The sequence below is a fragment of the Sorex fumeus genome, unplaced genomic scaffold (genome assembly GCF_029834395.1).
Source record: "Sorex fumeus unplaced genomic scaffold, SorFum_2.1 ptg000087l, whole genome shotgun sequence".
Classification (NCBI taxonomy): domain Eukaryota; kingdom Metazoa; phylum Chordata; class Mammalia; order Eulipotyphla; family Soricidae; genus Sorex; species Sorex fumeus.
In genome coordinates, this window is record NW_026606144.1 from 4106118 (window position 1) to 4394475 (window position 288358).

Here is a 288358-nt window from a genome sequence, read left to right on the forward strand (position 1 = left end):
AGGACTTGGAGAGTGACAGTGATCCACACTGCTGAGTAGTGTATTCATCTCAATATCCAATGTATTAGGCCTGCGTTTTTTCTTGTTCTCCACAAAATCGAGTCGAATTCGAAATCTTCCAATTGAGCATTTGCTTTGAACTCTCCACAGGCCTACTGTTCAGCTCCCTATACAGTCGAATATATTATTCTGTTCATTTACCCTGCCATACTACTGAGCAATCTGAGTTCATATAAATATGAACACCTACATGTCTGGTTTTCATCTGCCTGTGCACTCAATCAAGCCAAAGTTTTCATCATCCCGTCAACTCTAAGCAGGCCTGGTGTGCATCGACTTCTGAATCAATCGAAACCATATGGTACTCTCCTGGTCAAAACCAACCAGTGGTGGTGATGATCGTATGTCTCTAAAATTCGTCAGAGTTGGGATCCTTCTGCATGTCCCAGTAACACAATGCTAGTGGTCAGCGGCCTCCTCACATTAGCAGGCGTGCTGTTCAACTGGCAAAACACTCAACCCTCGTCAGCTCTTCATTTTCTTGTCCACACGAAGTACACTTCAGAAATCATTGGAATCTCTACTACAGAATGTTCCATTCATTCACTGTCAATCTGGAGATCATCGAGTCTCCAGTACAGGCAGGCTTTGGTTAAACCACTGATGAATGTCCAAGTAACCCAATGCTGGTTTTCAGAGGCCTGTTCACACTCGAAGGTGTGGTGTTCAACTGACTATCCACTCAGCCCTGGTCAGCACTTCATTATCCTCTCCATAAAACCCAGACTTCCAAAATGATTGGAATCTCCACTACAGAATGTTCCAATCATTCACTGCAAATCAGGAATTCATCGAATCTCCACTCAAGGCAGGATTTCGTTACACCACTGCTGAATATCCAAGTAAACTAATGCGGTTTTCAGCGTCCTGTTCACACTCGCTGACTTGCTGTTCAACTGGCTATCCACTCCACAGTGGTCAGCCCTTTCTTTTCCTATCCACACAAACCAGACTTCAGGAATCATTGGAGTCTCCACTACAGAATGTTCCATTCATTGACTGCCAATCTGGAATTCATCGAATCTCCACTACAGCCAGGTTTTCGTTACACCACTGTTGAATATCTAAGGAACCCAATGCTGGTTATCAGCAGCCTTTTCAAACTCACAGGCCTGCTGTTGAACTGGATTTCCAATCTAATCTGGTCAGCTCTTCATTTTCCTGTCCACACAAACCAGACTTCAGAAAACATTGGGATCTCCACTACAAAATGTTCCATTCATTCACTGCTAATCCGGAATTCTTCTGAATCTCCACTCCAGGCAGGCTTTCGCTACACCACTGGTGAATGTCCAAATAACCTAAAGCTGGTATTCAGCGTTCTGCTCACACTCACAGGCGTGCTTTTCAACTGCCTATCCACTCCACCCTGTTCAGCTCTTCATTTTCCTCTCGACACAACCCAGACCTCAGACTTCATTGGAATCTCCACGACTGAATATTCTATACATTCACTGTCAATCTGGAATTCATCGCATAACCACTTCAGGCTGGATTTGTTACACCACTGGTGAATATACAAATAACCCAATGCTGGGTTTCAGCAGCCAGTTCAAACGCGCAGGACTGCTGTTCAGCTGACTAACCACGTTAACCTGGTCTGCTCTTCATTTCCCTGTCGACAATACCTTAGACTTAAGAAATCATTGGAATCTCCACTACAGAATGTTCCATTCATTCACTGTTAATCTGGAGATCACAGAGTCTCCACTCCAAGCAGGCTTTCATTACACCACTGGTGAAAGTCCAAGTAACCCAATGCTGGTTTTCATTGGCCTGTTCACACTTGCAGCTGTGCTGTTCAGCTGGCTGTCCACTCAACGTTGTCCAGCCCTTCATTTTCCTGTCCACACAACCCAGATTTCAGAAATCTTTGGAATCTCCACTATAGAATGTTCCATTCATTTACTGCCATTCTGGAATTCATTGAATTGGCAGGATTTCCATACAACAATGGTGAATATCCAATTACCCCAATGCTGGTTTTCTGTGGCCTGTTCACACTCGCAGTAGTGCTGCTTAACTGGCTATCCACTCCACAGTAGTTAGCTCTTTCTTTTTCTGTCCACACATCCCAGAATTCAGAAAACATTGGAATCTCCAGTACAGAATGTTCCATTCATTCACTGTGAATCTGGAATTCATCTGATTCTTGAATCCAAGCAGGCGTTCATTAAACCACTGGTGAATGTCCAAGTAACAAAATGCAGGTTTTTAGCGTACTGTTCAGACTCGCAGGCCTGCTGCTCAACTGACTCTCTACTTCATATTGGTCAGCTCTTTCCTTTCCTGTCAACAAAACCCAGACTTCAGAAATCATTGGAATCTCCACTGGAGAATATTCCGTTCATTCACTGCCGAACTGGAGATCATCGAATCTCCACTCCAGGCACGGTTTCAATACACAATTCTAAATGTTCATGTAACCCAATGCTGGTTTTCAGAGGCCTGCTCACACTCGCAGGCGTGCTGTTCTACTGCTTATCACTCCACCCTGGTCAGCTCTTCAGTTTTCTTTCTAAACAACGTTGACTTCAGAAACCAATGGAATCTCCATTACAGAATGTTCCATTCATTGACTGCCAATCTGGAATTCATGGAATCTCCACTCCAGGCAGGATTTCGTTACAACACTGGTGAATATCCAAGAACCCCAATGCTGGTTTTCAGTGGCCTGTTCCCACTCACAGGTGTGCTGTTCAACTGGCTATCCACTCCACCCTGTTCAGCTCTTCATTTTCCTCTTGACACAACCCAGACCTCAGACAACATTGGAATCTCCACGACTGAATATTCTATACATTCACTGTCAATCTGGAATTCATCGCATCACCACTTCAGGCAGGATTTCGTTACACCACTGGTGAATATACAAATAAACCAATGCTCGGTTTCAGCAGCCAGTTCAAATGCGCAGGACTGCTGTTCAGCTGACTATCCACGTTAACCTGGTCTGCTCTTCATTTTCCGGTCGACACTACCTTAGACTTAAGAAATCATGGGAATCTCCACTACAGAAAGTTCCATTCATTCACTGTCAATCTGGAGTCATCGAGTCTCCAGTACAGGCAGGCTTTCGTTAAACCACTGATGAATGTCCAGGTAACCCAATGCTGGTTTTCAGAGGCCTGTTCACACTCGAAGGTGTGGTGTTCAACTGACTATACACACAGCCCTGGTCAGCACTTCATTATCCTCTCCATAAAACCCAGACTTCCGAAATGATTGGAATCTCCACTACAGAATGTTCCATTCATTCACTGCAAATCTGGAATTCATCGAATCTCCACTCCAGGCAGGATTTCGTTACACCACTGCTGAATGTCCAAGTAAACTAATGCGGTTTTCAGCGTCCTGTTCAGACTCGCAGACTAGCTGTTCAACGGGCTATCCACTCCACAGTGGTCAGCCCTTTCTTTTCCTATCCACACAAACCAGACTTCAGAAATCATTGGAGTCTCCACTACAGAATGTTCCATTCATTGACTGCCAATCTGGAATTCATCGAATCTCCACTACAGCCAGGTTTTCGTTACACCACTGATGAATATCTAACGAACCCAATGCTGGTTATCAGCAGCCTTTTCAAACTCACAGGCCTGCTGTTGAACTGGAATTCCAATCTAATCTGGTCAGCTCTTCATTTTCCTGTCCACACAACCCAGACTTCAGAAAACATTGGGATCTCCACTGCAAAATGTTCCATTTATTCACTGCTAATCCGGAATTCTTCTGAATCTCCACTCCAGGCAGGCTTTCGCTACACCACTGATGAATGTCCAAATAACATAAAGCTGGTATTCAGCGTTCTGCTCACACTCACAGGCGTGCTTTTCAACTGGCTATTCACTGCACCGTGTTCAGCTCTTCAATTTCCTCTTGACACAACCTAGACCTCAGACTTCATTGGAATCTCCACGACTGAATATTCTATACATTCACTGTCAATCTGGAATTCATCGCATCACCACTTCAGGCTGTATTTTGTTACACCACTGGTAAATATACAAATAACCCAATGCTGGGTTTCAGCAGCCAGTTCAAACGCGCAGGACTGCTGTTCAGCTGAATATCCACGTTAACCTGGTCTGCTGTTCATTTCCCTGTCGACGATACCTTAGACTTAAGAAATCATTGGAATCTCCACTACAGAATGTTCCATTCATTCACTGTTAATCTGGAGATCACAGAGTCTCCACTCCAGGCAGGCTTTCATTACACCACTGGTGAAAGTCCAAGTAACCCAATGCTGGTTTTCATTGGCTTCTTCACACTTGCAGCTGTGCTGTTCAGCTGGCTGTCCACTCAACGTTGTCCAGCCCTTCATTTTCCTGTCCACACAACACAGATTTCAGATATCTTTGGAATCTCCACTACAGTATGTTCCATTCGTTTACTGCCAATCTGGAATTGATCGAATTGGCAGGATTTCCATACAACAATGGTGAATATCCAATTACCCCAATGCTGGTTTTCTGTGGCCTGTTCACACTCGCAGTCGTGCTGCTTAACTGGCTATCCACTCCACAGTAGTTAGCTCTTTCTTTTTCGGTCCACACATCCCAGAATTCAGAAATCATTGGAAACTCCACTACAGAATGTTCCATAAATTCACTGTTAACCTGGAATTCATCTGATTCCTGAATCCAAGCAGGCATTCATTAAACCACTGGTGAATGTCCAAGTAACCAAATGCAGGTTTTTAGCATACTGTTCACACTCGCAGGCCTGCTGCTCAACTGGCTATATACGTCACAGTGGTCAGCTGTTTCATTTCCTGTCAACACAACCCAGACTTCAGAAATCATTGGAATCTCCACTTGAGAATATTCCGTTCATTCACTGTCAACCTGGAGATCATTGAATCTCCACACCAGGCACGCTTTCATTACACAATTCTGAATGTCCAAGTACCCCAATGCTGGTGTTCAGTGGCCTGTTCACACTCGCAGGTGTGCTGTTCTACTGGCTATACACTCCTCCCTGGTCAGCTCTTCATTTTCCTCTCGACACAACCCAGACCTCAGAAATCATTGGAATCTCCACGACAGAATATTCCAGACATTCACTGCCAATCTGTAATTCATGGAATCACCACTCCAGGCAGGATTTCATTACACCACTGGTGAATATACAAGTAACCCAATGCTGGGTTTCAGCAGCCAGTTCAAACGCGCAGGACTGCTATTGCACTGACTATCCACACTAACCTGGACTGCTCTTCATTTTCCTGTCCACACAAGGCAGACTTCAGAAATCATTGGAGTCTCCACTACAGAATGTTCCATTCATTCACTGTCAATCTGGAGATCATCGAGTCTCCACTCCAGGCAGGCTTTCGTTAAACACTGTTGAATGTCCATGTAACCCAATGCTGGTTTTCAGAGGCCTGGTCACACTCAGAGCGGTGCTGCTCAGCTGGGTCTCCACTCTACACTGCCCAGCCCTTCATTTTCCTGTCCACACAACCCAGAGTTCACAAATCATTGGAATCTCCACTACAGAATGTTCTCTTCATTTACTGCCAATCTGGAATTCATAGAATTGGCAGGATTTCGTTACAACAATGGTGAATATCCAAGTACCCAAATGCTGGTTTCTGCGGCCCGTTCAGACTCGCAGGTGTGCTCCTCAACTGGCTATCTTATCGACAGAGTTCAGCTCTTTCTTTTCGTGTTCACACAACCCAGACATAAGAAATCTTTGGAATCTCCATGACAGAATGTTTCATTCATTCACTGCCAATCTGGAGATCATCGAATCTCCACGTCAGGCAGTCTTTCCTTACACCATTGCTGAATCCCCAAGATACAAAATGCCGGTTTGCAGAGGGCTGTTCACACTCGCAGGCCTACTGTTCCACTGGCTATCCAATCCACCCTGGTCAGCTCTTAATTTTCGTCTCCACACAACCCAGACCTCAGAAATCATTGGAATCTCCACGACAGAATATTCCAGACATTCACTGCCAATGTGTAATTCATCGAATCACCACTCCAGGCAGGATTTCGTTACACCACTGATGAATATACAAGAAACACAATGCTGGTTTTCAGCAGCCTATTCAAACGGGCAGGATTGCTGTTCAACTGGCTATCCACGCTAACCTGGTCTGCTCTTCATTTTCCTGTCAACAGAAGCCAGACTTCAGAAATCATTGGAGTCTCCACTACAGAATGTTCCATTTATTCACTGTCAATCTGGATATCATCGAGCCTCCAGTACAGGCAGGCTTTGGTTACACCACTGGTGAATGACCAAGTAACCCAATGCTGGTTTTCAGAGGCCTGTTCACACTCGAAGGTGTGGTGTTCAACTGACTATCCACTCAGCCCTGGTCAGCACTTCATTATCCTCTCCATAAAACGCAGACTTCCGAAATGATTGGAATCTCCACTACAGAATGTTCCATTCATTCACTGCAAAACTGGAATTCATCAAATCTCCACTCCAGGCAGGATTTCGTTACACCACTGCCGAATGTCCAAGTAGACTAATGCGGTTTTCAGCGTCCTGTTCAAACTCGCTGACTTGCTGTTCAACTGGCTATCCACTCCACAGTGGTCAGCCCTTTCTTTTCCTATCCACACAAACCAGACTTCAGGAATCATTGGAGTCTCCAATACAGAATGTTCCATTCATTGACTGCCAATCTGGAATTCATCGAATCTCCACTACAGACAGGTTTTCGTTACACCACTGTTGAATATCTAAGGAACCCAATACTGGTTATCAGCAGCCTTTTCAAACTCACAGGGCTGCTGTTCAACTGGATTTCCTATCTAACCTGGTCAGCTCTTCGTTTTCCTGTCCACACAACCCAGACTTCAGAAAACATTGGGATCTCCACTACAAAATGTTCCATTCATTCACTGCTAATCCGGAATTCTTATCAATCTCCACTCCAGGCAGGCTTTTGGTACACCACTGGTGAATGTCCAAGTAACCTAAAGCTGGTTTTCAGCGTTCTGCTTACAATCGCAGGCGTGCTTTTCAACTGTCTTTCCACTCCACAGTAGTTAGCTCTTCCTATTCCTGTCCCTATGTTCCAGAATTAAAAATCATTGGAATCTCCACTACAGAATGTTCCATTCATTCACTGTGAATCTGGAATTCATCTGAATCTCAAATCCACGCAGGCGTTCGTTACACCTCTGGTGAATGTCCAAGTAACCTAAAGCTGGTTCTCAGTGTGCTGCTCACACTCGCAGGCCTGCTGTTCAACTGGCTATCCACTCCATAGTAGTTAGCTCTTCCTTTTTCTGTCCACACATCCCAGAATTCAGAAATCATTGGAATCTCCACTACAGAATGTTCCATTCATTTACTGTGAATCTGGAATTCATCTGAATCTCGAATCCAACGGGCGTTCATTAAACCACTGGTGAATATCCAAGTGACCAAATGCTGGTTTTTAGCGTACTGTTCACACTCGCAGGCCTCCTGCTCAACTGACTCTCTACTTCATAGTGGTCAGCTCTTTCCTTTCCTGTCAACAAAACCCAGACTTCAGAAATCATTGGAATCTCCACTTGAGAATATTCCGTTCATTCACTGCCAACCTGGAGATCATCGAATCTCCACTCCAGGCACGATTTCGTTACACCACTGGTGAATGTCCATGTAACCCAATGCTGGTTTTCAGAGGCCTGTTGACATTCGCAGGCATGCTGTTCTACTGGCTATCACTCCACCCTGGTCAGCTCTTCAGTTTTCTTTCTAAACAACGTTGCCTTCAGAAAACAATGGAATCTCCATTACAGAATGTTCCATTCATTGACTGCCAATCTGGAATTCATGGAATCTCCACTCCAGGCAGGATTTCGTTACAACACTGGAGAATATCCAAGTAGCCCATTGCTGGTTTTCAGTGGCCTGTTCACACTCACAGGTGTGCTGTTCAACTGGCTATCCACTCCACCCTGATCAGCTCATCATTTTCCTCTCGACACAACCCAGACCGCAGACTTCATTGGGATCTCCACGAGTGAATATTCAATACATTCACTGCCAATCTGGAATTCATTGCATCACCAATTCAGGTAGGATTTCGTTACACCACTGGTGAATATACAAGAAACACAATGCTGGTTTCAGGAGCCTATTCAAACGGGCAGGATTGCTGTTCAACTGGCTATCCACGCTAACCTGGTCTGCACTTCATTTTCCTGTCCACTCAAGCCAGACTTCAGAAATCATTGGAGTCTCCACTACAGAATGTTCCATTCATTCACTGTCAATCAGGAGATCATCGAGTCTCCAGTACAGGAAGGCTTTCGTTACACCACTGGTGAATGTCCAAGTAAACCAATGCTGGTTTTCAGAGGCCTGTTCAAACTCGAAGGTATGGTGTTCAACTGACTATCCACTCAGCCCTGGTCAGCACTTCATTATCCACTTCATAAAACCCAGACTTCCGAAATGATTGGAATCTCCACAACAGAATGTTCCATTCATTCACTGCAAATCTGGAATTCATCGAATCTCCACTCCAGGCAGGATTTCGTTACACCTCTGCTGAATGTCCAAGTAAACTAATGCGGTTTTCAGCGTCCTGTTCACACTCGCAGACTTGCTGTTCAACTGGCTATCCACTCCACAGTGGTCAGCCCTTTCTTTTCCTATCCACACAAACCAGACATCAGAAATCATTGGAGTCTCCACTACAGAATGTTCCATTCATTGACTGCCAATTTGGAATTCATCGAATCTCCACTACAGCCAGGTTTTCGTTACAACACTGGTGAATATCCAAGTACCCTAATGCTGGTTTTCAGTGGCCTGTTCACACTCACAGGTGTGCTGTTCAACTGGCTATCCACTCCACCCTGTTCAGCTCTTCAATTTCCTCTCGGCGCAACCCAGACCTCAGACATCATTGGAATCTCCACGACTGAATATTCTATACATTCACTGCCAATCTGGAATTCATCACATCACCACTTCAGGCAGGATTTCGTTACACCACTGGTGAATATACAAATAACACAATGCTGGGTTTCAGCAGCCTGTTCAAACGCGCAGGACTGCTGTTCAGCTGAAAAACCACGTTAACCTGGTCTGCTCTTCATTTCCCTGTCGACAATACCTTACACTTAAGAAATCATTGGAATCTCCACTGGTTTTTATTGGCCTGTTCACACTTGCAGCTGTGCTGTTCAGCTGGCTGTCCACTCAACGTTGTCCAGCCCTTCATTTTCCTGTCCACACAACCCAGATTTCAGATATCTTTGGAATCTCCACTACAGTATGTTCCATTCATTTACTGCCAATCTGGAATTGATCGAATTGGCAGGATTTCTATACAACTAAGGTGAATATCCAATTACCCCAATGCTGGTTTTCTGTGGCCTGTTCACACTCGCAGTCGTGCTGCTTAACTGGCTATCCACTCCACAGTAGTTAGGTCTTGCTTTTTCTGTCCACACATCCCAGAATTCAAAAAACATTGGAATCTCCACTACAGAATGTTCCATTCATTCACTGTTAACCTGGAATTCATCTGAATCCTGAATCCAAGCAGGCGTTCATTAAAACACTGGTGAATGTCCAAGTAACCAAATGCAGGTTTTTAGCGTACTGTTCACACTCGAAGGCCTGCTGCTCAACTGGCTATATACGTGACAGTGGTCAGCTCTTTCATTTCCTGTCAACACAACCCAGACTTCAGAAATCACTGGAATCTCCACTTGAGAATATTCCGTTCATTCACTGTCAACCTGGAAATCATCGAATCTCCACTCCAGGCACACATTCATTACACAATTCTGAATGTCCAAGTAACCCAATGCTGGTTTTCAGAGGCCTGTTCACACTCACAGGCGTGCTGTTCTACTGGCTATCCATTCCACCCTTGTCAGCTCTTCATTTTTCTTTATAAATAACGTTGATTTCAGAAACCAAGGGAATCTCCACTACGGAATGTTCCATTCATTGACTGCCAATGAATTCATGGAATCTCCACTCCAGCCAGGATTTCGTTACAACACTGGTGAATATCCAAGTACCCCATTGCTGGTGTTCCGTGGCCTGTTCACACTCGCAGGTGTGCTGTTCCACTGGCTATACACTCCTCCCTGGTCAGCTCTTCATTTTCCTCTCGACCCAACCCAGACCTTAGAAATCATTGGAATCTCCACGACAGAATATTCCAGACATTCACTGCCAATCTGTAATTCATGGAATCACCACTCCAGGCAGGATTTCGTTACACCACTGGTGAATATACAAGTAACCCAATGCTGGGTTTCAGCAGCCAGTTCAAACGTGCAGGACTACTGTTCCACTGACTATCCACGCTAACCTGGTCTGCTCTTCATTTTCCTGTCCACACAAGGCAGACTTCAGAAATCATAGGAGTCTCCACTACAGAATGTTCCATTTATTCACTGTCAATCTGGAGATCATCGAGTCTCCACTCCAGGCAGGCTTTCGTTAAACACTGGTGAATGTCCAAGTAACCCAATGCTGGTTTTCAGAGGCCTGGTCACACTCACAGGAGTGCTGCTCAACTGGCTGTCCACTCTACACTGCCCAGCCCTTCATTTTCCTGTCCACACAAACCAGAGTTCACAAATCATTGGAATCTCCACTACAGAATGTTCTATTCATTTACTGCCAATCTGGAATTCATAGAATTGGCAGGATTTCGTTACAACAATGGTGAATATCCAAGTACCCAAATACTGGTTTCTGCGGCCTGTTCAGACTCGCAGGTGTGCTCTTCAAGTGGCTATCTTCTCCAGAGTGGTCAGCTCTTTCTTTTCGTGTTCACACAACCCAGACATAAGAAATCTTTGGAATCTCCATGACAGAATGTTTCATTCATTCACTGCCAATCTGGAGATCATCGAATCTCCACTTCAGGCAGGCTTTCCTTACACCACTGCTGAATACCCAAGATACAAAATGCAGGTTTGCAGAGGGCTGTTCACACTCGCAGGCCTGCTGTTCAACTGGCTATCCAATCCACCCTGGTCAGCTCTTGATTTTTGTCTCCACACAACCCAGACCTCAGAAATCATTGGAATCTCCACGACAGAATATTCCAGACATTCACTGCCAATGTGTAATTCATGGAATCACCACTCCAGGCAGGATATCGTTACACCACTGATGAATATAAAAGAAACACAATGCTGGTTTTCAGCAGCCTTTTCAAACGGGCAGGATTGCTGTTCAACTGGCTATCCACGCTAACATGGTCTGCTCTTCATTTTCCTGTCCACACAAGCCAGACTTCAGAAATCATTGCAGTCTCCACTACAGAATGTTCCATTCATTCCCTGTCAATCTGGAGATCATCGAGTCTCCAGTACAGGCAGGATTTGGTTACACCACTGGTGAATGTCCAAGTAACCCAACGCTGGTTTTCAGAGGCCTGTTCACACTCGAAGGTGTGGTGTTCAACTGACTATCCACACAGCCCTGGTCAGCACTTCATTATCCTCTCCATAAAACCCAGACTTCCGAAATGATTGGAATCTCCACTACAGAATGTTCCATTCATTCACTGCAAAACTGGAATTCATCAAATATCCACTCCAGGCAGGATTTCGTTACACCACTGCTGAAAGTCCAAGTAAACTAATGCGGTTTTCAGCGTCCTGTTCACACTCGCTGACTTGCTGTTCAACTGGCTATCCACTCCACAGTGGTCAGCCCTTTCTTTTCCTATCCACACAAACCAGACTTCAGAAATCATTGGAGTCTTCACTCCAGAATGTTCCATTCATTGACTGCCAATCTGGAATTCATCGAATCTCCACTACAGCCAGGTTTTCGTTACACCACTGTTGAATATCTAAGGAACCCAATGCTGGTTATCAGCAACCTTTTCAAACTCACAGGGCTGCTGTTCAACTGGATTTCCTATCTAACCTGGTCAGCTCTTCGTTTTCCTGTCCACACAACCCAGACTTCAGAAAACATTGGGATCTCCACTACAAAATGTTCCATTCATTCACTGCTAATCCGGAATTCTTCTGAATCTCCACTCCAGGCAGGCTTTCGATACACCACTGGTGAATGTCCAAGTAACCTAAAGCTGGTTTTCAGCGTTCTGCCCACATTGGCAGGCGTGCTTTTCAACTGGCTATCCACTCCACAGAAGTTTGCTCTTCCTATTCCTGTCCATATATCACAGAATTCAAAATCATTGGAATTTCCACTACAGAATGTTCCATTCATTCACTGAGAATCTGGAATTCATCTGAATCTCGAATCCACGCAGGCGTCACACGTTACACCACTGGTGAATGTCCAAGTAACCTAAAGCTGGTTCTCAGTGTGCAGCTCACACTCGCAGGCCTGCTGTTCAACTGGCTATCCACTCCATAGTAGTTAGCTCTTCCTTTTTCTATCCACACATCCCAGAATTCAGAAATCATTGGAATCTCCACTACAGAATGTTCCATTCATTTACTGTGAATCTGGAATTCATCTGAATCTCGAATCCAACGGGCGTTCATTAAACCACTGGTGAATGTCCAAGTAACCAAATGCTGGTTTTTAGCGTACTGTGCACACTCGCAGGCCTGCTGCTCAACTGACTCTCTACTTCATAGTGGTCAGCTCTTTCCTTTCCTGTCAACAAAACCCAGACTTCAGAAATCATTGGAATCTCCACTTGAGAATATTCCATTCATTCACTGCCAACCTGGATATCATCGAATCTCCAACCAGGCACGCTTTCGTTACACCACTGGTGAATGTCCATGTAACCCAATGCTGGTTTTCAGAGTCCTGTTCACACTCACAGGTGTGCTGTTCTACTGGTTATCACTCCACCCTGGTCAGCTCTTCAGTTTTCTTTCTGAACAACATTGACGTCAGAAACCAATGAAATCTCCATTATAGAATGTTACATTCATTGACTGCCAATCTGGAATTCATGGAATCTCCACTCCAGGCAGGATTTCGTTACAACACTGGTGAATATCCAAGTACCCAATGCTGGTTTTCAGTGGCCTGTTCACACTCACAGGTGTGCTGTTCAACTGGCTATCCACTCCACCCTGTTCAGCTCTTCATTTTCCTCTCAACACAACCCAGACCCCAGACTTCATTGGAATCTCCACCACTGAATATTCTATACATTCACTGTCAATCTGGAATTCATCGCATCACCACTTCAGGCAGGATTTCGTTACACCACTGGTGAATATACAAATAACCCAATGCTGGGTTTCAGCAGCCAGTTCAAACGCGCAGGGCTGCTTTCAGCTGACTATCCACGTTAACCTGGTCTGCTCTTCATTTCCATGTTGACGCTACCTTAGACTTAAGAAATCATTGGACTATCCACTACAGAATGTTCCATTCATTCACTGTTAATCTGGAGATCACAGAGTCTCCACTTCAGGCAGGCTTTCATTACACCACTGGTGATAGTCCAAGTAATCCAATGCTGGTTTTCATTGGCCTGTTCACAGTTGCAGCTGTGCTGTTCAGCTGGCTGTCCACTCAACGTTGTCCAGCCCTACATTTTCCTGTCCACACAAACGAGATTTCAAAAATCTTTGGAATCTCCACTAAAGTATTTTCCATTCATTTACTGCCAATCTATTCATCGAATTGGCAGGATTTCGATACAACAATGGTGAATATCCAATTACCCCAATGCTGGTTTTCTGTGGCCTGTTCACACTCGCAGTCGTGCTGCTTAACTGTCTATCCACTCCACAGTAGTTAGCTCTTTCTTCTTCGGTCCACACATCCCAGAATTCAGAAAACATTGGAATCTCCACTACAGAATGTTCTATTCATTCACTGTGAATCTGGAATTCATCTGAATCTCGAATCCAACGGGCATTCATTAAACCACTGGTGAATGTCCAAGTAACCAAATGCTGGTTTTAGCGTACTGTTCACACTCGCAGGCCTGCTGCTCAACTGACTCTCTACTTCATAGTGTTCAGCTCTTTCCTTTCCTGTCAACAAAACCCAGACTTCAGAAATCATTGGAATCTCCACTTGAGAATGTTCCGTTCATTCACTGCCAACCTGGAGATCATCGAATCTCCACTCCAGGCACGCTTTCGTTACACCACTGGTGAAAGTCCATGTAACCCAATGTTGGTTTTCAGAGGCCTGTTCACACTCGCAGGCGTGTTGTTCTACAGGTTATCACTCCACCCTGGTCAGCTCTTCAGTTTACTTTCTAAACAACGTTGACTTCAGAAACCAATGGAATCTCCACTACGGAATGTTCCATTCATTGACTGCCAATCTGGAATTCATGGAATATCCACTCCAGGGAGGATTTCGTTACAACACTGGTGAATATCCAAGTACCCAATGTTGGTTTTCAGTGGCCTGTTCACACTCACAGGTGTACTGTTCAACTGGCTATCCACTCCACCCTGTTCAGCTCTTCAATTTCCTCTCGACACCACCCAGACCTCAGACATCGTTGGAATCTCCACGACTGAATATTCTATACATTCACTGCAAATCTGGAATTCATCGCATCACCACTTCAGGCAGGATTTCGTTACACCACTGGTGAATACACAAATAACCCAATGCTGGGTTTTAGCAGCCAGTTCAAACGCGCAGGACTGCTGTTCAGCTGACTATCCACGTTAACCTGGTCTGCTCTGCGTTTCCCTGTCGACACTACCTTAGACTTAAGAAATCATTGGAATATCCACTACAGAATGTTCCATTCATTCACTGTTAATCTGGCGATCACAGAGTCTCCACTCCAGGCAGGCTTTCATTACAACACTGGTGAAAGTCCACGTAACCCAATGCTGGTTTTCATTGGCCTGTTCGCACTTGCAGCTGTGCTGTTCAGCTGGCTGTCCACTCAATGTTCTCCAGCCCTTCATTTTCCTGTCCACACAACCCAGATTTCAGAAATCTTTGGAATCTCCACTACAGTATGTTCCATTCATTTACTGCCAATCTGGAATTCATCGAATTGGCAGGATTTCGATACAACAATGGTGAATATCCAATTACACCAATGCTGGTTTTCTGTGGCCTGTTCACACTCGCAGTCAGTCGTGCTGCTTAACTGTCTATCCACTCCACAGTAGTTAGCTCTTTCTCTTTCTGTCCACACATCCCAGAATGCAAAAAACATTGGAATCTCCACTACAGAATGTTCCATTCATTCACTGTGAATCTGGAATTCATCTGATTCCTGAATCCAAGCGGGCGTTCATTGAACCACTGGTGAATGTCCAAGTAACCAAATGCAGGTTTTTAGCGTACTGTTCACACTCGCAGGCCTACTGCTCAACTGGCTATATACGACACAGTGGTCAGCTCTTTCATTTCTGTCAACACAACCCAGACTTCAGAAATCACTGGAATCTCCACTTGAGAATATTCCGTTCATTCACTGTCAACCTGGAGATCATCGAATCTCCACTCCAGGCACGCTTTCATTACACAATTCTGAATGTCCAAGTAACCCAATGCTGGTTTTCAGAGGCCTGTTCACACTCACAGGCGTGCTGTTCTACTGGCTATCCACTCCACCCTGGTCAGCTCTTCATTTTTCTTTATAAATAACGTTGATTTCAGAAACCAAGGGAATCTCCACTACGGAATGTTCCATTCATTGACTGCCAATGAATTCATGGAATCTCCACTCCAGCCAGGATTTCGTTACAACATTGGTGAATATCCAAGTACCCCAATGCTGGTGTTCAGTGGCCTGTTCACACTCGCAGGTGTGCTGTTCAACTGGCTATCCACTCCTCCCTGGTCAGCTCTTCATTTTCCTCTCGACACAACCCAGACCTCAGAAATCATTGGAATCTCCACGACAGAATATTCCAGACATTCACTGCCAATCTGGAATTCATGGAATCACAACTCCAGGCAGGATTTCGTTACACCACTGGTGAATATACAAGTAACCCAATGCTGGGTTTCAGCAGCCAGTTCAAACGCGCAGGACTGCTGTTCAGCTGACTATCCACGTTAACCTGGTCTGCTCTGCGTTTCCCTGTCGACACTATCTTAGACTTAAGAAATCATTGGAATATCCACTAGAGAATGTTCCATTCATTCACTGTTAATCTGGCGATCACAGAGTCTCCACTCCAGGCAGGCTTTAATTACACCACTGGTGAAAGTCCAAGTAACCCAATGCTGGTTTTCAGAGGCCTGATCACACTCACAGTGGTGCTGCTCAGCTGGCTCTCCACTCTACCATGCCCAGCCCTTCATTTTCCTGTCCACACAACCCAGAGTTAACAAATCATTGGAATCTCCACTACAGAATGTTCTATTCATTTACTGCCAATCTGGAATTCATAGAATTGGCAGGATTTCGTTACAACAATGGTGAATATCCAAGTACCCAAATGCTGGTTTTCTGCGGCCTGTTCAGACTCGCAGGTGTACTATTCAACTGGCTATCGACTCCACAGTGGTCAGCTCTTTCTTTTCGTGTTCACACAACCCAGACATAAGAAATCTTTGGAATCTCCATGACAGAATGTTTCATTATTTCACTGCCAATCTGGAGATCATCGAATCTCCACTTCAGGCATGCTTTCCTTACACCATTGCTGAATCCCCAAGATACAAAATGCCGGTTTGCAGAGGGCTGTTCTCACTCGCAGGCCTGCTGTTCAACTGGCTATCCAATCCACCCTGGTCAGCTCTTGATTTTTGTCTCCACACAACCCAGACCTCAGAAATCATTGGAATCTCCACGACAGAATATTCCAGACATTCACTGCCAATGTGTAATTCATCGAATCACCACTCCAGGCAGGATTTCGTTACACCACTGATGAATATAAAAGAAACACAATGCTGGTTTTCAGCAGCCTATTCAAACGGGCAGGATTGCTGTTCAACTGGCTATCCACGCTAACATGGTCTGCTCTTCATTTTCCTGTCCACACAAGCCAGACTTCAGAAATCATTGGAGTCTCCACTACAGAATGTTCCATTCATTCACTGTCAATCTGGAGATCATCAAGTCTCCAGTACAGGCAGGCTTTCGTTACACCACTGGTGAATGTCCAAGTAACCCAATGCTGGGTTTCAGAGGCCTGTTCACACTCGAAGGTGTGGTGTTGAACTGACTATCCACTCAGTCCTGGTCAGCACTTCTTTATCCTTTCCATTAAACCCAGACTTCAGAAATGAATGGAATCTCAACTACAGAAAGTTGCATTCATTTACTGAAAATCTGGAATTCATCGAATTTCCACACCAGGCAATATTTCGTTACACCACTGCTGAATGTCCAAGGAAACTAAAGCAGTTTTCAGCGTCCTGTTCACACTCGCAGACTTGCTGTTCAACTGGCTATCCACTCCACAGTGGTGAGCCCTTTCTTTTCCTATCCACACAAACCAGACTTCAGAAATCATTGGAGTCTCCACTACAGAATGTTCCATTCATTCACTGTCAATCTGGAGATCATCGAGTCTCCAATCCAGGCAGGCTTTCGTTAAGCACTAGTGAATGTCCACGTAACCCAATGCTGGTTTTCAGAGGCCTGATCACACTCACAGTGGTGCTTCTCAGCTGGCTCTCCACTCTACCATGCCCAGCCCTTCATTTTCCTGTCCACACAACCCAGAGTTCACAAATCATTGGAATCTCCACTACAGAATGTTCTATTCATTTACTGCCAATCTGGAATTCATAGAATTGGCAGGATTTCGTTACAACAATGGTGAATATCCAAGTACCCAAATTCTGGTTTTCTGCGGCCTGTTCAGACTCGCAGGTGTACTTTTCAACTGGCTATCGACTCCACTGTGGTCAGCTCTTTCTTTTCGTGTTCACACAACCCAGACATAAGAAATCTTTGGAATCTCCATGACAGAATGTTTCATTATTTCACTACCAATCTGGAGATCATCGAATCTCCACTTCAGGCAGGCTTTCCTTACACCACTGCTCAATACCCAAGATACAAAATGCCGGTTTGCAGAGGGCTGTTCCCACTCGCAGGCCTGCTGTTCAACTGGCTATCCAATCCACCCTGGTAAGCTCTTAATTTTTGTCTCCACACAACCCAGACCTCAGAAATCATTGGAATCTCCACGACAGAATATTCCATACATTCACTGCCAATGTGTAATTCATCGAATCACCACTCCAGGCAGGATTTCGTTACACCACTGATGAATATACAAAAAACACAATGCTGGTTTTCAGCAGCCTATTCAAACGGGCAGGATTGCTGTTCAACTAGCTATCCACGATAACCTGGTCTGCTCTTCATTTTCCTGTCCACACAAGCCAGACTTCAGAAATCATTGGAGTCTCCACTACAGAATGCTCCATACATTCACTGTCAATCTGGATATCATCGAGCCTCCAGTACAGGCAGGCTTTCGTTACATCACTGGTGAATATCTAAGTAATCCAGTGCTGGTTTTCAGAGGCCTGTTCACACTCGCAGGCGTGCTGTTCTACTGGCGATCACTCCACCCTGGTCAGCTCTTCAGTTTTCTTTCTGAACAACGTTGACGTCAGAAACCAATGGAATCTCCATTACAGAATGTTCCATTCATTGACTGCCAATCTGGAGTTCATGGAATCTCCACTCCAGGCAGGATTTCGTTACAACACTGGTGAAGATCCAAGTACCCAATGCTGGTTTTCAGTGGCCTGTTCATACTCACAGGTGTGCTGTTCAACTGGCTATCCACTCCACCCTGTTCAGCTCTTCAATTTCCTCTCGACACCATCCAGACCTCAGATATCATTGGAATCTCCAGGACTGAATATTCTATACATTCACTGCCAATCTGGAATTCATCGCATCACCACTTCAGGCAGGATTTCGTTACACCACTGGTGAATATACAAATAACCCAATGCTGGGTTTCAGCAGCCAGTTCAAACGTGCAGGACTGCTGTTCAGCTGACTATCCACGTTAACCTGGTCTGCTCTTCATTTCCCTGTCGACACTACCTTAGACTTAAGAAATCATTGGAATATCCACTACAGAATGTTCCATTCATTCACTGTTAATCTGGAGATCACAGAGTCTCCACTCCAGGCAGGCTTTCATTACACCACTGGTGATAGTCCAAGTAATCCAATGCTGGTTTTCATTGGCCTGTTCACACTTGCAGCTATGCTGCTCAGCTGGCTGTCCACTCAACGTTGTCCAGCCCTTCATTTTCCTGTCCACACAACCCAGATTTCAAAAATCTTTGGAATCTCCACTAAAGTATTTTCCATTCATTTACTGCACAGCGGGTAGGGCGTTCGCCTTACACGTGGCCAACATGGCCGACCCGAGTTCGATTCCTCCGCCCCTCTCGGAGAGCCCGGCAAGCTACCGAGAGTATTCGATATGCCAGACACAGTAACAACAAAGTCTCCAATGGAGACGTTACTGGGCCCGCTCGAGCAAATCGACGATCAATGGGAGGGCCTTTACCTTTACCTTTACTGCCAATCTATTCATCGAATTGGCAGGATTTCGATACAACAATTGTGAATATCCAATTACCCCAATGCTGGTTTTCTGTGGCCTGTTCACACTAGCAGTAGTGCTGCTTAACTGGCTATCCACTGCACAGTAGTTAGCTCTTTCTTTTTCGGTCCACACATCCCAGAATTCAGAAAACATTGGAATCTCCACTACAGAATGTTCCATTCATTCACTGTGAGTCTGGAATTCATCTGAATCTCGAATCCAACGGGCGTTCATTAAACCACTGGTGAATGTCCAAGTAACCAAATGCTGGTTTTTAGACTACTGTTCACACTCGCAGGCCTGCTGCTCAACTGACTCTCTACTTCATAGTGGTCAGCTCTTTCCTTTCCTGTCAACAAAACCCAGACTTCAGAAATCATTGAAATCTCCACTTGAGAATATTCCGTTCATTCACTGCCAACCTGGAGATCATCGAATCTCCACTCCAGGCACGCTTTCGTTACACCACTAGTGAAAGTCCAAGTAACCCAATGCTGGTTTTCAGAGCCCTGTTCACACTCGCAGGCGTGCTGTTCTACTGGCTATCACTCCACCCTGGTCAGCTCTTCAGTTTTCTTTCTAAAAAACGTTGACTTCAGAAACCAATGAAATCTACACTACGGAATGTTCCATTCATTGACTGCCAATCTGGAATTCATGGAATATCCACGCCAGGGAGGATTTCGTTACAACACTGGTGAATATCCAAGTACCCAATGCTGGTTTTCAGTGGCCTGTTCACACTCACAGGTGTGCTGTTCAACTGGCTATCCACTCCACCCTGTTCAGCTCTTCAATTTCCTCTCGACACCACCCAGACCTCAGACATCATTGGAATCTCCACGACAGAATATTCCAGACATTCACTGCCAATCTGGAATTCATCGCATCACCACTTCAGGCAGGATTTCGTTACACCACTGGTGAATATACAAATAACCCAATGCTGGGTTTCAGCAGCCAGTTCAAACGCGCAGGGCTGCTGTTCAGCTGACTATCCACGTTAACCTGGTCTGCTCTTCATTTCCCTGTCGACACTACCTTAGACTTAAGAAATCATTGGAATCTCCACTACAGAATGTTCCATTCATTCACTGTTAATCTGGAGATCACAGAGTCTCCACTCCAGGCAGGCTTTCATTACACCACTGGTGATAGTCCAAGTAATCCAATGCTGGTTTTCATTGGCCTGTTCACACTTGCAGCTATGCTATTCAGCTGGCTGTCCACTCAACGTTGTCCAGCCCTTCATTTTCCTGTCCACACAACCCAGATTTCAGAAATCTTTGGAATCTCCACTAAAGTATTTTCCATTCATTTACTGCCAATCTATTCATCGAATTGGCAGGATTTCGATACAACAATGGTGAATATCCAATTACCCCAATGCTGGTTTTCTGTGGCCTGTTGACACTCGCAGTCGTGCTGCTTAACTGACTGTCCACTGCAGAGTAGTTAGCTCTTTCTTTTTCGGTCCACACATCCCAGAATTCAGAAAACATTGGAATCTCCACTACAGAATGTTCCATTCATTCACTGTGAATCTGGAATTGATCTGAATCTCGAATCCAACGGGCGTTCATTAAACCACTGGTGAATGTCCAAGTAACCAAATGCTGGTTTTTAGCGTACTGTTCACACTCGCAGGCCTGCTGCTCAACTGACTCTCTACTTCATAGTGGTCAGCTCTTTCCTTTCCTGTCAACCAAACCCAGACTTCAGAAATCATTGGAATCTCCACTTGAGAATATTCCGTTCATTCACTGCCAACCTGGAGATCATCGAATCTCCACTCCAGGCACGCTTTCGTTACACCACTGGTGAAAGTCCAAGTAACCCAATGCTGGTTTTCAGAGGCCTGTTCACACTCGCAGGCGTGCTGTTCTAATGGCTATCACTCCACCCTGGTCAGCTCTTCAGTTTTCTTTCTAAACAAAGTTGACTTCAGAAACCAATGAAATCTCCACTACGGAATGTTCCATTCATTGACTGCCAATCTGGAATTCATGGAATCTCCACTCCAGGCAGGATTTCTTTACAATACTGGTGAATATCCAAGTACCCAATGCTTGTTTTCAGTGGCCTGTTCCCACTCACAGGTGTGCTGTTCAACTGGCTATCCACTCCACCCTGTTCAGCTCTTCAATTTCCTCTCGACACCACCCAGACCTCAGACATCATTGGAATCTCCACGACAGAATATTCCAGACATTCACTGCCAATCTGGAATTCATCGCATCACCACTTCAGGCAGGATTTCGTTACACCACTGGTGAATATACAAGTAACCCAATGCTGGGTTTCAGCAGCCAGTTCAAACGCGCAGGACTGCTGTTCAGCTGACTATCCACGTTAACCTGGTCTGCTCTGCGTTTCCCTGTCGACACTACCTTAGACTTAAGAAATCATTGGAATATCCACTAGAGAATGTTCCATTCATTCACTGTTAATCTGGCGATCACAGAGTCTCCAATCCAGGCAGGCTTTCATTACACCACTGGTGAAAGTCCAAGTAACCCAATGCTGGTTTTCAGAGGCCTGATCACACTCACAGTGGTGCTGCTCAGCTGGCTCTCCACTCTACCCTGCCCAGCCCTTCATTTTCCTGTCCACACAACCCAGAGTTCACAAATCATTGGAATCTCCACTACAGAATGTTCTATTCATTTACTGCCAATCTGGAATTCATAGAATTGGCAGGATTTCGTTACAACAATGGTGAATATCCAAGTACCCAAATTCTGGTTTTCTGCGGCCTGTTCAGACTCGCAGGTGTACTATTCAACTGCCTATCGACTCCACAGTGGTCAGCTCTTTCTTTTCGTGTTCACACAACCCAGACATAAGAAATCTTTGGAATCTCCATGACAGAATGTTTCATTATTTCACTGCCAATCTGGAGATCATCGAATCTCCACTTCAGGCAGGCTTTCCTTACACCAATGCTGAATCCCCAAGATACAAAATGCCGGTTTGCAGAGGGCTGTTCTCACTCGCAGGCCTGCTGTTCAACTGGCTATCCAATCCTCCCTGGTCAGCTCTTAATTTTTGTCTCCACACAACCCAGACCTCAGAAATCATTGGAATCTCCACGACAGAATATTCCAGACATTCACTGCCAATGTGTAATTCATCGAATCACAACTCCAGGCAGGATTTTGTTACACCACTGATGAATATAAAAGAAACACAATGCTGGTTTTCAGCAGCCTATTCAAACGGGCAGGATTGCTGTTCAACTGGCTATCCACGCTAACCTGGTCTGCTCTTCATTTTCCTGTCCACACAAGCCAGACTTCAGAAATCATTGGAGTCTCCACTACAGAATGTTCCATTCATTCACTGTCAATCTGGAGATCATCAAGTCTCCAGTACAGGCAGGCTTTCGTTACACCACTGGTGAATGTCCAAGTAACCCAATGCTGGTTTTCAGAGGCCTGTTCACACTCGAAGGTGTGGTGTTGAACTGACTACCCACTCAGTCCTGGTCAGCACTTCATTATCCTTTCCATTAAACCCAGACTTCAGAAATGAATGGAATCTCAACTACAGAAAGTTCCATTCATTTACTGCAAATATGGAATTCATCGAATCTCCACTCCAGGCAGGATTTCGTTACACCACTGCTGAATGTCCAAGTAAACTAAAGCGGTTTTCAGCGTCCTGTTCACACTCGCAGACTTAGTGTTCAACTGGCTATCCACTCCACAGTGGTCAGCCCTTTCTTTTCCTATCCACACAAACCAGACTACAGAAATCATTGGAATCTCCACTCCAGAATGTTCCATTCATTGACTGCCAATCTGGAATTCATCGAATCTCCACTACAGCCAGGTTTTCGTTACACCACTGTTGAATATCTAAGGAACCCAATGCTGGTTTTCAGGAGCCTTTTCAAACTCACAGGCCTGCTGTTCAACTGGATTTCCAATCTAACCTGGTCAGCTCTTCATTTTCCTGTCCACAAAACCCAGACTTCAGAAAACATTGGGATCTCCACTACAAAATGTTCCACTCCTTCACTGCTAATCCGGAATTCTTCTGAATCTCCACTCCAGGCAGGCTTTCGGTACAACACTGGTGAATGTCCAAGTAACCTAAAGCTGGTTTTCAGCATTCTCCTCACACTCGCAGGCGTGCTTTTCAACCGGCTATCCACTCCACAGTAGTTAGCTCTTCCTATTCCTGTCCATATATCCCAGAATTCAAAATCATTGGAATCTCCACTATAGCATGTTCCATTCATTCACTGCGAATCTGGAATTCATCTGAATCTCGAATCCACGCAGGCGTTCTTTACACCTCTGGTAAATGTCCAAGTAACCGAAAGCTGGTTCTCAGTGTGCTGCTCACACTCGCAGGCCTGCTGTTCAACTGCCTATCCACTCCATAGTAGTCAGTTCTTCCTTTTTCTGTCCACATCCCAGAATTCAGAAATAATTGGAATCTCCACTACAGAATGTTCCATTCATTTACTGTGAATCGGAATTCATTTGAATCTCGAATCCAACGGGCGTTCATTAAACCACTGGTGAAAGTCCAAGTAACCAAATGCTGGTTTTTAGCGTACTGTTCACACTCGCAGGCCTGCTGCTCAACTGACTCTCTACTTCATAGTGGTCAGCTCTTTCCTTTCCTGTCAACAAAACCCAGACTTCAGAAATCATTGGAATCTCCACTTGAGAATATTCCGTTCATTCACTGCCAACCTGGATATCATCGAATCTCCACTCCCGGCACGCTTTCGTTACACCACTGGTGAATGTCCATGTAACCCAATGCTGGTTTTCAGAGGCCTGTTCACACTCGCAGGCTTGCTGTTCTACTGGCTATCACTCCACCCTGGTCAGCTCTTCAGATTTCTTTCTAAACAACGTTGACGTCAGAAACCAATAGAATCTCCATTACAGAATGTTCCATTCATTGACTGCCAATCTGGAATTCATGGAATCTCCACTCCAGGCAGGATTTCGTTACAACACTGGTGAAGATCCAAGTACCCAATGCTGGTTTTCAGTGGCCTGTGCACACTCACAGGTGTGCTGTTCAACTGGCTATCCACTCCACCCTGTTCAGCTCTTCATTTTCCTCTCGACACAACCCAGAACTCAGACATCATTGGAATCTCCACGACTGAATATTCTATACATTCACTGCCAATCTGGAATTCATCACATCACCACTTCAGGCAGGATTTCGTTACACCACTGGTGAATATACAAATAACCCAATGCTGGGTTTCAGCAGCCAGTTCAAACGCGCAGGACTGCTGTTCAGCTGACTATCCATGTTAACCTGTTCTGCTCTAAATTTCCCTGTCGACACTACCTTAGACTTAAGAAATCATTGGAATATCCACTACAGAATGTTCCATTCATTCACTGTTAATCTGGAGATCACAGAGTCTCCACTCCAGGCAGGCTTTCATTAAACCACTGGTGAAAGTCCAAGTAACCCAATGCTGGTTTTCAGAGGCCTGTTCACACTTGCAGCTGTGCTGTTCAGCTGGCTGTCCACTCAACGTTGTCCAGCCCTTCAATTTCCTGTCCACACACCCCAGATTTCAGAAATCTTTGGAATCTCCACTACAGTATGTTCCATTCATTTACTGCCAATCTGGAATTCATCGAGTTGGCAGTGTTTCGATACAACAATGGTGAATATCCAATTACCCCAATGCTGGTTTCCTGTGGCCTGTTCATACTCACAGTCGTGCTGCTTAACTGGCTATCCACTCCACAGTAGTTAGGTCTTGCTTTTTCTGTCCCCACATCCCAGAATTCAAAAAACATTGGAATCTCCACTACAGAATGTTCCATTCATTCACTGTGAATCTGGAATTCATCTGATTCCTGAATCCAAGCAGGCGTTCATTAAACCACTGCTGAATGTCCAAGTAACCAAATGCAGGTTTTTAGCGTACTGTTCTCACTCGCAGGCGTGCTGCTCAACTGGCTATATACGTTGCAGTGGTCAGCTCTTTCATTTCCTGTCAACACAACCCAGACTCAGAAATCATTGGAATCTCCACTTGAGAATATTCCGTTCATTCACTGTCAACCTGGAGATCATCGAATCTCCACTCCAGGCACGCGTTAATTACACAATTCTGAATGTCCAAGTAACCCAATGCTGGGTTTCAGAGGCCGTCTCACACTCACAGGCGTGCTGTTCTACTGGCTATCCACTCCACCCTGGTCAGCTCTTCTTTTTTCTTTATAAATAACGTTGATTTCAGAAACCAAGGGAATCTCCACTACGGAATGTTCCATTCATTGACTGCCAATGAATTCATGGAATCTCCACTCCAGCCAGGATTTCGTTACAACATTGGTGAATATCCAAGTACCCCAATGCTGGTGTTCAGTGGCCTGTTCACACTCGCACGTGTGCTGTTCAACTGGCTATCCACTCCTCCCTGGTCAGCTCTTCATTTTCCTCTCGACACAACCCAGACCTCAGAAATCATTGAAATCTCCACGACAGAATATTCCAGACATTCACTGCCAATCTGGAATTCATGGAATCACCACTCCAGGCAGGTTTTCGTTATACCACTGGTGAATATACAAGTAACCCAATGCTGGGTTTCAGCAGCCTATTCAAACGGGCAGGATTGCTGTTCAACTGGCTATCCACGCTAACCTGGTCTGCTCTTCATTTTCCTGTCCACACAAGCCAGACTTCAGAAATCATTGGAGTCTCCACTACAGAATGTTCCATTCATTCACTGTCAATCTGGAGATCATCGAGTCTCCACTACAGGCAGTCTTTCGTTACACCACTGGTGAATGTCCAAGTAATCCAATGCTGGTTTTCAGAGGCCTGTTAACACTCGCAGCCGTGCTGTTCAGCTGGCTGTCCACTCAAACCTGGCCAGCCCTTCATTTTCCTCTCCACAGAACCCAGATATCAGAAATCATTGGAATCTCCAGTACAGAATGTTCCATTCATTCACTGCCCATCTGGAATTCATCGAATCTCAACTCCAGTCAGGTTTTCGTGACACCACTGGTGAATGTCCAAGTAATCCAATGCTGGTTTTCAGAGGCCTGTTAACACTCGCAGCCGTGCTGTTCAGCTGGCTGTCCACTCAAACCTGGCCAGCCCTTCATTTTCCTCTCCACAGAACCCAGATATCAGAAATCATTGGAATCTCCAGTACAGAATGTTCCATTCATTCACTGCCCATCTGGAATTCATCGAATCTCAACTCCAGTCAGGTTTTCGTGACACCACTGGTGATTATCCAAGTAACCCAATGCTAGTTATCAGCAGCCTGTTCAAACACGCAGGCCTGTTGTTCAACTGGCTTTCCCCTCTAACCTGGTCTGCTCTTCATTATCCTGTCCACACAACCCAGAATTCAGAAATTATTCGGATTTCTACTACAGAATGTTCCATTCATTCACTGAGAATCTGGAATTCTTCTGATTCTGCCCACCATGCAGGCTTTCTTTACACCACTGGTGAATGTCCAAGTAACGCAACACTGATTTTCAACGTCCTGTTCACACTCGCAGGCATGTGTTCAACTGGCTATGCACTCCAGAGTCGTCAGCTCTTTCATTTCCCTTGCAAACATCCCAGAATTCACAATTCATTGGATTCTCCACTACAGAATGTTCCATTCATTCACTACGAATCTAGAATTCATCTGAATCTCCACTCGAGGCAGGCTTTCGTTAAACCACTAGTGAATGTTCAAGTAACCCAATACTGGTTTTCAGCATCCTGTTCACACTCGCAGGCATGCTGTTCAACTGGCTATCCACTTCATACTGGTCAGCTCTTTCTTTTTCTGTCCACACAACCCAGACTTCAGAAATAATTGGAATCTCCACTAGAGAATATTCTGCTCATTCATTGCCAACCTGGAGAACATCGAATCTCCCTTCAGGAAGGCTTTCTTTACACCACTGCTGAATGACCAAGTAACCCAATGGTGGTTTTCCTAGGCCTCTTCACACTCGCAGGCGAGCTGTTCTACTGGCTATCCACTCCACACTGGTCAGCTCTTCATTTTTCATTCTACACAGCGTTGACTTCAGTAACCATTAGAATCTCCAATACAGAATTTCCATTCATTTACTCCCAATCTGGAATTTATCGTATTGGCAGGATTTCGTTACAACACCTGTGAATATCCAAGCACCCCAATGCTGGTTTTCAACGTCCTGTTCACACTTGCAAGTGTGTTGTTTTACTGGCTATCGACTCCACAGTGGTCAAGAAATGCTCTTTCTTTTCGTGTTCACACAACCCACAGTTAAGAAATCATTGGAATCTCCATAACAGTATGTTCCATTCATTCACTGCCAATCTGGAGATCATCGAATCTCCACTCCAGGCTGACTTTTTTTACACCACTGCTGAATATCCAAGAAACCCAATGCTGGTTTTCAGAGGCCTGTTCACACTCGCAGGCCTGCTGTTCAACTGGGTATCCACTCCACCCTGGTCAGCTCTTAATTTTCCTCTCCACACAACACAGACCTCAGAAATCATTGGAATCTCCACTACAGGATAATCTATTCATTCACTGCCAATCTGGAATTCATCGAATCACCACTCCAGGCAGGATTTCGTTACACCACTGGTGAATATACTAGTAAACCAATGCTGGTTTTCAGCAGCCTGTTCAAACGCGCAGGAGTGCTGTTCATCTGGCTATCCACGATAACCTCATCTGCTCTTCATTTCTCTGTCCACACAACCCAGACGTCAAAAATCATTGGAATATCCACTACAGAATGTTCCATTCATTCACTGAAAATCTGGAGATCATCGAATCTCCACCCCAGGCAGGCTTTCGTTACACCACAGGTGGATGTCCAAGTAACCCAATGCTGGTTTTCAGAGGCCTGTTCACACTCACAGGCGTGCTGTTCAACTGGCTTTCCCATCAACCCAGGTCTTTCGTTACACCACGGGTGAATTTCCAAGTAACCAAATGCTGGTTTTTAGCGCCCTGTTCACACTGGCAGGCGTGCTGCTCAACTGGCTATCCACTTAATAGTGGTCAGCTCTTTCTTTTCCTGTCCACAGAACCTAGACTTCAGAAAACATTGGAATCTCCACTAGAGAATATTCCGTTCATTCAATGCCAACCTGGAGTTCCTCGAATCTCCACTACAGGCAGACTTTCGTTATACAGTGCTGAATGTCCAAGTAACCCAATGGTGGTTTTCAAAGGCCTGTTCACATTCACAGGCGTGCTGTTTAACTGGCTGTCCACTCAAACCTGACCAACCCTTCATTTTGCTATCTACTTAACCCAGACTTCAGAAATCATTGGAATCTCCAGTACATAATGTTCCAGTCATTCACTGTGAATGTGGAATTCATCTGAATCTCCACTCGATGCAGGCTTTCGTTAAACCCCTGGTGAATCTTCAAGTAACCCAATACTGGTTTTCAGCGTCCTGATCACACTTGCAGGCATGCTGTTCAACTGGCTATCCACTTCATACTGGTCTGCTCTTTCTTTTCCAGTCCACACAACCCAGTCTTCAGAAATAATTGCAATCTCCACTAGAGAATATTCTGTTCATTCACTGCCTACCTGGAGATCATCGAATCTCTACTCCAAGCAGGCTTTCTTTACACCACTGCTGAATATCCATGAAATCCAATGCTGGTTTGCAGATGCCTGTTCACACTCGCAGGCCTGCTGTTCAACTGGCTATCCACTCCACAATGTTCAGCTATTAGTTTTCCTCTCCACAATACCCAGACCTCAGAAATGATTAGAATCTCCACTACAGGATATTCTATTCATTTACTGCCTATCTGGAATTCATCGAATCACCACTCCAGGCAGGATTTCGTTACAGCACTGGTGAATATACTAGTAAACCAATGCTGGTTTTCAGCAGCCTGTTCAAACTGTCAGGACTGCTGTTCAACTGGCTATCCACTCTAACCTGCTCTGCTCTTCATTTTCCTATCCACATAACCCAGACGTCAGAAATCATTGGAATATCCACTACAGAAAGTTCCATTCATCCACTGCCAATCTGGATATCATCGAATCTCCTTCTCAGGCAGGCTTTCTTTACACCACAGGTGAATGTCCAAGCAACCCAATGCTGTTTTTCAGAGGCCTGTTCACACTCCCTAGAATGCTGTTCAACGGGCTACCCACTCCACAGTCGTTAGATCTTTCTTTTCCTCTCCACACATCCCAGAATTCAGAAATCATTGGAATCTCCACTACAGAATGTTCCATTCATTCAATGCCAATTGAAATTCATCGAGTCTCTGCTCCAGTCCGGCTTTCGTTACACCACTGGTGAATATCTAAGTAATCAAGCGCTGGCTTTCGTGTCCTGCTCACACTCGCAGCCGTGTTGTTCAACTGGCTATCCAACCAACCCTGGTTAGCTCTTCATTTTTCCTTTCTTCACAACCCAGACTTCAGAAATCATTGAATGTCCACTTCAAAATGTTCCATACATTCACTGCCAATCTGGATTTCATCGAATCTCCACTCCAGGCAGGATTTCATTACACCACTTGTGAACATCCAAGTAACACACTGCTGGTTTTCAGCAAACTGTTCAAACTTGCAAACCTGCTGTTCAACTGCTATCTATGCTAACCTGGTCTGCTCTTCATTTTACTGCCCAGAAAACCCAGACTTCAGAAATAATTGAAATCTCCAGTACAGAATGTTCCATTCATTCACTGCGAATCTGGAATTCATCTGAATCTCCACTCTTGGCAGGCTTTTGTTACGCCAGTGCTGAATGTCCAAGAGACACAATGCTGGTTTTGAGCGTCCTGTTCACAATTGCAGGTGATCTGTTCAACTGGCTATCCACTCCACAATGGTCAGCTCTTTCCTTTCCTGTGCACACAATCCAGATATCAGAAATCATTAGAATTTTCAATACAGAATTTTACATTCATTCACTGCCAATGTGGAGATCATCGAATCTCCACTCCATTTAGGCTTTCGTTACACACTGCTGAATGTCCAAGTAACTCAATTCTGGTTTTCAGAGGCTGTTCACACTCGCAGGCATGCTGTTCGACTGGATATCCACTCAACCCTGCTCAGCTCTTCATTTTCTTTTCCACACAGCCAGACTTCATAAATCATTGGAATCTCTACTACAGAAAGTTCCATTCATTCACTGCCAATCTGGAATTCAACGAATCTCCACTCCAGGAAGAATTTCGTTACACCACTGGTGAATATCCAAGTAACCCAATGCTGGTTTTCAGCAGCCTGTTAATACTCGCAAGAGTATTTCTGTCTTCATATTTCTGTCCACATAACCTAGATTTCAGAAAACATTAGAATCTCCACTACAGAATGTTACATTCATTCACTGCCTATATGCAATTCATCGAATTGCGACTCCAGGCAGGCTTTCGTTACATCACTGGTGAATATCCAATTAACCCAATTCTGGTTTTCAGCGGCCTGTTCACACTCGCATGTGTGTTGTTAAACTGGCTATCCACTCCAACCTGGTGAGCAATTCATTTTCCTGTCCACACATTACAGACTTCAGATATCATTGTAATCTCCACTACAGAATGTTCCATTCATTCACAGCGAATCTGGAATTCATCTGAATGTCCACTCCATGCAGGCTTTCGTTACACCACTGGTGAATGTCTAAGTAACCAGTAATGGTTTTCAGGGCCTGTCCTGTTCACTGGCTATGCACTCCAGCCTGTTCAGCTCTTCATTTTCCTGTCCACAGAACCCAGACATAAGAAATTATTGGAATCTCCACTACAGAATGTTCCGATCATTCACTGTGAATGTGGACTAAATCTGAATCTTCACTCTAGGCAGGCATTCCTTAAAGAACTGGTGAGTCTACCCAGAAACTTGAAATCTTCTGAAATGCACTCTAAAATCATCCATGGGCTGCTTTTCATCTTCCTATCCACACTGCCACTCTGGAGCAAAAGCACAGCAGTAGGATGTGTGCGTCACGCAGCCCGCCTGGCCGAGCCGGATTCAGTTCCTCACCCTCTCAGAGAGCCCAGGATTCTACCGAGAGTATCTGCCCCTCATGGCAAAGCCTGGAAAGACAATGGTGAAATATTCAATATGCCAAAATTACAGTCACCAAAAGTCTCCAAATGAAGACACTACGCAAACGCGCCACCAAATCAAGGAAGTCCAGGAGTACTGGGAGAGTGAAAGCGATCCACACTGCTGAGTAGTGAATTCATCTCAATATCCAATGTATTAGGCCTGAGTTTTTTCTCGTTCTCCACGAATTCGAGTGAAATCGACATCTGCCAATTGAGAATTTGCTGTCAACTCTCCCCAGGCCTACTGTTCAGCTCCCTATCCAGTCGAATATAGTGTTCTTTTCATTAACCCTGCCACACAACCGAGGGACCTGAGTTCCTCTAAATATCAACACCTACATACCTGGTTTTTATCTGCCGGTGCACTCAATCAAGTCGAAGTTTTCATCATCCCGTCCACTCTAACCAGGTCTGGTGTGCATTGACTTCTGAATCAATCAAAACCATATGGTATTCTCCCGGTGAACGCCACCCAGTGGTGGTGATGATCGTATGCCTCTAAAACTCATCAGAGTTGAAATTATTCTGCATGTCCTGTAACCCAATGCCAGCGGTCAGCGGCCTGTTCACGTACCGCTGGCATGGTGGTCAGTGCCTATCCAATCCACCCTGGTCAGTTCTTCATTTCCTGGTACCAATAACCCAGAGTCCTGAAATAATTGGTATTTCCACTACAGAATGTTCCATTTATTCACTGCCAATCTGTTATTCATCGAATCTCCACTCCAGGCAGGCTTTCGTTACACCACTGGGGAATGTCCAAGTAACCCAATGCTGGTTTTCATCACTTGTTCACACTCGCAGGCGTGCAGTTCAACTGGCTAACCACTCATCCCTGGTCAGTTCTACATTTTCTTGACAACACAATGTAGACTTCAGAAACCATTGGAATCTCCAATACAGAATGTTCCATTCATTCACTGCCAATCTGGAATTCATCGAATCTCCACTCCAGGCAGGCTTTCGTTACACCACTGGTGAATGTCCAAGTAAACCAATGCTGCTTTTCAGCGGCCTGTTCACAGTTGCAGGCGTGCTGTTCAACTAGCTAACTACTCAAACCTGGTCAGCTCTTCATTTGCCTGTCCACACAACCCAGACATCAGATATCATTGGAATTTCCACTATAAAATGTTCCATACATTCACTGCCAATCTGGAATTCATCGAATCTCCACTCCAGGCAGGCTTTCGTTACACCACTGCTGAATGTCCAAGTAAACCAATGCTGGTTTTCAGCGGCCTGTTCATACTCGCAGGCGTGCTGTTCAACTGGATATACAAGCCAACCTAGCCTGCTTTCCATCTTCCTTTCCACACAACCCAGACTTCAGAAATCATTTGAATCTCCACTACAGAATGTTCCATTTATTCACTGCCAATCTGGAGATCCTCGAATCTCCACTCCAGGCAGGATTTCTTTACAACACTGGTGTATATCCAAGCAGCCCAACGCTTGTATTCAGCAGCCTGTTCACTCTCGCTGACCTGCTGTTCAACTGTCTATCCACTCCAACCTGGTCATCTCTTCATTTTTCTGTACACACAAACCAGACTTCAGAAATCATTGGAATCTCCACTACAGAATGTTCCTCTCATTCACTGCAAATATGGATTTCATCTGAATCTCCACTCCAAGCAGGCTTTCGTTACACCACTGGTGAATGTCCAAGTAACCGAATGCTGGTTTTCAGTATCCTGTTCACACTCGCAGAAGTGCTGTTCAACTGGGTATCCACTCAACAGTGGTCAGCTCTTTCTTTTCCTCTCCACAGAACCCAGACTTCAGAAATCATTGGAAACTCCACTACAGAATGTTCCAATCATTCACTGCCAATCTGGAGTTCATAGAATCTCCACTCCAGACAGGCTTTCGTTACACCACTGGTGAATGTCCAAGTAACCCAATGACAGTTATCAGCGGCCTGTTCTTTTCACTAGCTATCCACTCCGCCCTGGTCACCTATGCATTTTCCTGTCCACAGATTTCAGACAACAGAAATCATTGGATTCTCCACTACAGAATGTTCCGATCATTCTCTGCGAGTCTGGAATACATCTGTATCTTCACTCTACGCAGGCATTCTTTGCAGCATTGGTATGTCTACCCAGAAACTTGAAATCATCTGCATCTGCACTCTAAATTCATCCATGGGCTGCTTTTCATCTTCCTATCCACGCTGCAATTCTGGCGCGAAAGCACAGCAGTAGGACGTGTGCTTCACGAAGCCAGCCTGGCCGAGCTGGGTACAATTCCTCGCCCTATCAGAGAGCCCCGGAAGCTACCGAGAGTATCTGGCTCTCGTGGGAAAGCCTGGCAAGACACCCGTGAAATATTCCATATGCCAAAATTACAGTCACCGCAAGTCCCAAAAGAAGACGCTATTCAACCGTGCCAGCAAATCAATGAAGTCTGGGAGGACTGGGTGAGTCACAGCGATCCACACTGCTGAGTAGTGAATTCATCTCAATATCCAATGTATTAGCCCTGTGTTTCTTCACGTTCTCCATGGAATCGAGTTGAATTCGAATTCTGCCAATTGAGCATTTGCTGCCAACTGTCCCCAGGCCTGCTGTTCAGCTACCTATCCAGTCGAATATAGTATTCTGATCATTAACCATGCCACACTAACGAGCGACCTGAGTTCATCTAAATATCAACAGCTAAATATCTGGTTTTCATCTGCCTGTGCACTCAATCAAGCCGAAGTTTCCATCATCCCATCCACTCTAACCAGGCCTGGTGTGCAGCGACTTCTGAATCAATCGAAACCATATGGTACTCTCCCGGTCAATGCCAACCAGTGGAGGTGATGAACACGCCCGTAAAACACGTCAGGGTTGGGATTCTTCTGCATGTCCTAGTAACCCAATGTTAGAAGTCAGTGGCATGTTCACATACCGCAGGTGTGATGTTCACTGGCTATCCACACCACCCTGGTCAGATCTTCATTTCCTGGTGCCAATAAAACAGAGTTCTGAAATCATTGGAATATCCACTACAAAATGTTCCATTCATTCACTGCCATTTTGGAGATCATCGAATCTCCATTCCACTCAGGCTTTCTATACACCACTGGTGAATGTCCAAGAAACCCAATGATGATTTTCAGCGTCCTGTTCACAGTCGCAGGAGTTCTGTTCAACTGGCGATCCATCCACAGAGGTCAGCTCATTCTTTTCCTGCCCACAGAATACAGACTTCAGAAATCATTGGAATCTCCACTACAGAATGTTCCAATCATTCAAAGCCAATCTGGAATTCATCGAATCACCACTCAAGGAAGGATTTTGTTACACCACTGGTGAATATCCAAGAAACCCAATGCTGGTTTTCGCAGCCTTTTCAAAGTCGCAAGCCTGCTGTTCAACTGCCTATCCACTCCAACCTGGTCAGCTCTTCATTTTCTAGTCAACACAACGTAGACTTCAGAAAACATTAGAATCTCCACTGCAGAATGTTCCATTCATTCAATACCCATCTGGAGTTCTTCTAATCTCCACTCCAGGCAGGCTTTCATTACACCACTGTTGAATGTCAAAGTAACACAATGCTGGTGTTCAGCGTCCTGTTCAGACCCGCTGACATGCTGTTCAACTGGCTATCCACTCAACCCTGGTCAGTACTTAATTTTCCTATCCAAATAACCTAGACATCAGAAAGCATTAGAATCTTCACGACAGAATGCTGCATTCATTCACTGGCAATCTGGAATTCATCGAATCTCCACTCCAGGCTGGTTTGCTTTACACCACTGTTGAATGTCCAAGTAACCCAATGCTGGTTTTCAGCGGCCTGTTCACACTCGCAGGCATGCTTTTCAACTGGGTATCCACTCCAAACTAGTAGGCTGTTCATATTCCTGTCCACATAACCTAGACTTCAGAAACCGTTAGAATCTCCACTACAGAATGTTCCATTCATTCACTTCCAATGTGGAATTCATCGAATCTCCACTCAAGGCAGACTTTAATTACACCACTGATGAATATCCAAGTAACCCAATGCTGGTTTTTAGTGGCCTGCTCACACTTGTAGGCTTTATGTTCAACTGAATACCCACGACAACCTGGTCAGCTATTCATTTATCTGTCCACACAACCCAAACTTCAAATCATTGGAATCTCCACTACAAAATGTTCCATTCATTCACTCCCAATCTGGAATTCAACGAATCTCCACTCCAGGCTGGCTTTAGTTACAGCAATGGTGAATGTCCAAGTAAAAAAATGCCGGTTTTCAACAGCATGTTAACACTCGTAGGCATGCTGTTCAACTGGTAATCCACTCCAACCTGGTCAGCTCTTCAATTTCCTGTCCACACAACCCAGACTTCAGAAATCACTTGGAATCTCCACTACAGAATGTTCCGTTCATTCACTGCCAATCTGTAGTTCTTCAAATCTCCACTCCAGGCAGGCTTTTGTTACAACCCTAGTGAGTTTCCAAGTAACACAATTCTGGTGTTCAGCTTCTTGTTCACACCCACATGAGTGCTTTTAAACTGGCTATCAACTCAACCCTGGTCAGCACTTCATTCTCCTGTCCACATAACCTACAATTCAGAAACCATTAAAATCTCCAGTACAGAATGTTCCATTCAATCACTGCAATCTGGAATACTTCAAATCTCCACTCCAGGCAGGCTTTCGTTACACCACTGGTGAATATCCAAGTAACACAATGCTGGATTTCAGCAGCCTGCTCACACTCACAGGCGTGCTGTTCAACTGGCTATCCAGTTCAACCTAGACAGCTCTTCATTTTCCTGTACACACAACATAGAATCCATAGAATCCAGAAATCATTGTATTCTCCACTACAGAATGTTCCAATCATTCACTGCGAATCTGGAATTCATCTGAATCTCCACTCCATGTAGGCTTTCGTTACACCACTGATGAATATCCAAGTAACCCAATGCAGGTTTTCAGCGGCCTTTTCACACTCGCAAAAATTCTGTTCAACTGGCAATCCACCCCACAGTGGTCAGATCTTTCTTTTCCTGTCCACACAAACCAGACTTCAGAACTAATTGAAATCTCCACTACAGAATGTTCGATTCTTTCACTGCCAATCTGGAGATAACAGAATCTCCACTTCAGGCAGGCTTTCGTTACACACTGCTGAATGTCCAAATAACACAAAGCTGGTTTTCAGCGGCCTGTTCACACTGGCAGGCGTTCTCTTCAACGGGCTATCCACTCAACCCTGGTCAGCACTTCATTTTCCTGTCCACACAATCCAGACTTCAGAAATCATTGGAATCTCCACTACAGAATGTTCTATTCATTCACTGTCAATCAGGAATTCATCGAATCTCCACTCCAGGCAGGATTTCGTTACATAACTAGTGAATACCCAAGTACCCCAATGCTGGTTTTCGGTGGCCTGTTCATACTCTCAGGTGTGCTGTTCACCTGGCTAACCACTCCAACCTAGTCAGCTCTTGGTATTCCTCTAAATAACCTAGACTTCACAAACCATTATAAACTCCACTACTGAATGTTCCATTCCTTCACTGCCAATCCGGAATTCATCATATCTCCAATCAAGGCAGGCTTTCGTTACACCTGTGGTGAATATCCAAGTAACCAAGTGCTGGTCTTCAGCGGCCTCTTCACACTCGCAAGGGTGCTGTTCAACTGGTTACCCACTCCAAACTCTTCAGCACTTAATTTTCCTGTTAACGCAACCCAGACTTCAGAAATCATTGGAAGCTCCACTGAAGAATGTTCCATTCCTTCACTGCCAATCTGGAATTCATCGAATCTACACTCCAGGCAGGCATTCGTTACATCATTGGTGAATATCCAAGTAGCCCAGTACTGGTTTTCAGCGGCCTGTTCACACTCGCAGGCTTGCTGTTCATCTGGCTATCCACTCAACAGTGGTCAGCTATTATTTTCCTGTCCACACAACCAGACTTCAGAAATCATTGGAATCTCCACTGCTGAATGTTCAATTCATTCACTGTCAATCTTTAGATCATCGAATCTCCACTCCAGGCAGGCTTTCGTTACACCACTGGTGAATATCCCAGTAACCCAATGCTGGTTTGCAGCAGCTTCTTCAAAGTCGCAGGCCTGCTATTCAACAGGCTATCCACTCCAACCTTGTCAGTTCTTCATTTTCTTGTCCACACAACGTATTCTTCAGAAACCATTGGAAACTCCACTACAGAATGTTCCATTCATTCACTGCCAATCTGGAATTCATCGAATCTCCACTAAAGGCAGGCTTTTATTACACCACTGGTGAATATCCAAATAGCCCAATGCTGGTTTTCAGCGGCTTGTTCACACTAGCAGGTGTGCTGTTCAGCTGGCTTTCCACTCAAACCTGATCAGCTCTGCATTTTCCTTTCCACACATTCCAGACTTCAGAAATCATTGGAATCTCCACTAAAAAATGTTCCATTAATTCACTCCCAATCTGGATTTCATCCAATCTGAACTCCAGGCAGGATATGTTTACACCACTGGTGAATATCCAAGTAACCAAATGTTGCTTTTCAGCAGCCTGTTCAAACTAGCAGTCCTGCTGTTCAACTGGCTAACCACTCTAACCTGGTCTGCTCTTCATTTTCCTCTCCACATAACTCAGACTTCAAAAATTATTGGAATCTCCACTACAGAATGTTCCAGTTCATTCACTGCAAATATGGAATTCATCTGAATCTCCACTCCATGCAGGCATTCGTTACACCGTGCTGAATGACCAAGTAACCCAATGCTGGTTTTCAGAGGCCTGTTCACACTCACATGCGTTCTGTTCAACTGGCTACCCACTCAACCTTGGTCAGCTCTTCATTTTCCTGTCCACATAACCTAGATTTTCTAGATTTTCCAGTCGTTCACTGCCAGTCTGGATTTCATCGAATCTCGACTCCAGTCAGGCTTTCATTACACTACTGTTGAATGTGCAAGTAACCCAATACTGGTTTTCAGCGTCCTTTTCACACTCACAGGCGTGCTGTTCAACTGGCTATACACTCCACAGTGGTCAGCTCTTATTTTTCCTGTCCACACAACCCAGATTTCAGAAAACATTGCTATCTTAACTACAGAATGTTCCAGTAATTCACTGCCAATCTGGAGATCATCGAATCTACACTCCAGGCAGGCTTGCGTTACACTACTGGTGAATGTCCACGTAGCCCAATGCTGGTTATCAGAGGCCTGTTCATAGTCGCAGGCGTGCTGTTCATGTGGCTATCCAATTAACCCTGCTCAGCACTTCCTTTTTGTGTCCACACAAACCAGACTTCAGAAAAAAAAATAAATAAATAAACATCATGTGAATATAGTAAGTACCCGTCATAAGTGACAGTGTGACTCCCTACTTACAAGAGTACAGTATCAGTGCTCAGCTAGTCTGGCCTATTGGTCCATCTCTGTACCAAAAATAGCCTGAAATAATTATTACAGATTTATATTAAACCATTTTCATTGTTGTAATTATCCTCACCTTTTAAAAAAATTCTTCTGTCCTCTACTCATTTGTGCTAATTTTCTAGTATTTAACTATATATATTTAACTAGTTTGCTAAAGAGTCCTTTTGGTATTTTTCTTCTTTTTAAATTTAGATACCATGATTACAAAGTTATTCATAGTTGTATTGCAGACATATCATGTTCCAACACCACTCCCATCACCAGTATTCCCTCCACCAGTGTCCCGAGTTTCCTTTCTATCCCTCAACCTGCCTCCTTGACAGCAAAATTGTTAGGTTTGGTTGTTGTAGTTTGGGTCTCATGCTTTCAGTGTGACTTGTTTTATGGTGAAAATACACGCACACACACACACACACACACGTTTTTGCCTCTTTCCTCTACTGCTTCTACCTGTGTCTTATTATTTCCCCCCACCCAGTAATTTCTTTCCTCCCTATTATTCTCTGTTCTATAATCTAAGGATCAGGGTAATATAATCATCCCTGATTTTGATACTATTTGATAAAGCAAGGTTTTGTTTTGTTGTAAGTGAAGATTCACATCATAGTACATTTTTAAAATGGCAAATTTAAAACAATAAACTTTTCCATCCATAAAAAAAAAGAAAAAGAAATCGTGGAATCTCCACTACAAAATGTTCCATTCATTTAATGCCAATCTGGAATTCATTGAATCTGAGGTCCAGGCAGGATTTTGTTACACCACTGGTGAATATTCAAGTAACCCAATGCTGGTTTTCAGCCTCCTGTTCAGACTCACAGGCGTGCCGCCATTCAAATGACTACCCACTCCACAGTGGTCAGCTCTTTCTTTTCCTGGCCACACAACCCAGACTGTAGAAATCATTGAAATATCCACTACAGAATGTTCCATTCATTCACTGCGAATCTGGAATTCATCTGAATCTTTACTCCAGGCAGTCTTTTGTTATACCACTGGTAAATGACCACGTAACCCAATGCTGATTTTCAGCAGCCTTTTCACCCTCGCAGGCCTGCTGTTCAACTGGCTATTCATTCTAACCTGATCTGCTCTTCATTTTCCTGTATTCACACCCCAGACTTCAGAAATCAATGGAATCTCCACTACAGAATGTTCTATTCACTCACGGACAATATGGAGAACATTGTATCTCCACTCCAGGCAGGCTTTCGTTACACCACTGCTGAATGTTCAAGTAATCCAATGCTGGATTTCACACACCTGTACTCACTCGCAGGCGTGCTATTCAACTGGCTATACACTCAACCCTGCTGTGCTCTTCATTTTTCAGGCCACACAACCAGACTTCAGAAATCATTGGAATCTCCACTACAGAACGTACCAATCATTCACTGCCAATATGGAGATCATCGAATCTCCACTCCAGGCAGGCTTTCGTTACACCACTGCTGAATGTCCAAGTAACCCAATGCTGGTTGTCAGAGTCCTATTCACACTCGCATGCGTGCTGTTCAACTGGATACCCGCTCAACCCTGGTCAGATCTTCATTATCCTGTCCAAATAACCTAGACTTTCTAGATGTTCCATTCATTCACTGCGAATCTGGAATTCATCTGAATATCCACTCGAGGCAGGCTTTCGTTACACCACTAGAGAATGTCCAAGTAACACAGTGCTGGCTTTCAGCGTCCTGTTTACACTCGCAGGTGTGCTGTTCAACTAGCTATCTACTCCAAAGTGGTCAGCTCTTTCTTTTCCTGTCCACAAAAACCAGAAATCAGAAATCATTGGAATCTCCAGTACAGAATGTACCATTCATTCAATGACAATCTGGAATTCATCGAATCTCCACTCCAGGCAGGATTTCCTTACACCACTGGTGAATATCCAAGTAAACCAATGATGGTTTTCAGCAGCCTGCTAACACTCACAGGCCTGCTGTTAACTGGCTCTTCATTCTAACCTGATCAGCTCTTCATTTTCCTGTATTCACACACCAGACTTCAGAAATCAATGGAATCTCCACTACAGAATGTTCTATTTATTCACTGACAATATGGAGAACATCGAATCTCCACTCCAGGCAGGCTTTCTTTACACTACTGCTGAATGTCCAAGTAATCCAATGCTGGGTTTCACATGCCTGTACTCACTCGCAGGCGTGCTCTTCAAGTGGCTATCCACTCAACCATGCTGTGCTCTTCATTTTTCAGGCCACACAACAAGACTTCAAAAATCATTGGAATCTCCACTACAGAACGTTCCAATCATTCACTGCCAATCTGGAGATTATCGAATCACCACTCGAGGCAGGGTCTCGTTACACCACTGCTGAATGTCCAAGCAACCCAATGCTGGTTTTCAGAGGACTGTTCACACTCGCAGGCGTGCTGTTCAACTGGATATCCAATCAACCGTGCTCAGCTTTTCATGTTCCTGTCCACCCAAACAGACTTCAGAAATCATTGGAATCTCCACTAAAGAATGATCCATTCATTCACTGCCAATCAGGAGATCATCGAATCTCCACTATAGGCAGGCTTTCGTTACACCACTGCTGAATATACAAGTAACCCAATGCTGGTTTTCAGAGTCCTGTTCACACTCTCAGGTGTCCTGTTCAACGGGATATCCACTGAAACCTGGTTAGCTCTTCATTTTCCTGTCCACAAAAACCAGTCTTCAGAAATCATTGGAATCCCCACTACAGAATATTCCATTAATTCACTGCCAATCTGGAGATCATTGAATCTCCACTCCAGGCAGGAGTTCATTACAATACAGCAGAATGTCCAAGTAACCCGATGCTGATTTTCAGAGGCCTGTTCACAATCGCAGGCTTGCTGTTGAACTGGCTATCCACTCTAACCTCGTTAGCTCTTCCTTTTCTTGTCCACACAACGTAAACTTCAGAAATTATTGGAATATTCACTACAGAATGTTACATTCATTCACTGCAAATCTGGAATTCATCTGAATCTCTACTCCAGGCAGGCTTTTGTTACACCACTAGTGAATGTCCAAGTTTCACAATGCTGATTTTCAGTGTCTTGTTGACAGTCACAGGCGTGCTGTTCAACTGGCTATGAACTCCACAGTTGTCAACTCTTTCTTTACTGTCCACACAACCCAGATTTCAGAGATCATTGGAATCTCCACTACAGAATGTTCCATTCATTCACTGCCAATCTGGAGATCATCGAATCTCCACTCGAGGCAGTCATTCGTAACACCCCTGCTGAATGTCCAAGTAAACCATTGCTGCTTTTCAGAGGCCTGATGAAACTTGCAGTCCCGCTGTTCAACTGGTTATCTACACTATCCTGATCTGCTCTTCATTTTCCTGTCCACACTGCCCATATTACAGATATCATTGGAATCTGCACTATAGAATGTTCCAATTATTCAGTGCAAATCAGAAATACATCTGAATCTCCACTCCAGCCAGGCTTTCGTTACACCACTGTTGAATGTCCAAGTAACACAATGCTGGTTTTCAGCATCCTGTTCACACTCCAAGGCGTGCTGCTCAACTGGCTATCCATTGAACCCTGGTAAGCTCTTCATTTTCCTGTCCACACAACTCAGATTTCAGAAATCATTGGAATCTCCACTACACAACGTTCCATTCATTCACTGCCAATATTGAATTCATCGAATCTCCACTCCAGGCAGGCTTTCGTAACACCACTGGTGCGTATCCTAGTAAACAAATGATGGTTTTCAGTGGCCTGTTCAAACTCTCAGGTGTGCTGTTCAACTGGCTATCCACTCCAACTAGTCAGCACTTCATTTTCCTATACACACAATCCAAACTTCAGGAATCAATGGAATCTCCACTACAGAATGTTCCATTCATTCACTCTCAATCTGGAATACATCTGAATCTCCACTCCAGGTAGGAATTCGTTACAACACTGTTGAATATCCAAGTAACACAATGCTGACAATCAGCCGCCTCTTCGAAGTCGCAGGCGTGCTGTTCAACTGGCTATCTGCTCCAGAGTTGTCAGATCTTTCTTTTCCTGTCCACACAACCCAGACTTCAGATGTCCTTGGAATCTCCACGACAGAAGGTTCCATTCATTCACTGCCAATCTGAAATTCATTGAATCTCCCCTCCAGGCAGGCTGTCTATAAACCACTGCTGAATGCAGGTCACCCAATGCTGGTTTTCAGAGGTCTATTCACACTGTCAGGCATGCTGTTCAACTGGATATCCAATCAACCATGCTCAGCTCTTCATTTTCCTATCCACCCAAGCAGACTTCAGAAATTATTGGAATCTCCACTAAAGAATGTTCCATTCATTCACTGCCAATCTGGAGATCATCGAATCTCCACTACAGGCAGGCTTTCGTTACACCACTACTGAATATCCAAGTAACCCAATGCTGGTTTTGAGAGTCCTGTTCAAACTCTCAGGTGTGCTGTTCAACGGGATATCCACTGAAACCTGGTTAGCTCTTAAGTTTCCTGTCCACACAAACAAGTCTTCAGAAATCATTGGAATCCCCACTACAGAATGTTCCATTCATTCACTGCCAATCTGGAATTCATCGAATCTCCGCTCCAGGCAGGATATCGTTACACCACTGGTGAATATACAAGTAACCCAATACTGGTTTTCAGAGGCCTGTTCAAACTCGCAGGCCTGCTGTTCAACTGGCTATCCACTCTAACCTGGTCTGCTCTTCATTTTCCTGTCCACACAACCCAGACATCAGAATTCATTCGAATCTCCACTACAGAAGTTACCATATTTTCACTGCCAATCTGGAATTCATCGAATCTCCTCTCCAGGCAGAATATCATTACAACACTGGTGAATATCCAAGTAACCCAATGCTGGTATTCAGTAGCCTGATCAAAGTCGCAGGCTTGCTCTTCAACTGGCTATCCAGTCTGACATGGTCAGCTCTTCATTTTCTTGTCCACACAACGTAAACTTCAGAAATCATTAGAATCTCCACTACAGAATATTACATTCATTCACTGTGAATCTGGAATACATCTGAATCTACACTCCAGGCAGGTTTACGTTACACCACTGGTGAATGTCCAAGTATCACAATGCTGGGTTTCAGCGTCCTGTTCACACTCTCAGGCGTGTTTCTCAACTGGCTATCCATTGAACCCTGGTCAGCTCTTCATTTTCCTGTCCACACAACCCAGATTTCAGAAATCATTTCAATCTCCACTACAGAACTTTCCATTCATTCACAGCCAATCTGGAATTCATCGAATCTCCACTCCAGGCAGGCTTTCGTTACACCACTGCTGAATATCCAAGTAACCCAATGATGCTTTTCAGCGGCCTGTTCACAGTCGCAGGAGTAATTTTCAACTGACTATCCACTCCAACCTGGTCAGCTCTTCATTTTCTTATACACACAAACCATACTTCTGAAACCATTGGAATCTCCACTAAAGAATGTTCCATTCATTCACTGCCAGTCTGGAATGCATCTGAATCTCCACTCCAGGCAGGATTTCGTTACACCACTTTGAATGTCCAAGTAACACAATGCTGATAATCAGCTGCATGTTCACACTCGCAGGCGTTCTGTTTAACTGGCTATCCATTTTACCCTGGTCAGCTCTTCCTTTTACTGTCCACATAATCCAGACTTCAGAAATCATTGGAATCTCTACTACAGAATATTCCATTGATTCACTGTCAATCTGTAGTTCTTCGTATCTCCACTCCAGGCACTGCTGAATATCCAAGTAACCCAATACTAATTTTCACCATCCTGATAACAGTCGCAGGCGTGCTGTTCAATTGGCTATCCACTCCACAGATGTCAGCTCATTCTTTTCCTGTCCACAAAACCCAAACTTCAGATATCTTTGGAATCTCCATTACATAATGTTCAATTCATTCACTACAAATCTGGATATATCGAATCTCTATTCTAGACAGGCATACGTTACACCAATGCTGAATGTCCATGTAACACAATGCTGCTTATCAGAGGCCTGTTCAAACTCGCAGGCCTGCTGTTCAACTGGCTATACTCTCTAACCTGTTCTGCTCTTCATTTTCCTGCCCACACCCCCCAGACTTCAGAAATCATTGGAATCTCCACTACAGAATATTCCATTGATTCACTGCAAATCTGGAATTCATCTGAATCTCCACTCCAGAAAAGCACTTGTTATACCACAGTTGAGTGTCTAAGTAACCCAATACTGGTTTTAAGCGTCCTGTTGATATTTGCAGGCGTGCTGTTCAACTGGCTATCCACTCCAGAGTTGTCAGCTCTTCTTTTACTGTACACACAACCCAGACTTCAGATATCTTTGGAATCTCCACTACAGAATATTCCATTAATTCATTTCCAGTCTGTAGATAATCAAATCTCCACTCCAAGCAGACATTGTTTACACCACTGCTGAATGTCCATGTAACCCAATGCTTTTTTCAGAGCCCTATTCAGACTCGCAGGCCTGCTGTTCAATTGGCTATCCACTCTAACATGGTCTGCTCTTCACTTTCCTGTCCACACACCCCAGACTTCAGAAAACATTGGAATCTCCAGTACAGAATGTTCCATTCATTAACTGCCAATCTGGAATTCATTGAATCTGCACTCCAGGCAGGCTGTCTTTACACCACTGCTGAATGTCCTGGAAAGGCAATGCTGGTTTTCAGAGGACTGTTCACACTCGCAGGCGTGCTGTTCAACTGGATATCCAATCAACCGTGCTCAGCTCTTCATTTTCCTGTTTACCCAACCAGACTTTAGAAATCATTGGAATCTCCACGAAAGAATGTTCCATTCATTCACTGCCAATCTGGAGATCATCGAATCTTCACTCCAGGTAGGAGTTCATTACACCACTGCATAATGTCCAAGTAACCCGATGCTTGTTTTCAGAGGCCTGTTCACACTCGCAGGCGGGCTGTTCAACTGGCTATCAAATGAACACTGGTCAGCTCTTCATTTTCCTGTGCACACAACCCAGACTTCAGAAATCATTGGAATCCCCGCTACAGAATGTTCCATTCATTCACTGCCAATCCGGAATTCATCAAATCTCCTCTCCAGCCAGGATATCGTTACACCACTGGTGAATATACGAGTAACCCAATGCTGGATTTCAGGAGTCTGTTCAAATTCCTAGGCTTGCTGTTCAACTGGCTATCCACTCTAACCTGGCCATCTCTTCACATTCTTGTCCACACAACATAGACTTCAGAAATCATTGGAAACTCCACTGTAGAATGTTACATAAATTCACTGCGAATCTCGAATTCACCTGATTCTCCACTCCAGGCAGTCTTTCATTACAACACTGGTGAATGTCTAAGTAACCCAATACTGATTTTCAGCGTCCTTTTCACAGTGGCAGGCGTGGTGTTCAATAGGTTATCCACTCCACAGTTGTCAGTTCTTTCTTTTCCTGTCCACACAACCCAGACTTCAGAAATCTTTGTAATCGCCAGTACAGAATATTCCATTCATTCACTGCCAATCTGGAATTAATCGAATATCCACTCCAGGCAGGCTGTCTATAAACCACTGCTGAATGTTCAGGTAACCCAATGCTGGTTTTCAGAGGCCCCTTCACACTGGCAGGCGTGCTGTTCAACTGGACATCCAATCAACCATGCTCAGATCATCATTTTCCTGTCCACCCAACCCGACTTCAGAAACCATTGGAATCTCCGCTAAAGAATATTTCATTAATTCACTGCCAATCTGGAGATTGTACAATCTGGAATTCATCGAACTCCACTCCAGGCAGGTTTTTGTTACAGAACTGGTGAATTTCCAACTAACCCAATGCTGGTTTCCAGCGGCCTGTACAAACTAGCAGGCCTGCTGTTCAACTGGCTATCCACTCCAAACTTTTCAGCTCTACATGTTCCTGTCCTCAAAACCCGGACATCAGAAATCATTGGAATCTCCACTACAGCATGTTCCATTCATTCACTACAAATTTGGAATTAATCTGACTCTCCACTCAATGCAGGCTTTCGTTACACCACTGCTGAATATCCAAGTAAACCAATGTTGGATTTCAGCGTCCAGTTCACACTCGCATTCGTGCTCTTCAACTGGCTGGATTTCAGCGTCCTGTTCACAGTCTCAGGCATGCTGTTTAACTGGCTATCCACTCCACAGTTGTCAGCTCTTTCTTTTCCTGTTCACACAACCCAGACTTCAGATATCATTGGAATCTCCAATACAGAATGTTGCAATCATTCACTGCCAATCTGGAGATCATCGAATCTTCACTCCAGGCAGGCATTTGTTAGACCACTGCTGAATGTCCATGTAACCCAATGCTGTACTTCAGAGGCCTGTTCAAGCTCGCAGGCCTGCTGTTCTACTGGCTATACACTCTGACATTTTCTGCTCTTCATTTTCCTGTCCACACACACCAGACTTCAGAAATCATTGGAATCTCCACTACGAAATGTTCCATTCATTCACTGCCAATCTGGAATTAATCGAATCTCTTCTCAAGACAGGCTGTCTATAAAACACTGCTAAATATCCAGGTAACACAATGCTGATTTTCAGAGGCCTATTCACACACGCAGGCGTGCTGTTCAACTTGATATCCAATCAACTTTGCTCAGCTCTTCATTTTCCTGTCCACCCAACCAGACTTCAGAAATCATTGGAATCTCTACTCAAGAATGTTCCATTTTTTCTCTGCCAATCTGGAGATCATCGCATCTCCAATACACGCTGGCTTTCATTACACCACTGCTGAATGTCCAAGTAACCAGATGCTGGTTTTCAGAGGCCTGTTCACAACTGCAGGCGTGCTGTTCAACTGGCTATCCACTGAACCCTGGTCAGCTCTTCATTTTCCTGCGCACACAACCCAGACTTCAGAAATCATTGGAATCCCCACTACAGAATGTCCCATTCATTCACTGCCAAACTGGAATTCATCGAATCTCCTCTCCAGGAATGGTACCATTACACCACTGGTGAATATCCAAGTAACCCAATGCTTGTTTTCAGGAGCCTGTTCAAATTCACAGGCTTGCTGTTCAAATGGCTATCCACTCTAACTGGTCATCTCTTCATTTTCTTGTCCACACAACGTAGACTTCAGAAATCATTGGAATCTCCAAAAGGGAATGCTACATTCATTCATTGCGAATCTGAAATTCACCTGAATCTCCACTCCAGGCAGGTTTTCGTTACACCACTGGTGAATGTATAAGTAACACAATACTGATTTCCAGCGTCCTTTTCACAGTCGCATGAGTGGTGTGCCACTGGCTATCCACTACAGAGTTGCCAGCTCTTTTTTTTCCTGTCCACAGAACCCAGACTTCAGATATCATTGGAATCTCCACTACAGATTGTTCCATTCATTCACTGCCAATCTGGAGATCATCGAATCTCCACTCCAGGCAGGTATTCGTAACACCACTGCTGAATGTCCAAGTAACACAATGCTGCTTTTAAGGGGATTGTTCAAATTCGCATTCCTGCTGTTCAACTGGCTCTCCACTGTATCCTGCTCTACTCTTCATTTTCCTGTCCACACTACCCAGATTTCAGATATCATTGAAATCTCCACTACAGAATGTTCCATTCATTCACTGCCAATCTGGAATTCATCGAATCTCCTCTCCAGGGAGGATATCGTTACACCACTAGTGAATATCCAAGAAATCCAATGCTGGATTTCAGTAGCCTGTTCAAATTCCTAAGCTTGCTGTTCAACAGGCTATCCACTCTAACAGGTTCGGATCTTCATTTTCTTGTCCACACAACGTAGACTACAGAAATCATTGGAATATCCACTAGAGAATGTTCCAATCATTCAGTGCAAATCTGGAATTCATCTGAATCTCCACTCCAGGCACACTTTTGTTACACCACTGTTGAATATCCAAGGAACACAATGCTGGATTTCAGCGTCCTGTACACACTCGTAGGCGTGCTGTTCAACTGGCTATCCACTGAACCCTGGTCAGCTCTTCATTTTCCTGTCCACACCACCCAGACTTCAGAAATCATTGGAATCTCCACTACAGAAGGTTCCGTTCATTCATTGCAAATCTGGAATTCATCTGAATCTGCACTCAACGCAGGATTTCGTTACACCACTGCTGAAGTGCAAGTAACCCAATGCTGGTGTCAGCGTCCTGGTCACACTCGCATTGGTGTTGTTCAACTGACTATGCACTCCACAGTGGTCAGCTCTTCATTTTCCTGTCCACATAACCCAGACTTTCTAAACCATTAGAATCTCTACTACAGAATGTTCCATTCATTCACTGGCAATCTGGAGATCATCGAATCTCCAAGCCAGGCAGGCTTTCCTTACACCACTGGTGAATATCCAAGTACCCCGATGCTGAATTTCAGCGGCCTGTTCAAACTCACAGGTCTGCTGTTCAACTGGCTATCCACTCAACCATGGTAAGCTCTACATTTTCCTGTCCACACAACCCAGATTTCAGAAATCATTGGAATCTTCACTAAATAATGTTCAATTCATTCTCTCCCAATCTAGAATTCATTGAATCTCTATCCAGGCAAGCTTTCGTTCCACCACTGCTGAATGTCCATGTAACCCAATGCTAGTTTGAGAGGCCTGTTCACACTCGCATTGGTGCTGTTCAACTGGCTATGCATTCAACCCTGGTCTACTCTTCCTTTTCGTGTCCACACAAGTCAGACTTCAGAAATTATTGGAATCTCCACTACAGAATATTCCATTCATTCACTGCCAATCTGGAGTTCTTCGAATATCCACTCCAAGCAGGCTTTTGTTACACCACTGGTGAATATTCAAGTAACCCAATGCTGGTTTTCATCGTCCTGTTCACACTCGGAGGTGTGCTGTTCAACTGGCTATCCACTCAACCCTGGTCAGCTCTTCACTTTCCTGTCCACATATATCAGACTTCAGAAAACATTAGAATCTCCACTACAGAATTTTCCATTCATTCACTCCGAATCTGGAGTTCAACTGAAGCTCCATTCTAGGCAGGCATTCCTTACAAAACTGCTGAATGTCCAAGTAACCCAATGCTGGATTTCAGCGTCCTATTCACACTCACATTCGTGCTCTTCAACTGCCTATCCACTCCACATTGGTCAGCTCTTCTTTTTCCTGTCCATATAACCCAGTCTTCAGAAACCATTAGAATCTCCACTACAGTATGTTCCATTCATTCACTTACAATCTGGAATTCATCGAATATCCACTCCAGGCAGGCTTTTGTTACACCACTGGTGAATGTCCAAATAACCCAATGCAGGTTTTCAACGTCCTGTTCTCACACGAAGGTGTTCTATTCAACTGACTATACATTCAACTCTGGTCAGCTCTTCCTTTTCCTGTCCACACAACCCAGACTTCAGAAATAATTGGAATCTCCACTAAAGAATGTTCCACTCATTCACTGTCAATCTGGAGTTCTTCGAATATCCACTCCAAGTAGGCTTTAGTTACAACACTGGTGAATGTCCAAGTAACCCAATGCTGGTTTTCATATTCCTGTTCACATTCGGAGGCGTGCTCTTCAACTGGCTATCCACTCAACCCTGGTCAGTTCTTCATTTTCCTGTCCACATAACGCAGACTTCAGAAAACATTAGAATCTCCACTACAGAATGTTCCATTCATTCACTGACAATCTGGAATTCATCGAGTCTCCAATACAGTCAGGATTTCGTTACACCACTGTTAAATATCCAAGTAACTCAATTCTGGTTTTCAGTCGCCTGTTTACACATGCAGGCGTGCTGTTCAACTGGGTAACCACTCAACCCTTGTCAGGTTTTCATTTTCCTGTCCAAAAAAGGCAAATTTCAGAAATCATTGTAATCTCCACTACGGAATTGTCCACTCATTCACTCCGAATCTGGAATTCATCTGAATATCCACTCAAGGCAGGATTTCGTTTCACCATTGGTGAATGTCCAGGTAACCCACTGCTGGTTTTCATTGTTCTGTTCACAGTCGCAGGCGTGCTGTTCAACTGGCTATCAACTCCACAGTGGTCAGCCCTTTCATTTCCTGTCCACACAACGCAGACATTAGAAATCCACTTCAGAATGTTTCATTCATTCACTGTCAATCTGGAGATCACCAAATCTCCACTCCAGCAGACTTTCGTTACACCACTGCTGAAAGCCCAAGTAACCCAATGCTGGTTACAGGGGCCTATTCAAACTCGCAGGCCTGCTGTTCAACTGGCTATCCACTCTAGCATGGTGTGCACCTCATTTTCCTGTCCACACAACCTAGATTTCAGAAATCATTGGAATCTCCACTACAGACTGTTCCATTCATTTACTGCAAATCTGTCACATTAGACAGGCAATCGTTACACTCCTGTTGTATGTGCAAGTAACACAATGCTGTTTTTCAGCATCCTGTTCACACTCACAGGCGTGCTGTTCAAATGGCTATCCACTGAACCCTGGTCAGCTCTTCATTTTCTGGTCCACAAACCCAGACTTCAAAAATCATTGGAATTTCCACTACAGAATATTCCAATCATTCACTGCCAACTGGAATTCATCGAATCTCCACTCAAGGCAGGATTTTGTTACACTACTGGTGAATATTCAAGTAACCTAATGCTGGTTTTCAGCAGTCTGTTCAAAGTCGCAGGCCTACTGTTCAGCTAGCTATCCACTCCAACCTGGCCAGCTCTTCATTTTCTTGTCCACAATCCGTAGGCTTCAGAAACTATTGGAATCTCCACTACAGAATGTTCCATTCATTCACTGCCAAACTGGAATTCATCGAATATTCACTCCAGGCAGGCTTTCGTTACACCACTGTTGAAAGTCCAAGTAACCCAATGCTGGTTTTCAGCGTCCTATTCACACTCGCAGGCATGCTGTTCAACTGGATATCCAGTACACTCTGGTCAGCTCTTCCTTTTCCTCTCCACACAACCCAGACTTCAGAAATGAATGGAATATCCACTACAGAATGTTCCATTCATTCGCTGCCAATCTTGAGTTCCTCGAATCTACACTGCAGGCAGGCTTTTGTTACTGCACTGCTGGATGTCCAAGTGACCCAATGCTCTCTTACAGAGGCCTGTTCACACTCGCAGGCCTGCTGTTCTACTGGCTATCCACTCAACCCTGGTCAGCTCTTCATTTTCCTGTCCACACAAACGAGAGTTCGGAAATCATTGGAATCTCCACTAAAGCATGTTCCATTCATTCACTGCAAATCTGGAATTCATCGAATCTCACTCTAGACAGGTTTTCGTTACATCACTGGTGAATACCGTAGTACCCCGATGATGGATTTCAGCAGCCTGTTCAATCTTGCAGACCTGCTCTTCAACTGGCTATCCACTCCAACATTGTCAGCTCTTCATATTCCTGTCCATATAACCTAGACTTAAGAAACCATTATAATCTCCACTGCAGAAGGTTCCATTCATTCACTGCCAATCTGGAGTTCTTCGAATCTCCACTCAGGCAGGATTTCTTTACACACTGCTTAAAGTAAAAGTAACCCAATGCTGGTTTTTAGAGGCCTGTTCACATTCACAGGCATTCTGTTCAACTGGATATCCACTCCAACCTGGTCAGTTCTTCCTTTTCCTGTCCACACAACCCAGACTTCAGAAATCATTGGAATCTCCACTACTGAATGTTCCATTCATTCACTGCCAATCTGGAGTTCTACGAATCTCCACTCCAGGCAGCTTTCGTTACACCACTGCTGAAGTTCCAAGTCTACCCAGAAACTTCAAAACATCAGAATCTTCACTCTATAACCATCCCTGGGCTGCTTTTCCTCTGCCTATCCACACTGCCATTCTGGAGCAAAAGCACAGCAGTAGGACGTGCGCGTCACGCAGACAGCCTGGCCGAGCCGGGTTCAATTCCTCGCCCACTCAGAGAGCCCGGGAAGCTACCGAGTGAATCAGGCCCTCGTGACAAAGCCTGGCAAGACATCCGCGAAATATTCCATATGCCAAAATTACAGTCACCAAAAGTATCCATATGAAGACGCTACTGAACCGCGCCAGCAAATCAAGGGAGTCCTGGAGGACTGGAAGTGTGACAGAGATCCACACTGCTGAGTAGTGAATTCATCTCGATATTCAATGTATTAGACCTGCGTTGCTTCTCGTTCTCCACGAAATCGAATCTAATTAGAAATCTTCCAAGTAAGCCTTTGCTGTCAACTCTCACAAGGCCTGCTTTTCAGCTCCCTATCCAGTCTAATATAGTATTCTGTTCATTAACCCTGCCACACTACCGACTGAACTGAGTTCATCTAAATATCAACACCTTCATATATGGTTTTCATCTGCCTGTGCACTCAATCAAGCCGAAGTTTTCGTCATCCCCTCCACTCTAACCAAGTCTGGTATGCATCGACTTCTGAGTCAATCGAAACCATATGATACTCACGCGGTCAATGCCACCCAGTCCTGGTGATGGTTGCACGACTCTAAAACTCGTCAGGTTTGAGATTCTTCTGTATGTCCCAGTAACCCAATGCTAGTGGTCGGCGGCCTGTTCACATACTGCAGGTGTGGTGTTCACTGGCTATCCAATGCACCCTGGTCAGCTGTTCATTTTCTTTTTTTTTTATTAGTGAAGCATCATGAGGTACAGTTGTAGATTTACAAATCTTTGTGCTTGGGTTTCGGTCATACAATGATCAAATACCCATCCCTCCACCAGTGCCCAATTCCCCCCACATCCCCTCCCACCCTGCCTCTGTAGCAGGGCATTCCCCTTTGTTCTCTCTCTCCTATTGGGTGTTGTGTTCATTTTCCTCGTCAAAAAACGCAGAGTCCAGAAACCATTGTAATCTCCACTAAAGAATGTCCCATTCATTCTCTGCCAGTCTGGAATTCATCGAATCTCCACGCAAGGCAGGTTTTTGCTACACAACTGGTGAATAGCCAAAGAACCCAATGCTGGTTTTTAGCGTCATGTGCACAATCGCAGGGGTGCTGTTCAACTGTCCACACAATCCACCCTGGTCAATTCTTCATATTCCTGTCCACACAACCCAGACTTCAGAAATCATAGGAATCTCGACTACAGAATGTTCCATTCATTCACTGCCAATCTGTAGTTCATCGAATCTCCACTCCAGGCAGGCTTTCATTACACCACTGGTGAATGTCCAAGTAACACAATTCTGGTTTTCACCAGCCTGTTCTCACTCACAGACGTGCTGATCAACTGGCTCTCTACTCCAACCTGGTCAGCTCTTCATTTTTCTGTCCACACAACCCAGACTTCAGCAATCATTGGAATCTCCACTTCAGAATGTTCCATTCATTTACTGCCAATCTGGAGTTCTTCGAATCTCCACTCCAGGCAGGCTTTCATTACACCACTGGTGAATGTCCAAGTAACACAATTCTGGTTTTCACCGGCCTGTTCTCACTCACAGACGTGCTGATCAACTGGCTCTCTACTCCAACCTGGTCAGCTCTTCATTTTTCTGTCCACACAACCCAGACTTCAGCAATCATTGGAATCTCCACTTCAAAATGTTCCATTCATTCACTGCCAATCTGGAGTTCTTCGAATCTCCACTCCATGCAGGCTTTCGTTACACCACTTGTGAATGTGTAAGTAAACCAATGATGGTTTTCAGCGGCCTGTGCTGATCACTGGCTATCCACTCCACCCTGTTGAGCTCTTCATTTTGCTGTCCATGTAACCCAGACATCAGAAATCATTGGAATCTCCACTACAGAATGTTCCAGTCATTCACTGTGAGTCTGGAATACATCTGAATCTGCACTCTACGCAGGCATTCGTTACAGCACTGGTATGTCTACCCAGAAACTTGAAATCATCTGAATCTGCTGGCAAGACACCCGTGAAATATTCCATATGCCAAAATTACAGTCACCACAAATCTCCAAACGAAGACGCTACTGAACCGGGCCAGCAAATCAATGAAGGCTGGGAGTACTGAGAGAGTGACAGCGATCCACACTGCTGAGTAGTGATTTCATCTCAATATCCAATGTATTAGGCCTGCGTTTCTTCACGTACTCCACGAAATCGAGTCTAATTCGAAATCTACCAATTGAGCATTTGCTGTCAACTCTCCCCAGGCCTGCTCTTCAGCTCGCTATTCAGTCGAATATAGTAGTCTGTTCATTGACCCTTCCACACAAATGAGAGACCTGAGTTCATCTAAATATCAACACCTACATATCAGGTTTTCATCTGCCTGTGCACTGAATCAAGCCGAAGTTTTCATCATCCCGTCCACTCTAACCAGTCAGGCTGTGCATCCACTTCTGAATCAATCGAAACCATATGTTACTGTCCCGGTCAACACCACCCAGGGGTGGTGATGATCTTATGCCTCTAAAACTCGTCCAGGTTGAGATTCTTCTGCATGTCTCAGTAACCCAATGTAGTGATCAGCGGACTGTTCACATACCGCAGGAATGGTGTTAACTGGCTTTCCACTCTAACCTGGTCAGCTCTTCACTTCCTGGTGCCCATACCCTGATTTCTAAAGTGATTGGTATCTCCACTAGGGAATGTTCCATTCATTCACTGCGAATCTGGAATTCATCTGAAACTCCACTCCAGGCAGGCTTTCGTTATACCACTGGTGAATGCCCTTGTAACCCAATGATGATTTTCAGCTGCCCGTTCACACTCGCAGGCGTGTTGTTCAACTGGCTATCCACTCCACACTGGTTATCTCTTCATTTTCCTGTCCACAGAACCCAGACTTCAGAAATCATTGGAATCTCCACTACAGAATGTTCCATTCATTCACTGCCAATCTGGAGTTCATCAAATCTCCACTCCAGACAGGCTTTCGTTACAACACTGTTGAATGTCCAAGTAAAAGAATGATGGTTTTCAGCGTACTGTGCTGTTCAATGGTTATCCACTCCACCCTGGTCAGCTCTTCATTTTCCTGTCCACACAACACAGACATCAGAAATCATTGGAATCCCCACTACAGAATGTTCCGGTCTTTCACTGTGAGTCTGGAACACATATGAATCTTCACTCTACACAGGCATATGTTACAGCACTGGTGAGTCACCCAGAAACTTTAGATCATCTGAATCTGTACTCTAAAATCATATATGGGTTGCTTATCTTCTTCCTAACCACACTGCCCTTCTGGCGCGAAAGCACAGCAGTAGGACGTGTGCATCACGCAGACAGGCTGGCCGACCCGGGTTCAATTACTTGCCCTCTCAGAGAGCTCGGGAAGCTATCGAGACTATCTGGCCCTCTAAGCAAAGCCTGACAAGACACCCGTGAAATATTCCATATGACGAAATTACAGTCACCACAAGTCTCTAAAGGAAGTCGTTACTAAACCGTGCCAGAAAATGAATGTGGTCCGGGAGGACTGGGAGAGTGACAGCGATCCACACTGCTGAGTAGTGAATTCCTCTCAATATCCAATGTATTAGGCCTGGGTTTCTTCTCGTTCTCCACGAAATCGAGTCGAATTAGGAATCTGCTAAGTGAGCATTTCTGTCAACTCTCCCCAATCATCCTGTTCAGCTCCCTATCCAGTCAAATATCGTATACTGTTCATTAACCCTTCCACACTAGCGGGCGACATGAGTTCATCAAAATATCAACACCTACATATCTGGTATTCATCTGCCTGTGCACTCAAGAAAGCCGAAGTTTTCATCATCCTGTCCACTCTACCCAGGCCTGGTGTGCATCGACATCTAAATCAATCGAAACAATATGGACTCTCCCGGTCAACGCCACCAGTGGTGGTGATGATCTATGCCTCTAAAGCTCGTCAGGGTTGGGATTACTCTGCATGTCCCAGTAACACAATGCTGGTGGTCCGCGGCCTGTTCACAAAACGTAGGCGTTGTGTTCACTGGCAATCCACTCCACCTTCCTCAGGTCTTCATTTCCTGGTGTTCATAACCCAGAGTTCTGAAAACATTGGTATCTCCACTACAGAATGTTCCATTCATTCATTGTGAATCTGGTATTCATCTGAATCTCCACTCCAGGCAGGCTTTCGTTTTACCACTGGTGAATGTCCGAGTAACCCAATGCTGGATTTCCATGGCCTTTTCACACTAGCAGGCGTGCTGTTCAATTGACTATTCACTCCACACTGCTCACCTCTTTATTTTCCTATCCACACAACCCAGACTTCAGAAATCATTGGAATCTCCACTAAAGAATGTTCCATCATTCACTGCCAATCTTGAGTTTATCGAATCTCCATTCCAGGCAGTCTTTCATTACACCACTCGTGAATGTCCAAGTAACCCAATGCTGGTTTTGAGCGGTCTGTACACACTCGCAGGCATGCTGTTCAACTGGCTATCCACTCAAACCTCTTCAGCTCTTCATTTTCCTGTCCACACAACCCAGACTTCAGAAATCATGGTAATCTCCACTAAAGAATGTTCCATTCATTCACTGTCAATCTGGAATTCATCTAAATCTCCACTCCAGGCAGAATTTCGTTACACCACTGGTGAAGACCCAAGTAACCCAATGCTGATTTCAGCAGCCTGTTCAAACTCGCAGTCCTGCTGTTCAACTGGCTATCCAGTCTAACTTGATCAGGTCTTCGTTTTCGTGTCGATACAACCCAGACTTCAGAAATCATTGGAATCTCCCCTACAGAATGTTCCATTTATTCTCTGTGAACCCGGCATTCATCTGAATCTCTACTCCAGGCAGGCTTTTGTTACACCACTGGTGAATATACAAGTAACCCAATGTTGGTTTTCAGCGTCTTGTTCACACTCAGGGGCGTGCTGTTCAAGTAGCTATCCACTCAATTCCATTCATTCATTGCGAATCTGGAATTCATCTAAAACTCCACTCCAGGCAGGCTTTCGTTACATCACTGGTGTATGTCCAAGTAACCCAATGCTGGTTTTCAGTGGCCTGTGCTTTTGACTGGCTCTACACTCCACCCTGGTCAGCTCTTCATTTTCCTGTCCACAGAATCAGACATCAGAAATCATTGGAATCTCCACTACAGAATGTTCCGGTCATTCACTGCGAGACTGGAATACATCTAAATCTCCACTCTGTGCAACCATTCGTTACAGCACTGGTATGTCTACCCAGATACTTGAAATCATCCGAATCTGTACTTTAAAATCTTCCATGGGCTGCTTTTCATCATTCTATCCACACTGCTATTCTGGCGCGAAAGCACAGCAGTAGGACCTGTGCCTCACGCAGCCATCCTGGCCGAGCCGGTTTCAATTCCTAGCCCTCTCAGAGAGCCCCAGATGCTACCGAGAGTATCTGGCCTTCGCGGCAAAGCCTGGCAATCCACCCGTGAAATATTCCTTATGCCAAAATTACAGTTACCACCAGTCTCCAAACAAAGACGTTACTGAACCGCGCCAGCAAATCAATGAAATCCGGGAAGACTGGGAGAGTGACAGTGATCCACACTGCTGAGTAGTGAATTCATCTCAATATCCAATGTATTAGGGCGGCGTTTCTTCTCATTCTCCACGAAATCTAGTCGAATTAAAAATCTGCCAAGTGAGCATTTGCTGTCAACTCTCCCCAGGCTTGCTGCTCTGCTCCCAATCCAGCCAAATGTAGTATTCTGTTATTTAACCATGCCACACTACCGAGCGACCTGAGTTCATCTAAATATCAACACGTACATATCTGGTTTTCATCTGCCTGTACACTCAATCAAGCTAAAGTTTTCAACATCCCGTCCTCTCTAACCTGTCAGGCTCTGCATCCATTTCTGAATCAATCGAAACCACAGAGTAGTCTCCCGGTCAATGCCACTCAGTGGGGGTGATGATCGTATGCCTCTAAAACTCGTCAGGGTTGGGATTCTTCTGCATGTCCCAGTAACCAAATGCTAGTAGTCAGCGGTCTGTTAACAAACCGCAGGCGTGGTTTTCACTGGCTATTCACTCCATCCTGGTCAGCTCTTCATTTCCTGGTGCTATTAACCCAGAGTTCTGAAATCATTGGTATCTCCACTCCAGAATGTTCCATTTATTCACTGCGAATCTGGAATTCATCTGAATCTTCTCTCCGATATAGCACAGTGGGTAGTGCGTTCGCCTTACAAGCGGCCAAAATGGCCGACCCGAGTTCGATTCCTCCGCCCCTGTCGGAGAGCCCGGCAAGCTACCGAGAGTATTGGATATGCCAGACACAGTAACAACAAAGTCTCCAATGGAGACGTTACTGGGCCCGCTCTAGCAAATCGACGATCAACGGGAGGGCCTTTACCTTTACCTTTACCTTCTCTCCAGCAAGGCATTCATTACACCACTGGTGAATGTCAAAGTAACACTATCTTGTTTTTCAGCGGTCAGTTCACACTCGCAGGGGTGATGTTCAACTGACTATCCATTCAACCCTGGTCAGCTATTCATTTTTCTGTCCACACAACCCAGACTTCAGAAATCATTGGAATCTCCACTACAGAATGTTCCATTCATTCACTGCCAATCTGGAGTTCTTCGAATATCCACTCCAGGCAGGCTTTCGTTACACCACTGGTGAATATCCAAGTAACACAATTATGCTTTTCACCTGCCTGTGCTGTTCACTGGCTATCCACTTCACCCTGCTCATTTATTCATTTTCCTGCCCACGCAACCCAGATATCAGAAATTATTGGTATCTCCACTAAGAATGTTCCATTTATTCACTGCCAATTTGGAGTTCATCGAATCTCCACTATAGGCAGGCTTATGCTACACCACTGGTGAATAACCTAGTAACCCATGCTGGTTTTCAGCGTCCTGTTCACATTCGCAGGAGTGCTGTTCAATTGGCTACACACTCCACCCAGGTCAGCTCTTCATTTTCCTGTCCGCACAACCCAGGCTTCAGAAATCATTGGAATCTCCACTACAGAATGTTCCATTCATTCACTGCCAGTCTGAACTTCATCGAATCTCCACTCCAGGCAGGCTTTCTGTTGGAGTACAAGGAGCTTAGGTCTATCAGGTTGCACCCATCACAGTGCTCCTGAGTCATTCCTATTACTTTGTTTGTCTGTAAACACTTCTATGCTCTCTTCCACAACCAATTTGTAAGGTCTCTTCTTAGACACTAAAGCTGTACTATAAGTTTATATTGCCTTTCTCCTCTCCTGATATCTTTTGAGCAGTTTATTTTAATGCAATGACCTTTTGTATAGATACAGGAAGACAATTAATTAATATGCTTTGTAACTTAGGAATTGATTGGCTTAGAATATTATTCTCTCCTGGGAATCTGCCTTCTCAACTTAAGCCTCAGTTGCCCTCACTTCCTAGCACCACAAGGGCAGGATCCCGACGTGGGACTGGATGGAACCAGGGCAAGCCGGTAAGTTATGTGCTACCCTGGAATCACGATGGGCCTGGCCAAGGTGCCACGATTTTTGTCTATAAGTTAAGAGTTTGATCATAGGCAAATGCTGTCATGATCCAAAAGTAACAATGAGACTTGGACTCTGCTGCTAGGAATAGGAAAGCTACCTGGCCTGAGCACTGGAGTCTGAGATTGAGATGGCCCTGGGAGAGCAATTCTATAAGCTCAAGGTATTTCTTACTGTGTCCATCCGAAATGATTAATATTATGTATGCTTACATTTTGGTTGGACAAGGAGAGGTGAAACACTTCCTAGATGCAGTTTTCCTGTGTGTCCTGACTAGCTTGGATGAGACTAAACTTTCTCCCCTTCAAACTGCCCTCAGGAAATGAATTCAGTATATTGAGGCAGTTTCTCTTATCTCCCAGGAACCTAGCTGGCCTTAGGTATGCAGATCCCAGGTGCTAAGCCAGGCCTGATCTTTGGGATGTAGATGCCTGGCTCCAAGCTGGTTAATTTTGTAGATGTAGATTCCAAGCTCTACCAGACTTGTCTTTGTTGTGCTAATCCAAGTGCTTGTAGTTTGTAAAAGAATTACTGGTCTGCAGATGTAAAGAAACAATGTATGTTGTGCCTCAATGCTCTTTCTGTAACTCCTTTTGATGACATCACTATATTGCGCCCTTTAGAGGTACTATGATCTATATAAGGGAGATTTTAGGGCTCTCTAGGGGACACGTGAATCAGAGAACCTGGGAAGATGGGACTGAGCACAGAAGCTGAGAGAACAAAGGTGCACGTGCTTGAGAGATCCTGGGGCCTTCATGACATACATCTCTTCCGTGTAATAAACTGCTGCTAAGACAAACCAGCTTGGCCCCCGTTTCCTTTCTTGACCTGACAATCACCATCGACCTCCCTGGAGTGGGGAAACGGCCTGAACGCCGGCCTTTTAAATTTTTTGTGTATTTACAAACTTTCATTCAAACACTGGTAAATGTCCAAGTAACCCAATGCTGGATTTCAGAGGCCTGTTCACACTCGCAAGCGTGCTGTTCAACTGGCTATCCGTACCAACCTGGTCAGCTCTTCCTTTTCCTGTCCACACAACCAAGACTTCAGAAATTATTGGAATCTCCACTACAGAATGTTCCATTCATTCACTGCCAATCTGGAGTTCTTCGAATCTCCAGTGCAGGCAAGCTTTCGTTACAACACTGGTGAATGTCCAAGTCACCCAATGATGATTTTCAGTCCTCTGTGCTGTTCACTGGCTATGCACTCCACCCACGTCAGTTCTTCATTTTCCTGTCCAAACAACCCAAGCATGAAAAATCATTAGAATCACCACTACAGAATGCTCCGTTCATTCACTGCGAGTCTAGAATACATCTGAATCTCCGGTTATTCACTGAGAGTCGGGAATACACCTGAATCTCCACTCTACGCAGGCATTCGTTACAGCACTGGTGAGTCTACCCAGATACTTGAAGTCATCTGAATCTGCACTCTAAAAGCGTCCAGGAGTTCCTATTCATCTGCCTATCCACACTGCCATTCTGGAGCAAAAGCACAACAGTAGTACCTGTGCATCACGCAGCAGACTGGCAGAGCTGTGTTCTATACCTCGCCCTCTCAGAGAGCCCGGGAAATTACCGAGAGTATCAGGTCCTCCTGGCAAAGCATGGCAAGCACCCGTGAAATACTCCATATGCCAAAATTACAGTCACCACAAGTCTCCAAATGAAGACGCTACTGAACCGCACCAGCAAATCAATGAAGTCCAGGAGGACTGGGAGAATGACAGCGATTTACACTGCTGAGAAGTGAATTCATCTCAATATCCAATGTATTAGGCCTGCATTTCTTCTTGTTCTCCACGAAATCGAGTAGAATTAGAAATCTGCCAAGTAAGCATTTGCTGTCAACTCTCACCAGGCTTGCTTTTCAGCTCCCTATCCAATCAAATATAGTATTCTGTTCATTAATCCTGCAACACTACCGAGCTAACTGAGTTCATCTGAATGTCAACACCTACATATCTGGTTTTCATCTGCCTGTGCACTCAATCAAGCCAAAGTTTTCATCATCCCGTCCACTCTAACGAAGCCTGGTGTGCATCGACTTCTGAATCAATTGAAACCATATGCTACTCTCCCTGTCAACGCCACCCAGTGGTGTTGATGATCGTATGCCTCTAAAACTCATCAGCGTTGGGATTCTTCTTCATGTCCCAGAAACCAAATGCTAGTGGTCAGCGGCCTGTTGACATACTGCAGACGTGGTGTTCACTCCACCCTGGTCAGCTCTTCATGTCCTGGTGCCCATAACCAGAGTTCTGAACTCATTGGTATCTCCACTACAGAATGTTCCATTCATTCACTGCGAATCTGAAATTCACCCGAGTCTCGACTCCAGGCAGGCTTTCTTTACTTCACTGGTGAATATCCAATTACCCAATGCTGTTTTCAGTGGCCGGTTCACACTCCCAGATGTGCTGTTCAACTGGCTATCCACTCAACCTGGTCAGCTCTTCATTTTCCTGTCCACACAACCTAGACTTCAGAAACCATTAGAAACTCCACTACAGAATGTTCCATTCATTCACTGCCAATCTGGAACTCATCGAATCTCCACTCCAGGCAGGCTTTTGTTACACCACCGGTGAATATCCAAGTAAGCCAATGCTGGTTTTTAACGGCCTGTTCACACTCGCAGGCGTGATCTTCAGTGGCTATCAAGTCCACCCTGGTCAGCTCTTCATTTCCTGGTGCCAATAACCCAGAGTTCTGAAATAATTGGTATCTCCAATACAGAATGTTCCACTCATTCACTGTCAATCTGGAATTCCTCGAATCTCCCCTCCAGGCAGGATTTCTTTACACCACTGGAGGATATAAAAGTAACCCAATGATGGTTTTCAGCGGCCTTTTCACACTCACAGGTGTGATGTTCCACTGGCATTCCACTCCAACCAGGTCAGCTCTCCATTTTCCTTTCCACACAACCCAAAAGTAGGAAACCATTGGAATCTCCACTACAGAATGTTGCATTCATTCACTGCCAATCTGGAGTTCTTCGAATCTCCACTTCAGGCAGGCTGTCGTTACACCACTGGTGAATATCCAAGTCACCCAATGATGGTTTTCAGCGGCATGTTCTTATCACTGGCTATCCACTTCACCCTGGTGAGCTCTTCATTTTCCTGTCCACAGAACCGAGACATCAGAAATCATTGGAATTCCCACTTCAGTATGTTCCGGTTATTCACTGAGAGTCAGGAATACACCTGAATCTCCACTCTACTCAGGCATTCGTTACAGCCCTGGTATGTCTACCCAGAAACTTGAAATCATCTGAATCTGCACTCTAAAATCCTCCATAGACTGCTTTTCATCTTCCTATCCACACTGCCTTTCTGGCGCGAAAGCACAGCAGTAGGACATGTGCGTCACACAGCCAGGCTGGCCGAGCCACGTTCAATTCCTCGCCCACTCAGAGAGCCCGGGGAGGCTAACGAGCGTATCTGGCCCTCGCGGCAAAGCCTGGAAATCCACCCGTGAAATATTCCATATGGCAAAATTACAGTCAACACAAAACTCCAAGAGAAGACGCTACTGAACCGCGCCAGCGAATCAATGATGTCCGGGAGGACTGGGAGAGTGAAAGCGATCCACACTGCTGAGTAGTGAATTCATCTCAATATACAATGTATTAGACCTGCGTTTCTTCTCGTTCTCCATGAAACCGAGTCGAATTAGAAATCTGGCAATTGAGCATTTGCTTTCAACTCTCCCCAGGCCAGCTCTTCAGCTCCCTATCCAGTCGAATATAGTAATCTGTTCTTGAACCCTGCCACATTACCAAGCGACCTGAGTTCAACTAAATATCAACACTTACATATCTGGTTTTCATCTCCCTGTGCACTCAATCAAGCCGAAGTTTTAAGCATCCTGTCAACTTTACCCAGGCCTATTGTGCATCGACTTCTGAATCATTCGAAAACATATGGTACTCTCCCGGTGAACGCCACCCAGTGGTGGTGATGATCATGTGCCTCTAAAACTCCTCAGGGTTGGAATTCTTCTGCATGTCCCAGTAACCGAAGGCTAGTGGTCAGCGGCCTGTTCACATACTGCAGGCATGTTGTTCACTGGCTATCCACTCCACAGTGGTCAGCTCTTTCATTTGCTGTTCACACAACCTAGAGTACAGAAATAATTGGAATCTCCACCTAATAATGTACCATTCATTCACTGGAATCTGGAGATTATTGAATTTCCACTCAAGTCAGGCTTTGGTTACACCACTGGTGAATGTCCAAGTAACCCAATGCTGGTTTTCAGCCTCCTGTTCACACTCGCAGACGTGTTGCTCAACTGGCTATTCACTGAACCCTGGTCAGATTTTCATTTTCCTGTCCACAGAATCAAGATTTCAGAAATCATTGGAATCTCCATTACTGAATGTTCCATTCATTCACTGCCAATCTGGAGATCATCGAATCTCCACTACAGGCAGGCTTTCGTTACACCACTGCTGAATGTCCAAGTAACCCAACGTTGGTTTTGAGTATCCTGTCACAGTTGCAGGCATGCTGTTCAACTGGTTATCAGCTCCACAGTGGTCAGCTCTTTCATTTCCTGTCCACACAACCCAGACTACAGAAATCATTGGAATCTCCACTAGAGAATGTACCATTCGTTCATTGGAATCTGGAGATTATCGAATCTCCAATCAAGTCAGGCTTTCGTTACACCACTGCTGAATGTCCAAGTAACCCAATGCTGCTTTTCAGAGGCCTGTTCAAACTCCCAGGACGGCTGTTCAACTGTCTATCCACTCTAAACTGGTCTGGACTTCATTTTCCATTCCACACAACCCAGATTTCAGAAATTATTGGAATCTCCACTACAGAATTTTCCATTCATTCACTGTCATTCTGGAATTCAGCGAATCTCCACTCCAGGCAGGCTTTGGTTACACCACTAGTGAATATCCAAGTAAACCAATGCTGGTGTTCAGGGTCATGTTCAAACTCCTAGAAGTGCTGTTCAACTGGCTATCCATTCCACCGTGGTCAGCTCTTTCTTTTCTTGTCCACACAACCCAGACTTCAGAAATCTTTGAAATCTCCACTAGAGAATGTTCCATTCATTCACTGCCTATCTGGAGTTGATCGATACTCCACTCCAGGCAGGATTTCGTTACAACACTGGTGAATATCTAAGTAACTCAATGTTGGTTTTCATCGTCCTGTTCACATTCAGAGGCATGCTTTTCAACTGGCTATCCACTCAACTCTGGTCAGCTCTTCATTTTACTGTCCACATAACCCAGACTTCAGAAACCATTAGAATCTCCACTACAGAATGCTCCATTCATTCACTTCCAATCTGGAATTCATCGAATCTCAACTCCAGTCAGGCTTTTGTTACACCACTGGTGAATATCCAATTAACCCAATGCTGGTTTTCAGCAGCCTGTTCATAGTCGCTGGCATGCTGTTCAAATGGCTATGCACTGAACCCTGGTCAGCTATTCATTTTCATGTCCACACAACCCAGACTACAGAAATCATTGGAATTTTCACTACAGAAGGTTCCTTTCGTTCTCTGCCAATCTGGAATTCATCGAATATCTACTCCAGGCAGGATTTCTTTACACCACTGGTGAATATCCAAGTAACCCAATGCTGGTTTTCAGCAGCCTGTTCGTAGTCGCAGGCGTGCTGTTCAACTAGCTCTCCATTCCAACCGGCTCAGCTCTTCATTTTCCTGTCCACACAACGTAGAATTCAGAAACCTTTGGAATCTCCACTAAAGAATGTTCCATTCAGTTACTGCCAATCTAGAATTCATGGAATCTTCACTCGCGGCTCGCTTTCGTTACACCATTGGTGAATGTCCAAGTAAACCAATGCTGGTTTTCAGCGTCCTGTGCACACTCGCAGGCGTGCTGTTCAACTGGCTATCCACTCCACCCTGGTCAGCTCTTCCTTTAACTGTACACACAACCCAGACTTCAGAAATCTTTGGACTCTCCACTACAGAACGTTCAATTTATTCACTACCTATCTGGAGTTCTTTGAATTTCCACTCCAGGCAGGCTTTCGCTACACCACTGGTCTATATCCAAGTCACCCAATGCTGACTTTCAGTGTCCTGTTACAGTCGCAGGCGTGCTGTTCAACTGGCTATCCATTCCAAAGTGGTCAACTCTTTCATTTCTCTCCACACAACCCGGACTTCAGAAATCATTGGAATCTCCACAACAAAATGTACCGTTAATTCACCGGAATCTGGAGATCATCGAATCTCCACTCAAGGCAGGCTATCGTTACACCACTACTGAATATCCAAGTAACCCAATGCTGCTATTCAGAACACTGTTGAAACTCGCATGTCTGCTGTTCAACTGTCGATCCACTCTAAACTGGTGTGCACTTCATTTTCCTGTCCACACAACCCAGATTTCAGAAGCAATTGGAATCTCCACTACAGAATTTTCCATTCATACACTGCCAATCTGGAATTCATCGAATCTCCACTCCAGGCAGGTTTTCGTTACGCCACTAGTGAATATCCAAGTAACCCAAAGCTAGTTTTGAGCGTCCTGTCACAGTCGTAGGCGTGCTGTTCAACTGGCTATCCAGTCCACAGTGGTTAGCTCTTTCATTTGCTGTTCACGCAACCCAGAGTACAGAAATAATTGGAATCTCCACTACTGAATGTACCATTCATTTAATGGAATCAGGAGATTATCAAATTTCCACTCAAGGCAGGCTTTCGTTACGCCACTGTTGAATGTCCAAGTAACCCAATGCTGGTTTTCAGCGTCCTGTTCACATTCGCAGGCGTGCTGTTCAAGTGGCTAACCACTGAATCCTGGTCAGCTTTTCATTTTCCTGTCCACAGAACCAAGATTTCAGAAATCATTGGAATCTCCACTACTGAATGTTCCATTCAGTCACTGCCAATCTGGAGATCATCCAATCCCCACTACAGGCAGGCTTTCGTTACACCACTGCTGAATGTCCAAGTAACCCAAGGTTGGTTTTGAGCATCCTGTCACAGTCGCAGGTATGCTGTTCAACTGGATATCTGTTCCACAGTGGTCAGCTCTTTCATTTCCTGTCCACAAAACCCAGACTACAGAAATCATTGGAATCTCCACTAGAGAATGTACATTCATTCACTGGAATCTGGAGATTATCGAATGTCCAGTCAAGGGAGGGTTTCGTTACACCACTGCTGAATGTCCAAGTAACCCAATGCTGGTATTCAGAGGCCTGTTTAAACTCGCAGGACTGCTGTTCAACTGTCTATCCACTCTCAACTGGTCTGGACCTCATTTTCCTTTCCACACAACCCAGATTTCAGAAATTATTGGAATTTCCACTTAGAATGTTCCATTGATTCTCTGCCATTCTGAAATTCTTCGAATCTCCACTCCAGGCAGGCTTTGGTTTACACCACTAGTGAATATCCAAGTAAACCAATGCTGGTGTTCAGCGTCATGTTCACTCTCCTAGAAGTGCTGTTCAACTGGCTATCCATTCCACCGTGGTCAGCTCTTTCTTTTCCTGTCCACACAACCCAGACTTCAGAAATCTTTGGACTCTCCACTACAGAATATTCCATTCATTCACTGCCATTCTGTAGTTCATCGATTCTCCACTCCACGCAGGATTTCGTTACAACACTGGTTTATGTCCAAGTAACTCAATGTTGGTTTTCATCGTCCTGTTCACATTCAGAGGCGTGCTTTTCAACTGGCTATCCACTCAACTCTGGTCAGCTCTTCATTTTACTGTCCACATAACCCAGACTTCAGAAACCATTAGAATCTCCACTACAGAATGTTCCATTCATTCACTTCCAATCTGGAATTCATCGAATCTCCACTCCAGTCAGGCTTTTGTTACACCGCTGGTGAATATCCATTTAACCCAATGCTGGTTTTCAGCAGCCTGTTCATAGTCGCAGGCGTGCTGTTCAACTAGCTCTCCATTCCAACCGGCTCAGCTCTTCATTTTCCTGTCCACACAACGTAGAATTCAGAAACCTTTGGAATCTCCAGTACAGAATGTTCCATTCAGTAACTGCCAATCTGGAATTCATGGAATCTCCACTCGAGGCTGGCTTTCGTTCCACCATTGGTGAATGTCCAAGTAACCCAAAGCTGGTTTTCAGTGTCCTGTTCATAGTCGCAGGCGTGCTGTTCAACTGGCTATCCTCTCCACCCTGGTCAGCTCTTCCTTTACCTGTACACACAACCCAAACATCAGAAATTATTGGTATCTCCACTACAGAATGTTCAATTCATTCATTGCCAAACTGGAATTCTTTGAATCTCCACTCCACGCAGGCTTTCGTTACACCACTGGTCAATGTCCAAGTCACCCAATGCTGATTTTCAGCGTCCTGTTACAGTCGCAGGCGTGTTGTTCAACTGGCTCTCTACTCCAAAGTGGTCACCTCTTTTATTTCCTCTCCATACAACCCGGACTTCAGAAATCGTTGGAATCTCCACAACAGAACATACCATTAACTCACCAGAATCTGGAGATCATCGAATCTCCACTCCAGGCAGTCTTTTGTTACACCATTTCTGAATGTCCAAGTAACCCAATGCTAGTTTTCAGAGGTCTGTTCAAACTTGCAAGCCTGCTGTTCAAAAGTCTATCCACTCTAAACTGGTACGCACTTCATTTTTTCTATCCACACAACCCATATTTCAGAAATTATTGGAATCTCCACTACAGAATGTTCCATTCATTCACTGACAATCTGGAATTCATCGAATCTCCACTCCAGGCAGGCTTTCGTTACACCACTAGTGAATATCCAAGTAACCCAATGCTGGTGTTCATAGTCTTGTTCACACTCAGAGGTGTGCTTTTCAACTGGCTTTCCACTCAACCCTGGTCTGTTCTTCATTTTCCTGTCCACACAACCCAGACTACAGAAATCATTGGAATTTCCACTATAGAAGTTTCATTTCATTCTCTGTCAATCTGGAATTCTTCGAATATCCATTCTAGGTAGGATTTCTTTGCACCACTGGTGAATATCCAAGTAACCAAATGCTGGTTTTCAGCAGCCTGTTCATAGTCGCAGGCGTGCTGTTCAACGTGCTATCCATTCCACTCTGGTCAGCTCTTCATTTTCCAGTCCACACAACGTAGAATTCAGAAACCGTTGGAATCTCCACTACAGAATGTTCCATTCAGTAACTGCCAATCTGGAATTCATGGAAACTCCACTCCCTGCTGGCTTTTGTTACACCATTTGTGAATGTCCAAGTAACCCAATGATGGTTTTCAGCGTGCTGTTCACACTCGCAGGCGTGCTGTTCAACTGGCTATCCTCTCCAACCTGGTCAGCTCTTCTTTTTCCTGTACACACAACCAAGACTTCAGAAATTATTGGTATCTCCACTACAGAATGTTCAATTTATTCACTGCCTATCTGGAGTTCTTTGAATCTCCACTCCAGGCAGGCTTTCGCTACACCACTGGTCAGTATCCAAGTCACCCAATGCTGATTTTCAGCGTCCTGTTACAGTCGCAGACGTGTTGTTCAACTAGCTATCTACTCCAAAGTGGTCACCTCTTTCATTTCCTCTCCATACATCCCGGACTTCAGAAATCATTGGAATCTCCACAACAGAATGTACCATTAATTCACCGGAATCTGGAGATCATCGAATCTCCACTTAAAGCAGGCTTTCGTTATACCACTGCTGAATATACATTGGAATATCCACTTTAAAATATTCCAATCATTGGCTTCGAATCTGGAATCCATCTGAATCTCCACTCCAGGCAGGCTTTCATTACAATACTGCTAAATGTCCAAGTAACCCAACGCTGGTTTTCAGAGGCCTTTTCACACTCACAGGCGTGCTCTTCAACTGGCTATCCACTGAACCCTGCTCAGCTCTTCATTTTCCTTTCCACACAACCCAGATTTCAGAAATCATTGGAATCTCTATTACAGCCTGTTTCATTCATTCACTGAAATCTGGAGATCATCGAATCTCCACTCCAGGCAGGCTTTAGTCACATCACTGCTGAATGTCGAAGCAATACAATGGTGGTTTTCAAAGTCCTGTTCACACTCACAGGTGTGCTGTTCAACGACTATCCACTGAACCCTGGTCAGCTCTTCATTTTCCTGCCCACACAAACCAGATTTCAGAAATAATTGGAATCTCCACTACAGAAATCATTGTAATCTCCATTATATTGACTGCGAATCTGGAATTCATCTCAATCTCCACTCCTGGCAGGCTTTCCTTACATTACTGTTGAATGTACCGGTAACACAATGCTGGTTTTCAGCGTCCTGTTCACATTCGCAGGCGTACTGTTCAACTGGCTCTCCACTGATCCCTGGTCTGCTCTTCCTTTTCCTGTTCACAAAACCTAGACTTCAGAAATAATTGGAATCTACAGTACAGAATGTTCAATCTGTCACTGCCAATCTGGAGTTCCCTGAAACTCCACTCCAGGCAGGCTATTGTTACACCACTGGTGAATGTCCAAGTAACCCAATGCTGGTTTTCAGCGTGCTGTTCACATTCGCAGGCGTGCTGCTCAACGGCCTATCCACTCCATATTGGTCAGTTCTTTTGTTTCCTGTCCACACAAACCAGACTACAGAAATCATTGTAATCTCCATTACAGAATGTTCCATTCATTCACTGCCAATCTGGAGATCATCGAATCCCCACTCCAGGCAGGCTTTCATTACACCACTGCTGAATGTCCACATAACCCAGTGCTGGTTTTCAACGTCCTGTTCGTACTCGCAGGCGTGCTGATCAACTGGCTTTCCACTCAAACCTGGTCAGCTCTACCTTTTCCTGTCCACACAATCCAGACTTCAGAAAAAATTGTAATCTCCACTACAGAATGTTCCATACATTCACGGCCAGTCTGGAGATCATCGAATCTCCACTCCAGGCAGCCTTTCGTTACACCACTGCTGAATGTCCAGGTAACCCAGTGCTGGTTTTCAGAGGACTTGTCACACTCGCAGACGTGCTGTTCAACTGGCTATCCACTCCATCCTGGTAAGCTCTTCATTTTCCTGTTCACACATCCCAGACTTCAGAAATCATTGGAATCCCCACTACAGAATGTTCCATTCATTCACTTCGAAATTGTAATTCTTCTGAATCTCCACTCCAGGCAGACTTTCGCTACACCACTGGTGAATGTCCAAGTAACCCATTGCTGGTTTTCAGCGTCCTGTTCACAGTCGCAGACGTGCTGTTCAACTGGCTATCCACTCCACAGTGTTCATGTCTTTATTTTGCTACCCACACAAACTGGACTTCAGAAATCATTGGAATCTGCACTACAGAATGTTTCATTCATTCAATGCCAATCTGGAGATCATCAAATCTCCACTCCAGGCAGGCATTTGTTACCCCACTAATGAATGTCCAAGTAACCCTATGCTGGTTTTCAGAGCCTGTTCAAACTCGCAGGCCTGCTCTTCAACTAGCTATCCACTCAACCCTGGTCAGCCCTTCATTTTCCTATACACGTAACCTAGACTTCAGAATCCAGTAAAATCTTCACTACAAAATGTTTCATTCATTCACCGACAATCTAGAATTCATCGAATCTCCACTCCAGGCAGGGTTTCGTTACATCATTGGTGAATATCCAAATAACACAATGCTGGTTTTCAGCGGACTGTGCACACTCGTAGGCATGCTGTTCAACTGGCTATCCACTCAAACCTGGTCAGCTCTTCCTTTTCCTGTCCACACAACCCAGAATTCTGAAATCATTGGAATCTCCACTACAGAATGTACCATTCATTCACTGCGAATCTGGAATTAACTGAAACTCAACTCCATGTAGACTTTGTTACACCACTGGTGAATGTCCAAGTCACCCAGTGCAGGTTTTCAAAGTCCTATTCACATTCGCAGGAGTGCTGTTCAACTGGCTGTCCAGTGCCCAGTGGTCAGGTATTTATTTTTCTATCGACACAACACAGAATTCAAAAATCATTGGAATCTCCACTACAGAATGTTCCATTCATTCACTGCGAATCTGGAATTTATCTGAATCTCCACTACAGTTAGGCTTTCATTACACTTCTTGTGAATGTCTAAGTAACCCAATGCTGGTTTTCAGCGTCTTATTCACACTCGAAGGTGTGCTGTTCAATGGACTATCCATTCCACAGTGGTCCGCTCATTTATTTCCTGTCCGCAAAACGTAGAATTCAGAAATCGTTGGAATCTCCACTAGAGAATGTTCCATTAAGTAACTGCCAAACTGGATTTCATGGAATCTCCACACCGGACTGGTTTTCATTACACCACTGGTGAATAACCAAGTCACACAATGATGATTTTCAAGTGTGCCATTAACGCTCACAGGCGTGCTGTTCAACTGGCTATCCACTCCACCCTGGTCAGGTCTTCTTTTCCTGTCCAGACAACCCAGACTTCAGAAACCATTGGATTCTCCACTACAGAATGTTCCATTCATTCACTACAAATCTGGAATTCATCGAATCTCCACTCCAGGCAGGCTGTCATTACACCACTGGTGAATGTCCAAGTAACCCAATGCTGGTTTACAGAGGACTGTTCGCACTCGCAGTCATGCTGTTCTTCTGGATGTCCTCTCAACCATGGTCAGCTCTTCATTTTCCTGTCCACACAACCCAGTCTTCTGAAATCATTGGAATCTCCAGTACAGAATGTTCCATAAATTCACTGCCAATCTGGAGATCATTGAATTTCCACTCCAGGTAAGCATTCATTAAACCACTGCTGAATGTCAAAGTAACCCAATGCTGGTTTTCAGAGGCCTGTAAAACTCGCAGTCCTGCTGTTCAAATGGCTATCCACTCTAACCTTGGTGAGCTGTTCATTTTCCTGTCCAAACATCCCAGAGTTCACAAATCACTGGAATCTCCACTGTAGGACGTTCCATTAATTCACTGCCAATCTGGAATTCATCAAATCTTTACTCCAGGCAGGCTTTAGTTACACCACTGGTGAATATCCAAGTAGCCCAATGCTGGTTTTCAGCGCCCTGCTCACACTCACAAGAGTGCTGTTTTACTGGCTATCCACTCCAACCTGGTCAGCTCTTAATTTTCCTATCCACACAACCCAGACTTCAGAAATCATTGGAATCTCCACTAAAGAATGTTCCATTCTTTCTCTCTAATCTGGAAATCATCTGAATATCCACTCCAGGCAGGCTTTCGTTACACCACTGTTGAATGTGCAAGTAACACAATGCTGGTTATCAGTGGCCTGTTCACACTTGCATGCGTGCTGTTCAACTGGCTATCCAAAACTACCTGGTCAGCTGTTAATTTTCCTTTCCTCACATCCCAGACTTCAGAAATCATTGGAATCTCCACTAAAGAATGTTCCAATCATTCACTACCACTCTGGAGTTCATCGAATTTCACTCCAGGCAGATTTTCTCTTGGAGTACACGGAGCTTAGGTCTATCAGGTTGCACCCATCACAGTGCTCCCAAGTCATTCCTATTACTTTGTTTGTCTGTAAACACTGCTATGCTGTGTTCCCCAACCAATTTGTAAGGTCTCATCCTTCTTAGACACTGAAGCTTTACTTTAAGTTAATATTGCCTTTCTCCTCTCCTGATGTCTTTTGAGCAGTTTACTTTAATGCAATGTCCTTTTCTATAGATACAGGAAGACAATTAATTAATATGCTTCGTAACTTAGGAATTGATTGGCTTAGACTATTATTCACTCCTGGGCATCTGCCTTCTAAACTTAAGCCTCATTTGACCCCCTTCCTAGCACCCAAGGGCAGGGTCCCGGCGTGGGACTGGATGGAACCAGGGCAAGCCGGTAAGTTATGTGCTACCCTGGCATCGCTATGGGCCTGGCCAAGGTGCCACGATACTTAACTATCAGTTAAGAGTTTGATCATAGTCAAATGCTGTCATGATCCAAAATTAACGATGAGACAAGGACACTGCTGCTAGGAATTGGAAAGCTACCTGGCCTGAGCACTGGAGTCTGAGATTGAGATGGCCCTGGGAGAGCAATTTTATAAGCTCAAGATATTTCTTACTGTGTCCATACAAAATGTATGCTTATATGTTGGTTTGACAAGGAGAGGTGAAACAACTCCTAGAAGAAGTTTTCCTTTGTGTCCTGACTAGCTTGGATGAGACTGAACTTTTTCCCCTTCAAACTGCCTTCAGTAAATGATTTCAGTATATTGAGGCAGTTTCTCTTATCACATAGGAAACTAGCTGGCCTTAGGTATGGAGGTCCCAGGTGCTAAGCCAGGCCCGATCTTTGGGATGTAGATTCCTGGCTCCAAGCTGGTTGATTTTGGAGATGTAGATTCCAAGCTCTACCAGACTTGTCTTTGTTGTGCTAATCCAAGTGCTTGTATTTTGTAAAAGGATTACTGGCCTGCGGATGTAAAGAAACAATATATGTTGTGCCTCAATGTTCTTTCTGTAACTCCTTTTGATGACATCACTATATTGCTCCCTTTAGAGGTACTATGTTCTATATAAGGGAGATTTCAGGGCTCAGAGAACCTGGGAAGATAGGACTGAGGACAGAAACTGAGAGAACAAAGGTTCACGTGCTTGAGAGATCCTGGGGACTTCATGACATATATCTCTTCCACATAATAAACTGCTGCTAAGACCAACCAGCTTGGCCCCTGTTTCCTTCCTTGACCTGACAATCACCATCGACCTCCCTGGACTGGGGAAACGGCCAGAACGACGGCCATTTTTTTACACACAAAACCACTGGCAAATGTTAAACCAATGGTAAATGTCCAAGTAACCCAATGCTGGTTTTCAGCAGCCTGGTCACACTCGAAGGCTTGTTGTTAAACTGGCTATCCACACCAACATGGTCAGCTCTTTCTTTTCCTGTCCACAAAACCCAGACTTCAGAAATTATTGGAATCTCCACTACAAAATGGTCCATTCATTCACTGCCAATCTGGATTTCTTCGAATATCCACTCCAGGAAGGCTTTTGGTACAACACTGGTGAACAACCAAGTCACCCAATGATGGTTTTCAACTGCCTGTGCTGTTCACTGGCTATCCACTCCACCCTGGTCAGTACTTCATTTTCCTGTCTACACAACCCTGACATCAAAAATCATTAGAATATCCACTACAGAATGTTTCGGTCATTCACTGCGAGTCTGGAATACATCTGAATCTCCACTCTATGCAGGCAGTCGTACAGCACTGGTGAGTCTATTCAGAAACATGAAATCATCTGAATCTGCACACTATAACCATCCATAAGCTGCTTTTCATCTGCATATCCACACTGCCATTCTGAAGCGAAAGCACAGCAGTAGGACGTGTGTGTCCCGCAGCCAGACTGGCCGAGCCGGGTTCAATTTCTCGCCCTCTCAGCGTGCCCGGGAAGATACCGAGAGTATCTGGCCCTCGTGGCAAAGCCTGGCAACACACCCGTGAAATATTTCACATGCCAAAATTACAGTCACCACAAGTCTCCTAACGAAAACGCTACTGAACCAGGCCAGCAAATCAATGGAGTCCAGGAGGACTGGGAGAGTGACAGTGATCCACACTGCTGAGTAGTGAATTCATCTCAATATCCAATGTATTAGGCCTGCGTTTTTTCTCGTTCTCCACAAAATCGAGTCGAATTAGAAATCTGCCAAGTAAGCATTTGCTGTCAACTCTCACCAGGCCTGCTTTTCAGCTCCCTATCCAATCAAATATAGTATTCTGTTCATTAACCCTGCCACACTACTGAGCAAACTGAGTTCATCTAAATATCAACACCTACATACCTGGTTTTCATCTGCCTATGCTCTCAATCAAGCCGAAGTTTTCATCATCCCGTCCACTCTAACCAGGCCTGGTGTGCATCGACTACTGAATCAATCGAAACCATATGGTATTCTCCCGGTCAACGGCACTCAGTTGTAGTGATGATCGTATGCCTCTAAAACTCGACAGAGTTGTGATTCTTCTGCATGTCCCAGTAACACAATGCTAGTGGTCAGCGGCCTGTTCACATATTGCAGTCGTGGTGTTCACTAGCTATCCACTCCACCCTGGTCAGCTCTTCATGTCCTGGTGCCCATAACCCGGAGTTCTGAACTCATTGGTATCTCCAGTACAGAATGTTCCATTCATTCACTGCAAATCTGAAAATCATCAGAGTCTCCAATCCAGGCAGACTTTCGTTACACCACTGTTGAATGTCCAAGTAACTGCATGCTAGATTGAGCAGCCGGTTCACACTCACAGGCGTGCTTTTCAACTCACAATCCACTCGACCATGGTTAGCTATTCATTTTCCTGTCCACACAACCTACACTTCAGAAACCATTAGAATCTCCACTACAGAATGTTCCACTCATTCACTGCCAATCTGGAATTCATCGAATCACGACTTTAGGCAGGCTTTTGTTACATCAATGGTGAATATTAAAGTAACCGGATATGGTTTTCAGTGTCCTGTTCACACTCGCAGGCATGCTCTTCACTGACTATTCAGTCGACCCTGGTCAGCTATTCATTTTCATGTCCACAAAACCTAGACTTCAGAAACCATTGGAATCTCCACTACAGGATGTTCCATTCATTCACTGATAGTATGGAATTTATCAAATCTCCCCACCAGGTAGGCTTTCGTTACGCCACTGGTGAATATGAAAGTAACCCAATGCTGGTTTTCAGTGGCCTGTTCACACTGGCAGGCGTGCTGTTTAACTGGCAATCCACTCCAACCTGGTCAGCTCTCCATTTTCCTGTCCACACAATGCAAACTTCAGAAACCAATGTAATCTCCACTACAGAATGTTCCATTCATTCACTTCCAATCTGGAATTCATCGAATCTCCACTCCAGGCAAGCTTTTGCTACACCACTGGTGATGTCCAAAGAACACAATGCTGGTTCACATTCGCAGGCGTCCTGTTCAACTGGTGACAAAATCCACCCTGGACAGCTCTTCATTTTCCTGTCCACATAACCCAGACTTCAGAAATCAGAGGAATCTCCACTACAGAATGATCCATTAACTGACTGCCAATTTGGAGTTCATCGAATCTCCACTCCAGGCAGGCTTTCGTTACGGCACTGGTGAATGTCCAAGTAACACAATGCTGATTTTCAGCGGCCTGTTCACACTCGCAGGCATGCTGTTCAACTGGTTATCCACTCCACTCTGGTCAGAACTTCCTTTTCCGGTCCACAAAACCCAGACTTCAGCAATCATTGGAATCTCCATTGCAGAATATTCCATTCATTCACTGCCAATCTGGAGTTCATCGAATCTCCAAACAAGGCAGGCTTTCGCAACACCACTATTGAATGTCCAAGTAACACAATGCTGGTTTTGAACGGTCTTGTTCACACTCCAAGGCTTGTTGTTCAACTGGCTATCCATTCAAATCGGGTCAGCATTTCATATTCCTGTCCACACAACCCAGAATTAAGAAATCATTGGAATCTCCACTGTAGAATGTTCCATTCATTCAGTGCTAATCTGCATCATCTGAATCTCCACTTTAGGCAGGCTTTGGTAATACCACTGGTGAATATCCAAGTAACAAAATGCTGATTTTCAGCGTGCTGTTCACATTTGCACGCGTGCTGTTTAACTTGCTGTCCACTTCACCGTCGTCATCTCTTCATTTTCCTGTCCACACAACCCAGACTTCAGAAATCATTGGAATCTCCACGAAAGAATGTTCCATTCATTCACTGCGAATCTGGAATTCATCTGAATCTCCACTCCAGGCAGGCATTCGTTACACCGCTGGTGAATGTCCAAGTAACACAATGCTGGTTTTCAGCGTCCTCTTCACACTTTCAGGCGTGCTGTACATCTGGCTATCCACGCAAGCGTGTTAAGCACATTATTTTCCTGTCCACACAACGTAGACTTCCGAAAACATTGGAATCTCCACTACATAATGTTCCATATATTCCATTTATGGAATATATATATGTTCCATATATTCACGTCCAATTTCATCGAATCTCCACTCCAGGCAGGTTTTCATTAGACCACTGGTGAATGTCCAAGGAACACAATGCTGGTTTTCAGCGTCCTGTTAACACTCACTGTCGTGCTGTTCAACTTGCGATCCACTCCACCCTGGTCAGATATTCATTTTTCTGTCCACACAACGTAGATTTCAGAAACCATTGGAATCTCCACTACAGAATGTTCCATTCATTAATTTCCAATCTGGAATTCATCGAATCTCCACTCCAGGCAGGCTGATATTACAACACTAGTGAATGTACAAGTAACCCAATGCTGGTGTTCAGCTTCCTGTTCACACTCGCAGGCGTGCTATTCAACTGGCTATCACTCCAGAGGGGTCAGCACATTCTTTTCCTGTCCACACAACCCAGACTTCAAAAATCACTGGAATCTCCACTACAGAATTTTCCATTCATTCACTGCTGGAGTTCATCGAATCTCCACTCCAGGCTGGCTTTCATTACACCACTCGTGAATGTCCAAGTAACCCAATGATGGATTCAGCAGTCTGTGCTGATGACTGGCTATCCACTCCCCCCTGTTCAGCTCTTCATTTTCCATACCACAGATCCCAGACTCCAGGAATCATTGCAATCTCCACTAGAGAATGTTATGGCCAAACTACCGAGCCACCCCAGTTCATCTAAATATCACCACCTACATATCTGGTTTTCATCTGCCTGTGTACTCAATCAAGCCTAAGTTTTCATCATCCCGTCCACTCTAACCAGGCCTGGTGTGCATCGATTTCTGATTCAATCGAAACCATATGGTATTCTCCGGTCAATGCCACGCAGTGGTGGTGATGATTATGCCTCTAAAACACGTCAGGGCTGGGAGTCTTCTTCATGTCCCAGTAATGCAATGCTAGTGATCAGCGGCCTGTTCACATACCGCAGGTGTGGTGTTCACTGGCTATCCACTCCACCCTGGTCAGCTCTTCAATAACCCAGAGTTCTGAAATCATTGGAATCTCTACTACAGAATGTTCCATTCATTCACTTCGAATCTGGAATTCATCTGAATCTCCACTCCAGGCATGCTTTCGTTACACCACTGGTGAATATCCAAGTAACCAAGTGCTGGTTTTGAGCATCCTTTTCACACTCGCAGGCGTGATTTTCAAATGGCTATCCATTCCAAACTGGTCAGCTCTTCATTTTCCTGTCCACACATACTTGACTTCAGCAGCCATTGGAATCTCCACTACAGAATGTTCCATCATTCACTGCCAATCTGGAATTCATCGAATCTCCATTTTAGGCAGGCTTTTGTTTCACCACTGGTGAATATTCAATTAACCGTATGCTGGTTTTGATTGTCCTGCTCACACTGGCAGTCCTGTTGTTCAACTGGTATCCACTCCAACCTTGTCAGTTCTTCATTTTCCTGTCCTCACAACCCAGACTTCAGAAATCATTGGAATTTCCACTACAGAATGTTCCATTCATTCACTACCATTCTGGATTTTATCTAAATCTACACTCCAGGCAGGCTTTCGTTACACCACTGGTGAATGTCCAAGTAACTCAATGATTGTTTTCAGCGGCCTGTGCTGATCACTGGCCGTCCACTTCACCCGGTGCAGCCCTTCATTTTCCTGTCCACAGAATCCAGACATCAGAAATCATTGGAATCTCCACTACAGTTTGTTCCGGTCATTCACTGCGAGTCTGGAATACATCTGAATCTACACTCTACGCAGGCATTCGTTACACATCTGGAGAGTCTACCCAGAAACTGGAAATGATCTGAATCTGCATTCTAAAATCATCCATGGGCTGCTTTTCAGCTTCCTATCTACACTGCCTTTCTGTCGCGAAAGCACAGCAGTTTGACGAGTGTGTCACTCGGCCAGCCTGGCCGAGCCGGGTTCAATTCTTCACCTGCTCAGAAAGTCAGGAAGCTACCGAGAGTTTCTGGCCCTCCTGGAAAAGCCTGGCAAGACACCCGGGAAATATTCCATATGCCAAAAGTACAGTCACCACAAGTCTCCAAACGAATACGCTACTGAACCGTGCAAGCAAATCAATGAAGTCCAGGAGGACTGGGAGAGTGACAGTGATCAACTCTGCTGAATTTATCTCAATATCCAACGTCTTAGGCCTGTGTTTCTTCTCATTCTCAATGAAATCTAGTCGAATTAGAAATCTGCCACCTGAGCATTTGCTGTGAACTCTCACCAGGCCTGTTTTCAGCTCCCTATCCAATCAAATATAGTATTCTGTTCATTAACCCTGCCACACTACCGAGCGACCTAAGTTCATCTAAATATCAACATGACATATCTGGTTTTCACCTGCCTGTGCACTCAATCAAGCCGAAGTTTTCATCATCCCGTCCACTCTAACCAGGTCTGGTGTGCATCGACTTCTGAATCAATTTGAAACCATATGGTACTCTCCCGGTCAACGCCACCGTGTGGTGGTGATGATTATATGACTCTAAATCTCGTCAAGGTTGGGATTCTTCTGCATGTCACAGTAACCCAATGCTAGTGGTCAGCGGCCTGTTCACATACCGCAGGCGTGGTGCACACTGGCTATTCACTCCACACTGGTCAGCTCTTCATTTCATGGTGCCCATAACCCAGAATTCTGAAATCATTTGTATCTCTACTACAGAACGTTCTATTAATTCCCTGCGATTCTGGAATTCATCTGAATCTCCACTCTAGGCAGGCTTTCATTACACCACTGGTAAATGTCCAAGTAACCCAATGATAGTTTTCAGCGGCCTATTCACACTTGCAGGCGTGCAGTTCATTTGGCTATCCACACAACCCTAGTCAGCTCTTCATTTTCCTGTTCACACAACCCAGACTTCAGAAACCATTGGTGTCTCCACTACAAAATGTTCCATTCATTCACTGCCAATCTGGAATTCATAGAATTTCCACTCCAGGCAGGATTTCGTTACACCACTGGTGAATGTCCAAGTAACCCAATGCTTGTTTTCAGCTAGTCTCTTCAAACTCGCAGGCATGCTGTTCAACGGCTATCCTCTAAACCCTGGTCAGCTCTTCATTTTCCAGTCCGCACAACTCAGACTTCAGAAAATATTGGAATCTCCACTACAGAATGTTCCATTCATTGACTGGGAATCTGGAATTCATCTGAATCTCTACTCCAGGCAGGATTTCGTTACAACACTGGTGAATATCCAGGTAACCCAATGCTAATGGTCAGTGGCCTGATCACATACCGCAGGCGTGGTGTTCACTGGCTATCCATTCGATCCTGGTCAGCTCTTCATTTCCTGGTGCCCATAACCAAGAGCTCTGAAATCATTGTTATATTCACTATAAAATGATACATTCATTTAGGTCGAATCTGGAATTCATATGAATCTCCACTCCAGGCAGGCTTTGGTTACACCACTGGTATATATACAAGTAACCCAATGCTGGTTTTCAGCGGCCTGTTCACACTCGCAGGAGTGCTGTTCAACTGACTATCCACTCCACCCTGGTCACCTCTTCACTCTCCTTTCCACAATACCCTCACTTCAGAAATCATTGGAATCTCCACTACAGAATGTTCCATTCATTCACTGCGAATCTGGATCATCTGAATCTCCACTCCAGGCAGGCTTTCGTTATACCACTGGTGAATGTCAAAGTAACCCAATGCTGGTTTTCATCGTCCTTTTCATACTCGCAGGCGTGCTGTTCAATTGGCTATACACTCCACACTGGTCAGCCCTTTCTTTTCCTCTCCACACATACCAGGCTTCAGAAACCATTGGAATCTCCACGACAGAATGTTCCATTCATTCAATGCCAATCTGGAGTTCATCGAATCTCCTCTCCAGGCAGGCTTTCATTACACCACTGGTGAATGTTCAAGGAACCCAATGCTGGTTTTCAGCCTCCTGTTCACACTCGCAGTCGTGCTGTTCAACTGGCTATCCACTCCCCCCTACTCAGCTTTTCATTTTTCTGTCCAAACAACGTAGACTTCAGAAGCCATTGGTATCTGCACTACAGAATGTTCCATTTATTCACTGCCAATCTGGAATTCATCGAATCTCCACTCAAGGCAGGCTTACATTACACCACTGTTGAATGTACAAGTAACCCAATGCTGGTGTTCAGCGTCCTGTTCACAATCACGGGTGCTGTTTTACTGGCTATCCACTCGACCCAGGTCAGCTCTTCATGTTCCTGTTCACACACCGCAGACTTCAGAAATCTTTGGAATCTCCGCTACAGAATGTTCCATTCATGTACTGCCAATATGGAATTCATTGAATCTCCACGCCAGGCAGGATTTCTTTACCCCACTGGTGAATATCCAAGTAACAGAATGCTGGTTTTCAGCGTCCTGTTCACACTCGCAGGCCTGCTGTTCAACTGGCTATTGAATCTAGAAGTGGTCAGCACTTTCTTTTCCTTTCCACACAACCCAGACTTCAGAAATCATTGGAACCTCCACTACTGAATGTTCCATTTATTCACTTCAAAACTTGAGATCATCGAATCTCCACTCCAGGCATGCTTTCATTGCATCACAGCTGAATGTCCACGTAACCCAATGCTGGTATTCAGAGGCCTCTGCACACTCGCAGGCGTTCGGTTCAACTGGCTGTCCACTTAACCTGGTCAGATCTTAATTTTCCAGTCCACACAACCCAGACTTCAGAAATCATAGGCTTCTGCACTTCAGCATGTTCCATTCATTCACTGCCAATCTGGAATTCATCGAATCTCCCCTCCAGGCAGGCTATGGCTACACCAGTGGTGAATATCCAAGTAACCCAATGCTGGTTTTCAGCAGACTGTTCAAACTCGCAGGCCTGTGGTGCAACTCGCTGTCCACTCTAATCTGGACTGCTCTTCATTTTCCTGTCCACTCAAACCAGACTTCAGAAATCATTGGAATCTCCACTTCTGAATGTTCCACTCTTTCACTGCTAATCTGGAATTCATCTGAATCACCACTCCAGGCAAGCTTTCGTTACACCACTAGTGAATATCTATGTATCCCAATGCTGGTTTTTAGCGTCCTGTTCACACTCGCAGGTATGGTATTCAACTGGCTCTTCACTCCACAGTGGTCAGATCTTTCATTTCCTATCCACACAACCCAGACTTCAGAAATCACTGGAATCTCCAATACAGAATGATTCATTCATTCACTGCAAATCTGGAGATCATCGAATCTTCAATCCAGGCAGGCTTTCGTTACACCACTATTGCATGTCCAAGTAACCCAGTGCTGGTTTTCAGAGGCCTGTTCACACTCGCAGGCGTGGTGTTCAACTGGCTATCCACTCAAACCTGGTCACCTCTTCATTTTCCTGTCAACAAAACCTAGACTTCAGAAATCATTGGAATCTTCACTACAGAATGTTGACTTCATTCACTGCCAATCTGTAATTCATCGAATCTCCAATTCAGCCAGGATTTCATTACACCACTGGTGAATATCCAAGTAACACAATGCTGGTTTTCAGCAGACTTTTCACACTCGCAGGCGTGCTGTTCAACTGGCTAACCACTCCACCCTTATCAGCTCTTCATTTTCCTGTCCACACAAACCAGACTTCAGAAATCATTGGAATCTCCACTACAGAATGTTCCATTCATTCACTGCCAATATGGAGTTCTTCAAATCTCCACTCCTGGCAGGCTTTACACTACTGGTGAATACCCATGTAAGCCAATGATGGTTTTCAGCCACTTTTGCTGTTTACTGGCTATCCACTCCACCCTGGTTCATTCTTCATTTTCCTCTCCACACAACCTAGACATCAGAAATCATTGGAATCTCCACTACAAAATGTTCCGGGCATTCGCTCTGAGTCTGGAATACATCTGAATCTCCCCTCTACACATGCATTCGTTATAGCACTGGTGAGGCTACCCAGAAACATGAAATCATCTAAATCTGCACTCTAAACGTATCCCTGGGCTGATTTTCATCTGCTATCCACACTGCCATTTTGGGCGATAGCACAGCAGTAGGACGTGTGCTTCACGCAGCCAGCCTGGCCGAGTCGGGTTTAATTCTTCGCCTCTCAGAAAGCCCATGAAGCTACCGAGAGTTTCTGGCCCTCGTATCAAAGCCTGGCAAGACACCCGTGAAATAGTTCATATGCAAAAATTACAGTCACCACTAGTCTCCAAATGAAGATGCTACTAAACCGTGCCAGCAAATCAATAGTGTCCGGGAGGACTGGGAGAGTGACAGCGATCCACACTGCAGAGTAGTGAATTCATCTCAATATTCATTGTATTATGCCAGCGTTTCTTCTCATTCTCCACAAAATCGATTCGAATTAGAAATCTGCCAATTAAGCATTTGCTGTCAACTCTCACCAGGCCTGCTTTTCATCTCCCTATCCAGTCAAATATAGTATTCTGTTCATTAACCCTGCCAGAATACCGAGCAAACTGAGTTCATCTAAATGCGAACATTTTCATATATCGTTTTCATCTACCTGTGCACTCAATCAAGCAGAAGTTTTCATCATCGTCCACTCTAACCAGGCCTGGTTTGCATGGACATCTGAATGAATCGAAACCATATGGTTCTTTCCCGGTCAACGCCGCCCAGTTGTGGTGATGGTCGTATGCCTCTAAAAGTCGTCAGGGTTGGGATTCTTCTGCATATCCCAGTAACCTGATGCGAGTGGTCAGCGTCCTGTTCACATACTGCAGGTGTGGTGTTCACTGGCTATCCACTCCACCCTGGTCTGCACTTCGTTTCCTGGTGCCCATAATCCAGAGTTCTGAAATCATTGGTATCTCCGCTACAGAATGTTCCATTCATTCAGTGCGATTCTGAAATTCATCGGAATCTCCACTCCAGGCAAGCTTTCTTTACGCCACTGGTGAATGTCCAAATTACCCAATGCTGGTTTCCAGGGCTGGTTCACACTCGCAGGCGTGCTGCTGAACTGGCTATCCACTCATCCCTGGTCAGCTCTTCATTTTCCTGTCCACACCATCTGGACTTCAGAGACCATTAGAATCTCCACTACAAAATGTTCCATTCATTCACTGCCAATCTGAAATTCATCGAATCTCCACTCCAGGCAGGTTCTCGTTACAGCACTAGTGAATAACCTTGTAAACCAATGCTGGATTTTAGCGGCCTTTTCACACTCACAGGCGTGCTCTTCAACTGGCGACACAATCCAACCTGGAAAGATCTTAATTATCCTGTCCACACAACCCAGACTTCAGAAATATTAGGAATCTCCGCTACAGAATTTTCCATTCATTTATTGCCAATCTGGAGTTCATCGAATGTCCACTCCAAGAAGGCTTTCGTTACACCACTGGTGAATGTATAAGTAACATAAATCTAGTTTTCAGAAGCCTGTTCACACTCACAGGCATGCTGTTAAACTGGCTATCCACTCTGCACTGGTCAGCTCTTCCCTTTCCTGTGCACACAACCCAGTCTTCAGCAATCATTGGAATCTTCACTAAAGAATGTTCCATTCATTCACTGCCAATCTGGAGTTCTTCGAATCTCCAATACAGGCAGGCTTCCGTTACACCACTGGTGAATATCCAAGTAACCTAATGATGGTTTACAGCGGCCTGTACTGATCACTGGCTATCCACTCCGCCTTGGTCTCCTCTTCATTTTCCTGTCCACAGAACTCACACATCAGAAATCATTGGAATATCCACTAGAGAATGTTCCGGTCATTCACTGGGTGTCTGGAATACATCTGAATCTCCACTCCAGGCAGGCTTTCGCAAACCACTGGTGAATTTCCATGTAACCCAATGCTGGTTTTGAGCGTGCTGTTCACACTCGCAGACGTGCTGTTCAAATGGCTAACCACTCAACTCTAGTCAACACTTTATTTTCCTGTCCACAAAACCCAGACTTGAGAAATCATTGGAATCTCCACTACAGAATTTTCCATTCATTCACTGCGAATCTGGATCATCTGAATCTCCACTCCAGGCAGGCTTTCGTTACACCACTGGTGAATGTCCTAGTAACCCAATGCTGGACTTCAGCGTACTGTTCACACTCGCAGGCGTGTTGTATTCATCATCCCGTCCACTCAAACCAGGCCTGGTGTGCATCGACTTCTGAATCAATTGAAACCATAGGGTATTCTCCTGGTCAATGCCACCCAGTGGTGGTGATGATCATATGGTCTAAAACTGGTCAGGGTTGGGTTTCTTCTGCATGTCCCAGAAACCCAATGCTAGTGGTCAGCGCCCTGTTCCATGCCGCAGGCGTGGTGCACACTTGCTCTCTGCTCCACCCTGGTCAGCTCTTCATTTCCTGGTGCTCATAACCCAGAGTACTGAAGTCATTGAAATCTCCACTACAGAATGTTCCATTCGTTCAGTCCGAATCTGGAATTCATCTGAATATCCACTCCAGGCAGTCTTTTGTTACAGCAATGGTGAATATCCAAGTAACCCAATGCTGGTTTTCAGCGTCCTGTTCACACTCACAGATGTGCTGTTTAACTGGCTATCCACTACAACCTGCTCAGCTCTTCATTTTCCTGTCCACACAACCTTGACTTCAGAAACCATTGGAATCTCCACTACAGAATGTTCCATTCATTCACCCCGAATCTGGAATTCATCTGAATATCCACTCCAGGCAGGCTTTCGTTTCACCAATGGTGATTATTCAAGTAACCCTATGCTGGTTTTCAGCATCCTGTTCACACTCACACGCGTGCTGTTCAACTGCCTATCCACTCCAACCTGCTCAGCTCTTCATTTTCCTATCCACACAACCTTGACTTCAGAAAGCATTGGAATCTCCACTTCAGAATGTTCCATTCATTCACTGCCAATCTGGAAATCATCGAATCTCCCTTCCAGGCAGGCTTTGATTACACAATTGGTGAATATCCAAGTAACCCAATGCTCGTTTTCAGCAGCCTGTTCAAACTCACTTGCCTGCTGTTAAACTTGCTATCCACTCTAATCTGGTGTGCTCTTCATTTTCCAGTCCACACAAACCAGACTTCAGAAATCATTGGAATCTCCACTTCTGAAGGTTCCATTCATGCACTGCGAATCTGTAATTCATCTGAATCTCCACTACAGGCAGGCTTTCGTTACACCACTACTGCATGTCCAAGTAACCCAATGCTGGTTTTCTGTGGCCTGTACTGATCACTGGCTATCCACTCCGCCCTGGTCACCTCTTCATGTTCCTGTACACAGAACTCAGACATCAGAAATCACTGGAATCTCCACTACAGAATGCTCCGGTCATTCACTGCGAGTCTGGAATACATCTGAATCTCCACTCCAGGCAGGCTTTCGCATCACCACTGGTGAATTTTCAAGTAACCCAATGCTGGTTTTGAGCATGCTGTTGAGACTCGCAGATGTGCTGTTCAACTAGCTAACCACTCAACTCTAGTCACCACTTCATTTTCCTTTCCACAAAACCCAGGCTTCAGAAATCATTGTTATCTCCGCTAGAGAATGTTCCATTCATTCACTGCGAAACTGGATCATCTGAATCTCCACTCCAGGCAGGCTTTCGTTACACCACTGTTGAATGTCCAAGTAACCCAATGCTGGATTTCAGTGTCCCGTTCACACTCGCAGGCATGTTGTTTTCATCATCCCGTCCACTCAAACCAGGCCTGGTGTGCATCGACTTCTGAATCAATTGAAACCATATGGTATTCTCCCAGTCAATGCCACCCAGTGGTGGTGATGATCGTATGGTCTAAAACTCGTCAGGATTTGGATTGTTCTGCACATCCCAGAAACCCAATGCTAGTGGTCAGCGCCCTGTTCCATGCCGCATGTGTGGTGTTCACTTGCTCTCCGCTCCACCCTGGTCAGCTTTTCATTTCCTGGTAATCATAACCCAGAGTACTGAAGTCATTGGAATCTCCACTACAGAATGTTCCATTCATTCACTCCGAATCTGGTATTCATCTGAATATCCACTCCAGGCAGGCTTTCGTTACAGCAATGGTGAATATGCAAGTAATCCAATGCTTGTTTTCAGCGTCCTGTTCACACTCACAGGGGCGCTGTCTAACTGTCTATCCACTCCAACCTTCTCAGCTCTTCATTTTACTGTCTAGACAACCTTGACTTCAGAAACCATTGGAATCTCCACTACAGAATGTTCCATTCATTAACTCTGAATCTGGAATTCATCTGAATATTCACTCCAGACAGACTTTCATTACACCAATGGTGAATATCCAAGTAACCCAATGCTGGTTTTCAGCGTCCTGTGCACACTCACACGCGTGCTGTTCAACTGGCTATCCACTCCAACCTACTCAGCTCTTCATTTTCCTGTTTACACAACCTTCACTTCAGAAATCATTGGAATCTCAACTACAGAATGTTCCACTCTTTCACTGCCAATCTGGAGTTCTTCGAATCTCCACTATAGGCAGACTTCCGTTACACCACTGGTGAATATCCAAGTAACCTAATGATGGTTTACAGCGGCCTGTACTGATCACTGGCTATCCACTCCGCCTTGGTCTCTTCTTCATTTTCCTGTCCACAGAACTCACACATCAGAAATCACTGGAATATCTACTAGAGAATGTACTGGTCATTCACTGTGAGTCTGGAATACATCTGAATCTCCACTCAAGGCAGGCTTTCGCAACACCACTGGTGAATTTCCATGAAACCCAATGCTGGTTTTGAGCGTGCTGTTCACACTCGCAGACGTGCTGTTCAAATGGCTAACCACTCACCTCTGGTCACCACTTTATTTTCCGGTCCACAAAACCCAGACTTGAGAAATCATTGGAAACTCCACTACAGAATGTTCCATTCATTCACTGCAAATCTGGATCATCTGAATCTCCACTCCAGTCAGGCTTTCGTTACACTACTGTTGAATGTCCAAGTAACCCAATGCTGGATTTCAGCGTCCCGTTCACACTCGCAGGTGTAGTGTTTTCATCATCCCGTCCGCTCAAACCAGGGCTGGTGTGCATCGACTTCTGAATCAATTGAAACCATATGGTATTCTCCCAGTCAATGCCACCCAGTGGTGGTGATGATCGTATGGTCTAAAACTCGTCAGGGTTGGGATTGTTCTGCACATCCCAGAAACCCAATGCTAGTGGTCAGCGCCCTGTTCCATGCCGTACGCGTGGTGTTCACTTGCTCTCCGCTCCACCCTGGTCAGCTCTTCATTTCCTGGTGCTCATAACCCAGAGTACTGAAATCATTGAAATCTCCACTACAGAATGTTCCATTCATTCACTCCGAATCTGGTATTCATCTGAATATCCACTCCAGGCAGGCTTTTGTTACAGCATTGGTGAATATGCAAGTAACCCAATGCTTGTTTTCAGCATCCTGTTCACACTCACAGGGGTGCTGTCTAACTGGCTATCCACTCCAACCTGCTCAGCTCTTCATTTTACTGTCTAGACAACCTTGACTTCAGAAACCATTGGAATCTCCACTACAGAATGTTCCATTCATTTACTCTGAATCTGGAATTCATCTGATTATTCACTCCAGACAGACTTTCATTACACCAATGGTGAATATCCAAGTAACCCAATGCTGGTTTTCAGCGTTCTGTTCACACTCACACGCGTGCTGTTCAACTGGCTATCCACTCCAACCTGCTCAGCTCTTCATTTTCCTGTTCACACAACCTTCACTTCAGAAATCATTGGAATCTCCACTACAGAATGTTCCATTCCAAGGAACACAATGCTGTTTTTCAGCGTCCTGATCCCACGTGCAGCCATGCTGTTCAACTGGCTATACACTCAACCGTGGTCAACTCTTCAGTTTCCTGTCCATAGAACCCAGACATCACAAACCTTTGGAATCTCCACCAAAGAATGTTCCGACCATTCACTGCGAGTCTGGAATACATCAGAATCTCCACTGTACGCAGGCATTCGTTACATCACTGGTGAGTCTACCCAGATACTTGAAATCATCTGAATCTGCACTTTAAAATCATCCATGAGCTGCTTTTCATCATCCTATCCACACTGCCATTCTGGCGTGAAAGCACACAAGTAGGCCGTGTGTGTCACCCAACCAGACTGGCCTATCCAGGTTCAATTCCTCGCCATCTCAGAGAGCCCGTGAATCTACCGAGAGTATCTGGCCCTCGTGGCAAAGCCTGGAAAGACACCCGTGAAATATTCCATATGCCAAAATTACAGTCACCACAAGTCTCCAAAAGAAGACACTACTGAACCGTGCCAGCATATCAATGATGTCCTGGAGGACTGGGAGAGTGAAACCGATCCACACTGCTGAGTAGTGAATTCATCTCAATATCCAATGTATTAGGCCTGCGTTTCTTCTCGTTCTCCACGAAATCGAGTCGAATTCGAAATCTACCAATTGAGCATTTGCTGTCAACTCTCCCCAGGCCTGCTGTTCAGCTCCCTATCCAGTCGAATATAGAATTCTATTCATTAACCCTGCCACACAACTGAGAGACCTGAGTTCATCTAAATATCAGCACCTATATATCTGGTTTTCATCTGCCTGTGCACTTAATCAAGCAAAGTTTTCATCTTCCCGTTCACTCTAACCAGGCCTGGTGTGCATCGACTACTGAATCAATCGAAAGCATATGGAACTCTCCTGGTCAACCGTATGGTACTCTCCCGGTTCTCACCACCCAGTGGTGAGAATGATCGTATGCCTCTAAACCTCGTCAGTGTTGTGATTCTTCTGCATGTCTCAGTAACCCAATTCTAGTGGTCAGTGGCCTGTTCACATACCGCAGGCATGGTGTTCACTGGCCATCCAGTCCACCCTGGTCAGCTCTTCATTTTCCTGTCCATACAACTTAGACTTCAGAAATCATTGGTATCGCCACTAAAGAATGTTCAATTCATTTACTGCGATTCTGGAATTCTTCTGAATCACCACTCCAGGCACGATTTCATTACACCACTGCTGAATTTCCAAGTAACAAAATGCTGGTTTTCAGCGTTCTGTTTACACTCGCAAGCGTGCTATTAAACGGGCTTTCCACTCCAGAGTGAGCAGCTCTTTCTTTTCCTGTCCACACAACCCAGATTTCAAAAATCATTGGAATCTCCACTTCAGAATGTTCCATTCATTCACTGCCAATCTGGAATTCATCGAATCTCCACTCCAGGCAGTATTTCTTTACACCACTGGTGAATATCCAGTAACACAGTGCTAGTTTTCAGCTGCCTGTTCACACTCACAGGCGTGCTGATCAACTGGCTATCCACTCCAACCTGGTCAGATATTCATTTTCCTGTCCACACAAACCAGACTTCAGAAATCATTGAAATCTACACTATAAAATCTTCCATTCCTTCACTGCCAATCTGGAATTCATCTGAATATCCATTTCAGGCAGGCTTTCGTTACACCACTGCTGAATATCCAAGTAACCCAATGCTGATGTTCAGCGTCCTGTTCAATCTCACAGGCGTGCTGTTCAACTGGCTATCCACTCAACCCTTGTAAGCTATTCATTTTCCTGTCCACACAACCCAGACTTCAGAAGTCATTGTTATCTCCACTACAGAATGTTCCATTCATTCACCGCATATCTGGAAATCAACTGAATCTCCACTCCAGGCAGGCATTCATTACACCAGTGCTGAATGTCCAAGTAACCCATAGTTCGTTTTCAGAGGCCTATGCACACTCGAAGGCATGCTGTTCTACTTGCTAAACACTCAACCCTGTTTAGCTCCATATTATCTGTTCCACACAAAGTAGACTTCAGAAATCATTGGTATCTCCATGACAGAATGTTCCATTCATTCACTGCTAATCTGGAATTCATCGAATCTCCACTCTAGGCAGGCTTTCGTTACACCACTGTCGAATGTCCAAGTAACCCAATGATGGTATTCAGCAGCCAGTTCACAGTCGCAGGCGTGCTGTTCAACGGGCTATCCACTCAATACTGGTAAGCTATTCATTTTCCTGTCCACACAACCCAGACTGCAGAAATCATTGAAATCTCCACTACAGAATATTCCATTCATTCACTGCCAATATGGATTTCATCGAATCACCACTCCAGGTAGGATTTCGTTACACCACTGTTGAATATCCAAGTAACCCAATTCTGGTTGTCAGCGGCATGTTCACATACCACAGGCGTGGTGTTCACTGACTCTCGACACCACCCTGGTCAGATCTTCGTTTGCTGGTGCCAATAACCCACAGTTCTGAAATCATTGGTATCTCCACTACAGAATGTTCCATTCATTCACTGCCAATCTGGAATTCATCGAATCTCCTCTCCAGGCAGGCTTTCATTACACCACTGTCGAATGTCCAAGTAACCCAATGATGGTATTCAGCGGCCAGTTCACAGTCGCATGCGTGATGTTCAACTGGCTATCCACTCAATACTGGTAAGCTATTCATTTTCCTGTCCACACAAACCAGACTGCAGAAATCATTGGAATCTCCAATACAGAATGTTCCATTCATTCACTGTCAATATGGATTTCATCGAATCACCACTCCAGTTAGGATTTCGTTTCACCACTGCTGAATGTCCAAATACCCCAATGTTGGTTTTCAGAGGCCTGTTCACACTCGCAGGCCTGCTGTTCAACTGGCTATCCACTCAACCCCTGTCAGCTCTTTTCTTGTCCACACAAACCAGACTTCAAGATATCATTGGAATCTCCACTATAGAATGTTCCTTTCATTCACTGCCAATCTGGAATTCATCAACCCTCCACTCCAGGCAGGATATCGTTACACCACTGGTGATTATACAAGTAACCCTATCCTGGGTTTTAGCAGCCGTTTCAAACTCGAAGACATGCTGTTCAACTGGCTATCCACGCCAACCTCGTTTGCTCTTCATTTTCCTGTCCATAAAACCCAGAATTCAGAAATTATTGGAATCTCCACTACAGAAAGTCCCATTAATTCACGGCCAATCTGGAATTCTTCGAATCTCCACGCCAGGCAGGGTTTCGTTACACAACTGGTGAATATCCAAGTAACCCAATGCTGGTTATCAGCAGCCTGCTCAAACTCACAGTCCTGCTCTTCAACTGGCTATCATGACAAACTGGTCTGCTCTTCATTTTCCTGTCCACAGAAGCCATATTTCAGAAATCACTGGAATTTCCACTACAGAATGTTCCATTCATTCACTGAGAATCTTGAATTCATCTGAATCTCCACTCCAGGCAGACTTTCGTTACAGTACTGGTGAATGTCCAAGTAACCTCATGCTGGTTTTCAACGTCCTGTACACACTAGCAGGAGTTCTGTTCAACTCTCTGTCCACCCACAGTGGTCAGCTCTTTCTTTTCCTGTCCACAAAACCCAGACTTCAGAAATCATTGGAATTTCAACTACAGAATGTTCCACTCATTCACTGCGAATCTGGAATTTAACTGAAACTCCACTCCATGCAGGCTTTCGTTACACAACTGGTGAATGTCCAAGAAACCCAATGTGGTTTTCAGCGTACTGGTCACACGCGCAGGCGTGCTGTTCAACTGGCTTTCCACTCAACCCTGGTCAGCTTTTCGTTTTCCTGTTCACACAACCCAGACTTTAGAAATCATTGGAATCTCCACTAAAGAATTTTCATTCATTCACTGCCAATCTGAAATTCATCGAATCTCCACTCCAGGAAGGATTTCCTTACACCACTGTTGAATATCCAAGTAACCCAATGCTAGAGGACAGCGGCCTGTTCACATACCGTAGGTGTGGTGTTCACTGGCTATACACTCCACCCTTGTCTTCTCTTCATTTCCTGGTGCCAGTAACTCAGATTTCTGAAATCATTGCTATCTGCACTACAGAATATTCCATTCATTCACTGCAAATCTGTAAATCAACTGAATCTCCACTCCAGGCAGGCTTTGGTTATAACCACTGGTTAATGTCCAAGTAACCCAATGCTGGTTTTAAGAGGCCTGTTCACACTTGCAGGAGTGCTGTTGAACTAGCTCTTGAATCAACCCTGGTCAACTCTTCATTATTCAGTCCACACAACCCAGACTTCAGAAATCACTGGAATCCCCAGAAAAGAATGGTCCATTCATTCACTGCCAATCTGGAATTCATCGAATCTCCACTCCGGGCAGGATTTCGAAATACCACTAGTGAATATCCAAGTAACCCAATGCTGGTTATCAACAGCCTGCTCAAACTCGCAGGACTGCTGTTCAACTGGCTATCCACGACTACCTGGTCTGCTCTTCATTTTCCTGTCCACAGAACCCAGGTTTCAGAAATCTTTGGAATCTCCACTAAATAATGTTCCATTCATTCACTACGAATCTGTAATTCATCTGAATATCCACTCCAGGCAGGTTTTCGTTACACCACTGCTGAATGTCCAAGTAACCGAATGCTAGTTTTCAGCAATCTCTTCACACTGCGGGCATGCTCTTCAATTGGCTCTCCACTCCAACCTAGTCAGCTCTTCATTTTCCTGTCCACACAACCCAGATTTCAAAAATCATTGCAATCTGCAATACAGAATATTCTATTCATTCACTGCCAATCTGGAGATCATCGAATCTCCACTCCAGGCAGGCATTCTTTACACCACTCCTGAATGTCCATGTAACACAATGCTGGTTTTAAGCGTCCTGTTCACATTCCCAGGCGTGCTGTTAAACTGGCTATCCACTCAACCCTGTTCAGCTCTACATTTTCTTGTCCAGAGAACCCAGACATCACAAAGCTTTGGAATCTCCACTACAGAATATTCCGATCATTCACTGTGGGTCTGGAATACATCTGAATCTCCACTCTGCGCAGGTATTCGTTACAGCACTGTTTAGTCTAACCAGAAACTTGGAAACATCTGATTTTGCACTCTAAAATCATCCATGGGCTGCTTTTTATCTTCCTAACAACAGAGCCAATCTGGCGCGAAAGCACAGCAGTAGAACGAGTATGTCACACAGCCAGTCTGGCCGAGCCGGGTTCAATTCCTCGCCCTCTCAGAGAGCCCGGGAAGCTACTGAGAGTATGTGGCCCTCGTGACAAAGCCTGGCAAGACACCGTGAAATATTCCATATGCCAAAATTACATTCACCACAAGTATCCAAATGAAGACGCTACTGAACCGTGCCAGAAAATCATTGAATACGGGAAGGACTGGGATAGTGACAGCGATCGACACTGCTGAGTAGTGAATTCATCTCAATATAAATGTATTATACCTGCGTTTCTTCTCGTCCTCCACGAAATCGAGTCTAATTCGAAATCTACCAATTGAGCATTTGCTGTCAACTCTCCCCACGCCTGCTATTCAGCTCCCTATCCAGTCGAATATAGAATTCTATTCATTAACCCTGTCGCTCTACAGAGCCACCTGAGTTCATCTAAATATCAACACCTATATATCTGGATTTCATCTGCCTGTGCACTTAATCAAGCGAAGTTTTCATCATCCCGTTCACTCTAACCAGGCCTGGTGTGCATGGACTACTGAATCAATCGAAACCATGTTGTACTCTCCCGTTCAACGCCACCCAGTGGTGGTGATGATCATATGCCTCTAAAACTCGTCAGGGTTTGGAATCTTCTGCATGTCCCAGTAACCAAATTCTAGTGGTCAGCGGCCTGTTCACATACCGCAGGCATGGTGTTCACTGGCTCTCCAATCCACCCTGGTCAGCTCTTCATTTTCATGTCCATACAACCCAGACTTCAGATATCATTGGTATGTCCACTACAGAATGTTCCATTCATTCACTGTGATTCTGGAATTCTTCTGAATCACCACTCCAGGCACGATTTCGTTACACCCTGCTGAATGTCCAAGTAACACGATGCTGTTTTTCAGTGTCCTGTTCACACACGCAAGCGAGCTAATAAACTGGCTATCCACTCAAGAGTGGTCAGCTCTTTTTTTTCCTGTCCATACAACCCAGATTTGAAAAATCATTGGAATCTCCACTTCAGAATGTTACATTCATTCACAGCCAATCTAGAGATCATCGAATCTTCATTCCAAACTAACTTTCTTTACAGCACTGTTGAATGTCCAAGTAACCAAATTCTGGTTTTCAGCGTCCTGTTCACACTGGCAGGCGGGCTATTCAACTGGCTTTCCGCTCAACACTGGTATGCGCTTCATTTTCGTGTCCACACAACCCACACTTCAGAAATCATTGGAATCTCCACTACAGAATGTTCCATTCATTCACTGCGAATCTGGAATTAACCTGAAACTCCACTCAATGCAGGCTTTCGTTACACCACTGGTGAATGTCCAAGTAACCTAATTGTGGTTTTCAGCGTACTGTTCAAACTCGCAGGAGTGCTGTTCAACTGAGTACCCACTCAACCCCGGTCAGCTCTTAATTTTCTTGTCCACACAACGCATACGTCAAAAATCATTGGAATCTCCAGTACAGAATGTTCCACTCATTCATTGCGAATCACGAATTCATAGAATCTCCACTCCAGGCAGGCTTTTGTTACATCACTGGTGAATATCCATGTAACCCAATGTTTATTTTCAGCAGCCAGTTCACACTCGCTGGAATGCTGTTCAACTGGCTCTCCACTCCAACCTGGTCAACTCTTCATTTTCATTTCCACATAACCCAGAATCAGAAATCATTGGAATCTCCACTACATAATGTTCCATTCTTTCACTGTTAATCTGGAAATCATCTAAATCTCCACTCCATGCAGGCTTTCGTTGGGTAACTGCTGAATATGCAAGTAACACAATGATGGATTTCAGCGTCCTGTTCACACTCGCAGGCCTGCTGTTCAACTGGCTATCCACTCCACAGTGGTCCTCTCTTTCTTTTCCTGTACAAACAACCCAACTTCAGAAATCATTGGAATCTGCACTACAGAATGTTCCATTCATTCACTGCCAATCTGGAAATCATCGAATCTCCAGTACAGGTAGGCTTTCGTTACACGACTTCTGAATGTCCAAGTAACAGATTGCTAATTTTCACACCACTGGTGAATATACAAGTAACCCTATCCTGGTATTTAGCAGCCGTTTCAAACTCGCAGGCCTGATGTTCAACTGGCTATCCACGCCAACCTCATTTGCTCTTCATTTTCCTGTCCATAAAACCCAGAATTCAGAAATTATTGGAATTTCCACTACAGAAAGTTCATTCATTCACTGCCAATCTGGAATTCTTCGAATCTCCACTCCAGGCAGGGTTTCGTTACACAACTGGTGAATATCCAAGTAACCCAATGCTGGTTATCAGCAGCATGCTCAAACTCGCAGTCCTGCTGTTCAACTGGCTATCATGATAACCTGGTCTGCTCTTCATTTTCCTTTCAAAAGAAGCCAGACTTCAGAAGTCATTGGAATTTCCATTACAGAATGTTCCATTCATTCACTGCGAATCTTGAATTCAACTGTATCTCCACTCCAGGCAGGTTTTCGTTACATAACTGCTGAATGTGCAGGTAACAGAATGATGGATTTCAGCGTCCTGGTAACACTTGCAGGCGTGCTGTTCAACTGACTTTCCACTCAACCCTGGTCAGCTCATTTTCCTGTCCACACGACCCAGACATTAGAAATCATTGGTATCTCCACTAAAGAATTTTCGTTCATTCACTGCCAATCTGGAATTCATCGAATCTCCACTCCAGGAAGGATTTCGTCACATCAATGTTGAATATCCAAGTAACCTAATGCTACTGGTCAGCGACCTGTTCACATACCGCAGGTGTGGAGTTCACTGGCTATACACACCACCCTTGTCATTTCCTGGTGCCAGTAACCCAGATTTCTGAAATCATTGCTATCTCCACTACAGAATGATCCATTCATTCACTGCAAATCTGGAAATTATCTGAATCTCCACTCCAGGTAGGCTTTCGTTACACCACTGGTGAATGTCCAAGTAACACATTGCTGGTTTTAAGAGGCCTGGTCACACTCGCAGGCGTGCTGTTGAACTGGCTCTTCACTCAATCCTGGTCAGCTCTTCATTATCCTGTCCACACAACCCAGACTTCAGAAATCACTGGAATCCCCAGAAGAGAATGGTCCATTCATTCACTGCCAATCTGGAATATATCGAATCTCCTACTCCAGGCAGAGTTTCAATACACCACTGGTGAATATACAAGTAACCCAATGCAGGTTATCAGCAGCCTGCTCAAACTCGGAGGCCTGCTGTTCAACTGGCTATCCACGATAACCTGGTCTGCTCTTCATTTTCCTGTCCACAGAAACCAGGCTTCAGAAATCTTTGGAATCTCCACTACAGAATGTTCCATACATTCACTGCGAATCTGTAATTCATCTGAATATCCACTCCAGGCAGGCTTTCATTACACCACTGTTGAATGTTCAAGTAACCCAAAGCTGGATTTAAGCGTCCTAGTCACACTCGCAGGCTTGCTGTTCAACTGGCTTTTCACTCATCCCTGGACAGCTTTTCATATTCCTGTCCACACAACGAAGACTTTAGAAATCATTCGAATCTCCGCTACAGAATTTCTATTCATTCACTGCCAATCTGGAACTCATCGAATCTCCAATCAAGGGAGGATTTCCTTACAGCACTGCTGATTGTCCAAGTAAAAAAAAGCTGGTGTTCAGAGGCCTCTTCACACTCGCAGGCATTTGGTTCAACTGACTATTCACTCAAGCCTGGTCAGCTGTTCATTTTCCTGTCCACACAACCCAGTCGTCAGAATTCATTGGAATCTCCACTACAGAATTTCCATTCACTCTCTGTCAATCTGGAATTCATCGAATCTCACTCAAGGCAGGATTTCGTTAAACCACTTGTGAATATATAAGTAACCGAATGCTAGTGGTCAGCAGCCTGTTCAAATACCGCGGGCGTGGTGTTCACTGGCTATCCACTCCACCCTGGTCAGCTCTTCATTTCCTGGTGCCAATTACCCAGATTTCTGAAATAATTGTTATCTCCAGTACAGAATGTTCCATTCATTCACAGCAAATCTGGAAATCATCTGAATCTCCACTCCAGGCAGGCTTTCGTTACACCACTGTTGAGTGTCCAAGTAGCAATGTTGGTTTTCAGAGGCCTGTGCACACTTGAAGGCATGCTGTTCAACTCTCTAAACACTCAAACCTGGTCAGCTCTTTATTATCTGTTCCACACAACGCAGACTTCAGAAATCATTCGAATCTCCACTACAGAATGTTCAATTCATTCACTGCGAATCTGGAATTCATCGAATCTCCACTCCAGGCAGAATTTCTTTACACCACCGGCGAATGTCCAAGTAATCCAATGATGGTTTTCAGCGGCCATTTCACACTCGCAGGCGTGCTGTTCAACTGGCTATCCACACAACACTGTTAAGCTATTCATTTTCCTGTCCACACAATCCAGACTACAGAAATCATTGGAATCTCCACTACAGAATGTTACAATCATTCACTGCCAATATGGAATTCATCGAATCTCCACTCCAGGCACGGTTTTGTTACACCACTGCTGAATGTCCAAGTAACCAAATGCTGGGTTTCAGCGTACTGTTCACACTCGCAGGCTTGCTGTTCAACTGGCATTCACTCCACATTGGTCAACCCTTTCTTTTCCTAATCACACAAGCCAGACTTCAGAAATCATTGGAATATCAATTCATTCAGTGCCAATCTAGAGATCATCGAATCTCCACTCCAGGCAGGATTTTTTACACCACTGCTGAACGTCCAAGTAACTCAATGCTGGTGTGCAGAGGCCTCTTCACACTCGCAGGTGTTCTGTTCAACTGGCTATTCACTGAACCCTGGTCAGCTCTTTATTTTCCCGTCCACACTACCCCAACATCGTAAATCATTGGAATCTCCACTACAGAATGTTCCATTCATTCACTGCCAATCTGGAATTCATGGAATCTCCACTCCAGGCAGGATATGGTTACAACATTCTTGAATATCCAAGTAACCCAACGCTGGTTATCAGCAGCCTGTTCAATGTCGCAGGACTGCTGTTCAACTGGCTATCCACTCTAACATGCTCTGCTCTTCATTTTCGTCTCCACACAAACCAGAGTTCAGAAATCATTGGAATCTCCACTACAGAATGTTCTAATCATTCACTGCGAATCTGGAATTCATCTGAATATCCACTCCAGACAGTCTTTCGTTAGGCCACTAGTGAATATCCAAGTAACCGAAAGCTAGTTTTCATCATCCTGTTCATACTCGCAGGCATGCTATTCAACTGGATTTCCACTCAACCCTGGTCAGCTCTTCATTTTCCTGTCCACACAACCCAGCCTTCAGTATTCATTGGAATCCCCACTACTGAATTTCCATTCATGCACTGCGAATTTGGAATTCATAGAATCTCCACTCCAGGTAGGATTTCGTTACATCACTGGTGAATATCCAAGTAACCTAATTCTGGTTGTCAGCGGCCTCTTCACATACCGCAGGCGTGGTGTTCATGGGCTATCGACTCCACCCTGGTCAGCTCTTCATTTCCTGGTGCCAATTACCCAGAGTTCTGAAATCATTGTTATCGACACTACAGAATGTTCCACTCATTCCCTGAAAATCTGGAAATCATCTGAATCTACACTCTAGGCAGCCTTTCGTTACACCACTTCTGAATTTCCAAGTAACCCAATGCTGGTTTTCAAAGGCCTATTCACACTCTCCAGTCTGCTGTTCATCTGGCTATCCAATCCACCGTGGTCAGCTCTTCATTTTCCTGTCCTCACAAACCAGACTTGGGAAATCATTGTAATTTCCACTAAAGAAATTTCCATTCATTCACTGCTAACTTGGAATTCATCGAATCTCCACTCCAGGAAGGATTTCATTACACCACAAGTGAATATCGAAGTACCACAAAGCTGGTTTTCATAGTCCTCTTCAAACTCGCAGGCGTGCTGTTAAACTGGCTATCAACTCAAGCCTGGTCAGCTCTTCATTTTCCTGTCCACATTGCCCAGTCTTCAAAAACCATTAGAATCTCCACTACAGAATGTTCCATTCATTCACTGCCAATCAGGAATTCTTTGAATCTCCACTCCAGGCAGGCTTTTGTTACAAAACTGGTGAATGTCCAAGTAACCCACTACTGTTTTTCCGCATCCTGTTTGCACTCGCAGGCGTGCTGTTCAACTGGATATCTACTCCACAGTAGTGTGTTCTTTCTTTTCCTTTCCACACAACCCAGACTTCAGAAATCATTGAAATCTCCACTACAGAATGTTCCATTCATTAATTGCGAATCAGGAATTCATCTGGATCTCCACTCCATGCAGGCTTTCGTTACACCACTGGTGAATATCCAAGTAACCCAATGCCAAGTATCAGCAGCCTGTTCATATACCGCAGGCGTGGTTTTCACTGGCTATACACTCCACCTGGTCCTCTCTTCATTTACTGGTGCTAATAACCCAGAGTTCTGAAATCATTGGTATCTCCACTACAGAATGTTCCATTCATTCACTCCCTATCTGGAGTCCATCGAATTTCCACTCCAGGCAGGCTTTCGTTACAGCACTTGTGAATGTCCAGGTAACCCAATGCTGGTTCTCAGCGTTATTTTCACACTCGCAGGCGTGCTGTTCAACTGGTTTCTACTCAAACCTGGTCAGCTCTTCATTTTCCTGTTCACACAACCTAGAATTCAGAAATCATTGTAATCTCCACTACAGCATGTTCCATTCATTCACTGCCAATCTGGAATTCATCTAATGTCCACTCCAGGCAGGCTATCTTTACACCACTGGTGAATGTCCAAATAACCCAATACTGGTTTGCATCATCCTGTTCACACTCGCAGGCGTGCTGTTAAACTGGCTCATACTGAAACCTGGTCATTTTCCGGGCAACACAACCCTAACTTCAGAAATCATTGGAATATCCACTACAGAATTTCCATTCATTCACTGCCAATCTGGAATTCATCGAATCTCCACTCAAGGCAGGATTTCGTTACACCACTGGTGAATATCCAAGTAACCCAATGTGGCCTGTTCACATACCGCAGTCATGGTGTTCACGGCTATGCACACCACCCTGGTCAGCTTTTCATTTCCTGGTGCCAATAATCCAGAGTTCTGAAATCATTTGTGTCTCCACTTCTAAATGTTCCATTCAATCACTGCCATTCTGGAATTCATAGAATCTCCACTCCAGGCAGGATTTCGTTACACCACTACTGAATATCACAGTAACCCAATGCTGGTTTTCAGCAGCCTTGTCAAACTCGCAGGCCTGCTGTTCAACTGGCTATCCACGCTAACCTTGTCTGCTCTTCATTTTCCTGTCCACACAATCCAGCATTCAGAAATCATTGGAATCTCAATAATAGAATGTTCCTTTCATTCACTGTGAATCTGGAATTCATCTGAATCCCCACTCCAGGCAGGCTTTCTTTACACAACTGGTGAATGTCCAAGTAACACAGTGCTGGTTTTCAGCAGTCTATTCACACTCGAAACCCTACTTTTCACTGGCTATCCTATCAATACTGGTCAGCTTTTTATATTCCTGTCCATACAACCCAGCCTTCAGAAATTATTGTTATTCTCCATTACAGAATGTTCCATTTATTCACTGCGAATTTGGAATTCTTCTGAATCTGCACTGCAGGCAGTCTTTCGTTACACCACTGGTGAATGTCCAAGGAACCCAATGCTGGTTTTCAGCGGAATGTACACACTCGCATACGTGCTGTTCAATTGGTTATCCACTCAATGCTGGTCAGCTCTTCTTTTTCCAGTCCACTTAACTCAGCCCTCAGAAATCATTGGAATCTCTAATACAGAATGTTCCATTCTTTCACTACGAATCTGGAATACATCTGACTCTACCCTCCAGGCAGGTTTTCGTTAGACCACTGCTGAATGACCAAGTAACCCAATGCTGGTTTTCAGCGCCCTATTCACTGTCACACCGTTCTGTTCAATTGGTTAAACACTCAACATTGGACAGTTCTTCATTTTACTGCTCACACAACCCAAATTTCAGAAAACACTGGAACATCCACTACAGAATGTTCCATACATTCACTGCGAATCTGGAATTCATCTGACTCTCCCCTCCAGGCAGGCTTTCTTTACACCGTGGTGAATGTCAAAGTAACATAATGCGGTTTTTCAGCGGCATGTTCACACTCGCAGAGGTGCAGTTCAGTTGGCTATCCTCTCAACCCTGGTCAGCTCTTCATTTTCCTGTCCACACAACCCAGACTTCAGAAATCATTGGAACCTCCACTACAGAATGTTCCATTCATTCACTCACAATCTGGAGTCCATCGAATCTCCACTCCAGGCAGGCTTTCGTTACAGCACTTGTGAATGTCCAGGTAACCCAATGCTGGTTCTCAGCGTTATTTTCACACTCGCAGGCGTGCTGTTCAACTGGCTTTCCACTCAAACCTGGTCAGCTCTTCATTTTCCTGTTCACACAACCTAGAATTCAGAAATCATTGTAATCTCCACTACAGCATGTTCCATTCATTCACTGCCAATCTGGAATTCATCTAATGTCCACTCCAGGCAGGCTATCGTTACACCACTGGTGAACGTCCAAGTAACCCAATGCTGGTTTTCAGCGCCCTATTCACTGTCACACCGTTCTGTTCAATTGGTTAAACACTCAACATTGCACAGTTCTTCATTTTACTGATCACACAACCCAAATTTCAGAAAACACTGGAACATCCACTACAGAATGTTTCATACATTCACTGCGAATCTGGAATTCATCTGAATCTCCCCTCCAGGCAGGCTTTCTTTACACCCTGGTGAATGTCAAAGTAACGTAATGCGGTTTTTCAGTGGGATGTTCACACTCGCAGAGGTGCAGTTCAGTTGGCAATCCACTCAATGCAGTTCAGCTCTTCATTTTCCTGTCCACACAAACCAGCCATCAGAAATCATTGGAATCTCCACTACAGAATGTTCCATTCATTCACTGCGAATCTGGAATTCATACGACTCTCCACTCCAGGAAGGATTTCGTTACACCACTGCTGAATGACCAAGTAATCCAATGCTTGTTTTCAGCGACCTGTTCACAGCCGCAGCCTTGCTGTTCAATTGGCTATCCACTCAACCCTGGTTAGCACTTCATTTTCCTGTCCACACAACCCAAGCTTCAGAAATCATTGGAACTTTCTCTACAGAATGTTCCTTTATTCACTGCGAAGCTGGAATTCAACTGAATCTCCACTCTAGGCAGGTTTTCGTTAAAACACTGGTGAATGTCCAAGTAACGCAATGCTGATTTTCAGCGGTCTGTTCACAATCGCAGCCGTGCTGTTTAATTGGCTATGCTCTCAACCCTGGTCAGCTCTTCATTTTCCTGTCCACACAACCCAGTCTTCAGAAATCATTGGAACCTCCACTAAAGAATGTTCCATATATTCAGTGCGACTCTGGAATTCATCTGAATCTCCACTCCAGTCAACTTTCCGTTACACCACTGGTGAATGTCCATGTAACCCAAAGCTGGTTTTCAGTGACCTTTTCATACTCGCAGCCATGCTGTTCTATTGCCTATCTATTCCACCCTGGTAGGCTCTTCATTTTACTGTCCACAAAACCCAGCCTTCAGAAATAATTTAAATCTCCACTACAGAATGATCCTTTCATTCACTACGAATCTGGAATTCATCCGAATCTCCACTCCAGGCATTTTTTTGTTACACCACTGGTGTATATCCAAGTAATCAAAACCTAGTTTTCAGCAAGCAGTTCACACTTGCAGCCCTACTGTTCACTGGCTATCCGCTAAACCCTGGTCAGCTCTTCATTTTGCTGTGCAAACAACGCAGACTTAAGAAATATTTGGACACTCCACTAGAGAATGTACCATTCATTCACTGTGATTCTGGAATTAGTCTGATTCTGCTCCCCTGGCAGTCTTTCTTTACACCACTGGTGAATATCCAAGTAATGCAATGCTGGTTTTCAGAGGCCTGTTCACAATCGCAGCCGTGCTGTTCAACTGGCTCTCCACTTAACCCTGGTCTGCACTGCATTTTCCTGTCCAAACATCCCAACCTTCAGAAATCGTTGTTATCTCCACTATATTATGTTCCATTTATTTACTGGGATTTTGAAATTCCTCTGAATCTCCACTCCGGGCAGGTTTTCATTACTCCAGTGCTGAATGACCAAGTAACCAAATGCTGATTTTGAGCTGCCTGTTCACTGTGGCAGCCATGCTGTTAAATTGGCTATGCACTCAACCCTGGTCAGCTCTTCATTATCCTGTCCACACAATGCAAACATCTGAAATCATTGGAAGCTCTACTACAGAATGTTCCATACACTCACTGCAAATCTGGAATTCATATGAATCTCCACTTCAGGCAGTTTTTCCTTACACCACTGGTGCATGTCCGAGTAACCCAATGGTGGTATTCAGCGGCCTTTTCTTACTCGAAGTCGTGCTGTTTTATTGGCTATTGTTTAAAATCTGGTCAACTCTACTTTTTCCTTTCCACAAAACCAACCCTTCAGAAATCATTGGAATGTCCACTACGGAACGTCCCATTTATTCACTGCGAATCTGGAATTCATCTGACTCTCCACTCCAGGCAGGTTTTCACTACACCACTGCTGAATGACCAAAGTAACCCAATGCTGGTTTTCAGCGGCCTGTGCATTGTCGCAAAAGTGCTGTTCAATTGGCTATCCACTCACCCCTCGTCAGCTCTTCATTTTTTTGTCCACAAAACACCAACTTCTGAAATCATTGAAATCTCTACTACAGAATGTTCCATTCATTCACTGCGAATCTGTAATTAATCTGAATCTGCACTCCAGGCAGGCTTTCGTTACACCACTGTTGAATGTCTATGTAATGCAATGCTGGTTTTCAGCGGTCTTTTCACACTCGAAGCTGTGCTGTTTAATGGCTATCCACTCAACATTGGTCAGTTTTTCATTTTTCTGTCCACACAATCCAGACTTCAGAAATCATTGTTATCTCCGCTAAAGAATGTTCCATTCATTCACTGCGAATCTGGGATTTATCTGAATCTCCTTTCCCGGCAGGATATAGTTACACCACTGGTGAATGTCCAAGGAACACAGTGCTGGTTTTTAGCCTCATGTTCAGACTCGCAGCCATGATGTTCAATTGGCTATCCACCTAACACCGTACAGCTCTTCATTTTCCTCTCCACATAGCTCATCCTTCAGAAATCATTGGAATCTCCACTACAGAATGTTCCATTCATTCATTGCCAATTTTGGAATTCATCTGAATCTTCACTGCAGCCAGTATTTCGTTACACCACTGGTGAATGTCCAAGTAACCCAACGCTGGTTTTCAGCGGCATGTTCACACTCGCAGATGTGCTCTTCAATTGACTCCCCACTTAACCCTGTTCAGCACTTCATTTTCCTGGTCACACAAAGCAGCCTTCAGAAATCATCGGAATCTCCGCAACAGAATTTTCCAATCATCTGACCGTGCACTACAGGCAGGTTTGCGTTACACCACTGTTGAATATCCAAGTCACCGAATGCTGGTTTTCAGTGGGCTTTTCACAATCGCAGCCATGATCTTCAATTGGCTCTCCAATTAACCCTGTTCAGCTCTACATTTTCCTGTCCACACAACCCAGCCTTCTGATATCTTTGGAATCTCCACTACAGAATGTTTCTTTCATTCACTGCGAATCTGGAATTCATCCAAATTTCCACTCCAGGCAGTTTTTGTTACACCACTGGTGAATGTCCAAGTAACCGAAAGCTGGTTTTCAGCAGCCAGTTCACACTTTCAGCCCTGCTGTTACTGGCTATCCACTCCACCCTGGTCAGCTCTTCATTTTGCTATGCAAACAAACCAGAACTAAGAAACCATTGGACACTCCACTAGAAAATGTTCCATTCATTTACTGCGATTCTGGGATTCATCTGATTCTGCACCCAAGGCAGTCTTTCTTTACACCACTGGTGAATATCCAAGTAATGCAATGCTGGTTTTCAGCAGCCTGTTCACAATCGCAGCCGTGCTGTTCAATTCACTCTCCACTTAACCCTGGTCAGTACTCCATTTTCCTGTCTACACAACCCAACCTTCAGAAATCTTTGTTATCTCCACTATATTATGTTCCATTTATTCACTGGGATTTTGAAATTCCTCTGGATCTCCACTCCAGGCAGGTTTTCATTACTCCAGTGCTGAATGACCAAGTAACCCAATGCTGATTTTGAGCGGCCTGTTCACTGTACCAGCCGTGCTGTTCAATTTCCTATGCACTCAACCCTGGTCAGCTCTTCATTTTTCTGTCCACACAACCCAGCCTTGAGAAATCTTTGGAATCTCCACAATAGAATGTTCCATTCATTCACTGCAAATCTGGAATTAATATGAATCTCCACTCCCGGCAGGTTTTCGTTACACCACTGGTTAACTCAATGCTGGTTTTCAGCGTCCTGTTCAGACTCACAGCCGTGCTGTTGAATTGGCTTTACACACAACCCTGGTCAGCTCTTCATTTTCCTGTCTAGACAACGCAGACTTCAGAAATCATTGGAACTCCCACTACAGAATGTTCCATACACTCACTTCAAATCTGGAATTCATCTGAATATCCACTCCACGCAGGTTTTCGTTACACCTCTGGTGAATGTCCAAGTAACCCAATAATGGTTTTCAGGGGGCTTTTAATACTTGCAGTCGTGCTGTTTTATTGGCTATCGATTAAAACCTGGTAAGCTCTACTTTTTCCTGTCCACACAAGCCAGCCTTCAGAAATCATTGGAATCACCACTTGTGAAAGTCCAAGGAACCCAATGCTGGTTTTCAACATCCAATTCAAACTCGCAGGCCTGCTATTCAACTGGCTATGCACTCTTGGCTGGTGTGCTCTTCATTTTCCTGTCCACACAACCCAGACTTCAGAAATCTTTGGAACCTCCACGAAAGAATTTTCCACACATTCACTGCGAATCTGGAATTCATCAGAATCTCCATTCCATGAAGATTTTCGATACAATAATGGTGAATGTTCAAGTAACACAATGATGGTTTTCAGCGGCCTTTTCATAATCTCAGCCGTGCTTTTTTTTGGCTATTGATTCTACCCTGGTCTGCTCTTCATTTTCCTATCCACACAACCCAATCCAGCATTCAGAAATCATTGGAATGTCCACTACGGAATTTCCCATTTATTCACTGCGAATCTGGAATTCATCTGACTCACCACTCCAAGCAGGTTTTCACTACACCACTGCTGAATGACCAAGTAACCCAATGCTGGTTTTCAGCGGCCTGTTCACTGTCGAAAACGTGCTGTTCAATTGGCTATTCACTCAACACTCTTCAGCTCTTCATTTTCTTGTCCACAAAACACCAATTTCTGAAATCATTGAAATCTCTACTACAGAGTGTTCCATTCATTCACTGCGAATCTGTAACTAATCTGAATCTGCAGTCCAGGCAGGCTTTCGTTACACCACTGTTGAATGTCTATGTAATGCGATGCTGGTTTTCAGCGGTCTTTTCACACTCAAAGCCGTGCTGTTTAATGGCTATCCACTCAACATTGGTCAGCTTTTCATTTTTCTGTCCACACAAATCAGACTTCAGAAATCATTGTTATATCCGCTAGAGAATGTTAAATTCAATCACTGCGAATCTGGAATTCACCTGAATCTCCATTCCCGGCAGGATATCGTTACACCACTGGTGAATGTCCAAGTAACCCAGTGCTGGTTTTTAGCGTCATGGTCAGACTCGCAGCCGTGCTGTTCAATTGGCTATCCACTCAACACCGTTTAGCTCTTCATTTTGCTGTGCACATAGGTCAGCCTTCAGAAATCATTGGAATCTCCACTACAGAATATTCCATTCATTCATTGCGAATTTTGTTCACAATCGCAGGCGTGCTGTTCAATTGGCTATTCTCTCAACCCTATTCATCTCCTCATTTTCGTGTCCACACACCCAGAATTCAGGAAACATTGGAATCTCCACTACAGAATGTTACATTCATTCACTGCCAATTTGGAATTCATCTGAATCTCCACTTCACGCAGTTATTCGTTGCCCCAGTGTTGAATGACCGAGTAACCCAATTCTGGTTTTCAGCGGACTGTTCACTGTCGCAGCTATGCTGTTCAATTTGCTACCGATTCAATCCTGGTCAACTCTTCATTTTCGTGTCCACACAACTCATTCTTCAGAAAACTTTGGAATCTGCACTACAGAATGTTACATTCATTCACTGCGAAAGTAGAATTTATCTGAATCTGCACTCAGGCAGGTTTCGTTACACCACTGGTGAATGTGCAAGTAACCCTATGCTGGTGCTCAGCGGCCTGTTCAGACTCGCAGCAGTGCTGTTGAATTGGCTCTCCACTCAACCCTTGTCAGCTCATCATTTTCCTGTCCACACAACGCAAACATCCGAAATCATTGGAACCTCCACTACAGAATGTTCCATACACTCACTGCAAATCTGGAATTCATATGAATCTCCACTCCAGGCAGGTTTTCGTTACACCACTGGTGCATGTCCAAGTAACCCAATGACGGTTTTCAGCGGCTTTTTCTTGCTCGCAGCCGTGCTGTTTTATTGGCTATTGATTAAATCCTTGTGAACTCTACTTTTTCCTGTCCACACAACCAACCCTTCAGAAATCATTGGAATGTCCACTACGGAATGTCCCATTTATTCACTGCGAATCTGGAATTCATCTGACTCTCCACTCCAGGCTGGTTTTCATTACACCACTGCTGAATGACCAAGTAACCCAATGCTGGTTTTCAGCGGCCTGTTCACTGTAGCAAACATGCTGTTCAATTGGCTATCCACTCAACCCTCGTAAGCTCCTCATTTTCTTGTCCACAAAACCCCAACTTCTGAAATCATTGAAATCTCTACTACAGAATGTTCCATTCATTCACTGCGAATCTGTAATTATTCTGAATCTGCACTCCAGGCAGGCTTTCGTTACACCACTGTTGAATGTCTATGTAATGCAATGCTGGTTTTCAGCGGCATGTTCACACTCGAAGCCATGCTCTTTAGTGGCTATCCACTCTACATTGGTCGTCTTTTCATTTTTCTGTCCACATAATCCAGACTTCAGAAATCATTGTTATCTCCACTAGTGAATGTTCCATTCATTCACTGCGAATCTGGAATTCATCTGCATCTCCATTCCCGGCAGGATTTCGTTACACCACTGGTGAATGTCCAAGTAACCCAGTGCTGGTTTTTAGTGTCATGTTCAGACTCGCAGCCGTGCTGTTCAGTTGGCTATCCACTCAACACCGTTCAGCTCTTCATTTTCCTGTGCACATAGGTCAGCCTTCAGAAATCATTGGAATCTCCACTACAGAATGTTCCATTCATTCATTGTGAATTTTGGAATTCATCTGAATCTGCACTGCAGCCAGTATTTCGTTACACCACTGGTGAATGTCCAAGTAACCCAACGCTGGTTTTCAGCGGCATTTTCACAGTCGCAGACGTGCTCTTAAATTAGCGTTCCACTCAACCCTGTTTAGCTCTTCATTTTCCTGTCCACACAAACCAGCTTTCAGAAATCATTGTTAACTCCACTACAGAATGATCCATTCATTGACTGCGAATCTGGAATTAATATGAATCTGCAGTCTAGGCAGGCTTTCGTTACTCCACTGTTGAATGTCTATGTAATGCAATGCTGGTTTTCAGCGGTCTTTTCACACTCAAAGCCGTGCTGTTTAATGGCTATCCACTCAACATTGGTCAGCTTTTCATTTTTCTGTCCACACAATTCAGACTTCAGAAATCTTTGTTATCTCCGCTAGAGAATGTTCCATTCATTCACTGTGAATCTGGAATTCATCTGCATCTCCATTCCCGGCAGGATATCGTTACACCACTGGTGAATGTCCAAGTAACCCAGTGCTGGTTTTTAGCGTCATGTTCAGACTCGCAGCCGTGCTGTACAATTGGCTATCCACTCAACACCGTTCAGCTCTTCATTTTCTTGTCCACATAGGGTACCTTTCAGAAATCATTGGAATCTCCACTACAGAATGTTCCATTCATTCATTGAGAATTTTGTTCACAATCGAGGCCGTGTTGTTCAATTTGCTATTCTCTCAACCCTAGTCATCTCATCATTTTTGTGTCCACACACCCAGAATTCAATAAACATTGGAATCGTCACTATAGAATGTTCCATTCATTCAATGCCAATTTGGAATTCATCTGAATCTCCACTTCACGCAATTGTTTGTTGCCCCAGTGCTGAATGACCAAGTAACTCAATTCTGGTTTTCAGCAGAGTGTTCACTGTCGCAGCTATGCTGTTCAATTTGCTACCAATTCAACCCTGGTCACCTCTTCATTTTCTTGTCCACACAACCCATTCTTCAGAAACCTTTGGAATCTGCACTACAGAATGTTCCATTCTTTCACAGCTAAAGTGGAATTTATCTGAATCTGCACTCCAGGCAGGTTTTCGTTACACCACTGGTGAATGTGCAAGTATCCCTATGCTGGTGCTCATCGGCCTGTTCAGACTCGCAGCAGTGCTGTTGAATTGGCTCTACACTCAACCCTGGTAAGCTCATCATTTTTCTGTCCACACAACGCAAACATCCGAAATCATTGGAACCTCCACTACAGAATGTTCCATACACTCACTGCAAATCTGGAATTCATATGAATCTCCACTCCAAGCAGGTTTTCGTTACACCACTGGTTCATGTCCAAATAACCCAATAACGGTTTTCAGCGGCCTTTTCTTGCTCGCAGCCGTGCTGTTTTATTGGCTATTGATTAAATCCTTGTGAACTCTACTTTTTCCTGTCCACACAACCAACCCTTCAGAAATCATTGGAATGTCCACTACGGAATGTCCCATTTATTCACTGCGAATCTGGAATTCATCTGACTCTCCACTCCAGGCTGGTTTTCATTACACCACTGCTGAATGACCAAGTAACCCAATGCTGGTTTTCAGCGGCCTGTGCATTGTCGCAAAAGTGCTGTTCAATTGGCTATCCACTCAACCCTCGTCAGCTCTTCATTTTCTTGTCCACAAAACCCCGACTTCAGAAATCTTTGGAATCTCTACGACAGAATGTTCCATTCATTCACTGTGAATCTGTAATTAATCTGAATCTGCACTCCAGGCAGGCTTTCATTACACCACCGGTGAATGTCTATGTATTGCAATGCTGGTTTTCAGTGGCCTTTTCAAACTCGAAGCCGTGCTGTTTACTGGCTATCCACTCAACAGTGGTCAGATTTAAATTTTTCTGTCCTCACAATCCAGACTTCAGAAATCATTGTTAACTCCACTAGACTATGTTCCATTCATTCACTGCGAATCTGGAATTTATCTGAATCTCCATTCCCGGCAGGATTTCGGTACTCCACTGGTGAATGTCCAAGTAACCCAATGCTGGTTTTTAGCGTCATGTTCAGACTTGCAGCTGTGCTGTTCAATTGGCTATCCACACAACCCAGTTAAGATTTTCATTTTCCTTTCCATATATACCCGACTTCAGAAATCATTTGAATCTTGAATACAGAATGTTCCATTCATTCACTGCGAAACTGGAATTTATCTGATTTTCCACTTCTGGAAGGTTTTCGTTATACCACTGTTGAATGTCCAAGTAAACCAATGCTGGTTTTCAGTGGACTGTTCAGTCTCGCAACCGTGCTGTTCAATTGGCTATCCAATCAACACTGGTAATCTCTTGATTTTCCTGTCCACACACCCAGAATTCAATAAACATTGGAATCTCCACTACAAAGTGTTCCATTCATTCAATTCCAATTTGGAATTCATCTGAATCTCCACTTCAGGCATGTTTTCGTTACCCCAGTGCTGAATGCCCAAGTAACCCAATTCTGGTTTTCAGCGGAGTGTTCACTGTCACAGCTATGCTGTTCAATTTGCTACTGATTCAACCCTGGTCACCTCTACATTTTCATGTCCACACAACCCATTCTTCAGAAAACTTTGGAATCTGCACTAAAGAATGTTCTATTCATTCACTGCGAAAGTGGAATTTATCTGAATCTGCACTCCAGGCAGGTTTTTGTTACACCACTGGTGAATGTGCAAGTAACCCTATGCTGGTTCTCAGCGGCCTGTTCAGACTCGCAGCAGTGCTGTTGAATTGGCTCTACACTCAACCCTGGTCAGCTCATCATTTTCCTGTCCACACAACGCAAACATCAGAAATCATTGGAACCTCCACTACAGAATGTTCCATACACTCACTGCAAATCTGGAATTCATATGAATCTCCACATCAGGCAAGTTTTCTTTACACCACTCTTGAATGTCCAAGTAACCCAATGCTCGTTTTCAGCGGCCTGTTCACAAAAGCAGGCATGCTGTTCAATTGACTATCCACTCAACCCTGGTCAGCTCTTCATATTCCTGTCCACAGAACCCAAACTTCAGAACTCATTGTTATCTCCCCTACAGAATGTCAATTCATTCACTGTGAATTGGAAATCATGTGAAACTGCACTTCATGCAGTCTTTCCTTACAACACTGGTGAATGTGCAAGTAGTTCAATACTGATTTTCAGCGGCCTTTTCTTACTCGCAGCCGTCTGTTCAATTGGCTATCAATTCAACCCTGGTTAGTTCTTCTTTTTCTTTTCATCACAACCCAGCCTTCAGAAATCATTTAAATCTCCACTACAGAACGTTCCATTCATTCACTGCGAATTTGGAATTCATTTGAATCTGCACTGCTGGCAGTCTTTTGTTACACCACTGGTGAATTTACAAGTAAGCAATGCTGGTTTTCAGCGGCATGTTCACAATTGCAGACGTGCTGTTCAATTGGTTATCCATTCAATACGGTCAGCTCTTCATTTTCCTGTCCTCAAGACACAGCCTACAGAAATCATTGTTATCTCCACTACAGAATGTTCCATTCATTCACTGCGAATCTGAAATTAATCTGAATCTGCACACCAGGCAGGCTTTCCTCACACCACTTGTGAAAGTCCAAGTAACGCAATGCTGGTTTTCAGTCGTCTATTCACACTTGACGCCGTTCTGTTGACTGGCTATTCACTCAACACTGGTCAGGTCTTCATTTTCCTGTCCACACAATCCAGACTTCAGAAATCATTGGAACCTCCACTACAGAATGTTCCATTATTCACTAAGAATCTGGAATTCATCTGAATCTCCACTCCTGGCACGTATTCGTAACACCTCTGTTGAATGTCCAACTAGCATAATTCTAGTTTTCAGCGGCCAGTTCAGAGTCGCAGCCGCGCTGTAAAATTGGCTATCCACTCAACCTTGTTCAGCTCTTCATATTCCTTTCCACATGACCCAGCCTTCAGAAATTATTGGAATCTCCACTACAAGAATATTCCGTTCATTCACGGTGAATCTGGAATTCATCTGAATCTCCGCTCCAGGCAGGTTTTCGTTATACCACTATTGAATATTCAAGTAACCCAGTGCTGGTTTTCAGCGGCCTGTTCACAATCCAACCGTGCTCTTCAATTGGCTATCGAATCAACCCTGGTCAGCTCTTCATTTTGCTGTCCACACAAACCAGCCTTCAGAAATCATTGGAACCTCCACTACAGAATGTTCCGTACATTCACTGCTAATCTTAAATTCATCTGAAACTCCACTCCAGGCAGGTTTTCGTTACACCACTGGTGAATGTCCAAGTAACCAAATTCTGGTTTTCAGCAGCCAGTTAACACTCGTAGCCCTGCTGTTCACTGGCTATCCACTCCACCCTGGTCAGCTCTTCATTTTGCTATGCAAAAAATCCAAACATAAGAAATCTCTCCGCTACAGAATGTTGCAATTATTCACTGCGATTCAGGAATTTATCTGAATCTGCACTCCAGGCAGGCATTCGTTACAACACTTGTTAATGTCAAAGTAACACAATGCTTGTTTTAAGCGACCTTTTCATACTCCCAGCCGTGCTGTTTTATTGGCTATTGATTCTACCCTCGTCAGCTCTACTTTTTCCTGTCCACCCAACTCAGCCTTCAGAAATCATTGGAATCTCCACTACAGATTGTTCCATTCATTCACTGCTTATCTGGAATTCATGTGACTCTCCACTACAGGCAGGTTTTCGTTAAACCACTGCTGAATGACCAAGTAACCTAAAGCTTGTTTTCAGTGGCCTGTTCACACTCGCATTAGTGCTGTTAAATTGGCTATCCACTCAACCTTGTTCAGCTCTTCATTTTGTTGTCCACATAACACAACATTCAGAAATCATTGGAAACTCCACTACAAGAATGTTACTTTCATTCACTGCGAATCTGAAATTCATCTGACTCTCTTCCAGGTAGGATTTCGTTACACCACTGTTGAATGTCCAAGGAACCGAATGCTGGCTTTTAGCGCCTGTTCACATTCGCAGCCTTTCTGTTCAATTGGTTATCGACTCAACCCTGTTCAGCTCTTTATTTTCCTGTCCATGCAAGGCACCCGTCAGAAATCATTGGAATCTCCCATACTGAATGTTCCAAGTAACCCCATGCTGATTTTCAACGACCTTTTCATGCACGCAGCTGTACTGTTCTATAGGCTATTTACTCAAACCTGGTCAGCTCTTCATTTTACTGTCCACAAAAAGCAGCCTACAGAAATCAATGTTATCTCCACTACGGAATGTTCCATTCATTCACTGCGAAACTGGATTTCATCCGAATCTCCACTCCAGGCAGGTTTTTTTTACACCACTGGTAAATGTCCAATTAACCGAAAGCTGGTTTTCAGCAGCCAGTTCACACACGCAGCAGTGCTGTTAGATTGGCTTCAGAAATCATTGGAATCGCCACAACAGAATGTTCCATTATTCACTGTGAATCTGGAATACATTTGATTCTCCTCTCCAGGCAGGTTTTTGTTACACCACTGGTGAATAACCAAGTAAACCAATGCGGGTTTTCAGTGGCCTGTTCACACTCGAAGCCATGCTGTTCAATTCGCTATCCACTCTACCCATGTCAGCTCTTCATTTTCCTGTCCACACAACTCAGCCTACAGAAATCATTGTTATCTCCACGACAGAATGTTCCATTCAATCACTGCGAATTTGGAATTCAACTGAAATTGCACTGCAGGCAGACTTTCATTACACCACTGGTGAATGCCAAGTAAGTCAATGCTGGATTTCAGCGGCATTTTCACACTAGCAGACGTGCTGTTCCATTGGCTATCCACTCAACCCTGGTCAGCTCTTCATTTTCCTGTCGATACAACACAGCCTTCAGAAATCATTGTTATCTCCACTACAGAATGTTCCATTCATTCACTGCGAATCTGGAATTATTCTGAATCTCCGCTTATGGCAAGGTTTTGTATCACCACTGGTGAATGTCCAAGTATCCCAATGCTGGTTTTCAGCAGCCTGTTCAGACTCGCAGCCGTGCTGTTAAATTGGCTATCCACTCAACTCTGTTCATCTTTTCATTTTCCTGTCCACAAAAATCCGCCTACAGAAATAAATTTATTTCCGGTACAGAATGTTCCTTTCATTCACTGCGAATCTAGTATTCATCAGAATCTCCACTCTCGGCAGGTTTTCTTATCACCATTGGTGAATGTCCAAGTAATCCAATGCTTTTTTTCAGCGGACTATTCAGACTCGCAGCCGTGCTGTTAAATTGGCTATCCACTCAAGCCTGTTCAGAGCTTCATTTTCTTGTACACATAACCCAGCCTTCATAAATCATTGGAATCTCCACTACAGAATGTTTAATTCATTCACTGTGAATCTGGAATACATTTGACTCTCCACTCCAGGCAGGTTTTCGTTACACCACTGTTGAATGACCAAGTAACCCAATGCGGGTTTTCAGTGGCCTGAAACTCAACACAGTTCAGTTCTTCATTTTCCTGTCCACACAATCCAGACTTCGAAATCATTGGAATCTGCATTACAGAATGTTCCCTTCATTCATTGCGAATCTGGAATTCAACTGAATCTTCTCTCCTGGCAGGTTTTCTTTTCACCACTGGTGAATGCCCAAGTAAACCAATGCTGGTTTTCATCAGCCTGTTCAGACTCGCATCCATGTTGTTCAATTGGGTATCCACTCAACCCTGTTCAGATCTTCGTTTTCCTGTCCATATAACCCAGCCTTCATAAATCAGTGGAATCTCCACTGCAAAATGTTGCATTCATTCACTGTGAATCTGTAATGATTTGACTCTCCAATCCAGGCAGGTTTTCCTTACACCACTGGTGAAGGACCAAGTAACCCAATGCGGGTTTTCAGCGGTCTGTTCACACTCGTAGCCGTGCTGATCAATTGGCCATCCACTCAACCCTGCTCAGGTCTACAGTTTCCTGTCCACACAACCCAGCCCTCAGAAATTATTGTTAACTCCACTCCAGAATGTTCCATTCATGCTCTGCGAATTTGGAATTCATCTGAATCTGCATTGCAGGCAGTCGTTCATTACACCACTGGTGTATGTCCAAGTAAACCAATGCTGGTTTTCGGCGGCATGTTCACAGTTGCAGACGTGCTATTCAATTGGCTATCCACTCAATGCTGGTCAGTTATTCGTTTTTCTGTCCACACAACCCAGCCTTCAGAAATCATTGGAATCTCCACTAGAGAACGTTTCTATCATTCACTGCGATTCTGGAATTAATCTGAATCGCACTCCAGGCAGGCTTTCGTTACACCACTGGTGAATGCCCAAGTAACCCAATACTAGTTTTCAGCAGCCTGTTCACAATCGCAGCCATGCTGTTCAATTATATATCCACTCAACCCTGGTCAGCTCTTCATTTTCCTGTCCACACAACTCAGCCTTCATAAATCACTGTTATCTCCACTAAAGAATGTTCCATTCATTCACTGCGGATCTGGAATTCATCTGAATCTCTGCTCCAGCCAGTCATTCGTTCCACCACTCGTGAATGTCCAAGTAACCCAATGCTGGTTATCAGCGGTCTGTTCACAGTCGCAGCCATGCTGTTCAATTGGCTATCCAGTCAATCCAGGTCAGCTCTTCATTTTCCCGTCCACAAAAACCAGCCTACAGAAATCATTGTTATCTCCACTACAGAATGTTACAATCATTCATTGTGAATCTGCAATGAATATGAATCAGCCCCAGACTTTCATTACACCACAGGTGAGTTTCAAAGTAACGCAATGCTGGTTTTCAGCGGTCTGTTCTCACTCAAATTCGTGCTGTTCACTGGATATCCACTCAACAATGGTCAGCTCTTCATTTTGTTAAGCAAACAACCCAGACATAAGATATTATTGGACTCTCTACTACAGAATGTTCCAATAATTAACTGCGATTCTGGAATTAATCTGAATCTGCTCTCCAGGCAGGCTTTCGTTACACCACCGGTGAATGTCTAAGTAACCAAATGCTGGTTTTCAGCGGCCTCTTCAGACTAGGAGCAGTGCTGTTCAATTGGATATCCACTCAGTCCTGTTCAGCTCTTCATTTCCCTGTCCACACAACCCAGCTTTCAGAAATCATTGAAATCTCCAATACAGAATGTTCCATTCATTCACTGCGAATCTGGAATTCATCTGACTCTGCACTCCGGGCAGGTTTTCGATACACCACTATTGAATGTCCAAGTAACACAATGCTGGTTATCAGAGGCCTATTCACATTCGCAGCCATGATTTTCAATTGGCTATCCACTCAACCGTGGTCAGCTCTTCATTTTCCTATCTATACAACCCAGGCTTCAAAAATCTTTGGAACCTTCACTACAGAATGTTCCTTTATTCACTGCGAATCTGGAATTCAACTGAATCTCCACTCCAGGCAGGTTTTCGTTAAACCACTGGTGAATGTCCAAGAAACGCAATGCTGATTTTCAGCGGTATGTTCACACTCGTACCCGTGCTGTTCACTGGCTATCTACTCAACACTGGTCAGGTCTTCATTTTCCTGTCCACACAATCCAGACTTCAGAAATCGTTGGAATCTGCACTACAGAATTTTCCATTCATTCACTGCGAATCTGGAATTCATCTGAATCTCCATCCCTGGCAGGTGTTCGTTACACCACTGGTGAATATCCAAGTAATCCAATGCTGGTTTTCAGCGGCTTGTTCAGACTCGCAGCCGTGCTGTTCAATTAGCTGTCCAATCAACCCTGTTCAGCTCTTCATTTTCCTGTCCACACAACCCAGACTTCAGAAATCATTGGAACCTCCACTACGGAATGTTCCATACATTCATTACGAATCTGTAATTCATCTGAATCTCCACTCCAGGCAGGATTTGGTTACACCACTGGTGAATATCCAAGTAACCCAATGCTGGTTTTCAGCGACATGTTGAGACTCGCAGCCATACTGTTCAATTGGCTATCCACTCAATCCTGTTCAGCTCTTCATTTTCATGTTCACACAACCCAGCCTTCTGAAATCATTGGAATCTCCAATACTGAATGTTACATTCATTCACTGCGAATCTGGAATTCATCCGAATATCCACTCCAGGCAGGTTTTTGTTACACCACTGGTGAATGTCCAAGTAACCCAAACCTGGTTTTCAGCAGGCAGTTCACACTTGAAGCAGTACTGTTAAATTGGCTATCCACTCAACCCTTATCAGCTCTTCATTTTCTTCTCCACACAACTCAGCCTTCAGAAATCATTGTTATCTCCACTACAGAATGTTCCATTCATTCACTGCGAATTTGGAATTCATCTGAATCTGCACAGCAGGTAGTCTTTAGTTACACCACTGGTGATTATCCAAGTAACCCAATGCTGGTTTTCAGCGGCCTGTTCAGACTAGCAGCCGTGCTGTTCAATTGGCTATCCACTCAACCCTGTTCAGCTCTTTATTTTCCTGTCCACACAACGCATAATTCAGAAATCATTTTAACCTCCACTACTAAATGTTCCATACATTCAGAGCGAATCTGGAACTCATCTGATTTTCCACTCCAGGCAAGTGTTCTTTACACCACTGGTGAATGTCCATGTAACCCAATGCTGGTTTTCGGCGGCGTTTTCATACTCGCAGCTGTGCTGTTTTAATGGTTATGGATTCAACCCTGGTCAGCTCTTCTTTTCCTGTCCACATAATCCAACCTTCAGAAATCACTGTTATCTCCACTACAGAATGTTCCATTCCTTCACTGTGAATCTGGAATTCATCTGAGTCTGCACTCCAGGCAGATCTTTGTTGAACCACTGGTAAATGTCCAAGTAACCAAAGGCTGGTTTTCAGCAGCCTGTTTAGACTTCCAGCCCTGCTGTTCACTGGCTATACTTTCCACCCTGGGCAGCTCTACATTTTCCTATTGTCACAACCAAGATTTCAGAAATCATTGTACTCTCCACTAAAGAATGTTCCATTCAGTCACTCCGAATCTGGAATTCATCTGACTCTCCACTCCAGGACGGTTTTCATTACATCAGTGGTGAATGTCCAAGTAACCCACTGCTGGAATTCAGCGGCATGTTCACACTGGCAGACGTGCTGTTCAATATTCTATTCACTCAATGCTGGTCAGCTCTTCATTTTCCTGTCCACATAACCAAGCCTGCAGAAATCATTGGCATATCCACTACAAAATGTTCCATACATTCACTGCGAATCGGGAAATAATCTGTATGTGCACTCCAATCAGGCTTTCGTTACACCACTGTTGAATGTCCAAGTAACGCAATGATGGTTTCAGTGGTATGTTCACAATCGAAGCCGTGATGTTCACTGGCTATCCACTCAACACTGGACACCTCTTCATTTTCCATTCCACACAAGCCAGACTACAATAGTTATTGTAAACTCCACTACAGAATGTTCCATTTATTCACTGCGAATCTGGAATTCATCTGAATCTCCACTACCAGCAGGTTGTCGTTACACCACTGGAGATTGTTCAAGTAACCCAATTCTGGGTTTCAGAGGACTTTTCATACTCGTAGCCTTTCTGTTTTATTGGCTATAGACTCAACCCTGTTTAAGTGTTCTTATTCCTGTCCACACGACACAGCCTTGAGGAATCATTGGAATCTCCACTATGGAATGGTCCATTCATTCACTGCGAATCTGGAATTCATCTGTATACCCACTACCGGCAGGCTTTCGTTACACCGCCGGTCAATATCCAAGTAACACAATGCTGGTTTTCAGAGATCTGTTCACACTCGAAGCCGTGCTGTTCACTTGCTATCCACTTAACACTGGTCAGCTCTTCCTTTTGCTGTTCACACAATCCAGACTTCAGATATGATTCGAATCTCCATTACAGAAAGTTGCATTCATTCACTGCGAATCTCTACTCCCGGAAGGTTTTCGTTACACCACTGGTGAATGTCCAAGTAACCCAATGCTGGTTTTCAGTGGCCTGTTCAGACTCTTAGCCATGATCTTCAATTGGCTATCCACTGAACCCTGTTCAGGACGTCATTTTCCTGTCCACATAACCCAGTCTTCAGAAAACATTTTTATCTCCATTAGAGAATGCTCCATTCATTCACTGCGAATTTGGAATTCATCTGAATCTGCACTGCAGGCAATATTTCGTTACACCACTATTGAATGTAAAAGTAACCCATTGCTGGTTTTGAGCGGCATGTTCGCACTGGCAGACGTGCTGTTCAATTGGCTATCCACTCAATGCTGGTCAGATCTTCATTTTCTTTTCCACACAACCCAAACTTCAGAAATCACTGGAATCTCTACAACAGAATGTTCCATACATTCAATGCAAATCTGGAATTCATCTGAACATCCAACATCTCTGCAGGTTTTAGTTACACCACTGGTGAATGTCCAAGTAAACCAATGGTGGTTTTCAGCGGCCTGTTCACAATCGCAGCCATGCTGTTCAATTGGCTATCCACTCAAACCTGGTCAGCTCCTCATTTCCTGTCCACACAACCCAGGCCTCAGAAATGATTGGAATCTCCACTACAGATTGTTCCATTCATTCACTGCGAATCTGTAATTCATCTGACTCTTCACACCAGGCAGGTTTCGTTACCGCACTGGTGAAAGACCAAGTAACCCAGTGATCGTTTTCAGCGGCCTGTTCACAATTGCAGCCTTGCTGTTCAATTGGCTATCCACTCAACCCTGGTCAGCCCTTCATTTTCCTGACCACACAACCCAGACATCAGAAATCATTGTTATCTCCACTACAAAATGTTCAATTCATTCACTGCGAATCCAGAATTCATCTGAACATCCATTAAAGGCAGTTCTTCGATACACTACTGGTGAATGTCCAAGTAACCCAATCCTGGATTTCAGCGGCCCTTTCAAAATCGCAGCCTTTCTGTTCAATTGGCTATCGATTCAACCCTCGTCAGCTCTTCATTTTCCTGTCCACACAATCCAGCCTTCAGAAATCATTGGCATATCCACTACAGAATGTTCCATTCATTCACTGTGAATCTGGAATTAATCTGAATCTGCAATCCAGGCAGGCTTTCGTTACACCTCTGGAGAATGTCCAAGTAATGCAGTGCTGGTTTTCAGTGGGTTGTCACACTCGAAGATGCGCTGTTCATTGGCTATCCACTTAACACTGGTCCGCCAATTAAACAGCATCTCTGTGAGTGTGAACATGCACTAAAAACCAGCATTGGGTTACTTGGACATTCACCACTGGTGTAATGAAAACCTACCTGGAGTGGAGAGTCAGATGAATGCCAGATTCGGAGTGACTGAATGGAACATTCTTTAGTGGAGAGTACAATGTTTTCTGAAATCTTGGTTGTGTCGATAGGAAAATGTAGAGCTACCCAGGGTGGAAAGTATAGCCAGTGAACAGCAGGGCTGGAAGTCTAAACAGGCTGCTGAAAACCAGCCTTCGGTTACTTGGACATTTACCAGTGGTTCAACAAAGATCTGCCTGGAGTGCAGACTCAGATGAATTCCAGATTCACAGTGAAGGAATGGAACATTCTGTAGTGGAGATTTAAATGATTTCTGAATGCTGGGTTGTGTGGACAGCAAAATGAAGAGCTGACGAGGGTTGAATCGAAAGCCAATTTAACAGAATGGTTGCGAGTTTGAAAGACCCGCTGAAAACTAGCATTGCATTACTTGGACATTCACCAGTGGTTTAACGAAAAAATGTCGGTAGTGGATGTTCAGATGAATGAATGAATGGAACATCGCAATGAATGAATGGAACATTCTGTCATGGAGATAGGAATGATTTCTGAATTCTGGGTAGTGTGGACAGGAAAATGAAGAGCTGACCAGGGTTGAGTGGATAGCCAATTGAACAGCACGACTGCGTTTGTGAACAGGCCGCTGAAAACCAGAATTGTGTTACTTGGGCATTCAACAGTTGTGTAACGAAAACTTGCCGGGAGTGGAAAGTGAGATGAATTCCAGATTCACAGTGAATGAATGGAACATTCTCTAGTGGAGATTCCAATGTTTTCTGAAGTCTGGATTGTGTGGACAATAAAATCGAGAGCTGACCAGCATTGAGTGGATAACCAATTGAAACAGCACTTCTTCGAGTGTGAACATGCCGCTGAATACCAGCAGGGGTTACTTAGACAGTCACAGTGGTCTAACGAAAGCCTGCCTGGAGTGCAGATTCAGATTAATTCCAGATTCGCAGTGAATGAATGGAACGTTCTGTAGTGGAGATGTTTCCAATGATTTCCAATTATTTCTGAAGTCTGGATTGTGTGGACAGGAAAAACAAAGAGCTGACCAGTGTTGAGTGGATAGCCAGTGACCAGCACGGCTTCGACTGTGAACAAATCACTGAAAATGAGCACTGGGTTACTTGGTCATTCCCCAGTTGTGTAACGAAACCTGCCTGTTGTGAAGAGTCAGATGAATTCCAGATTCGCAGTGAATGGAAGGAACAATCTGTAGTGGAGATTCCAATGATTTCTGAAGTCTGCATTGTGTTGCGAGGAAAATGAGGAGCTGACCAGTGTTGAATGGATAGCCAGTGAACAGCACGGCTTCGAATGTGAACAAACAGCTTAAAACCAGTAATGCATTACTTGAACATTCACCAGTGGTGTAACGAAAGCCTGCCTGGAATGCAGATTCAGAATAATTCCATATTCGTAGTGAATGAATGGAACATTTTGTAGTGGAGATGATTCCAATGATTTCTGAAGGCTGGGTTGTGTGGACAGGAAAATGATGAGTTGACCAGCACTGAGTGGATAGCCAATTGAACAGCACATTTGCGAGTGTGAACATGCCGCTGAAAATCAGCTTTGGGTTACTTGCACATTCACCACTGGTGTAACGGTAGACTGCCTGCAGTGCAGATTCAGATAAATTCCAAATTCGCAGTGAATGAATGGAACATTCTGTAGTGGAGATAACAATGATTTATGAAGACTGGGTTGTGTGGAAAGGAAAATGAAGTCCGGAACAGAGTTGCGTGCATAGCCAATTGGACAGCATGGCTGCGAGTGTGAACAGGCCGCTAAAAACCAATATTGGTTTACTTGGTCATTAACCAGTGGTGTAACAAAACCTGCCTGGAGTGGAGATTAAGATGAATTACAGATTCGCATAGAATAAATGGAACATTCTCTAGTGGAGGTTCCAATGATTTCTGAAGTCTGGATTGTGTGGACATGAAAATGAATAGCTTACCAGGTTTGCGTGGATAGCCGATTGCACTGCACGGATGCGAGTCTGGACAGGCCGCTGAAAACCAGCATTGGATTACTTGGACATTCACCCGCGGTGTAACGAAAACCTGCCGGGAATGGAGCTTCAAAATAATTCCAGATTCTCAGTGAATGAATGGCCCATCCTCTAGTGGACATTCGAATGATTTCTGAAGTCTGGATTGTGTGGACATGAAAATGAAATGAATCCTGTTGGGATCTTCATTTTCATGTCCACATCACCCTGCCTTCAGAAATTATTGGAATATCCAGTACAGAAAGTTCCATTCATTCTTTGCTAATCTGGAATTCATCTGAATCTGCACTCCAGGCAGGCTTTCATTACACCACTGTTGTATGTGCAATTAACTTAATGCTGATTTTCAGCGGTTTTGTTCACATTCGAAGCTATGCTGTTCACTGGCTATCGACTCAAAACTGTTCAACTCTTCATTTTCCTGTCCAAACTATCCAGACGTCGAAATCTTTGGAATCTCCACTACAGAATATTCCATTCATTCACTGCGAATCTGTGAATCCACTACAGAATGGTGAATGTTTCATTCACCACTGGTGAATGAACAAGTAACACAATGCTGGTTTTGAGCGGCCAGTTCACATTCGCAGAAGTTCTGTTCAATTGGCTATCGTCTAAAGGCTGGTAAGCTCGTCATTTTCCTGTCCACAAAACACAGCATTCAGAAATCATTAGAATGTCCATTACAGAACATTCCATTCATTCACTGCGAATCTGGAAATCATCTGAATCGGCATTGCAGGCAGGCTTTCGTTAGAGCACTGGTGAATGTCCAAGTAACGCAGTGCTGGTTTTCACCAGTCTGTTCACACTCGAAGCCAGGCTTTTCACTGTATATCCACTCAACACTGGTCAGCTCTTCATGTTCCTGTCCACACAATCCAGACTTCAGAAATCATTCGAATCTCCACTAGAGAACGGTCCATTAATTCACTGTGAGTCTGGAATTCTTCTGAATCTCCACACCCGGCAGGCTTTCGTTACACCACTGTTGAATGTCCAACTAATGCAATGCTGGTTTTCCGTGCTTTTTTCACTCTCGAAGCCGAGCTGTTCACTGGCTATCCACTTAACACCGGTCAGCTCTTCATTTTTCTGTCCAAACAATCCAGACTTCAGATATCAATGGAACCTCCACTACAGAAAGTTCCATTCATTCACTCCGAATCTGGATTTCATCTGAATCTCTACTCCCGGCAGGTTTTCGTTACACCACTGGTATATGTCCATGTAACACAATGCTTGTTTTCAGCGGCCTGTTCAGACTCATAGCCATGCTGTTAAATTGGTCATACACTCAACCCTGTTCAGCTCTTCATTTTCCTGTCCACATCACCCACCCTTCATAAATCATTGGAATGTCCACAACAAAATGTTCCATTCATTCACTGCGAATCTGGAATTCATCTGAATCTCAACTACCGGTAGGTTTTCATTACACATCTGCTGAATATCTAAATAACCCAATGCTGGTTTTAGGCGGCATGTTCACACTCTCAGACGTACTGTTCAATTGGCTATCCTCTCAACCCTTTGAGCTCTTCATTTTCAGTCCTCATCACGCAGCCTTCAGAAATCATTGAAATATCCACTACAGAATGTTACATTCATCCACTACGAATCTGGAATTCATCTGTAGCTCTACTGCCAGCAGATTTTCGTTACACCACTGGAGAATGTCCAAGTAACTCAATGCTGGTTTTCAGCGATCTGTTCAGACTCCTAGCCATGCTTTTCAATTGGATATCCCCTCAACCCTGTTCAGCAATTCATTTCCTGTCCACATAACCCAGCCTTCAGAAATCATTGACATCTCCACTACAGAATGTTCCATTCATTCGCTGCGAATTTGGAATTCATCTGAGTCTACACTGTAGACAGTCTTTCATTACACCACTATTGAATGTCCAAGTAACCCAATGCTGGTTTTCAGCGGTATGTTCACACTCGCCGACGTGCTGTTCAATTTGCTATCCACTCAAACCTGGTGAGCTCTTGATTTTCCTGTCCACAGAACCCAGCCTTCAGAAATCATTGGAATCTTTACTACAGATTGTTCCATTCATTCACTGCGAATCTGGAATTCATCTGAACACCCACTATTGGCAGGATTTCGTTACCCCACTGGTGAATGTCCAAGTAACCCAATGCTCGTTTTTTGCGGCCTGTTCACAATCGCAGCTGTGTTGTTCAATTGGCTATCCACTCAACCCTGGTCAGCTCTTCATTTTCCTGTCCACACAATCCAGTCTTCAGAAATCATTGGAATCTCCACTACAGATAGTTCCACCCATTCACTGCGAATCTGGAATTCATCTGACTCTTCACACCAGGCAGGTTTCCTTGCACCACTGGGGAATGACCAAGTAACCCAGTGCTCATTTTCAGCGGCCTGTTCACACTCGCAGTCGTGCTGTTCAATTGGCAATCCACTCAACCCTGGTCACCTCTTCATTTACCTGTCCACACAATCCAGCCTTCAGAAATCATTGGAATATCTGCTACAGAATGTTCCATTCATTCACTGCGAATTTGGAATTCATCTGAATCTTCACTGCAGGCAGACTTTCGTTACACCACTGTTGACTGTCCAGGTAACCCCATGCTGGTTTACAGCGGCATGTTCGTACTCGCAGACATGCTGTTTCAAATGGCTATCCACTCAATGCTGGTCAGCTCTCGATTTTATTGTCCCCATAACCCAGCCTTCAGAAATCTTTGGAATCTCCACTAGAGAATGTTCCGTTCATTCACTGCGAATCTGGAATTCATCTGAATCTGCTCTCCAGGCAGGCTTTCGTTACACCACTAGTGAATGTCCATGAAAAGCAACGCTGGTTTTCAGCGGAATGTTCACACTCGCAGAGGTGCTGATCAATTGGCTTTCCACTTAATGCTGGTCAGCTCTTCATTTTCCTGTCCACAGAGCCCATATTTCAGATAACATTGGAACTTCCACTACAGAATGTTCCATTCATTCACTGCGAATTTGGAATTCATCTGAATCTGCACTGCAGGCATTCTTTCGTTACACCACTGTTGACTGTCCAAGTAACCCCATGCTGGTTTTCAGTGACATGTTCAACTAGCAGACGTGCTGTTTCAATTGGCTATCCACTCAATGCTGGTCAGCTCTCGATTTTATTGTCCACACAATCCAGCCTTTAGAAATCATTGGAATCTCAACTACAGCATATAGCATTCAGTCTCTGTGAATCTGGAATTCATCTCATTTTCCACTCCCGGCAGGTTTTCGTTACACTGCTGCTGAATGTCCAAGTAACCTAATGCTGGTTATCAGCAGCCTGTTCACAATCACAGCCGTGCTGTTCAATTGGATATCCACTCAACCCTGGTCAGCTCTTCATTTTCCTTTCACACAACCCAGACTTCAGAAATCATTGTTATCTCCACTGCAGAATGTTCCATTCATTCACTGTGAATCCAGAATTCATCTGAATATGAACTACAGGCAGTTTATCGTAACACCACTAGTGAATGTACAAGTAAAGCAATGCTGGTTTTCAGCGGCCCTTTCAAACTCGCAGCCATTCTGTTCAATTGGCTATCGATTCAACCCTCGTCATCGCTTCATTTTCCTCTCCACACAACCCAGCCTTCAAAAATCATTTATATCTCCATTACAGAATGTTCCATTCATTCACTGCGAAATGGAATTCATATGAACATCCACTCTTGGCAGGATTTCGTTACCCCACTGCTGAATGTCCAAGTAACGTAATGCTGGTTTTCAGCGGTTTTGTTCACATACGAAGCCATGCTGTTCACTGGCTATCGACTCAAAACTGGTCAACTCTTCATTTTCCTGTCCAAACAATCCAGATGTCGTAATCATTGGAATCTCCACTGCAGAGTGTTCCATTCATTCACTGCGAATCTGGAATTCACCTGAATCTCCACTACCGGCAGGTTTTTGTTATACCACTGGTGAATGACCAAGTAACCCAATGCTGGATTTCAGCGGCCTTTTCACACTCGCAGAGGTTCTGTTCAATTGGCTATCCACTAAATGCATGTAAGCTCTTAATTTTCCTGTCCACAAAAGCCAGCATTCAGAAATCATTGGAATCTCCATTACAGAATGTTCTGTACATTCACTTCGAATCTGGAATTCATCTGAATCTGCACTGCAGGCAGGATTTCGTTAGAACTCTTGTGAATGTCCAAGTAACACAATGCTGCTTTTGACCGGTCTGTTCACACTCGAAGCCAGGCTATTCACTGGCTATCCACTCAACACTGGTCAGCTCTTCATTTTCCTGTGCACACAATCCAAACTTCAGAAATCATTGGAATCTGCACTGAAGAATGTTCCATTCATTCACTGCGAATCTGGAATTCATCTGAATCACCACCTCAGGCAGCTTTTCGTTACACCACTTTTGAATGTCCAGGGAACACAATGCTGGTTATCATCGGCCTGTTCACAATCGCAGCCGTGCTGTTTAATTGACTTTCCACTCAACCCTAGTCAGCTTTTCATTTTCCTGTCCACATACCCAGAAATCAGGAAACATTGGAATCTCCACTACAGAATGTTCATACATTGATTGCGAACCTGGAATTCATCTGAATCTCCACTCCAAACAGGTTTTCGATACACCACTGTTGAATGTCGAAGTAACCCAATGCTGTTTTTCAGCAGCTTTTTCTTACTCACAGCTGCGCTGTTCAATTGGCTATCGATTCAACCCTGGTCAACTCTTAATTTTCCTCTCCACACAACCCAGCCTTCAGAAATCATTTAAATCTACACTACAGAATGTTCCATTCAAAAACTCCGAATCTGGAATTCAGCTGAACGTCCACTCACGGCATGTTTTCGTTACACCACTGATCAATGACCAATTAAACCAATGCTGGTTTTCACCCAACTGTTCACACTCGAAGCCGTGCTGTTCACTGGCTGTCCACTCAACCCTGGTCAGCTCTTCATTTTCATCTCCACAAAACCCAGACTTCAGAAATCATTGTAACCTCCACTACAGAATGTTCCATTCACTCACTGCGTATCTGAAATTCATCTGACTCTGCATTCAAGGCATTTATTCATTACTCCGCTGCTGAATATCCAAGCAACCCAATGCTCGTATTCAGCAGCCTGTTGACAATTGCAGCCGTACTGTTCAATTGGCTCTCCACGCAACCCTGGTCAGCTCTTCATTTTCCTGTACACACAACCCAGACTTCAGAATTTATTGGAACCTAGACTACAGAATGTTCCATTCATTCACTGCGAGTCTGGAATTCATCGGAATCTCCACTACCGGCAGATTTACATTAAAACACTGGTGGATGTCCAAGTAATCCAATGATGCTTTTCAGTGGCCTGCTCAGACTCGTAGCCGGGTTACTCAATTGGCTATATACTCAAACCTGTTCAGCTCTGCATTTTCCTGTCCACATCACCCAGCCTTCAGAAATCATTGGAATCTCCACTACAGAATGTTCCATTCATTCACTGCGAATCTGGAATTAATCTGACTCTCCACTCCAGGCAGGTTTTCGTTACACAACTTTTCGTTACACAAGAAAAACACAATGCTCGTTTTCAGCAGCAAGTTCACACTAGCAGATGTGCTGTTCAATTGGCTATCCACTAAACCCTTTACAGCTCTTCATTTTCCTGACCACATCACGCAGCTTTCAGAAATCATTGGATTCTCCACTACAGAACGTTCCATTCATTCATTGTGAATCTGGAATTAATCTGAACTTGCATTCCAGGCAGGCTTACGTTACATCACTGGTAAATGTCGAAGTAACGCAATGCTTGTTTACCGTGGTCTGTTCACACTCGAAGCCGTGCTGTTCACTGGCTATCCACTCAACACTGGTCAGCTTTTCATTTCCTTTCCACACAATCCAGACTTCAGAAATTTATGGATTGTCCACTACAGAATGTTTCATTCACTCACTGTGAATCAGGAATTCATCTGACTCTGCATTCAAGGCAGGAATTTTTACACCACTGTTGAATGTCCAAGTAACCCAATGCTGGTTTACAGTGGCCTGCTCAGACTCGAAGCCATGCTGTTCAATTGGCTATCCACTCAACCCTGTTGAGCTCTCCATTTTACTGTCCACAAAACCCAGACATCAGAAATCATTGGAACCTCCACTACAGAATGTTCCATTTATTACCTGCGAATCTGGAATTCATCGTAATACGCCCCATAGGCAGGTTTTCGTTTCACCACTGGTGAATGTCCAAGTAACCCAATGCTTGTGTTCAGCGGCCTGCTCATACTTGCAGCCGTGCTGTTCAATTGGCTATCCACTAAATCCTGTTCAGCTCTGCATTTTCCAGTCCACATCACCCAGCCTTCTGAAATCATTGGAATCTCCACTACAGAGTGTTCCATTCATTCACGGCGAATCTGGAATTCATCTGATTCTCCACTCCAGGAAGGTTTTCGTTACACCACTGGTGAATGACAAAGTAACCAAATGCTAGATTTCAGTTGCCTCTTCACACTTGCAGCTGTGCTGTTCAATTTCCCATCCCCTAAACCCTGGTTAGCTCTTCATTTTCCTGTCTAAACCACCCAGATATACAGAAATCATTGGAACCTCCACTACAGTATGTTCCATTCATTCCCTGCGAATCTGGATTTAATTTGAATCTGCTCTCCAGTCAGGCTTTGGTTATACCAATGGTGAATGTCCCAGAAACACAATGCTGTTTTTCAATGGCATGTTCAGACACGCAGACGTGCTATTCTCTTGGCTATCCACTCATCCCTTTTCAGCTCTTCCTTTTCCTTTCCACATCATGCCTTCAGAAAACATTGGATTCTCCACTAAAGAACATTCCTTTCATTCATTGCGATTCTGGAAATAATCTGAACCTGCATCCCAGGCAGGCTTTCGTTACACCACTGGTGAATGTCCAAGTAGCGAAATGCTGGTTTTCAGGCATGTGTTCACACTCGAAGCTGTGCTGTTCACTGGCTGTCCACTCAACACTGGTCAGCTTTTCATTTCCTTTCCACATAGTCCAGAGTTGACAAATCATTGTAACTTAACTCTGGCTTTCGTTACACCCCTGCTGAATGTCCAAGTAACACAATGCCGGTTTTCAGCGGCTTTTTCATACTCGCAGATGTGGTGTTCAACTGGCTATCGATTCAATCATGGTCAGCTCTTCATTTTAATGTTCACACAACCCAGACTTCAGAAAACATTGTTAACACCACTACAAAATGTTTCATTCATTCACTGCGAATCTGGAATAAATCTGAATCTCTACTCCAGGTAGGCCTTTGTAACACCACTGGTGAATGTCCAAGAAACCCAAAGCTGGTTATCAGCAGCCTTTTCCCACTCTCAGCCCTGCTGTTCACTGGCTATCCACTTAACACTGGTCAGCTCTTCATTTTCCTGTTCACAGAACCCAGACTTCAGAAATCATTGGACTCTCCATTACAGAATGTTCCATTCATTTACTGCGAATCTGGAATTCATCTGACTCTCCACTCCAGGCAGGTTTCCGTTACTCCACTGGTGAATGTCCAAGTGATGCAATGCTGGTTTTCAGCGGCCTTTTGATACTCACAGCTGTTCTATTCAATTGGCTACCAATTCAACAATGGTGAGCTCTTCATTTTTCTGTCCACACCAACCAGCCTTCAGAAATCATTGGAATCTACATTATAGCATGTTCCATTCATTCACTGCGAATCGGGAATTCATCTGACTCTCCACTCTTGCCAGGTTTTCGTTACACCACTGTTGAATGTCCAAGTAACACAATGCTGGTTTTCAGCCTCCTTTTCATACTCACGCATTGCTGTTCAATTGTCTTTTACTTCAACCCTGGTCAGCTCTTCATATTCCTGTCCACACAACCCAGCCTTCAGAAATCATTTAAAAATCCACAACAGAATGTTCCATTCATTCACTGCGAATCTAGAATTCATCTGAATCTCCACTAAAGGCATAACGCTGTTACACCACTGGTGAATGTCCAAGTAACCCAAAACTGGTTTTCAGCAGCCTGTTCCCACTCGCAGCCCTGCTATTCACTAGCTATTCAATCAAAACTGGTCAGCTGTTCATTTTACTGTCCACACAGCCCAGCCTTCAGAAATCATTGGAATCTCCACTACAGAATGTTTCATTCATCCACTACGAATCTGGAATTCTTCTGAATCTCCACTACCGGGAGGTTTTCGTTATACATCTGCTGATTGTCCAGGTAAGCCAATGCTGGTATTCAGCGGACTGTTCAGACTCTCAGCGGTGCTGTTCAATTGGCTATCCACTCAATTTTGTTCAGCTCTTCATTTTCCTGTTCACATCACCCAACCTTTAGATACTATTGGTAACTCCACTTCAGAATGTTCCATTCATTCACAGCGAATCTGGAATTCATCTGCATATGCACTGAGGCAGGCTTTCGTTACACCACTGCTGAATGTCCAAGTAACCCAATGCTGGTTTTCAACGGCATGTTTACACTCGCAGCCGTTCTATTCAATTGGCTACCGATTCTTCACTGGTGAGCACTCCATTTTCCTGTCCACACCAAAGAGCCTTCAGAAATCATTGGAATCTCCATTATAGCATGTTCCATTCATTCACTGCGAATCGGGTATTCATCTGAATCTCCACTCTTGCCAGGTTTTCATTACACCACTGTTGAATGTCCAAGTAACACAATGCTGGTTTTCAGCCTCCTTTTCATACTCGTGCGTTGCTGTTCAATTGACTTTCGCTTCAACCCTAGTCAGCTCTTCATATTCCTGTCCACAGAACCCAGCCTTCAGAAGTCATTTAAAAATCCACCACAGAATGTTACATTCATTCACTGCGAATCTAGAATTCATCTGAATCTCCACTGAAGGCATATCTCTTTTACACCACTGGGGAATGTCCAAGTAACCCAAAGCTGGTTTTCAGCAGCCTGTTCCCACTCGCAGCCCTGCTATTCACTAGCTATTCAATCAAAACTGGTCAGCTGTTCATTTTACTGTCCACTCAGCCCAGCCTTCAGAAATCATTGGAATCTCCACTACAGAATGTTTCGTTCATCCACTTCGAATCTGGAATTCTTCTGAATCTCCACTACTGGGAGGTTTTCGTTATACATCTGCTGATTGTCCAGGTAAGCCAATGCTGGTATTCAGCAGCCTGTTCAGACTTGCAGCGGTGCTGTTCAGTTGGTTATCCACTCAATTTTGTTCAGCTCTTCATTTTCCTGTTCACATCACCCAACCTTTAGATACTATTGGTAACTCCACTTCAGAATGTTCCATTCATTCACTGCGAATCTGGAATTCATCTGAATATGCACTGAGGCAGGCTTTCATTACACCACTGCTGAATGTCCAAGTAACCCAATGCTGGTTTTCAGCGGCATGTTCTCACTCGCAGACGTGCTGTTCAATTGGCTATCCAATCAATGCTGGTCAGCTCTTCATTTTCCTGTCCACACAACCCAGAATTCAGAAATCATTGAAATCTGCACTACAGATTGTTCCATTCATTCACTGCGAATCTGGAATTAATCTGAATCTGCACTCCAGGGTGTCTTTCATTATAACACTGTTTAATGTACAAGTTACCCTAATGATGGTTTTCAGCAGCCTGTTCACAATCGCTGCCATTCTGTTAAATTGGCTATCCACTCCACCCTGGTCAGCTCTTCATCATCTTCTCCACACCATCCAGACTTCAGAAATCATTGGAATCTCCACTACAGAATGTTCCATTCATTCACTGCGAATCTGAAATTCATCTGACTCTGAACTCAAGGCAGGTTTTCGTTACACCGTTGTTGAATGTCCAAATAACCCAATGCTGGTTTTCAGAGGCCTTTTCACACTCGCTGACGTGCTGTTCAATTGGCTATCCTCACAACCCTGGTCAGCACTTCATTTTCCTGTCCACAAAATCCAGACTTCAGAAATCATTGTTATCTCCACTACAGAATATTACAGCCCGGCAAGCTACCGAGAGTATTCGGTTTGCCAGACACAGTAACAACAAAGTCTCCAATGGAGACGTTACTGGGCCGGCTCGAGCAAATCGACGATCAACGGGAGGGCCTTTACCTTAACTTTTACCACTGCAAATTTGGAATTCATCTGAATCTGCACTGAGGCAGTGCTTGGTTACACCACTGGTGAATGTCTAAGTAATCCAATGCTGGTTTTCAGCGGTTTGATCACACTCGCAGCCGTGTTGTTCAATTGGCTATCCACTCAATGCTGGTCAGCTTTTCATTTTCCTGTCCACACAATTCAGACTTCAGTAAACATTGGAATCACTACTTCAGAAAGTTCCATTCATTCACTGCGAATCTGGAATTCATCTGACTCTCCACTCCAGGCAGGATTTAGTTACAACACTGGTGAATGCCCAAGTAACCCAATGCTGGTTTTCAGCGGACTGTTCACACTCGCAGCCGTGCTATTCAATTTGCCATCCACTATACCCTGGTTAGCTCTTCATTTTCCTGTCCATACAACCCAGCCTTCATAAATCATTGTTATCTCCACTACAGAATGTTCCTTTCATTCACTGCGAATCTGGAATTCATCTGATTCTCCACTCCCTGCAGGCTTTTGTTACACCACTGGGGAATGTCCACGAAAAACACACTGCTCGTTTTCAGCGGCATGTTCACACTCGCAGACGTGCTGTTCAATTAGCTATCCACTAAACCATTTTCAGCTCTTCATTTTCCTGTCCACATCACGCAGCCTTCAGAAATCATTGGATTCTCCACTTCAGAACGTTCCAATCATTCATTGCGAATCTGGAATTAATCTGAACTTGCATTCCAGGCAGGCTTTCGTTACATCACTGGTCAATGTCCAAGTAGCGCAATGCTGGTTTACAGTGGTCTGTTCACACTCGAAACCGTGCTGTTCACTGGCTATCCACTCAACACTGGTCAGCTTTTCATTTCCTTTCCACACAATCCAGACTTCAGAAATTATTGGATTCTCCACTACAAAATGTTTCATTCACTCACTGTGAATCTGGAATTCATCTCACTCTGCATTCAAGTCAGGTTTTTTAACACCTCTGTTGAATGTCCAAGTAACCTAATGCTGGTTTTCAGTGGCCTGCTCAGATTCGCAGCCGTTCTGTTCAATTGGCGATCCACTCAACCCTGTTTAGCTCTGCATTTTACTTTCCACACAACCCAGACATCACAAATCATTGGAACCTCCACTACAGAATGTTCCATTCATTCACTGTGAATCTGGAATTCATCGGAATCTGCACTTCTGGCAGGTTTTCGTTATACCACTGGTGAATGTCCAAGTAAGACAATGCTGGTTTTCAGCGTCCTGTTCAGATTTGCAGCCGTGCATTTCAATTGGCTATCCACTCAAGCCTGGTCAGATATTCATTTTCCTGTCAACACCACACAGACTTCAGAAATCATTGGAAACTCCACTACAGAATGTTCCATACATTCACTGCGAATCTGGAATACATCTGAATTTCCACTCCAGGCTGCTTTTCGTTACACTACTGGTGAATGTCCAAGTAACACAATGCTGGTTTTCAGCAGCATGTTCTCAATCGCAGCTGTGCTGTTCAATTGGCTATCCACTTAAGCCTGTTCAGCTCTGCGTTTTCCTCTCCACACCACCCAGACTTCAGAAATCATTGGAACCTCCACTACAGAACGTTCCATACATTCACTGCGAATCTGGAATTCATCTGACTCTCCACTCAGGGCAGGTTTTCGTTACACCACTGTTGAATGTCCAAGTAACGCAATGCTGGTTTTCAGCAGCATGTTCACAATCGCAGCTGTGCTGTTCAATTGGCTATCCAACCAATACTGGTCAGCTCTACATTTTCCTGTTCACATCACCCAGCCTTCTGAAATCATTGAAATCTCTACTACAGAATGTTCCATTCGTTATCTGTGATTCTGGTATTTATCTTACTCTCCACTCCAGGCAGGTTTTCGTTACACCACTGTTGAATGTCCAAGTAACGCAATGCTGGTTTTCAGCAGCATGTTCACAATCGCAGCTGTGCTGTTCAATTGGCTATCCAACCAATACTGGTCAGCTCTACATTTTCCTGTTCACATCACCCAGCCTTCTGAAATCATTGAAATCTCTACTACAGAATGTTCCATTCATTATCTGTGATTCTGGTATTTATCTTACTCTCCACTCCAGGCAGGTTTTCGTTTCTCCACTGTTGAATGTCCAAGTAACCCAATGCTGGTTTTCTCCGGCATTTTCACAGTCGCAGATGTGCTGTTCAATTGGCTATTCACACAACACTGGTCAGCTCTGCGTTTTCCTCTCCACACCACCCAGACTTCAGAAATCATTGGAACCTCCACTACAGAACGTTCCATACATTCACTGCGAATCTGGAATTCATCTGACTCTCCACTCAGGGCAGGTTTTCGTTACACCACTGTTGAATGTCCAAGTAACGCAATGCTGGTTTTCAGCAGCATGTTCACAATCGCAGCTGTGCTGTTCAATTGGCTATCCAACCAATACTGGTCAGCTCTACATTTTCCTGTTCACATCACCCAGCCTTCTGAAATCATTGAAATCTCTACTACAGAATGTTCCATTCGTTATCTGTGATTCTGGTATTTATCTTACTCTCCACTCCAGGCAGGTTTTCGTTTCTCCACTGTTGAATGTCCAAGTAACCCAATGCTGGTTTTCTCCGGCATTTTCACAGTCGCAGATGTGCTGTTCAATTGGCTATTCACACAACACTGGTCAGCTCTGCGTTTTCCTCTCCACACCACCCAGACTTCAGAAATCATTGGAACCTCCACTACAGAACGTTCCATACATTCACTGCGAATCTGGAATTCATCTGACTCTCCACTCCAGGCAGGTTTTCGTTACAAAGCTGGTGAATGACAAAGTAACCCAATGCTGATTTTCAGCAGCCTGTTCACACTCACAGCTCTGCTGTTCAATTTCCCATCCCCTAAACCCTGGTTAGCTCTTCATTTTCCTGTCTAAACCACCCAGATATACAGAAATCATTGGAACCTCCACTACAGTATGTTCCATTCATTCACTGCGAATGTGGAATTAATCTGAATCTGCTCTCCAGTCAGGTTTTCGTTATACCAATGGTGAATGTCCCAGTAACCCAATGCTGGTTTTCAACGGCCTGTTCAGACACGCAGCCGTGCTGTTCAATGGGCTATCCACTCATCCCTTTTCAGCTCTATCTTTTCCTTTCCACATCACGCAGCGTTTAGAAACCATTGGATTCTCCACTACAGTACGTTCCTTTCATTTAATGCGAATCTGGAAACAATCTGAACCTGCACTCCAGGCAGGCTTTCGTTACACCACTGGTGAATGTCCAAGTAGCGAAATGCTGGTTTTCAGCGGTCTGTTCACACTCAAAGCTGTACTGTTCACTGGCTATGCACTCAACACTGGTCAGATTTTCATTTCCTTTCCACACAGACCAGACTTCAGAAATCATTGTAACTTAACACTGGCTTTCATTACACCTCTGCAGAAAGTCCATGTAACTCAATGCCGGTTTACAGCGGCTTTTTCATACGCACAGATGTGGTGTTCAACTGGCTATCGATTCAACCATTATCAGCTCTTCCTTTTAATGTTCACACAACCCAGCCTTCCGAAAACATTGTTATCACCACTACAAAATGTTCCATTCATTCACTGCAAATCTGGAATAAATCTGAATCTCTACTCCAGGTAGGCCTTTGCAACACCACTGGTGAATGTCCAAGAAACCCAAAGCTGGTTATCAGCAGCCTTTTCCCACTCTCAGCCCTGCTGTTCACTGGCTATCCACTTAACACTGGTCAGCTCTTCATTTTCCTGTTCACAGAACCCAGACTTCAGAAATCATTGGACTCTCCATTACAGAATGTTCCATTCATTTACTGCGAATCTGGAATTCATCTGACTCTCCACTCCAGGCAGGTTTCCGTTACTCCACTGGTGAATGTCCAAGTGACGCAATGCTGGTTTTCAGCGGCCTTTTGATACTCACAGCTGTTCTATTCAATTGGCTACCGATTCATCACTGGTGAGCACTCCATTTTCCTTTCCACACCAAAGAGCCTTCAGAAATCATTGAAATCTCCATTATAGAATGTTCCATTCATTCACTGCGAATCTGGAATTCATCTGACTCTCCACTCTTGCCAGGTTTTCGTTACACCACTGTTGAATGTCCAAGTAACACAATGCTGGTTTTCAGTCTCCTTTTCAGACTCGCAGCCTTACTGTTCTACTGGCTTTCGATTCAACCCTAGCCAGCTCTTCATTTTCCTGTCCACACCACCTAGCATTCAGAAACCATTTAAAACTCCACTACAGAATGTTCCATTCACTCACTGCGAATCTGGAATTCATCTGACTCTGCACTCAAGGCAGGTTTTCGTTACACCGCCTTTGAATGTCCAAATAACCCAATGCGGTTTTCAGCGGCCTGATCACAATGACAGCCCTACTGTTCAATTGGCTATCCACTAAACACTGGTCAGCACTTCATTTTCCTGTCCACACAACCCAGACTTCAGAAATCATTGGAACCTGCGCTACAGAATGTTCCATTCATTCTCTGCAAATCTGGAATTCAGTGGATTCTCCAATACAGGCAGGTTTTCGTTACACCACTGGAGAATGTTCAAGTATCCCAATGCTGCTTTCAGCGGCTTGTTCAGACTCGCAGCCATGCGGTTAAATTGGCTATCCACTCAAACCTGTTCAGCTCTGCATTTTCCTGTCCACATCACCAAACCTTCAGAAATCATTGGAATCTAAAGCAAAGAATGTTCCATTCATTCACTGAGAATCTGGAATTCATCAGCCTCTCCACTCCAGGCAGGTTTTCGTTACGCCACTCTTGAATGTCCAAGTAACCTAATGCTCGTTTTCAGTGGCATGTTCACACTCGCAGACATGCTGTTCAATTGGCTATCCTCTAAACCCTGGTCAGCTCTTCATTTTCCTGTCCACACAGCCCACCCTTCAGAAATCATTGGAATCTCCACTACTGAATGTTCCATTCATTCACTGAGAATAGGGAATTAATCTGAATCTGCACTCCAGGCAGGCTTTCATTACTCCACTGGTGAAAATACGAGTAACGCAATACTGGTTTTCAGCGGTCTGTTCACACTCACAGCCTCGCTGTTCAATTGCCTATCCACTCAATACTGGTCAGTTCTTCATTTTTCTGTCCACACAATTCAGAATTCAATAATTTTTGGAATCTCCACTACAGAATATTCCATTCATTTACTGTGTATCTAGAATTCATTGGAATCTCCATTACCGGCAGGTTTTCGTTACACAACTGGTGAATGTCTAAGTAACCCAATGCTGGTTTTCAGCGGTCTATTCATACTCGCAAACGTGCTTTTCAATTGACTATCCACGCAATGCTGGTCAGCTCTTCAATTTCCTGTCCTCACAGCCCAGCCTTATGAAATCATTTGAATCTCCATACAGAACGTTCCATTCATTCAATGCGAATTTGGAATTCATCTGAATCTCCACTCCAGGCAGGATTTCGTTACACCACTGGTTAATGTCCAAGTAACCCAATGCTGGTTTTCAGTGGCCTGTTCACACTCACAGCCGTGCTATTCAATTTGCCATCCACTAAACACTGGTTAGCTCTTCATTTTCCTGTCCACACAACCCAGCCTTCAGAAATCATTGTTTTCTCCACTACAGAATGTTCCATTCATTCACTGCGGATCTGGAATTCATCTGAATCTCCAATCCGGGTAGGCTTTCGTTACACCGCTGGTGTATGTCCAAGTAACCCAATGCTGGATTTCAGCGGCTTTTTCATACTCGCAGACGTGGTGTTCAACTGGCTATCAATTCAACCATGGTCAGTTCTTCATTTTACTGTCCACACAACCCATCACTCAGAAAACATTGTTATCTCCAATAGAGAATGTTCCATTCATTCACTGTAATCTGGAATTAATTTGAATCTCTACTCCAGGTAGGCTTTTGTTACACCACTGGTGAATGTCTAAATAATCCAAAGCTGGTTTTCAGCAGCCTGTTCCCACTCACAGCCCTGCTGTTCACTGGCTATCCACTTAACACCGGTCAGTTCTTCATTTTCCTTTCCACACAACCCAGACTTCAGAAATGATTGAACTCTCCAATAGATAATGTTCCATTCATTCACTGCGAATCTGGAATTCATCTGACTCTCCACTCCAGGCTGCTTTTCGTTACACCACTGATGAATACCCAAGTGACACAATGCTGGTTTTCAGCGGGCTTTTCATATTCGCAGCCGTTCTCTTTAATTGGCTACATATTCAACCCTGATGAGTTCTTCATTTTCCTGTCCACACAAACGAGCATTCAGATATCATTGGAATCTCCATTATAGAATGTTCCATTCATTCACTGCGAGTCTGGAATTCATCTGACTTTCCACACCTGCCAGGTTTTCGTTACAACACCATTGAATGTCCAAGTAACACAATTCTGGTTTTCAGCCTCATTTTCACACTCGCTCTTCAATTGGCTATCGATTCAACCCTGGTCAGCTATTCATTTTCCTGTACACAGAACTCAGCCTTCAGAAATCATTGAAATCTCCACTACATAATGTTCCATTCATTCACTGCGAATCTTGAATTCATCTCAATCTCCACTAAATGCAGATCTCTGTTAAACCACTGGTGAATGTCCAAATAACCCAAAGCTGGTTTTCAGCAGCCTGTTGCCACTTGCAGCCCTGCTATTCACTAGCTATCCACTCAAAACTGGATCTGAATCTTCAATCCAGGCAGGCTTTCGTTATACCACTGGTGAGTTACCAAGTAACCCAATGCTGGTTTTCAGCATCCTGTACAGACTCGCAGCCATGTTGTTCAATTGGCTATCCACTCAAGCCTGGTCAGCTCTTCGTTTTCCTGTCCACATCACCCAGCCTTCAGAAATCATTTTAACCTCCATTACAGAATGTTCCATTCATTCACATCGAATCTGGAATTCATCTGACTCTCCAATCCAGGGAGTATTTCGTTACACCACTGGTGAATGTCCAAGTAGCGCAATGCTGGTTTACAGTGGTCTTTTCACACTCGAAGCCGTGCTGTTCACTGGCTATCCACTCAACTCTGGTCAGCTTTTCATTTCCTGTCCACACAGTCCAGACTTCAGAAATAATTGGATTCTCCACTACAAAGTGTTCCATTCACTCACTGCGAATCTGGAATTCATCTGACTCTGCACTCAAGGCACGTTTTCGTTACAGCGCTGTTGAATGTCCAAGAAACCCAATGCTGGTTTTCAGCGGCCTGTTCACAATCCAGTCATGCTGTTCGATTGGCTATCGAATGAACCCTGGTCAACTCTTCCTTTTCCTGTTCACACAACCCATCCTTTAGAAATCATTGGAACCTCCACTGCAGAATGTTCCGTAAATTCACTGCTAATCATAAATTCATCTGAATCTCCAGTCCAGACAGGTTTTCATTCCACCACTGGTGAATGTCCAAGTAACCAAATGCTGGTTTTCAGCAGCCAGTTAACACTTGCAGCCCTGCTGTTCACTGGTTATCCACTCCACCCTGGTCAGCTCTTCATTTTGCTATGCAAATAATCCAGACATAAGAAAACTCTCCACTACAGAATGTTCCAATCTTTCATTGCGATTCTTGAATTTATCTGAATCTGCATTATAGGCAGGCTTTCGTTACAACACTGGTTAATGTCAAAGTAACACAATGCTGGTTTTCATCGACCTATTCATACTCCAGCCCGTGCTGTTTTATTGGCTATCGATTCAAACCTGGTCAGCTCTTCTTTTTCCTGTCCACCCAACCCAGCCTTCAGAAATCATTGGAATCTCCACTACAGATTGTTACATACATTCACTACGAATCTGAAATTCATAGGACTCTGCACTAAAGACAGGTTTTCTTTACACTACTGCTGAATGACCAAGTAACCAAAAGTTGATTTTCAGTGGCCTGTTCACACTCGCAGTAGTACTGTTAAATTGGCTATCCACTCAACCTTGTTCAGCTCTTCATTGTCCTGTCCACATAACCCAGTCTTCAGAAATCACTGGAATCTCCACTACCAGAATGTTACTTTAATTCACTGCGAATCTAGAATTCATCTGAATCTCCACTCCCGGCAGGTTTTCATTTCACCATTGGTGAATGTCCAAGGAACCGAATGCTGGCTTTTAGCGGCCTGTTCAGAACTGCGGCATTGCTGTTCAACTGGTTATCCACTCATCACTGGTCAGCTCTTCATTTTCCTGTCCACGCAAGCCACCCATCAGAAATCATCGGAAACTCCACTACAGAATGTTCCCTACATTCACTACTAATCTGGAATTCATCTGAATCTCCACTCCAGGCAGGCTTTCGTTACAACACTGGTTATTGTCCAAGTAACCTAATGCTGGTTTTCAGTGGCCTGTTCAGACTCGCAGCCATGCTGTTAAATTGGCTATCCACTCAACACTGTTCATCCCTACATTTTCCTGTTCACATCATCCAGCCTTCATAAATCATTAGAATCTCCACTACAGAATGTTCAATTCATTCACTTTGAATCTGGAATACATTTGACTCTCCACTCCAGGCAGGTTTCCTTTACATCACTGGTGAATGACCAATTAACTCAATGCGGGTTTTCAGTGGCCTGTTGACACTCGCAGCCGTGCTGTGCAATTCGCTATCCACTCAACCCAGGTCAGCTCTTCATTTTACCGTCCACACAACCCAGCCTACAGAAATCATTGTTATCTCCATTACAGAATGTTCCATGCATTCACTGCGAATTTTAAATTCATCTGAATCTGCACTGCAGGCAGACTTTCGTTACACCACTTGTGAATGCCAACTTAGCCAATGATGGTTTTCAGCGGCATGTTCACACTAGCAGATGTGTTGTTCAATTGGCTATCCACTCAAACCAGTTCAGCTGTTTATTTTCCTGTCCACACAAAACAGACTTCAGAAATCATTTGAAACTCCTCTACAGAATGTTCCATTCATTCACTGCGCATATGAAATTCATCTGAATCTCCACTCCAGGCAGGTTTCGTTACACCACTGGTGAATGTCAAAATAATCCAATGCTATTTTTAAGCGGCCTTTTCTTACTCACAGGCGCGCTGTTCAATTGGCTATCGATTCAACCCTGGTCAACTCTTCATTTTCCTGTCCAGACAACCCAACCTTCAGAAATCGTTGGAATCTCCAATACAGAATGATTGATTCATTCACTGCGAATCTGGAATTCATCTGACTGCACTACAAGCAGATTTTCGATACACCACTGTTGAATGTCCAAGGAACCCAATTCTTTTTATCAGTGGCCTGTTCACAATCTTCGCCATGCTTTTCAATTGGCTATCCACTCAACCCCGGTCAATTCTTCATTTTCCTGTCCATAAAACACAGATTTCAAAAATCATTGGAATCTCCACTACAGAATGTTCCATACATTCAATGCGAATCTCGAATTCAACTAAATCTCCACTCCATGCAGATTTTCCTTACACCACTGGTGAATGTCCAAGTGAGCCAATGCTGGATTTCAGCGAACTTTTCATACTCACAGCCGTGCTGTTTTATTGGCTATCGATTCAAACCTGGTCAGCTCTTCTTTTTCTTGTCCACCCAACCCAGCCTTTAGAAATCATTGGAAGCTCCACTAAAGATTGTTCCATTCATTCACTGCGAATATGGAATTCATCTAACTCTCCACTCCAGGCAGGTTTTCGTTACACCACTGATGAATAAGCAAGTAACCCAATGCTGGTTTTCAGCAGCCTGTTCACACTCACAGTAGTGCTGTTCAATTGGCTACCCACTCAACCCAAGTTAGCTGATCATTTTCCTGTCCACATAATCCAGACCTCAGAAATCATTGTTATCTCCACTACAGAATGTTCCATTCATTAACTGCAAATCTGGAATTTATCTGAATCTGCACTGCAGGCAGTATTTCGTTACGCTACTGGTGAATGTCCAAGTAAATCAATGATGGCTTTCAGCGGCCTGTTCACAGTCACAGACGTGCTGTTCAACTAGCCATCCACACAATCCTCGTCACCTCTTCATTTTCCCGTCCACACAACCCAGCCTACAGAAATCATTTTTAACTCCACTACAGAAGGTTCCATTAATTCACTGCGAATCTGGAATTAATCTGAATCTGCACTCTCGTCAGGCTCTCGTTACACCACTGGTGAAAGTCCAAGGAACGCAATGCTGGTTTTCAGTGGTCTGTTCACACTGGAATCCGTACTGTTGAATGGCTATCCACTCAACACTGGTCAGCTCTTCATTTTACTGTCCTCAAAATCCAGATATCAGAAATCATTGGAATCTCCACTACAGAGTTTTCCATTCATTCACTGCCAATCTGGCATTCATATGAATCTCCACTCTCGGTAGGTATTCGTTACACCACTGGTGAATGTAAAAGTAACACAATGCTCGTATTCATCGGCATTTTCATACTCGCAGCCGTGCTTTTCTATTGGCTATCGATTCAACCCTGGTCAGCTCATCATTTTATTGTCCACACAACCATGCATTCAGCAATCATTTAAATCTCCCCTACATAATGTTCCGTTAATTCATTGTGAATGAGGAATTCATCTAAATCTCCACTCCGGGCAGGTTTTTGTTACACCACTTATGAAAGTCCAAGTAACCCAAAGCTGGTTTTCACCATCTAGTTCACAGTCGCAGCTCTGCTGTTCACTGGCTATCCAACCCACCTTGGTCAGCTCTTCATTTTGCTATGCAGACAACCCAGACTTAAGAAATCATTGGACTCTCCACTACAGAACGTTACATTCATTCACTGCGATTCTGGAATAAATCAGAATCTGCACTCCAGCAGGCTTTCTTTACACCACTGGTGAATATCCAAGTAACGCAATGCTGGTTTTCAGCGGTCTCTTCACACTCGTAGCCGTAGCTCGTGTTCACTGGCTATCAACTGAACACACGTCAGTTCTTCATTTTCCTGTCCACACAATCTAGACTTCAAAATCATTGGAATCTGCATTACAGAATGTCCCATTCATTCACTGCGAATCTGGAATTCATCTGATTCTTCCCTCCTGGCAGGTTTCCTTTACACCACTCGTGAATGTCCAAGTAAACTAATGCTGGATTTCATCAGCCTGTTCAGACTCGCATCCGTGTTGTTCAATTGGGTATCCACTCAACCCTGTTCAGATCTTAGTTTTCCTCTCCATATAACCCAGCCTTCAAAAAACATTGGAATCTCCAATGCAAAATGTTCCATTCATTCACTGTGAATCTGGAAAGCATTTGACTCTCCAATCCAGTCAGGTTATCGTTACACCACTGGTGAAGGTTACACCACTGCACTCCAGCAGGCTTTCTTTACACCACTGGTGAAGGACCAAGAAACCCAATGCGGGTTTTCAGCGGCCTGTTCACACTACAGTTTCATTTACAAAGAACCCAACCCTCAGAAATTATCGGTAACTCCACTCCAGAATGTTCCATTCATCCACTGCGAATTTGGAATTCATCTGAATCTGCATTGCAGCCAGTCTTTCGTTTCACCACTGGTGAATGTCCAAGTAACCCAAAGCTGGGTTTCAGCGGCCTTTTCATACTCGCAGCCGTGCTGTTTTATTGGTTATCGATTCAACCATGGTCAGCTCTTCTTTTCCTGTCCACATAACCCAGCCTTCAGAAATCATTGGAATCTCCACTACTGAATGTTCCATTCATTCACGGTGAATCTGGAATTCATCAAACTCTCCAATACAGGCAGGTTTGCATTGCAGCACTGCTGAATTACCAAGTAACCCAATGCTGGTATTCAGCGGCATATTCACACTCACAGACGTGTTTTTCAATTGGCTATCCAGTCAACCCAGGTCAGCTCTTCATTTACTCGTCCACAAAAACCAGCCTAAAGAAATCAATGTTATCTCCACTACAGAACATTCCATTCATTCACTGCGAATCTGCAATTAATCTGAATCTGCGCTCAACCCAGGCTTTGGTTACACCACTACTGAATATCTAAGTAACACAATGCTGGTTTTCAGCAGTATGTTCTCACTCGAAGTCGTGCTGTTCACTGGCTATCCACTCAACACTGGCCAGCTCTTCATTTTCCTGTCCACACAATCCAGACTTCAGAAATCATTGGAATTTCCACTACAGAATGTTACAAACATTCATTGCGAATCTGGAATTAATCCTAATCTCCACTCCAGGCAGGTTTTTTTACACAAGTGGTGAATGTCCAAGTAACACAATGCTGGATTTCAGCAGCCAGTTCACACTTGCAGCCCTGCTGTTCACTGGCTATCCACTCCACCATGGTCATCTCTTCATTTTGCTATGCAAACAACCCAGACATAATAAATCATTGGACTCTCCACTAGAGAATGATTCAATCATTCACTGCGATTCTGGAATTAATCTGAAACTGCACTCCAGGCAGGCTTTCGTTACACCACTGGAGAATGTCCAAGGAACCCAATGCTGGTTTGCAGCGGCCTGTTCACAATCGCAGCCATGCTGTTAATTGGATATCCCCTCAACCCTGGTCAGCTCTTCATTTTCCTGTACACACAATCCAGAATTCAGAAATCACAGTTTTCAGCGGCCTCATCAGACTCGCAGCCGTGCTGTTCAATAGGATATCCACTCAGTCCTGTTCAGCTCTTCATTTTCCTGTCAACACAACCCAGCCTTCAGAAATCATTGAAATCTCCAATACAGAATGTTCCATTCATTCACTGCGAATCTGGAATTCATCTGACTCTGCACTCCAGGCAGGTTTTCGATACACCACTGTTAAATGTCCAAGTAACCCAATGCTGGTTATCAGAGGCCTGTTCACATTCGCAGCCATGCTTTTCTATTGGCTATTCACTCAACCCTGGTCAACGCTTCATTTTCCTGTCTAAACAAACCAGGCTTCAAAAATCATTTGAATCTCCACTACAGAATATTCCACACATTCAATGGGAATCTGGAATTCAACTGAAACTCCACTCCAGGCAGGTTTTCGTTACACCACTGGTGAATGTCCAAGTAACGCAATGCTGATTTTTCAGCGGTCTGTTCACACTCGTACCCGTGCTATTCACTGGCTATCAACTCAACTCTGGTCAGCTCTTCATTTTCGTGTCCACACAATTCAGACTTAAGAAATCATTGGAAACTGCACTATAGAATATTCCATTCATTCACCGCGAATCTGGAATTCATCTGAATCTCCACACCTGGCAGTTTTTCGTTACACCACTCGTGAATGTCCAAGTAAACCAATGCTGGTTTTCAGGGGCCAGTTCACACTCACAGACCTGCTGTCCAATTGCCTATCCAGTCAACCCTGTCACCAATTCGTATTCCTGTCTACACAACCCAGACTTCAGAAAACATTGGAACATCCACTACAGTATGTTCCAATCATTCACTGCGATTCTGGAGTTCATCAGAATCTCCACTCTCGGCAGGTTTTTGTTACACCACTGGTGAATGTCCAAGTAACGCAATGCTGATTTTTAGCTGTCTGTTCACACTCGTACCCGTGCTGTTCACTGCCTATCAACTCAACTCTGGTCAGGTATTCATTTTCGTGTCCACACAATTCAGTCTTCAGAAATCATTGGAATCTGCACTACAGAATGTTCCATTCATTCACTGCGAATCTGGAATTCATCTGAATCTCCACACCTGGCAGGTTTTCGTTACACCACTCGTGAATGTCCAAGTAAACCAATGCTGGTTTTCAGCGGCTTGTTCAGACTCGCAGCCGTGCTGTTCAATTGACTATAAACTCAACCCTGTTCAACTCTTCATTTTCCTGTTCACAAAACCAAGCCTTCAGAAATCATTGGAATCTACAATACAGAATGTTCCATTCATTAACTGTGAATCTGGCATTCATCTTAATATCCACTATAAGCAGGTTTTTGTTACACCACTGGCAAATGTCCAAGCTGGTTTTCAGCAGCCAGTTCACACTCAAGCAGTGCTGTTAAATTGGCTATGCACTCAACCTTGATAAGCTGTTCATATTCCTGTCCACACAATTCAGCCTTCAGAAAACATTGAAATCTCCACTACAGAATGTTCCATTCCTTCTCTGCGAATCTGGAGTTCTTCGGAATCTCCACTACCGGCAGATTTTCGTTATGCCTCTAGTGAATGTCCAAGTAACCCAATGCTGGTTTTCAGCGGCCTGTTCAGACTCGCATCCATGCTGTTCAATTTGCTATCCACTCAACTCTGTTCAGTTCTTCATTTTCCTGTCCACATCATCCAGCCTTCAGAAATCATTGGAATCTCCACCAAAGTATGTTCCATTCGTTCATTGCGATTCTGAAATTAATCTGAATCTGCACTCTCGTTACGCTTTCGTTACAGCACTGGTGAATGTCGAAGTAACCCAATTCTGGTTTTCAGCGGACTGTTCACACTCGCAGACGTGCTGTTCAATTGGCAATACACTCAATGCTGGTCAGCTCTTCATTTTCCTGTCCACATCGACCAGCCTTCAGAAATCATTGGAACCTGCACTACAGAATGTTAAATTCATTCACTGCGAATGTGGAATTCATCTGAATCTGCACTGCAGGCATGCTTTTGAAACACCACTGGTGAATGTCCAAGTAACCCAATGCTGGTTTTCAGCGACCTTTTCATACTCGCAGCCGTGCTGTTTCATTTGCTATCGATTCAACCCTGCTCAGCTCTTCTTTTCCCTGTCCACCCAACACAGCCTTCAGAAATCACTGGAATCTCCACTACAGACTGTACCATATATTCACTGCGAATCTGAAATTCATCTGACTGTCCAGACAGGTTTTCGTTAAACCACTGTTGAATGAGCAAGTAACCCAATGTTGGTTTTCAGTGTCCTGTTCACACTCGCTGTAGCGCTATTAAATTGGCAATACAATAATTGCTGGTCAAATGTTCATTTTCCTCTCGACGTCGCACAGGCTTCCGAAGTCATTGGAACCTGCACTACAGTATGTTCCATTAATTCATTGCGATTCTGGAATTAATCTGAATCTGCACTCTCGTTAGGCTTTCGTTACAGCACTGGTGAATGTCCAAGTAACGCAATGCTGGTTTTCAGTGATCTCTTCAGAATGGAAGCCGTGCTGTTCACTGGCAATCTACTCAACACTGGTCAGCTCTTCATTTTCCTGTCCACACAATCCAGAATTCAGAAATCATTTAAATCTCCACTACAAAATGTACCATTCATTCACTCCGAATCTGGAATTCATCTGAACATCCTGCCATGGCAGGTTTTTGTTACACCACTGATGAAAATCCAAGTAACGCAATGCTGTTTTTCAGCAGTTTGTTCACACTTGCAGACGTGCTATTAAATTGGTTATCCACTCAACCCTTCTCAGCTCTTCATTTTATTGTCCACACAAACCAGCATTCAGAAATCAGTGGAATCTCCAGTACAGAATGTTCCATTAATTCACTGCGAATCTGGAATTCATCTCACTTTCCAGTCCCGGCAGGCTTTCGTTACACCACTGTTGAATGTCCAAGTGACCCAATGCTGGTTTTCAGCGGCCTGTTCACAACCGCAGCCATGCTGTTCAATTGACTTTCTACTCAACACGGTCAGCTCTTCATTTTCGTGTCCACACAAACCAGCATACAGAAATCATTGGAATCTCCAATACAGATTGTTCCATACATTCACTGCGAATCTGGAATTCATGTGACCCTCCACACCAGGCAGTGTTCGTTACACCATTGGTGAATGACAAAGTAACCCAATGCCAGTTTTCAGCGGACTGTTCACACTTGCATCCGTGCTGTTCAATTGACTATACAGTGAACCCTGCTCAGCTCTTCATTTTCCTGTCCACAGATTCCAGCCTTCAGAAATCATTGGAATCTCCACTACAGAAAGTTCCATTCAGTCACTCCAAATCTGGAATTCTTCTGAGTCTTCACATCAAGTAGGTTTCGTTACACCACTGGTGAATGACCAAGTAACCCATTAATCATTTTCAGCGGCCTGTTCACAGTCGCAGCTGTGCTGTTCAATTACCTATCCACTCAACCCTGGTCAGCTCTTCATTTTCCTGTCCACACAACCAAGCCTTCAGAAATCATTGTTATCTCCACTACAGAATATTCCATTCATTCACTGCGAATCTGCAATTCACCTGAATCTGCAATCCAGGAAGGTCTTTGTTGAACTACTGGTAAATGTCCTAGTAAACGAAAGCTGGATATCAGCGACCTGTTCACACTCGCAGCCCTGCTGTTCACTAGCTGCTCTTTCCACCCTGGGCAGCTCTTCATTTTCTTATCCACACAACCAAGACTTCAGAAATCATTGGACTCTTCACTACTGAATGTTCCATTCAGTCAATCCGAATCTGGAATTCATCTGACTCTCCACTCCAGGCAGGTTTTCTATACAACAGTGGTGAATGTCCAAGTAACCCAATGCTGGTTTTCAGCAGCATGTTCACACTGGCAGACGTGCTGTTCAATATTCTATCCACTCAATGCTGGTCAGCTCTTTATTTTCCTGTCCACACAACCCAGCCTTCAGAAATCATTGGCATATTCACTACAGAATGTTCCATTCATTCACTACGAATCCGGAATTCATCTGAACATCCACTATTGGCAGCTTTTCGTTACACCACTGGTGAATATCCAAGTAACGCAATGCTGGTTTTCAGAGGCCCTTTCAAACTCGCAGCCGTTCTGTTCATTTGACTATCGATTTAACCCACGTCAGCTCTTCATTTTCCTGTCCACACAACCCAGCCTTCAGAAATCATATAAATCTCCACTAGAGAATGTTCCATTCATTCACTGCGAATCTGGAATACATCAGAATCTGCACTCCAGGCAGTTTTTTGTTGAACCACTGGTAAATGTTCAAGTAACCGAAAGCTGGTTCTCAACAGCCTGTTCAAACTCGCAACCCTGCAGTTTACTGGCTATACTTTCCATCCTGGGTAACTCTACATTTTCCTATTCACACAACCAAAACTTTAGACTCGACTGCAGAATGTTCCATTCAGTCACTCTGAATCTGAAATTCATCTGACTCTCCACTCCAGGCAGGTTTTTCTTACACCAGTGGGGAATGTCCAAGTAACCAAATGCTGGTTTTCAGCGGCATGTTCACTCTCACAGACGTGCTGTTCAATATTCTATCCACTCAGTGCTGGTCAGCTGTTCATTTTCCTGTCCACACAACCCAACTTTCAGAAATCATTGAAATATCCACTACAGAATGTTCCATTCCTTCACTGCGAATCTGGAATTCAAATGAATATCCACTCCCGGCAAGCTTTAGTTACACCACTGGTGAATGTCCAAGTAACACGTTGCTGGTTTCAGTGGTTTGTTCACACTCGAAACAGTGAAGTTCACTGGCTATCCATTTATCACTGGTCAGCTCTTCTTTTTGCTGTCCATACAGTCCAGACTTCAGATATCATTGGAATCTCCAGTACAAAAAGTTCCATTCATTCACTGTGAATCTGGAATTCATCTGAATCTCTATTCCCGGCAAGTTTTCGTTACACCACTGGTGAATGTCCAAGTAACCCAATGCTGGTTTTCAGTGGCCTGTTCAGACTCATAGCCGTGCTACTCAATTGACTATCCACTCATCCCTGTTCAGCACTTCATTTTCCTGTCCACATAGCCCATCCTTCAGAAAACATTGTTATCTCAACTACAGAATGTTCCATTCATTCACTGCGAATTTGGAATTCATCTCAATCTGCACTGCAGAAGTCTTTCGGTACACCACTATTTTATGTCCAAGTAACCCCATGCTGGTTTTCAGAGGCATGCTCACACTCGCAGACGTGCTGTTCAATTGGCTATCCCCTCAATGCTGGTCAAATCTTAAATTTCTTGTCCACAAAACCCATCCTTCAGAAATCAATGGAATCTCTACTACAGAATGTTCCATACATTAACTGCGGATCTGGAATTCATCTGAACATCCACTCTCGGGAGGTTTTCGTTCCACCACTGGTGAATGTACAAATAACCAAAGGCTTGTTTTTTGCGGCCTCTTCACAATCGCATTGCGAATCTGGAATTAATCTGAACGTGCACTCCAATCAGGCTTTTGTTACAATACTAATCAATGTCCAAGTAACCCAAAGCTGGTTTTCAGTGGCCTGTTCACAATCGCAGCCGTGATGTTCAATTGGCTATCCACTCAACCCTGGTCAGCTCTTTATTTTCCTGTCCACACATCCCTGCCTACAGAAATCATTGGAATGTTGCATTCATTCACTGCAGAATGTTGCATTCATTCACTGGGAATCTAGAATTCATCTGAATATCCACTCGCGGCAGGGTTTCGTTACACCACTGGTGAATATACAAGTAAAGCAATGCTGATTTTCAATGGTTTGTTCACACTCGAAGCCGTGCTGTTCACTGGCTATCCACTTAAAACTGGTCGCTCTTCATTTTGCTGTCCAGAGTCCAGACTTCAGATATCATTGGAATCTCCACTACAGAAAGCTCCATTCATTCACTGCGAATCTGGATTTCATCTGAAACACTACTCCCGGCAGGTTTTTGTTACACCACTTGTGAATGTCCAGTTAACCTAATGCTGGTTTTCAGCGGCCTGTTCAGACTCGTAGCCGTGCTATTCAATTGGCTATCCACTCATCCCTGTTCAGCACTTCATTTTCCTGTCCACATAAACCAGACTTCAGAAATCATTGTTATTTCCAATACAGAATGTCCCAATCATTCACTGTGAAATTGGAATTCATCGCAATCTGCACTGCAGGCAGTCTTTCATTACGCCACTATTGTATGTCCCAGTTACCCCATGCTGGTTTTCAGAGGCATGCACACACTTGCAGAAGTGCTGTTCAATTGGCTATACCCTCAATGCTGGTCAGATCGAAATTATCTTGTCCACACAACCCACCCTTCAGAAAACATAGGAATCTCTATTACAGAATGTTCCAAACATTCACTGCGAATCTGGAATTCATCTGAACATCCACTCTCGGCAGGTTTTCCTTACACCACCTCTGAATGTCCAAGTAATGCAATCCTGGTTTTCAGTGGTCTGTTCACACTCGAAGCCGTGCTGTTCACTTGCTATCCACTCAACACTGGCCAGCTCTTCATTTTCCTGTCCAGACATCCCAGCCTTCAGAAATCATTGGAATCGCCACTAAAGAATCTTCCATTAATTAACTGCGAATCAGGAATTCATCTGAATCTCCACTAACAAAACCCGGCAGGCTTTCGTTACACCACTGGTGAATGTCCAAGTAAAGTAATGCTGGTTTTCAGTGGTTTTTTTCACGCTCACAGCCGTGCTGTTCAATTTGCTATCCACTCAACCCTGGTCAGCTCTTCATTTTCCTGTCCACACAACCCAGCCTTCAGAAATCATTGGAAACTCCACTACAAAATATTCCATTCATTCACTGCGAATCTGGAATTAATCTGAATCTGCACTCTAGGCAGGCTTTCGTTACAACCACTGGTGAATGTCAAAGTAACGCAATGCTGCTTTTCAGCTCTGTTCACACTCGAAGCCATGCTGTTCACTGACTATCCACTTAACACTGGTCAGCACTTCATTTTGCTGTCCACACAATCCAGACTTCCGATATCATTGGAATCTTCACTACAGAAATTTCCATTCATGCCCTGCGAATCTGGAATTCATCTGAATCTCTACTCCCGGCAGGTTTTCATTACACCAACGGTGAATGTCCAAGTAAGTCAATGCTGGTTTTCATTGGTCTGTTCAGACTCGTAGCCATGCTGTTCAATTGGCTATCCACTCTACCCTGTTCAGTACTTAATTTTCCTGTCCACGTAACCCAGCCTTCAGAAATCATTGTGATCTCCACTTCAAGATGTTCCATTCATTCACTGCAAATCCAGAATTCATCTAAACTTTCACTAAAGGCAGTTTTTCTTTACACCACTGGAAAATGTCCAAGTAACACAATGATGATTTTCCGCGGCCCTTTCAAACTACAACCGTTCTGTTCATTTAGCTATCAATTCAACCCTTGTGAGCTCTTCATTTTCCTGTCCACACAACCCAGCCTTCAGAAATCATTTAAATCTCCACTAGAGAATGTTCCATTCATTCACTGCGATTCTGGAATACATCTGAATCTGCACTCTAGGTAGGTCTTTGTTGAACCAGTGGTAAATGTCCAAGTAACCAAAAGCTGGTTCTCAACAGCCTGTTCACACTTGCAACCCTGATGTTCAGTGGCTATACTTTCCACCCTGGGCAGCTCTACATTTTCCTATCCACACAACCAAGACTTCAGAAATCATTGGAATCTCCACTAGAGAATGTTCCATTCATTCACTGCGAATCTGGAATTCATGTGAATATCCAATCCCGGTAGGCTTTCGTTACACCACTGGTGAATGTCCAAGCAACGCAATCCTGGTTTTCAGTGGTCTGTTCACACTCGAAGCCGTGCTGTTCACTTGCTATCCACTCAACACTGCCAGCTCTTCATTTTCTTGTCCACACAATCCAGACTTCAGAAATCATTGGAATCTCCACTACAGAATTTTCCATTAATTCACTGCGAATCTGGAATTCATCTGAATCTCCACTCCCAGCAGGCTTTCATTACACTGCCGGTCAATGTCCAATTAACGCAATGCTGGTTTTCAGTGGGTTATTCACACTCGAAGACGTGCTGTTCACTGGCTATCCACTTAACACTGGTCATATCTTCCTTTTGCTGTCCACACAATCCAGACTTCAGATATCATTGTAATCTCCACTACAGAAAGTACGATTCATTCCCTGCAAATCTGGAATTCATCTGAATCTCTACTCCCGGCAGGTTTTCGTTACACCACTGATGAATGTCCAAGTAACCCAATGCTGGTTTTCAGCGGCCTGTTCAGACTCGTAGCCATACTGTTCAACTGCTTATCCACTCAACCCTGCTCAGCACTGCAATTTCCGGTCTACATAACCCATGCTTCAGGAATCATTGTTATCTCCAATATAGAATGTTCCATTCATTCACAGTGAATTTGGAATTCATCGGAATCTGCACTGCAGGCAGTCTTTCCTTACACCACTATTGAATGTCCAAGTAACCCAATGCTGGTTTTCAGCGGCATGTTCACACTCGCACACGTGCTGTTCAATTGGTATCCACTCAATGCTGGTCAGATCTTCATGTTCTTGTCCACACAACCCAGCCTTCAGAAATCATTGGAAACTCTACTACAGAATGTTCCATACATTCACTGCGAATCTGGAATTCATCTCAACATCCACTCTCGGAAGGTTTTCGTTACACCACTGGTGAATGTCCAAGTAACCCAATGCTGGTTTGTTGCGGCCTGTTCCTAATCGGAGCAGTGCTGTTAGATTGGCTATGCAATCAACCCTGGTCAGCTTCTCATTTCCTTTCCACAATACCCAGGCTTCAGAGAAGATTGGAATCTCCACTACATATTGTTTCATTCATTCATTGCGAATCTGAAATTCATCTGACTCTTCACACCAGGCAGTATCGTTACACCACTGGTGAATTACCAAGTAATCCAGTGATCGTTTTCAGCGGCCTGTTCACAGTTGCATCCGTTCTGTTCAATTGGCTATCCACTCAACCCTGGTCAGCTCTTTATTTTCCTGTCCACAACACCAAGACTTCAGAAATCATTGGAATATCCACTTCAGAATGTTCCATTCACTCATTGCGTATCTGGAATTAATCTGAATGTGCACCCCAATCAGGCTTTTGTTACACCATTTTTAAATGTACAAGTAACCCAATGTGGTTTTCAGCGGCCTGTTCACAATCGCAGCCGTTCTGTTCAATTGGTTATCGATTCAACCTGGTCAACTCTTCATTTTCCTGTCCACACAACCCAGACTTCAGAAATCATTGTTATCTCCAGTACAGAATGTTACATTCATTCACTGCGAATCCGGAATTCATCTCCACATCCACTTCCGGCAGTTTTTCATTACACCACTGGTGAATGTCCAAGTAACGCAATGCTGGTTTTCAGCGGCCCTTTCAAACTCGCAGCCGTTCTGTTCAATTGGCTATCGATTCAACCCTCGTCAGCTCTTCATTTTCCTGTCCACACAACCCAGCTTTCAGAAATCATTTAAATCTCCACTACAGAACGTTATATTCATTCACTGAGATTCTGGAATTCATCTGAATCTGTACTACAGTTAGGTCTTTGTTGAACCACTGGTAAATGTCCAAGTAACCGAAAGCTGGTTCTTAGCAGCCTGTTAACACTCGCAGCCCTGCTGATCACTGGCTACACTTTCCACCCTGGGCAGCTCTTCATTTTCCTATCCACACAACCAAGACCTAAGAGAACATTGGACCCTACAATACAGAATGTTCCATTCAGTCACTCTGAAACTGGAATTCATATGAATCTCCACTCCAGGCAGGTTTTCGTGACACCAGTGGTGAATGTCCAAGTAACCCAATGCTGGTATTCAGCGGCATGTTCACACTGGCAGACGTGCTGTTCAATATTCTATCCACTCAATGCTGGTCAGATCTTCATTTTCCTGTCCACACAACCAAGCCTGCAGAAATCATCAGCATATCCACTACAGAATGTTCCATACAATCTGAATGTGCACTCCAATCAGGCTTTCCTTACACCACTGGTGAATGTCCAAGTAACGCAATGCTGGTTTCAGTGGTCTGTTCACAATCGAAGCCGTGATGTTCAATGGCTATCCACTCAACACTGGTCACCTCTATATTTTCCATTCCACACAATCCAGACTACAAAAATCAATGTAATCTCCACTACAGAATGTTCCATTCATTCACTGTGAATATGGAATTCATCTGAATCTCCAATACCGGCAGGTTGTCGTTACACCACTGGAGAATGTGCAAGTACTCCAATACTGGTTTTCAGAGGCCTTTTCATACTCGCAGCCATGCTGTTTTATTGGCTATAGACTCAACAGTGTTTAACTCTTCTTTTTCCTGTCCACACGACCCAGCCTTCAGGAATCATTTGAAAGTCCACTACAGAATGTTCCATTCATTCATTGCGAATCTGGAATGCATCTGAATATCCACTCCTGGTAGGCGTTCGTTACACCACTGTTGAATGTCCAAGTAATGCAATGCTGGTTTTCAGCGGATTGTTCACAATTGAAGCCATTCTGTTCACTGGCTGTCCAATCAACAGTCGTCAGCTCTTCATTTTCCTGTCCGCAGAAGCCAGACTTCAGATATCATTGCTATCTCCACTACAGAAAGTTCCATTCATTCATTCATTCATTCAATCTGGAATTCATCTGAATCTCTATTCCCGGCAGGTTTTCTTTACACCACAGTTGAATATCCAAGTAACCTAATGCTGCTTTTCCGCGGCCTGTTCAGACTCGTAGCCATACTGTTCAATTGGCTATCCTCTGAACCATGTTCAGCACTTCATTTTCCTGTCCACATAACCCATTCTTCAGAAATCATTCCTTTCCTCGCAGACACCGCTGCCGCAAGCATGGTGAACGTACCGAAACCCGCCGGACTTTTTGTAAGAAATGTGGCAAACATCAGCCCCACAAAGTCACACAGTACAAGAAGGGCAAGGATTCTCTGTATGCTCAGGGAAAGCATGGTTATGATAGGAAGCAGAGTGGTTACGGAGGTCAAACTAAGCCTATTTTCCGGAAGAAGGCTAAAACTCCAAAGAAGATTGTGTTGATATTTGAATGTGTCGAGCCCAACTGCAGATCTAAGAGAATGCTGGCCATTAAGAGGTGCAAGCATTTTGAACTGGGAGGCGATCAAAAGAGAAAGGGACAATTGATCCAGTTCTAAGCTTCATCTTTTAATACGAAGACAGAAATCCTGGGCTGTGTTAGACTGATGGAACAATCCATGTTTTAGGAGAGAAATTAAATAGTGTCATGAATAAACTTCCTGAGAGGAAATTTGCTTGATAAAAAAAATCATTTTTTTCTGGAAAAAAAACCCAATACTTTAATTTTTTAAGACAACTGCAAGCACCTCAAACAATGGATTATTGTTACAACACTTGTTATCTTTTCACAATCTAGTTATTGCAAAGGCATATATGGATAAATATTAATGGACAAAGTCAAGAAAAAGAGGCACCTTAATGAATTTAAAAAAAACACATTCAATCCAATGACTTCTAAAAGAGGCTAAATTTACCTCAGTATGTAAGGTAAAAGGTAAAGGCCCTCCCATTGATCGTCTATTTGCTCGAGCGGGCCCAGTAACGTCTCTATTGGAGACTTTGTTGCTACTGTGTCTGGCATATCTAATACTCTCGGTAGCTTGCCGGGCTCTCCGAGAGGGGCGGAGGAATCGAACTCGGGTCGGCCATGTTGGCCGCTTGTAAGGCGAACGCCCTACCACTGTGCTATCGCTCCAGCCCAAGTATGTTACATTCTAAAATTGTATTGCCTACTATGGTTAGTGACCTGGATTCTGCAACTCAGAGGAAATGTATAAACAAACTACAGAATGTTCCATTCATTTACTGCGAATCTGGAATTAATCTGAATCTGCACTCCAGGCAGGCTTTCATTATACCACTGGTGAATGTCCAAGTAAAGCAATGCTGGATTTCATCAGTTTTTTCACTATCGAAGCCGTGCTGTTCACTGGCTATTCACTCAACACTGATGAGCCCTTCATTTTCCTGTCTGCACAATCCAGATTTCAGAAATCATTGGAATCTCCACTACAGAATGTTCCATTCATTCAATGCGAATCTGGAATTCATCTGAATCTCCAATACCAGCAGGTTTTCATTATACCACTTGTGAATGACCAAGTAACCCAATGCTGGTTTTCAGCGACCTGTTCACACTCACAGAGTTTCTGTTCAATTGACTATCCACTAAATGCTGGTAAGCTCTTCATTTTTCTGTCCACACAACCCAGCATTCAGAAATCATTGGAAACTCCATTACAGAATGTTCCATTCCTTCACAGCGAATCTGGAAATCATCTGAATCTGCACTGCAGGCAGGCTTTCGTTAGACTACTGGTGAATGTCCAAGTAACCCAATGCTGGTTTTCAGTGGCCCGTTCACACTCGCAGACATGCAGTTCAATTGGCTATCCACTCAACCCTATTCAGCTCTTCATTTTCCTGTCCAAACAATCCAGACTTCAGAAATCATTCCAATGTCCACTAGAGAACAGTCCATTCATTCACTGCGAATCTGAAATTCTTCTGAAGCTCCATTACCGGCAGGTTTACGTTACACCGCTGGTGAATGTCCAAGTAACCCAATGCTGGTTTCAGCGGCCTGTTCAGACTCGCAGCCGTGCTGTTCAATTGGCTATCCACTCAACCCTGGTCAGCTCTTCATTTTCCTGTCCATACAACCCAGCCTTCAGAAATTATTGGAAACTCCAATACAGAATGTTCCATTCATTCACTGCGAATCTGGAATTAATCTGAATCTGCACTCCAGGCATGCTTTCGTTATACCACTGGTGAATGTCCAAGTAAAGCAATGCTGGATTTCATCAGTTTTTTCACTATCGAAGCCGTGCTGTTCACTGTCTATCCACTCAACACTGGTGAGCCCTTAATTTTCCTGTCTGCACAATCCCGACTTCGGAAATTATTGGAATCTCCACTACAGAATGTTCGACTCATTCACTGTGAATCTGGAATTCATCTGAATCTCCACTACTGGCAGGTTTTCGTTACACCACTGGTGAATGACCAAGTAACCCAATGCTGGTTTTCAGCGGCCTGTTCACACTCACAGAGGTTCTGTTCAATTGGATATCCACTAAATGCTGGTAAGCTCTTCATTTTTCTGTCCACACAACCAAGCATTCAGAAATCATTGGAATCTCCATTATGGAATGTTCCATTCCTTCACTGCAAATCTGGAATTCATCTGAATCCGCACTGCAGGCAGGTTTTCGTTAGAACACTGGTGAATGTCCAAGTAACCCAATGCTGGTTTTCAGTGGCCCGTTCACACTCGCAGAGGTGCAGTTAAAATTGGCTATCCACTCAACCCTATTCAGCTCTACATTTTCCTGTCCAAACAATCCAGACTTCAGAAATCATTCCAATGTCCACTAGAGAACAGTCCATTCATTCACTGCGAATCTGAAATTCTTGTGAAGCTCCATTCCTGGCAGGTTTTCGTTACACCGCTGGTGAATGTCCAAGTAACCCAATGCTGGTTTTCAGCGGCCTGTTCAGACTCGCAGCCGTGCTGTTCAATTGGCTATCCACTCAACCCTGGTCAGCTCTTCATTTTCCTGTCCATACAACCCAGCCTTCAGAAATTATTGGAAACTCCAATACAGAACATTCCATTCATTCACTGCGAATCTGGAATTCATCTGAATCAGCACTGCAGGCAGTCTTTCGTTACACCACTATTGAATGTCCAAGTAATGCAATGATGTTTTTCACCAGTCTGTTCACACTCGAAGCCAGGCTTTTCACTGTCTATCCACTCAACACTGGTCAGCTCTTCATATTCCTGTCCACAAAAAATCCAGACTTCAGAAATCATTCGAATCTCCACAGAGAATGGTCCATTCATTGACTATGAATCTGGAATTCTTCTGAATCTCCATTCCTGACAGGCTTTCGTTAGACCACCGTTGAATGTTCAAGCAACGCAATGCTGGTTTTCAGTGCTTTGTTCACTCTCGAAGCCGTGCTGTTCACTGGCAATCCACTTAACACTGGTCAGCTCTTCATTTTGCTGTCCACACAATCCAGACTTCAGATACCATTGGAATCTCCACTACAGAAAGTTCCATTCATTCACTGCGAATCTGGAATTTATCTGAATCTCTACTCCAGGCAGGTTTTCGTTACACCACTGGTATATGTCCATGTCACACAATGCTGGTTTTCAGTGGCCTGCTCAGACTCGTACTCATGCTTTTCAACTGACTATACACTCAACCCTGTTCAGCTCGTCATTTTCCTCTCCACATCATCCAGCCTTCAGAAATCATTGGAATGTCCACAACAAAATGTTCCATTCATTCACTGCGAATCTGGAATTCATCTGAATCTCCACTACCGGTAGGTTTGCGTGACACATAAGGTGAATGTCCAAGTAACCCAATGCTGGTTTTAGGCGGCATATTCACACTCGCAGAAGTGCTGTTCAATTGGCTATCCGCTCAACCCTGTTGAGCTCTTCATTTTCTGTCCTTATCACGCAGCCATCAGAAATCATTGAAATCTCCACTACAGAAATTTCCATTCATTCACTGCGAATCTGGATTTCATCTGAATCTGCACTGCAGGCAGTCTTTCGTTACACCACTATTGAATGTCCAAGTAACGCATGGTTGGTTTTCAGCAGCATGTTCACACACGCAGACGTGCTACTCAATTTGCTATCCACTCAGCCCTGGTGAGATCTTCATTTTCCTGTCCACACAACCCAGCCTTCCAAAATCATTGAAATGTGTACTACAGAATGTTCTATTCATTTACTGCGAATCTGGAATACATATGAACGTCCACTATTGGCAGGAATTCAATACCCAACTGGTGAATGTCCAAGTTACCCAATGCTAGTTTTTTGCGGCCTCATCACAATCGCAACTGTGTTGTTCAATTGGCTATCTTCTCAACCCTGTTGAGCTCTTCATTTTCTGTCCTCATCACGCAGTCTTCAGAAATCATTGAAATCCCCACTACAGAAATTTCCATTCATACACTGCGAATCTGGAATTCATTTGAATCTGCACTGCAGGCAGTCTTTCGTTACACCACTATTGAATGTCAAAGTAACCCAATGGTGGTTTTCAGCGGCCATTTCACACTCGCAGACGTGCTCTTTAATTGGCTATCCACTCAACCCTGGTCAGCTCTTCATTTTCCTGTCCACACAACCCAGGCTTAGGAAATCATTGGAATCTCCACTACAGATAGTTCCAATCATTCATTGCGAATCTGGAATTCATCTGACTCTGCACACGAGGAAGGTGTCTTTACACCACTGGGGAATGATCAAGTAACCCAGTGCTCATTTTCAGTGGCCTGTTTACAATTGCAGTCGTGCTGTTCAGCTGGCTATCCACTGAACCCTGGTGAGCTCTTCATTTTCCTGTCCACACAACTCAGCCTTCAGAAATTATTGGAATCTTCGCTACAGAATGTTCCATTCATTCACTGCGAATTTGGAATTCATCTGAATCTGCACTGCAGGCATTCTTTCGTTACACCACTGTTGACTGTCCACGTAACCTCAAGATGGTTTGTAGCGGCATGTTCACACTCGCAGACGTGCTGTTCAGTTGGATATCCACTCAAGCCTGGTCAGCTCTGCATTTTCCTCTCCACGCCAACCAGACTTCAGAAATCATTGGAACCTCCAATACAGAACTTTCCATACAATCACTGCGAATCTGGAATTCATCTGACTCTCCACTCCAGGCAGGTTTTCGTTAAACCACTGGTGAATGACCAAGTAACACAATGCTGGTTTTCAGCGGCCTGTTCACACTCCCAGCTGTGCTGTTCAATTTCCCATACACTCAACCATGGTTAGCTCTTCATTTTCCTGTCTAAACCACCCAGATATACAGAAGTCATTGGAACCTCCACCACAGTATGTTCCATTCATTCACTGCGAATGTGCAATTAATCTGAAACTGCTCTCCAGGCAGGCTTTCTTTATACCAATGGTGAATGTCCCAGTAACCCAATGCTGGTTTTCAGCGGTCTGTTCACACTCGAAGCCATGCTGTTCACTGGCTATCCACTCAACACTGGTCATCTTTTCATTTCCTTACCACACAGTCCAGACTTCAGAAATTTTTGTAACCTCCACTACAGAATGTTCCATTCACTCACTGGGTATCTGGAATTCATCTGCTTCTGCATTCAAGTTTTCGATACACCGCTGTTGAATGTCCAAGTAACCCAATGTTAGTTTTCAGTGGGCTGTTGACGATCGCAGCCATACTGTTCATTTGGCTCTCCACTCAACTCTGGTCAGCTCTTCATTTTCCTGTCCACACAATCCAGACTTTAGAAAGCATTGGAACCTAGACTACAGAATGTTCCATTCATTCACTGCGAATCTAGAATTCATCGGAATCTCCACTACCGGCAGGTTTTCGTTACACCACTGGTGAATGTCCATGTAACCCAATGCTGGTTTTCAGCGGCCTGCTCAGACTCACAGCCATGCTTTTCAATTGGCTATCCACTCAACCCTGTTCAGCTCTGCATTTTCCTGCCCACATCACCCAGCCTTCAGAAATCATTGGAATCTCCACTACAGAATTTTCCATTCATTCACTGCGAATATGGAATTTATCTGACTCTCCAATTCAGGCAGGTTTTGGTTACACCACTGTTGAAAGTCCAAGTAACACAATACTGGTTTTCAGCGGCATGTTCAAACTCGCAGCCGTGCTTTTCATTTTTCTATCCACTAAACCCTGGTCAGCTCTTCATTTTCCTGTATAAACCACCCAGATTTACAGAAATCATTGGAAACTCCACTACAGAATGTTCCATACATTCACTGCGAATCTGGAATTCATCTTAATCTCAACTCCAGCCAGGTTTTCTTTACACCACTGGTGAATGTCCAAGTGACCCAATGCTGGTTTTCATCGGACTTTTCATACATGCAGCCGTTCTGTTCAATTGGCTGCAGATTCAACCCTGGTGAATTCTTCATTTTCCTGTCCACATAAACTAGCCTTCAGATAGTATTGGAATCTCCATTATAGAATGTTCCATTCATTCACTGCGAATCTGGAATTCATCTCATTCTCCACTCCTGCCAGGTTTTTGTTACACCACTGTTGAATGTCCAAGTAACACAATGCTGGTTTTCAGCCTCATTTTCCTACTCGCAGCATTGCTGTTCAATTGGCTATCCATTCAACCCTGGTCAGCTCTTCATTTTCCTGTCCACACAACTCAGCCTTCAGAAATCATTTAAATCTCCACTACAGAATGTTCCATTCATTCACTGCGAATCTTGAATTAATCTGAATCTCCACTAAAGGGAGATATCTGTTACACCACTGGTGAATGTCCAAGTAACCCAAAGCTGGTTTTCAGGAGCCTGTTCCCACTAGTAGCCCTGCTATTCACTAGCTAAACACGCAAAACTGGTCAGCTGTTCATTTTACTGTCCACACAGCCCAGCCTTCAGAAATCATTGGAATCTCCACTACAGAATGTTCCGTTCATTCACTACGAATCTGGAATTCATCTGAATCTCCAATACCGGCATATTTTCGTTAGACCACTGGTGAATGTCCAAGTAACCCAATGCTCATTTTCAGTGGCCTGTTCACAATCGCAGATGTGTTGTTCAATTGGCTATCCACACAACCCTGTTCAGATCTTCATTTTCCTGTCCACATCACTCAGCCTTCAGAAATCATTGGAATGTCCACTACAGAATTTTCCATTCATTCACTGCGATTCTGGAATTCATCTGAATCTCCACTACCAGCAGGTTTTCGTTATACATCTGCTGATTGTCCAATTAAACCAATGCTGCTTTTCAGCGGCCTGCTCAGACTCGCAACCATGCGGTTCAATGGGCTGTCCACTCAACTCAACCCTGTTCAGCTCTTCATTTTCATGTCCACATCACCCAAAATTTAGATACCATTGGTAACTCCACTACAGAATGTTCCATTAATTCACTGAGAATCTGGAATTCATCTGCCTCTCCACTCCAGGCAGGTTTTAATTACACACTCTTGAATGTCCAAGTAACCCAATGCTGGTTTTCAGTGGCATGTTCACACTCGCAGACGTGCTGTTCAATTGGCTATCCACTTAACCCTGCTCAGCTAATCATTTTCCTGTCCACACTACCCAGACTTCAGAAATCATTGGAACTTGCACTGCAGAATGTTCCACACATTCACTGCGAATCTGGAATATATCTCAATCTCCACATCAGGCTGGTTTTGGATACAACTCTGGTGAATGTCCAAGTAACGCAATGCTGATTCTCAGCCGCCTTTTCACACTCGCTGATGTGCTGTTTAATTGGCTATCCTCACAACCATGGTCAAGTCTTCATTTTCCTGTACACACAATCCAGACTTTAGAAATCATTGTTATCTCCACTACAGAATATTCAATTCATTCACTGCGAATTTGGATTTCATCTGAATCTGCAACAAAGGTAGTCCTTCGTTACACCACTGTTGAATGTCCAAGTAACCCAATGATGGTTTTCAGCGGCCTGTTCACACTTGCAGAAGTGCTGTCCAACTGGCTATCTCTTAAACCCTGGTCAGCTCTTCATTTTCCTGTCCACACAGCCCAGCCTTCAGAAATCATTGGAATCTCCACTACTGAATGTTCCATTCATTCACTGCGAATCTGGAATTCATCTGACTCTCCACTCCAGGCAGGATTTCATTTCACCACTGGGGAATGTGCGAGTAACGAATGCTCGTTTTCAGCGGTCTTTTCACACTCGCAGCCTTGCTGTTCAATTGGCTATCGATTCAACCCTGGTCAGTTCTTCATTTTTCTGTCCACAGAACTCAGCCTTCAGAAATCATTTAAATCTCCACTACAGACTGTTCCATTCATTCACTGCAAATCGTGAATTCATCTGATTTTCCACTAAAGGCAGCTCTCTATTACACTACTGGTGAATGTCGAAGTAATCCAAAGTTGGTTTTCAGCAGCCTGTTACCACTCGCAGCCCTGCTATTCAAAGGCTATCCACTCAAAACTGTTCAGCTGTTCAATTTACTGTCCACACAGCACAGCCTTCATAAATCAATGGAAACTCCATTACGTAATGTTCCGTTCATTCACTACGAATATGGAATTCATCTGAATCTCCACTACGGGCAGGCTTTCGTTACACCACTGGTGAATGTCCAAGTAACCAAATGCTCGTTTTCAGCGTCATGTTCACAATCGCAGACATGCTGTTCAATTGCCTATGCACTCAATGCTGGTGAGCTCTGCATTATCCTGTCCACACAGCCCAGCTTTCAGAAATCATTGGAGTCTCCACTACAGAACGTTCCATTCATTCACTGCGAATCTGGAATTCATCTGACTCTCCAACTCCAGGCAGGAATTAGTTACACCACTGGTGAATGTCCAAGTAACCCAATGCTGGTTTTCAACAGCCTGTTCACACTCGCAGCCGTGCTGTTCAAGTTCCATCCACTAAACTGTGGTTACCTCTTCATTTTCCTATCCACAGAACCCAGCCTTCAGAAATCATTGTTATCTCCACTACAGCATGTTCCATTCATCCACTGCCAATCTGGAATTCATCTGAATCTCCACTCCCGGCAGGCTTTCGTTACAGCGGCATGTTCACACTCGCAGACATGATGTTCAATTGCCTATCCACTCAATTCTGGTCAGCTCTGCATTTTCCTGTCAATACAACCCAGCATTCTGAAATCATTGGAATCTCCACTACAGATTGTTCCATACATTCACTGCGAATATGGAATTAATCTGAATCTGCACTCCAGGAAGTCTTTCCTTATACCATTGTTTAACGTACAAGTAACCCGTATGATCTAGAATTCATCTGACTCTCCACTCCAGGCAGGATTTCGTTACACCACTGGTGAATGTCCAAGTAACCCATGCTGGTTTTAAGCGGCCTGTTCTCGATTTCTTAAGGCTGGACTGTGTGGACAGGAAAATGAAGAGCTGACCAGCATTGAGTGGATAGCCAATTTAACAGCACGTCTGAGAGTGTGAACATGCCGCTGAAAACCACCATTGGGTTACTTGGACATTCAGCTGTGCTGTAACGAAAGACTGACTACAGTGCCGTTTCAGATGAATTCTAAATTTGCAGTGAATTAATGGAACATACTGTAGTGCAGATAACAATAATTTCTTAAGGATGGGTTGTGTGAAAAGGAAAATGAAGAGCTAACGAGGGTGGAGTGGATGGCAAATTGAACAGCAGGTCTGCGATTGTGAACAGGCCACTGAAAACCAGCATTGGGTTACTTGGACATTCAACAGTGGTGTAACGAAAACCTGCCTGGAGTGGAGATTCAGATGAATTCCAGATTCGCTGTGAATATTTGGAACATTCTGTAGTGGAAGTTCCACTGATTTCTGTAAGTCTGGGTTGTTTCGAGAGGAAAATTAAGAGCTGACCAGGGTGGAGTACATAGGCAATGGAACAGCACTTCTGCGAGTGTGAACAGGCCACTGAAAACCAACATTGGGTTACTTGGACATTCACCAGTGGTGTAAAGAAAGCATGCCTGGAGTGCAGGTTCAGATTAATTCCAGATTCGCAGTGAATGAATGGAACATTCTGTAGTGGAGATAAAAATGTTTTCTGAAGGCTGGTGGACAGGAAAATGAAGAGCTGACCAGGGTTGAGTGGATAACCAACTGAATATCACGGCTGCTATTGTGAACATGCCACTGAAAAACAGCATTGGGTTATTTGAATATTCAACAGTGGTGTAACAAAAACCTGCCTTGAGTGCAGAGTCAGAAGAATTCCAGATTCGCAGTGAGTGAATGGAACATTTTGTAGTGGAGAATCCAATAATTTCTGAAGTCTGGATTGTTTGGAAAGGAAATGAAAAGCTGACCAGTATTGAGTGGATAACCAGTGAACAGCACGGCTTTGAGTGTGAACAGACCTCAGAAAACCAGCATTGTGCTACTTGGACATTCACCAGTGGTATAAAGAAAACCTGCTTTGAGAACAGAGTCAGATGAATTATAGATAGTGGAGGTTACAATGCTTTCTGAAGTCTGGGTTTTGTGGACAGGAAAATGAAGAGCTGACCAGGCTTGAGCGGATAGCCAGTGAACAGCACGGCTTCGAGTATGAAGAGGCGGCTGAAAACCAATATTGGGTAAATTGGTCATTCACCAGTGGTGTATCGAAAACCTGCCTGGAGTGGAGAGTCAGATGAATTCCAGATTCGCAGTGAATGAATGGAACATTGTTTAATGGAAAGTCCAATGATTTCTGAAGTCTGGGTTGTTTGGACAGGATAATGAAGAGCTGACCAGTGTTAAGTGGATGGCAAATTGAACAGCACGACTGCGAGTCCTTGAATTCCAGATTGGCAGTAATTGAATGGAAAATTCTTTAGTGGAGATTCCACTGGTTTCTGAATTCTACGTTGTGTGAACAGGAAATGAAAGAGCTGTCCACTGTGGAGTGGACAGCCAGTTGAACAGCACGCCTGCGACTGTCAACAGGACGCTGAAAACCAGCATTTGGTTACTTGGACATTCACGAGTGGTTTAACCATAGCCTGCGTGGAGTGGAGATTTAGATGAATTCCAGATTCGGAGTGAATTATTGGAACATTCTGGAGTGGATATTCCAATGATTTCTGAAACCTGGGTTGGGTGGACAGGAAAATTAAGAGCTGACCAGGGATCATTGGATAGCCAGTTGAACAGCACACCTGCGAATGTGAACAGGACCCTGAAAACCAGCATTGTGTTACTTGAATATTCAACAGTAGTGTAACTAAAGCCTGCCTTGAGTAGAGATTCGATGATCTCCAGATTCCAGTGAATGAATGGAACATTCTGTAGTGTAGATTCCAATGATTTCTGAAATCTGGGTTGGATGGATATGAAAATGAAGAGCTGACTAGGGTTCAGTGGATAGCCAGCTGAACAGCACGCAAGCGAGTGTGAAAAGGCCTCTGAAATCTAGCATTTGTTTACTTGGACATTCAGCAGTGGTATAAGGAAAGCCTGCCTGGAGTGGAGACTCGATTATCTCCAGATTGGCAATGAATGAATGAAACATTCTTTAGTGGATATTCCAATGAATTCTGAAGTCTGGGTTATGTGGACAGGAAAATGGAGAGCTGACCAAATTTCAGTGGATAGCCAGTTGAACAGCACGGCTGCGAATGTGAACAGGACGCTGAAAACCAGCTTTGGGTTACTTGGACATTAAACAGTCGTTTAACGAAAGACTGTCTGGAGTAGAGATTCAGATGAATTCCAGATTCGCAGTGAATGAATGGATCATACTGTAGTGGAGTTTCCAATGTTTTCTGAAATCTGGGTTGTGTGGACAGGAATATGAAGAGCTAACCAGTGTTCACTGGATAGCTAGTTGAACAGCACGCCTGCAATTTTGAACAATACGCTGATAACCAGCATAGGGTTACTTCAACATTTGCAGTGGTGAAACGAAAATCTGCCTGGAGTGGAGATTCTATGATCACCCGATTCCAGTGAATGAATGGAACATTCTGTAGTGGAGATTCCAATGATTTCTGAAATCTGATTTGTGTGGAAACGAAAATGAAGAGACGACCAGGGTTCAGGGGATAGCCAGTTGAACAGCATGCCTGCGAGTGTGAAAAGTCCTCTGAAAACCAGCATTGGGATACTTGTGCAATAAGCAGTGGTGTAAAATAAGCCTGCCTGGAGTGGAGATTTCATGATATCCTGATTCCAGTGAATTAATGGAACATTCTATAGTGGAGATTCCAATGATTTCTGATGTCTTGGATGTGTGGACAGGAAATGAAGGAGCTGACCACTGCTGAGTGGAGAGCCAGTTGAACACCAAGCCTGCGACTGTGAATAGGACGCTGAAAACCATCATTGGGTTACTTGGACATTCAGCATTCGTGTAATGAAAACCTGTCTGGAGTGGAGATTCGATGATCTCCAGATTCCAGTGATTGAATGGAACATTTTGTAGTGGAGATTCCAAAGATTTCTGAAGTCTGGTTATGTGGACAAGAAAAGGACGAGCGGACCAGGGTGGAGTGGATAGCCAGATGAACAGCACGCCTGCGACTGTGAACAGGTCTCTGAAAACCAGCATTGGGTTACTAGGACATTCACCCATCGTGTAACGAAATCCTGCCTGGACTGAAGATTCAGATGAATTCATTATTGCAAGTGAATGAAGGGAACATTTTATAGTGGAGATTCCAATGGTTTCTGAAGTATGGGTTGTGTGCCCAGGAAAATGAAGAGCTGACCAGGTTGGAGTAGATAACCAGTTGAACAGCACGCCTGCGAGTAAGAACAGGACGCTGAAAACCAGCATTTGTTACTTGGACATTCAACAGTAGTGTCACGAAAGCCTGCCTGCAGTGGATATTGAGATGAATTCCAAGTAGGCAGTGATTTAAAGGAATATTCTGTAGTGTATATTCCAAAGATTTCTGAAGACTGGTTTGTGTGGACGGGAAAATGAAGAGCTGACCAGGGTTGAGTGGATAGCCTGTTGAACAGCATGCCTGCGATAGTGAACAGGACGCCGAAAACCAGCATTGGGTTACTTGGACATTCACCAGTGATGTAAAGAAAGCCTGCCTGGAGTGGAGATTCGATGATCTCCAGATTGGCCGTGAAAGAATGGAATATTCGGTAGTGGAGATTCCAATGATTTCTGAAGTCTGGATTGTGTGGACAGGAAATGAAAGACCTGACCACTGTGGAGTGGATAGTAAGTTGAACAGCACGCATGCGAGTGTGAACAGGACGCTCAAAACCAGCATTGGGTTATTTGGACATTCACCAGTAGTTTAACGAAAGCCTGCCTGGAGTTGAGATTCAGATGAATTCCAGATTTGCAATGAATGAATGGAACATTCTGTAGTGGAGTTTCCAATGATTTCTGAAGTCTGGGTTGTGGGGACAGGAAAATGAAGAGCTGTCAGGGTTGAGTTTATAGTCAGTTGAACCGAACGCCTGCGAGCGTGATCAGGCCGCTGAAAACCAGCATTTTTTTATTTGGACATTCACCAGTAGTGTAATGAAAGCCTGCCTGGAGTGGAGATCCGATGAATTCCAGATTCGCAGTGAATGAATGGAACATTCTGTAGTGGAGATTCTAATTGTTTCTGAAGTCTAGGTTATGTTGACAGGAATATGAAGAGCTGACCAGGTTGGAGTGGATAGCCAGTTGAACAACATACCTGACAGTGTGAACAGTCCGCTGAAAAGCCGCATTTGGGTACTTAAATATTCACCAGTGGTGTAACGAAAGCCTGCCTGGAGTGGAGAATCGATGAGCTCCAGATTGTCAGTGAATGAAAGGAACATTCAGTAGGGGAGATTCCAATGATTTCTGAAGTCTGGGTTTTGTGGACAGGAAATGAAAGAGCTGACAAGGGTTCAGTGGATAGCCGTTGAACAATTAGCCTGTGAGTGTGAACAGGACGCTGAAAACCAGCATTGTGTTACTTGCACATTCAACAGTGGTGTAATTAAAGCATGCCTGGAGTGGATATTCGATGATCGCCAGATGGCAGTGAATGAATGGAACATTCTGTAGTGGACTTTCCAATGATTTCTGAAGTCTAGGTTGTGTGGACAGGAAATGAAAGAGCTGACCACTGTGGAGTGGATGAACAATTGAACAGCACGCCTGCGACTGTGAACAGAATGCTGAAAACCAGCATTGGGTTACTTGGAAATTCACCAGTGGTGTAACGAAAGCCTGCCTGTGGTGGAGATTCAGATGAATTCCAGATTCGCAGTGTATGAATGGAACATTTTATAGTGGAGATTCCAATGATTCTGAAGTATGGGTTGTGTGGACTGGAAAATGAAGAGCTGACCATGTTGGAGTTTATACCCAGTTGAACATCACGCCTGCAAGTGTGAACAGGACGCTGAAAACCAGCATTATGTTACTTGGACATTCAAGAGAGTGTAATGAAACCCTGCCTGCAGTGGAGATTGAGATGAATTCCAGATTGCCAGTGAATGAATGGAGCATTCTTTAATGGAGATTCCATTGATTTCTGAAGCCTGTGTTGTGTGGATGGGAAAATGAAGAGCCGACCAGGGTTGAGTGGAAAGCCAGTTGAACAGCACGCCTGGGATTGTGAACAGGACACATAAAATCACGATTAGGTGACTTGGACATTCTCCAGTGGTGTAATGAAAGCCTGCCTGAAGAGGAGATTCAAAGAACCCCAGACTAGCAGTGAATGAATTGAACATTCTACAGTGGTGATTCCAATCATTTCTGAATGGGATATTCTCTAGTGGAGATTCCAATGATTTCTGAAGTCTGGGTTGTGTGGACAGGAAATGAAAGAGCAGTGGAGATTCGATGAACTCTAGATTGGCAGTGAATGAATGTAACATTCTGTAGTGGAGATTACAATGATTTTTGAAGTCTGGGTTGTGTGGACAGGAAATGAAAGAGCTGACCAGAGTGGAATGGATAGCTAGTTGAACAGCATGCCTGTGAGTGTGAACAGGACGTTGAAAACCAGCATTGGGTTACTTGGACTTTCAGCAGTGGTGTAACATAAGCCAGCCTGGAGTGGTGATTCGATGATCTCCAGATTGGCAGTGAATGAATGGAATATTCTCTAGTGGAGATTCCAATGATTTCTGAAGTCTGGGTTGTGTGGACAGGAAATGAAAGAGCTGACCACTGTGGAGTGGATAGCCACTTGAACAGCATGCCTGCGAGTGTGAACAGGACGCTGAAAACCAGCATTGTGTTACTTGGACATTCAACATAGTGTAACGAAAGCCTGCCTGGAGTTGAGATTCAGATGATTTCCAGATTGGCAGTGAAGGAATGGAACATTCTGTAATGGATATTCCAATTATTTCTGTTGCCTGGTTTGTGTGGATGGGAAAATAAGAGCTGACCAGGGTTGAGCTGATAGCCAGTTGAACTAAACGCCTGCAAGTGTCAACAGGCCGCTGAAAACCAGCATTGGGTGGCTTGGATATTCAACACTGGTTTAACGAAAGCCTGCCTGGAGTGGAGATTCGATGAATTCCAGATTGTCTGTAAATGAATGGAATTTTCTGTAGTGGAGATTCCAATTATTTCTGAAGAATGGTTTGTGTGGACAGGAAAAAGAAGTGCTGACCAGGCTTCAGTGGATAGCCAGTTTTACAGCACGCCTGCGACTGTGAACAGGACGCTGAAAACCAGCATTATGTTACTTGGACATTCAGCAGTGGTGTATGCAAAGCCTGCCAGGAGTGGAGATTCGATGATCTCCAGATTGGCAGTGAATGAATAAAACTTTCTTTTGTGGAGTTTCCAATGATTTCTAATGTCTGATTTGTGTGGGTAGGAAAAGAAAGAGCTGACAACTGTGGAGTTGATAGCCAATTGAACAGCAAGCCTGTGAGTGTAAAAAGGACGCTGAAAACCAGCATTAGGTTACATGGACATTGAGCAGTGGTTTAACGAAATCCTGCCTGGAGTGGAGATTCGATGAATTCCAGATTGGCAGTGAATGTATGGAACATACTGTAGTGGAGATTCCAATGATTTCTGAAGTCTTGGTTGTGTGGACAGGAAAATGAAGAGATGAACAGGGTTGATTGGATAGTCAGTTGAACAGCACGCCTTCGAGTGTAAACAGGATGCTGAAAACCAGCGTTGGGTTACTTGGACATTCTCCAGTGGTGTAACGAAAGCCTTCCTGGAGTGGAGATTCGGTGAATTTTAGATAGGCAGTGAATGAATGGAATTCTGTAGTGGAGTTTCCAATGATTTCTGAATTCTACATTGCATGGACAAGAAAATGAAGAGCTGACCAGGGTAGAGTGTTTGGCCAGTTCAACAGCATGCCTACTAGTGTAAACAGGCCTTTGGAAACCAGGAATGGGTTACTTGCACATTCAGCAGTAGTATAACGAGAGCCTGCCTGAAATGGAGATTCAGATGATTTCCATGTTTGCAGTGAATGAATGGAATATTCTGTAGTGGAGATTCTAATGGTTTCTGACAACTGGGTAATGTGGACAGGAAAATGAAGAGCTGACAAGATTTGAGTGGATAGCCAGGTAAACCGCATGCCTGCAAGTGTGAACAGGCCTCTGAAAACCAGCATTGTTAAAGCATTCAGCAGGGTTATAACAAAAGCCTGCCTGGAGTGGAGATTCGATGATCTCCAGATTGGCAGTGAATGAATGGAACATTCTGTAGTGGATATTCCAATGATTTCTGAAGTATGGGAAGTGTGGACAGGAAATGAAAGAGCTTACCACTGTGGAGTGGATAGCCAGTTGAATAGCACGCCTGCTAGTGTGAACAGGCCTCTGCAAACCAGCATTGGGTTGTAATGAAAGCCTGCCTGGGGTGGAGATTCGATGAATTCCAGATTGTCAGAGAAAGAATGGAACATTCTGTCGTGGAGATTCATATGGTTTCTGAAGTCTGGTTTGTGTGGACAGGAAAAGAAAGAGGTGACCACTATGGAGTGGATATCCAGTTGAATAGAACCCCTGCGCGTGTGAACAGGACGCTGAAAACCAGCATTGGGTTAGTTGGACATTCACCAGTGGTTTAACGAAAGCCTGCATGGAGTGGAGATTCAGATGAATTCCAGATGCGAAGTGAATGAATGGCACATTCTGTAGTGGGATTCCAATGATCTCTAAAATCTGGGTTGTGTGGACAGGAAAAGAAAGAGCTGACCACTCTGGAATTGATAGTCAGTTGAACAGCACGCCTGCGAGTTTGAACAGGACGCTGAAAGCCAGCATTTGGTTACTTCAACATTCAGCAGTGGTGTAGCGGAGATTCGATGAATTCCAGATTGGCAGTGAATGAATGGTACATTCTGTGGTGTTGATTCCAAGGATTTCTGAAGTCTGGGATGTGTGGATAGGAAAATGAAGAGCAGACCATGTTAGACTGGATAGCCAGTTGAAGAATAGGCTTGCGAGTTTGAACAGGCTGCTGATAACCAGCATTGCGTTACTTGGATATTTACCAGTGATGTAAAGAAAACTTGCCTGGAGTAGGGATTCGATGAATTCCAGATGGCAGTGAATGAATGGAACATTCTTATTGGAGATTCCAAATATTTCTGAAGTTTGAGTTGTGTGGACAGGAATATGAATAGCTGACCATGGTGGAGTGGAGAGCCAGTTGATCAGCACGCCTCGACTGTGAACAGGCTGCTGAAATTGGGGAAATTGTATATTGGGGAAATTGTATATTAACCAGTGGTGAACATTGGGGAAATTGTATATTAACCAGTGGTGTAAAGAAAATCTGCCTGGCGTGGAGATTTGATGAATTCCAGATTGTTAGTGAATGAATGGAAATTCTGTAGTGGAGGTTACAATGATTTCTGAATTCTGAGTTGTATTGACAGGGAAATAAAGAGCAGACCAGGTTAGCGTGGATATCCAGTTGAACAGGAGGCCTGCGAGTTTAAACAGGCTGCTGAAAACCAGCAATGGGTTTCTTGTATATTCACTAGTGCTGTAACGAAATCCTGCCTGGATTTGAGATTCGATGAATTCCAGATTCGCAGTGAATGAATAGAACATTCTGTAGTGGAGATTCCAATGATTTCTGAAGCCTTGTTTGTGTGGACAGGAAAATGAAGAGCTGACCAGGTGGAGTGGAAAGCCAGTTGAACAGTAGGCCTGCGAGTGTTAAAAGGATCCTGATAACCACCATTGGGTTACTTGGATTTTCAACAGTGGTTTAACAAAAATCTGCATGGAGTGGAGATTCGATGAATTCCAGATTGGCAGTGAATGAATGGCGGATTCTGTAGTGGAGATTCCAATGTTTTCTGAATTCTGTGTTTCGTGGATGGGAAAATGAAGAGCAGACCAGGTGAGAGTGGATAGCTAGTTGAACAGCAGGCCTGAGAGTTTGAATAGGCTGCCGATAACCAACATTGCGTTACTTAGATATTCACCAGTGGTGTAATGAAAACCTGCCTGGAGTGTAGATTTGATGAATTCCAGATTGGAAGTGAATGTATGGAATATTCTGTAGTGGAAATTCCAATGATTTCTGAAGCCTGGTTTGTGTGGACAGGAAAATGAAGAGCTGACTAATTGGAGTGGATAGCCAGTTGAACAGCAGGCCTGCGAGTGTGAACAGGCCTCTGCAAACCAGCATTGTGTTACTTGGACATTCAGCAGTGGTGTAACGTAAGCCTGCCTGGAATGGAGATTCGATGATCTCCAGATTGGCAGTGAATTAATGGAACATTCTGTCCTGAAGATTCCAATGATTTCTTAAGTATGGGTTGTGTGAACACGAAAATAAAGAGCTGACCACTTTGGAGTCGATAGCCAGTTGAAGAGCACACCTTCGTTTGTGAACAGGCTGCTGAATACCAGCATTGGGGTACTGGGATATTCACCATTGTTGTAACCAAATCCTGCCTGGAGTGGAGATTCGACCAATTCCAGATTGTCAGTAAATGAATGGAACATTCTGTAGTGGAGATTTCTATGGTTTCTGTAGTCTGGTTTGTGTGGACAGGAAAAGAAAGAGAAGACCGCAGTGGAGTGGATAGTCAGTTGAACAGCATGCCTGCGAGTGTGAATAGGACGCTGAAAACCAGCATTGTGTTACTTGGATATTCACCAGTGTTGTAACGAAAGCCAGCCTGGAGTGTAGGTTCAGATGAATTTCAGTTTCGCCGTAAGTGAATGGAACATTCTATACTGGAGATACCAATAATTTCAGAACTCTAGTTTATGGGCACCAGGAAATGAAGTGTTTACCAGGGTGGAGTGGATAGCCAGTGAACACCACGCCTGTGGTATGTGAACAGGCCGCTGAACACTAGCATTGGGTTACTGGGACATGCAGAAGAATCCCTACCCTGACAAGTTTTTGAGGCATACAATCATCACCACCACTGTGTGGCGTTCACCAGGAGAGTACCATATGGTTTCGATTAATTTAGAAGTCGATGCACACCAGCTCTAGTAGGAGTGAAAGGTATGATGAAAACTTCGGCTTGATTGAGTGCACAGGCAGATGAAAACCAGATATGTAGGTGTTGATATTTAGATAAACTGAGGTGGCTCGGTAGTGTGGCAGGGTAAATGAGCAGAATACTATAATCGACTGGATAGGGAGATGAACAGCAGGCCTGGGGAGAGTTGAAAGCAAATGCTCAATTGGCAGATTTCGAATTCGACTAGATTTCATGGAGAACGAGAAGAAACGCAGGCTTAATACATTGGATACTGAGATGAAATCACTACTCAGCAGTGTAGATCGCTTTCACTCTCCCAGTCCTCCCGGACTTCATTGATTGGCTGGCGCAGTTCTGTACTGTCTTCATTTGGAAATTTGTGGTGACTGTAAATTTGGCATATGGAATATTTCACGGGTGTCTTGCCAGGCTTTGCCACGAGGGCCAGATATTCTTGGTAGCTCCCCAGGCTCTCTGAGAGGGAGAAGAATTGAACCCGGCTCGGAAAGGCTGGCTGCTTCACGCACTCGTCCTACTGCTGTGCTCTCGCGCCAAATCCAAGTGTGGATAGGAAGATGAAAAGCAGGACATGAACGATTTTAGAGTGCAGATTCAGATGACTTCATGTTTCTTGGTAGACTCACCAGTGCTGTTACGAATGCATGCGTAAAATTGATATTCAATGTATTCCAGACTCTCAGTAAATGACCGGAACATTCTGCAATGGAGATTCCAATGATTTCTGATGTCTGGGTTGTGTGGACAGGAAAATGAAGAGCTCACCAGGGTGGCGTGGATACCCAGTGATCAGCACAGGCCGCTGAAAACCACCATTGGGTTACTTGGACATTCACCAGTGGTGTAACGAAAGCCTACCTGGAGTAGAGATTCAAAGAACACCAAATTGGCAGTGAATGATTGGAAAATTTTGTAGAGGAGATTCAAATGATTTCTGAAATCTGGGTTTTGTGGACAGGAATATGAAGAGCTTACCAGGCTGGAGTGGATAGCCAGTTGAACAGCACGCCTGCGAGTGTGAACAGGACGCTCAAAACCAGCATTGGGTTACTTGGATATTCACCAGTGGTATAATGAAAGTCTGCCTCGAGTGGAGATTCGATGAATTCCAGATTGGCGGTGAATGAATGCAAAATTCTGTAGTGGAGTTTCCAATGGTTTCTGAAGTCAAGGTCGTGTGGACAGGAAATTGAAGAGCTGAACAGGGTTGACTGGATAGCCAGTTGAAGAGCAAGCCTGCGAGTGTGAACAGGCCACTGAAAAACAGCATTGGGTTACTTGAACATTCACCAGTGGTGTAAAGAAATCCTGCCTGGAGTGGAGATTCAGATGAATTCCAGATTCGCAGTGAATGAATGCAATATTCTGTAGTGGACATTCCAATGATTTCAGAACTGTGGGTTACGGGCACCAGGAAATGAAGAGGTGACCAGGGTGGAGTGGATAGCCAGTTGAACAGCATGCCTGCGAGGGAGAACAGGATGTTGGAAACCAGCTTTGGGTTACTAGGACATTTACCAGTGGTGTAATGAAAGCCTGCCTTGAGTGGAGATTCCATGAATTCCAGATTGGCAGTGAATGTGTGGAACTTTCTGTAGTGGAGATTCCAATAATTTCTGAAGTCAATGATGTGTAGACAGGAAAATGAAGTGCTGACCAGGGTGGAGAGGATAGCCAGTTGAACAGCACGCCTGCGAGTGTGAAAAGGCCACTGAAAACCAGCATTTGGTTACTTGGACATTCAGCAGTTGTGTAACGAAAGCCTACCTGGAGTGGAGATTAAGATGAATTCCAGATCCGCAGTGAATGAATGGAGCATTCTTTATTGGAGATTCCAATGATTTCTGAAGTCTGGTTTGTGTGGACAGGAAAAGAAAGAGCTGACCATGGTGGAGAGTATAGCCAGTTGAAGAGCACTCCTGCGAGTGTGAACCGGATGCTGAAAAGCCCATTGGGTTACCTGGACATTCAACACTGGTGTAAGGAAAACCTGCATGGACTGGAGATTCAGATAAATTCCAGACTCGCAGTGAATGAGTGGAACATTCTGTAGTGGAGATTCCAATGATATCTGAAATCTGGATTGTGTGGACAGGAAAAGAAAGAGCTGACCTAACAGCACACATGCGAGTGTGAATAAACCGCTGAAAACCATCACTGCGTTACTTGGATATTCACCAGTGATGTAACGAAAGCCTGCCTGGAGTGGAGATTTAGATGAATTCCAGGTTCTAAGTGAATGAATGGTACATTCTGTAGTTGAGATACCAATGATTTCAGAACTCTGTATTATGGGCACCAGTAAACAAAGAGTTGACCAGGGTGGAGTGGATAGCTAGTGAGCACTACGCCTGCGGTATGTTAACAGGCCCGTGACCAGTAGCATTGGGTTACTGGGTCATGCAGAAGAATCCCAACCCTGATGAGTTTTAGAGGCATAGGATCATCACCACCGCTGGGTGGCGTTGACGGGGAGAATACCACATGTTTTCGATTGATTCAGAAGTCCATGCACACCAGGCCTGGTTAGAGTGGACGGGATGATAAAAACTTCGGCTTGATTGAGTTTACAGGCAGATGAAAACCAGATATGTAGGTGTTGATATTTAGATGAACTCAGGTCCCTCGTTAGTGTGGCAGGGTTAATGAACAGAATACTATATTCGACTGGTTAAGGAGCTGAACAGCAGGCCTGGTGATAGTTGACAGCAAATGCTCACTTGACAGATTTCTAATTCGACTCGAATTCGTGGAGAACGAGAAGAATCACAGGCTTTAAACATTGGATATTGAGATGAATTCACTACTCAGCCCTGTGGATCACTGTCACTCTCCCATTCCTCCCGGACTTCATTGATTTACTGCCACGGTTCAGTAGCGTCTTCGTTTGGAGTCTTGCGTTGACTGTAATTTTGGCATATGGAATATTTCAGAGGTGTCTTTCCAGGCTTTGCCAAGAAGGCCAGATACTCTCGGGCTCTCTGAGAGAACAAGGAATTGAAAATGGCTATCCAGGCTGGCAGCGTGACGCATTCGTCCTACTGATGTGCTTTCCACCAGAATGGCAGTGTGGATAGGAAGATTAAAAGCAGCCCTTGGTTGATTTTAGAGTGCAGATTCAGATGATTTCAAGTTTCTAGTTAAACTCACCAGTGCTGTAACGAATGCCTGCGTATAGTGTAGATTCATATGAATTCCAGACTCGAAGTGAATGAACGGAAATTTCTTCTGTGGAGATTGCAATGATTTCTGATGTTTGGCTTCTGTAGATAGGAAAATGAAGAGATGAACAGGGTGAAGTGGATAGCCAGTGATCAGCACAAGCCGCTGAAAACCATCATTGGGTTACTTGGACATTTACCAGAGATGAAACGAAAGGCTGCCTGGAGTGGAGATTCAAAGAACACCAGATTAGCAGTGAATTAATGGAACATACTGGAGTTGAGATTCCAATGATTTCTGAAGTCTGGGTTGTGTGGACATTTATATGAAGGGCTGACTAGGGTTTATTGGATAGCCAGTTGAAGAGCACGCCTGTGTGTATGAACAGGCCGCTGAAAACCAGCATTGGGTTACTTGGACATTTGCCAGTGCTTTTATGAAAGCCTGCCTGGAGTTGAGATTCAAGGAATACCACGTTCGCAGTGAATAAATGGAACATTCTGTAGTGGAGATTCCAATGATTTCTGAAGTCTGGTTTCTGAGGACAGTTAAATATAGTGCTGACCAGGGTTTAGTGGATAGCCAGTTGAACAGCACGCCCGCGAGTGTGAATAGGATGCTGAAAACCAGCATTGGGTTATTTAGACATTTACCAGTGGTGTAACGAAAGCCTAACTGGGTGGACATTCGATGAACTCCAGAGTGGCAGTGAATGAAAGGAACATTCTGTAGTGGAGATTCCAATGATTTCTGATGTCAAGGTTGTGTGGACAGGAAAATGAAGAGCTGACCAGGGTGGAGTGTGGAGCCAGTTGAACAGTACTCCTTCGAGTGTGAACAGGATGCTGAAAACCAGCATTTGGTTACTTGGACATTCACTAGTGGTATAACGAAAGCCTGCCTGGAGTGAAGATTCAGATGAATTCCAGATTCACTGTGAATAAATGGAACATTCTGTAGTGGAGATTCCAAAGGTTTCTGAAATCTGGGTTGTGTGGACAGGAAAATGAAGTGCTGACCAGGGTTGAGTTGTTAGCCATTTGAACAGCACGCCTGCGAGTGTGAACAGGACGCTGAAAACCATCACTGGGTTACTTGGACATTCACCAGTGGTGTAGCGAATGCCTGCCTGGAGTGGAGATTCGATGATCTGCAGATTGACAGTGAATGAATGGAACATTCTGTAGTGGAGATACCAATGTTTTTAGAACTCTAGGTTATGGGCACCAGGAAATGAAGTGCTGAGCAGGGTGGAGGGGATAGCCAGGGAACAACACTCCTGCGGTATGTTTACAGGTCCCTGAACACTAGTATTGTGTTACTGGGACATGCAGAAGAATCCCTACCCTGACGAGATTTAGAGGCATACAATTAGCACAGCGGTAGGGCGTTCGCCTTGCACGCAGCCAACATGGCCAACCCGAGTTCGATTCCTCCGCCCCTCTCGGAGAGCCTGGCAAGCTACCGAGAGTATTCGATATGCCAGACACAGTAACAACAAAGTCTCCAATGGAGACGTTACTGGGCCCGCTCGAGCAAATCGACGATCAACGGGAGGGCCTTTACCTTTTACCTTTACAATTATAACCACCACTGGGTGGCGTTCACCAGGAGAGTACCATATGGTTTCGATTGACTCAGAAGTGGATGCACACCAGGCCTGGTTGGAGTGGAAGGTATGATGAAAACTTTGGCTTGATTGAGTGCACAGGCAAATGAAAACTAGATATTCAGATGTTGATATTTAGATGAACTCAGGTCGCTAGGTAGTGTGGCAGGGTTCATGAACAAAATACTATATTCGACTGGATAAGGAGATGAACAGCAGACCTGGGGAGAGTTGAAAGCAAATGCTCAATTGGCAGATTTCGAATTCGACTAGATTTCGTGGAGAACGAGAAGAAACGCAGGCCTAATACATTGGATATTGAGATGAATTCACTACTCAGCAGTGTGGATCGCTTTCACTCTCCCAGTCCCTAGGACTTCATTGATTTGCTGGCACTGTTCAGTAGCGTCTTCATTTGGAGACTTGTGGTGACTGTAGTTTTGGCATATGGAATATTTCACAGGTGTCATGCCAGGCTTTCCCAAGAGGGCCAGATACTATCCGTAGCTTCCCGGGCTCTGTGAGAGTGAGAGTAATTTAACCCGGCTCGGAAAGGCTGGTTGCTTGACGCACTCGTCCTAATGCTGTGCTTTCGCGCCAGAATGTCAGTGTGGATAGGAAAATGAAAAGCAACCCATGGATGATTTTAGAGTTCAGATTCAGATGACTTCAAGTTTCTGGGTTGACACACCAGTGCTCTTACGAATGCCTGCGTAAAATGGATATTCAATGTACTCCAGAATCGCAGTGAATGACCGGCACATCCTGCAATGGAGATTCCAATGATTTCTGATGTCTGGTTTGTGTGGATAGGAAACTGAAGAGCTCACCAGGGTGGAGTGGATAGCCAGTGATCAGCACAGGCCGCTCAAAACCATCACTGGGTTACTTGGACATTCACCAGTTGTGTAACGAAAGCCTGCCTGGAGTCGAGATTCGATAAACACCAGATTGGCAGTGAATGAATAGAACATTTTGTAGAGGAGATTCAAATGATTTCTGAAGTCTGGCTTGTATGTACAGGAATATGAGGAGCTGACCAGGCTGGAGTGATAGCCAGTTGAACAGCACGCCTGTGAGTGTGAACAGGATACTCAAAACCAGCATTGGGTTACTGGGATATGCACCGGTGGTGTAACGAAAACCTGCCTCGAGTGGAGATTCGATGAATTCCAAATTGGCAGTGAATAAATAGAAAATTCTGTAGTGGATATTCCAATGGTTTCTTAAGTCAAGGTTGTGTGCACAAGAAATTGAAGAGCTGAACAGGGTGGCGTGTATAGCCAGTTGAAGAGCACGACTGCGAGTGTGAACAGGACGCTGAAAACCAGCATTGGGTTACATGGACATTCACCAATGGTGTAAGGAAAGCCTGCACAGACTGGATATTCAGTTGAATTCCAGATTAGCAGTGAATGAATGAAACATTCTCTAGTAGAGATTCCAATGATTTCTGAAGTCTGGTTTGTGTGGACAGGAAAATAAAGAGCTGTCCAGGTAGGAGTGGATATCCAGTTGAACAGCACACCTGCGAGTGTGAATAGGCCGCTAAAAACCATCCCTGGGTTACTTGGATATTCACCAGTGGTGTAAAGAAAGCCTGCCTGGACAGGAGATTCGATGAATTGCAGATTCGCAGTGAATGAATGGAATATTCTGTATTGAAGATTCCAATGATTTCTGAAGTCTGGGTTGTGTGGACAGGAAAAGATAGAGCTGACCTGGGTGCAGTGTATAGCCAGTTGAAGAGCACGTCTGCGAGTGTGAACATGCCGCAGAAAACCAGCATTGTGTTACTTGGACATTTACCAGTGGTGTAATGAAAGCCTGCTTGCAGTGGAGATTTGATGAATTCAAGATTCGCATTGAATGAATGGAACATCCTGTTGTGGAGAATCCAATGATTTCTGAAGTCTGGGTTGTGGGGACAGGAAAATGAAGTGAGGACCAGGGTTTAGTGGATAGCCAGTTGAACAGCACGCCTGCGAGTGTGAACAGGACGCTGAAAACCAGCATTGGGTTTCTTGGCCATTCACTAGTGTTGTAACAAAAGCCTGCCTGGAGTGGAGCTTCAGGTGAATTCCACATTCGCATTGAATGAATGGAACATTCTGGAGTGGAGATTCCAATGATTTCTGAAGTCTTGATTGTGTGGATAGAAAAATGAAGTGTTGACTAAAGTTGAGTGGGTAGCCAGTTGAATAGTATGCCTGCGAGTCTGAACAGGACGTTCAAAACCAGCATTGAGTTACTTGGACATTCACCAGTGGTGTAGCGAAATCCTGCCTGGACTGGAGATTCAATGATCTCCAGATTGGCATTGATTTAATAGAACATTCTGTAGTGGAGATTCCAGTGATTTCTGGAGTCTGGTTTGTGTGGACAGGAAAATAAAGAGCTGACAAGGGTGGAGTGGATAGCCAGTTGAACAGGACGCCTGCGAGTGTGAACAGGCCGCTGAAAACCAGCATTGGATTACTAGGACATTCAACAGTGTTGTATCAAAGCCTGCATGGAGTGGAGATTCAGATGAATTCCAGATTCGCAGTTAATGAATGGAACATTCTGTAGTGGAGATACCAATTATATCAGAACACTGGGTTATGGGCCCCAGGATATGAAGAGCTGATCAGGGTGGAGTGGATAGCCAGTGAACACCATGCCTGCAGTATGTGAACAGGCTGCTGACCACAACTACCATAGGGTTACTGGAACATACAGAAGAATTCCAACCCTGACTAGTTTTAGAGGCATACGATCTTCACCATCACTGGGTGGCGTTAACGGGAGAGTACCATATGGTTTCAATTGATTGAGAAGTCGATGCACAATAGGCCTAGTTAGAGTCTACGGGATGATGAAAACTTCGGCTTGATTGAGTGCACAGGCAGATGAAAACCAGATATGTAGGTGTTGATATTTAGGTGAACTCAGGTCACTCGTTCGTGTGGCAGGGTTCATGAACAGAATACTATATTTGACTGCACAGGGAGTAGAACAGCAGGTCTGTGGAGAGTTGAACGCAAATGCTCAATTGCCAGATTTCTAATTCGACTCGATGTTGTGGAGAACGAGAACAAACATAGGCCTAATACATTGGATATTGAGATGAATTCACTACTCAGCAGTGTGGATCGCTTTCACTCTTCCAGTTCTCCCGGACATCATTGATTTGCTGGCACGGTTCAGTAGAGTCTTCTTTTGGAGATTTGTGGTGACTGTAATTTTTGCATATGGAATATTTCACGGGTGTCTTGCCAGGTTTTTCCACTAGAGCCAGATACTCTCGTTAGCTTCCCGGGCTCTCTGAGTGGGTGAGGAATTGAACGCGCTCGGCCAGGCTGGCTGCGTGACACACACGACCGACTGCTGTGCTTTCGCCCCAGAACGGCAGTATGGATAGGAAGATAAAAAGCAGCCCATGCATGATTTTAGAGTGCAGATTCAGATGATTTCAAGTTTCTGGGTAAACATACAAGGGATGTGACCAATGCCTGCGTAGAGTGCAGATTCAGATGTATTCCCGACTCTCAGTGAATGACCGGAACATACTGTACTGGAGATTCCAATGATTTCTGATGTCTGGGTTGTGTGGACAGGAAAATGAAGAGCTGAACAAGGTGCAGTGGATAGCCAGTGATCAGCACAGGCCGCTGAAAACCACCATTGGTTTACTTGGGTATTCACCAGTCGTGTAACTACAGCCTGCCTGAAGTGGAGATTTGAAGAACTCCAGATTGGCAGTGAATGAATGGAACATTCTGTAGTGGAGATTCTGACGTTTGGGTTGTGTGGACAGGAAAATGTAGAGCAGACCAGGTTGGTGTGGATTGCCAGTTGAACATCACGCCTGCGAGTGTGAAAAGGCCGATGAAAACCATCATTGTATTACTTTTATATTCACCAGTGTTGTAAAGAAAGCCTGCCTGGAGGGGAGATTCGATGAATTCCAGATTGGCAGTGAATGAGTTGAACATTCTGTATTGGATATACCAATGATTGCACAACTCTGGGTTATTGGCACAAGGAAATGAAGACGTGACCAGAGTGGACTGGATAGCCACTGAAGAGCACGCCTGCGAGTGTGAACAGGCCCCTGAAAACCAGCATTGGGTTACTTGGATATTCACCAGTGGTGTAACGAAAGCCTGCCTGGAGTGGAGATTCGATGAATTCCAGATTGGCAGTGAATGAATGGAACTTTCTGTAATGGAGATTCTAATTGTTTCTGAAGTCTAGGTTGTGTGGACAGGAAAATGAAGAGCTGACCAGGGTTGAGTGGATAGCCAGTTGAACAGCACCTCTGCACGTGTGAACTGGCCGCTGAAACAAGCATTGGGTTACTTTAATATTCACCAGTGGTGTAACGAAATCCTGCCTGGAGTTGAGGCCCTCCCGTTGATCATCGATTTGCTCCAGCGGGCCCAGTAACGTCTCCATTGGAGACTTTGTTGTTACTGTGTCTGGCATATCGAATACTCTCGGTAGCTTGCCGGGCTCTCCGAGAGGGGCGGAGGAATCGAACTCGGGTCGGCCATGTTGGCCGCTTGTAAGGCAAACGCCCTACCGCTGTGCTATCGCTCCAGCCCTGGAGTTGAGACTCGGGTGAATTTCAGATTTGCAGTGAATGAATGGAACATTCTGTAGTGGAGATAATAATGAGTTCAGAACTCCAGTTTATGGGCACCAGGACATGAAGAGCTGACCAGGGTGGAGTGGATAGCCAGTGAACACCACGCCTGTAGTATGTCAACAGGCCGCTGACCACTAGCATTGTGTTACTGGGACATGCAGAAGAATCCCAACCCTGACGTGTTTTAGAGGCATACGATTATCACCACCCCTGGGTAGCGTTGACCGGGAGAGTACCATATGGTTTCGATTGATTCAGAAGTCGATGCACTCCAGGCCTGGCTAGAGTGGACGGGATGAGGAAAACTTTGGCTTTATTGAGTGCACAGGCAGATGAAAACCATATATGTAGGTGTTGAAATTTAGATGTACTCAGTTAGCTCGGTAGTTTGGCAGGGTTAATGAACAAAATACTATATTTAATTGGATAGGGAGCTGAAAAACAGGCCTGGTGAGAGTTGACAGCAAATGCTTACTTGTCAGATTTCTAATTCAACTTGATTTCGTGGAGAATGAGAAGAAAGGCAGGCCTAATATGTTGGATATTGAGATGAATTCACTACTCAGCAGTGTGGATCACTGTCACTCTCCCAGTCCTCCTGGATATCATTGATTTGCTGGCGCAGTTCAATAGCGTCTTCATTTGGAGACTTGTGGTCACTGTAATTTTGGCATATGGAATACTTCACAGGTGTCTTGCCAGGCTTTGCCACGAGGGCAAGATAATCTTGGTAGCTTCCTGTGCTCTCTGAGAGGGCGAGGAATTGAACCAGACTTGGCCAGGCTGCCTGCTTGATGCACACGTCCTACTGTTGTTCTTTCGCTCCAGAATGGCTGTGTGGATAGGCAGATGAATAGCAATTCATGGATGCTTTTAGAGTGCAGATTCAGATGATTTCAAGTTTCTGGGTACACTCACCAGTGCTGTAACGAGTGCCTTCGTAGAGTGTAGATTCAGATGTATTCCAGACTCGCAGTGAATGACCGGAACATTCTGAGTGGAGATTCTAATGATTTTTGATGCTTGGGTTGTGTGGACAGGAAAATGAAGAACTGACTAGGGTGGAGTGGATAGCCAGTGAACAGCACAGGCAGCTGAAAACCATCATTGGGTTACTTGGACATTCACCAGTGTTGTAACGAAAGCCTGCCTGGAGTGGAGATTCGAAGAACTCCAGATTGGCAGTGAAAGAATGAAACATTCTGTAGTGGTGATTCCAATAATTTCTGAAGTCTGCGTTGTGTGTACAGGAAAAGTAAGAGCTGACCAGGTTGGGGTGGATAGCCAGTTGAACAGCATGCTTGCGAGTGTGAACAGGCCGCTGAAATCCAGAATTGGGTTACTTGGACATTTACCAGTGTTTTAACAAAAGTTTGTAAATACACAAAAAAATTAAAAGGCCGGCATTCAGGCCGTTTCCCCACTCCAGGGAGGTTGATTGTGATTGTCAGGTGAAGGAAGGAAACGGAGGTCAAGCTGGTTGGTCTTAGCAGCAGTTTTTTACATGGAAGAGATGTATGTCATGAAGGCCCCAGGATCTCTCAAGCACGGGCAACCTTTGTTCTCTCAGCTTCTGTCCTCAGTCCCATCTTCCCAGGTTCTCTGATGCACGTGTCCCCCAGAGAGCCCTGAAATCTCCCTTATATAGATCATAGTACCTCTAAAGGGTGCAATTTAGTTATGTCATATAAAGGAGTTACAGAAAGAACATTGAGGCTCAACATACATTGTTTCTTTACATCTGCAGGCCAGTAATCCTTTTACAAACTAAAAGCACTTGGATTAGCACAACAAAGACAAGTCTGGTAGAGCTTGGAATCTACATCTCCAAAATCAACCAGCTTAGAGCCAGGCATCTGCATCCCAAAGATCAGGCCTGGTTTAGCAAATGGGATCTGCATATCTAAGGCCAGCTAGGTTCCTGTGAGATAAGAGAAACTGCCTCAATATACTGAAATCATTAACTAAAGGCGGTTTGAAGGGGAGAAAGTTCAGTGTCATCCAAGCTAGTCAGGACACACAGGAAAACTGCTTCTAGGAAGTGTTTCACCTCTCCTTGTCCAACCAACATATAAGCATACATAATATTAATCATTTTGTATGGACACAGTAAGAAATACCTTGAGCTTATTGAATTCATCTCCCAGGGCCATCTCAATCTCAGACTCCAGTGCTCAGGCCAGGTAGCTTTCCTATTCCTAGCAGCAGGTTCCTAGTCTCATCGTTACTTTTGGATCATTACACCATTTGTCTATGACCAAACACTTAACTTATAATTAAGAATAGTGGCACCTTGGCCTGGCCCATCGTGATGCTAGGGTAGCACATAACTTACAGGCCTGCCCTGATTCCATCCAGTCCCACGTCGGGACCCTGCCCTTGTGTGCCAGGAAGTGAGGGCAAGTGAGGCTTAAGTTAAGAATGCAGATGCCCAGGAGAGAATAATATTCTAAGACAATCAATTCCTAAGTTACAAAGCATATTAATTAATTGTCTTTCTGTATCTATACAAAAGGACATTGCATTAAAATAAACTGCTCAAAAGACATCAGGAGAGGAGAAAGGCAATATAAACTTATAGTACAGCTTCAGTGTCTAAGAAGGATGAGACCTTACAAACTGATTGTGGAAGAGAGCATAGAAGTGGTTACAGACAAAGTAATAGGAATGACTCGGGAGCTCTGTGATGGGTGCAACCTGATAGATCTAAACTCCGTGTACTCCAACAGAAAGCCTGCCTAGAGTGGAGATTCGATGAACTTCAGAATGGCAGTGAATGAATGGAACATTCTGTAGTGTAGATTCCAATGATTTCTGAAGCCTGGGTTGTGCGGACAGGAAAATGAAGAGCTGACCTGCGAGGAGTGTGTAGCCAGTTGAATACCATGCCTGCTAATGTGAACAGGACGCTGAAAACCAGCATTGGGTTACTTGGATATTCACCAGTGGTGTAGCAAAAGCTTGCCTATAGTGGAGATTCGATGAACACCAGATTGGCAGTGAATGAATGGAACATTCTGTAGTGGAGATTCCAATGATTTCTGAATTCTGGGTTCTGTGGACAGAAATATGAAGAGCTGACCAGGGTTGAGTGGATATCAAGTTAAACAGCACCCCTGCGAATGTGAACAGACCGCTGAAAAACAGCATTGTGTTACTTGGACATTCACCAGTGGTAAAACTAAAGCCTGCCAGGAGTGGAGATTCAGATGAATAAAAGATTCGCAGTGAATGAATGGAACATTCTGTAGTGGAGATACTAATGATTTCAGAACTCTGGGTTATGAACACCAGGAAATGAAGACCTGAGGAGGGTGCAGTGGATAGCCAGTGAACACAAATCCTCCGGTGTTTGAACAGGCCGCTGACCACCAGCATTGTGTTACTGGGACATGCAAAGGAGTCCCAACACTGACGAGCTTTAGAGGCATAGGATCATCACCATCACTGTTGGCATTGACCGGGAGAGAACCATATGGTTTCGATTGATTCAGAGGTTGATGCACACCAGGCCTGGATGGAGTGGACAGGATGATGAAAACTTCGGCTTGTGTTAGTGCACAGGCTGGTGAAAACCAGATATGTAGGTGTTGATAATTTGATGAACTCAGGTTGCTCGCTACTGTGGAAGGGTTTATAAACAGAATATTATATTCGCTAGGATAGGGAGCTGAACAGGAGGATTGGGGAGAGTTGACAGAAATGCTCACTTGGCAGATTACTAATTCGACTCGATTTCATTGATTTGCTGGTGGGGTTCAGTAACGTCTTCGTTTGGAGACATGTTGTGACTGTAATTTCGGCATATGAAATATTTCATGGGTGGCTTTCCAGGCTTTGCCGCGAGGACCAGACACTCGCGGTAGCTTCCCGGGCTCTTCGATGGCTAGAAATTGAACCCGGCTCCTTCAGGCTGACTGGGTGAGGCACACGACCTACTGCTGTTCTTTCGCGCCAGAATGGCAGTGTGGATAGGAAGATGAAATGCAGCCCGGATGATTTTAGAGTGCAGATTCAGATGATTTCAAGTTTCTGGGTAGACTCACCAGTGGCGTAACGAATGCCTGCGTAGAGTGGAGATTCAGATGTATTCCAGACTCGCAGTGAATGACCTAAACATTCTGTAGTGGAGATTCCAATGTTTTCTGATATCTGGGTGTTGTGGACAAGAAAATGAAGAGCTGACCACGGTGGACTAGATAGCCTGTGAACAGAACGGCTGCGAGTGTGAACAGGCCACTGAAAATCAGCATTGGGTTACTTAGATATTTACCAGTGGTGTAACAGAAGAATGCCTGGTGTGGAGTTTCAGATGATTTCCAGATTGTCAGTGAATTAATGCAACATTCTGTAGTGGAGCAATAACACAATGGTAGGGCATTTGCCTTGCAAGCAGTCAACATGGCCGACCGTAGTTCGAATCCTCCGGCCCTCTCAGAGAGCCCGGCAAGCAACCAAGAGTATCTCGCCCGCACGGCAGAGCCTGGCAAGCTCCCCGTGACGTATTCGATATGCCAAACACAGTAAAAACAAAGTCTCCAATAGAGATGTTCCTGGGCCCGCTCGAGCAAATCGATGATCAAAGGGAGGGCCTTTACTTACTTACTTGCTGTAGTGGAGATACCAATGATTTCTTATGTCTGGGTGGTGTAAACAGGAAAACGGAGAGCTGACCAGGGTGGAGTAGATAGCCAGTTGAACAGCACACCTGCGAGTGTGAACAGACCGCTGGAAATCAGGATTGGGTTACTTGGACATAAACTAGTGGTGTAACGAAAGCCTGCCTGGAGTGGAGATTCGATGAACTCCAGATTGGCAATGAATGTATGGAACTTTCTGTAGTGGAGATTCCAATGATTTCTGAAGTCTGGGCAGTGTGGACAAGAAAATGAAGAGCTGACCAGGGTTGAGTGGATAGCCAGTTAACAGCACGGCTGTGAGTGTTAGCAGGCCACTGAAAACCAGCATTTTTAACTTGGACATTCACCAGTGGTGTAACGATAGCCTGCCTGAAGTGGAGATTCGATGAACTCCACATTGGCAGTGAATGAATGGAACATTCTGTAGTGGATATTCCAATGATTTCTGAAGTCTGGGTTGTGTGGACAGGAAAGTGAAGAGCTGACCAGGGTGGAGTGGAAAGCCCGTTGAACAGCATGCCTGCGATTGTGAACAGAACGTTGAAAACCAGCATTCGGTTACTTGGATATTCACCAGTGGTGTAACAAAAGACTGCCTGGAGTGCTGATTCAGATGAATTCTAGATGGACAATGAATGAATAGAGCTTTCTGTAGTGGAGATTCTAATGGTTTCTGAAGTCCAGGTTATGTGGACAGGAAAATGAAGTGCTGACAAGGGTGGTGTGGATAGCCAGTTGTACATCACACCTGCAAGGGTGAATAGGGCGCTGAAAACCAGCATTGGCTTACTTGGACATTCACCAGTGGTGTAATGAAAGCCTGCCTGGAATATAGATTCAGATGAATTCCAGATTCACAGTGAATTAATGGAACGTTTGGTAGAGGCGATACCAATGATTTCAGAACTCTGGGTTATGGGAACCAGGAAATGAAGAGCTGACCAGGGTAGAGTGGATAACCAGTGAACACCAGGCCTGCGGTATGTTAACAGGCCGCTGACTACTAGCATTGTATTCTGGGACATGCAGAAGAATCCCAACCCTGACGAGTTTTAGAGGCATACACTCATCACCACAACTAGGTGGCGATGACCGGGACAGTACCATAGTGTTTCGTTTGATTCAGAAGTCTATGCACACCAGGTGTGTTTACAGTGGACGGGATGATGAAAACTTAGGCTTGATTGAGTGCACAGTATGATGAAATGCAGATATGTAGGTGTTGAAATTTAGATGAACTCAGGTCTCTAGGTGGTTTGGCAGGCTTAATGAACAGAATACTATATTCAAATGGATAGGTAGCAGAACAGGAGGTCTGGAGCAAATGCACACATGGCAGATTTCTATTTCGACTCGACTTCGTGGAGAAAGAGAAGAAACACAGGCCTAATACATTGGATATTGAGATAAATTCACGGTTACACTCTGAGTCCTCCAGGACTTCATTGAGTTGCTGGCATGGTTCAGTAGTGTCTTCGTTTGGTGAATTCTGTTGATTGTAATTTTGGCATATGAAATATTTCAGGAGTGTCTTGCCAGTCTTTGCCTTGAGGGCCAGATTCCCTCGGTAGCTTCCCGAGCTCTCTAAGAGGGCAAGGTTTTCAACCTTGCTCGGAGAGTTTCGAGGAACTCCAGATTGGCAGTGATTGAATGTAAAATTCTGTAGTCTAGATTCCAATGCATTCTGAAATCTGGATTTAGAGTACAGGAAAATGAAGAGCTGACCAGGGAGGTGTGGATAGCCAGTTGAACAGCACGCCTACGAGTGTGAACAGGGCGCTGAAAACCAGCATTGGGTTACTTGGACATTAACTAGTGGTGTAACGAAAGCCGGCTTGGAGTGGAGATTTGATGAACTCCAGATTGGCAGTAAATGAATGGAACATTCTGTAGTGGATATTCCAATAATTTCTGAAGTCTGGATTATGAGGACAGGAAAATGAAGTGCTGACCAGGGTGGAGTGGATAGCCAGTTGAGCAGCACGTCTGAGAGTGTAAACAGGTCGCTGAAAAGCAGCATTGGGGTACTTGGATATAAACTAGTGGGGTAATGAAAGCCTGCCTGGAGTGGAGATTCAGATTAATTGCAGATTGACATTGAAAAAATGGAACATTCTGTAGTTGAGATTCCAATGATATTTGATGTATGGGTTGTGTGGAGAGGAAAATGGAGAGCTGACCAGGGTGGAGTGGATAGCCAGTTGAACAGCACACCTGTGAGTGTGAACAGACCGCTGAAAACCAACAGTGGGTTACTAGGATATTCACCAGTGGTGTAACGAAAGCCTGCCGGGAGTGGAGATTTGATGAATTCCAGATTGGCAGTGAATGAATGGAACATGTTGTAGTGGAGATTCCAATTTCTTAAATCTGGGTTGCATGGACAGAAAAATGAAGAACTGAGCAGAGTTGTGTGTACAACCAGTTGAACAGCACGCCTGCGAGTGTGAATAGGCCGTTGAAAACCAGCATTGGGTTACTTGGACATTCACCCGTGTTGTAACGGTTGCATGGCTGGAGTGAAGATTCGATGAACTCCAGATTGGCAGTGATTGAATGGAACATTCTGTAGTGTAGATTCCAATGAATTCTGAAATCTGAATTTTGTGTACAGGAAAATGAAGAGCTGACCAGTGTGGAGTGGATAGCCAGTTGAACAGCACGCCTACGAGTGTGAACAGACCGCTGAAAACCAGCATTGGGTTACTTGGACATTCACTAGTGGTGTAACGAAAGACAGCCTGGAAAGGAGATTCGATGAACTCCAGATTGGCAGTGAATGAATGGAATATTCTGTAGTGGAGATTCCAGTGATTTCTGAAGTATGGTTTGTGTTGACAAGGAAATGAATAGCTGACCAGGATGGAGTGGATAGCCAGTTGAACAGCACGCCTGCAAGTCTGAACAGGCCACTGAAAACCAGCATTGGGTTACTTGGATATTCACCAGTGGTGTAACGAAATCCTGCCTGGAGTAGAGATTAGATGATCTCCAGATTGGCAGTGAATGAATGGAACATTCTGTAGTGGAGATTCCAATGATTTCTGAGTTTGGGTTGTGTGAACAGGAAAAGAAAGAGCTAACCACTGTGGACTGCTTTGCCAGTTTAAGAGTATGCCTCAGAGTGTGAAGAGAACGCTGAAAACCAGCATTGGGATACTTGGACATTCACCAGTGGTGCAACGAAAGCCTGCCTGGAGTGGAGATTCAGATGGATTCCAGATTCGCAGTGAATGAATGTAATTTTCTAGTGGAGATTCCCATGATTTCTGAAGTCTAGGTTGTGTGGACAGGAAAATGAAGAGCAAACCAGGTTAGAGTGCATAGACAGTTGAACAACAGGCATGGGAGTTTGAACAGGATGCTGAATATCAGCATTGGTTTACTTGGATATTCATCAGTCGTGTAACGAAATCCTGCCTGGAGTGGAGATTCGATGAATTCGAAGAAAGAGCTAACCACTGTTGAGTGGATAGCTAGGTGAACAGCACGCCTCTGACTGTGAACAGGATGCTGAAAACCAGCATTGGTTTACTTGGACATTCAGCAGTGCTGTAATGAAAGCCTACTTGCAGTGGAGATTCAGATGAATTCCAGATTGGCAGTGAATGAATGGAACATTCTGTAGTGGAGATTGCAATGATTTCAGAAGTGTGGGTGGTTTGGACATGAAAATGAAAAGCTGATCAGTTGGACTGGGAAGCCAGTTGAACAGCATGCCTGCTAGTGTGAAAAGAATGCTGAAAACCAGCATTGGGTTACTTGGACTTTCACTAGTGGTGTAACGAAAGCCTGCCTGGAGTGGAGATTCAGATGGATTCCAGATTCGCAGTGAATGAATGGAACATTCTGTAGTGGAGGTTCCCATGATTTCTGAAGTCTGGGTTGTGTGGACAGGAAAATGAAGAGCAGACTAGGTTAAATTGGATAGCCAGTTCAACAGCAGTCCTGGCAGTTTAAACAGGATGCTGAAAACCATCACTGGGTTATTTTGATATTCACCAGTGTTGTAACAAAATCCTGCCTGCAGTGGATTTCGATTAATTCCAGATTGGCAATGAATGAATGGAACATTCTGCAGGGGAGAATCCAGTGATTTCTGAAGTGTTCGTTGTGTGGATAGGAAAATGAAGAGCTGACCAGGGTTAAGTGGATAGCCAGTAGAATAGCACGCCTGCGAGTGTGAACATGCCTCTGAAAACCAGCATTGGATTTCTTGGGCATTCAAAAGTGGTGTAACGAAAGCTTCCTTGGAGTGGAGATTCGATGATGTCCAGATTGGCAGTTAATGAATGGAACATTCGTTAGTGGAAATTCCAATGATTTCTGAAGTTTGGGTAGTGTGGACAGGGAAAGAAACAGCTGACACCTGGAGTGGATAGCCTGTTGTACAGCATGCCTGCTAGTGTGAACAGGATGCTTAAAATCAGCATTAGATTACTTGGATATTTATCAGTGCAGTAAGGAAAGCCTGTATGGAGAGGAGATTCAGGTGAATTTCAGATTTGCAGTGAATGAATGGAACATTCTGTAGTGGAATTTCCAATGATTTCGTTAGAATGGGTTGTGTGGAAAGGAAAATTAAGAGCTCATTAAGGTTGGAGTAGATAGCCAGTTGAACATCACACCTGCGAGTGTGAACAGGTCGCTGAATACCAGCATTGGGTTACTTGGACATTCAGCAGTGTTGTAATGATAGCCTGCCTGAGTGGAGATTCAATGAGTTCCAGATTCTCAGTGAATGAATGGAACATTCTTTAGTGAAGATTCTAATTGTTTCTGAAGTCTAGGTTATGTGGACAAGAATAAGAAGAGCTGACCAGGTTGTGTGGATGCCAGTTGAACAGCACGCCTGCTAGTGTGAACAGGCCACTGAAAACCAGCATAGGGTTACATGGATATTCAACAGTGGTGTAACAAAATCCTGTCTGAAGTGGAGATTCGATGAATGCCAGATTGGCAGTGAATGAATGAAACATTCTGTAGTGGAGATTCAATGATTTCTGAAGCTTGGGTTGTGTGACAGGAAAAGAAAGAGCTGAATATGGTGGAGTGGATAGCCTGTTGAATATGACGCCTGCGAGTGTGAACAGGCCTATGAAAACCAGCATTGGGTTACTTGGACAAGGAGTAACATGAACATACAGCACTTGGAGTGGAGACTCATGGAGTATGTATGTCCATGGAGTAACATAGACATATAGCACTTGCATGCTTATATACAGTATGTATGTCCAAGGAGTAACATGGACATACAGCACTTTGAGTGGAGACTGAGATGATTACCAGATTTGCAGGGAAAGAATAGAATATTCTGAAGTGGAGATACCAATGTTTTCAGAACTCTGGGTTATTGGCACCAGGAAATGGAGAGCTGAGCAGAGTGGAGGGAATACCCAGAGAATACAACATCTGGGGTATGTGAGCAGGATGCTACTCACTAGCATTGGGTTGCCTGAATAATCACTAGTACTGTAATGAAATCCTGCCTGTAGTGGAGATTCAATAAATTCCAGATTGGCAGTGAATGAATGGAAATTCTGTAGTGGAGATTCCAATGATTGCTGAAGTCTGGGTTGTGTGGACAGAAAAACGAAGAGCTGACCACTTTGGTGTGGATAGCGAGTTGAAGAGAACGCCTGCGAATGTGAACAGGATGCTGAAAACCAGCATTGGGTTACTTGAACATTCACCAGTGGTGTAACGAAAGCCTTCATGGAGTGAGATTCCGATGAATTCCAGATTGGCAGTGAATGAATGGAACATTCTGTAGTGGAGATTTCAATGATTTCTGCAGACTGGGTTATGTGGACAGGAAAAGAAAGTGCTGACCACTGTGGAGTGGAAAGCCAGTTGAACAGCACTCCTGCAAATGTGAACAGAACGCTGAAAACCAGCATTGGGTTACTTGGAAATTTACAAGTGGTGCAACGAAAGCCTGCCATGAGTGGAGATTCTATGAATTCAAGATTGGTAGTGAATGAATGGAACATTCTGTAGTGTATATTCTAATGGTTTCTGAAGACTGGTTATGTGGACAGGAAAATGAAGAGCTGACCGGGGTTAAATGGATAGCCAGTTAAAAAGCACGCCTGCGAGTTTGAAGAGGACGATGAAAACCAGCAATGTGGTACTTGTATATTTACCTGTGATGTAAAGAAATCCTGCCTTTAGAGTGAATAGCCACTTGAACTGCAGGCCTGCGAGTGTGAACAGGCCTCTGAAAACCAGCATTGGGTTACTTGGATATTCAGCAGTGGTGTAACGGAAGCCTGCATGGAGTGGAGATTAAGAAGAATTCCAGAATCGCAGTGAATGAATGGAACATTCTGTAGTGGAGGTTCAAATGATTTCTGAAGTCTGGTTTGTGTGGACAGGAAGAGAAAGAGCAGACCAGTGTGGAGTGGTTAGCTAGTTGAACAGCAGGCCTGTGAATGTGAACAGGCCTCAGAAAACCAGCATCGTCTTACTAGGTCATTCACCAGTAGTGTAATGAAAGTCTGCCTGGAGTGGAGATTCAGATGAATTCCAGATTTGCTATGAATGAATGTAACATTCTGTAGTTGAGATTCCAATATTTTATGAATTCTGTTTTTTTTTGGACAAAAAAATGAAGAGCAGACCAGTTTAGGGTGGATAGCCAGTTGAACAGCAGGCCTGCGAGTTTGATCAGACTGCAGAAAACCAGCATTGGGTTACATGGACATTCAACAGTGGTGTAACGAAATCGTGCCTGGAGTGGTTATTCGATAATCTCCAGTTTGGCAGTGAATGAATCAAAATTCTGTTGTGGAGATTCCAATGATTTCTGTAGTCTGGATTGTGTGTACAGGAAAATGAAGAGCTGACCAGGGTTGAGTGCATTGCCAGTTGAACAGCAGCTCTGTGAGTGTGAATAGGCCGATGAAAACCAGCAGTGTGGTACTTGAATATTCACCAGTGATGTAACGAAATCTTGCCTGGAGTGGAGATTATATGAATTCCAGATTGGCAGTGAATGAATGGAACATTCATTCAAGGAGATACCAATGATTTCAGAACTCTGGGTTATTGGCACCAGAAAATGAAGAACTGACCAGGGTGGTGTGGATAGCCAGTGAAAACCACGCCTGCGGTATGAGAATAGGCCGCTGACCACTAGCACTTGGTTACTAAGACATTCACCAGTGTTGTAAAGAAATGCTGCCTGAAGTGGAGATTTGATAAAATCCATAATGTCAGTTAATGAATGGAACATTCTGTAGTGAAGATTCCAAAGATATCTGAAGTCTGGGTTGTGTGGACAGGAAAATGAAGGGCTGTCCAGGGATGAGTGGATAGCCAGTTGAACAGCATGCCTGCGAGTGTGAAAGTCTGCTGAAAACCAGCATTGGATTACTTGGACATTCACCAGTGGTGTAACGAAAGCCTGCCTGGAGTGGAGATTATATGAATACCAGATTGGCAGTAAATTAATGGAACATTCTGTAGTGGAGATTCCAATGATATATCAAGTCTGGGTCGTGTCGACAGGAAAATAAATAGCAGACCAGGGTTGTGTGGATAGCTAGTTGACAAGAAAATGAAGAGCTGACCACTCTTGAGTGGATAGTCAGTTAAAGAGCACGCCTACGAGTGTGAACAAGCCTCTGAAAACCAGCATTGGGTTACTTGGACATTCACCAGTTGTGTAACGATAGCCAGCCTGGAGTGGATATTCAGTTGATTTCCAGATTTGCAGTGAATGAATGGAACATTCTTTAGTGGAGATAACAAAGTTTTCAGAACTCTCGGTAATTGGCACCAGGAAATGAAGAGCTGACCAGGGTGGTGTGGATAGCCAGTGAATACCACGCCTGCGGTATTCACTGACCACTAGCATTGTGTTACTTGGATATTCACCAGCGGTGTAACGAAATCCTGCCTTGAGTGGAGATTCGATGAATTCCAGATTGGCAGTGAATGAATGGAAATTCTATAGTGGAGATTCCAATGATTTCTGAAGTCTGGGTTGTGTGGACTGGAAAATGAAGAGCTGACCAGGGTTGAGTGGAAAGCCAGTTGAATAGCATGCCTGCGAGTGTGAACAGGACGCTTAAATCTAGCTTTGGGTTACTTGGACATTCACCAGCGGTGTAACGAAAGCCTGCCTGGAGTGGATATTCAGATGAATTCCAGATTCGCTGTGCATGACTGGAACATCCTGTAGTGGAGATTCCAATGATTTCTGAAGTCTGAGTGTGTGGACAGGCAAATGAAGAGCTGAAGAGAATTGAATGAATAGCCAGTTGAACAGCAGGCCTGCGAGTGAGAATATGCCTCTGAAAAACAGCATTGGGTTACTTGGACGGGAAGCAGTGGTGTAACGAACGCCTGACTCAATTGGAGATTCGATGATCTCCAGATTGGCAGTGAATGAATGGAACTTTTGTAGTGGAGATTCCAATGATTTCTGAAGTCAGTGTTTTATGGACAGGAAAATGAAGAGCTGAGCAGTGTTGATTGGATAGCCAGTTAAACAGCACGCCTCCGAGTGTGAACAGGCCTCTGAAATCCACCATTGTGTTACTTGAATATTCACCAATGTGTATCGAAACCCTGCCTGGAGTGGAGATTCGGTGATCTCCAGATTAGTAGTGAATGAATGGGAATTCTGTAGTGGAGATTCCAAATATTTCTGAAGTCTGGGTTGTGTGGACAGGAAATTGAATAGATGACCAGGATTGAGTGGAAAGCCAGTTGAACAGCACGCCTGCGAGTGTGAACAGGATGCTGAAACCAGCATTGGGTTACTTGGACATGCAACAGTGTTATAACGAATGCCTGCCTGGAGTTGAGATTCAGATGATTTCCAGATTTGCAGTGAATGAATGGAACATTCTGTAGTGGAGATTCCAATGATTTCTGAAGTCTGAATGTGTGGACAGGCAAATGAAGAGCTGAAGAGATTTGAGTGAATAGCCAGTTGAACAGCAGGCCTGCGAGTGAGAACATTCCTCTGAAAAACAGCATTAGGTTACTTGGACAGGAAGCAGTGGTGTAACGAACGCCTGCCTCAATTGGAGATTCGATGATCTCCAGACTGGTAGTGAATGAATGGAACTTCTTAAGTGGAAATTCCAATGATTTCTGAAGTCTGTCTTGTATGGAGAGGAAAATGAAGAGCTGAGAATTGTTGAGTGGATAGCCAGTTGAACAGCACACCTCCGCGTGTGAACAGGCCTCTGAAATCCACCATTGTGTTACTTGAATATTCAGCAATGTGTATCGAAACCCTGCCTGGAGTGGAGATTCGATGATCTCCAGATTGGTAGTGAATGAATGGAAATTCTGTAGTGGAGATTCCAAATATTTCTGAAATCTGGGTTGTGTGGACAGAAAATTGAATAACTGACTAGGGTTGAGTGGAAAGCCAGTTGAACAGTACCCCTGTGAGTGTAAACAGGAAGCTGAAAACCAGCATTGGGTTACTTGGACATGCAGCAGTGGTATAACGAATGCCAGCCTGGAGTGGAGATTCAGATGATTTCCAGATCTGCAGTGAATGAATGGAACATTCTGTAGTGGAGATAACAAAGATTTCATAACTCTGGGTAATTGGCACCAGGAAATGAAGAACTGACCAGGTGGAGTGGATAGCCAGTGAACACCACGTCTGTGGTAAGTGAACAGGCCGCTGACCACTGGCAATGGGTTACTTGGATTTTCACCAGGCGTGTAACGAAATCCTGCCCTGAGTGGAGATTCGATGAATTCCAGATTGGCAGTGGATGAATGGAAATTCTGTAGTGGAGATTCCAATGATTTCTGAAATCTGGGTTGTGTGGACAGGAAAATGAAGAGCTGACCAGGATTGAGTGGAAAGTCAGTTGAATAGCACGCCTGCGAGTGCGAACAGAATGCTTAAATCCAGCTTTGGGTTACTTGGACATTCACCAGCGGTGTAACGAAAGCCTACCTGGAGTGAATCTTCAGATCAATTCTTGATTCGCAGTAAATGAATGGAACATTCTGTAGTGGAGATTCGAATGATTACTGTAGTCTGGGTTGTGTGGACCGGAAAAGAAAGAGCTGACCACTGTGCAGTGGATAGCCAGTTGAACAGCATGCCTGCGCGTGTGAACAGAACGCGGAAAACCAACATTGGGTTACTTGGACATTCAACAGAGGTGAAACAAAAGCTTTCGTGCTATGGAGATTCAGATGATTTCCAAATTTGCAGTGAACGAATGGACCATTCTGTAGTGAAGATACCAATGATTTCAGAATTCTGGGTTATTGGCACCAGGAAATGAAGAGCTGACCACAGTGGAGTGGATAGCCAGTGAACACCACACCTGCGGTATGTGAACAAGCCACTGACAATTAGCATTGGGTTACTTGGATATTCACCAGTGTTGTAACGAAATCCTGCCTGGAGTGGAGATTCAGATGAATTCCAGATTCACAGTGAATGAATGGAACATTCGGTAGTGGAGATACCAATGAGTTCTGAAGTCTGGGTTGTGCGGACTGGAAAATGAACAGCTGACTGGGTTTTAGAGGATAGCCAGTTAAGCAGCATGCCTGAGAGTGTGAACAGGCCTCTTGAAAACAAGCATTGAGTTACGTGGACATTCACCATTGGTGGAACGAAAGCCTGCCTAAAGTGGAGATACAGATGAATTACAGATTGGCAGTGAATGAATGGAACATTCTGTACTGGACATCCCAATGTTTTCTGAAGTCTGGGTTGTGTGGACAGGAAAATAAAGAGAAGACCAGGTTAGAGTGGATAGCCAGTTGAAAAGTAAGCCTGCGAGTTTGAATAGGCTACCTGAAAAGCGGCATTGGGTTACTTGTTCATTCACCAGTGTTGTAACGAAATCCTGCCTGGAGTGGAGATTCGATGAATTCCAGTTTGGCAGTGAATGAATAGAACATTCTGTAGTGGAGATTCCAATGATTTCTCTAGTGTGGGTTTTGTGAACAGGAAAATGAAGAGCTGACCAGGGTTGTGTTGATGGCCAGTTGAATTGCACGCCTGCGAGGGTGAACAGGCCGCTGAAAACCATAATTTGGTTACTTGGACATTCACCAGTTGTGTAACGAAAGCCTGCCTGGATTGGAGATTCAGATGAATTCCAGAATCGCAGGAAATGAATGGAACGTTATGTAGTACAGATACCAATGATTTTAGAATTCTGGGTTTTGTGAACCAGAAAATGAAGAACTTACCAGGGTGGAGTGGATAGCCAGTGAGCACCACGCCTGCGGTATGTGAACAGGCCACTATCAATTAGCATTGTGTTACTGGGACATGCAGAAGAATCCCAACCTTGACGAGTTTTAGAGTCATAAGATCATCACCACCACAGAGTGGAGTTTACGGGGAGAGTACCATATGGTTTCGATTGTTTCAGAAGTCGATGCACACCAGGCCTGCTTAGAGTGTATGGGATGATGAAAACTTCGGCTTGATTGAGTGCACAGGCAGATGAAAAACAGATATGGAGGTATTTATATTTAGATGAACTCAGGTCGCTCGGTCGTGTGGCAGGGTAAATGAAAAGAATACTATATTCGACTGGATAGGGACTGAACAGCAGCTCTGGGGAGAGTTAACAGCAAATGCTCATGTGGCAGATTTCTAATTCAACTCGATTTCGTTGAGAACGAGAAGAAACGCAGGCCAACTACATTGGATATTGAGATCAATTCAATATCCAGCAGTGTGGATCACTGTCCCTCTCCCATTCCTCCTGGATTTCATTGACTTGCTGGCACGGTTCAGTAGCGTCTTCTTTTGGAGACTTGTGGTGACTGTAATTCTGGCATATGGAATATTTCACGGGTGTCTTGCCAGGCTTTGCCATGAGGGCCAGATACTCTCGGGAGCTTCCCGGGCTCTCTGAGTGGGCGAAGAATTGAACCCGGCTCGGCCAGGCTGGCTCCGTGATGCACTTGTCCAACTGCTATGCTTTTGCGACAGAATGGCAGTGTCGATTGGAAGATGAAAAGCAGCCCATGGATGATTTTATTGTGCAGATTCATATCATTTTATGTTTCTGGGTAGATATACCAGTGCTGTAACGAATGTCTGCCCAGAGTGGATATTCAGATGTATTCCAGACTCGCAGTGAATGACTGGAACAAACTGTAGTGGAGATTCCAATGATATCTGATGCCTGGATTCTGTGGACAGGAAAATGAAGAAATCACGAGGGTGGACTAGATAGCCAGTGAACAGCACAGGCAGCTAAAACCCATCATTGGGTTGCGTGGACATTCAGCAGTGGTGTAACGAAAGCCTGCCTGGAGTGGAGATTCGAAGAACTCCCTATTGGCAGCGAACGAATGGAATATTCTGTAGTGGAGATTAGAATGATTTCTGAAGTCTGGGTTGTGTGGACAGGAAAAATGAAGAGCTCACCAGTTTTGTATGGATAGCCAGTTGAACAGCACACCTGCAAGTGTGAATAGGCCGCTGAAAACCAAGATTGGGTTACTAGGATATTCACCAGTGGTGTAACCAAAGCATGCCTGGAGTGGAAATTTAGATGAATTCCAGATTCGCAGTGAATGAATCGAACATTCTGTAGTTGAGATACCAATGATTTCAGAACTTTGTTATGGGCACCAGGTAATGAAGAGCTGACCAGGGTGGAGTGGATAGCCAGTGAGCACCACGCCTGCGGTATGTGAACAGGCTTCTGACCACTAGCATTGGGTTACTGGGACATGTAGACCACTAGCATTGGGTTACTGGGACATGCAGAAGTGGCATACGATCATCAACACCGCTGTGTGGCTTTGACCAGGAGAATACCATATGGTTTCGATTGATTCAGAATTCGATGCACACCTGACCTGGTTAGAGTGGATGGAATTTCTGAAGTCTGGGTTGTGTGGACAGGAAAAATGAAGAGCTCACCAGGTTGGAATGGAGAGCCAGTTGAAGAGCACACCTGTGAGTGTGAATAGGCTACTGAAAACCAACATTAGGTTACTTGGATATTCACCAGTGGTGTAACCAAAGCCTGCCTGGAGTGGAGATTCAGATGAATTCCAGATTTGCAGTAAATCAATGGAACATTCTGTAGTGGGGATACCAATGATTTCAGACCTCTTGGTTATGGACAGCATGAAATTACATGGTGACCAGGGTGGAGTGAATAGCCAGTGAACACGACACCTGCGGTATGTGAGCAGGCCGCTGACACTAGCATTAGGTTACTGGGACACGCAGAGGAATCCTAACCCTGATGAGTCTTAGAGGCATACATCCATCACCACAACTGGGTGGCGTTGACCAGGAGACTACCATATGGTTTCGATTGATTCAGAAGTCGATGCACACCAGACCTGGTAAGAGTGTATGGGATGATGAAAACTTCGGCTTGATTGAGTGCACAGGCAGATGAAAACCAGATATGAAGTTGTTGATATTTAGATGTACTCAGGTCTCTTGTTTGTGTGGCAGGGTAATTGAACAAAGTACTATATTCGACTGGATAGGGAGCGGAACAGCAGGCTTGGGGAGAGTTGACAGCAAATGTTTAATTGGCAGATTTCTAATTCGACTCGTTTTAGTGGAGAACGAGAAGAAACACAGGCCTAATACATTGGATATTGAGATGAATTCACTACTCAGCAGTGTGTATCGCTGCCACTCTCCCAGTCTTCCCGGACTTCTTTAATTTGCTGGCGCAGTTCAGTAACGTCTTTGTTTGGAGATTTGTGGTGACTATAATTTTTGCATAAGGAATATTTCACGGGTGGATTGACAGGCTTTGCCGCGAGGGCCATATACTCTCGGTAGCTTCCGGGGCTCTCTGAGAGGGCTAGGAATTGAACCTGGCTCGGCCAAGCTGTCTGCGTGACGCACACGTCCTACTGCTGCGCTTTCGCGCCAGAAGGGCAGTGTGGATAGGAAGATGAAAAGCAGCCCATGGATGATTTTAGAGTGCAGACTAAGATGATTTCAAGTTCCTGGATAGACATACCAGTGCTGTAACGAATGCCTGCGCAGAGTGGAGATTCAGATGTGTTCCAGACTCGCAGTGAATGACCGGAACATTCTGTAGTGGAGATTCCAATGATTGCTGATGTCTGAGTTGTGTGGACAGGAAAATGAAGAGCAGACCAGGGTGGAGTGGAGAGCCAGTGAACAGCACAGGCCGCTGAAAACCAGCATTGGATTACTTGGACATTCATTAGTGTAATCAATGGTGTAACAAAAGCCTGCCTGGAGTGGAGATTCAAATGAATTCCAGATTGGTAGTAAATGATTGGAACAGTCTTTAGTGGAGACTCCAATGATTCCTGAAGTCTGGGTTGTGTGGACAGGAAAATGAAGAGCTGACGAGGGTTGAGTGGATAGCCAGTTGAACAGCACGCCTGCGAGTGTGAACAGGCCGCTGAAAACCAGCATTGGGTTACTTGGAAATTCACAAGTGGTGTATACAAAGCCTGCCTGGAATGGAGATTCGATGAACTCCAGATTGGCAGTGTATGAATGAAACATTCTGTAGTGGAGATTCCCATGGTTTCTGACGTATGGGTTCTGTGGACAGTAAAGTGTAGAGGAGAGCAGGGTGCAGTGGATAGCCAGTTAAACAGCACGCATGCGAGTGTGATAAGGCCGCTGAAATCCAGCATTGGGTTACTTGGACATTCACCTGTGGTGAAACGAATGCCTGCCTGGATTGGAGATTCAACGAACTCCAGATTGGCAGTGAAAGAATGGAACACTCTGTAATGGAGATTCCAATGATTTATGAAGTCTGGCTTGTGTGGACAGGAAAATGAAGAGCTGACCGGGGTTGAGTGGATAGCCAGTTGAACAGCACGCCTGCAAGTGTGAACTGGCCGCTGAAAACCAGCATTGGGTTACATGGACATTCACCAGTGGTGAAAGGAAAGCCTGCCTGGAGCGGAGATTCAGATTCACACCAGATTCGCACTGAATGAATGGAAGATTCTCTAGTGGAGATACCAATTATTTTAGATCTCTGGATTATGAACACCAGGAAATTAAGACCTGAGGAGGGTGGAGTGGATAGCCAGTGAACACAACGCCTGCGGTTTTAGAACAGGCCGCTGACCACCAGCATTGGGTTACTGGGACATGCAGAAGAAAGCAACCCTGACGAGCTTTAAAGGCATAGGATCATCACCACCACTGATGGCGTTGACCTGGAGAGTACAATATGGTTTCGACTGAATCAGAAGTCGATGCACACCAGGCCTGAGTAGAGTGGACAGGTTGATGAAAATTTCGGCTTGCTTGAGTGCACAGGCAGATGAAAACCAGATATGTAGGTGTTGATATTTTGTTGAACTCAGGTCGCTTGGTAGTGTGGCAGGGTTAATGAACAGAATAATATATTCGACTGGATAGTGAACTGAACAGGAGTATTTGGGAGAGTTGACAGCAAATGCTCACTTGGCAGATTTGTAATTCGACTCGATTTCGTGGAGAACGAGTAGAAACCCAGGCGTAATATATTGGATATTGAGATGAATTCACTACTCAGCAGTGTGGATCGCTGTCACTCTCCCAGTCTTCCTGGACTTCATTCATTTGCTGTCACGGTACAATAACGTCTTCGATTGTAGATTTGTGGTGACTGTAATTTCATCATATTTAATATTTCACGAGTATCTTTCCAGGCTTTGCAACGAGGGCCAAATACTCTCGGTAGCTTCTCGAGCTCTCTGAGAGGCCGAGGAATTGAACCCGGCTCTTCCAGGCTCACTACGTGACGCACACATCCTACTGCTCTGCTTTCGCGACAGAATGGTAATGTGGATAGAAAGATGATAAGCAACGCATATATGATTTTAGAGTGCAGATTCAGATGATGTCAAGTTTCTGGGTGACTCACTAGTGCTGTAACGAATGCCTGCGTAGAGTGGAGATTCAGATAGATTCTAGACTTGTAGTGAATGACGGGAACATTCCCTAGTGGAGATTGCAATGATTTCTGATGTCTGGCTTGTGTGTACAGGAAAATGAAGAGCTGACCAGGGTGGAGTGGATACCCATTGAACAGCACAGGCCGCTGAAAACCAACATTCGATTACTTGGACATTCAGCAGTGTAGTAACCAAAGCCTGCCTGGAGTGGAGATTCAGATGAATTCCAGATTCGCAGTGAATGAATGGAACATTCTGTAGTTGGAGATTCCAATGATTTCTGTAGTCTGGCTTGTGTTTACAGGAAAATGAAGAGTAGACCAGATTAGAGTGGATAGCCAGATAAATAGCAGGTCTACGAGTTTCAACATGCTGCTGAAAACCAGCCTTGGGTTATTTTGATATTCAACAGTGGTGTGACGAAATCCTGACTGGACTGGAGATTCCAAGAAGGCCAGATTGGCAGTGAATGAATGGAATATTCTGTAGTGGAGATTCCAATGATTTCTTAAGTCTAGGTTGTGTGGACAGGAAAAGGAGAAGGTGAACAGGATGGAGTGGATAGCCAGTTGAAGAGCAGGCCTGCGAGTGTGAGGAAGCCGCTGAAAACCAGCATGGGGTTGCTTGGACATTCAACAATGGTGTAACGAAAGCCGGCCTAGAGCGGAGATTCGATGAAATCCAGATTGAGAGTGAATGAATGGAACATTCTGTAGTGGAGATTCCAATTACTTCTGAATTCTGGGTTGTGTGGACAGGAAAATGAAGAGCAGAGCTGGGTAGAGTGGATAGTCAGTTGAACAGCAGGCCAGCGAGTTTGAACAGGCTGCTGAAAATCAGCATTGGGTTACTTGGATATTTACGAGTGGTTTAACAAAATCCTGCCTGGAGTGGAGATGCATTGAATTCCCCATTGGGAGTGAATGAATGGAATATTCTGTAGTGGAGATTCCAATTTCTTCTGAAGTCTGGGTTGTGTGGACAGGAAAATGAAGGGCTGAACAGGGTTGATTGGATAGCCAGTTGAACAGCACACTTGCGAGTGTGATCAGGCCTCTGAAATCCATCATTGGATTACTTGGACATTCATGAGTGGTGTAACAAAATCATTCCTGGAGTTGGTGATTGGATGAATTCCAGATTGGCAGTGAATCAATGGAACAGTCTGTAGTGGAGATTCCAATGAATTCTGAAGTCTGGAAATTCTGCAGTCAGGAAAAGAAAAATCTGACCACTGTGGAGTGGAATGCCAGTTGAACGTCATGCCTGCGAGTGTGAACAGGACGCTGAAAGGCAGCAATGGGTTACATGGACATTCACCAGTGGTAAAACGAAAGCCTGCTTGGAATAGAGATTTAGATGAATTCAAGATTCGCAGTTAATGAATGGTATATTCTTAGTGGAGATTCCAATGATTTCTGAAGTCTGAGTTGTGAGGACAGGAAAAAAAAGAGCTGACCACTGTGGAGTGGATAGAAAGTTGAACAGCACCCTTGCGAGTTTGAACAGGCTTCTGAAAACCAGCAATGCTTACTTGGACATTCAGCAGTGGTGTAACGAAATCCTGCCTGGAGTGGAAATACGATGAATTCCAGATTGGGAGTGAATGAATTGAACATTCTGTAGTGGACATTCCAATGATTTCTGAAGTCCGTGTTGCGTGGACAGGAAAATGAAGTGCTGACCAGGGTTCAGTGGATAGCCAGTTGAACAGCACGCCTCTGAGTATGATCAGGACACTGAAAACCAGCATTGTGTTACTTGGACATTCAACAGTGGTGTAAAGAAAGCCTGCCTGTAGTGCAGATTCAGATGAATTCCAGATTCGCTGTGAATGAATGGAACATTCTGTAGTGGAGATTCCAATGATTTCTGAAATCTGGGATGTGTGGAAGGAAAATAAAGAACAGACTAGGTTAGGGTGGATAGCCAGTTGAACAGCAGGACTGCGAGTTTGAACAGGCCTCTGAAAACCAGCAATGCTTACTTGGACATTCAGCAGTGGTGTAACGAATGCCTGCCTGGAGTGGACATACGATGTACTCCAGATTTTCAGTGAATGTATGGAACATTCTGTAGTGGAGTTTCCAATTATATCTGAAGTCTCGGTGGTGTGGATAGGAAAATGAAGAGCTGACTAATTTGGAGTGGATAGCCAGTAAAACAGTACGCTTGCGATTGTGAACAGGCCGCTGAAAACCAGCATTGGGTTACTAGGATATTCACCGGTGGTATAATGAAAGCCTGTCTGGAATGGAGATTCGATGAGTTCCAGATTGGCAGTGAATGAATGGATCGTGCTGTAGTGGAGATTCCAATGTTTTCTGAGGTCTGGGTATTGTAGACAGGAAAATGAAGAGCTCACCAAGGTCAGAGTGGATAGCCAGTTGAATAGCAGGACTGCGTGTTTGAACAGGCCTCTGAAAACAAGCATTGGGTTACTTGGACATTCAGCAGTGGTGTAACGAATGCCTGCCTGGAGTGGAGATTCGGTGATCTCCAGATTGGCAGTAAATTTATGGAACATTCTGTAGTGGAGATTCCAATCATATCTGAAGTCTGGATTTTGTGGACAGGAAAAGAAAGAGCTGACAACTGTGTAGTGGAAAGCCAGTAGAACAGCATGCCTGCGAATGTGAACAGGACTTTGAAAATCAGCATTGGGTTACTTGGACATTCGCCAGTGGTGTAAAGAAAGACTTCCTGGAGTGGAGATTCAGATGAATTCCAGATTCGCAGTGATTAAATCGAACATTCTGTAGTGGATATTCCAATGATTTCTGAAGTCTACGTTGTGTGGACAAAACGAAGAGCTGACCAGGTTGGAGTGGATAGCTATTTGAACAGCACACTTGAGAGTGTAAACAGGCTTCTGAAATCCAGCATTGAGGTACTTGGATATTCAGCAGTGGTGTAACCAAAGCCTGCCTGGAGTGGAGTATCAGATGATTTCCAGATTGGGAGTGAATGAATGGAACATTCTGTAGTGGAGATTCCATTGATTTCTGAATTTATGTCTGTTTGGAAAGGAAAATAAAGAGCTGACCATTGTGGAGTGGATAGCTAGTTGAACAGCACACCTGCGAGTGTGAACAGAACGTAGAAAACCAGGATTGGGTTTCTTGGACATAAACAAATGGTGTAACGAAAGCCTACCGGGATTGGATATTCACAGGAATTCCAGATTCGGAGTGAATGAATGGAACATTCTGTAGTGGAGATTCAAGTGATTTCTGAAGTCTGGGTTGTGTGGACCGAAAAATGAAGAGCTGACCAGGGTTTAGTGGATAGCCAGTTGAACAACACGCCTGCGAGTGTGACAGGCCTCTGAAAACCAGCATTGGGTTACTTGGACATTCAACAGTGGTGTAACAAAACCTGCCTGTAGTGGAGATACAGATGAATTCCAAATTCTCAGTGAATGAATGGAACATTCTGTAGTGCAGATTCCAATGTTTTCTGAAGTCTGGGTTGTGTGAATAGAAAACGAAAGACCTGACGACTGTGGAGTGGATAGCCAGTTGAACAGCATGCCTGCGAGTATGAACAGGTCGCTGAAAACCAGCATTTCGTTACTTGGACATTCACCAGTGGTGTAACAAAAGCCTTCCTGGAGTGGAGATTCAGATGAATTCCAGATTCACAGTGAATGAATGGAATACTCTGTAGTGGATATTCCAATGATTTCTGTAGTCTGGTTGTGTGTGGATAGGAAAAGAGAGAGCTGACCACGGAGGAGTGTATAGCCAGTTGAAAAGTACGCCAGCGAGTGTGAGCAGGAAGCTGAAAATCAGCATGGATTACTTGGACATTCAGGAGTGGTGTCACGAAAGTTCGCATGGAGTAGAGATTCAGATGAATTCCAGATTCACAGTGAATGATTGGAACATTCTGTAGTGAAGATTCCAGTGTTTTCAGAAATCTGGGATGTGTGGACAGGAAAATGAAAAGCTGACCAGGGTTGAGTGTTTAGCCAGTTTAACAGCACGCCTGCGAGTGTGAATAGGCCTCTGAAAACCAGCATTGGGTTACTTCGACATTCAGGAGTGGTGTCGGGAAAGCCTGCTTGCAGTGGAGATTCGGAGGATCTCCAGATTGGCAGTGAATGAATGGAATATTTTGTAGTGTAGATTCTAATGCTTTCTGAAGTCTGTGTTGTGTGGACAGGAAAATGAAGAGCTGACTAGGATTGAGTAGAGAGCCAGTTGAAGAGCACGACTACAAGTTTGAACAGGCCTTTGAAAACCACCATTGGGTTACTTAGACATTCAGCAGTAGTGTAACGAAAGTCTCCGTGAAGGTTAGATTCGATGATCTCCAGATTGGCAGTTAATGAATGGAACATTCTGTAGTGGAGATTCCAATGATTTCTGAAGTCTGGTTTGTGTGGATAGGAAATGAAAGAGCTGACGACTGTGGAGTGGATAGCCAGTTGAACAGCATGCCTACGAGTATGAACAGGATGTGGAAAACCAGCATTTCGTTACGTGGACATTCACCAGTGGTGTAACAAAAGCCTGCCTGGAGTGGAGATTCAGATGAATTCCAGATTCGCAGTGAATGATTGGAACACTCAATAGTGGAGATTCCAATGATTTCTGTAGTCTGGTTGTGTTTGGATAGGAAAAGAAAGAGCTGACCACTGAGGAGTGGATAGCCAGTTGAACAGCATGCCAGCAAGTGTGAGCAGGACGCTGAAAACCAGCATGGGTTACTTGGATATTCAGGAGTGATGTCATGATAGCCCGCATGGAGGTGAGATTCAGATGAATTCCAGATTCGCAGTGAATGACTGGAACATTCTGTAGTGGAGATTCCAATGTTTCCAGAAGTCTGGGATGTGTGGACAGGAAAATGAAAAGTTGGCCAGGGTTGACTGTATACCAGTTAAACAGCACGCCAGCAAGTGTGAACAGGCCTCTGAAAACCATCATTGGGTTACTCGGATATTCAGGAGTGGTGTTACGAAAACCTGCCTGGAGTGGAGATTCGAGGATCTCCAGATTGCCAGTGAATTAATGGAATATTTTGTAGTGTAGATTCCAATGCTTTCTGAAGTCTGTGTTGTGTGGACAGGAAAATGAAGAGCTGACTAGGGTTGAGTAGATAGCCAGTTGAACAGCACGAATATAAGTGTGAACAGGCCTTTGAAAACAACCATTGGGTTACTTGGACATTCAGTAGTAGTGTAATGAAAGCCTGCGTGAAGAGTGTATTCTATAATCTCCAGATTGGCAGTGAATGAATGGAACATTCTGTAGTGGACATTTCAAAGATTTCTGAAGTCTGTGTTGTGTGGACAGGAAAATGAAGAGGAGACCAGGTTAGAATGTATAACCAGTTGAACCACAGGCCTGTGAGTCTGAACAGATTGCCAAAAACAAGCATTTTATTACTTGGATATTCAACAGTGGTGAAATGAAATCCTGGTTGGAGTGGAGATTCAATGAATTCCAGATTGTCAGAGAATGTATGGAACATTCTGCAGTGAGATTCCAATGATTTCTAAAGTCTGGGTTGTGTGGACAGGAAAATGAAGAGCTGACCAGAGTTGAGTGGATAGATAGTTGAAAAGAATGCCTGCCAGTGTGAACAGGCCTTTGAAAACCAGCATTATGTTACTTGGACATTCTGGAGTAATGTAACGAAAGCCTGCCTGGAGTGTAGATTCGATGATATCCAGATTGGCAATGAATGAATGGAACATTCTGTAGAGGAGATTCCAATGATTTCTGAAGTCTGGGTTTTGTGGACAGGAAAATGAAGAGCACACCAGGTAAGCGTGGATAGCCAGTTGAACAGCAGGCCTGCGAGTGTAAAATGGCTGGTGAAAACCAGCAGTGCGGTACATGGATATTCACCAGAGGTGTAGCGAAAACCTGCCTGGAGTGGAGATTTAATGAATTCCAGATTCGCAGTGAATGAATGGAACATTCTGTAGTGGAGATTCAAATGATTTCTGAAGTTTGTGTTGTGTGGACAGGAAAAGAAAGAGCTGACCACTGTGGAGAGGAAAGCCAGTTGAATAGCAAGCCTGCGAGTGTGAACAGGCCTCTTAGAACCAGCATTGTGTTACTTGCATATTCACCAGTGGTGTAACGAAGGACTGTCTGGAGTGGAGATTCGGCGAATTCCAGAATGGGAGTGAAAGAATGGAATATTCTGTAGTGGAGATTCAAATGATTTCTGTATTCTGGGTTGTGTGGACAGAATTATGAAGAGGTGACCAGGGTGGAGAGGATAGCCAGTTGAACAGCTGGGCTGCGAGTTTGAAAATACTGCTGATAACCAGCATTGGGTTACTTGGACATTCAGCAGTGGTGTAACGAAAGCCTGCCTGGAGTGGAGTATCAGATGATCTCCAGATAGTCAGTGAATGAATGGAACATGCTGTAGTGGAGATATCATTGATTTCTGAAGTTAGTGTTGTGTGGACAGGAAAAGAAAGAGCTGACCACGGTGGAGTGGATAGCCAGTTGAACAGCACGCCTGCGACTGTGAACAGGACGCTGAAAATAAGCTTTGGGTTACTTGCACATAAATAATTGTTGAACGAAAGCCTGCCTGGAGTGGAGATTCAGATGATTTCCAGATTCGCAGTGAATGAATGGAATATTCTGTAGTGGAGTTTACAATGATTTTTGAACTCTCGGTTGTGTGGACCGGAAAAAAAAAACAGCTAACCGTGTGGCGTGGATAACGAGTTGAACAGCTCTCCTGCAAGTATGAACAGCAGGCTGAAAACCACCATTGGGGTACTTGGTCATTCAGCAGTGGCATAACGAAAGCCTGCATGGAGTGGATATTGAGATGAATTCCATATTCGCAGTGAATGAATGGAATATTCTGTAGTGGAGATTCCAATGATTTCTGAAGTCTGGGTTGTGTGGACAGGAAAATGAAGAGCTGACTAGGGTTGAGTATATAGACAGTTGAATAGCACTACTGCGAGTGTGACAAGGCCTCTAAAAACCAGCATTGCGTTACTTGGACATTCAGCAGTGGTGTAACGAAAGCCTGGCGGGAGTGTCGATTCAGTGATTTCCAGATTGGCACTGAATGAATGGTACATCTTGTAGTGGAGATACTAAAGATTTCTGAAGTCTGGGTTTTGTGGACAGGAAAATGAAGAGCACACCAGGTTAGAGTGGATAGCCAGTTCAACAGTAGTCCTGCGAGTGTAAACAGTCCTCTGAAAACCAGCATTGGGGTACTTGGATATACAGCAGTGGTGCAACGAAAGCCTGCCTGGAGTGGAGATTCAGATGAATTCCAGATTCACAGTGAATGAATGGAACATACTGTAGTGGAGATTTCAATGATTTCTGAAGTCCGGTTGGTGTGGACAGGCACATGGAGAGCTGACCAGGATGAAGTGTTCAACAGCAAGTTCAACAGAACGCCTGCAAGTGTGACCAGGCCTCTGAAAACCAGCATTGGGTTACTTGGATATTCACCAGTGGTATAAAGAAAGCCTGACTGTAGTGGAGATTCGATGAATTCCAGATTCGCAGTGAATGAATGGAAAATTGTTTCTTGGAAATACCAGTGATTTCTGAAGTCTGGGTTGTGTGGACAGGAAAACAAATGCTGACCATTGTGGAGTGGATAACTAGTGGAAAACCACGCCTGTGAGTGTGAACAGGACGCTGAAAACAGGATTGTGTTACTTGGACATTCAGGAGTGGTGTAACGAAAGCCTGACTGGAGTGGAGATTCAGATGAATTCCAGTTTGGCAGTGAACGAATGGAATAATCTCTAGTGGAGATTCCAATGATTTTTCTAGTCTGGGTTGTGTGGTCAGGAAAATGAAGAGCTGACCAGGGTTGAGTGTTTAGCCAGTTGAACAGCATGCCTGTGAGTGTGAACTGGCCGCTGACCACGAGCATTGGGTTACTGGGACATTGGATATTGAGATGAATTCACTACTCAGCAGTGTGGATCGCTGTAACTCTCCCAGTCCTCCAGGACTTCATAGATTTGCTGGCGCGGTTCAGGAGCGTCTACATGTGCAGACTTGTGTGACTGTAATTTTGGCATATGGAATACTTCACGGGTGTCTTGCGAGGTTTTGCCACGAGGGCGAGATACTCTCGGTAGTTTCCCGGTCTGTCTGAGTTGGAGAGGAATTGAACCCAGCTCGGCCAGGCTGGCTGCTTGACCAACTCGTCCTACTGCTGTGCTTTCACGCCAGAATCGCAGTGTAGATAGGAAGATTAAAAGCAGCCCATGGATGATTTTAGAGTGCATATTCAGATGATTTCAAGTTTCTGGGTAGAATCACCAGTGCTGTTACGAATGCCTGCGTAGAGTGGAGATTCAGTTGTATTCCAGACTCGCATTGAATGACCGGAACATTCTGCAATTGAGATTCGAAGGATTTCTGACGTCTGGGTTGTGTGGACAGGAAAATTAAGTGCTCACAAGGGTGGAGTGAATAGCCAGTGATCAGCACAGGCCAATGAAAACCATCATTGGGTTACGTGGATATTCAACAGTGTTGTAACGAAGCGTGCCTGGAGTAGAGATTCCATAAACACCAGATTGGGAGGGAATGAATGGAACATTCTGTAGTGGAGATTCTAATGATTTTTGAAGTCTGGGTTGTGTGGACAGGAAATGAAGAGCTGACCAATATGGAGTGGATAGCCAGTAGAACAGCACACCTGCGAGTGTGAACAGGACACTGAAAATCATCATTGGGTGACTTGGATATTCACCAGTGGTGTAACGAAGCCTGCCTAGAGTGGAGATCCAAAGAACTCCAGATTGGCAGTGAATGAATGGACCATGCTGTAGTGGACATTCCAATTATTTCTGAAGTCTGGGTTGTGTGGACAGGAAAAGAAAAACCTGCCAACTGTAGAGTGGACATAAGGTTGAAAAGCACGCCAGCAAGTGTGAACTGGGCACAGAAAATCAGCATTGTGTGACTTGGACATTCACCAGTGGTGTAACGAAAGCCTGCCTGGAGTGGAGATTTGATGATCTCCAGATTAGCAGTGAATGAATGGAACATTGTGTAGTGGAGATTCCAATGATTTCTGAAGTCTGGGTTGTGTGGACAAGAAAAGGAAGAGCTGACCAGGGTAGAGTGGATAGCCAGTTGAACAGCACACCTGCAAGTGTGAACAGGACGCTGAGAACTAGCATTGGGTTAATTGGACATTCACCAGTGGTGTAACGAAAGCCAGCCTGGTGTGAATATTGCATGAATTCAAGATTGGCATTTACTGAATGAAACATTCTGTAGTGGAGATTCCAATGTTTTCTGAATTCTACGATGTGTGGACAGGAAATGTAAGAACTTAACAATGTGAAGTGGATAGCCAGTTGAACAGCATGTCTGCGACTGTGAACAGGACACTGAAAACCAGCAATGGGTTACGATGACATTCACCAGTGATGTAACGAAAGCCAGCCTGGAGTGGAGATTTAGGTGAATTCCAAATTCTCTGTGAATGAATGGAACATTCTGTCGTGGAGACTCCAATGACTTTTTTAGTTTGGATTGTGTGGACAGGAAAAGTAAGAGCTGACCAACTTGGAGTGGAAAGCCAGTTGAACAGCACGCCTGCGAGTGTGAACAGGCCGGTGAAAACCAGCATTGGTTTACTTGGACATTCAACAGTGGTGTAACAAAACCTGCCTGTAGTGGAGATACAGATGAATTCCAAATTCTCAGTGAATGAATGGAACATTCTGTAGTGCAGATTCCAATGTTTTCTGAAATCTGGGTTGTGTGAATAGAAAACGAAAGACCTGACGACTGTGGAGTGGATAGCCAGTTGAACAGCATGCCTGCGAGTATGAACAGGACGCTGAAAACCAGCATTGGGTTAACAGGACATTCAACAGTAGTTTAACTTAAGACTGCCTGCAGTGGAGATTCAGATGAATATCAGATTGGCAGTGAATGAAAGGACATTCTGTAGTGGAGATAACCATGATTTCTGAAGTCTAGGTTGTGTGGACAGGAAAGTGAAGAGCAGACCAGATTTGAGTGCATCGCAAGTTGAACATCAGGCCTGGGAGTTTGAACAGGATACTGAAAACCAGCAATGGGTTACTTGGATATTCACCAGTTTTGTAACGAAATACTGCCTGGAGTGGAGATTTGATGAATTCGAAGAAAGAGCTGTCCACTGTTGAGTGGATAGCGAGTTGAAGAGCACGCCTGCGAGTGTGAACAGGACGCTGAAAACCAGCATTGGATTACTTGGACATTCAGCAGTGGTGTAACGAAAGACTGCATGCAGTGGAGATTCGGATGAATTCCAGATTCTTAGTAAATGAATGCAACATTCCGTAGTGGAGATTCCAAAGATCTCTGAAATTTTGGTTGTGTGGACAGGAAAAGAAAGAGCTAACCAGGGTGGAGTGGATAGCCAGATGAATACCACGACGGCGAGTGTCAAGAGGCTGCTGAAAACCAGCAATGGGGTACTTGGATATTCACCAGAGGTGTAATGAAATCCTGCCTGGAGTGGAGATGAGATGAATTCTAGATTGGCCGTGAATGAATGGAACATTCTGTAGTGGAGATTCCAAAGATTTCTGAAGTCTGGGTTGTGTGGACTTTAAAAGAAAGAACTGTCCACTGTACAGTGGATACCCAGTTGAACAGCAGGCCTGGAAGTTTGAACAGGACACTGAAAACCAGCATTGGGTTACTTGGACATTCAATAGTGGTGAAACGAAAACCTGCCTGGAGTGGAGATTCAGATGAATTCCAGATTCGCAGTGAATGAATGGAACATTCTGTCGTAGAGATTCCCATGGTTTTTTAAGTCTGTGTGGTGTGTACAGGAAAATGAACAGCAGACCATGAACAGCAGAGTGGATAACCAGTTGAATAGCAGGCCTGCGAGAGTGACCAGACCGCTGAAAACCAACAATGGGTGACGTGGATATTCAACAGTGGTGTAACGAAAGCCTGCATAGTGTGGTGATTCAGATGAATTCCAGATTCTAAGTGAATGAACGGAACATTCTGTAGTGCAGATTCCAATGATTTCTGAAGTCTGGGTTGTTTGGACAAGAAAATGAAGGGTTGACCAGTTTGGAGGTAGCCAGTTGAACAGCGCACTTGCGAGTGTGAACAGGCCGCTGAAAACCAGCATTATGGTACTTGGATATTCACCAGTGATGTAAAGAAATCCTTCTGGACTGGATATTCGATGAATCCCATATTGGCAGAATGAATGGAACATTCTGTAGTACAGATTCCAATGATTTTTGAAGTCTGGGATGTGTGGACAGGAAAAGAAAGAGCTGACCACTGTGGAATGGATAGCCAGTTGAACAGCATGCTTGCGAGTGTGAACAGGACGCTTAAAAACAAGCATTCTGTTACTTGGACATTCACCAGTGCTGTAACGGAAGCCTGCCTGGAGCAGAGATTCAGATGAATTCCAGATTCGTAGTGATTGAATTGAACATTCTGTATTGGAGATTGAATGAATGGAAATTATGTAGTGGAGATTCCAATGATTTCTCATGTCTGGGTTGTGTGGACAGGAAAATGAAGAACTGACCAGGATTGAGTGGAAATCCAGTTGAGTAGCACGCCTTCGAGTGTGAACAGGCCTCAGAAAACCAGGATTGGGTTACTTGGACATTCAAGAGTGGTGTAACGAAAGCCTGCCTCGAGTGGAGATTCGATGATTTCCAGATTGGCAGTAAATGACTACAATATTCGGTAGTGCAGATACCAATGATTTCTGAACTCTGAGTTATTTGGACAGGAAAAGAAAGGGTTGACCACTGTGGAGTGGATATCCAGTTGAACAGCACCCGTGCGAGTGTGAACAGGACGCTGAAAACCAGCATTGGGTTACTTGGACATGCACAACTATAATGAAAGCCTTCATGGAGTGCAGATTCAGATGGATTCCAGAATCGCAGTGAATGAATTGAACATTCTGTAGTGGAGATTCTAATGGTTTCTGAATTCTAGGTTATGTGGACAGGATTACGAAGAGCTGACCAGGTTGGAGTGGATAGCCATTTGAACAGCAGACCTGCGAGTGTGAACAGGCCACTGAAAACCAGAATTGGGTTAGTTGGACATTCAGCAGTGGTGTAATGAATTCTTTCCTGAAGAGAACATTCACATGAATTCCAGATTCGCAGTGAATAGTGGAGATTAGTGGAGAATAGTGGAGAATTAGTGGAGATTAGTGGAGAATAGTGGAGATTCTAATGGTTTCTGAAATCCAGGTTATGTGGACAGGAAAATGAAGAGCTGACCAGGGTGTTGTGGATAGCCAGTTGTACAGCACACCTGCGAGGGTGAATAGGCCGCTGACAACCAACATTGGGTTACTGAGACATTCAGCAGTGGTGTAACGAAAGCCTGCCTGGAATGTAGATTCAGATGAATTCCAGACTCATAGTGAATGAATGGAATGTTCTGTAGTGGGGATTTCAGAACTCTGGTTTATGGGAACCAGGAAATGAATAGGTGACCAGGGTAGAGTGGATAGCCAGTGAACACCACGCCTGCGGTATGTGAACAGGCCGCTGACCACTAGCATTGGGTTACTGGGACATGCAGAAGAATCCCAACCCTGACGAGTTTTAGAGGTATACGATCATCACCACCACTGGGTGGCGTTGACCGGGAGAGAACCATATGGTTTCGATTGATTCAGTGGTCGATGCACACCAGGACTGGTTAGAGTGGACAGGATGATGAAAACTTCGGCTTGATTGAATGCACAGGCAGATGAAAACCAGATATGTAGGTGTTGATATTTAGATGAACTCAGGTCGCTCGGTAGTGTGGCATGGTTAAATAACAGAATACTGCATTCGGCTGGATTGGGAGCAGAGCAAAGACATGGGGAGAGTTGACAGCAAATGCTCAATTGGCAGATTTTTAATTCGACTCGATTTCGTGGAGAACGAGAAAAATGCAGGCCTAATACATTGGATATTGAGATGAATTCACTACTCAGCAGTGTGGATCACTGTCACTCTCCCAGTCTTCCCGGACTTCATTGATTATCTGGTGCAGTCCAGTAACGTCTTTGTTTGGAGACTGGTGGTGACTGTAGTTTTGGCATAAGGAATATTTCACGGGTGGATTGCCAGGCTTCGCCGAGAGGGCCAGATACTCTCGGTAGCTTCCGGGGCTCTCTGAGAGGGCTAGAAATTAAACCCGGCTCGGCCAGGCTGGCTGCGTGAGGCACACATCCTATTGCTGTGCTTTCAAGCCAGAATGACAGTGTGGATAGAAAGATAAAAAGAAGCTCATGGATGATTTTAGAGTGCAGATTCAGATGATTTCAAGTTTCTGGGTAGACATACCAGTGCTGTAACGAATGCCTGCACAGAGTGGGGATTTAGATGTATTCCAGACTCGCAGTGAATGACCGGAACATTGTGCAGTGGAGATTCCAATGATTTCTGATGTTCTGAGTTCTGTGGACAGGAAAATGAAGAGCTGACCAGGGTGGAGTGGAGAACCAGTGAACAGCACAGGCCGCAAAATACCAGCATTGGGTTATTGGACATTCACCAGTGGTGTAACGAAAGCCTGCCTGGAGTGGAGTTTCAGATGAATTCCAGATTCGCAGTGAATGAATGGAATTGAGTGGATAGCTAGTTGAGCAGCAAGCCGGTGAGTGTGAAGACGCCGCTGAAAATCAGCATTGGGTTACTTGGATATTCACCAGTGGTGTATCAAAAGCCTGCCTGGGGTGGAGATTCAGTCGAATTCCGGGTTCGCAGAGAATAAATGGAACATTCTGTAGGGGAGATTCCAATGATTACTGAAGTCTGGGTTGTATGGACATGAAAATGAAGAGCTGATCAAGTTAGAGTGGATAGTCAGTTGAACAGCAGGCCTGCGAGTTTGAACAGATTGCTGAAATCCAGCATTGGGTTACTTGGATCTTCACTAGTGGTGTAACGAAATTCTGCCTGAAGTGGAGATTCGATGAATTCCAGATTGGCAGTGAATGAATGGAACATTCTTTAGTGGATATTCCCATGATTTTTGAAGTCTGGGTTGTGTGGCTAGGAAAATGAAAAGGTGAGCTGGGTGGAGTGGATAGCCAATTGAACAGCATGCCTGCGAGTGTGAAAAGGCCGCTGAAATCCAGCATTGTGTTACTTGGACATTCACCAGTGGTAAAACGAAAGCCTGCCTGGAGTGGAGATTCAGATGAATACCAGATTCACAATGAATGAATGGAACATACTGTAGTGGAGATACCAATGTTTTCAGAACTCTGGGTTATGGACACCAGGAAATGAAGACCTGAGGAAGGTGGAGTGGATTGCAAGTGAAAACAACGCCTACAGTTTGTGACTAGGCCGCTGACCACCAGCATTTGGTTACTGGGACATGCAGAGAAACCACAACACTGACGACCTTTAGAGGCATAGGATCATCACCACAACTGGTGGCGTTGACCGGTAGAGTACCATATGGTTTCGATTGATTCAGAGGTCGATGCACACCACGCCTGGGTAGAGTGGACAAGATGATGAAAACTTCAGCTTTATTGAGTGCACAGGCAGATGAAAACCAGATATGTAGGTGTTGATATTTTGATGAACTCAGGTCGCATGCTAGTGTGGAAGGGTTAATGAACAGAATACTATATTCGACTGCATATGGAGCTGAACAGGAGGATTGGGGAGTGTTGACAGAAATGCTCACTTGGCAGATTACTAATTCGACTCGATTTCGTGGAGAACGAGAAGAAACCCAGGCCTAACACTTTGGATATTGAGATGAATTCACTACTTAACGGTGTGGATCGCTGTCACACTCCCAGTCCTCCCGCTCTATATTCATTTGTTGGCACGGTTCAGTAACGTCTTCGTTTGGAGATTTGTGATGACTGTAATTTCGTCACATAGAATATTTCACGGGTGTCTTGCCAGGCTTTGCCACGAGTGCCAGATACTCTCGATAGCTTCCTGAGCTCTCCGAGAGGGTGAGGAATTGCACCCGTGTCGGCCAGGCTGTCTGCGTGACACACATGTCCTACTACTGTGCTTTCGCACCAAAAGGGCAGTGTGGATAGGTAGAAGATAAGCAAACCATATATGATTTTAGAGTGCAGATTCAGATGATGTCAAGTTTCTGGGTGAATCACCAGTGCTTGGGCATGGTTCAGTAGCGTCTTCGTTTGGTGAATTGTGTTGACTGTAATTTTGGCATATGGAATATTTTCGGAGTGTCTTGCCAGTGTTTGCCTCGAGGTCCAGATTCCCTTGGAAGCTTCCTGAGCTATCGGAGAGGGCGAGGAATTGAACTTTGCTCACAGATTCGATGAGCTCCAGATTGGCAGTGATTGAACGGAACATTCTGTAGTCTAGATTCCAATGCATTCCGAAATCTGGGTTTTGTGTACAGGAAAATGAAGAGCTGACCAGGGAGGTGTGGATAGCCTGTGGACCAGCACGCCTACAAGTGTGAACAGGCTGCTGAAAAGCAGCATTGGGATACTTGGACATTCACCAGTGGTGTAATGGAAGCCTTCCTGGAGTGGAGATTCAGAAGAATTCCAGATTCACAGTGAATGAATGGAACTTTTGGTAGTGGAGACTCTCATGATTTCTGAAGTCTAGATTGTGTGCACAGGAAAATGAAGAGCAGACCAGTTCAGAGAAGTTAGAGTGCATAGTCAGTTGAACAGCAGGCCTAGGAGTTTGAACAGAATGCTGACAACCAGCATTGGGTAACTTAGATATTCACCAGTTGTGTAACGAAATCCTGCCTCGAGTGGATATTCGATGAATTCGAAGAAAGAGCTGACCACTGTTAAGTTGAGTTGAACAGCACGCCTGCGAGTGTGAACAGGACGCTGAAAACCAGCAATGGATTACTTAGACATTCACCAGTGGTGTAACGAAAGCTTGAATGGAGTGGAGATTCAGATGAATTCCAGATTCACAGTGAATGAATGGAACACTCTGTAGTGGAGATTCCAAAGATCTCTTAAGTCTGAATTGTGTGGACAGGAAAAGAAAGAGATGACCAGGGTGGAGTGGATAGCCAGATGAACAGCACGACAGTGAGTGTGTAGAGGCCGCTGAAAAAAGCATAGGGGTACTTGCGTATTCAACAGTGGCGTAAAGAAATCCTGCCGGTAGTGCAGATGCGATGAATCCCAAATTGGTAGTGAATGAATGGAACATTCTGTAGTGGAGATTCCAAAGATTTCTGAAGTCTGGATTGTGTGGACAGGAAAAGAAAGAACTGACCAGGGTGGAGTGGATAGCCAGTTGAACAGCAGGCCTCCTAGTGTGAACAGGCCTCTGAAAAGCAGCATTGCGTTACTTGGATATTCACCAGTGGTGTAACGATAGTCTTCCTGGAGTGGAGATTCAATGTTCTTTAGATTGGCAGTGAATTTATGGAACATTCTGTAGTGGAGATTTCAGTGATTTCTGAAGTCTGGGTTGTGTGGACAGGAAATGAAAGAGCTGGCCACTTTGCAGTGGATACCCAGTTGAACAGCACGCCTGAAAGTGTGAACAGGACGCTGAAAACCAGCATTGGATTACTTGTACATTCACCAATGGTGTAACGGAAGCCTGGATGGAGTGGAGATTCAGATGAATTCAAGATTCACAGTGAATAAATTCAACATTCTGTAGTGGAGATTCCCATGATTTTTGAAGTCTGGGTTGTGTGGACAGGAAAATGAACAGCAGACTAGATTAGAGTGGATAGCCAGTTGAACAGCAGACCTGGGAATTTGAACAGTATGCAGAAAACCAGCATTGTGTTACTTTAATATTCACCAGTGGTGTAACGATATCCTGCCTTTAGTGGAGATTCAATGAATTCCAGATTGGAAGTGAATGAATGGAACATTCTGTAGTGGAGATTCTAATGGTTTCCGAAGTCTAGTTTATGTGGACAGGAATATGAAGAGCTTACCAGGTTGGAGAGTATAGCCTGTTGAACAGACATGCCTGCGACTGTGAACAGGACGCTAAAAACCAGCATTGAGTTACTTGGACATTCAGCAGTGGTTTAAAGAAAGGCTGCCTGGAGTGGAGATTCGATGATCACCAGATGGGCAGTGAATTAATGGAACATTCTGTACTGGAGATTCCAAGATTTCTGAAGTCTGGGATGTCTGGACACGAAAAAGAAGAGCAAACCAGATTACACTGATTAGCCAGTTAAGCAGCAGGCCTGCGAATTTGAACAGGCTGCTGAAAACCAGCATTGGGTTACTTGGATATTCACCGGTGGTGTTACAAAATCCTGCCTGGAGTGGAGATTCGATGATCTCCAGATTCCAGTGAATGAATGCTACATTCTGTAGTGGACTTTCCATTGACCAGGGTTCAGTGGATACCCAGTTGAATAGCAGGCCTGTGAGAGTGAACAGAGCGCTGAAAAGAGTAATTGGTGACTTGAACATTCAGCAGTGGTGTTACGAAAGACTGCCTGGAGTGGAGATTCAATGAATTCCATTTTGGTAGAGAATGAATGGAACATTCTGTAGTGCAGATTCCAATGATTTCTGAAGTCTGGGATGTGTGGACAGGAAAAGAATGAGCTGACCACTGTGGAATGGATAGCCAGTTGAACAGCACACTGGCGAGTGTGAACAGGACGCTGAAAATCAGCATTGGGTTACTTGGACATACAGCAGTAGTGTAACGAAAGCCTGAATGAAGAGGAGTTTCAGATGAATTCCAGATTTGCAGTGAATGAATGGAACATTCTGTAGTGGAGATTCCAATGATTTCGGAAATCTGGGTTGTGTGGCCATGAAAATGAAGATCTTATAAGGTTGGAGTGGATAGCCACTTGAACATCACACCTGCGAGTGGGAACAGGCCGCTGAATACCAGCATTGGGTTACTTGCACATTCAGCTGTGGTGTAACGAAAGCCTGCGTGGGGTGGAGATTCGATGAATTCCAGATTGGCAGTGAATGTATTGAACAATCTGTAGTGGAGATTCCAATGATTTCTGATGTCTGGGTTGTGTGGACAGGAAAAGAAAGATCTGGCCACTGTGGAGTGGATAGCCAGTTGAATTGCATGCCTGCAGGTGTGAGCAGAACGCGTAAAACCAGCACTGAGTTACTTGGACATTCACCAGTGTTCTAACCGAAGCCTGACTGGAGTGGAGATTCAGATGAATTCCAGATTGACAGTGAATAATGGAAGATTCTGTACGGGAGAATCCAGTGATTTCTGAAGTCTTGGTTGTGTGGATAGGAAAATGAAGAGCTGACGAGGATTGAGTGGATAGTCAGTTGAACAGCATGCCTGCAAGTGTGAACAGGTCGTTGAAAATCAGCATTGGGTTACTTGGACATCAGCATTGGTGTAAAGAAAGCCTGCCTGGAGTGGAAATTCAATGAATTCCAGATGGGCAGTGAATGAATGGAACATTCTGTAGTGGAGATTTTAATGGTTTCTGAAGTCTAGTTTATGTGAACAGGAATAATAAGAGCTGACCAGGTTGACGTCGTTCCCAATTGAACAGCATGCCTGCGAGTGTGAACAGGCCGCTGAAAACCAGCATTGGATTACTTGTATATTTCCCAGTGGTGTAACGAAATCCTGCCTGAAGTGGAGATTCGATGAAATCCAGATCGGCAGTGAATGAAAGGAACATTCTGTAGTGAAGATTCCAATGATTTCTGAAGTCTGGGTTGTGTGGACAGGAAAAGATAGAGCTGAATTGGGTGGAGTGGGTAGCCCTTTGAATAGCACGCCTGTGAGTGTGAACATGCCTATGAAATCCAGCATTGGATTACTTGGACATTCAGCAGTGGGGTAACGATAGCCTGCCTGGAGTGGTGATATGATGAACTCCAAATTGGCAGTGAATGTATGGAACAATCTGTAGTGGAGATTCCAATGATTTCTGATGTCTGGGTTCTGTGAACAGGAAAAGAAAGAGCTGGCCGCTGAGGAGTGGATAGCCAGTTGTACAGCATGCCTGCAAGTGTGAACAGGACGCTGAGTTCCAGCATTGGGATACTTGGACATTCAGCAGTGGTGTAACGAAAGCCGGCCTGGAGTGGAGATTCAGATGAATTCCAGATTCGCAATGAATTAACGCAACATTCTGTAGTGGAGATGCCCATAATTTTTGAAGTCTGGGTTCTGTGGACAGGAAAATGAAGAGCAGAACAGGTTAGAGTGGATCGCCAGTTGAACAGCAGGCCTTCGAGTTTGAACAGGCTGCTCACAACCAGCATTGGGTCACTTGGATATTTACCAGTGGTGTAAAGAAATCCTGCCTGGCGTGGAGATTCGATGAATTCCAGATTTCCTGTGAGTGAATGGATCATTCTATACCTTTGATTCCAATGATTGCTGAAGTCTGGGTTGTATGGACACGAAAATGAAGAGCTGACCAGAGTTGAGTGGAAAGCCACTTGAACAGCATGCCTGCGAGTGTGAACAGGCCTTTGAAAACCATCATTGTTTTACCTTGACATTCAGCAGTGATGTAACAAAAGACTGCCTGGAGTGGAGATTCGATAATATCCAGATTGGCACTGAATGAATGGAACATTCTGTAGTGGAGATTCGAATTATTTCTGAAGTCTGGTTTGTGTGGACAGGAAAATGAAGAGCAGACCAGGGTTGAGTGGATAGCCAGTTGAAAAGCATGCCTGCAAGAGTGAACAGGACGCTGAAAACCAGCATTGGGTTACTTGGACATTCACCAGTGTTGTAAAGAAAGCCTGCCTGGAGTGGAGATTCAGATGAATTCCCGATTCGCGGTGAATGAATGGAACATTTTGTAGTGGAGATTCCCATGATTTCTGAAGTCTGGGTTGTGTGGACAGGAAAATGAAGAGCAGACCAGGTTAGAGTGGATAGCCAGTTCAACAGCACGCCTGCGCATGAAAAAGGGCCTCTGAAAACCAGCATTGGGTTACTTAGATATAAAGAAGTGGTGTAACGAAAGTCTGCTTGGAGTGGAGATTCGATGATCTGCAGATTGCCAGTTAATGAATGGAACATTCTGTAGTGGAAATTCCAAAGATATTTGAAGCCTGGATTGTCTGGACAGGAAAAGAAACAGCTGACAACTTGAGTGGATAGCAAGTTGTACAGCACGCCTGAGAGTGTGAACAGGATGCTGAAAACCATCATTAGGGTACTTGGACATTCAGCAGTGTACTAACGAAAGCCTGCATGGAGAGGAGATTCAGATGAAGTTCAGATTGGCAGTGTGAATACCAGCATTGGGTTACTTGTACATTCACCAGTGGTGTAAAGAAAGCCTGCCTGGAGTGGATATTCAATGAATTCCAGATAGGCAGTGAATGAATAGAACATTCTGTAGTGGAGATTCTAATGGTTTCTGAATGTCGGTTATGTGGACAGGGATAAGAAGAGCTGATCAGGTTGGAGTGGATAGCCAGTTGAACAGCACGCCGGCTAGTGTTAACAACCCGCTGAAAACCAGCATTGGGGTATTACAATATTGACCAGTGGTGTAAAGAAATCCTGCCTGAAGTGGAGATTCGATGAATTCCAGATTGGCAGTAAATGAATGGAACCTTCTGTAGTGGAGATTACAATGATTTCTGAAGTCTGAGTTGTGTGGACAGGAAAAGAAAGAGCTGAACAGGGTGGAGTTGATATCCAGTTGAATAGCAAGCCTGCGAGTGTGAAGAGGCCTATGAACACCAACATTGGGTTACTTGGATATTCAGCAGTGTTGTAACGATAGCCTGCCTGGAGTGGAGATTCGATGATCTTCAGATTGACAGTGGATGTATGGAACAATCTGTAGTGGAGATTCCAATGATTTCTGAAGTCTGGGTTGTGTGGATAGGAAAAGAAAGAGCTGGCCACTGTGGAGCTAAACAGGGTGGAGTAGATACCCATTTGAACAGCACGCCTGTAAGTGTGAACAGGACGCTGAAAACCAGCATTGGGTTACTTGAACATTCACCAGTGGTGTAACCAAATCCTGCTTGGAGTGGAGATTCAGATGAATTCCAGATTCGCAGTGTATGAATGGAATATTCTGTAGTGGAGATTCCCAAGATTTTTGAAGTCTTGTTTGTGTGGACAGGAAAATGAAGAGCAGACCAGGTTAGAGTGGATAGCCAATTGAACAGCAGGCCTGCTAGTTTTAACAGGTTGCTCAAAACGCGCATTGGGTCACTTGGATATTCACCAGTGGTGTAACGAAATCCTGCCTGGCATGGAGATTCGATGAATTCCAGATTGGCAGTGAATGAATGGATGATTCTTCAGTGTAGTTTCGAATGATTTCTGAATTTTGGGTTGTGTGGACAGGAAAATGAAGAGCTGACCAGGGTTGAGTGGATAGCCTGTTGAGCAGCACGCCTGCGAGTGTGAACAGGCCTCTGAAAACCAGCAATGGGTTACTTGAACATTTAGCAGGGGTGTAACGAAAGCCTGCCTGGAGTGGAGATTCGATGATCTCCACATTGGCATTGAATAAATGGAACATTCTGTAGTGCAGATTCCAATGATTTCTCAAGTCTGGGTGTCGTGGACAGATAAGGAAAGAGCTGACCACTATGGAATGGATATCCAGTTGAACAGCACGCCTGCGAATGTGAACATGAAGATGAATACCAGCATTGTGGTATTTGAATATTCACCAGTGGTGTAAATAAAGCCTCCCTGGAGTGGAGATTCGATAATCTCCAGATTGGCAGTGAATGAGTGGAAGATTTTATAGTGGAGATTCCAATGATTTCTGAAATCTGGGTTGTGTAGACCGCAAAAGAAAGAGCTGACCACTGTAGAGTTGATAGCCAGTTGAACAGCACGCCTATGAGTGTGAACAGGACGCTGAAAAATAGCTTTGGGTTACTTGGGCCTTCAGAAGTGGTGTAAGGAAAGCCTGCCTGAAGTGGAGATTCAGATGCATTCTAGATTTGCAGTGAATGAGTGGAACATTCTGTAGTGGAGATTCCAATGATTTCTGAAGTCTGGGTTGTGTGGACAGGAAAATGAAGAGCGACCAGGTTAGAGTGGATAGCCAGTTGAACAGCAGACCTGCGAGTTTGAATAGGCTGCTGATAACTAGCATTGTGTTACTTGGATTTTCACAAGTGGTGTAAGGAAATCCTGCCTGGAGTGGAGATTCGATGATTTCCAGAATGGCAGTTAATGAATGGAACATTTTGGAGTGGAGATCTCAATGAGTTCTGAAGTCTGGGTTGTGTGGACAGGAAAAGAAAGAGCTGACCACTGTGGAGTGGATAGCCAGTTGAAGAGCAAACCTGCACCTATGAACAAGCCGCTGACAGTCAGCGTTTGGGCTCTTGGATCTTCACCAGTATTTTAACGGAATCCTGCCTGGAGTTGAAATTCGTTGAATTCCAGATTGGCAGTGAATGAATGGAATATTCAGTAGTGGAGATACAAATAATTTATTAACTCTTGTTTTCTGGTACCAGGAAAGGAAGATCTGACCAGGGTGGAGTGGCTATCCAGTGAACACCACGTCTCCATTATGTGAACAGGCCGCTGACCACTAGCATTGGGTTACTTGGATATTCACCATTGTTGTAATGAAATCCTGCCTGGAGTGGAGTTTCGATTAAATCCGGATTGGCAGTTTATAAATGGAAATTCTGTAGTCGAGATTCTAATGATTTTTAAAGTCTGGGTTGTGTGGAGTGGAAAATGAAGAGGTGACCAGGGTGGAGTTGATAGCCAGTTGAACAGCACGCCTGCGAATGTGAACAGGCCGCTGAAAACCAGCTTTGGGTTACTTGGATATTCACCAGTGGTGCAAGGAAAGCCTGCCTGGAGTGGAGATTCAGAGAATTTTCAGATTTGAAGTGAATGAATGGAACATTCTGTAGTTTAGATACCAATGATTTTAGAAATTTGGGTTATTGTCACCAGGAAATGAAGAGCTGACCAGGGTGGAGTTGATAGCCAGTGAACACCATGCCTGCGGTATGTGAACAAGCCGCTGACCAGTAGCATTCGGTTACTTGGATATTCACCAGTGGTGTAAGGAAATCCTGCCTGGAGTGGAGATTCGATGAATTCCACATTGGCAGTGGATGAATGGAAATTCTGTAGTGGAGAGTCCAAAGATTTCTGAAGTCTGGGTTGTGTGGACAGGAAAATGAAGAGCTGACCAAGGTTGAGTGGAAAGCCAGTTGAACAGCACTCCTGTGAGTGTGAACAGGACGCTGAAAACCAGCAATTTGTTACTTGGACATTCAGCAGTGTTGTAACGAAAGCCTGCTTGGATTGAAGATTCAGATGGATTCCAGATTCGCAGTGAATGAATGGAACATTCTGTTGTGGAGATTACAATGATTTCTGTGTCGGGGTTGTGTGGAAAGGAAAACGAAGGTCAGACCAGGTTAGCGTGGATAGCCAGTTGAACAGTAGGTCTGCGAGTTTGAACAGGCTGCTCTTAACCAGCATTGTGTTACTTGGATATTCACCAGTGGTGTAATGAAATCCTGTCTGGAGTGGGGATTCGATGATTTCCAGATTGGCGGTGAATGAATGGAACATTCCTTAGTGGAGATTCCTATGATTTCTGAAGTCTGGGTTGTGTGGACAGGAATGTGAAGAGCTGTTGAAAGTGGAGTGGATAGCCAGTTGTACTGGATGCCTGCGAGTGTGAACAGGCCTCTGAAAACCAGCATTTGATTACTAGGATATTCAACAGTGGTGTAACGAAAGCCTGCCTGGAGTGGAGATTCAGATGAATTCCAGATTCAAAGTAAATGAATGGAACATTCTGTAGCACAGATACCAATTTTTTTAGAACTCTGGGTTATGGTCACCAGGAAATGAAGAGCTGACCAGGGTGGAGTGGATAGTCAATGAACACCATGCGTGCGGTATGTGAATAGGCCCCTGACCAGTAGCATTGCGTTACTGGCACATGCAGAAGAATTCCAACACTAACAAGTTTTAGAGGCATACGATTATCACCAGCACTGGGCGACATTGACTGTGAGAGTACCATATGGTTTTGATTCATTCAGTAGTCGATGCACAATAAGCCTTGTTAGAGTCGACGGGAGATTAAATCTTCGGCTTGATTGAGTACACAGGCAGATGAAAACCAGATATGTAGTGTTGATATTTAGATGAACTCAGGTCGCTCAGTAGTGTGGCAGTGTTCATGAACAGAATACTATATTCGACTGGATAGGGAGCTGAACAGCATGCCTGGGGGGAGTTGAAAGCAAATGCTCAATTGGCAGATTTCGAATTCGACTCGATTTCGTGGAGAATGAGAAGAAACGCAGGCCTAATACATTGGATACTGAGATGAAATCACTACTCAGCTGTCTGGATCGCTGTCACACTCCCTGTCCTCCCGGACTTCATTGATTTGCTGGCGCGTTTCAGTAGTGTCTTTGTTTGGAGATTTGTGGTGACTATAATTTTGGCATATGTAATATTTCACGGGTGTCTTGCCAGGCTTTGCCACGAGGGCCATATACTCTCGGTTGCTTCCCGGGCTCTCTGAGAGGGCGAGGAATTGAACACAGCTCGGCCAGGTTGGCTGCGTGTCGCTCACGTCCTATGGCTCTACTTTCGCGCCAGAATGGCAGCGTGGACAGGAAGATGAAAAGCAGCCCATGCATGATTTCAGAGTGCAGATTCAGATGATTTCAAGTTTCTGGGTAGATATACCAGTGCTGTAACGAATGCCTGCATAGAATGGAGATTCAGATGTATTCCAGACTCACAGTGAATGACCGAAACATTCTGTAGTGGAGAATCCAATGATTTCTGATGTCTGGGTTATATGGAAAGTAAAATGAAGAGCTCAACCAGGTGAAGCGGATAGCCAGTGATCTGCGCAGGCCGCTGAAAACCATCATTGGGTTACTTGGACATTCACCAGTGGTGTAACGAAAGCCTGCCTGGAGTGGAGATTCGAAGAAATCCAGATTGGCAGTGAATGAATGGAACATTCTGTAGTGGAGATTCCAATGATTGCTGAAGTCTGGGTTGTGTGGACAGAAAAAGGAAGAGCTGACAAGGGTGGAGTGGAGAGCCAGTTGAACAGCACGACTGCGAGTGAGAACAGGCTGGTCAAATCGAGCATTGGGTTACTTGGACATTCACCAGTGGTGTAACGAAAGACTGCCTTGGGTGGAGAGTCGTTGAATTCCAGACTGGCAGAGAATAAATGGGACATTCTTTAGTGGAGATTGCAATGGTTTCTGAAGTCTGCGTTGTGTGGCGAGGACAATGAAGAGCTAACCAGGTGGGAGTGGATTGCCCGTTCAAAATCATGCCTGCGGCTGTGAACAGGCCGCTGAAAACCAGCATTGGGTTAACTTTTTATTCAACAGTAATGTAACGAAAGCCTGCCTGTAGGGGAGATTCGATGAACTCCAGATTGGCAGTGAATGATTGGAACATTCTCTAGTGGAGATACAAGTGATTTCAGAACTCTGGTTTTCTGGCACCAGGAAATGAAGATCTGAGCAGGGTGAAGTGGATAGCCAGTGAAAACTATACCTGCGGTATGTGAACAGGCCGCTGACCACTAGCATTGTGTTACTTGGATATTCACCACTGGTTTAACGAAATCCTCCCTGAAGTGGATATTCGATGAATTCCAGATTGCCAGTGAATGAATGGAAATTCTGTAGTGGAGATTCCAGTGATTTCTGAAGTCTGGGTTTTGTGGAGAGGAAAATGAATAGGTGACCAGGGTTGAGTGGATAGCCAGTTGAACAGCACGTCTGCGAGTGTGAACAGGCCTCTGAAAACCAGCATTGGGTTACTTGGATATTCAACAGTGGTGCAACGAATGTCTGCCTGGAGTGGAGATTCCATGAATTCCAGATTGGCAGTGAATGAATGGAACATTCTGTAGGGGAGATTCCAATAATTTCTGTAGTCTACCTTGTGTGGACAAGAATATGAAGTGCTGACCAGGGTTGAGTGTTTTGCTAGTTGAAGGAAACTCCTGAGAGTGTTAGAAGGACACTGGAAACCAGCATTGGGTTACTTGGTCATTTGCCAGTGGTCTAACGAAAGCCTGCGTGAAGTTGAGATTCAATGATCTCCAGATTGTTAGTGAATGAATGGAACATTCAGTAGTGGATATTCCAATGATTTCTGAAGTCTGGGTTGTATGGACAGTAAAATGAAGAGCTAACCAGGTTAGCGTGGATAGTCATTTGAACAGCAGACCTGCAAGTTTGAACAGGCTGCTGATACCCAGCATTACTTGGATATTCAACAGTGGTGTAACGAAAACCTGCCTGGAGTGGAGATTCGATGAATTCCAGATTAGCAGTGAATGAATGGAACATTCTGTAGTGGAGATTCCAATTATTTCTGAAGTCTGGGTTATGTTGACCGGAAAAGAATGAACTGGCCAGTGTGGAGTGTATATCCAGTTGAACAGCATGCCTGCGAATGTGAACAGGTCGCCGAAAATCAGAAATCTATTATTTGGACATTCACCAGTGGTGTATTGAAAACCTGACTGGAGTGGAGATTCGACGAACTCCAGATTGGCAGTGAATGAATGGAACATTGTGTTGTGGATATTCCAATGATTTCTGTGTCGGGGTTGTGTGGAAAGGAAAATGAAGGTCAGAACAGCTTAGCGTGGAGAGCCAGTTGAACAACAGGCCTGCGAGTTTGAAGAGGCTGCTGTTAACCAGCATTAGGTTACTTGGATATTCACCAGTGATGTAAAGAAATCCTGCCTGGAGTGGAGATTCGATGAATTCCAGATTGGCAGTGAATGATTGGAACATTCTGTAGTGGAGATACAAGTGATTTCAGAACTCTGGTTTTCTGGCACCAGGAAATGATCTGACGAGGGTGGAGTGGATAGTCAGTGAAAACCGTACCTGCGGTATGTGAATAGGCCGCTGACCACTAGCATTGTGTTACTTGGATATTCACCATTCGTGTAACGAAATCGTCCCTGGAGTGGAGATTCGATGAATTCCAGATTGCCAGTCAATGAATGCAACATTCTGTAGTAGAGATTCTAATGGTTTCTGAAGTCTGGGTTATGTGGATAGGAAAAAGATGAACTGACCAGGGTTGAATGGATAGCCAGTTGAAAACCATGTCCCCGAGTGTGAAGAGGACGATGAAAACCAGCATTAGATTACTTGGACATTCACCAGTAGTGTAACGAAAGCCTGCTTTAAGTGGATAATCAAAGAACTCCAGATTGGCAGTGAATGAATGGTACATTCTTTAGTAGAGATGCCAATGATTTCTGAAGTCTGGGTTGTGTGGACAGGAAAAGGAAGAGCTGACCAGGTTTGAAATTATAGCCAGGTGAACCGCACGCCTGCGAGTGTGAACATGACACTGAAAATAAGCATTGGTTTCCTTGGACATTCACCATTGGTGTAACGAAAGCCTGCCTGGAGTGGAGACTCGATGAATTCCAGATTGGGAGTGAATGAATGGAACATTCTGTAGTGGAGATTCCTATGATTTCTGAAGTCTGGGTTGAGTGGACAGGAAAATGAAGAGCTGACCAGGGTTGAAATTATAGTCAGTTGAACCGCACTCCTGCGAGTGTGAACATGACACTGAAAATAAGCATTGGTTTCCGTGGACATTCACCATTGGTTTAACGAACGCCTGCCTGGAGTGGAGACTCGATGAATTCTAGATTGGGAGTGAATTAATGGAACATTCTGTAGCGGAGATTCCAATGATTTCTGAAGTCTGGGTTGAGTGGACAGGAAAATGAATAGCTGACCAGGGTTCAGTGGATAGCCAGTTTAGCAGCACGCCTGCGAGTGTGAATAGGGCGCTGAAGCCCAGCATTGGGTTACTTGGACATTCAGCAGTGGTGTAACAAAAGCCTGCCTGGAGTGGAGGTTGGATGATCTTCAGATTGGCAGTGAATGAATGGAACATTCTGTAGTGGAGATTCCAAATGTTTTTGAAGTCTGGGTTGTGTGGACAGGAAAGTCAATAGCTGACCAGTTTGGCATGGATTGCCAGTTGAACAGCATGCCTGCGAGTGTGAACATGCCATTGAAAACCGGCATGTTTTTACTTGGACATTCACCAGTGGTGTAACGAAAGCCAGCCTGGCGTGGAGATTCGTTGAATTACAGATTGGGAATCAATGAATGGAACATTCTGTAGTTGAGATTCCAATGATTTGAAGTTTAGGTTTTGTGGACAGGAAAATGAATAGCTGACCAGGTTGTAGTAGATATCCAGTTGAACAGAATGCCTACGAGTGTGAGCAGGCCGCTAAAAACAAGCATTGGGTTACTTGGATATTCACCAGGGTTGTAAAGAAAGCCTGCCTGGAATGGAGATTCGATGAATTCCACATTGGAAGTGAATGAATGGAACATTCTATAGTGGATATTCTAATGATTTCTGAAGTCTAGGTTATGTGGACAGGAATATGAACAGCCTACGAGTTTGTAGAGGATATCCAGTTGAACAGCATGCCTATGAGTGTGAACAGGCCGCTAAAAACCAGCATTGGGTTACTTGGACATTCATCAGTGGTGTAACGAAAGCCTGCCTGGAGTGAGATTCGAAGAACTCCAGATTGGCAGTGAATGAATGGAACATTCTGTACTGGAGATCATAATGTTTTCTGAAGTCTACGTTGTGTGGACTAGAAAATGAAGAGCTGACCAGGTTGGAGTGGATAGCCAGTTGAAGAGCAGGCTTGCGACTTTGAAAAGTCTGCTGAAAACCAGCTTTGGGTTACTTGGATATTCACCACTGGTGTATAGAAATCCTTCGTGGAGTGGAGATTCGATGAATTCCAGATTGGCAGTGAATGAATGGAACATTCTGAAGTGGAGATTCTAAAGGTCATTAAAGTCTATGTTATATGGACAGGAAAATGAAGTGCTGTCCAGGGCTGAATGGATAGCCAGTGGAACAGCACGCCTGCGATTGTGAATAGGCCGCTGAAAAACAGCATTGGGATACTTGGATATTCACCAGTGGTGTAACGAAAGCCTGCCTGGAGTGGAGATGCAGATGAATTCCAGATTGGTAGTGAATGAATGGAACATTCTGTAGTGGAGATTCTAATGGTTTCTGAAGTCTAGGTTATGTGGACAGGAATATGAATAGCCTACCAGTTTGGAGTGGATATCCAGTTGAACAGCACGCCTGCGAGTGTGAACAGGCCGCTGAAAAACAGCATTGGAATACTTGGATATTCACCAGTGGTGTAACGAAAGCCTGCCTGGAGTGGAGACGGAGAGGAATTCCAGATTGGCAGTGAATGAATGGAACATTCTGTAGTGGAGATTCCAATGATTTCTGAATTCTGGCTTCTGTGGACAGGAAAAGAAAGAGCTGACCACTCTGGATGGATCACCAGTTGAAAAGAACGCCTGCGACTGTGAACGGGACGCTGAAAACCATCATTGGGTTACTTAGACATTCACCAGTGGTTTAACAAAACCCTGCCTTGAGTGGAGATTCAGATGAATTCCGGATTGCCAGAAAATAAATGGAACATTTTATAATTGAGATTTCAATGATTTCTGACGTCTACGTTGTGTGGACAAAAAATGAAGAGATGACCGGGGTTGAATGATCAGCCAGATGATCAGCACGCCTGTGAGTGTGAACAGGACGCTCAAAACCATCATTGGGTTACTTGGACATTCACCATTGGTGTAACGAAAGCCTGCCTGGAGTGGAGATTCGATGATCTCCAGAATGGCAGTGAATGAATGGAACATTCTGTAGTGGATATTCCAATGATTTCAGAACTCTGCATTATTGGAAACAGGAAATGAAGAGCTGACCTGGGTGGTGTGGATAGCCAGTGAACATCACACCTGCGGCATGTGAACAGGCCGCTGACCACTAACATTGGGTTACTGGGACATGCAGAAGAATCCCAACGTTTTCGAGTTTTACAGGCATACGTTCATCACCACCACTGGGTGGCATTTACCGCAAGAGTACCATATGGTTTCAATTGATTCAGAAGTCGATGCACACCAGGCCTGGTTAGAGTGGATGGGATGATGAAAACTTCGGCTTGATTGAGTGCACAGGCAGATGAAAACCAGATATGTAGCTGTTGATATTTAGATGAACTCAGGTGGCTCGTTTGTGTGGCATGGTTAATGATCAGAATACTATATTCGACTGGATAGGGAGCTGAACAGCAGGTCTGGGGACAGTTGGCAGCAAATGCTTCGAGTCGAATTCGAATTCGACTCGATTCCGTGGAGAACGAGAAGAAACGCAGGGCTAATACATTGGATATTGAGATGAATTCAGTACTCAGCAGTGTGGATCGCTGTCAGTCTCCCAGTCCTCCCGGACTTCATTGATTTGCTGGCATGGTTCAGTAGTGTCTTCTTTTGGGGACTTGTGGTGACTGTAATTTTGGCATATGGAATATTTCACGCGTGTCTTGCCAGGCTTTGCCACGAGAGCCAGATACTCTCGGTAGCTTCCGGGGCTCTCTGAGAGAGTTAGGAAATGAAGACCGCTTGCCCGGGCTGGCTGCGTGAAGCACACGTCCTACTGCTGTGCTTTCGCGCCAGAATCGCAGTGTGGATAGGAAGATGAAAAGCAGCCCATGGATGAATTTAGAGTGCAGATTCAGATGATTTCAAGTTTCTGGGTAGACTCACCAATGCTGCAACAAATGCCTGCGTAGAGTGGAGATTCATATGTATTCCACACTCGCAGTGAATGAGCGGAACATTCTGTAGTGGAGAATCCAATGATTTCTGATGTCTGGGTTGTATGGAGAGGAAAAGAAAGAGCTGACCACTGTTGGGTGGATACCCAGTTGAACAGCACTTCTGCGAGTGTGTACAAGATACTGAAAACCAGCATTCAGTTACTTAGACATTCAACAGTGGTGTAACGAAAGCCTGCTTGGAGTGGAGATTCAGATGAATTTCAGATTTGCAGTGAATGAATGGAACATTCTGTAGTGGAGATTCCAATGATTTCTGAAGTCTGGTTTGTGTGGACAGAAAAATGAAGAGCTGACCAGGTTGGAGTGGATAGACAGTTGAAAAGCACGTCTGCGAGAGTGAACAGGCTACTGAAAACCAGCATTGGGTTACTTGGATATTCCCTAGTGGTTTAATGAAATCCTGCCTGGAGTGGGGATTCGAGGATCTCTTGATTGGCAGTGAATGAATGGAACATTATGTAGTGGAAATTCAAAAGATTTATGAAGTCTGGGTTGTGTGGAAAGGAAAATAAAAATCAGACCTGGATGGCATGTATATCCAGTTGAACAGCATGCCTGCGAGTGTGAATAGGACGCTGACAACCAGCATTGGTTTACTTAGACTTTCAGCAGTGCTGTAACGAAAGCCTGCCTGGAGTGGAGATTCAGATTAATTTCAGATTGGCAGTGAATGAATGGAACATTTTATAGTGGAGATTCCAATAATTTCTGATGTCTGGTTTGTGTGGACAGGAAAATGAAGAGATGACCAGGATGGAGTGGATATCCAGTTGAACAGCATTCCTGCGAGTGGGAACAGACCAGTAAAAAGCAGCATTGGTTTACTTGGACATTCACCAGTGGTGTAACGAAAGCCTGCCTGGAGTGGAGATACGATGAATTTCAGATTGGCAATGAATAAATGAACATTCTATAGTGGAAATAGCAATTATTTCAGGACTCTGGGTTATTGGCACCAGGAAATGAAGAACTGACCAGGGTGGATTGGATAGGCAGTGAACACCATGCCTGCACTATGTGAACAGACCGCTGACCACTAGCATTGGATTACTGGACAAGCAGAAGAATCTCAACTCTGATGAGTTTTAGAGGCGTACGATCATCACCACCACTGGGTGGCGTTGACCAGGAGAGTACCATATGTTTTCGATTGATTCAGAAGGCGAGGCACACCAGGCCTGGTTAGAGTGGATGGGATGATGAAAACTTTGGCTTGATTGAGTGCACAGTCAGATGAAAACCAGATATGTAGTTGTTGATATTTAGATGAACTCAGTTCTCTCGGTAGTGTGGGAGGGTTAATGAAGAGGATACTATATTCAACTGGATAGGGAGCTGAACCTGGGGGTAGTTGACAGCAAATGATTACTTGACAGATTTCTAATTCGACTCGATTTGGTGGAGAACGGGAAGAAATGCAGGCCTAATACATTGGATATTGAGATGAATTCACTACTCAGCAGTGTGGATCACTGTCATTCTCCCAGTCCTCCGGGACTTAATTGATTTGCTGGCACGGTTCATTATCGTCTTCATTTGGAGACTTGTGGTGACTGTAATTTTGGCATATGGAATATTTCACGGGTGTCTTGCCAGGCTGTGCCACGAGGGCAAGATACTCTCGGTAGCTTCTCGGGCTCTCTGAGAGGGCGAGGAACTGAACCCTGCTCGGCCAGGCTGGCTGCGTGACGCACACGTCCTACTGCTGTACTTTCGCGCCAGAATAGAAGTGTGGATAGGCAGATGAAAAGCAGCCCATGGATGATTTTCGAGTGCAGATTCAGATGATTTCATGTTTCTGGGTAGTTTCACCTTGCTGAACCGAATGCCTGCGTAGAGTGGATTCAGATGTATTCCAGACTCGCAGTGAATGACCGGAACAGTCTGTAGTGGAGATTACAATAATTTCTGATGTCTGGGTAGTGTATACAGGAAAATGAAGAACTAAACAGGGCGAAGTGGATAGCCAGTGAACAACACAGGCAGGTGAAAAACATCATTGGGTTACTTGCACATTCACCAGTGGTGTAACGAAAGCCTTCCTGGAGTGGAGATTCGAAGAACAACAGATTGGCAGTGAATGAATGGAAGCTTCTGTAGTGGAGATTCCAATGATTTCTGAAGTCTGCGTTGTGTGGACAGGAAAAGGACATGCTAACCAGAGTTGAGTGTATAGCCAGTTGAACAGCACGCCTGCGAGTGTGAACAGGACTCTGAAAACCAGCATTGGGTTACTTGGACATTCACCAGTGGTGTAACGAAAAACTGCCTGGAGTGGAAATTCAGATGAATTCCAGATTCACAGTGAATGAATGTAACAATCTGTAGTTGAGATTCCAATGATTTCTGAAGTCTGGTTTGTGTGGACAGGAAAAGGAAGTGCTAACCAGTTTTGAGTGGATAGCCAGTTGAGCAGCACACCTGCGGTATGTGAACAGGCCGCTGACCACTAGAATTGGGTTACTGGGACATGCAGAAGAATCCCAACCCTGACGAGTTTTAGAGGCATACGATCATCACCACATCTTGTCGGCTTAGACCGGGACAGTAACATATGGTTTTGATTTATTCAGGAGGCGATGCACAGCCGAACTGGTTTGAGTGGACAGGATGATGAAAACTTTGGCTTGATTCAGAGCACAAGCAGATGAAAACCTGATATGTAGGTGTTGATATTTAGATGAACTCAGGTCTCTCGATTGTGTGGCAGGGTTAATGAACAGACTACTATATTCGACTGAATAGCGAGCTGAAGAGCAGGCCTGGGGAGAGTTGACAGCAAATGCTCACTTGGCAGATTTCTAATTCGACTCGATTTCGTGGAGAACGAGAAGAGATGCAGGGCTAATATATTGGATATTGAGAAGAATTCACTACTCAGCAGTGTGGATCGCTGTCCCACTCCCAGTCCTCCCGGACTTCATTGATTTGCTGGTGCGGTTCAGTAATGTCTTCGTTTGGAGACTTGTGGTGACTATAATTTCGACATATCGAATATTTCACGGGTGGCTTGACAGGCTTTGCCGCGAGGGTCAGATACTCGTGGTAGCTTCCCGGGCTATTGACTGGGTGAGGAATTGAATCCGACTCCATCAGGCTGGCTGCGTGAGCCACACGTTATACTACTGTGCTTTTGCGCCAAAATGGCAGTGTGGATAGGAAGGTGAAAAGCAGCCCATGGATGATTTTATATTGCAGATTCAGATGATTTCAAGTTTCTGGATAGACTCACCAGTGGTGTAACGAATGCCTGCGTAGAATGGAGATTCAGATTTATTCCCGACTCGCAGTGAATAACCGGAACATTCTGCAGTGGAGATTCCAATGATTTCTGATATCTGGGTGTTGTGGACAGGAAAATGAACAACTGACCAGGGTGGAGTAGATAGCCAGTGAACAGAATGGCTGCGAGAGTGAACAGGCCGATGAAAACCAGCATTGTGTTACTTGGACATTCACCAGTGGTGTACCGAAAGTCTGCCTGTAGTGGAGATTTGATGAACTCCAGATTGGCAGTGAATGAATGGAACATTCTGTAGTGGAAATTGCAATGATTTCAGGTAGATGAAAACCAGATATGTAGGTGTTGATATTTAGATGAACTCAGGTTGCTCAGTAGTGTGGCAGGGTTCATGAACAGAATACTATATTCGACTGAATAGGTAGCAGAACTGCATGCCTAGGGAGAGTTGACAGCAAATAGTCACATGGCAGATTTCTATTTCGACTCGATTTCGTAGAGAACGAGAAGAAACGCAGGCCTAATACATTGGATATTGAAATGAATTCACTGTTACTCTCCCAGTCCTGCCGGACTTCATTGAATTGCTGGCGCGGTTCAGTAGCGTCTTCGTTTGGTGAAAATTGTTGAGTGTAATTTTGGCATATGGAATGTTTCAGCAGTGTCTTGCCAGTCTTTGCGACGAGGGCCAGAAACTCTCGGTAGCTTCTCGAGCTCTCTGAGAGGGCGAGGAATTGACCCTTGCTCGGCCAGATTTGATGAACTCCAGATTGGCACTGATTGAATGGAACATTCTGTAGTGTAGATTCCAATGCATTCTGAAATGTGGGTTGTGTGGACAGGAAATTGAAGAGCTGACGGGTGGAGTGGATAGCCAGTTAAACAGCAAGCCTGCGAGAATGAACAGACCGCTGAAAACAAACATAGGGTTACTTCAATATTCACCAGTGGTGTAATGAAAGCCTGCCTTGAGTGGAGATTTGATGAATTCCAGATTGGCAGTGAATGAATGAACCATTCTGTAGTGGAGATTCCGATGATTTCTAAAGTCTGGGCATTGTGGACAGGAAAATGAAGAGCTGACCGGGGTGGAGTGTATATCCAGTGGATTTGATGAATTCCAGATTCACAGTGATTGAATGGAACATTTTGTATTGGAGATACCTGTGATTTCAGAACTCTGGGTTATGGCCACCAGGAAATGAAGAGCTGACCAGGGGTAGAGTGGAGAGCCAGTGAACACCATGCCTGCGGTAAGTGAACAGGCCACAGACCACGAGCATTGGGTTACTGGACATGCAGAAGAATCCCAACCCTGATGAGTTTTAGAGGCATATGATCATCACCATCACTGGGTGGCGTTGACCTGTACGGTAACATATGGTTTCGATTGATTCAGAAGTTGACGCCCAGCCGGCCTGCTTAGAGTGGACAGGATGATGAAAACTTCAGCTTGATTGAGTGCACAGGCAGATGAAAACCAGATATGTAGGTGTTGATATTCAGATGAACTCAGGTCTCTCCGTTGTGTGGCAGGGTTAATGAACAGACTACTATATTCGACTGGATAGCGAGCTGAAGAGCAGGCCTGGGGAGAGTTGACAGCAAATGCTCATTTGGCAGATTTCTAATTCAACTCGATATCATGGAGAACGAGAAGAAATGCAGGCCTAATTCATATGGATATTGAGATAAATTCACTACTCAGCAGTGTGGATCACTGTCACTCTCCCAGTCCTCCCGGACTTCATTGATTTGCTGGATCGGTTCAGTAACGTTTTCGTTTGGAGACTTGTGGTGACTGTAATTTCGGCATATCGAATATTTCATGAGTGGTTGCCAGGTATTGCCGCGAGGACCAGATACTCTCGGTAGCTTCCCGGGCTCTGGAGAGGGCGAGGAATTGATCCCGGCTAGGCCAGGCTGGCTGTGTGACGCACACGTCCTACTGCTGTGCTTTCACGCCAGAATAGCAGGGTGGATAGGAAGATGAACAGCAGCCCATGGATGATTTTAGGCTGCAGATTCAGATTATTTCAAGTTTCTGGGTAATTTCATCAGTGGTGTAACGAATGCCTGCGTAGAGTGGAGATTCAGATGTATTCCAGACTCGCAGTAAATGATCAGAACTTTCTGTAGTGGAGATTCCAGTGATATCTGATATCTTGGTGTTGTGGGTAGGATAATGAAGAGCTCACCAGGTAGATAGCCAGCGAACAGAACGGCTGCGAGTTTGAACAGGCCGCTGAAAAGCAGCATTGGGTTACTTGGACATTTAGCAGTGGTGTAACGAAAGCCTGACAGGAGTGGAAATTCGATGAACTCCAGATTGGCAGTGCATGATTGGAACATTTTGTAGTGGAGATTGCAAGGATTTCTGAAGTCTGGGTTGCGTGAACAGGAAAATGAAGAGCTGAGAAAGATGGAGTGGATACTCAGTTTTACAGCACACCTGCGAGTGTGAAGAGGACGCTGAAAACCAGCATTGGGTTACTTGGACATTCACCAGTGGTGTAACGAAAACCTTCATGGAGTGGAGAATCAGATGAATTCCAGATTGGCAGTGAATGAATGGAATATTCTTAGTGCAGATTTGGATGATTTCTGAAATCTGGTCAGTGTTGACAGGAAAATGGAGAGCTGACCAGGTTGGAGTGGACAGCCAGTTGAACAACATGCCTGCGAATGAGAACCTGACGGTGAAAACCAGCATTGAGTTACTTGGACATTCACCAGTGGTGTAAGGAATGCTTGCCTGGAAGGGAGTTTCAGATGAATTCCAGAATGGCAGTTAATAAAAGGAACATTCTCTAGTGGAGATTCCAATGATTTGTGAAGTCTGTGTTGTGTGGTCAGGAAAATGAACAGCTGACCAGGGTATAGGGGATAGCCACATGAACAGCACGCCTGCGAGTGTGAGCAGGCCACTGTAATACAGCACTGGGTTCCTTGAATATTCACTAGTGGTGTAACGAAAGCCTGCCTGGAGTAGAGATTCAGATGATTTCCAGATTCAGAGTGCATGAATGGAACATTCTGTAGAGGAGATTCCAGAGATTTCTGAAGTCTGGGTTGTGTGGACAAGAAAATGAAGAGCTGACCAGGGTGGAGTGGATAGGTAGTTGAACAGTACACCTGCAAGTTTCAATAGGACGCTGAAAGCCAGCATTGGTTTACTTGGACATTAACCTGTGATGTAATGAAAGCCTGCCCTGAGTGGAGATTCAGATGAATTCCAAATTAGAAGTGAATGAACAGAACATTCTGTTGTGGTGATTCCAATGATTTCTGAAGTCTGGGTTGTGTGGACAGAAAAATGAAGAGCAGACCAGGTTGGAGTGGATAGCTAGTTGAACACCATGTCTGAGACTGTGAACAGGCCGCTGAAAACCAGAATTGAGTTACTTGGACATTCACCAGTTGTGTAACGTATGCCTGCCTGGAGTGGAGATTCGATGAACTCTAGATTGGCAGTTATTGACTGGAACATTCTGTAGTGTAGATTCCAATGAATTCTGAAATCTGGTTGGTGTGTACAGTAAAATGAAGATCTGACCATGGTGGAGTGGATAACCGTTGAACAGCATGCCTGCGAGTGTGAACAGTATGCTCAAAACCAGCATTAGGTTACTTGGACCTAAACTAATGATGTAACGATAGCCTGTCTGGAGTGGAGATTCGATGAACTCCAGATTGGCAGTGAATGAATGGAACATTCTGTAGTGGAAATCCCAATATTTTCAGAATCTGGGTTGTGTGGAAAGGAAAATGAAGAGCTGACCAGGGTGGAGAGGATAGCCGGTTGAACAGCATGCCTGCGAATATGAAAAAGATGCTGAATACAATCATTGGGTTAATTGGACATTCACCAGTTGTGTTAGGATAGCCTGCCTGGCAGAGAGATTCGATGAACTCCAGATTGGCAGTGAATGATTGGAACATTCTGTAGTGGAGACTGCAAGGATTTCTGAAGTCTGGCTGCTGTGTACAGGAAAATGAAGAGCTGACCAGAGTGGAGTGGATAGTCAGTTGTACAGCACGCCTGCGAGTGTGAACAGGACGCTGAAAACCAGCATTTGGTTACTTGGACATTCACCAGTGGTGTAACAAAAGCCTGCGTGAAGTGGAGATTCAGATGAATTCCAGATTGGCAGTGAATGAATGGAATATATTTCAGTGCAGATTGTGATGATTTCTGATGTCTGATAAGTGTTGACAGGAAAATGAAGAGCTGACCAGGTTGGAGCAGATAGCCAGTTGAACAGCATGCCAGCGAATGTGAACAGGATGGTAAAAACCTGCATTTGGTTACTTGCACATTCACCAGTGGTGTAACAAAAGCCTGCGTGGAGTGGAGATTCACATAAATTCCAATTTCGTAGTGAATGAATGGAATATTCTGTAGTGGAGATTCTAATGATTTCTGATGTCTGGGTTGTGTGGACAGCAAAATGAAGACCTGACCGGGGTTGAGTGGATAACCAGTTGAACAGCACACCTGCGATTGTGAACAGGCCGCTGAGAACCAGCATTGGGTTACTTGGATATTCACCAGTGTTGTAACGAAAGCCTACCTGGATCGGAATTTCAGATGAATTCCAGATATGCAGTGAATGAATGGTACATTCTGTATTGGCGATAGTCATGATTTTATAACTCTGGGTTATGGGCACCAGGAGATGAAGAGCTGGACCGGGTGGGGTGGATAGGCAGTTAACACCACGCCTGCGGTATATGAACAGGCCGCTGACCACTAGCATTTTGTTACTGGGACATGCAGAAAATTCCCAACGCTGAATAGTTTTAGAGACATACGATCATCACCACCACTGGGTGGCGTTAGCCGGGACAGTAACATATGTTTTCCATTGATTCAGAAGTTGATGCACACCAGGCCTGGTCTGAGTGAACGGGATGATGAAAACTTCGGCTTGATTCAGTGCACAGGCAGATGAAAACCAGATATGAAGTCATTGACATTTAGATGAATTCAGGTCGCTCGGTAGTGTGGCAGGGTTAATTAACAGAATACTATATTTGACTTGATTTGGAGGTGAAATGAAGACCTGGGAAAGAGTTGACAGCAAATGCTCTCTTGGAAGATTTCTAGTTCAACGCGATTTCATGGAGACGGAGTAGAAACGCTGGTCTAATACATTGGGTACTGAGATGAATTCACTACTTAGCAGTGTGGATCGCTGTCACTCTCCCAGGCCTACCGGACTTCATTGATTTGCTGGCGCGGTTCAGTTATCTCTTCGTTTGGAGACTTGTGGTGACTGTAATTTCGGCATATGGAATATTTCCCGGGTGGCTTGCCAGGTTTTGCCCCGAGGGCCAGATACTCTCGGTAGCCCCTCGGGCTCTCTGAAAGTGTGAGGAATTGAACCGGCTAGGCCAGGCTGGCTGCGCGAGGCACACGTCCAACTGCTGCGCTTTCAAGCCAGAATGGCAGTGTGGATAGGAAGATGAAAAGCAGCGCATCATGATTTTACAGTGCAGATTCAGATAATTTCCAGTTTCGGGGTAGACTCACCAGTGGTATAACAAATGTCTGCGTAGAGTTGAGTTTCACATGTATTCCACACTCACTCCCATTCTGTAGTGGAGATTCCAATAATTTCTGATGTCTGGTTTCCGTGGACAGGAAAATGAAGAGCTGACCAGGGTACAGTGGATAGCCAGGCAACAGCATGGCTCCGAATGTGAACAGGCCGCAGAAAACCAGCATTGTGTTACTTGGACATTCACCAGTGGTGTAACGAAAGCCTACCTGGAGTGGAAATTCAGATGAATTCCAGGTTCGCAGTGAATGAATGGAACATTCTGTAGTGGAGATTCCAATGATTTCTGAATTCTGGGTTATGTGGACAGGAAAATGAAGAGTTGACCAGGGTTGAGTGGATAGCCAGTTGAACAGCATGACTGTGAGTGTGATCACACCTCTGAAAACCAGTATTTGGTTACTTGGACATTCACCAGTGGTGTAACGAATGCCTGCCCGGAGTCGAGATTCAGACGAATTCCATATTGGCAGTGAATTAATGGAGCAATTTGTATTGGAGATACCAATGATTTCAGAACTCTGGATTATGAGCACCAGGAAATGAAGATATGACGAGGTTGGAGTGGATACCCAGCTAAACAGAAGGCCTGCGAGTGTGAAGAGGCAGCTGAAAACCAGCATTGGGTTACTTGGACATTCACCAGTTGTGTAACGGAAGCCTGCCTGGAGTGGAGATTCAGATGAATTCCAGATTCGCAGTGAATGAATGGAACATTCTGTAGTGGAGATACAAATGATTTCAGAACTCTGGGTTCTGGGCACCAGGAAATGAAGAGCTGACCAAGCTGGAGAGTATAGCCAGTGAACACCACGCCTGCGGTATGTGAACAGGCCGCTGACCACCAGCATTTGGTTATTGGAACATGCAGAAGAATTCCAACCCTGATTAGTTTTAGAGGCATACGATCATCACCAGTACTGGGTGGCATTGACCAGGAGAGTACCATATGGTTTAAGTTGATTCCTAAGTCGATGCACACGAGGCCTGGGTAGAGTGGACGGGATGTTGAAAACTTCAGCTGGATGGAATGCACAGGCAGATGAAAACCAGATATGTAGCTGTTGATATTTAGATGTATTCAGGTCGTTCGTTAATGTGGCAGGTTTAATGAACAGAATATTATATTCGACTGGACAGGGAGCTGAACAGCAGGCCTGGGGAGGTAAAGGTAGCAGTTAAGGTAAAGGTAAAGGTAAAGGCCCTCCCGTTGTTAATCGATTTGCTCGAGCGGGCCCAGAAACATCTCCATTGGAGACTTTGTTATTACTGTGTGTGGCATATGGAATACGTCACGGGGAGCTTGCCAGTCTCTGCCGAGCGGGCAAGATACTCTCGGTAGCTTGCTGGGCTCTCCGAGAGTTTAGAGCAAATGCTCACTTGCCAGATTTCTAATTCGACATGATTTCCTGGAGAAAGAGAAGAAACGCAAGCCGAATACATTGGATATGGAAATGAATTCACTACTCAGCAGTGTGGATCACTGTCACTCTCCCAGTCCTCGTGGACTTCATTGATTTGCTGGCGAAGTTCAGTAACGTCTTCGTTTGGAGACTTGTACTGACTGTAATTTTGGCATTTGGAATATTTCACGGGTGTCTTGCCAGGCTTTGCGCGAGGGCCAAATCCTCTCGGTAGCTTCCCGGGCTCTCTGAGAGGGCGAGGAATTAAACCAGGCTCGGCCTGATTGGTTGAGTGAAGCACACGTTTTACTGTTGTGTGTGGATAGTCAGTTGAACAGAACGCCTGCGAGTTTCAACAGGACGCAGAAAACCAGCATGGGGTTAATTGGACATTCACCAGTGGTGGATGAAAGCCTGTCTGGACTGGAGATTCGATGAATTCCAGATTAGCAGTGAATGATTGGAACATTCTGTAGTAGAGATTCCAATGATTTCTGAAGTCTGGTTTGTGTGAACAGGAAAAGAAATACATGACCACTGTGGAGTGGAGAGCCAGTTGAACAACACGACGTCGAGTGTGAACAGGATGCTGAAAACCTGCATTGGGTTACTTGGATATTCCCCAATGGTGTAACGAAAGCCTGCCAGGAAAATGAAGAGGTGACCATGTTGGAGTGGACAGCCATTTGAACAGCACGGCTGCGACAGTTAAAAGGCTGCAGAAAACCAGCATTGGGTTACTTGGATAATTCCAGTGGTGTAACAAAACTCTGCTGGAGTGGAGACTCGAAGAATTCCAGATTGGCAGTGAAAGAATGCAACATTCTCTCGTAAAGTTTCCAATGATTTCTGAAGTCTGGGTTGTGTGGACAGGAAAGTGAAGAGCTTACCATGGTTGAGTGGTTTGCCATTTGAACAGCACGCCTGCGAGTGTAAGTAGGCCTCTGAAAACCAGCAATGGGTTACTTGGACATTAAGCAGTGGTGTAAAAAAAAACCAGCCTGGGCAGAGATTCGATAAATTCCAGATTGGCAGTGAATGGATGGAACATGCTGTAGTGGAGATTCTAATGGTTAGTGAAGTCTATTTATTTGGACAGGAATATGAAGAGCTGATCATTTTGGAGTGGTAAGCCAGTTGAACAGCAAGCCTGCGAGTGTGAGCAGTCCGCTGAAAACCAGCAATGGGGTTCTTGGATATTCACCAGTGTTGTAACGAAATCCTGCCGGGAGTGGACATTCAATGAATTTCAGATCGACAGTGAGTGAATGAATGGAACATTCTATAGTGGAGATTCCAGTGATTCCTGAAGTCTGCGTTGTGTGAACAGGAAAATGAAGAGCTGACCAGTGTTGACTGGATAGCCAGTTGAACAGCACGCCTGTGAGTGTGAATAGTCCGCTGAAAACCAGCATTGGGTTACTTGGTCATTCAGCAGTGGTGTAACGAATGCCTGCCTGTAGTGGAGATTCAATGGTCTCCAGATTGGCAGTGAATATATGGAACATTCTGTATTGGATATTCCAAAGATTTATGAAGTCTGGTTGTATGGACATAAAAAGAAAGAGTTGAACACTGAGGAGTGGAAAGCCAGTTGAACAGCAAGCCTGCAAGTGTGAACAGGATGTTGAAAACCAACATTGGGTTACTTGGACATTCAGCAGTGGTGTAACGAAAGCCTGCATGGAGTGGAGATTCAGATGAATTCCAGATTGGCCGTGAACGAATGGAAAATTCTGTAGTGGATTTTCCAATGATTTCTGAATTCTGGACTGTGTGGAGAGGAATATGTAGAGCTGAATAGGTTAGAGTGGATAGCCAGTTGAACGGCACGCCTGCGTGTGTGAACAGTCTGCAGAAAACAACTTTGGGTTACTTGGATATTCAGCAATGGTGTAACGAAAGCCTGCCTGGAGTGGAGATTCGATGAGCTCCAGATTGGCAGTGAATGAATGGAACATTTTATAGTGGAGATTCCGATAATTTCTGAAGTCTGGTTTGTTTGGACAGAAAAATGTAGAGCTGCCCAGGGTAGAGTGGAAAGCCAGTTGAACAGCACGGTGCGAGTGTGAACAGGACGCTGAAAACCATCACTGTGTTTCTTGGACAATCAGTAGTGCTGTGAAGAAAGCCTGCATGGAGTGGAGATTCTATGAATTCCAGATTGGCTGTGAATGAATGGAACATTCTATTGTGGAGATTCTAATGGTTTTAGAAGTCTAGTTTATGTAGGCAGGAATATGAAGAGCTATCCAGGTTGGAGTGGGCAGCCTATTTAACAGCAGGCCTGTGAGTGTGAACAGGCTGCTAAAAACCAGCATTGGGCTACTTGGATATTCACCAGTGGTGTAAGGAAATCCTGCCTGGAGTTGAGATTCGATGAATTCCAGATTTGCAAGGAATGAATGGAACATTCTGTAGTGGAGATTTCAATGATTTCTGAAGCCTGGGTTGTGTGGACAGGAAAATGTAGAGCTGACCCAGTTGGAGTGCATAGCCAGTTGAACAACAGGCCTGCGACTGTGAACAGGACGCTGAAAACCAAATTGCGTTACTTGGATATTCATCAGTGGTGTAATGACAGCCTGAATGAAGTGGAGATTCAGATGAATTCCAGATTTGCACTTAATGAATGGAACATTCTGTAGTGGAAATTCCAATGATTTCGGATGTCTAAGTTGTGTGGACAGGAAAATGAAGTGCTGATCTAGTTGGAGTGCATAGCCAGTTGAACAGCATGCCTGCGACTGTGAACAGGCCACTGAAAACCAGCATTGGCTTTCTTGGACATTCAGCAGTGGTGTAACGAAAGTCAACCTGGAGTGGAGATTCGACGAATTCCAGATTGGCAGTGACTGAATGGAACATTCTGTAGTGGAGATTCCAATGGTTTCTGAATTCTGCGTTAAGAGAACAGGAAAATGAACAGCGGACCAGGGTTGACTGTATAGCCAGTTGAACAGCACGACTGTGAGTTTGAATAGTCCGCTGAAACCCAGCATTGAGTTACTTGGTCATTCAGCAGTGGTGTAACGAAAGCCTGCCTGGAGTGAAGACTCAATGATCTCCAGATTGGCAGTGAATTAATGGAACATTCTGTAGTGGATATTCCAATGATTTCTTAAGTCTGGATTGTGTGGCAAAGAAAATGAAAAGCTGACCAGGGTTCAATGGATAGCCAGTAAAACAGCACTCGGCGAGTGTGAACAGGACGCTGAAAACAAGTATTGAGTTACTTGGACATGCAGCAGTGGTGTAACGAAAGCCTGCCTGGAGTGGAGATTCACATGAATTCCAGATTCGCAGTGAATGAATGGAATATTCTTTAGGCGAGATTCCAATGATTTCTGGAGTCTGGCTTTTGTGGACAGGAAAACGAAGAGCTGACCAGGGTTCAGTGGATAGCCAGTTGAACAGCACGCCTGCGAGTGTGAACAAGACGCTGAAAACCAGCATTGTGTATCTTGGAAATTCAAAAGTAGTGTCACGAACACCTGCCTGGAGTGGAGATTTAGATGAATTCCAGATTCGCAGTGAATGAATGGAATATTTTTTAGTGGAGATTCCAATGATTTCTGAAATCTGGGTTGTGTGGACAGGCAAATGAAGAGCTGACCAGTATTCAGTGGATAGCCAGTTGATCAGCACGCCTGAGAGTGTGAAAATTCCTCTGAAAACCAGCATTGGGTTACTTGGACATTCAGCAGTGGTGTAATGAAAGACTGCCTGGAGTGGAGATTCGATGATTTTTGAAGTCTGAATTGTGTGGATAGGAAAACGTAGAACTGACCATGGTTGAGTGGGAAGCCAGTTGTCCAGCATGGCTGCGAGTGTGAACAGGATGCTGAAAACCAGTACTGGGTTACTTGGACATTCAGCAGTGGTGTAACGAAAGCCAGCCTGGAGTGGAGATTCCATGAACTCCAGATTGGCAGTGAATTAATGGAACATTGTGTTGTGGATATTCCAATGGTTTCTGAATCCTACGTTCTGAGGATAGGACAATGAAGAGCTGACCAGGTTGGAGTGGATAGCCGTTTGAACAGCACGTCTGCGACTATGAACACGCTGCTGAAAACCAGCATTATGTACTTGTATATTCAGTGGTGTAACGAAATCCTGCCTGGAGTGGAGATTCGATGAATTCCAGATTGGCAGTGAATGAATGGAAAATTATGTAGTGGAAATTCCAAAGATTTCTGAAGTCTGGGTTGTGTTGTCAGGAAAAAGAATAGCTGAACAGGGTTCAGTGGATTGCCACTTGAACTGCAGGCCTGCGAGTGTGAACAGGATCCTGAAAACCAGCATTGTGTTTCTTGGACATTCAAAAGTGGTGTACCGAAAGCATGCCTGCAGTCGAGATTCAGATGAATTCCAGATTCGCAGTGAATGAATGAAACGTTCCATAGAGGAAATACCAATGATTTCTGAAATCTGGGTTTTGTGGACAGGAAAATGAAGAGCTGACCAGTATTCAGTGGATAGCCAGTTGATCAGCGCGCCTGAGAGTGTGAAAATTCCTCTGAAAACCAGCATTGGGTTACTTGGACATTCAGCAGTGGTGTAACGAAAGCCTGCCTGGAGTGGAGATTCGATGAACTCCATATTGACCGTGAATGAATGGAACACACTGTAGTGGAGATTCCAATGATTTCTAAAGTCTGATTTGTGTGGACAGGAAAATGAAGAGCAGACCAAGTTAGGGTCGATAGCCAGTTGAACTGCAGGCCTGCGAATTTAAACAGAGTGATGAAAACTAGCATCGTCTTACTTGAATATTCACCAGTGGTGTAACGAAATCCGGCCTTGAGTGGAAATTCGATGAACTCCAGATCAGGAATGAATGAATGGAACATTCTCTAGTGGAGATTCCAATGAAATGCGAAGCCGGGATTGTGTGAACAGGAAAATGAACAGCAGAAAATGCTAGTGTGGATAGCCAGTTCAACGTATGTGCAGGCGAATGTGAACAGGCCGGTGAAAACCAGCATGGAGTTACCTGGATATTCACCAGTGGTTTAATGAAAGTCTGACTGGAGTGGATATTACATGAATTTCAAATTGGCAGTGAATGAATGGAACATTGTGTAGTGAAGATTCTAATGGTTTCTGAAGTCTGGGTTATGTGGACAGGAAAATGAAGAGTTGACCAGGGTAAAGTGGATAGCCAGTTGAACAGCACGCCTGTGAGTTTGAATAGTCCGCTGAAAACCAGCATTGGGTTACTTGGTCATTCAGCAGTGGTGTAACGAAAGCCAGCCTGGAGTGGAGATTCGAAGAACTCCATATTGGCCGTGAATGAATGGAACACACTGAAGTGGAGATTCCAATGATTTCTGAAGTCTGGGTTGTGTGGACAAGAAAAGGAAGAGCTGACCAGGGTGGAGTGGATAACCAAGTTGAACAGCACACCTGCGAGGGTGAAGAGAATGCAGAAAACCAGCAAAGGGTTACTAAGATATTCAACAATGTGTAACGAAAAACTGCCTGTAGTTTAGATGCAGCTGAATTCCAGATTGGCAGTGAATGAATGGAACATTCTCTAGTGGGGATTCAAATGATTTCTGAAGTCTTGGTTGTGTGGACAGGAGAAGAAAGACCTATCCACTATAGAGTGGATAGCCAGTTAAACAGCACGCCTGCAAATGTGAAAAGGATGCTTAAAACCAGCATTATCTTACTTGGACATTCAGCTGTAGTGTAATGAAGGCCTGGCTGAATTGGAGATTCAGATGAATTCCAGATTCGAAGCGAATGCATGGAACATTTTATAGTGGAGATTCCAATGATTTCTGAAGTCTGGGTTTTGTGGACAGGAAAATGAAGAGCTGACCAGGGTTGAGTGGATAACCAGTGGACCAGCACTCCTGCGAGTGTGAACAGGCTGCTGATAACCAGCATTCTGTTACTTGGACATTCACCAGTGGTGTAACGAAAGCCTGCATGGAGTGCAGATTCGAAGAACTCCATATTGGCCGTGAATGAATGGATCATCCTGTAGGGGAGATTCCAATCATTTCTAAAATATGGGTTATGTGGACAGGAAAATGAAGAGCTGACCAGGGTTCAGTGGATAGCCGTTGAACAGCACGCCTGCGAGTGTGAACAGGACGCTGAAAACGACCATTTGGATACTTGAATATTCAGCCATGATGTAACGAAAGCCTGCCTGGCGTGGAGATTCGATGATCACAAAATTGACAGTGAATCAATGGTACATTCTGTAGTGGAGATTCTAATGAATTCTGAAGTCTGGTTTGTGTGGACAGGAAATGAAAATCTGACCACTGTGGAGTGTATAGCCAGTTGAACAGCACGCCTGCCACTGTGAACAAGACACTGAAAACCAGCATTGTGTTACATGGACATTCACCAGTGGTATAACGAATGCTTGACTGGAGTTGAGATTCAATGAATTGCAGATTGGCAGTGAATGAATGGAACATTCTGTATTGGAGATTCTGAAGTCTGGGTTATGTGGAAAGGAAAATGAAAAGCTGACCAGGGACGAGTGGATAGTCAGTTGAACAGCACACATCCAAGTGTTAAAAGGATGCTAAAAACCAGCATTAGGTTACTTGGACATTCACCAGTGGTGTAACGATAGAATACCTGGAGTGGGTATTCGAAGCACTCAAGAATGGCAGTGAGTGAATGGAACATGCTGTAGTGGAGATTCCAATGATTTCTGAAGTTTGGGTTTTGTGGACAGGAAAAGGAAGAGCTGACCACGGAGGACTGGATAGCCAATTGAACAGCTCGCCTGAGAGTGTGAACATGACACTGAAAACCAGCATTTGGTTACTTTGACATTCAGCAGAGGTGTAACGAAAGTCTGTTTGGAGTGAAGATTCAATGAATTCCAGATTGACAGTGAAAGAATGGAACATTTTGTAGTGTAGAATCTAATATTTTCTGAAGTCTAGGTTATGTGGACAGGAAAATGAAGAGCTGACCAGGTTGGAGTGGATAGCCAGTAGAACAGCACGCCTGCGAGTGTGAACAGACCACTGAAATCCAGCATTCGGTTACTTGGATATTCACCTGTAGTGTAACGAAATCATGCCTGGAGTGGAGATTGGATGAATTCCAGATTGGCAGTAAATGTATGGAACATTCTGTAGTGGATATTCCAATGATTTCTGAAGTTTGTTTTGTGTGAACAGGAAAATGAAAAGCTGACCAGGGTTCAGTGGATAGCCAGTTGAAAAGCACGCCTGCGAATTTAAACAGGATGCTGAAAACCAGTATTGGGTTACTTGGACATTCAACAGCGGTGTAACGAAAACATGCCTTGATTGCATAGTCAGATGAATTCCAGATAAGCAGTGAGTGAATGGAACGTTCTGTAGTGGAGGTTACAATGATTTCTGAAGTCTGGTTTGTGTGGACAGGAAAATAAAGAGCTGAACAGGTTTGAGTGGATAGCAAGTGAAGAGCACGGATTTGAGTGTGAACAAGCCACTGAAAACCATCATTCTGTTACTTGGATATTCACCAGTGGATTAACGAAATCTAGCCTGGAGTGGAGATTCAGATGAATTCCAGATTCGCAATGAATGTATGGAGCATTCCGTAGTGGAGGTTCCAATGATTTCTATAAATCTGGGTGGTTTAGACAGGAAAATGAAGAGCTGAACAGGGTTGAGTGGATATCCAATTGAACAGCACGGATGAGACTCTGAGCAGGCCGCTGAAAACCAGCATTGGGTTACTAGGACATTCACCAGTGGTGTAAAGTAAACATGCCTGGAATTGAGTCAGATGAATTACAGATTCGCAGTGAATGAATGGAACATTCTGTATTAGAGATTCCAATGATTTCTGAAGGCTGGACTGTGTGGACAGGAAAATGAAGAGCTGACCAGCATTGAGTGGATAGCCAATTGAACAGCCCACGTGAGAATGTGAATAGGCTGCTTAAAACCAGCAATGTGTTACATCGACATTCACCAGTGGTGTAATGAAAACTTACCTGGATTTGAGAGTCAGATGAATTCCAGATTCTCAGTGAATGAATGGACCATTCTTTATGGAGATTCCAATGATTTCTGAAGGCTGGATGATGTGGAAAGGAAAATGAAGAGCTGAACAGGTTTGAGTGGATAGCCAATTGAACAGCATGGCTGTGAGTCTGAACAGGCCACTGAAGAGCAGCATTGGGATACTTGGACATTCACCAGTGGTATAACTAAAGACTGACTGGAGTGCAGATATAGATTAATTCCAGATTCGCAGATAATGAATGGAACAATCTGTAGTGGAAATTACAATGATTTCTGAATGCTGGGTTGTGTGGACAGGAAAATGAAGAGCTTTCCAGCATTGAGTGGATAGCCAATTGAACAGCACGTCTGGGAGTGTTAACATACCGCTGAAAACCAGCATTGGGTTACTTGGACATTCACCAGTGGTGTAACGAAAGTCTGCCTCAGTGCATATTCAGATGAATTCCAGATTCGCAGTGAATGAATGGAATATTCTGTAGTGGAGTTAACAATGGTATCTGAAGTTTGGGTGATGTGGAGAGGAAAATTAACAGCTGAACACCGTTGAATGGATAGCCAATTGAACAGCACAGCTGCGAGTCTGAACAGTCCGCTGAAAACGAGCATTGATTTTCTTGGTCAATCAGCAGATGTATAACGAAAACCTGCCGGTAGTGGAGATTCAGATGAATTCCAGAATCGCAGTGAATGAATGGAACATTCTGTAGTGGAGATTCCAATGATTTCTCAAGGCTGGGTGATGTGGACAGGAAAATGAAGAACTGACCAGGGTGGATTGGAAAGCCCATTAAACAGCACGTCTGCGAGTGTGAACAGGCCGCTGAAAACGAGCATTGGGTTACTTGGATATTCTAAAGTGGTGTAAAGAAACCTGCCGGTAGTGGAGATTCAGATGAATTCCATATTCGTAGTGAATGAACGGAACATTCTTTAGTGGAGATTCCAATTATTTCTGAAGGCTGGGCTGTGTGGACAGTAAAATGAACAGCTGACCAGTTTTGAGTGGATAGCTAGTGAATAGAAGGGCTGCGAGTGGGAACAGGCTGCTGAAAACCAGCTTTGGTTTACTAGGACATTCACCAGTGGTGTAACAGAGATCTACCTTTATTGGAGATTCAGATGAATTCAAGATTCACAGTGAATGAATGGAACATTCTGTAGTGGAAATTTAAATGATTTCTGAAGGCTGGGTTGTGTGGACATGAAAATGAAGAGATGACCAGAGTTGAGGCGATAACCAATTGAACAGCAAGTCTTCCAGTATGGAGAGGAGGCTGAAAACCAGTATTGTGTTACTTGCACATTCACCAGTGGTATAACGAAAACCTGGCAGGAGTGGAGATTCAGATGAATACCAGATTCGCAGAGAATGAATGGAACATTCTGTAGTGGAGATTCCAATGATCTCTGAAGGCTGGGCTGTGTGGACAGGAAAATGAAGAGCTGACCAGCATTTATTGGATAGCCAACTCAACAGTACGTCTGCGAGAGTGAACAGGCCGCTGAAAACCAATATTGGGTTACTTGGTCATTCACCAGTGGTATAACGAAAACCTTCCGGGAGTGGAGAGTCAGATGAATTCCAGATTCTCAGTGAATGAATGGAACATTCTGTAGTGCAGTTACCAATGGTATCAAATGGTTTGGTGATGTGGACAGGAAAATGAAGAGCTGAACACAGTTGAGTGGATAGCCAATTGAACAGCACAGATGCGAGTCTGAAAAGGCCGCTGAAAACCAGCATTGGTTTACTTGGACAATCAGCAGATGTATAACGAAAACCTGCCGGTAATGGAGATTCAGATGAATTACAGAATGGCAGTGAATGAATGGAACATTCTGTAGTGGAGATTCCAATGATTTCTGAAGGCTGGATGATGGGGACAGGAAAATGAAGAGCTGAACAGGGTTGAGTGGATAGCCAATTGAACAGCACGGCTGCGAGTCTGAACAGGCCGCTGAAAACGAGCATTGGGTTACTTGGACATTCACCAGTAAGGTAAATGGTAAAGGCCCTCCCGTTGATCGTTGATTTGCACGAGCGAGCCCAGTAACGTCTCCATTGGAGACTTTGTTGTTACTGTGTTTGGCATATCGAATACTCTCAGTAGCTTGCCGGGCACTCCGAGAGGGGCGGAGGAATCGAACTCGGGTCGGCCATGTTGGCCACTTGTAAGGGGAACGCCCTACCCGCTGTGCTATCGCTCCAGTGGTGTAATGAAAACCTGCCGGTAGTGAAGAGTCAGATGAATTCCAGATTCTCAATGAATGAATGGAACATTCTATAATGGAGATTCCAATGATTTCTGAAGGCTGTTTTCTGTGGAGAGGAAAATGAAGAACTCACCAGAGTTGAATCGGTAGCCAATTGAACAGCAATGATGCAGTTTTAAAAGGCCGCTGAAAACCAGCATTGGGTTATTTGGACATTCACCAGTGGTGTAAAGAAAACCTGCCTGGATTGGAGAGTCAGATGAATTCCAGATTTGCAATGAATGAATGGAACATTCGGAAATGGAGAGTCTAATGATTTCTGAAGTCTGGGTGGTTTGGACAGGAAAATGAAGAGCTGACCAGTGTTAAGTAGATAGCCAGTAAACAGCAGGGATGCCAGTGGGAATAGGCTGCTTGAGTACCAGCTTTAGGTTATTTGGATATTCACCAGTAGTGTAACAAAGGCCTACCTGGAGAAGAGATTCAGATAAATTCCAGATTCGCAGTGAATGAATGGAAGATTCTGTAGTGGTGATAACAATGTTTTCTGAAGAGTGGGTTGTGTGGACAGTAAAATGAAGAGCTAACCATGGTTGAATAGATAGCCAGTTGAACACCACGTCTGCGAGTATGAAAAAGCCGCTGAAAACCAGCATTGGGTTATTTGAACATTCAAGAGTAGTGTAACGAAAACCTGCCTTTAGTGCAGAGTCAGATGATTTCCAGATTCGCACTGAGTGAAAAGAACATTCTGTAGTGGAGATTCCAAAGATTTCTGAAGTCTGGATTATGTGTACAAGATAATGAAGAGCTGACCGGGGTTGAGTGGATAGCCAATTGAACAGAACGGCGGCGATTGTGAACAGGCCACTGAAAACCAGCATTAGGGTTACTTGTACATTAAACAGTGCTATCACAAAAGACTGCCTGGACTGCAGATTCAGATTAATTTCAGATCCTCAGTGAAAGAATGGAACATTCTTTAGTGGAGATTCCAATGAGTTCTAAAGGCTGGGTGATATGGACAGGAAAATGAAGTGCTGAACAGGGTTGAGTGGAAAGCCAATTGAACAGCATGGCTGTGAGTATGAAAAGGCTGCTGAAAACCAGCATTCAGATACTTGGACATTCAACATTGGTTTAATGAAAACCGGCCGGCTGTGGAGATTCCGCTGAATTCCAGATTCACAGTGAATGAATGGAGCAATCTGTTGTGGAGGTTACAATGACTTCTGAATGCTGGGTTGTGTGGACAGGAAAATGAAGAGCTAACCAGCATTGAGTGGATAGCCAATTTAACAGCACGACTGCTAGTGTGAACATGCCGCTGATAACCAGCATTGGGTTACTTGGACATTCACCAGTGGTGTAACGAAAGCCTGCCTCAGTGCGTATTCAGATGAATTACAGATTAGCAGTGAATGAATGGAACATTCTGTAGTGGAGATTCCAATGATCTCTAAAGGCTGGACTGTGTGTTCAGTAAAATGAAGAGCTGACCAGCATTGAGTGGATAGCGAACTGAGCAGCACGTCTGCGAGAATGAACAGGCCCCTGAAAACCAGCATTGGTTTACTTGGACATTCACCAGTGGTGTAACGAAAACCTGCCGGTAGTGGAGATTCAGATGAATTCCAGATTTGTAGGGAATGAACAGAAAAGTCTGTAGTGGAGATTCCAGTGATTTCTGAAGTCTGAGCTGTGTGGACAGTAAAATGAACAGCTGACCTGTTTTGAGTGAATAGCTAGTGAATAGCAGAGCTGCGAGTTGGAACAGGCTGCTGAAAACCAGTTTTGGGTTACTTGGACATTCACCAGTGGTGTAAGAGAGATCTGCCTTTACTGGAGATTCGCATTGAATGAATGGAACATTCTGTAGTGAAGATTTAAATGATTTCTGAAGGCGGGTTGTGTGGACAGGAAAATGAAGAGCTTTCCAAGGTTGAATCGATAGCCAATTGAACAGTACGGATGCGAGTATGAAAAGACCGCTGAAAACCAGCATTGGGTCACTTGGACATTCACCAGTGGTGTAACAGAAAACTGCCTGGATTGGAGAGACAGATGAATTCCAGATTCGCAGTGAATGAATGGAACATTCTGGAATGGAGAGTCCAATGATTTCTGAAATCTGGGTTGTGTGGACAGGATAATGAAGAGCTGACCAGTGTTAAGTGGATAGCCAATGAACAGCAGTGTTGCGAGTGGGAGCAGGCTGCTTATAACCAGCTTTGTGTTACTTGAACATTCACCAGTGCTGTAACAAAGGCCTAACTGGAGTAGAGATTCAGATTAATTCCAGATTCACAGTGAAAGAATGGAACATTCTGTAGTGGAGATAACAATGTTTTCTGAAGGCTGGGTTGTGTGGACAGTAAAATAAAGAGCTGACCATGGTTGAATCGATAGTCAGTTGATCACCAATTCTGGGAGTATGAAGAAGCCGATGAAAACCGGCATTGGGTTACTTGGACATTCAGCAGTGTTGTAACAAAGGCCTACCTGGATTAGAGATTCAGATTAATTCCAGATTCACAGTGAATGAATAGAACATTCTTTAGTGGAGATAACAATGATTTCTGAAGTCTGGGTTGTGTGCACAGGAAAATGAAGACCTAACCAGGGTTTAGTGGATGGCAAATTGAACAGCACGGCTGCGAGTGTGAACAGGTGCTGAAAAGCAGCATTGGGTTACTTGGACATTCACCAGTGGTGTAACGAAATCCGGCCTGGAGTGGAGAGTCAGATGAATTACAGATTTGCAGTGAATAATTGGAACGTTCTGTCGTGGATATTCCAATGATTTCTGAATGCTGGCCTGTGTGGACAGGAAAATGTAGAGCTGACCAGCATTGAGTGGATAGCCAATTGAACAGCACGTCACCGAGTATGAATAGACCGCTGAAAACTAGCATTGGGTTACGTAGACATTCACCAGTTTTGTATTGAAAACCTGCCAGTAGTAGAGATTCCGATGAATTCCAGATTCGCAGTGAATGAATGGAACATTCTGTATTCTAGATTCCAATGATTTCTGAAGTCTGGATTGTGTAGACGGGAAAATGAAGAGCTGACAGAATTGACTGGATAGCCAATTGAACAGCACGTCTGAGCGTGTGAACATGCCGCTGAAAACCACCATTGTGTAACTTGGACATTCACCAGTGGTGTAACAAAAGATTGCCTGGAGTGCAGGTTCAGATTAAATTCAGATTCGCACTGAATGAATGGAATGTTCTGTAGTGGAGAATCCAATGACTTCTGAAGGCTGCGTGATGTGGACAGGAAAATGAAGAGCTGAAAAGTGTTGAGTGGATAGCCAATTGACAGTACGGCTGCGTGTCTGAGCAGGCCGCTGAAAACCAGCATTGGGTTACTTGGACATTTACCATTGGTGTAATGAAAACCTGCCGGTAGTGGAGATTCCAATGAATTCCATATTCGCAGTGAATGAATGGAACATTCTGTAGTCTAGATTCCAATGATTTCTGAAGTATGGGTTTTATGAACAGGAAAATGAAGAGCTGACCAGGGTTGAGTGGAGAGCCAAATGAACAGTACGGCTGCGACTGCCAAAAGGCCACTGAAAACCAGAATTGGGTTACTTGGACATTCACCAGAGTTGTATCCAAAATCTGAATGAAGTGGAGATTGAGATGAATTCTGGATTCGCCGTGAATGTATGGAACATTCTGTAGTGGAGATTCCAATGATTTCTGAAGTCTGGGTTGTGTGGAAAGGAAAATGAAGAGCTGACCAGGGTTGAGTGGATAGCCAGTGAACAGCACGGCTGTGAGTGTGAACAGACCGCTAAAAACCAGCATTGGGTTACTTGGACATTCACCAGTGGTGTAACGAAATCCTGCCGGGAGTGGAAATTCAGATGAATTCCAGATTCGCAGTGAATAAATGGAACATTGTCTAGTGGAGATAACAATGATTTCTGAAGTCTGGATTTCGTGGACAGGAAAAAGAAAAGCTGACCAATGTTGAGTGGATAGCCATTAAACAGCACGGCTTTGAGTGTGAAAAGACCGCTGAAAACCAGCATTGCGTTACTTAGACATTCACCAGTGTTCTAACGAAAGCCTGCCTGGAGCGCAGATTCAGATTAATTCCAGATTCGCAGTGAATGAATGGAACATGCTGTAGTAGAGATTCCAGTGATTTCTGAATTCGGGGTTTGTGGACAAGAAAATGAAAAGGTGACCAGGGTTGAGTGGACAGCCAATTGAACAGCACGGTTGCGAGTTTGAACACGCCACTGAAAACCAGCATAGTGTTACTTGGACATTCACCAGTGGTGTAACAAAAACATGCCGGGAGTGGAGACTCAGAAGTATTCCAGATTCGCAGGGAATGAATGGAACATTCTCTATTGGAGATAGCAATGATTTCTGAAATATGGATTGTGTGGACAGGAATATGAATAGCAGACCAGTGTTGAGTGGATAGCCAGTGAACAGCCTGGCTTCGAGTGTGAACATACCGCTGAAAACTAGCAGTGGGTTACATGGTCATTCAATAGTGGTGTAAAGAAAACCGGCCTGGAGTGGAGATTCAGATGAATTCCAGATTCGCAGTGAAATTATGGAACATTCTGTAGTGGAGATTCCAATGATTTCTGAAGTCTGGGTTGTGTGGACAGGAAAATGAAGAGCTGACCAGGGTTGAGTGGATAGCCAATTGAACAGCACGTCTTCGAGTGTGAATATGCCATTGAAAACCAGCATTGGCTTACTTGGACATTCACTAGTGGTGTAACGAAAAACTGGCTGCAGTGCAGATTCCGATGAATTCTAAATTCACAGTGAATGAATTGAACATTCTCTAGTGGAGATTCCAATGATTTCTGAAGGCTGCGTTGTGTGGAAAAGAAAAAGAAGAACTGAACAGGGTTGAATTGATATCCAATTGAACACCCCGGCTGCAATTCTGAACAGGACGCTGAAAACCAGCATTGGGTTTCTTGGACATTCACCAGTGATGTAACAAAAATTTGCCGAGAGTGAAGATTCATATAACTCCAGATTCCTAGTGAATGAATGGAACATTCTGTGTGGAGATTCCTATGATTTCTGAACACTGGATTGTGTGGACAGGAAAATCAAGAGCTGAGCAGGGTTGAGTGGATAGCCAGTGAACACCATAGCTTCGAGTGTGAACAGACCGCTGAAAACCAGCATTGTATTGCTTGGATATTCACCAGTGGTGTAACGAAAACCTGCTTGGAGTGGAGATTCAGATGAATTCCAGATTCGCAGTGAATGAATGGAATGTTCTGTAATGGAGATTCCAATGATTTCTGAAGTCTGGGTTGTGTGGACAGGAAAATGAAGAGCTGACCAGGGTTGAGTGGATAGCCAATTGAACAGCACGGCTTCGATTGTGAAAATGCCGCTGAAAACCAGCATTGTGTTACTTGGAAATTCACGTGTGGTGTAACGAAAACCTTCCGAGAGTGGAGATTCATATGAATTCCAGATTCGCAATGAATGAATGGAACATTCTGTAGTGGAGATGCCAATGATTTCTGAAGTCTGGGTTGCGTGGAGAGGAAAATGTAGAGCTGACCAGGGTGGAATGCTTAACCAATGAACACCAAGCATGCGATATGTGAACAGGCTGTTGACCACTAGCATTACTTTACTGGGACATGCAGAAGAATCCCAACCCTTAGTAGTTTTAGAGGCATACGATCATCACGAGCACTGGGTGCGTGTACCATGAGAGTACCATATGGTTTCGATTGATTCAGAAATCGATGCACACCAGGCCTAGTTATAGACAACGGGATGATTAAAACTTTGGCTTGATTGAGTTCACAGTCAGATGAAAACCAGATATGTAGGTGTTGATATTTAAATGAACTCAGGTCGCTCAGTAGTGTGGCAGGGTTAATGAACAGAATACTATATTCGACTGGATAGGGAGCTGATCACCAGGCTTGGGGAGAGTTGACAGTAAATGCTCAATCGGCAGATTTCTAATTAGACTCGATTTCGTGGAGAACGAGAAGAAACGCAGGCCTAATACGTTGGATATTGAGATGAATTCACTAATCAGCAGTGTGGATCGCTGTCAATCTCCCAGTCCTCCCCGACTTCATTGATTTGCTGGCGCGGTTCAATAGCGTCTTCGTTTGGAGATTTGTGGTGACTGTAATTTTTGCATATGGAATATTTCCCGGGTGTCTTGCCAGGCTTTGCATGAGGGCCAGATACTCTCAGTAGCTTCCCGGGCTCTATGAGAGGGTGAGGAGTTGAACCCAGCTCGGCCAGGCTGGCTGCGTGACGCACATGCCCTACTGCTGTGTTTTTGCGTCAGAATGGCCGTGTGGATAGGAAGATGAAAAGCAGCCCATGGATGGTTTTAGAGTATAGATTCAAGTGATTTCAAGTTTCTGGGTAGACCCTCCAGTGGTGTAACGAATGCTGCGTAGAGTGGAGATTCAGATGTACTCCAGACTCGCAGTGAATGACCGGAACATTCTGTAGTGGAGATTCCAATAATTTCTGATGTCTGGGATCTGTGGACCAGAAAATGAAGAGCTGAACAGGCTGGAGTCGATATCCAGTGATCAGCACAGACCACTGAAAACCATCATTGGGTTACTTGGACATTCACCAGTGGTGTAACGAAAGCCAGCCTAGAGTGGAGATTCGAAGAACTTCAAATTGACAGTGAATAAATGGAATATTCAGTAGTGGAGATTCCAATGACTGCTGAAGTCCGGGTTGTGTGGACAGGAAGGGCTGACCAGGATTATTTGTGTAGCCAGATGAACAGGATGCCTGCGAGTGTGAACAGGACGCTGAAAACCAGCACTGCGTTCTTTGGACATTCACAGGTGGTGTAGCAAAAGCCTGCCTGGAGTGGAGATTCGATGAAATCCAGATTGGCAGTGAATGAATGGAACATTCTTTAGTGGAGATTTCAATGGTTTCTGAAGTCTGGGTTGTGTGGAGAGAAAAATGAAGAGCTGACCAGGTTGTAGTGGATTGCCAGTTAAACACCACGCCTGCGAGTATGAACAGGCCGCTGAAAACCAGCATTGGGTTAATTTTATATTAACCAGTGGGATAACAAAAACCTGCCTGGAGGGGAGAAATGAAGCGCTGACCAGGGTGGACTGGATAGTAAAGAGCACGCCTGCGAGTGTGAACAAACCGCTGAAAACCAGAATTGGGTTACTGGAACATTCAGCAATGGTGTAAAGAAAGTCTGCCTCGTGGGGAGATTAGGATGACCTCCACATTGGTATAGAATGAATGGAACATTCTGTAGTGGAGATTCCAGTGATTTCTCAAGTCTGCGGTGTGTGGACAAGAAAAGAAGGAACTGACCACTCTGTAGTGCAGAGCCAGTTGAACAGCACACTTGTGAGTGTGAACAGGTTGCTGAAAAAGAGCATTGGAGTACTTGGACATTCAGCAGTGGTTGTAACGAAAGCCTGCATTGAGTGGTGATTCAGATGAATTCCATATTCGTAGTAAATGAATGGAACATTTTGTAGTGGAGATTCCAATGATTTCTGAAGTCTGGGTTGTATGGAAAGGATGTGAATAGCTGACCAGTTTGGAGTGGATAGTCAGTTGAACAGCACACCTGCGAGTGTGAACAGCACGCTGAAAACCAGCATTGGGGTACGTGGATATTCAGCAGTGGGATAACGATATCCTGCCTGAAGTGGAGATTCGATGATCTCCACATTGGCATTGAATTAATGGAACATTCTGTAGTGGAGATTCCAGTGATTTCTCAAGTCTGGGTTGTATGGACAGGAAAAGAAAGAGCTGAACACTGTGGAGAGGATAGCCAGTTGAACCAGCACCACGCCTGCGAGTGTGAACAGGACGCTGATATCCAGCATTGTGTTACTTGGAAATACACCAGTGTTGTAACGAAAGACTGCCTGGAGTGGAGATTCAGATGAATTCCAGATTCGAAGTAAATGAATGGAACATTCTGTAGTGGAGATTTCAATGATTTCTGAAATCTGGTTTGTGTGGACAGGAAAATGAAGAGCTTACCATGTTGGAGTGGATAGCCAGTTGAACATCACACCTGTGAGTGTGAACAAGCCACTGAAAATCAGCATTGTGGTACTTGGATATTCACAAGTGGTGTAACCAAATTCTGCCTGGAGTGGAGATTCGATGAATTCCGTATTGTCAGTGAATGAATGGAACATTCTATAGTGTAGATTCCAATAATTTCTGAAATCTGTGTTGTGTGGAAAGGAAAATGAAGAGCTGACCAGGGTTGAGTGGAAATCCAGTTGAACCGCATGCCTGCGAGTGTGAACAGGCCTCTGAAAACCAGCATTTCTTTACTTGGACATTCAGCAGTGTTGTAAGGAAAGCATGCCTGGCATGGAGATTCGATAATCTCCAGATTGGCAGTGAATGAATGGTACATTCTTTAGTGGTGATTCCAATGGTTTCTGAAGTCTTGATTGTGTAGACATGAAAATGAAGAGCTGACCAGGGATGAGTGGATAACCAGTAGAACAGCACGCCTGCGAGTGTGAAAAGACCGCTGGAAACCTGCATTGTGTTAATTGGACATTCACCAGTGTTGTAACGAAAGACTGCCTGAAGTGGAGATTCAGATGAATTCCATATTCACTGTGAATGAATGGAACATTATGTATTGGAGATACCAATGATTTCAGAACTTTTGGTTATTGCCACCAGGAAATGAAGAGCTAATCAGGGTGGACTGGATAGCCAGTGAAGAGCACGCCTGCGAGTGTGAACAGGCCGCTGAAAAACAGCAGTGGTAACTTGAATATTCAGCAGTGGTGTAAAGAAAGCCTGCCTGGATTTGAGATTCGATGATCTCCACATTGACATTGAATTAATGGAACATTCTGTAGTGGAGATTCCAGTGATTTCTCTAGTCTGGGTTGTGTGGACAGGAAAAGAAAGAGCTGAACACTGTAGAGAGGATAGCCAGTTGAACTGTACGCCTGCGAGTGTGAACAGGCCGCGGAAAACCAGCATTGTGTTACTTGGAAATACACCAGTGTTGTAAGGAAATCCTGCCTGGAGTGGAGATTCAGATGAATTCCAGATTCGCATTGAATGAATGGAAAATACTGTAGTGGAGATTCCAATGATTTCTGAAATCTGGTTTGTGTGTACATGAAAATGAAGAGCTTATCATGTTGGAGTGGATAGCCAGTTGAAGAGCACACTTGCGAGTGTGAACAGATCGCTGAAAAGCAGCATTGAATAACTTGGACATCAACAGTGGTGTAAGGAAGGCCTGCCTAGAGTGGAGATTCGATGAATTCCAGATTGGCAGTGAATGAATGGAAATTCAGTAGAAAGAGATTACAATGATTTCTGAAGTCTGGTCCTTGTGGACAGGAAAAGGAAGAGCTGACCAAGATTGAGTGGATAGCCAGTTGAACAGCACGCTTGAGGTGTGAACAGGACGCTGAAAACCAACATAGGGTTACTTGGATATTCACCAGTGGTGCAACGAAAGCCTGCCTGGAGTACAGATTCTATGAATTCCAGTTTCGCAGTGAATGAATTGAACATTCTGTGTGGAGATACTAATGGTCTCTGAAGTCTGGGTTATGTGGACAGGAAAATGAAGAACCGCACGCCTGCGAGTGTGAACAGGCCTCTGAAAACCAGCATTATTTTACTTAGAAATTCAGCACTGTTGTAACGGAAGCCTGCCTGGCGTGGAGATTCGATAATCTCCAGATTGGCAGTTAATGAATGAATAATTCTACAGTGGAGATTCCAATGATTTCAGAAGTCTGGCTTGTCTGGACCGGAATAAAAAGAGCTTACACTCTGGAGTGGAGAGCCAGTTGAACAGCACACCTGCGAGTGTGAACAGGCCGCTGAAAACCAGCTTTGTGTTACTTGAACATTCAGCATTGGTGTACCAAAAGCCTGCCTAGAGTGGAGATTCAGATGAATCCCAGATTCGCAGTGAATGAATGGAACATTCTGTAGTGGAGATTCCAATGATTTCTGACGTCTGGTTTGTGTGGACAGGGAAATGAACAGCAGGATAGGTTAGAGTGGATAGCCAGTTAAATAGCAGGCCTGGGAGTTTGATAAGGCTGCTGATAACCAGCATTGTGTTACTTTGATATTCACAAGTTGTGTAACGAAATCCTGCCTGGAGTGTAGATTCCATGAATTCCAGATTGGCAGTGAATTAATGGAAGTTTCTCTAGTGGAGATTCCAATTATTTCTGAATTCGGTGTTTTTTGGGCAGAAAAATGAAGAGATGACCAGAGTTGAGTGAATAACCAGGTGAACAGCACGCCTGCCAGGGTGACAGGGCTATTAAAATCAGCATTGGGTTACTTGGATATTCACAAGTGTTGTAACGAAAGCCTGCCTGGAGTGCAGATTCATTGAATTCTAGATTTACAGTGAATGAATGGAACATTTTATAGTGGAGATTCCAATGATTTCTGAAGTCTGTGTTGTGTGCACAGGAAAATTAAGTGCTGACTGTTTTGGAGTGGATAGCCAGTAGAACAGCACGCCTGCGAGTGTACAAAGGCCGCTAAAACCAGCATTGTGTTACTTGGACTTTCACCAGTGGTGTAACGAAAGCCTGTCTGAAGTGGAGATTCGATGAATTCCAGATTGGCAGTGAATGAATGGAACATTCTGTAGCAGAGATTCCAATGATTTTTTGAAGTCTAATTTGTGTGGACAAGAAAATCAAGAGCTGACCTGGGTTGAGTGTTTAGCCATTTGAACAGCATGTCTGCGAGTCTGAACAGGCCTCTGGAAAACAGCATTGGGTTACTTGGACATTCAGCAGTGGTGTAACGAGAGCGCGCCTGGAGTGGAGATTCAGATGATTTCCATATTTACAGTGAATGAAATGAACATTCTGTAGTGGAGATTCCAATGATTTCTGAAGTCTGGTTTATGTGGACAAGAAAATGAAGAGCTGAGCAGTGTTGAGTTGCTAGCAAGTTGAACAGCACGCCTGGGAGTGTATATAGGAGTCTGAAAACCAACATTGGGTTACTTGGACATTCACCAGTGGTGTAACGAAAGCCTTCCTGGTGTGGAGATTCAGATTATTTCCAGATTTGCAGTGGATAAATGGAACATTCTGTAGTGAAGATACCAATGATTTCAGAATTCTGGGTTATTGGCACCAGGAAATGACGAGCTGACCAGGGTCGAATGGATAGCCAATGAACACCACGCCTGCGGTATGTGATCAGGCCGCTGACCTGATCACATTGTGTTACTTGGATATTCACCAGTGTTGTAACGAAATCCTGCCTGGAGTGAAGATTCAGATGAATTCCAGATTCGCAGTGAATGAATGGAACATTCTGTAGTTGAGATTTCAATGATTTCTAAAGTGTGGGTTGAGCCGACTGGAAAATGAAGAGCTGACCGGTGTTTAGAGGATAGCCAGTTGAACAGCATGCCTGTGAGTGTGAACAGGCTTCAGGAAACAAGCATTGGGTTACTTGGACATTCACCATTGGTGGAACGAAAGCCTGCCTAAAGTGGAGATTCAGATGAATTACAAATTGGCAGTGAATGAATGGAACATTCTGTAGTGGAGATCCCAATGATTTCTGAATTCTGGGTTGTATGGACAGGAAAATGAAGAGTAGACCAGGTTAGAGTGGATAGCCCGTTGAAAAGCAGGCCTGCAAGTTTGAACAGGCAAGCTGAAAACCAGCATTGGGTAACTGGGATATTCACCAGTGGTGTAACAAAATACTGCCTGGTGTGGAAATTCGATGAATTCCAGATTGGCAGTGAATGAATGGAACATTTTGTAGTGGAAATTCCAATGATTTTTGAAGTCTGGGTTTTGTGAAAAGGAAAATTAAGAGCTTCCCATGGTTGTGCGGATAGCCAGTTGAACTGAACGCCTTCGAGTGTGAACAGACCGCTTGAAACCATCATTGGATTATTTGGACATTTACCAATATTGTAACGTAAGCCTGCCTGGAGTGGAGATTCAGATGAATTCCAGAATAACAGGGAATGAATGGAACATTCTGTAGTAGAGATACAAATGATATCAGAATTCTGGGTTATGGGCACCAGGAAATAAAGAGCTGATCAGTGTGGAGTGTATAGCCAGTGAGCACCACGCCTGCGGTATGTGAACAGGCCGCTGACCACTAGCATTGGGTTACTGGGACATGCAGAAGAATCTCAACCTTGACGAGCTTTAGAGTCATACGATCATCACCGCCACACAGTGGTGTTGACTGTAAGAGTACCATTTTGTTTAAATTGATTCAGAAGTCGATGCACACCAGGCCTGGTTAGAGTGGACGGGATGATGAAAACTTCGGTTTGATTGAGTGCACAGGCAGATGAAAACCAGATATGTGGGTGTTGATATTTAGATGACCTTAGGTCGCTCGTCTGTACTTTCAATGCACATACGCTAGCATCAGATGCATCCATCGAGAACCTGATGGTACAAGCGCAAATGATCAAGTATGACATCATTGGTCTGACCAAGACAAGAAGGCACGAATCTCACCATGCCGTTTTTGACACTGGAGAAGAATTGTTCCTCGGAACATGCGATAAAAGAGGTGTTGGAGGCGTCGGTGTCCTTGTCAACACAAACTTGCCCAAGAGCATTGATTCATTCGAATGCCTAACGACCCGAATCGGACATTTACTTTTGAATAGATGTGGCTCACTGCCTGCAGTTTCTATCTTCGTTGTCTATGCACCAACATCTCATTATGATGAAAGAGAAATCGAGAAGTTCTACATGGAGCTAGAGAAGTTCTATAAAAAAGACCACACCTTCTACAAGTTCATTGTCGGTGATTTTAATGCCAAAATAGAACCGAGAAGATCAGCTGAAGAACTTCACATCGGGACCCATGGCCTAGAATGGAACGAACAGGGTGAGAGACTGTCTGAGTTCATCATGTCGACCAAAACCATTCATGGTAACTCACAGTTCCAGAAGGCAGAATCTAAACGATGGACATGGGAGTCTCCTGGTGGACGATTCCACAACGAAATAGACCACATCATATTCAATCGACGGTTTTGCCTGACTGATGTCGCTGTTGTCCCAAAATTTCGAACGGGATCGGACCACCGTCTCCTTCGTGCAAAATTCTACTTCACAGAACGGGGTGAAAGGGCTGCAAAGTTCAAAAAGAGAACTCCCAGAATGACCACCAACTGGGAACTCTTTGGTACTATTGCAGCAACATGGGAAGATGCCATTGTTGACAACATTGACGAGGAATACGATCGACTGGTTCAGCACCTCCATGAATGTGTGAGGAACGCCAAGAGAGAGATAGCCACAAAAAATCGCCTATCTTCGAAAACTCTTGAGCTAATTCGCCAGCGTGGTTTGGCGCATGCCTCAGGCAACCGCAAGCTAACGTCTGAGCTCGCAAAGCAGTGCAGAGATGCGATCAAGGAAGACCTCAAAGAGAGAAGAGCAGAAGTACTGGTAGATGCGGCAGAAGCCGGGAAAAGTATTCGTAACGCCCGCCTGTCCTTCGCCAACTACAAGACCAAGATGACTGCCCTCCGACGTACTGATGGATCCATCACATCCTCCAGAACGGCAATGGAGAAGATTATCCATGACTTCTACTCAAATCTCTTCGAGAGCCATGTCCACTTGCCGACATACCAAATTCCACAGGATGGATATGTCGTTCCCAACGTTCTCCCTTCCGAAATCCGACACGCCATTTCGTCGGTAAAGAAACAAACAGCACCCGGCCCAGACAAGCTCAGACCTGAACACCTGAAGAACCTGCCATCAGTACTCATCAATACACTGGCTCGGCTCTTCACTCGCTACCTGTCTGAATGCAAGGTTCCATCCTAATGGAAAACCAGCAGGACCGTACTACTGTTCAAGAAGGGAGACATCCATGACATTGGCAACTATCGCCCGATCTGCCTATTGTCTGTCATCTACAAGTTGTTCACTCGAGTCATCCTAAATAGGATTGGCAGAACACTAGATGAAGGACAACCATGCGAGCAAGCTGGGTTCTGCAAAGGATTCAGCACCATCGACCATATCCACACGGTAACCAAGCTCATTGAGGTTTCTCGGGAGTTCAAGATGCCGCTCTGTTTAATGTTCATTGATTTAAAGAAGGCCTTTGATTCTGTTGAGATGGAAGCGGTCATTGAAGCCCTAGCCAATCAGGGCATTCAAGCCCAATACATCAGAATCCTCCATGAGCTGTACTGCGGATTCACTACCAGGATCTCACCATTCTACAAAGAAGTGATCGTTGATGTCAAGAGAGGGGTGCGGCAGGGTGATACCATTTCACCGAAACTCTTCAGTGCCACCCTCGAGAACATCATGCGATGACTGGAATGGGAAGGAATGGGAGTGAAGATAGATGGTTGGCAACTACACCACCTCCGCTTTGCTGATGACATTGTTTTAATAACACCAAACATCACCCAAGCGGCACAAATGCTGGCCGACTTTGACCGTGAGTCTGGAAAGGTAGGACTACAGCTGAATCTTACGAAGACAATGTTGATGAGAAACAGCCTCGTTCCTGACGCCCCATTCACTCTCTACGGAATGACCATCTCCGAATGCAACAGCTATGTGTACCCAGGTCGAGAGGTCAACATGACAAATGACCTGGCACTGGAGCTGCGCAGGAGGAAGAGAGCGGCTTGGAACGCCTTCAAGAACGTCGAAGAAATAGCTAAGAGGACGAAGAACCTCCGGCTCCGGGCACATCTCTTTGATTCCACTGTTCTTCCTGCATTAACATATGCCTCAGAGACCTGGGCCCTACGCAAACAAGATGTGAACGCTATTCAGGTCTCCCAAAGAAGAATAGAAAGAGCTATGCTTGGAATATCACGTTTCACTCAAATGAGAGAAAGAATCCGGAGTTCTGACATCCGTCGACGATCAAGAATCAGGGACACTGTCTCATTTGCCAAGGTGTCGAAAATCAGATGGGCTTGTCACGTAATGAGATTTAAAGACGACTGCTGGACTAGAGCTGTTACCGACTGGATTCCACGGGATGTCAAAAGACTGCGTGGCCGCCCACCTACCAGATGGTCAGACTTCTTCGTCAAGATCATGAACGATCGGTTTGAGGACCTTCATGTTCCCGGAGCGAACAGATGCCATTGGGCTACACTAGCACGCGACAGGGACAAATGGAGACGTTACTGGCGCCCGCTCGAGCAAATCGACGACTAACGGGAAGTTAAGTGATTAAGTAAGTGATTAAGGTCGCTCGGTAGTGTGGCAGTGTTATTGAACAGAATACTATATTTGATAGGATAGGGATCTGAAAAGCAGGCCTGGTGAGAGTTGACAGCAAATGCTCACATGGCAGATTTCTAATTCGACTCGATTTCATTGACAACGAGAAGAAACACAGGCCTAAGACATTGGATATTGAGATAGCACAGCAGGTAGGGCGTTTGCCTTGCACGCAACCAACATGTCTGACCCCAGTTCAATTCCTCCGCCCCTCTCGGAGAGCCCGGCAAGCTACCGAGAGTATTCGATATGCCAGACAAAGTAACAACAAAATCTCCAATGGAGACGTTACTGGACCCGCTCGAGCAAATCGATGATCAACGGGAGGGCTTTTACTTTACTTTTTTCAATATTCAGCAGTGTGGATCACTGTCACACTCCCAGTCCTCCCGGACTTCATTGATTTGCTTGCACGGTTCAGTATCGTATTCGTTTGTAGACTTGTGGTGACTGTAATTTTGGAATATGAAATATTTCCCGGGTGTCTTGCCAGGCTTTGCCACGAGGGCCAGATACTCTCGGTAGCTTCCCGGGCTCTCTGAGCAGGCGAAGAATTGAACCCGGCTAGGCCAGGCTGGCTGCGTGATGCAGTCGTCAAACAGCTCTGCTTTCGCGACAGAATGGCAGTGTTGACAGGAAGATGAAAAGCAGCCCATTGAAGATTTTAGAGTGCAGATTCAGATAATTTCAAGTTTCTGGGTAGACAAACCAGTGCTGTAACGAATGCCTGCGCAGAGTGGATATTCAGATGTATTCCAGACTCGCAGTGAATTACCGGAACAAACTATAGTGGAGATTCCAATGATTTCTGATGTCTGGATTCTGTGGACAGGAAAATGAAGAAATCACCAGGGTGGACTGGATAGCCAGTGAACAGAAAAAGCTAGCTGAAAACCATCATTGGGTTGCGTGGACATTTTCCACTGGTGTAACGAAAGCCTGCCTGGTGTAGAGATTCGAAGAACTCCATATTGGCAGCAAATGAATGGAATATTCTGTAGTGGAGATTCCAATAATTTCTGAAGTCTGGGGTGTGTGGACAGGAAAAGGAAGAGCTGACCAGGATGGAGTGGATAGCCAGTTGAACAGTCCACCTGCGAGTATGAATACTCCGCTGAAAACCAACATTGAGTTACTTGGATATTACCAGTGGTGTAACCAAAGAGTGCACGGGATGAAGATAACTTAGGCTTGATTGAGTGCACAGGCAGTGAAAACCAGATATGTAAGTGTTGATATTTAGATGAACTCAGGTTGCTCGGTAGTGTGGCAGGGTTCATAAACAGAAAACTGTATTCGACTGGATAGGGAGCTGAACAGCAGGCCTGGGGAGAGTTGACAGCAAATGCTCACTTGGCAGATTTCGAATTCATCTCGATTTCGAGGTGAACGAGAAGAAACACATTCTTTATACCTTATATATTGACATTAATTCATTACTCAGCAGTGTGGATCACTGTTACTCTCCCAGTCCTCCCGGACTTCATTGATTTGCTGGAGCGGTTCAGTAGCATCTTCGTTTGGAGACATGTGGTGAGTCTAATTTTGGCATATAGAATAGTTCACAGATGTCTTGCCAGGTTTTTCACGAGGGCCCGACACTCTTGGTAGCTTCCCGGGCTCTCTGAGAGAACGAGGAATTGAACCCGGCTCGGCCAGGCTGGCTGCGTGACGCATATGTCCTACTGTTGTGCTTTCGCGCCAGAATGGCAGTGTGGATAGGAAGATGTAAAGCAGCACCTGGATGATTTTAGAGTGCAAATTCAGATCACTTAAAGTTTCTGGTAGACATACAAGTGCTGTAACGAATGCCTGCGCAGAGTGGAGATTCAGATGTATTCCAGACTTGCAGTGAATGACCAGAACATTCTGCAGTGGGGATTCCAATGATTTCGGATGTCTGGGTTGTGTGGACCGGAAAATGAAGGGATGCACAGGGTGGAGTGGACAGCCAGAGTTGAGCACAGGCCGGTGAAGACCATCATTGAGTTACTTGGACATTCACAAGTGGTGTAACGAAAGACTCCCTGGAGTGTAGATTTAGATGAAATCCAGAATAGCAGTGAATGAATGGAACATTCTGTAGTGGAGATTCCAATGATTTCTGAAGTCTGGGTTGTGAGGACAGGAAAATGAAGAGCTGACCAGGTTGGAGTGGATATCTAGTTGAACAGCACGACTGCGAGTGTGAGCAGGAAGCTCAAAACCAGCATTGGGTTACTTGGATATTCACCATTGGTGTAATGAAAGCCTGCCTAAAGTGGAGATTCGGTGAATTCAGATTGGCAGTGAATGAATGGAACATTCTGTAGTGGAGATTCCAATGGCTGCTGAAGTCAAGGTTGTGTGGACAGGAAAATGAAGAGCTGACTAGGTTGCACTGGATAGCCATTTGAAGAGCATGACTGAGAGTGTGAACGGGATGCTGAAAACAAGCATTGGGTTACTTGGATATTAACCAGTGGTGTAACGAAAGCATGACTGGAGTGGAGATTCGAAGAACTCCAGATTGGCAGTGAATGAATGGACCATTCTGTAGTGGAGATTCCAATAATTTCAGAAATATGGGTTGTGTGAACAGGAAAAGGAAGAGCTGACCAAGTTGGTGTGGAGAGCCTGTTGAACAGCACGTCTGCGAGTGTGAACAGGCCGCTGAAAACCAGCATTGGGTTACTTGGACATTTACCAGTGGTTTAGCATTTACCAGTGGTTTTGTGTGTAAACACACAAAAAATAAAAAGGCCTGCGTTCAGGCCGTTTCCCCACTCCAGGGACGTCGATGGTGATTGTCAGGTGAAGGAAGGAAACAGGGGCCAAGCGGGTTGGTCTTAGCAGCAGTTTATTACACGGAAGAGATGTATTTCATGAAGGCCCCAGGATCTCTCAAGCACGTGCACCTTTGTTCTCTCAACTTCTGTCCTCAGTCCCATCTTCCCAGGTTCTCTGATGCACATGTCCCCCAGAGAGCCCTGAAATATCCCTTATATAGATCATAGTACCTCTAAAGGGCACAATTTAGTTATGTCATCAAAAGGAGTTACAGAAAGAATATTGAGGCACAACATACATTGTTTCTTTACATCCGCAGGCCAGTAATCCTTTTACAAACTACAAACACTTGGATTAGCACAACAAAGACAAGTCTGGTAGAGCTTGAAATCTACAACTCCAAAATCAACCAGCTTGGAGCCAGGCATCTACATTCCAAAGATCAGGCCTGGCTTAGCATCTGGGATCTGCATACCTAAGGCCAGCTAGTTTCCTGTGAGATAAGAGAAACTGCCTCAATATACTGAAATCATTTACTGAAGGCAGTTTGAAGGGGAGAAAGTTCAGTCTCATCCATGTTAGTCAGGACACACAGGAAAAATGCTTCTAGGATGTGTTTCACCTCTCCTTGTCCAACCAACATATAAGCATACATAATATTAATCATTTTGTATGGAAACAGTAAGAAATACCTTGAGCTTATAGAATTGCTCTCCCAGGGCCATCTCAATCTCAGACTCCAGTGCACAGGCCAGGTAGCTTTCCTATTCCTAGTAGCAGGGTCCTAGTCTCATCGTTATATTTGGATCATGACAGCATTTGCCTATGATCAAACTCTTAACTGATAGTTAAGAATTTTGGCACCTTGGCCAGGCTCATTGCGATGTCAGGGTAGCACATAACTTACCGGCTTGCCCTGGTTCCATCCAGTCCCACGTCGGAAACCTGCCCTTGGGTGCTAGGAAGTGAGGGCAACTGAGGCTTAAGTTGAGAAGGCAGATGCCCAGGAATGAATAATATTCTAAGCCAATCAATTCCTAAGTTAAAGAACATATTAATTAATTGTCTTCCTGTATCTATAAAAAAGGACATTGCATTAAAGTAAACTGCTCAAAAGACATCAGGAGAGGAGAAAGGCAATATTAACTTATAGTAAAACTTCAGTGTCTAAGAAAGATGAGACATTACAAATTGGTTGAGGAACAGAGCATAGCAGTGTTTACAGACAAACAAAGTAATAGGAATGACTCGGGAGCACTGTGGTGAGTGTAACCTGATAGACGTAAGCTCCGTGTACTGCAAGACAAAGCCTGCCTGGAGTGGAGATTTGATGAACTCCAGATTGGCAGTGAATGAATGGAAAATTATGTAGTGGAGATTCCAATGATTTTTGAAGTCTGGGTTGTGTGGACAGGAAGATGAAGACAAGACCAGGGTGGAGTGTGTAGCCAGTTGAACAGCACTCCTACGAGTGTGAAAAATGACGCTGAAAACCAGCATTGGGTTACTTGGACATTCACCAGTGTGCAGCGAAAGCCTGCCTGGAGTGGAGATTCGATGGACTCCAGATTGGCAGTGAGTGAATGGAACAGTCTGTAGTGGACATTCCAATGATTTCTGAAGTCAGTGTTGTGTGGACATGAAAATTAAGAGCTGACCAGGATTGAGTGGATAGCAAGTTGAAAAGTACGCCTGCAAGTGTTAACAGGCCACTGAAACAAGCATTGGGTTACTTGGACATTGACCAGAGGTGTAACGAAAGCCTGGGTGGAGTGGAGATTCAGATGAATTCCAGATTCGAAGTGAATGAATTGAACATTCGGTAGTGGAGATACCAATGATTTTAGAACTCTGAGTTATTGGCACGAGGAAATGAAGACCTAAACAGAGTAGAGTGGGTAGCCAGTGAAGAGCACGCCTGCGAGTGTGAACACGCCGCTGAAAACCAGCCTTGGGTTACTGGGACATGTAGATGAATCCCAACCCTGACTAGTTTTAGAGGTATACGACCATCAACACCACTGGGTGGCGTTGACCGGGAGAGTACCATATGGTTTAGATTGATTCAGGAGTCGATGCACACCAGGCTTGGTTAGAGTGGATGGGATGATGAAAACTTTGGCTTGATTGAGTGCACAGGCAGATGAAAACCAGATATGTACGTGTTGATATTTAGAAGAACTCAGGTCGCTCGGTAGTGTGGCAGGGTTAAAGAACAGAATTCTACATTCGGCTGGATTTCATGCAGAAGAGCAGGCCTGGGGAGAGTTGACAGCAAATGCTCACTTGGCAGATTTTTAATTCGACTCAATTTCATGGAGAACGAGAAGAAACGCAGGCCTAATACATTGGATATTGAGATGAGTTCACTACTCAGCAGTGTGGATCACTGTCACACTCCCAGTCTTCCGGGACTTCATTAATTTGCTGGCGCGGTTCAGTAACGTCTTTGTTTGGATACTTTTGGTGACTGTAATTTTGGCATAAGGAATATTTCACGGGTGGATTGCCAGGCTTTGCCACAAGGTCCAGATACTCTCCGTAGCTTCCGGGGCTCTCTGATAGGGCTAGGAATTGAAACTGGCTCAGCCAGGATGTCTGCGTGACGCACACATCCTACTGCTGTACTTTCGCGCAAGAATGGCGGTGTGGATAGGAAGATGAAAAGCAGCTCATGGATTATTTCAGAGTGCAGATTCAGATTATTTCAAGTTTCTGGGTAGACATACACATGATGTAACGAATGCCTGCGCAGAGTGGAAATTCAGATGTATTCCAGACACGCAGTGAATGATCGGAACATTCTGTAGTGGAGATTCCAATGATTTCTGATGTCTGAGTTCTGTGGACAGGAAAATGAAGAGCAGACCAGGGTGGAGTGGAGAGGCAGTGAACAGCACAGGCCGATGAAAACCAGCATTGGGTTACTTGTACATTCACCAGTGGCGTAACGAAAGCCTGCCTGGAGTGGAGTTTAAGATGAATTCCAGATTCACAGTGAATTAATGGATTTGAGTGGATAGCTGGTTGAACAGCACGCCGGTGAGTGTGAACAGGCTGCTGAAAACCAGCATTGGGTTACTTGGATATTCACCAGATGTGTAACGAAAGCCTGCCTGGAGTGGAGATTCAGTTGAATACCAGGTTCGCAGAGAATTAATGGAACATTCTCTAGGGGAGATTCCAATGATTTCTGAAGTCTGGGTTGTGTTGACAGGAAAATGAAGAGGAGAGCAGGGTAGAGTGGATATCCAGTTGAACAGCAGCCTGCGAGTTTGAACAGGCTGCTGAAAACCAACATTGGGTTACTTGGATATTCACCAGATGTGTAAGAAAGCCTGCCTGGAGTGGAGATTCAGTTGAATACCAGGTTCGCAAAGAATTAATGGAACATTCTCTAGGGGAGATTCCAATGATTTCTGAAGTCTGGGTTGTGTTGACAGGAAAATGAAGAGGAGAGAAGGGTAGAGTGGATATCCAGTTGAACAGCAGCCTGTGAGTTTGAACAGGCTGCTGAAAACCAACATTGGGTTACTTGGATATTCACCAGTGCTGTAACGAAATCCTGCCTGGAGTGGAGATCCGATGAATTCCCGATTGGGAGTGAATGAATGGAACATTCTGTAGTGGAGATTCCAATTACTTCTGAAGTCTGGGTTCTGTGGACAGGAAAATGAAGAGCTGTCCAGGGTTGAGTGGACAGCGAGTTGAACAGCACGCCTGCGAGTGTGATCAGGCCTCTGAAATCCAGCATTGGATTACTTGGACATCATCAGTGGTGTAACGAAAGCCTGCCTGGAGTTGGATATTCTATGAATTCAAGATTGGAAGTGAATCAATGGAACAGTTTGTAGTGGAGATTCCAATGAATTCTGAAGTCTGTTTTGTGTGGACAGGAAAAGAATAATCTGACCACTGAGGAGTTGATTGCCAGTTGAACAGCACACATGCGAATATGAACAGAACGCTGAAAACCAGCATTGGTTACTTGAATATTCACCAGTCGTGTGACGAAAGCCTGCCTGGAGTGGAGATTCGATGAATTCCAGATCAGCATTGAATGGAGGGAGCATTCTGTAGTGGAGATTATAACGTTTCTGAAGTCTAGGTTATGTGGACAGGAAAATGAAGAGCTGACCAGGGTTGAGTGTATAGCCAGTTGAACAGCACTCCTGCGAGTGTGAACAGTCTGCTGAAAACCAGCCTTGGGTTACTTGGACATTCAACACTAGTGAAACAAAATCCTGCCTGGAGTGGAAATTCGATGAGTTCCAGATTGGGAGTGAATGAATGTAACATTCTGTAGTGGAGATTCCATTGATTTCTAAAGTCTGGGTTATGTGGACAGGAAAATGAAGAGCTGATCAGGTTGGAGTGGATAGCCAGTTGAATATCGCACTGGCAAGTGTGAACAGGGTACGAAAAACCAGCGTTGGGGTACTTGGATATTCACCAGTGGTGTAACGAAATCCTGCCTGGAGTGGAGATTCGATAAATTCCAGATTGTCAGCGAATGAATGGAACATTCTGTAGTGGAGATTCCAATGATTTCAGAACTCTGGGTTATGGGCACCAGGATATGAAGAGCTGACCAGGGTGGAGTGGATAGCCAGTGAACACCACGCCTGTGGTATGTGAACAGGCCGCTGACCACTACCATTGCATTACTGGGACTTGCAGAAGAATCCCAGACCTGACGAGTTTTAGTTGAATACGATTATCATCACCACTGTTTGGCATTGACTGGAGAATACCATATGGTTTCGATAAATTCAGAAGTCGATGCACACCAGGCCTGGTTAGAGTGGACGGGATGATGAAAACTTTGGCTTGATTGAGTGCACTGGCAGATGAAAAGCAGATATGTACGTGTTGATATTTAGAAGAACTCAGGTCGCTCCCTAGTGTGGCAGGGTTAATGAAAAGAATACTATATTCGACTGGATAGGGAGCTGAACAGCATGCCTGGGGAGAGTTGACAGGAAATGCTCAGTTGGCAGATTTCTAATTCGACTCGATTTCGTGGATAACCAGAAGAATCGCAGGCCTTATACATTGGATATTGAGATGAATTCACTACTCAGCAGTGTGGATCGCTGTCACTCTCCCAGTCCTCCCTGACTACTTTGATTTGCTGGCGCGGTTCCTTAGTGTTTTCGTTTGAAGACTTGTGGTGACTGTAATTTTGGCATATGGAATATTTCCCAGGTGTCTTGCTATGCTTTTCCATGAGGACCAGAAGCTCTCGCTAGCTTCCTGGGCTCTCTGAGAGGGCTAGGAGTTGAACTTGACTCAGCCAGGCTGGCTGCATGATGCACACGCCCTACTGCTGTGCTATATCGTCAGAATGGCAGTGATAATAGGAAGATGAAAAGCAGCCAATGGATGATTTTGGAGTGTAGATTCAGATGATTTCAAGTTTCTGTGGAGACTCTCCAGTGGTATAACGAATGGCTGCGTAAAGTTGGAGTTTCGGATGTATTCCAGACTCGCAGTGAATGAACGGAACATTCTGTAGTGGAGATTCCAATGATTCCCGGTGTCTTAGATCTGTGGTCTGGAAAATGAAGAGCTGAACAAGGAGGACTGGATAGCCAGTGATCAGCACAGCCCGCTGTATCCATCAGTGGGTTACTTGGACATTCACCAGTCGTGTAATGAAAGCCTGCCTGGAGTGGAGATTCGATGAACTCCAGCAGTGAATGAATGGAAAATTCTGTAGTGGAGATTCCAATTATTTTTGAAGTCTGGGTTTGTGGACAGGAAAAGAAAGTGCTGACCCGTGTGGAGTGTATAGCCAGTTGAACAGCACGCCCGTGAGTGTGAACCGGACGCTGAACACCAGCATTGGGTTACTTGTACATTCACCAGTGGTGTAATGTAAGCCTGCCTGGAGTGGAGATTCGATGAATTCCAGATTGGCAGTGAATGAATGGAACATTCTGTAGTGGAAATTCCAATGGTTTCTGAAATCTACGTTGTGTGGACAGGAAAATAAAGTGCTGAACACGGTTGAGTGGATAGCCAGTTGAACAGCAGGCCTGTGAGTGTGAACAGGACGCTGAAAACCAGCATTGAGTTACTTGGAAATTCACCAGCGGTGTAACGAATGCCTGCCTGGAGTGGAGATTCAGATGAATTCCAGATTCGCAGTGAATGAATGGAACATTCTTTAGTGGAGATTCCAATGATTTCTGAGGTCTGGAATGTGTGGACAGCAAAAGAAAGAACTGACCATTGTGGAGTGTATAGCCAGTTGAAAAGTACGCCTGCGATTGTGAACAGGACGATGAAAAGCAGCATTGGGTTACTTGGACATTCATCAGTGGTGTAACGAAAGCCTGCCTGGAGTGGAGATTCAGATGATCCAGATTCGCACTGAATAAATAGAACATACTGTAGTGGAGAATCAAATGATTTATGAAGTCTGGGTTGTGTTGACAGGAAAATGAAGAGCTAACCAAGGTGGAGTGGCTAGCCAGTTGAACAGCACACGTGCGAATGTGAAGAGGACGCTGAAAACCAGCATTTGATTATTTGGATATTCACCAGTGGTGTTACCAAAGCCTGCCTGGAGTGGAGATTCAGATGATGCAGATTCGCACTGAATGAATGGAATATTCTACAGTGGAGACTCCAATGATTTCCTAAGTCTGGGTTGTGTGAACAAGATTATGAAGTGCTGACCAGAGTTGAGTGGATAGCCAGTTGAACAACCCGCCTGCGCGTGTGAACAAGACCATTCAAAACCAGCATTGCATTACTTGAACATTGAATAGTGGTGTTGCAAAAGCCTGCCTGGTTTGGATATTTGATGAACTCCAGATTGGCAGTGAATGAATGGAACATTCTGTAGTGGAGATTCCAATGATTGCTGAAGTCTGGGTTGTGTGGACAGGAAAAGGAAGATCTGACCAGAATGGAGTGGATAGCCAGTTGAACAGCATGCCTGCGGGTGTGAACAGGCCGCTGAAAACCAGCATTGTGTTACTTAGACATTCACCAGTGCTGTAAAGAAAGCCTGCCTGGAGTGGAGATTCGATGAACTCCAGATTGGCAGTGAAAGAATCGAACATTCTGTAGTGGAGATTCCTCTGATTTCTGAAGTCTGGGTTGTGTGGACTGGAAAATGAAGAGCTGACCAGGGTGGATTTTGTCGTAAGTTGAACAGGACGCCTGCAGGTGTGAACAGGACGTTGAAAACCAGCATTGGGTTCTTTGGACATTCACCAGTTGTGTAGCAAAAAATTGTCTTGAGTGGAGATTCGATGGATTGCAGATTGGCAGTGAATGTATGGAACATTCTGTAGTGGAGATTCCATTGGTTTCTGAAGTTTGCGTTTTGTGGACAGGAAAATGCAGACCTTACCTGGTTGGATTGGATGGCCAGTTAAACAGCACGCCTGCCAGTGTGAACAGACCGCTGAAAACCAGTATTTTGTATTCACCAGTGGCGTAACGAAAGCCTGCCTGGTGGGGAGATTCTATGAATTCCATACTGGCAGTGAATGAATGGAACATTCTGTAATGGAGATTTCAATAGTTTCTGAATTCTAGGTTGTGTGGACATAAAAATGAAGAGTTGACCAGGGTGGACTGGATAGCCAGTGAAGAGCACGCCTGCGAGTGTGAACAGGCGGCTGAAAACCAGTATCAGGTTACTTTTATATTCACCATTGGTGTAACGAAAGCCTGCCTAAATTGGTGATTCGATGAATTCCAGATTGTCAGTGAATGAGTGGAACTTTCTGTAGTGGAGATTCTAATGGTTTCTGAAGTGTAGGTTGTGTGGACAGGAAAATGAAGAGCTAACCATGGTTGAGTGGATTGCCAGTTTAACAGCATGGCTGTGAGTGTGAACCGGCTGCTGAATCTAGCATTGGGTTACTTCGACATTCAACAGTGGTGTAACGAAAGCCTGCCTGGAGTGGACATTCATATGAATTCCAGTTTCATAGTGAATGAATGGAACATTCTGTAGTGGAGATTCCAATGATTTCAGAACTCTGGGTTATGGGCACCAGGACATGAAGAGCTGACCAGGGTGGAGTGGATAGCCAGTGAACACCACGCCTGCGATATGTGAAGAGGCCGCTGACCACTAGCATTGTGTTACTGGGACATGGAGAAGAATTCCAACCATGACGAGTTTTAGAGGCATATGTTCATCACCACCACTGAGTGGCGTTGACCTGGAGAATATGATATGGTTTCGATTGATTCAGAAGTCGATGCACACCAGGCCTGGTTAGAGTGGACGGGATGATGAAAACGTCACCTTTATCGAGTGCACAGCAGATGAAAACAAGATATGCAGGTGATGATATTTAGATGAACACAGGTCGCTTGGTAGTGTGGCAGGGTTAATGAACAAAATAGTATATTCGACTGGATAGGAGCTGAACAGCAGGCCTGGTGATATTTGACAGGAAATGCTCACTTGGCAGATTTCTAATTCGACGCGATTTCCTGGAGAACGAGAAGAAACGCAGGCCTAATACATTGGATATTGAGATGAATTCACTACTCAGCAGTGTGGTAGACTGTCACTCTCCCCATCCTCCCGGATTTCATTGATTTGCTGGCGCGGTTCAGTAGCGTCTTCGTTTGTTGACTTGTGGTGACTGTAATTATGGCGTATCGAATATTTCACAGGTGTCTTGCCAGGCTTTCCACGAGGGCCAGATATTCTCGGTAGCTTCGCGGGCTCTCTGAGAGGGCGAGGATTTGAACCCTGCTCGGCTCTTCAGGCTGTGTTACGAACTCGTCTTACTGCTGTGCTTTTGCGCCAGAAAGTCCATAAGAAGATGAAAAGCAGTCCATGGATGATTTTAGAGTGCAGATTCAGATGATTTCAAGTTTTTAGGTAGAATTGACATGGCTGTAATGAATGCCTGCTTAGAGTGGAGATTCAGATGTATTCCCGACTCGCAGTGAATGACCGGAACATACTGTAGTAAAGATTCCAAAGATTTCTGATGTCTGGGTTCTATAGACAGGAAAATGAAGATCTCACCAGGGTGGAGTAGATAGACAGTGAACAACACATGCCGCTGAAAATCTTCATTGGGATACTTGGATATTCACCAGTGGTGTAACGAAAGCCTGCCTAGAGTGGAGATTCGAAGAACTCCAGATTGGCAGTGAATGAATGGAACATTCTGTAGTGGAGATTCCAATGATTTCTGAAGTCTGGGTTGTGTGGACAGGAAAATGAAGAGCTGACCCGAGTGGAGTGGATAGCCAGTTGAACAGCACACCTGCGAGTGTGAACAGGCCACTGAAAAGCAGCATTTGGTTACTTGGACATTTACCACTGGTTTAATGAAAGCCTGCCTAGAGTGGAGGTTCGAAGAACTCCAGATTGGGAGTGAATGAATGGAACATTCTGTAGTGGAGATTCCAATGATTGCTGACGTCTGGGTTTTGTGGATAGGAAAATGAAGTGGTGATCAGTGTTGAATGGATAGCCATTTAAACAGCACGCCTGCGAGTGTGAACAGGACTTTGAAAACCAGCATTGGGTTACTTGGATATTCAACAGCGATGAAACGAAAGCCTGCCTGGAGTGGAGATTCAGATGAATTCCAGATTCGCAGTGAATGAATGGAACACTCTGTAGTGCAGATTCCAATGATTTATGAAGTCTGGAATGTGTGGAAAGGAAAGGAAGAGATGACCAGGGTGGAGTATATAGCCAGTTGAACAGCATGCCTGCGAATGAGAACAGGACGCTGAAAACCAGCATTGGATTACTTGGACATTCACCAGTGATGTAACGGAAGCCTGCCTGGTGTGGAGATTCAGATGATCCAGATTGGCAGTGAATGAATGGAACATCTGTAGTGGAAATTCAAATGATTTCTGAAGTCTGTGTTGTGTGGACAGGGAAATGAAGTTCTGACCAGAGTTGAGGGATAGCCAGTTGAACAGCATCCCTGCGAGTGTGAACAGAATGCTCAAAACCAGCATTGGGTTACTTGCACATTCACCAGTGCTGTTGCAAAAGCCTGCCTGGTTTAGAGATTCGATGAACTCCAGATTGGCATTGAATGAATGGAACATTCTGTAGTGGAGATTCCAATGATTTCTGAAGTCTGGGTTGTGTGAACAGGAAAATGAAATTCTGACCAGGGTGGAGTGGAGAGCCATTTGAACAGTACGCCTGCGAGTTCAACCAGCATTGGGTCACTTGGATATTCACCAGTGGTGTAACCAAAGAGTGCCTGGAGTGGAGATTCAGATAAATTCCAGATTCACAGTAAATGAATGGAACATTATGTAGTGGAAATACCAATGATTTCAGAACTCTGGGTTATAGGCACCAAGAAATGTAGAGCTGACCATGGTGGAGTGAAGAGCCAGTGAACACCACGCCTGCGGTTTGTGAATAGGCCGCCGACCACTAGCATTAGGTTACTGGGACATGCAGAAGAATCCCAACTCTGACGAGTTTTAGAGGCCTACGATCATCACCACCTCTTGGTGGCATTGACCGGACCGGGAGTCTAACATATGGTTTTGATTGATTCAGAAGTCGATGCACACCAGGCCTGGTTAGAGTCGATGGGATGATTAAAACTTCGGCTTGATTGAGTGCACCGGCAGATGAAAACCAGATATGTAGATGTTGATATTTAGATGAACTCAGGTCGCTTGGTATTCTGGCAGGGTTAATGAACAGAATACTATATTCGACTGGATATGGAGCTGAACAGCAGGCTTGGAGAGAGTTGACAGCAAATGCTCAATTGGAAGATTTCTAATTCGACTCATTTTCGTGGAGAACAAGAAGAAACGCAGGCCTAATACATTGGATATTGAGATGAATTCAATACTCAGCAGTGTGAATTGCTGTCACTCTCCCAGTCCTGCCGGATTTCATTGATTTGCTTGCACGGTTCAGTTGCGTCTTCGTTTGGAGATTTGTGGTGATTGTAATTTTGGCATATGCAATATTTCCAGGGTGTCTTGCCAAGCTTTGCCACGAGGGCCAGATACTCTCGGTAGCTTCACGGGCTCTCTGAGAGGGCGAGGAATTGAACCCGGCTCGGCCAGGCTGTCTGCGTGACACAAATGTCCTACTGCTGTGCTTTCGTGCCAGAATGCCAGTGTGGATAGGAAGATGAAAAGCAGCCCATGGATGATTTTACAGTGCAGATTCAGATGTTTTCAAGTTTCTGGGTATACTGTCCAGTGGTGTAACGAATGCCTGCGTAGAGTGGAGATTCAGATGTATTCCAGACTCGCAGTGAATGACCGTAACATTCTGTAGTGGAGATTCCATTAATGACTGATGTCTGGGTAGTGTAGACAGGAAAATGAAGAACTAACCAGGGTGAAGTGGATAACCAGTGAAAAGCACAGGTGGGTGAAAACCATCATTGGGTTACTTGGACATTCAACAGTGGTGTAACGAAGGCCTGCCTAGAATGGAGATTCGAAGAACTGCAGATCGGCAGTGAATGAATGGAACCTTCTGTAGTGGAGATTCCAATGATTTTTGTAGTCTGGGTTGCGTGGACAGGAAAAGGAAGAGCTGACCAGGGTGGAGATGATAGCCAGTTGAATAGCACTCACGCGAGTTTGAACAGGACACTGACAATCAGCATTGGGTTACTTGGACATACAACAGTGGTGTAATGAAACACTGCCTAGACTGGAGATTCAGATGAATTCCAGATTCACAGTGAATGAATGGAACAATCTGAAGTGGAGATTCCAATGGTTTCTGAAGTCTGGTTTGTGTGGACAGGAAAAGGAAGTGCGAACAAGGGTTGAGTGGATAGCCAGTTGAACAGCACGCCTGCGGTATGTGAACAGGCCGCTGACCACTAGC

General features: G+C 44.5%; 1 pseudogene; it reads left to right on the forward strand.

The window, feature by feature from the left end:
* Nucleotides 1-158297: 158297 nt before the first annotated feature.
* On the forward strand, nt 158298-158671 carry LOC130039562 (60S ribosomal protein L36a-like; annotated as a pseudogene).
* The last annotated feature ends 129687 nt before the right edge of the window (nt 158672-288358 follow it).